We start from the raw sequence: 288,358 nt of genomic DNA on the forward strand, positions 1-288,358 counted from the left end.
GTGTACGCGGCGTAAGACTTTGTCCTGACAAGTTTTGTCCAAATGGACATTCTCAAGGGGTCATCCTTGACCATGCTGGAGTGCTGGTTCTGCATTTTATAGCAGGATGCTGAGGCCCCTTTTCCAAACTGGAATGTTGGACAGCGGAGGAGAGTACCAAAGGCCAAAAAAGCAAGGAAAAAAAGTATGTATCACCTTATTAATGATCCCCTAAGCAAAAAAAGCAATTACCCCTTGAACTGGGAGAGGGACCCATTTGAAGGGTAAAAATTGTTCGCACTTGAGCGTTTGTAGATCTTAGAGAAACTTAAAAATACTCATTGTTTAGACATATTTTTAAATCAAAAGATCAAGGGAAGCATGTGTGGATGCACATTTACACAGGAAAGCCTTTTTACCTAAAATATGGTTTAAGATTATGGAGACTGCAGAAAATGTGAGATGGGAACACCTCAAAGTGAATGGAAAGAGAGGCAGGAATTTTAGCAGGCAGCTTTCATCACTGGAGTCTTCAAGAAATATACTAAAAGTATTGGGACGCCTGCATTTACATGCATATAAACCTTAATGGCATCCCAGTCTAAATCTGTAGGGATGAATATTAAGTTGGCCCGGCCCTTGCAGCTATAACAGCTTCAAGTCATCTGGGAAGGCTGTCTGCAAGGTTTAAGAGTGTGTATATGGGAACGTATGACCATTATTCCAGAAGCGATTTTGTGAGGTCTGGCACTGATGTTGGATGAGAAGGCCCAAGGTCTCCACTGTAATCCATCCCAAAGGTCAGGGTTGAGGTCAGGACTATGTACAGGCCAGTCAAGTTCCTCCACCCCAAGCTCACTCATCCATGTCTTTATGGACCTTGCTTTGTGCACTGGTCCAAGTCATTTGGTGGAGGGGGGGGGATTATGGTGTGGGGTTGTTTTTCAGCGGTTGGGCTTAGCCCCTTAGTTCCAGTTAAGGCATCAGCATACCAAGACATTTTGGACAACTTCATACCCCTGAATTTGTGGGAACAGTTTGAGGATAGCTGTTCCAACAGGACTGCGCACCAGTGCACAACCCAAGGTCCATAAAGACATAAATGAGTGCGTGTGGGGTGGAGGAACTTGACTGGCCTTCACAAGTCCTGACCTCAACCTGATAGAACACCTTTGGGATGAATTAGAGTGGAGGCATTCTCGTCCAACATCAGTGCCTGACCTCACAAATATGCTTCTGGAAGAATGGTCAAACATTCCCATAGACACACTCCTAAACCTTGTGGACGGCCTTCCCAGAAGAGTTGAAGCTGTTATAGCTGCAAAGGGCGGGCCATCTCAATATTGAACCCTACAGACTAAGGCTGGGATGCCATTAAAGTTCATGTGTGCGTAAAGGCAGGTGTCCCAATACTTTTGGTAATATAGTGAAAGTAATCAGCAGGTGACTCAGCACACCAATGACACTTTTGTATAGATATACAAGTCTGCAAATAATTTTTTCTCATTCTGTGACTTGAACAAAACCACCAGTTTATTGCCACCCTATGTTTATTAAACAGTATCAGCAAGCGTCTTTACATTTATGTCTAATAAAATAATCTTTGCGTGTAAAACATTTTCCACACTCTAAACAAGAGGAAGGCAACTAGATTTTGTGCCTTATTTGGTGTCTAGTAAGGCTCCCTTTCAGAGCAAAACATTTCCCACACTCTGAGCACGAAAATGGATGCTCGCCAGTGTGCGCTGTTCCATGTGATAGAAGTTTGCTTTTATTAGGAAAACATTTCTCGCACTCTGAGCATTAATAAGGACGATAACCCATGTGCGATTTCCGGTGGTCTAGAAGTTTTTTTTTCTCAAAGAAACATTTCCCGCACTCTGAACATGAAAAATGAGGCTTGACCATGTACTTTCTCTGGTGTCTAACAAGGTTTTCTTTCCATGTAAAACTTTTCCCGCAAAACGAACAGAAAAAGGGACGCTCACCAGTGTGGCTTCTCTGATGAGCAAGTAGTTTGGATTTCCTGGTAAAACCCTTCCCGCACTCTGAACAAGAGAGAGGCAACTCGGTATTGTGCCCTGTTTGGTGTGCAATAAGGCTCCCTTGCTGAGTGAAACATTCCCCACACTCTGAGCACAAATAAGGACAATCAGACGTGTGCAATAGAAGTCTTTTTTCCTCAGGGAAACATTTCCCGCACTCTGAAGATGGATGAGTCTCACTTTTGTGAGTTTTCCGGTGTATAAGAAGTTCTCTTTCCTCAGAGAAAGATTTCCCGCACTCTGAACATGAAAAGGTCACGCTGGTGTGAGACCTGAGATGTACAACAAGTTTAGATCTTGTTTTGAAAGATTCCCCACACCCCAAACATGAGACTGAAAAATCATTAGCTTGAACCATTTCATGGGTCAAAGAGGACTCCCCGGGATTAGATGGATCTGTAGATGTTTCTGCACTGTGAGAACTAAGCTGGACGTCTAAAGGAATAGTTTGTGATTGATCAGAAGATCCCTCAAGATTAGAGACATCCATTGATGTAGGCGAATGGTGAGGTCTGGGGATATTTTGTGCATTGGGATTTACTTCTGGTGAAGTCAGTCTTATTCCGTCATCTCTTGAGTTCCACTCTGCAGATGATATAGGACATCCCTCCGAGGTATTCCTGACATGGCGTCCATCTGTTCAAAAGCAATTAAATAAACGTTGAAGGTGTCAGTAATTAAGAAATCATGTATGTTGTTCGAACAGCCAACAGTTTCACAGAACTCTGGTGTGGAATTGGGTACAACTGTAAGGGCCCTTTCAGATGCGGTGGATTCCGTTCCGATCAGAAGGGAATCCACCGACAGATCTCCTTCTGAGCGGAGCAGAGCGGGCAGATGACACATCGGTGTCCGTTCAGTTTTCAGTTTCAGCCCTGTCTGCTCTATGGGCGGCCGGGTGTAACCGGACTACCTTCCAATCCAAAATCCGTTTACATCCGCCTGTCCATAGACATGCATGGACCATCCAATCAGGTCCGCCTCAATAAACCGACAGGTGGACCTGATCGAATTGCTTGTCTGAAAGGGGCTTAAACACAAAAATATTAGTACAAAACAGATAAAGGGTCAATGGACATGGACCTTTCATATGGTGTACAGTATCTTCTCCTCATTTGTTGGGAACATGACATCATATTGAGGACTGGAGATGGACCTTTCATATGATGTACAGTGGAACCTTGAAATACGAGCATAATCCGTTCCTGGAGAATGCTCGTAATCCAAAGCACTCGCATATCAAAGCGAGTCTCCCCATAGAAGTCAATGGAAACGAAAAAAAGTTGTTCCGCATTGACTTCTTGGCATGCAATACCGCATGTGGCCAGAGGTGTGGGGGGGGGGCGCTGGAGTGCCTCGGAAACGGAATATTTTCGATCGGCTCTGGCAACCCCCCCCCCACCTCTGGCCAAATGCGGTACTGCACGCGGCTGTGGCTTAAATTCTGCTCGTTTTGCGAGACAACACTCGCAAACTGAATCAGAATTTAAAAAAATAAATAAAAATGCTTGTATTGTGAAACGCTACTTAACCGCGTTACTCACAATCCGAGGTTTCACTGTACAGTATCTCCTCCTCATTTGTTGGGAACATGACATTATATTGAGGAATGGAGATGGACCTTTCATATGGTGTACAGTATCTCCTCCTCATTTGTTGGGAACATGACATTATATTGAGGAAAGGAGATAGACCTTTCATATGGTGTACAGTATCTCCTTATTTGTTGGGAACATGACGTTATATTGAGGAATTGAGGTGGAACATTCATATGGTGTACAGTATCTCCTCCTCATTTGGTGGGAACATGACGTTATATTGAGGAATGGAGATGGACCTTTCATATGGTGTACAGTATCTCCTCCTCATTTGTTGGGAACATGACGTTATATTGAGGAATGGAGATGGACCTTTCATATGGTGTACAGTATCTCCACCTCATTTGTTGGGAACATGACGTTATATTGAGGAATGGAGATGGACCTTTCATATGGTGTACAGTATCTCCACCTCATTTGTTGGGAACATGATGTTATATTGAGGAATGGAGATGGACCTTTCATATGGTGTACAGTATCTCCTCCTCATTTGTTGGGTACATGACATTATATTGAGGAATGGAAATGGACCGTTCATATGATGTACAGTATCTCCTCCTCATTTGGTGGGAACATGACGTTATATTGAGGAATGGAGATGGACCTTTCATATGGTGTACAGTATCTCCTCCTCATTTGTTGGGAACATGACGTTATATTGAGGAATGGAGATGGACCTTTCATATGGTGTACAGTATCTCCACCTCATTTGTTGGGAACATGACGTTATATTGAGGAATGGAGATGGACCTTTCATATGGTGTACAGTATCTCCTCCTCATTTGTTGGGAACATGACGTTATATTGAGGAATGGAGATGGACCTTTCATATGGTGTACAGTATCTCCACCTCCACCTTTTTATAGAAACCTCAAGGAGCCATCAACAGTTGACCCATCCCTCAACCACACACCCCTCCCAGGAGTAAATGACCCCCCAGCAACAACAGATCTCCCACTAGAATAGATGCCACAGCAGTCAACATCGACAGACTCTCCAGCACACCCCTTGCCATTACATACAGTACATTCAGCGCTAGAGGTGCCGGAAATGCATCACCACGGAAACAAAAACCTGATTTTAAGTCTTGACCCTTTGGGTATTATATTGGATTTGTGTGCACTAAAATTATTTTAGTGTATTTTCCATGAAAATATTTGAGAAACATTTACGCTAATACCACGTGATATAAAATTTTTCAACTACCATTACTATATTCAAATATATGTTGGGGGGTTTTAACTAATATTTAGGCCTAAAATGTACATTTAACACATGTACAAAAAAATTCAAAAAGTAAAAATGAAAATATGAAGTTTATTACTTACTTGTGTCTATATGTAGAGAAGATTCCTCCTGTTTACTTTCCGTAATAATCTCTCCCTCCTCCATAGACTGCTGATCTCCACTCACCAACATCTCTTCTTCTTCCTCTTTAATCTCAGCTTTGACGTCTTTCAGTTCTTCACTCTAAACCCCAAAGATGATAAAATGTAACATCTGGAAACATTACTGCAAATAACAAGAGATTACATAGAAGAATGTCACCTCATAGTTTAATATAATTTGAGTTCTATTGCTCAGTCCCACCTACCTGATCATGGTGTGTATAGCTGTGATATTCTTGTATGGAATCCCGGGAATACAAGAGGGGACCGTCCTTCTCCATAGACTGCTGATCTCCACTCACCAACGTCTCTTCTTCTTCCTCTTTACCCTCAACTTTCATGTCTTTCAGTTCTTCACCCTAAACCCCAAAGGTGATAGGAAACAATTGACCACTTGAGCCCCGGAAGGTTTTACCCCCTTCATAAACAGGCCATGTTTTGCTATTCAGCATTGCGCTACTTTAACTGGCAACTGCGTGCTCGTGCAACGCTGTACCCAAATTTATATAATTTTTCTTTTCTTTTTTTCTTACACACAAATAGTGCTTTCTTTTGGGGGTATTTGATCACCACTGGGGTTTTTATTTTTTTGCAATATAAACAAGGAGGGCTGCACCCTTGATGGGCATTCTAGAAAGATGTGTGATGGAAGATTTCCCCTGGGTCTAGCGCTAAAATGTTTTTTTTTAGCTAGTGTCATACATTGGATCTTAGCCAATTAGAACACTCATTCCAGAATACTACAGTGTTCACATGCTACTCTGGCATCAACTCTAGCTCCAGGTGTCAGCCTGACCAGTGCAGACAGACACACATAACCAACATCTTCGTGTAACTTCTGTTCACTGGCAGCACAATGATCTCCTTGGGAGGGTGGAGCCCTGACCCTCAGCCAGCTTCCATATCATAAGGCCTGTGCACAACTGCACAATCAGCAAGTGTTGGTCACCATTAAAACATGGACCCAGGTTGGAGGCTTCATCTCACCCAATACTCTACAAAGCCTCCATGACCCAACAGGATTTGCCAGTCCTGGAGAAAACTGTAAGACACACATCCTGGAGCACATCAACCTGCATTGGTGACAACATATATATATATATATATATATATATATATATATATATATATACATATATACATATATACACACACACACAATCCTTCTCTCATAGCCATCAAAAGAATGATATGCTTTTTGCTGACAGTAAAAGACTATTTTCAATCAATATATTTTATAGAACCCTCCACTTCCTTTACCAGACTGCAGAACAACCCTGTTCCTGGCCTAGAGACATATTCAGGGGGCAATGGGTATAATAATGAACAAGTATCTGCTCTCTACATGGAGCACAGGGGGAAGAGGAGGAACAAAGACCAAGTATATCCTTCTAATCCTTTTCATTTACCTGATTATGGTGATAAATGGAGTGGTTATTCTCTTTGGAATCCCAGGAATACAGATGACGAGGACATCTCTCTGGTGGGTTTGTGTCACCGAATGGCTCCCTCTTGACATCCTTGGAGGGATCTCTTTGTCCTTTTGAAAGCTCCTCAATCACATCAACCTCATCATCCTCCTTTTTTATCTCTTCTTTAACGTTACATGAGATGGAGTGATCTTCCTATGTGGAATCCCGGCAACACAGAGGACTGGGACATCTCTCTGGTGGGTTCCCATTACTGGATCCATCTGTAGGAAACAACACACACTGACTGAATACATTATCTCTATGTGTTTATCAGACGATGGGGGATCTAGGTGGACCCTCCGTACTGCTCTCTCCTTTACAATAAAGTCTCCTCTTACCCGGTGATGTGAGGGGCGGCTGATTGTCCATCATGACGTCCTTGTAGAGATCCTTGTGTCCTTCTAAATACTCCCACTCCTCCATGGAGAAATAGACAGTGACATCCTGACACCTTATAGGAACCTGACACACACAATGATACAGTCACCATCCAGACACATCCCTTGTCTGTTACTGGATAATGTCCCAGAATTCCCGACACCGCTCACCTCTCCTGTCAGCAGATCAATGATCTTCTTGGCTCTGGTTACCTCTGTTGTCGGGCAGTGAGGTGGAGGCGCTGTGATGGGTGATGTCCTGTGAACATGGATGCTGGGTGTTAATGGATCATCTATTAGTTTGTCTACAATTTTGTGTAAAGAGAGAAAGTTACAGTCACAACAAGCTATCCAGAATCCTTCCAATCTATTCATTTTGTTTAGATCCAAGTGTTTTAGTTTTGGATACAGTAGAAAAGGACCATCACCCCTATCAGACCATTGTAGCCAGTACTTAGAGGTGTCCTTTTATGAAGCAGTGAAACCTATTCACTGCTTCATTCTCTGGCATTCACAGAGGAGATCTTTCTCCTCTGTGTGCCACTTTATGAAGCAGAGTAGATCGCTTCACCCTTGGAGAAGTGAAGCGATCTACAAACGCTTCTAACACTGGAGAACGGCCCCTAATACTGGAATCTCGTGAGACTTTACGAGATTACAGTACTAGAAATTCACCGATACACAGAGATGTCAATTTATTAAGCAGTGATAAATTATCACAGCTCAATACACTGACACACGGTGTGATTAATGTTAGTAAAATAAAGCGTCCCCCTACATAATATATACATGTATACACACACAGACATTATATATACATGTATATACACACACACATTATATTTATATATATATATATATATATATATATATATATATATATATATATATATACACACACATAACTATGACAGGGGGACATGGTTACAGTGTTGGGGGGTCTGAACGAGGCATAAGGAAGTTAATCATCTTCCTCTTTCCTCCTCAGATCCCCCCACATTCTCTCTTCACTCCCCGGTTCTCCACCTCTGAGCTGGTGAATCGGGGAGTGTGAATTCTGACACAGATCACCAGTGAATCGCTGAGATCACAGCTTCATAAACTGGCCGTTACTGTGTCATTCTATGAGGATTCTCAGTGTGTGGAGATAATCGGCGGGAGAACAAGTTCAAACACTTCTCCCCCGATTATCTCTGGTTTATAAACTGTTTATGGGCTGTGATCAGCGGCGATCCTCTGGATCTCCACTGATCACTGCTTCATAAACGGACACCAAAGTGAGAGAAAATAGTAAAAGTTGCATTGTTACTGGAGCAGGAATACAGGGAAGTCTTCCACTGGGGACACCGCGTTCAGCTGTGAGCACTTTTCTAAAACAAGCACCTGCAAGAGGAATGCAGGGGGAGGGGGGCTTGTCAGGCTCTGCGTTCCATTTGCCGTTGCTTGTTTCAGGAAAGTGTTCACAGAACAGACAAGACACACCTATGAATCAGCCGTCTCCTTCAAGGCTGTTGTCAGATTGGCCACAGCTGGAGGGGGAGGGGGTAAGTCAAACCTCATAACTATGGTTAGAAAGCATTTAGAAACATGGCTCCAATTGGGAACAGAACCGTAAAAAATGACAATGATAGATCTTCTATAAAGAGATTGCCTCTTACTTAAGGCTTGTACACACTATAAGAAATTTGGGGCGAATATTTTCATCCGAGGAACGATTGTACGGTTTTCTGATGGTGTGTACAGCCGATTGTGTCTTTCCGAAAGGACAAACTCCAAAATTCCCAATAGAACAAACTATTTTATTTTAATGTGTACCATTTTCATATGAGAAAAATCAGAAAAGAAAGACCGCACATTATCAGAAACAATAAACAACAAAAAAAAAAGCCTTTGCTTTATGAGAATTTTCATACACTATTTCCTTCCTTCATTCTGATTTGCTATGAAACAACAAATGATCGTTCGTCCGAATTTCTTATAGAGAATATGGAGGAAGAGGACAGACATGTGGGGGGTTACTGAATGTAAATATAAAATATCTTATTACCTCCACACCTGATGCCAGTTCCAGCAAGGTCTCCTCTGTACTTCCTCCCCACTAACCTTTAACCCGCAACTTCCTGTTTATACATCTACATCACTTCCTGTCTATGCCTTACATTACTTCCTGTCTACGCCTTACATTACTTCCTGTCTACGCCTTACATCACTTCCTGTCTGTGCAATCCACTCACAATAAGTTAGATCGCCACCTAGTTGTGATTATTTTATATGCCTTTACAATGTTTTTTTAATTGCAATGATATGTACCATTTGCAACAATCTTAATTGTTATGTTCTCTTTTGATAAAATAAAAAATGTATGGATAAAAAAAAAAAAAACTGCATCCTATGTTATACTCCATTTAATTTCTTCTCTCTTCTGCCACCTTCTCCCTTGATGTTGTGCATATTATATTAAAAACAAATATTACAAAGTAATTAAAACTGAATCAATAAGTTAATGAAAAGATATATGAAAAACAATAATTTGATCTTTTTAACCACTTACGTTGTTATGGCCGCAGGCAGGGGCGGACTGACAACTCATGGGGCCCCCGGGCAATAGGAGATTATGGGGCCACACAGTATACAAAAACACACACACACACACACACAGTATACAATCACACAGTACACACATACATGTACATATAGTATACACAGACATGTTTCTATTGGCTGAGAAGGTACTGGAGAGGATTTTTACCTACTGTCCATGGTTTTTACTGAGGCTGGCAACCCTGATGGGGCCCCCTAGTGGCCCAGGGCCCTCGGGCAGTGCCCGAGTGGCTGAATGGCCAGTCCGCCCCTGGCCGCAGGTAGCTACCATAACCCTGGTACCCTCTTCAAGAGCGGGCGGTCCTCTTTCAGATAAAAGTGGTCTCTGCGGCGGATACGACACAAGATCACTTTTATCGGCAGCAGGAGAGCCCCCCCACCGCTTACCGGAGTTGTCTGCAGCGGCGGAGGTGATCGTGTCTGTCTCCTTGCTAGGTATGGAGACAATTGAGGGGAAGATGGCCCTCACCCTTCTCCATATCACTGTGCAGGGCGGAAGCGACGTCAAAACGTCACTTCCGCCCAATGCTCTTAAAGAGACTTTTTTTTATTTTTATTTTTTTAGAATGACATCTTAGTGTAAATATGAGATGTGAGGTCTTTTTGACGACAGATCTCAAATTTAAGAGGACCTGTCATGCTTTTTTCTATTACAAGGGATGTTTACATTCCTTGTAATAGGAATAAAAGTGATCCATTTTATTTTATTTTTTTTAAAAGCGCCCCGTCCCGACAAGCTTGTGCACAGAAGCAAAGGTATAGGTGAGCAGCGCCCATATAAGAAAACGGTGTTCAAACCACACATGTGAGGTATCGCCGTGATTGGTAAAGCGAGAGAAATAATTCTAGCTCTAGACCTCCCCTGTAACTCAAAACATGCAACCTGCAGAATTTTTTAAATGTTACCTATGGAGATTTTTAAGGGTAAATGTTTTTCGCCATTCCATGAGCGGGGCGCAACCTTGAAACGGGACATGTTGGGTATCAATTTACTCGGCGTAATATTATCTTTCACAATATAAAAAAAAATTGGGCTAACTTTACTGTTGTCTTATATTTTAATTCAAAAAAGTGATTTGTTTCCAAAAAATAAAAATGCGAGCTTGTTAGACCGCTGCACAAATACGGTGTGACCGAAAGTATTGCAACGACCGGCATTTTATTCTCTAGGTTGTTAGAAAAAAAATATATATAATGTTTGGGGTTCTAAGTAATTTTCTAGAAAAAAAAATGTTTTTAACTTGTAAACACCAAATCAGTTTTTAACTTGTAAACACCAAAGAGGCTCGGTCCTTAAGTGGTTAAAGCAACAGATCCATATCCCCATAAACCTGTGTGTGACATGACACCGTCTTCCCATATATTTTTAACATTATTATACAATTATCTTCTCTATATATATTTCTTCATTCTGCTATTCATCTATTTTAGGTCATTTTGAGCCATATACTGCTCCTCTCCTCTGCCTACTGTTGCTGAGCTAAGGAAGATTTTCCCCTTATCTGTGTTTGGCCCCGGTGGATCGGCAAACAAGCACCCCCCCCCCCCCCCCAGGCCGCCTGAGGAGCAGCACTAGCACAACTGACACCTACCCCTCCTCCGCACTGTGCGGCACTAACACCCCCCCCCACCACCACCCACTGTCCTTACTCTGGATGTGAGATCAGCGGTCAGATGTGGCCCCCTTCCAGCTTGGTGGACTGGGGAAAAGCTGCTCTGGTGTCCTCTCCTGGACCAGCTTCCGCAGTGTCTCCTCTCTGCTCCTCCTGGCACTAGGAGTCCAATAAGAGCGCCTGATATTTTGGCCAATCGGTAAACAGGTTTCATACCTGCTTCCCGATTGGCCAGGAGAGGGATCAGCGTTTTTCATTCGCTGTTAAAACACACATGGATGGGCTCCGGACGCAATTCTCTGTGTCCCGAGCCCACCCTATTTTGAAGCCTATTAGAGCCTCTGGCTCTAATCAGGTTCTTAAAAAAAAAAAAAAAAACCTGGCCGCTGTAATTCATATGCGCAATGACCCAAAAGGGGCCAGACCCATGAATAGTGGGTGGCTGTGGCAGCTGTGGATAGATTCATGAAACTATTCACTCCATATAAGGGGAGGGGGGCTGGAGGGAAGGGGCGGCACCCTGGATGGGCTGCCACTGTCTGCCACCAACGATCTGTGTACTGTTCATTCTGCAATCTCCAGGAGGAAGAGATTAACCTCAGAAGATCACACAGCCTGCTCAGACCTCAGAGGAGAGATTACCTCAGAAGATCACACAGCCTGCTCAGACCTCAGAGGAGAGATTACCTCAGAAGATCACACAGCCTGCTCAGACCTCAGAGGAGAGATTACCTCAGAAGATCACACAGCCTGCTCAGACCTCAGAGGAGAGATTACCTCAGAAGATCACACAGCCTGCTCAGACCTCAGAGGAGAGATTACCTCAGAAGATCACACAGCCTTCTCAGACCTCAGAGGAGAGATTACCTCAGAAGATCACACAGCCTGCTCAGACCTCAGAGGAGAGATTACCTCAGAAGATCACACAGCCTTCTCAGACCTCAGAGGAGAGATTACCTCAGAAGATCACACAGCCTGCTCAGACCTCAGTGGAGAGATTACCTCAGAAGATCACACAGTCTGCTCAGACCTCAGGGGGAGAAATTACCTCAGAATGTCACATGGACGGCTTAGACCTCAGAGGAGAGATTACCTCAGGAGATCACACAGCCTTCTCAGACCTCAGAGGAGAGATTACCTCAGGAGATCACACAACCTGCTCAGACCTCAGAGGAGAAATTACCTCAGGAGATCACACAACCTGCTCAGACCTCAGAGGAGAGATTACCTCAGGAGATCACACAACCTGCTCAGACCTCAGAGGAGAGATTACCTCAGAATGTCACATGGACGACTTATAGCTCAGAGAAGAGATTACCTCAGGAGATCACACAACCTGCTCAGACCTCAGAGGAGAGATTACCTCAGAATGTCACATGGACGGCTTATAGCTCAGAGAAGAGATTACCTCAGGAGATCACACAACCTGCTCAGACCTCAGAGGAGAGATTACCTCAGAATGTCACATGGACGGCTTAGAGCTCAGAGAAGAGATTACCTCAGGAGATCACACAACCTGCTCAGACCTCAGAGGAGAGATTACCTCAGAATGTCACATGGACGGCTTATAGCTCAGAGAAGAGATTACCTCAGGAGATCACACAACCTGCTCAGCCCTCAGAGAACAAATTACCTCAGGAACTCACACAGCCTGCTCAGGCCTTAGGGCGAAAGATTACCTCAGGTAATCACAATGCCTGCTCAGATCTCATTGGAGAGATTACCTTAGAAAATCACACAGCCTGCTCAAACCTCACGGGGAGAGAGAATACTTCAAGAAATCCCAAAACTTGCTCAGACCCCAGGGTAGGGTTGCCACCTTTTCTTCAAGCCAAACCCGAACACTTTAGTGGCCCATGGCATGGAATCCCAACCCCGGTGCGATTTTGCAGCGATGTCACCCGACAAATCGTGGCAAAATCACGTAAACAGAAGCCTGTCACCCAAATGAAATTTTGCGATTGGGGTGCCATTATCCCCATCCCCTCCTATTACAAAGCTTCTTCCCCTACCAGCACAAATCCTCCTGCCTTAAATACCCCCAAGGCAGCAGACAGAGGGTACCATGGGGCCCCAGCACACAGGGGGGCCCAGACAGCAGGGGGATTGGAGCAGCGGGTGTGCGGGGACAATTACAGATATGGGGGCAGTTAGAGGATGGGGTCAATTACAGAGATGGGGCAATTACAGAGGAGGGGGTGCAAATACAGAGGAGGAGGTGCAAATACAGAGGAGTCAAAACATAAGGAAGAGAGAAAGAGGCGACAGGCAGCTGCTGGTGCGGAAGTTTTTAATAAAATATATGTTTAAAAACAATCCACCCATGCGCCATGTCAGAACTGTATATGTCAGTCTGTGAAGTCCGCTGTCCCATTCTCCCCTCCCATCTACGCTGCTCTTATCACTGAATTGCTGGAGGAAGCCGAGAGCCACGGGAAACCCATGTGAACTATCAGCCTCTGATTATGGAGGCGTGGTTAAGCCTCCGGAACACTCTGATTGGTCACAGCGTCCCAGGCTGACAGCTCACTGCAGTTTCCCCGCGGCTCTGTATCCTTGGCTTCCTCCAGCAATTCAGTGAAACAGCAGTGTGGAGAATGGGACGGCCGACATCACAAACTGACATATACAACTCTAACATGGTGAGTGAGTGGATTGTTTTTTTAACATTTATTTTATTAAAAACCTCCACCAGCAGCTGCCTGTCGCCTCTCTCCCTTATGTTTTGATTGCTCTGTAATTGCCCCCCCACTCCGATCCTCCTGCTGTCCGGGTCCCCCTGTGTGCTAGGGCCCCTACAGGGGGCCCCATGCTACCCCGTCAGTGGCACTGGTGCGGGTGTCAGGCAGAGGGAAAGCCGGGCACATAATCCTAAACCCATACTGTCCGGGTCAAAACCGGACAGGTGGCAACCCTACCCCAGAGGAAAAGATTACCTCAGGAAATCACACAGACTGCTCAAACCTCAGGGAAAAAAAAACTTACCTCAGGAAATCACACAGCCTGCATAGACCTCAGAGGAGAGATTACCTCAGGAAATCACACATCTTGCTCAGACCTTAGGAGGAGAGAATACCTCAGGAGATCAAACAGCCTGCTCAGACCTCAGGAGAGGGAGATTACTTTAGAAGATTACACAACCTACTCAGATCTTAGCCCTTGTACACACGGTCGGAGATTCAGACGGAATGTGTCCGATCGGACCGTTTTGTTGAATATTCCAACTGTGTGTGGTCTCCATCGGACTGTTTCCATCAGAGTATCCGACGGACCAAGCTTTCCAACTTGTTGGTAAAATTTTCAGACAAAATGCTCCGATCGGACATACTCCGATCATGTGTAGAGAATTACGATCTGACAAAAAGCCACGCATGCTCGGATCAAATTCCTACACCAAAGCTATTGGCTACTAGCGTGAACGTAGTCCCGCCGTAACAAAATAACGTCATCACGTCGGATTTTCCGACAACTTTGTCCGACCGTGTGTATGCAACAGTTTCGGACAAAATCCGACGGATTTGGTTGTCGGAATGTCCGACCGTGTGTACAAGGGCTTAGAGGAGAAATTACCTGAGGAAATGACAAAGTCTGCTCAGATCTGAGTGCTCAGATAAAAAGTCCTATCTTCAGTTACTTCACAGCACCCTATGGTGCGTCCTGTGGTACCCATGCCATTTCATCTACTGCTTGGGACGCAAACTTGGCCAGCATGCTTTGCTGAGGCAATGGAGGCATCTAGTACACAGCAGCGGACCAAGCAGGAGAACAAGTGATGAATTGAACACCTTGTGCTGTTTCTGCAGTTGCCAAGAACAAAGAAGAGAAAAACTTTCTGCAGCTGCAAAAGAAAGTCAGAGACCCTACCAAGACCTTTCACTTGGCTATCCACTAACCAGGACACTCTGAGGTGAGAAACCGTGGGAGTCCAAGTCAGAAATATAGAAAAGTGAACAGTGGTACCAGAACCAGGCTGTCAGTTTGGGAGAGCTTCTGCCCACAGACCCAGGAGGACCCACACCTCATCACTAAATAGGAGCACCGAAACCAAGGATGAGCAGCGCTGGCAATGCTTTTACCCCAGATCTACCATCTGGATCTTCCTCTCCTGCCACATTCTGGACATCAGGACCAATAACAATCAGAGAATTCTTCTCAGCCTATTCAAGCTGGTGATATTGTACTAGATTGTAATATGTACTGATTTTTGTAGTCTCTCCATAAAATGTACCCGTCTTGGCCTCTGTATCGTTATCACTGGCATTTTCTCTACAAGGTTGTTACCCACTTGTCTTTTCTAGGGAAAGGTGTATAAGGTGATACACCTGCCTTAATACTCGCTCCCTCAGGCTTCCTCCTCATTGTGCAACCGATCCACCAAAGCCTGCATATTACCACTGACTCATGGTCCAGCAGGCATGGACAGGGACATTACCTTTCTTTCAAGGCGCACTGGTCAAGTCTGCTGGCAGCTGGGAAGGATGCAGGACAGGGTGCAGTATTGTTGGAACTTGTTCCACCATCACGCCTCCAAAATGGTAGTAGTGGGGATTCTGCCACACCTCTCTCCTCCATACCCTCCTCTTCTTCCTCTATGGCCTCTTCCTCTGCAGATTTCTCCTCTGAACCAGCGGTGCTCCGTAGGTGTTCAAAGAGCTACGCAAGCACTCAGGCAAAAAGATGCCATGCGGTGCTTGAGTTGGTCTGCTTACAGGACAGGAGCCACGCTGGGGCAGAGATTCTGTCAACTCTGCAGGAGCAGACTCAGGTGGTTGATGCCACGCCAGCTTCAGGCAGGAATGGTGGTTTCCTTCACCATCCACACTACATTCTCCGACAGATCTGCTTCACCATCCACACTACATTCTCCGACAGATCTCCTCCACCATCCACACTACATTCTCCGACAGCTCTCCCCCCACCATCCACACTACATTCTCCGACAGCTCTCCCCCCACCATCCACACTACATTCTCCGACAGCTCTCCACCACCATCCACACTACATTCTCCGAAAGCTCTCCTCCACCATCCACACTACATTCTCCGACAGCTCTCCTCCACCATCCACACTACATTCTCCGACAGCTCTCCTCCACCATCCACACTACATTCTCCGACAGCCCTCCTCCACCATCCCCACTACATTCTCCGACAGATCTCCTCCCACCATCCACACTACATTCTCCGACAGATCTCCTCCCACCATCCCCACTACATTCTCCGACAGATCTCCTCCCACCATCCACACTACATTCTCCGACAGATCTCCTCCCACCATCCCCATTACATTCTCCGACAGATCTCCTCTCACCATCCACACTACATTCTCCGACAGATCTCCTCCCACCATCCACACTACATTCTCCGACAGATCTCCTCCCACCATCCACACTACATTCTCCGACAGATCTCCTCCCACCATCCACACTACATTCTCCGACAGATCTCCTCCCACCATCCCCACTACATTCTCCGACAGATCTCCCACCATCCCAATTACATTCTCCGACAGATCTCTTCCCACCATCCCCACTACATTCTCCGACAGTTCTCCTCCACCATCCACACTACATTCTCCGACAGCTCTCCTCCCACCATCCACACTACATTCTCCGACAGCTCTCCTCCCACCATCCACACTACATTCTCCGACAGCTCTCCCCCCACCATCCACACTACATTCTCCGACAGCTCTCCCCCCACCATCCACACTACATTCTCCGACAGCTCTCCCCCCACCATCCACACTACATTCTCCGACAGCTCTCCTCCACCATCCACATTACATACTCCGACAGCTCTTCTCCACCATCCACACTACATTCTCCGACAGCTCTCCTCCACCCCCCACACTACATTCTCCGACAGCTCTCCTCCACCCCCCACACTACATTCTCAGACAGCTCTCCTCCACCACCCACACTACATTCTTCGACAGCTCTCCTCCACCATCCATTTTTTTTCTGATATATCTCTCCCTCCACTGCCTACACTGTACTCTGACAGCTCTTGTTCAACCACCTACATTGTGTTTTCTGGTTGCTCTCTTTCACCATACAAACCATGTTTTCTTTTACCTTAGTTCTCCACAAAGTGTTTTTTGCAGATTCGGTTAAAGACCAAAACTACACCGATAGTTTTTTTAGCAGTCTGTAAGAGGATATATTCTCACTGAGTGCCAGAGAAGGAAGTGTTCTTCGCACTGGCACCAATATAAGGGACATTCTTCCCACTGACCCCAACGTAAGGAACATTCTCACCATGGACACCAACGTAAGGAACATTCTCACCATGGACACCAACGCAAGGAACATTCTCACCATGGACACCAACGCAAGGAACATTCTCACCATGGACACCAACGCAAGGAACATTCTCGCCATGGACACCAATGATAATATTGTAAGTGGCATTCGTAGCACCTTCATGTATCCTTAGAATATCAGCTGACACTTGGAACTGCACCTTCTGGATTTTTCATCCCATTAACACACATTGTAAAATATTAAAGATGACTTCCAATGAACTGAGCACATTATGGTCATTTTTAGAAAAAGGTTACTCAGAACAGAATATTGTAAAGTCTAGAACTTTCTGGTTTATTTTAGAAAATCAGAAGTGATTAATATACAAGACAAACCTTCACTGAAATCTTGTATAATTGAAGTACAAATGTTATAAATGTTTTTAATAATGCATTGGCTAGACCAGTGTTCCTCAACTCCGGTCCCTAAGGCGCCCCAACAGGTCATGTTTTCAGGCTTTACATTACTTTGCACAGGTGATTTGATCAGTTTCACTGCCTTGGTAATTACCACAGCTGTTTTATCTGAGGGAAATCCTCAAAACATGACCTGTTGGGGCACCTTGAGGACTGGAGTTCAGAAACACTGGGCTAGACCAAAGAAAAGTCCGCTTTCTGTCAAAGTTGCCAGTGTGTTGCTTAAATATTGTCAGATTGTCCATGTTTTTCCACAGTTTAGTGTTATGGAAATGCCTGTACGAGTGTGGGGCCAAACCGTTTCTGTTGGGTTTAGGGATCATTTTACTGTAAATTTAATCCCTTGAAGCCTATGACTATCAAACTACACCCCTAACTGCCTTTTGCAACATCTCCAATAAATTGCAGGATTAGGGCTGTTGATAAGGTAGCACAGCCAGCCCTTCAGTACCGGTCCCAGACCCCATTACTTCGAAAGGGGGTTCCAGGCACCTGCCAAGTAGGAGGGCTGCCTGTATTGCTTTATTGCTGACACCGATCTTCTTGTAGCTCCCCCTGCAGTGCTGCCGGCTTCTACTTCTTCTCCTTCCCTCCAGCTGCACTGCAGGGGGATTGGTTCTAAGTATCTGCGCCCCCACCCCCTACCACCACTCTGATCACCCCCTGCTGTTGAGGCCCCTCTGTTGGCCTCCTTTCACCTGCTGGGTACCCTTTCCCTTGCAGCACTACCCGCTTCCCTCCTTCCGGAAGCTAAGGGGACACAGGGGGATCATTTATGGATGGAAGGCGGAGGCTGGTATATAAGTCCTATTTCGAGGGAAGAGTGACCCCTGAATGGCGCACATTCCATTCATAACGTCCTACAGAAATGAGTGGAGTGGCAACCTCAGCCTGGACTCCGACCAGGCCATGCACTGACGCGTTTCACTCTGCCCCCTAAGTTTAGCCATGGAGCTCTCTATGACACCAAGATCCCCATGACTAAGCTCTGGAGGGTTGGACGAAACGCATTGGAAGTGCGGCCTGGTTGGCGTCCAGGCTGAGGTTGCCACTCCACTCATTTCTGTAGGACACTATGAATGTGCAGCATTCAAGGGGTCACCCGTCTTCCCTTGAGCTATTGCAGGAGCCAGGACAGGCTTCAACCCCTGCTGGCACTCTGAGCAGCAGTCGCAGATGCACTGGTTTGCATACCACCCCCTTCTACTGAACCTAAGCGGCACACTAACCATTTACAGGTCATACTGTATATGTCCTATTTATCAACCCCTTCCTTTCCTGAAAGAACACAGAGAGTGATTGGTACCGATTGCTTCTGTGTTCATTCATCACTGAAGCGCAGTAAATTGTGTTTACTATTCTTCAGTTTGTGAAGGAACAGGAAGTCTTTGAGCACTTTGAAATCATTCATCTGAGGCTGTAGAGAAGGGGATGGTAGAATCTAGGTCGATTGACAGTTGTCCTATGGACTAAACAGATGAAACTGCTAATTGCAGCCATATATGTGTCAACATGTCCTCAGTGTGTGTGTGTACTCTGATGTCTAATTAGATTTCCTTTATATGTGAAACTTTTCCCGCACTCAGAACATATAAAAGGGCCCTCCTGATTGTGAGTCTTCTGATGCTTAAGAAGGCTTCCTTTCTCCAGAAAAGATTTCCCGCACTCCGAACACGTAAAAGGACGTTCACCCGTGTGTCTCCGTTGGTGTACAAGAAGTGCGCCTTTCTCAGTGAAACATTTCCCGCACTCTAAACACGCGAAAGGGCGCTCCCCCGTGTGAATTCTCTTGTGTGTAAGAAGGTTGGCTTTCTGAGTGAAACCCTTCCCGCAGTCTTGACAAGAAAAAGGGCGCTCGCCCGTGTGACTTCTCTGATGTCCAACCAGCTGTGCTTTCTCAAGGAAAGATTTCCCGCACTCTGAACAAGAGAAAAGCAACTCACTTTTGTGCCTTCTTTGGTGTCTAATAAGGCTCCCTTGCTGAGTGAAACATTTCCCACACTCTGAGCACGAAAAGGGACGCTCGCCGGTGTGCTTTCTCTGATGAGAAAGTAGTTTGGCTTCCACGGTAAAACGCTTCCCGCACTCTGAACAAGAGAAAGGCAACTCGCCTTTGTGAGTCTTTTGGTGTCTAATAAGACTCCCTTGCTGAGTGAAACATTTCCCACACTCCGAGCACGAAAATGGACGCTCACCTGTGTGAGTTCTTAGGTGTGATAGAAGTGAGCTTTTCTCAGTGAAACATTTCCCACACTCTGAGCATGAATGAGGATGATCACCGGTGTGCGTTCTCTGGTGCAACAGAAGTCTTTTTTCCTCAGGGAAACATTTCCCGCACTCTGAACATGGATAAGGATTCTCACTTTTGTGAGTTTTCTGGTGTATAAGAAGTTCTCTTTTCTCAGTGAAAGATTTCCCGCACTCTGAACATGAAAAGGTCACGCTGGTGTGAGACCTGAGATGTGCAAAAAGTTCAGATCTTGTTTTTAAAGATGCCCCACACCCCAAACATGAGACTGGACTCTCGCTTGCATTAACCATTTCATGGGTCAAAGAGGACTCCCCGGGATTAGATGGATCTGTAGATGTTTCTGCACTGTGAGAACTAAGCTGGACGTCTGAAGGAATAGTTTGTGATTGATCAGAAGATCCCTCAAGATTAGAGACATCCATTGATGTAGATGAATGGTGAGGTCTGGGGATATTTTGTGCATTGAGATTTACTTCTAGTGAAGTCGGTCTTATTCCGTCATCTTTTGAGTTCCACTCTGCAGATGATATAAGATGTCCCTCCGAGGAATTCCTGACATGGTGTCCATCTGTTGGAAAGCAATTTTTAAATAAATGTTGAACAGTTTCACAGAACTCTGGTATGGAATTGGGTGCAACTGTAAGGCCCCTTTCAGATGAGGCGGATTACGTTCCGATCAGCAGGGAATCCACTGACAGACCTCCTGATCGGAGCAGAGCGGGCGGATGACACATCGGTGTCCATTCAGTTTTCATTTTCAGCCCTGTCTGCTCTATGGGCGGCCGGGTGTAACCGGACTACCTTCCAATCCAAAGTCTGTTTACCTCCGCCTGTCCATAGGTGTACATGGACCATCCAATCAGGTCCGCCTGAAAAAACTGACAAGCGGACCTGATCGATTGACTCGTCTGAAAGGGGCTTAACACAAAAATATTAGTACAAAACAGATAAAGGGTCAATGGACATGGACATGGACCTCTCTTATGGTGTACAGTATCTCCTCCTCATTTGTTGGGAACATGACGTTATATTGAGGAATAGAGATGGAGCTTTCATATGGTGTACAGTATCTCCTCCTCATTTGTTGGGAACATGACATTATATTGAGGAATGGAGATGGAGCTTTCATATTGTGTACAGTATCTCCTCCTCATTTGTTGGGAACATGACGTTATATTGAGGAATGGAGATGGACCTTTCATATGGTGTACAGTATCTCCTCCTCATTGTTGGGAACATGACGTTATATTGGAGGAATGGAGATGGACCTTTCATATGGTGTACAGTATCTCCTCCTCATTTGTTGGGAACATAACGTTATATTGAGGAATGGAGATGGACCTTTCATATGGTGTACAGTATCTCCTCATTTGTTGGGAACATGACGTTATATTGAGGAATGGAGATGGACCTTTCATATGGTGTACAGTATCTCCTCCTCATTTGTTGGGAACATGACGTTATATTGAGGAATGAAGATGGACCTCTCTTATGGTGTACAGTATCTCCTCCTCATTTGTTGGGAACATGACATTATATTGAGGAATGGAGATGGACCTTTCATATGGTGTACAGTATCTCCTCCTCATTTGTTGGGAACATGACGTTATATTGGGGAATGGAGATGAACCTTTCATATGGTGTACAGTATCTCCTCCTCATTTGTTGGGAACATGACATTATATTGAGGAATGGAGATGGACCTTTCATATGGTGTACAGTATCTCCACCTCCACCTTTTTATAGGAACCTCAAGGAGCCATAAACAGTTGACCATCCCTCAATCATACATGCCTCACGGGAGTAAATAACCCCCAGCAACAATAGATCTCGCATGACAATAGATGCCGCAGAAGCCAACATCAATAGACTCTCCAGCACACCCCTTGCCATCACATAGAGTACATTCAGCGCTGGAGGTGCCCGAAATGCTTTCCCATGGGAAAAAAACTTATTTAAAGTCTTGACCCTTTGGGCATCTATTTACTTGATGCAACCTCATCCTTTATACAGTATGTTACAAAAAATGGGTATTATATTGGATTTTTGAGCACTAAAATTATTTTAGTGTTGTACCGTGCACCAATATCACGTGATATAAAAATTTTCAACTACCATTACTATATTAAAATATATGTTGGGTGGTTTTAACTAATCTTCAGGCGTAAAATGTACATTTAACATATGTAGAAATAATTAAAAAAAAGTAAAAATGAAAATATGAAGTTTATTACTTACTTGTGTCCATATGTAGAGAAGATCCCTCCTGTTCACTTTTCATAATCATCTCCCCCTCCTCCATAGACGGCTGACCTCCACTCACCAACATCTCTTCTTCTTCCTCTTTAATTTCAACTTTGATGACTTTCAGTTCTTCAATCTAAACCCCAAAGATGATAGGATACAATTGACCACTTGAGCCCCGGAAGGTTTTACCCCATATTTTTTGCTTTTTGGCATTGTGCTACTTTAACTGGCAGTCATGCATTTTTTTTTTATCTTGCACGCAAATAGTGCTTTCTTTTGGCGGTATTTGATCACCACTGAGGTTTTTATTTTTTGTGATATAAACAAGAAGGGCTGGACCCTTGATGTGAATTCTAGAAAGAAGTATGATAGAAGATTTCCCCTGGGTCTAGCGCTAAAATGTTTTTTTTAGCTAGTGTCATACATTGGATCTTAGCCTATTAGAACATTCACTCCAGAACACTACGGTGTTCACATGCTACTCCGGCATCAACTCTAGCTCCAGGTGTCAGCCTGGCCCGTGCAGACAGACACACATATCTAATATCTTCTTGCACCTTCTGTTCACTGGCAGCACAATGGTCTCCTTGGAAACATGGAGCCCCGACCATCAGTAAGCTTCCATATCATAAGGCCTGTGCACAACTGCACAATCAGCAAGTGTTGGTCACCATCAAAACATGGACCCAGGTTGGAGACTTCATCTCACCCAATGCTCTACAAAGCCTCCATGACCCAACAGGATTTGCCAGTCCTAGAGAGAAATCTGAAAGCTTAGTTTTCTCCTAGTAAGACACACATCCTGGAGCACCACATATATATATATATATATATATATATATATATATATATATATACACACACACACACACACACACAATCCTTTTCTCATAGCCATCAAAAGAATAATATGCTTCTTGCTGAAAGTAGAAGACTATTTTCAATTAATATATTTTAAGGAACCCTGCACTTAGGTGAAAATAAATACATTAGATCAACACGCAGAATACTCCCCTAAACCTTTATCAGACTTCAGAACAGCCCTGTTCCTGGTCTAGAGACATATTCAGGGGGCAACGGGTAGAATAAAGAATACGTATCTGCTCTCTACAGGGGAGCACAGGGGGAAGAGGAGAAACAAGGAGCAAGTATATCCTTCTGATCCTTTTTCGTTTACCTGATCATGGTGACAAATGGAGTGGTTATTCTTTTTGGAATCCCGGGAAGACAGAGGATGAGAACATCTCTCTGGTGGGTTTGTGTCACCGAATGGCTCCCTCTTGACACCCTTGGAGGGATCTATTTGTCCTTTTGAAAACTCCTCCATCACATCAACCTCATCATCCTCCTTTTTTATCTCTTCTTTAACTTTACATGAGATGGTGTGATCTTCCGGTGTGGAATCCCAGGAATACAGAGGACGGGGACATCTCTCTGGTGGGTTCCCATTACTGGATCCATCTGTAGGAAACACACACACACTGACTGAATACATTGTTTCTATGTGTTTATCAGATGATGGGGGATCTAGGTGGAGCCTCCGTACTGCTCTCTCCTTTACAATAAAGTCTCCTCTTACCCGGTGATGTGAGGGGCGGCTGATTGTCCATCATGACGTCCTTGTAGAGATCCTTGTGTCCTTCTAAATATTCTTCTATGGAGAAATAGACAGTGACATCCTGACACCTTATAGGAACCTGACACACACAATGATACAGTCACCATCCAGACACATCCCTTGTCTGTTACTGGATAATGTCCCAGAATTCCCGACACCGCTCACCTCTCCTGTCAGTAGATCAATGATCTTCTTGGTGACTTCTAGAATCTTCTTGGCACTGGTTACCTCTGTTGTCAGGCAGTGAGGTGGAGGCACTGTGATGGGCGATGTCCTGTGAAGACAGATGCTGAGTGTTAATGGATCATCTATCTATAATTTTGTGTAGAGAGAGAAATTTAAAGTCACAACAAGCTACCCAGAATCCTTCAAATCTATTTATTTTGGTCTGTGTTTAGATCCAAGTGTTTTAGTTTTGAATGCAGTAGAAAAGGACCTTCACTCCTATCGTTTTTTTTTTTGCCCTGGCTGGGGAGATTCATCATCTCCATTTGTCCTGGTGACTATTGTAGCCAGGACTTAAAGTGAGAGAAAATAGTAAAGGTTGCATTGTCACTGGAGCAGGAATAGAGGGAAGTCTTCCAATGGGGAAACCGTGTTCAGCTGTGAGCACTTTCCTGAAACAAGCACCTGCAAGAGGAATGCAGGGGGAGGCAGGCGTGTCAGGCTCTGAGTTCCACTTGCCATTGCTTGTTTCAGGAAAGTGTTCACAACCCAGACAAGACACACCTATGAATCAGCCGTCTCCTTCAAGGCTGTTGTCAGATTGGCCACAGCAGGATTGAAAGGGGGCAGGTCAAACCTCATAACTATGGTTAGAAAGCATTTAGAAACATGGCTCCAATTGGGAACAGAACTGTAAAAAATTACAACGATAGATACTTCTTCAAAGAGATTGCCTCTTACTTCTAAAGGGTCGCACACACTATAAGAAAATTGGGGCGAACATTTTCGTCCGAGGAACGATTGTACGATTTTCTGATGGTGTGTACACAACTTTCGACAGCCGATTCCTGCATTCCGAACAGACAAACTCCAAAATTCCGAACAGAACAAACTATTTTATTTTAATGTGTACCGTTTTCGTACGAGAAAAATTAAAGAAAGACCGCGCATTATCAGAAGCAATAAACAAAACAAAAAAATCCTTTGTTGTATGAGGATTTTCATACACTATTTCCTTCCTTGATTCTGACTTGCTATGAAACAAAGGAAATTGGATGATCGTTCATCCGAATTTCATATAGTCTGTACCCCACTCTAGTGACTATGGAGGAAGAGGACGGACACGGCAGGGGGTTTACTGAGTGTAAATATAAAATAAGATCTTATTACCTCCTCTGCTGCCAGCTCCAGCAATGTCTCTTCTCTACTTCCTCCCAACTCACCTTTCATCCGGAACTTCCTGTTTATACTTCGACATCACTTCCTGTCTACACCTTATATCACTTCCTGTCCGTGCGATCCACTCACAATAGTTAGATCACCACATAGTTGTGATTTAAAAACTGCATCCTTTGTTATAGTCGATTTCATTTCTTCTCTCTTCTGCCACCTTCTCCCTTGATGTTGTACATATTATATTAAAAACAAATATTACAAAGCAATTAAAACTGAATCAATAAAATCATGAAAAGATATATGAAAAACAATCATTTGATCTTTTTAAAGCAACAGATCCATGTCCCCGTATACCTGTGTGTGACATGACACCGTCTTCCCATATATTTTTTAATATTATTTATTATTATAATGTCTATCTATTTTTCTTTATTCTGCTATTCATCTATTTTAGGTAATTTTTAGCCATATACTGCTCCTCACCTCTGCCTTCTGTTGCTGAGCTAAGGAAGAGTCAACCCTTACTTGTGTTTGGCCCCGGTGTGGTGGAAAACAACCCCCCCCCCCCCCCCGGGTGCCTTAGGAGCAGCACTAGCACAACTGACACTTACCTCCCCACCCCACGGAGCAGCACTAACACACACACACACCACCACCCACTGTCCTTACTCTGGATGTGAGAACAGCAGTCAGATGTCACCCCCTTCCAGCGTGGCGGACTCGGGAAAAGCTGCTCCAGTGTCCTCTCCTGGAGCAGCTTCCGATGTGTCTCCTCTCTGCTCTTTCCAGCTGGCCAATCAGGAAACAGGTTTCATACCTGCTTCCCAATTGGCTAGGAGGAGGATCAGTGTTGTAACAGCAAATTTTCATTCGCTGTTGCAACACACCTGGGTGGGCTCCAGGCGCAATGCTCTGCGTTCCGAGACCATCCTATTTTGAAGCCTATTTGAGCCGCAGTAATTCATATGCCCAGTGAACCAAAAGGGGACAGACACATGAATAGTGGGTGGCCATGGCGGTTGTGGATAGATTTATGCTATGTATGAATCTAAAATGAGCTGGGCACCGATGTCTACGGCACAGGCGCACTTTAGAAACGGCGAGCGTGCCATTTCTAAAGGAGATCGTGCTGCGACTGGCGGCTCCTGTGCGCATGAGTGACATCATCACGGCTCTGTCCGATCACAGCGCTGGATTAGCGATACCCAGAAGGAAGATGGACGCTTCATGGAAGAGGGGACAGTGGTGACATCACAGGCTTCGGTTTCAGGTAAGTGACACATAATGGGCTACTATGCGATGCATAGTAACCCATTATGCTTTACTGGGAAACAAAGAGGAAGTAACACCCATCGGGGTTTACTTCCTCTTTAACCTCAGAAGATCACACAACCTGCTCAGACCTCAGAGGAGATATTAGTATTACCTCAGAAGATCACACAACCTGCTCAGCCCTCGGAGGAGATATTACCTCAGAAGATCACACAACCTGCTCAGCCCTCAGAAGAGAGATTACTTTGGAAAATCACACAATCTACTCAGACCTCAAAGAAAAAAATTACCTCAGGAACTCACACAGCCTGCTCAGGCCTTAGGCTTCATGTACACGGGACGTTTTTACAACCTCTCCTGAACAATTTAACTTGACAGAAAGTAACCCATGTTTAAAACGTCTTGCCACATTTACATGCTGCGTTTTTGTAAATTACTTTTTATTGAGTTTTATGACAACAGTAACCCGCATAGGCGGAAACAGGCGGAAACAGACACTGGTTACAAAGTAAAAACATCCCAGTGTAAAACCATAAAATGGAGAACTCCCCCCCCCCCCCTGCAAAAAACAAAAACACAACCCCACAATCAAATACAAAAGGGGTAATAACCCAGCCCTGGTACAGTCTTGCCTAGACAGATATGCCCACCACAATACCCTCCGGCCGGAGGTGTGATTTACAGCAATTCCGTGACTCTCGCTCTATCATACAGGAACCTCTAGGTATATGAATAGGCCATCTATTGAGAAAATCCTTACATTGTCTCCAGCTAGTTTACATGCATTTAGTCGCGTGGCATTTTGCCATGTTTACATGCGTTTAGTCGAGGCTTACCACGTTTAGACCCGTTTAACGTCGGAAACGTCAGTGCTGAACACATTTTTTTGCCTTCAAAAAAGGCCTATAAATGCAACTGCCTAAAAACAATGGTAAACGAACCTGCGTACATGGACACATGAGATAACATTGAAAAAAAGTGTCCAACTATCTCTGAACATCAGTTTAGCAGCAGCAGTGTACATGGCGCCTTAGGGGGAAAAAATTACCTCAGGAAATCACATTGCCTGCTCAGATCTCAGATGAGAGATTACCTCAGAAAATTACACAACCTGCTCAAACCTCTTGGGGGGAAAGATTACTTCAGGAAATCAAAAAACCTGCTCAGACCCCAGGGGAAAAGATTACCTCAGGAAATACACAGACTGCTCAAACCCCAGGGGAAAAAAAACTTACCTCAGGAAATCCTACAGCCTGCATAGACCTCAGAGGAGAGATTACCTCAGGAAATTACACATTTTACTCAGACTTCAGAGGAGAGAGATTACCACAATTAATCTCACAGCCTGCTCAAACCTCAGGAGGAGAGAATACCTCGGAGATCAAAAAGCCTGCTCAGACCTCAGGGGAGGGAGATTACTTTAGAAGATCACATAACCTACTCAGATCTTAGAGGAGAAATTACCTCAGGAACCTACAAAGTCTGCTCAGACCTGAGTGCTCAGATAAAAAGTCCTATCTTCAGTTACTTCACAGCACCCTATGGTGCATGCTGTACCCATGACATTTCATCTACTGCCTGGGATGCCAACTTGGCCAGCATGCTTTGCTGAGGCAGTGGAGGCATCTAGTAGACAGCAGCGGACCAAGCAGGAGAACAAGTGATGAATTGAACACCTTGTGTTGTTTCTGCGGTTGCCAAGAACAAAGAAGAAGAGAAAAACGTACTGCAACTGCGAAAGAAAGAGACCATACCCAGATCTTTCACTCGGCTATACACTAACCAGGAGACTCCGAGGTAAGAAACCGTGGGAGTCCATGTCAGAAATATAGAAAAGTGAACAGTGGTACCAGAACCAGGCTGTCAGATTGTGAGAGCATCTGCCCACAGACCCAGCAGGACCCACACCTCATCACTAAATAGGAGCACTGAAACCAAGTATTGAGCAGCGCTGGCAATGCTTTTACCCCAAAGCTACCATCTGGATCTCCCTCTCGTGTCACATTCCGGACATCAGGACCAATAACAATCAGTGAATGCTTCTCAGCCTATTTGAGCTGGTGATATTGTACTAGATTGTAATAATGTATTGATTTTTGTAGTCTCTCCATAAACTGTACCCGTCTTGGCCTCTGTATCGTTATAACTGGTAATTTCTTTGCAAAGCTGTTACCCGCTTGTCTTTTCTAAGGAAAGATGTATAAGGTGATACACCTGCCTTAATACTCGCTCCCTCAGGCTTCCTCCTCATTGTGCAACCGATCCACCAAAGCCTTTTCTGTTCACTGCCTGATGGGTCACAGCTGAAGTCATCCATGACTAAGCTGGACAGTGGCTTGACATCAGCACTGATACTTTGTCCCAGCTAGTTTCGTCCAAACGGACATTCTTAAGAGGACATCCTTGACCATGCTGGAGTGCTGGTTCTGCATTATACAGCAGGACACTGAGGGCCCTTTTCCAAACTGGAGTGGAGGAGAGTGCCAAAGGCCAAAAGAGGAAGGAATAATGTATGTACTGTGTATCACCTTATTGATGATCCCCTAAGCAAAGCAAGCACTTACTTCTTGCACTAGGGAGAGGTACTCAATTCAAGGGTAAAAATTTAGCATCTTAGAGAAACTGAAAAATACTCATTGTTTAGACATCTTTTTAAATCAAAAGAAGAAGGGAAGCGTGTGCGGATGCACCTTTACGCAGGAAATCATTTTTTTTTTTACAATAATATGGTTTAAGATTATGGAGACTGCAAAAATATGAGATGGGGACACCTCAAAGTGGGTGGGAGGGGAGGCAGAAATTGTAGCAGACAGATCTCATCACTGGAGTCTTCAAGAAATAAACTATATTAACAAAATTATTGGGACGCCTGCCTTTACATGCATGTGACCTTTAATGGCATCCCACTCAGTCTGTAGGGTTCAATATTGAGTTGGCCCACCCTTTGCAGCTATAACAGCTTCAAATCTTCTGGAAGGCTGTCCATAAGGTTAAGGAGTGTGTCTACGGGAATGTTTGACCATTCTTCCAGAAGTGCATTTGTGAGGTCAGGCACTGATGTGGATGAAAAGGCCTGGATCAGTCTCACACTACATTCTCCAACAGCTCTCCTCCACCATCCACACCACATTCTCCGACAGCTCTCCTCCACCATCCACACTACATTCTCCGACAGATCTCCTCCACCATCCACACTACATTCTCCGACAGCTCTCCTCCACCATCCACACTACATTCTCCGACAGATCTCCTCCACCATCCACACTACATTCTCCGACAGCTCTCCCCACCATCCACACTACATTCTCCGACAGATCTCCTCCACCATCCACACTACATTCTCCGACAGCGCTCCTCCACCATCCACACTACATTCTCCGACAGCTCTCCTTCACCATCCACACTACATTCTCCGACAGCTCTCCTTCACCATCCACACTACATTCTCCGACAGCTCTTCTCCACCATCCACACTACATTCTCCGACAGCTCTCCTCCCACCATCCACACTACATTTTCTGATATATCTCTCCCTCCACTGTACTCTGACAGCTCTTGTTCAACCACCTACATTCTCTTGTCTGGTTGCTCTCTTTCACAATACAAACCATGTTTTCTGTTACCTGTTATCACAGAGTGTTTCTTGCAGCATTCTGTCAAAGACCAAAACTATACCAATATTCTACTTAGCGGTCTCCAAGAGGATATATGCTCACTGACTGCCAAAGTAAGAAGTGTTATTCCCACTGGCACCAATGTAAGGAACATTCTCACCATGGACACCAATGATAATATTCTATGTGGCATTTGCAGCGACTCCATGTATCCTTAGAATATCAGCTGACACATATGGAACTGCACCTTCTGGACTCTTCATCTCATTAATATATATTGTAAAATATAATTGATGACTTTCAATGAACTGAGCACATTATGGTTGCTTGGTTGTAAAAAAGTTACTCAGAACAGAATATTGTAAAGTGTAGATTTCTGGTTTATTTTAGAAAATCAGAAGTGATTAACAACCATAAAGACAAGCCTTCACTGAAATATTGTATAATTGAAGTACAAGTGTTATAAATGTTTTAATAATGCCTTGGCTGTTGCCCAAATATTGTCAGATTTCCAGTTTAGTGTTATGGAGGTGCCTGTATGAGTGTGGGGCCAAGCCATTGCTGTCGGTTTTAGGGACCATATTACTGCGATTTAATCCCTTGAGGCCAATAACAATCAAACGACACCCCTAAATACATTTTGCAACACCTTCAATAAACTGCAGGATCAGGGCTGTTGATAAGGCACAGCCAGCCCTTCTGCACTGGTCCAAGGCCCCATTACTTCAAAAGGGGGTCCAGGCACCTGCCAAGCAAGAGGGCCGGCTGTAGTGCCTTGTTTCTGACACTGATCTTCTTGTAACTCCCCCTGCAGTGCTCTTGGCTTCTCCTCCTCTCCTTCCCTCCAGCTGTGCTGCAGGGGGGTCACTTCAAAATATCTGCGCCCCACCCCTTCTCTGATCACCTCCACCCCCCTGATGTTGGGGCCCCTCGCTAGAGCCCCCCTTTCACCTGCTGTCTGGGCCCCACTGTGTACCCTTTTACTTGCAGCACTGCTGGTTTCCCTCTCCCTTCTGACGGCAGCTAGTATGGGGGGCTATGAGGGCGGGGGCTAGTATATACAGTATCTCACAAAAGTGAGTCCACCCCTCATATTTTTGTAAATATTTTCTTCTATCTTTTCATGTGACAACACTGAAGAAATGACACTTGTCTACAATGTAAAGTAGTGAGTGTACAGCTTGTATAACAGTGTAAATTTGCTGTGCCCTCAAAATAACTCAACCCAGCCATTAATGTCTAAAACGCTGGCAACAAAAGTGAGTACACCCCTAAGTGAAAATGTCCAAATTGGGCCCAATTAGCCATTTTCCCTCCCCGGTGTCATGTGACTTGTTAGTGTTACAAGGTCTCAAGTGTGAATGGGGAGAAGGCGTGTTAAATTTGGTGTTATCGCTCTCAATCTCTCATACTGGTCACTGGAAGTTCAACATGGCACCTCAAGGCTGAGGATCTGAAAAAAAATTGTTTCTCTACAAAAAGATGGCATAGGCTTTAAGAAGATTGCCAAGACCCTGAAACTGAGCTGCAGCATGGTGGCAAACACCATACAGCGGTATAACAGGACAGGTTCCACTCAGAACAGGCCTCGCCATGGTCCACCAAAGAAGTTGAATGCACGTGCTCAGCGTCATATCCAGAGGTTGTCTTTGGGGAGAAATAGACGTATGAGTGCCGCCAGCATTTCTGCAGAGGTTGAAGGGGAGGGGGGTCAGCCTGTCAGTGCTTAGACCATACGCCGCACACTGCATCAAATTGGTCTCCATGGCTGTCATCCCAGAAGGAAGCCTCTTCTAAAGATGATGCACAATAAAGCCCGCAGACAGTTTGCCGAAGACAAGTAGACTAAGGGTATGGATTACTGGAACCATGTCCTGTGGTCTGATGAAACAAAGATAAACTTATTTGGTTCAGATGGTGTGAAGCATGTGTGGCGGCAACCAGGTGTGGAGTACAAAGACAAGTGTGTCTTGCCTACAGTCAAGCATGGTGGTGGGAGTGTCATGGTCTGGGGCTGCATGAGTGCTGCCGGGACCGGGGAGCTACACATCATTGAGGGAACCATGAATGCCAACATGTACTGTGACATACTGAAGCAGAGCATGATCCCCTCCCTTCATAGACTGGGCCGCAGGGCAGTATTCAAACATGATAACGACCCCAAGCACACCTCCAAGACGACCACTGCCTTGCTAAAGAAGGTAAAGGTGATGGACTGGCCAAGCATGTCTCCAGACCTAAACCCTATTGATCATCTGTGGGGCATCCTCAAATGGAAGGCGGAAGAGTGGAAGGTCTCCAACCTCCACCAGCTCTGTGATGTCGTCATGGAGGAGTGGAAGAGGACTCCAGTGGCAACCTGTGAAGCTCTGGTGAACTCCATGCCCAAGAGGGTTAAGCCACTGCTGGAAAATAATGGTGGCCACACAAAATATTGACACTTTGAGCCCAATTTGGACATTTTCACTTAAGGGTGTACTCACTTTTGTTGCCAGTGGTTTAGACATTAATGGCTGTGTGTTGCGTTATTTTGAGGAGACAGAACATTTACACTGTTATACAAGCTGTACACTCACTACTTTACATTGTAGACAAGTGTCATTTCTTCAGTGTTGTCACAGGAAAAGATATAATGAAATATTTACAAAAATGTGAGGGGTGTACTTACTTTTTTGAGATACTGCATATGTCCTGTTTACCAGTCCCTTCCTTTCCTGAATGAACACAGAGTGATTGGTACCGATTGCTCCTGTGTTCACTCATCACTGAAGCATAGTAAACTGTGTTTCCTTTGCTTTAGTTTGTAAAGTAACAGGAAGTCTCTGAACACATTGCATTCATTCATTCATCTGAGGCTGTAGAGAAGGGGATGGAGGAGTCTATGTCTATGGGCCAAACAGAACAAACAGTTAATCGCAGGCAAATATTTGTCATCATGTCCTCAGGTGTGTGTACTCTGATGTCTAATTAGATTTCCTTTATGTGTGAAGCTTTTCCCGCACTCTGAACATAGAAAAGGGCCCTCCCGATTGTGAGTCTTCTGATGATAAAGAAGGCTTCTTTTCTCCGGAAAAGATTTCCCGCACTCGGAACATGAAAAAGGACGTTCGCCCGTGTGCCTCCGTTGGTGGGCAAGAAGTGCACTTTTCTCAGTGAAACACTTCCCGCACTCTGAGCATGCGAAAGGACGCTCCCCCGTGTGAATTCTCTGGTGTGTGAGAAGGTTGGCTTTCTGAGTGAAACCCTTCCCGCAGTCTTGACAAGCAAAAGGGCGCTCACCCGTGTGACTTCTCTGATGTCTCACCAGGTGTGCTTTCTCAGAGAAACATTTCCCGCACTCCAAACATGAAAAAGGATATTCGCCTGTGTGGATTCTCTGGTGGGCCATCAGTTTTCCTTTCTCGGTGAAACATTTCCCACAGTCTGAGCATGAGAAAGGACGCTCACCAGTGTGAATTCTCTGGTGCGTAAGAAGGTTTCCTTTTTGAGTGAAACATTTCCCGCATTCCGAACATGTATAAGGACGCTCACCCGTGTGACTTCTCTGGTGTGCAAGAAGTTTTCTTTTCTCAGGGAAACCTTTCCCGCACTCGGAACAGGAGAAGGGGCATTCGCCCGTGTGACTTCTCTGGTGGGTAACCAGTTGGCTTTTTCGTATGAAAGCTTTATCACACTCTGTACATTGAAAAGGACGCTCGCCCGTGTGAATTCTCTGGTGCGTGATCAGTTTTTTTTTCTCGGTGAAACCTTTCCCGCACTGTGAACACGAAAAAGGACGCTCACCTGTGTGGATTCTCTGGTGTATGAGCAGTACGCTTTTGTCAGTGAAAGATTTTCCACACTCTGGGCAGGAAAAAGGACGCTCACCCTTGTGACATCTCTCGTGTCTAAGGAGGTGTGCTTTCTGCGTAAAACATTTTCCGCACTCCTGGCACGAGTACGGGCGCTCACCTGTGTGAATTCTCTGGTGTGTATTAAGCGCACTCTTCTCAATGAACCTTTTCCCACACTCGGAACACGAATAAGGATTTTCAGCCTTGTGACGTTTCTGGTGTGCAATTAGTTCACTTTTTTCAGTGAAAGATTTCCCGCACTCTGAACATGTAAAGGTCACGCTGGTGTGGGATCTGAGATGTATAAGGAGTTCAGAGTTTGTTTTAAAAGATTTTCCGCACCCCAGACATGACAATGAGCATTCTCCTGTGTCAACTCCATCATGGGTTGAAGAAGATTCCTTGGGATTAGGTGGATCTGTTGCTCCTTCTGGACTGTGAGATCTTAGATGGATTTCTGGAGTAACAGGATGTGATTGTTCAGAAGATTCCTCAGGATTAGAGGGATCCATTGATCTCTCAGAACGGTGAGGTGTGTGATGAATATTTTGAATAATGGGATTTTCTCCTGGAGAATATTGTGATGTGCCGTTATCTTCTGCATTATAATCTGGAGTCACAATAAGATTTTCCTCTGAGGTATTCCTGATGTAGAGTCCATCTGTAAGAGACAATTTTTATTTAAATGTTAAAAAGTATTTAACGATCACCTCTCAGAAATCATGTGCAGGGGCATATCAGGACTTCCGACATGGAATATGGGAACACAATGTTATATTGAGGAATGGAGATGGACCTTTCATATGGTGTACAGTATCTCCTCCTCATTTGTTGGGAACATGACATTATATTGAGGAATGGAGATGGACCTTTCATATGGTGTACAGTATCTCCTCCTCATTTGTTGGGGACATGACATCATAGTGAGGAATGGAGATGGACCTTTCATATGGTGTACAGTATTTCCTCCTCATTTGTTGGGAACATGACATTATATTGAGGAATGGAGATGGACCTTTCATATGATGTACAGTATCTCCTCCTCATTTGTTGGGAACATGACGTTATATTGAGGAATGGAAATGGACTTTTCATATGGTGTACAGTATCTCCTCATTTGTTGGGAACATGACGTTATATTGAGGAATGGAGATGGACCTTTCATATGGTGTACAGTATCTCCTCCTCATTTGTTGGGAACATGACATTATATTGAGGAATGGAGATGGACCTTTCATATGGTGTACAGTATCTCCTCCTCATTTGTTGGGAACATGACGTTATATTGAGGAATGGAGATGGACCTTTCATATGGAGTACAGTATCTCCACCTCATTTGTTGGGAACATGACGTTATATCGAGGAATGGAGATGGACCTTTTATATGGTGTACAGTGAGTGGCTTCGGGCCACAAAGGACAGTTTCAACTTGCCATCTTTATCACTTACCTGTGCCAATATCAAGAGGCGAATTCTTTTCACTTTTTAAAATCATCTCATTCTCCTCTGTAAACTGCCGATTGGTACTCATATACGTCTCTTCTTCCTCTTCAACCTCAACTTTCATATAAATCAAGTTTTCTTCCTGAGCCCCAAAATGAGAGAAAAAACAAGTGTTAATAACAATGGACTATATAGAAGTATATCATCTCATAATTCTGATACATTTTTTAATCCTCGATCCTCAATCCCACCTACCTGATAATGGTGAGGGATGGTGCGGAATGTGGAACCCCAGGAATACAGAGGACGGGGACATCTCTCTGGTGGGTTCCCATTACTGGATCCATCTGTAGGAAACACACACACTGACTGAATACATTGTTTCTATGTGTTTATCAGATGATGGGGGATCTAGGTGGAGCCTCCGTACTGCTCTCTCCTTTATAATAAAGTCTCCTCTTACCCGGTGATGTGAGGGGTGGCTGATTGTCCATCATGATGTCCTTGTAGAGATCCTTGTGTCCTTCTAAATACTCCCACTCCTCCATGGAGAAATAGACAGTGACATCCTGACACCTTATAGGAACCTGACACACACAATGATACAGTCACCATCCAGACACATCCCTTGTCTGTTACTGGATAATGTCCCAGAATTCCCGGCACCGCTCACCTCTCCTGTCAGCAGAGCAATCATCTTCTGGGCGACTTCTAGAATCTTCTGATTGTCCTTTTTCTGAAGTGTCAGAATGGGAGGTAGAGGTACTGTGGTGGGGCTTTGTTTTTCTTTTGTGGACATGTGGTGACATCTCCTTTCAATACTATTCTCAGCTGAAGTCTTTAGAACTATAGCACAGTCCTGTGTTATACAACATTGAATATAATGTCAGAGTCTTCCTTACCTCTCCTATCAAGTCTGGGTTGTATTGCAAAAGATAAAAGTAATGCCATGTAATTCTCTCAGAATCCTCCTTACCTCTCCTGTCAGCAGACAGATGATCTCCAGAGTGTGATTCAGTATTAACCCTTTTGAGAGAGAATACTTTCTTCCCTTTTTCACACAACTTTGAAGCTGCCGGTCCTCCATCATGACGTCCTTGTAGAGATCCTTGTGTGCTTCTAAATACTCCCACTCCTCCATGGAGAAATAGACAGTGACATCCTGACACCTTATAGGAACCTGACACACACAATGATACAGTCACCATCCAGACACATCCCTTGTCTGTTACTGGATAATGTCCCAGAATTCCCGGCACCGCTCACCTCTCCTGTCAGGAGCTTCATAATCTTGTTGGTGACTTCTAGAATCTTCTTGGCACTGGTTACCTCTGTTGTCAGGCAGTGAGGTGGAGGCACTGTGATGGGTGATGTCCTGTGAAGACTACTGCTGGGTGTTAATGGATCACCAGATGTTTGCTTCACTATATTTATCTCCTGAGTAAAGAGAAAATGTAAAAAGTATCTTTACAAACTCTCCCAGATTCCTCCTCACCTCTGCGGTCAGGTCTGTGCTTTATTTTTTCTCTCAAAACTGATTTTATTGGTACATAAAAAACAAAGAAACAAATCAAGGTAACATACATGTTCATACAAGAACCAAAACTTGCAGCATACAAAGAAAAGTACTTCTCACTTATCAGTGTTACGTACCACTACAGTAAATATAATCTCTTCTCCTTTATATACAGCATACCAACTTAAGTGAATAATATGGCCCATCAGGCCTCAACCCCTGTGCAGCCGGGCATGCCTGTACCAACTCTGTTGTTATACATTTATATCCCCAGGTATGACTCTTCTTTCATGTCTTAGATAAGTAATCATTCTATAACCAGCTCCAGGGGGGACAACCCGGGGTTATTAAGCCAAGGAGCGCACAGCAGCTCAAATTTTCCTGCACGGCCCCTGTGTTGATAAATGTACTTTTCCAGGCGTAACGTGGCCCCCATCTGAGCTATCCATTCCCGCAACCTCTGAGGGTCACTCGCTCTCTAGTGTTGAAGGATAAGTTTACGGGCCTGGAAAAGGGCTCTACCTATGGCCTCCTTAGGGTTCGCCTCTATTGGGAGGTCATCCATAATACCTAGGATACACACTTTTGGGTCTTGTGGCACCGTTACCATGAAGACCCCATTGAGAGTTTCAATGACTCTCCTCCAATATAGATGTAATTTGGGGCAGCGTCACAGTAAATGAATGAGATTTCCATGGTCCCTGGTGCACCTGGTGCATTGATCCTCCTGCCCAATCCCCATCTTGTACAGTCTGGTCGACGTACGGTGCACCCTCATTACAATGTACAGTTGTGACAATCGCTGTGCCGTATTCAGCGAGCAACCCTATATTGCCTGTAGAGCCTCAGCCCATTGGTCCTCCTCAAATGCTCCTACATCCCTCTCCCATGAGGTAGTCACCTTTGCTGGGAAGCCCGGCGAAACTGCGTTAAGTAGCATAGCATATGATCTGGATATAAAACCCTTGTAACTGGTGATTTCTATCATATAATGAAAGATTGGGGCGGGGGATTGTATCCAAGGATTGTTTCCTGCCTGCGCCTTGACGGCACGCCACAGTTGCAAGTAATGGAAATACATAGATTGGGGGATTCCATGTCTTTCCCTCAACTCTGCAAAGGAGAGAAATTTACCCCTATTAAATAGGTCTGTGCTTTATTAATAGAGATAAGAGTGATGTCATGCGACCTCCCAGAATCCTCCTCACCTCTCCGGTCAGGTCTGTGTTTTATTAATAGAGATAAGAGTGATGTCATGTGACCTCCCAGAATCCTCCTCACCTCTCCGGTCAGCAGGTAGATGATCTCCAGTGCAAGGTTCAATATCCTCTCAGTCCCATGACTTTGGTCCTCCTCCATTCTCATTGATGTTCTAAAGTCTAACGCCGAAGAAAGGAGACCTAAAAAACTCATCATACTAAGAAGGAAAAGGAGTTAGAGGAGGTTTCATACTCTCACACACTCATTCAACATGAATGCTGACCATAGAGTGAGAGAAGCAGGGCTGGAGAAAGAAAATAAAGGTTTCATGATTGATGAACCGAAGTATCAACAATCTTTGATATGCTGGTGAGATTTCATTCATAGCTATATATTTAGAGAACCTCAAGAGCCGCACAATCAATGTTAAACAACAAAGTGAAAAGATGGGACTTCAACTAAGTATGGAGAATGAGAGCCAACAACCCCCGAGACAGCTTTATGAAAGTTTGATAAATGTTTCTATATTTAGGATGTATCTGCTCTATAAACCAGAGGCTCTGGTTGGACAGTTGGATAAATGGCTCTATATTTAGGGTGTATCCGGTCTATAAACCAGAGGCTCTTGAAGGACAGTTGGATAAATGGCTCTATATTTAGGATGTATCTGATCTATAAACCAGAGGCTCTTGAAGGACAGTTGGATAAATGGCTCTGTATTTAGGATGTATCTGGTCTATAAACCAGAGGCTCTGGATGGACAGTTGGATAAATGGTTCTATATTTAGGATGTATCCGGTCTATAAACCAAAGGCTCTGGATGGACAGTTGGATAAATAGTTCTATATTTAGGCTGTATCTGGTCTATAAACCAGAGGCTCTGGATGGACAGTTGGATAAATGGTTCTATATTTAGGATGTATCCGGTCTATAAACCAGATGCTCTGGATGGACAGTTGGATAAATGGTTCTATATTTAGGATGTACCCGGTCTATAAACCAGAGGCTCTGGATGGACAGTTGGATAAATGGTTCTATATTTAGGATGTATCTATGTAAATATTACAATACTCTATATATGTATATATCAGCATCTTATGGTGATAAAAGACATCACAGTGACTATGGAGGAAGAGGACGGACATGAAGGTTTGTTACTGGGTGTAAATATAAAATAATATCTTATTACCTCCTCTGCTGCCAGTTTCAGTAATGTCTCCTCTCTACTTCCTCATAGCTCAACCTTTCACCCAAAATTTCCCATAGGCATCTTACATCACTTCCTGTCTGCATGTGACATCACTTCCTGTCTGTGCATTCCTCTAACAATAAATTAGGTCACTACCTTGTGGTGAATATAGAAACTGCAGGTTATAATGTTTTTTTTTTTAGTACTTTGACAGCTGCCTCGTAGTTTATTACACATGAACATTATGCTTTAGTTAAAAAATAAAAAAGGGAAAAATATCATGAAAAAGAGCAATAATTTGAAAGTGTTCTAAAATATATATATATATATATATATATATATATATATATATATATATATATATATATATATATATATATATATATATAATTTTTTTTTAAACTCTATATAAAAGATATTTTGTTCAAATTTGCTATAGTCCATCTTGATACATTTACACTTTTACCTTCACAACTTATTATTGATATACAGTCACGTTGCTTAATCTAGATGTTTTCTTTCTATTTATAATAAAAAGAGATTGAAAAGATTGAAACTTCTGCGTTTTACTGCGACATCTACCACTTGTTTCCTGTCAATGTTCAGTATATAGAGCGGAGCCCAGACTGGCCCTTTCCAGCTGCTCATAGGAACTGATGTTTCCTATTTTAGGTGCTCATAGGACATGCGAGTCTCAATTCTTCCCTTAATGCGAGTACACCCGGTACAATTGCATACAGATTGGCAATAAACTTAGATCGAGCATAGACACTAAAATGCAACAATCTCCCCAGAGATACAGTATCTCACAAAGTGAGTACACCCCTAAGTGAAAATGTCCAAATTGGGCCCAAAGTGTCAATATTTTGTGTGGCCACCATTATTTTCCAGCACTACCTTAAGCCTCTTGGGCATGGAGTTCACCAGAGCTTCACAGGTTGCCACTGGAGTCCTCTTCCCCTCCTCCATGACAACATCACGGAGCTGGTGGATGTTGGAGACCTTCCACTCTTCCGCCTTCCATTTGAGTATGCTCCACAGATGCTCAATAGGGTTTAGGTCTGGAGACATGCTTGGCCAGTCCATCACCTTTACCTTCAGCTTCTTTAGCAAGGCAGTGGTCGTCTTGGAGGTGTGTTTGGGGTCGTTATGTTGGAATACTGCCCTGCGGCCCAGTCTCCAAAGGGAGGGGATCATGCTCTGCTTCAGCATGTCACAGTACATGTTGGCATTCATGGTTCCGTCAATGAACTGTAGCTCCCCAGTGCTGGCAGCACTCATGCAGCTCCAGACCATGACACTCCCACCACCATGCTTGACTGTAGGCAAGACACACTTGTCTTTGTACTCCTCACCTGGTTGCCACCCCACACGCTTGTCACCATCTGAACCAAATAAGTTTATCTTTGTTTCATCAGGCCACAGGACATGGTTCCAGTAATCCATACGACATCAAGGAGCTGGTGGATGTTAGAGACGTTGCGCTCCTCCATCTTCTGTTTGAGGATGTCCCACAGATGCTCAATAGGGTTTAGGTCTGGAGACATGCTTGGCCAGTCCATCACCTTTACCCTCAGCTTCATTAGCAAGGCAGTGGTCATCTTGGAGGTGTGTTTGGGGTCGTTATGTTGGAATACTGCCCTGTGACCCAGTGTCAGAAGGATCATGCTCTACTTTAGTATGTCACAGTAGATGTTGGCATTCATGGTTCCCTCAATGAATTGTAGCTCCCCAGTGCCCCAGACCATGACACTCCCACCACCATTCTTGACTGCATGCAAGACACACTTGTCTTTGTCCTCCTCACCTGGTTGCCACCAGTGTTGGTCATCTTACTTTAAAAAAGTAATTCGTTAAGTTACAAATTACTTCTCCCAAAAAGTAATTGTGTTAGTAACTCAGTAACTACATTGGAAAAGTAATTACTCAGCAAAGTAACTGTGACTTTTTTTTTTATATTCTAAGGGGCGGGTCTAGTATTACTGTAAGCAAGGGGCGCGTTCCCCCCTGCACGTCTATTTCCCCTGTGTACCCCCCTGCACATCTGCCCGCCCCCTACACATATATCTGTTCCCCCTCTGTACCCCACTACACGTCTGTCATCCTCCCCACAAACATATCTCTGTTTCCCCTCTGTACATCTGTCCCCCCCAAACTCACGGATCGGATCATTCCGTGGATCAGAGTTACGGATCAGATCATTTTTCAGAGCAGCACATAATAATTGAATTTGCAAAAACCTGTGAAAATTCCACCACCATGTAGTCCCCACTGTCATATCCACAATCTCCCCCACTGTAATATCCACAATTTCCCTACTGTAATATACAACTCCCCCACTGTATTATTGGCTGAGTATGGCTGGGTATTACCGAGTATGGCAAAGTATGGCTGGGTATTACCGAGTATGGCATAGTATAGCAGAGTATGGCTGGGTATGGCAGAGTATGGCTGGGTATGGCAGAGTATTGGCTGGGTATTGCAGAGTATTGGCTGGGTATTGCAGAGTATTGTCAGGGTATTGGCAGGGTACTGCAGAGTATTGCATTGTATTGCAGAGTATTGGCAGGGTATTGGCAGGGTACTGCAGAGTATTGGCAGGGAATTGCAGAGTATTGGCAGGGAATTGCAGAGCATTGGCAGGGTACTGCAGAGTATTGGCATGGAATTGCAGAGTATTGGCAGGGTATTGCAGAGTATTGGCAGGGTATGGAGGGATGGCTGTGTGACTGCAATTGTCACAGAGCAGCGCTGGGGGCACTACAGATTTAGCCCACAGCGCTGCTGCCATCCGATTTCTCCCTTCCACTGTACAGATCTGTACACAGAGTGGAGAGAGGAACTGGCGTCATCATGAGGCCGGTTTGTTTACAAGTGATCGCTCCATCATTTGATGGAGCAATCACATTGTAAACAGCCGACGGGTGCACCAAGATGGCCACCGCTTTGGAGCTAGGCCGAAGCCGCAGCCTTTCCTAAGGCAGAGGCCGCGGAGTGCTCCGGATCGCTGCGCGTGGCGATCCGTTGCGCCTAAATGGCGGTAGATGTAATTGTGGCATTACGGCAATTACATCTACCGCCCCCCCGTGGCGATAGATGTAATTGCGGTAACGCCGCTCAAGTAATGGGAACGGCGTTACCATGACAGGAAGAGTAATCAGTTAGATTACCCGTTACCCTCTAAAGTAACAGCGTTAAGTAACGCAGTTTACTTTAATTCCGTTACTTACATCACTGGTTGCCGCCACACACGCTTGACACCATCTGAACCAAATAAGTTTATCTTGGTCTCATCAGACCAGAGGACATGGTTCCAGTAATCCATGTCCTTAGTCTGCTTGTCTTCAGCAAACTGTTTGCAGGCTTTCTTGTACATCGTCTTTGGAAGAGACTTTCTTCTGGGACGACAGTTATGCAGACCAATTTTATGCAGTGTGCGGCGTATGGTCTGAGCACTGACAGGCTGACCCCCCCACCCCTTCAACCTCTGCAGCAATGCTGGCAGCACTCATTGTCTATTTCCCAAAGACAACCTCTGGATAGGACGCTGAGCACGTGCACTCAACTTCCTTGGTTGACCATGGCGAGGCCTGTTCTGAGTGGAACCTGTCCTGTTAAACCGCTCTATGGTCTTGGCCACCATACTGCAGTTCTTGGTAATTCAGGGTCTTGGCAATCTTCTTATAGCCTAGGCCATCTTTATGTAGAGCAACAATTCCTTTTTTCAGATCCTCAGAGAGTTCTTTGCCATGTTGAACTTCCAGTGACCAGTATGAGAGTGAGAGGGATAACACCAAATTTAACACACCTGAGACCTTGTAACACTAACGAGTCACATGACACCAGGGAGGGAAAATGGCTAATTGAGCCCAATTTGGACATTTTCACTTAGGGGTGTACTCACTTTTGTTGTCAGCGGTTTAGACATTAATGGCTGTGTGGTGAGTTATGTTGAGGGGACAGCAAATTGACACTGTTATACAAGCTGTACACTCACTACTTTACATTGTAGCAAAGTGTCATTTCTTCAGTGTTGTCACATGAAAAGATAGAATAAAATACATACAAAAATGTGAGGGGTATACTGACATTTTTTTTCTTACTACTAATGGTGGCGATCAGTGACTTATAATGGAAGTGCGGTGGGCAAGCTGACACTGAGTGGGAACTGACTGGCGGCCACTGACATCACCAGAGACACTGATGCAGTGATCAGTGACAATACTATACACCGGTGTGTCTCAACCTTTTTTCAGTCAAGGCGCCCCATTCTAAAATGTTAAAGCTGTTCTAATAGTTTTACATAATGCAGCAACGTCCAAGTCCAAGTAGGACACCCAAAGTTAGAGGTGATTTATTCTTCCAAAGCAAATACACCTAACTGGTACTGACTAGTATTCCTATGTTTCTCCATCACTCAGGTAATGTGCCCACACTGCTGATGGAGAGGGGCAGAGGAGGGTCAAACAAGGATGCTATGCAGGCAGCTGACACCCTCCTTATCAACCGATGACACCATTGGTTGTTAGGAGGCTGGCAGCTAGAAGGTTGTAATGGTGCACAATGAAAACCTGTGGCTTAGTGTAACTAAAAGGCAGGCTTCATCCACATGCATTTTGCCAAGGCACCCCTGAAGAAACCCCAAGGCACTCTGCTAGAAAAAGCTGCTATACACTGTCACTGTGCTAAGGAAACTGGCTGGATAAATATGTGCCTAACTGTGTGTGCTACTTTTTACTAAATATCTCTTTGTTTCTTCTCCCTGCTTTGCAGGAAGAAGAAACAGAGATTGTTCCCTCTGTACAGAGCTGTTTTGTTTTGCAGAGAAAGAAACAGAGAGATCGTTCCCTCTGTACAGAGCTGTGTTGCTTTGCAGGGAGAAGAAACAGAGAGATCGTTCCCTCTGTAGAGAGCTCTGTGTTGCTTCGCAGGGAGAAGAAACAGAGAGAGCGTTCCCTCTGTACAGAGCTCTGTGTTGCTTTGCAGGGAGAAGAAACAGAGACCGTTCCCTCTGTACAGAGCTCTGTGTTAATTCGCAGGGAGAAGAAACAGAAATCGTTCCCTCTGTACAGAGCTCTGTTTTGCTTTGTAGAGAGAACAAACAGAGAGATTGTTCCCTCTGTACAGGGCCCTGTGTTGATTTGAAGGAAAAGAAACAGAGAGATCATTCCACCTGTACAGAGCTCTGTGTTGCTTTGCAGGGAGAAGAAACAGAGATCCGTTCCCTCTGTACAGAACACCGGGGGATATTTACCAAAGGCAAATCCACTTTGCACTACAAGTGCAAACTGCACTTAAAATAGCACTTGGAAGTGCAGTCGATGTAAATCTGAGGGGTGGATCTGAAATGAGGGGAAGGTCGGCTGATTTTATTATCCAATCATGTGCAAGCTAAAATGCTGTTTTTTATTTTCCTTGCATGTCCCCCTCAGATCTACAGTGTCTACACTTCCAAGTGCACTTGTAGTGCAAAGTGGATTTGCCTTTAGTAAATAACCCCCACTGTGTTGCTTTGCAGGGAGAAGAAACAGAGAGATCATTCCCTCTGTACAGAGCTCTGTGTTGCTTTGCAGGGAGAAAAAAACAGAGAGATCATCCCATCTGTACATAGCCCTGTGTTGCTTTGCAGGGAGAAGAAACAGAGAGATCATCCCATCTGTACAGAGCCCTGTGTCGATTGTTAACACAGGGCCCTGGGCTGTGAGTGCACACAGCCGATCAGCGGGTCCTGGCCATGAATAACTGCGTGCGTGTACGCGCCCTGAACCAGAAAACAGGCAGCGACGTACCATTACTTTGCTGTGGCTGTACAGGCCACCTGTCCGCAGTACACCGAGGGCAGGCGCTCCGAAAGTGGTTAATTACATTCACTTATAAAGAAGGGAGTCACAACGAATATTGTAGAGGTTTTATATTTATTTCAACATATCAGAATAAATGAATAAGAACAAAAACCAAGACAAGGAAAAAAAAAATAAATAAAAAAATAATAAAAAAAAAAACCTGGTAGAGGCTTCAGAATACAGATGTCTTCTCCCAACAGATCTCGAAGGTGGTCTTCACACCTTTCATGGCCTTCAGGAGAAGTTCCCACTCTTCCTGCTGGATTTTACTTTTATTGGAATGGGGACAACGTAAGGTGATCAGGATCTGTAGGAGGCAAATCTCACGACTTGCATCATCTCCACAATATTTCAGAAGCCAGCAGATGACCCAACCAATCAGATTCCAACTAGAACTGAAGTCTTGTAGGGTTGTCTCCTATTAATAAACCCATTTCCATGACATAGTTCTTCTCTGGACGAAGAATCCAAGTTGCCAACCCTGCATTTGTAAACAGCATCAGGGAGGTGCGGTATGCGTTTCCTGGTGACTCATTCGATTTTCTTCATGAACAAAACATTTCCCGCACTCTGGACAGAAAAAAGGGGCCTCCCGAGTGTGAATTTTCAGGTGATGAAGACATTTGGAAAAACATTTACCTGCACTCTGAACATGTGTACAGACGCTCACTTTAGTGCAGTTTCTGGCCTCTATGGAGGTCTGCTTTCTCATTGAAACTTTTCCCACACTCGGGGCAGGAAAAAGGGGGCACCCACACTTATGAATTCTCTTAAGTAACAGAAGGTATTTATTTAATATGCCGCACTCTGAACAAGAGTATGTACGCTCACCTTCGTGGAGTTTCTGGTGTCTATTCAGGTCTGCATTCTCGTTGAAACGTTTCCCGCACTTGGAGGAGAAATAAGGGCGTTTACCCTTGTGAATTTTCTAATGTAACAAAAGGTGTTTATTAAATATGAAACATTTCCCACACTCTGAACCGGCGTACAGATGCTCATCTTTGCTGCATTTTTTTTGTTTGGTGTCTATTGAGGTTTGCTTTCTCAATTAAACTGTTCCCGCACTTGGAAGAGGAATAAGGGTGCTCACCCTCATGAATTCTCTGATGTAACAGAAGGTGTTTAATATGAAATATTTCCCACACCCTGAATAGGAAAAAAGTGCCAGGAGTGTGAATTTTCAGGGGGTAAAGGTGGTTGCCTCTTTTGGAAAAACATTTTCCACACTCTGAACATTGAGTAGGGACCCTCACTTTTGGGGTCTATTGAGGACTGCTTTCTCATTTAAAAACTTTTCCCGCACTCAGAGCAGGAAATACGGTGCTCACCCTTGTGCAGTTTCTGGTGTCTATTGAGGTCTGCTTTCTCAATGAAACTTTTCCCGCACTTGGAAGAAGAGTAAGGGTGCTCACCCTTGTGAATTCTCTGATGTAACAGAAGGTGTTTAATATGAAACATTTCCCGCACCCTAAACAGGAAAAAGGGCCCTCCTGAGTGTGACTTTTCAGGCAATAGAAAAGGTGGCCTCTTTTGGAATAACATTTCCCGCACTCTGAACGTGGAGTAAGTTTGCGCTCTCAAAAGGGGACGTTCACCAGTGTGACTTTTTTGGTGTTTTAACAAAGGTCTTTACTTCCCTCAATGAAACATTTTCTACACTCAGGATTATGGATGCCAACCATATTCCACCATAAACTGAAACGTAGGAGTGTCCCAAACTAAAAACCATGCCATGCCTAAATTTGCCAGCACGCCTTTGCCAACAGAATCAGGAGCGTTTTCTGGTGTCCAATCATATTTTCTTCATGAGCTAAACACTTCCCGCACCTTGAACAGGAGCGTGAATATTCTGGTGATAAAGAAGGTTGATCTTTTCATGAAAATATTTTCCGCACTCCGAGCACGTGTAGCGCCGCTCTCCTTTGTGACCTTTAACATGTCGGTTTAGCTCTGTTTCCTGACTGAAGCTTTTCCCACACTCTGAACAGGAAAAAGGGCGCTCACCCGTGTGAATCCTCTGATGCCCGAGGAGGGTCCATTTATTAGAAAAGCGTTTCCCGCACTCTGAACAGGAGTGGGAATGCTCGCTCGTGTGAAATTTCTGGTGCCATTCGAGTGCCGCTTTCTTGTCAAACCTTTTTCCGCATTCGGAACACGGGTAAGAACTTTCCGCCTCGTGAATTTTCCGGTGCGTAAGTAGTTCCTTTTTCTCAGTGAAAGATTTCCCGCACTCAGAACACGTAAAGGTCACCCTGGTGTGAGATCTGAGATGTATGCAAAGTTCAGAGTTTGTTTTAAAAGATTTACCGCACCCCAAACACAACAATGCATGCTCTGCTGTGTGGAATCCTTTATGACCTGAAGAAGGTTGCTTGGACTGAGGTGGAGCTGTTGACCTTTCTGGACTGCGAGACCTTCGATGGAGATCTGGAGTAATAGTATGTGATTGGTCAGAAGATTCCTCAGGATTCGAGGGATCCGTTGATCTCTCAGAATGGTGTATATTTTGAGCAGTGGGATTTACTGCTGGAGAATATTGTAGTTTGCCGTTATCTTCTGAATGGCCATCAGAGGTTAAAGACAGATCTTCCTCCGAGGTACTCCTGAGACATCCTCCATCTGGTGGAAGGCAATAAAAAAAAACAAAAAAAAAAAACACACACATTAAAATATTTTTTACAAATCTCCACTGTATACTGGTCTAGCAGGGCTTTGACATGACATCTAACCCAAGTATGAGTCTGTGCACTGATGACATTGTTTGGTGAGGAATGGAGATGGACCTTTCATATGGTGTACAGTATCTCCTCCTCATTTGTTGGGAACATGACGTTATATTGAGGAATGGAGATGGACCTTTTATATGGTGTACAGTATCTCCTCCTCATTTGTTGGGAACATGACGTTATATTGAGGAATGGAGATGGACCTTTCATATGGTGTACAGTATCTCCACCTCATTTGTTGGGAACATATTATATTGAGGAATGGAGATGGACCTTTCATATGATGTACAGTATCTCCTCCTCATTTGTTGGGAACATGACGTTATATTGAGTTCAGTTTAACCATTTAACCACTTGCCGACCGCCGCACGACGATGTACGTCGACAGCATGGCACAGGCAGGCATAAGGGCTTACATGTACGTCCTTGCCTGCCCGCCGGTCGGGGGCCTGATCGGGCCCCCGCCCGGTGCCTGCGGCGGTCGGTATTCGTTCGGGAGCGATCCCGGACGAGGGGACGGCCATTCATTCATAGCCACCCCCTCGCGATCGCTCCCGGCGAATGAAAATGTCCCGTGACATCATTTCCTCTCCTGTAATGTAAACACAGGAGAGGAAGTGATGTATTCTCTCCTCCGTGTCGGTATTTTTCGTTCCGGCACCCAGGAGAGAGGTTCGGTGAGTTGCACCAACACACCACACATACAGTAGAACATGCCAGGCACACTCACACCCCCCCTTTACCCCCCGATCACCCCCCAATTACCCCTGCCCCCCCAGTCACAGTGACACCAATTGCTTTTTTTTTTTTTTTTTTTTGCATTGGTGTCATTTGTGACTGTAATAACTGTTAGGGCAGTTGGGTTAGCCCCCTTTAGTTCTAATGTGCCCCCCTAACCCCCCCAATAAAGGTTTAACCCCGTGATCACCCCCCGTCGCCAGTGTCACTAAGGCTGGGTTCACATTGCAGCGGTTTATGAGAACGAATGTGATTCGCACCGCACTGCAGTGCAAATCACATCCGATCTCTGTGCGATTCGAGTTCAGCCATACAGATAGTATGGCTGAATTCGTGTCGCACCCGCCGCAAATTCGCACGGGACCCTTTTTTTGGCCCGCAGCAGAATCGGATCGCATGGGTGTTCACACCATGCGATCCGAGTTTGCAGATCGCACTGCGATATGCGAACTGATCTGGGGGTGTCATTAACATTTCACTGACACTCCCAGCAGTTCGCATAGGGCAGTGTGAACTGCCGCCGGGAGGCATGCGATGCGGGAACCCGCCGCGGATTCGTGGCGTTCCCGCATCGCTCCAGTGTGAACCCAGCCTAATAAGCGATCATTTTTCTGATCGCTGTATTAGTGTCACAGGTGACGCTAGTTAGGCAGGTAGGTATTTAGGTTCGCCGCAGCTTTTTATAGCGCCAGGGACCCCCATATACTACCGCATAAAGCCCCCTGATTGCCCCCTAGTTAACCCTTTCACCAGTGATCACCATATAACTGTTACAGGTGACGCTGGTTGGTTAGTTACTTTTTTTATAGTTTCAGGGCACCCGCCATTTATTACCTAGTCTCACTAGTGTACCCCTAAATTTAGGGGTGTCTACTTTCCAAAATGGGGTCATTTGGGGGGGGGGGGGGGGGGGGGTTTGTGCCATCTTGGCATTTTATGGCCTTCAAAACTGTAACGCCCTTAGAAAGCCTGAAGGCGGTGCTTGGTTTTCGGGGCCCCGTACGCGGCTAGGCTCCCAAAAAGTCCCACATATGTGGTATCCCCGTACTCAGGAGAAGCAGCAGAATTTATTTTGGGGTGTCATTTCACATATGCCCATGGCATGCGTGAGCAATATATCATTTAGTGACAACTTTGTGAAAAAAAAAAAAAAAAAGTTTGTAATTTTCCCGCAACTTGTGGCAAAATATAAAATATTCCATGGACTCAACATGCCTCTCAGCAAATAGCTTGGGGTGTCTACTTTCTAAAATGGGGTCATTTGTGGGGGTTTTGTGCCATCTTGGCATTTTATGGCCTTCAAAACTGTAATAGGTAGTGAGAAGTGAAATCAAAAATTTACGCCCTTAGAAAGCCTGAAGGCGGTGCTTGGTTTTCGGGGCCCCGTACGCGGCTAGGCTCCCAAAAAGTCCCACATATGTGGTATCCCCGTACTCAGGAGAAGCAGCAGAATTTATTTTGGGGTGTCATTTCACATACGCCCATAGCATGTGTGAGCAATATATCATTTAGTGACAACTTTGTGTAAAAAAAAAAAAAAAAAAAAAAATTTTTTGTCATTATTCAATCGCTTGAGGCAAAAAAATAAAAAATATTCAATGGGCTCAACATGCCTCTTATCAATTTCCTTAGGGTGTCTACTTTCCAAAATGGGGTCATTTGGGGGGGTTTTGTACTGCCCTGCCATTTTAGCACCTCAAGAAATGAGATAGGCAGTCGTAAACTAAAAGCTGCGTAAATTCCAGAAAACGTACCTTAGTTTGTAGATGTGACAACTTTTGCGCAAACCAATAAATATACAAATTATTGACTTTTTTTTTACCAAAGACATGTGGCTGAATACATTTTGGCCTAAATGTATGACTAAAATTGAGTTTATTGGATTTTTCTAATAACAAAAAGTAGAAAATATCATTTTTTTTCAAAATTTGCGGTCTTTTTACGTTTATATCCCAAAAAATAAAAATCGCAGAGGCAATCAAATACCATCAAAAGAAAGCTCTATTTGTGGGAAGAAAAGGACGCAAATTTTGTTTGGGTACAACATTGCATGACCGCGCAATTACCAGTTAAAGCAGCGCAGTGCCAAAGTGTAAAAAGACCTCTGGTCATTTACCAGCAAAATTGTCCGGTCTGAAGGTGGTTAAAGACTAAATCTTTTCTGTCACTTGTTGCTTACAAGTAAAAATCCTGTATTTTCTGCCAAAAAATCACTTAGACCCCCCCAAAAATTATATATATTTTTTTAGCAGAGATCCTAGGGAATAAAATAGCGGTTGTTGCAATATTTTATGTCACACGGCATTTGCACAGAGGTCTTTCAAATGCATTTTTTTGGGAAGAAAATACACTATTTAAAAAATAAAAATAAAATAAAAACAGTAAAGTTAGCCCATTTTTTTTTTCATCCAAAAGTTTTGACTACCTGTTTTTATTTAATACATAGGTTTTTTTTTTTTTTTTTATCTAAATCATACATACAAGTAAACTGATTGGAGGTTTGTTTTGTTTAATAAATGTTTAAATGTAAGAAATTTTCTGTATCACTTATGAAGGCCGCTTTCACACTGGAGCGGGCAGACGTTGATGGTAAAACGCAAGTTTTAGCGGCTCTTTACCATCATTTTAGCGGTGCTATTTGGCTGCTAGTGGGGCACATATAACCCATCTAGCGGCCAAGGAAGAGGTTAAATGCGCCCATGAGGCACTGCTGCCAAATCGCATTGCATGCGCTTCGGCAGTGGTGCCCATTCATATCAATGGGCAGGAGTGGTGGAGGAGCGGTATACACCACTCCAAACGTGCTGCTTGCAGGACTTTTTTTTTTTTTTTTTTTAAGATCCTGCCAGCGCATCGCCTCAGTGTGAAAGCACTCTGTCTTTCACGCAGACTGCAGGGGAGCCATTTTGCAGGCACTTTACAGGCGCTATTTTTAGCCCAAAAGCGCCTGAAAAATGCCCCAGTGGGAAAGGTGTGTTAGATCAAGGGGGATTAAAAAAAAAAAAAAAAAAAAATAAAATAAAATCGGCCTAACATATCGGCCCAAAAATAAAAAATAAATCGGCATCATATATCGGCTATCGGCCGCCATGATTTCTAAATATCGGCATCGGCCAGAGAAAAACCCATATCGGTCGACCTCTAGTTGGGAACATGACATTATATTGAGGAATGGAGATGGACCTTTCATATGGTGTACAGTATCTCCTCCTCATTTGTTGGGAACATGACGTTATATAGAGGAATGAAGATGGACCTTCCATATGGTGTACAGTATCTCCTCCTCATTTGTTGGGAACATGACGTTATATTGAGGAATGGAGATGGACCTTTCATATGGTGTACAGTAGGGACGTGGAATTTAATCACTTCATCGATGCATCGCAATTCGGGGGTCTCCGATGCGACATCGATGCATGCGACCCGAAAAATCGATGATGGGTGACGTCATCACCACTTGCCTCGCCCCTCCCGGAAGAGCAATCTGAGCGTTTTTGTCAAAATGCTTTTTTTATAAATACAATGATCATCCATTAAGTGGTCACCTCTGTGTGTGTTTTTTTTTTTAAATATATGCAGCTTTAAACCTCGTTTTTTAGTGTGTGTATATAACTGTATACACCGCTCATGTGACTGCTCAGTCCGGCCAGCCCCTCTCCTCTCTCCTGACGTCAGCCCCGCCCGCCTCTCTTCTAATCTGATAGCTACAGTCGATGGGCAGGGCTGAGAACACCCACTGACCTGACCAGAGACGTGAGCGGCGGGCCACGAGGAGAGTAGAGAGCAGTCACATGAGCAGCTTATACAGTTACACACACACACTAAGAAACGAGGTATGAAAAGCTGCATATACTTTAGAATGCACATACAGCGGTGGGCACTTAATAGATTATAATTGCATTTATTAGAAGTCTCACCACACAGGTATTTTTTAGCAGCAGTATGTAGAGTACAAGTATGTTTGTACTCTACATACACTGGCTCCTACACGTGCTCTGTGATGACATTTACCCGCCCCCTCGTTTGCACATTCCACTGTGTTAACTCCTAGTGGGCTGGAAGGTACAAACGAGGGGGGCCGGGTAAATGTTAAACACAGAGACAGTACAGGGAACTTCACAGGGCCGTTTCTCAGTTGTGGATTGAATTCTAATCCCTCCTGACATCCCAGCAGCCGGGTGTGTGTGAATTCCTGTACCCTGTAGTGCATCAGATTAGAGCACTTAGTAAATTGGAGTTCCACACGTTTTTTAGTTTATTAAAAGTCAGCAGCTACAAAGTGTAGCTGCTGACTTTTAATAATAGCATTCACCTGTCCCACGGTCCATCGAAGTGTCCGCACGGAGCATCGCTCCTCTCCCCCTCCTCTCCTCAGCGCCATCATCTACTGTGGGCAGTGACACCCACCTGTAACAGCTTACGGCCGGGCGCGCACTGCACTCTGCCATTGGCCAGACAATGGTCCCAGAAGATCGCTGGCAGAGAGGAGCCACCTAGTATTTTTTTTTTTTTTTTTTTTGTTTATTAAAAGTCAGCAGCTACAAAAAAACTATCTTCTGACTTTTAAAAAAAAAAAAACACTCACCTGTCCCACAATCCAGCGATGTGGCCACCCGAACCCTCCATTCTCTCCCCTGCCTGTCCACGGCGCTGGCAATACTACTGTGGGCATCCAGGTGTGACATCTTGCATCTTCACAGCCAGGTGCGCATGTCTCACTGCGCTGTCCTGCACAGCCGGGCAATCTTCTGGGACCTGTGATGCGTCCCAGAAGATTGCAGAGAGGAAGGGCCGACTAGGTGGCCCAAGTGGAAGTGGGAGCATGTCAGTAATCGTGATGCATTGCGGAATTGAATTGAATTGTTGACCAGATAATCGTAATCGATTCGCGAGACCAGTGAAGATGCGTAACCCTAGTGTACAGTATCTCCACCTCATTTGGTAGGAACAGGACGTTATATTGAGGAATGCAAAGTGATCTTTTATATGGTCCTTTTTTGGGAACATTAGGCGATGAGGTAGGTACATTGATGATGGTCTTATGTCAATAATAAGGGGCTCCCCTCTACTCTCTGTACAAAATAATAAGGACAGCACAGACTATACAGGACTTAGTGACTGATACAGATCTAGTAACCATATTTTTTATGTGATAACGCTTTAATAAGTAAATTAACAGTGTCTAGACCACGTCAGTTTTACAAATGACTTGACCCAAAACTTGCTGAAAAAAGGTCACCCTTTTGGCCTAAAGAATTCTTTCTCACTTACCTGTACCAAGATCAGGAGAAAAATTCTCCTGTTTACTTTTTAAAATCTCCCCATCCATATCTGTAGACTGCTGATTGGCATTCATATCTTTCTCTTCAACCTCAACTTTCGTACAGATCAAGTCTTCATTCTAAGCCCCAAAAATGATAAAAAGAAAAAAAAAATGTAATCTGTAAAAACAGTGCTGATAACAATGGATTGCACAGAAGAATATAATTTAATAAGAAGATAATAATTAGTGAGAAAACTCACCAATGTCTCTTCTTTTTCCTCTTCATCCTCAACTTTTAAATCTCCCAGTTTTACACCCTAAATCCCAAAGATGCCATGTTAGAATACATTTGTAGAAAGGAACAAGAGATTGTAACATATTTTAGGTCTACATGCTCAGTCCCACTTACCTGATGATGGTGAGGTATGCTCTGACCTTCCTGTGTGGAATCCCGGGAATACAGAGGACGGGGACATCTCTCTGGTGGGTTCCCATTACTGGATCCATCTGTAGGAAACACACACACTGACTGAATACATTGTTTCTATGTGTTTATCAGATGATGGGGGATCTAGGTGGAGCCTCCGTACTGCTCTCTCCTTTACAATAAAGTCTCCTCTTACCCGGTGATGTGAGGGGCGGCTGATTCTCCATCGTGACGTCTTTGTAGAGAATCTTGCGTCCTTCTAAATACTCCCACTCCTCCATGGAGAAATAGACAGTGACATCCTGACACCTTATAGGAACCTGACACACACAATGATACAGTCACCATCCAGACACATCCCTTGTCTCTTACTGGATAATGTCCCAGAATTCCCGGCACCGCTCACCTCTCCTGTCAGCAGCTCAGGTTTTTTGGTGGCTTCCAAAATCTTCTTGCTAATATTTAGCTTTGTTGTCAGACAGTGAGGTGGAGGCACTGTGACGGGCGAGGTCTGTTGGACAGAGCTGCCGGGGATCAATGGCTCGCCAGATTTTTTCTTCACTACACTGATCTCCTGAGAAAAGAGACAATTTTACTGTTATCTCTACAAACCTTCCTAGAATCCTCCTCACTTCTTCAGTCAGGTTTGTGTTTTATTAATAGAGATAAGAGTGATATCATGTGACCTCCCAGAATCCTCCTCACCTCTCCGGTCAGCAGGTAGATGATCTCCAGGGTGAGGTTCAATATCCTTTCAGTCACATGACTTTGGCTCTCATCCATCCTCATTGACATGGTCATATAATCTATACAAGATGCTCCTCACTGTAGGTAGATAATAAAATGAGAATTATCTGGACGGCACTGGGATGAAAATTGTCTGCAGATCTTTCATAGTTCTTACTCCTCAGACTGCTTCTTATATCTTGGAGTGAGCAAGTCAGGCTGCTCTAATGCTAAGCAGGAGTTTACAGTGTAAATAAAAAGGTAGCAATGGTATCATTAAGCTTGGTTGAAATCTCCACTATCAGCATGTTATGTAGATCACGTTTCTCAGATGGAGAGAAATCATTCTCAACTATCACCTCCTCCTCGGGTAAGGTATCTGGCTCAAGGGCTCAAGTCAAAAGCTGATTCAGGAGGTCAAAGGAGCACAGTTGTGACTTCTGCTGCCCATGGCCTCACTAGGACCAAAAATTGTGCCCACGAAACCTGTCTTTGTAGTAGAATATTGCCCTCTGGGCAGCAAAGAGGAAGCTTAGGTGGCAGATGGGACAACAGAATGAGCAGAGGAAGGCAGGGAATTGAACTGGGGCAACCATCAGAGTAAATGGTATTAGGGCCTGGGGTGGATACACTACTACCCCTGTTGGTGCGCCAGGGCCGTGCTGATGCAGTAATGCTGAGCATAGGCATGTCAATGAAAGAAAAATGGCACCGGTTTTAAAAATACACCGGTGCTCCAAGCTGCGACCACCAGAATGGTGGTTGTTGGGACCTACACTCCCGCAAGGTGGTTTTCAGAAATCGTATGGCACTCCGGGCATGGTGTGATCTTCCTGTGTGGAATCCCGGGAATACAGAAGACGGGGACATCTCTCTGGTGGGTTCCCAGTACTGGATCCATCTGTAGGAAAGATGATGGATCCGGTACTGGATCCATCTGTAGGAAACATGATGGATCCAGTAATCGGATCCATCATGTAGGAATGTTTAAAGGGCTTTTGCTATGTACACACAGGTGAAGCTCTGTCGGCAGGATAGGGGAATATCTGGTTGACCAGGGATGAAGGAAAGACAACCATGTGGAGGGAAAGACCTTGCCAGGGGGGATCCCCTCATCTGATGAGGACAAGGACCTCATCTCTACAACCATGGCCCGGTGGTTGTGGGGGGGTCTGCAGTCAGGGGGCTTCTCATAATCTGCCTATGTGTGCGGCGCTCAGAATGCCTCACCTACAGTAGTAGTACACAGCGGAAGCATGAACAAAGAGGAAAGTCCTATGGGACTCGTGTCAGAAAAAAGCCCAAGCAGGCAAAGTTCAATCTGAACCTGTGTTTTGACCAAATCTAAAGCTCAGAACTAATCAGTACTATAAACCAGAGGCTCTGGATGGAGTGTTGGATTAATGGCTCTATATTTAGGATGTAAAAGTTGGATAACTGTCTCACACACGAAATATGGTGAACGAAGGGTGTTACTGGGTGTAAATATAAAATAATATCTTATTACCTCCTCTGCTGCCAGTTCCAGCAATGTCTCCTCTCTACTTCCTCCCGACTCACCTCACCACAGAACTTTCTTTAGTACCTCACTGCACTTCCTGTATGCATGTGACATCACTTCCTGTCTGCTCATTCCTCTGACAACAAGTGAGATCCCCACCTTGTGGTGGACATAAAAACTGCAGGCTTTGCTTTCTTATTTTGTCCTAGCACTTTGACAACTGATTCCTACGGTGGCGGAATTATAGGGGTCGCCACGGCGACCGGGCCCCTTGCTGCAGGGGGCCCTCAAGGGGGGGAGGCTGAGAGGAGCTCCCCCATCATCAGCTGAACTGAAATCGGCACTGTTCAGGAGCTCCTCACATTAGGCTAAATGAAAGCACAGTGTGCTGCGTTCTTTGTCTCCCCCTACAGTGCAGTACCTGGCAGGAAGAGCAAAGGTAAATGTCTGCATTTTTTTTTTTTTATAAGACTATCTACTGTATTTGTCTTTATATGTGTGTGCATGCATATGTGTGTGAGCATGCTTGTATGTGGTTGTGTGTGTGAGCATGCTTGTATGTATGTGTGTGAACATGCATGTGTGTGTGTGTGCATGCTTGTATGTGTGTGTGCATGCTTGTGTGTGTGCGTGCATGTATGTGTGTGTGCATGCATGTATGTATGTGTGTGAGCATGTATGTGCGTGTGCATGTATGTGTGTGAGCATGCTTGTGTGTGTGTGTGTGAGCATGCATGTGTGTGTGTGTGTGTGTGAGCATGTATTTGTGTGTGTGAACATGCATGTGTGTGAGCATGCTTTTCATATATGTATGTGTATGTATGCATGTGTGTGTGCATGTATGCATGTGAGCGTGCATGTATGCATATGTATGTATGTGAATGTGCATGTGTTTATCAGTGGCGGTGCATCCAAATGGGCACACAGGTACCGCACCCTTTCTCCAGCCACCCCCTCTATGACCAATGGATAGATTCATGCATAGCATAGCATGAATCTATCCATGGCCACCGCTGCCACCCCCATATTTAGGTCTCTGGTCCCTTTTGGGGTGCCTGAATTACAGCAGCGGGGGGGGGGGGTGTTTTTGCAGCACCTGATTAGAGCCATAGACTCTAATAGGCTTTAAAATAGGTGAACTGCGAGCGCTATGCTTGACGCTCACAGTCCACCCAGGTGTGTTAGAAAAGTGAATAAATATTCACTTTCCTAACACTGAACCGCCTCTCCACCAATCAGGTGTGCGGGTCTGTTACCCGTCACCTGATTGGTTGAAACGATAGGTGTAGCTATTGGACGCCTATCAGGAGGAGAGGACGGGAGATGAGGATGGCAGGAGATGCATGGAGGACCCCGCTCATGGCCGTTACCCGCTGCCCTACCAAGACAGGGTAAGTGGCAGACAGCGAGCGGGCGGTGGGGATTCACAGTGGCAGCATTTGATGGGCACACCGACAGCATTTGATGTGCACAGTGGTGCCATTTGATGGGCATAGTGGCAGAGATTGATGGGCATAGTGGCAGCATTTGATGGGTACACTGGCAGCATTTGATGGGCACACTGGCAGAGTTTAATGGCACAGCGGCAGAGTTTGATGGGCACAGTGGTGACATTTGATGGTACAGTGGCTGCAATTGATGGGCACAGTGGCTGTAATTTATGTTTTTTTCAGAATTTCTCAGTTTGCTTGCGCCCCCCTAAAAATTTCGAGCACCAACTGCCACTGGTTTATATGTGTGTGCATATGTGTATTTACATATATGTGTGTGTTTTTATATATGTGCGTGTGTATAATATATATATATATATATATATATATATATATATATATATATATATATAAAATATATGTGTGTGTGTGTGTTTACATGTATGTATGCACATTTTATGTAAAATGCTGTTTCTCCGAAAAGCGAACCATGCTCAGATCACTTTTTAGAGGCATTTGACAGCCGGTAGAGAGGCAATATGTTGCCTACTGACCACCTGTTTTAACCCCTTAAATGCATCCTCACTATGCTGCAACTGCATGCAATGCACCCAGTTTCAGGGGGGTTGCAGTGCAGCCCCATTCACCTAGGGGTATACTTCAAGGGTGCCCTGACTGAAAAAAGATTGTGAAACACAGACATAGAGGAACCAATCTTTCCATTTTCCTCCTGCAGCCGCTGAATGCCTGTGGGTGGGAGAGGAGGAGAAGCGGGGGGAAATGGAGAAATCGGTTTCTTTATATATGGCCACCCACTTGGGACCGGGCCCTGGTGTTCCACCATCGGACTCTGAGAAAAGAGCCCTGTCCGGAGGTCGGGGGGGGGGGGGGGGGGCCCTACCATGGTTTCTTGCCTCGGGGCCCTGAAGGTTCTAGTTACGCCACTGGATTCCTACATATGTACATTATACTTCAGTTAAGAATTAAAACAAGGGAAAAAAATATAATGAAAATTAACAATAATTTGATAATGTTCTGAAATCTGTAAAATTATCATTTTTTTTGTTTTTTTGTTTTAGCCCATCTTCGTACATTTTTATATTATTGCTATACAATCACTTTGTTTAATCCACATATTATCCTTCTATTTGTAGTGAAAGAGACTAAAGAGGCCCCATTCACACTAGGTGTAGGGGGAACACGCATTGCCGCATGCACCTTTTTTACGCGTTGTTCACGCGTTTCAGCACAACGTGCGCTTGAATGGGTTGCGTATACATGCTAAAGAAGCTCATGTACCACATTTTCTCTTATATTCACTGACTGACACAGCTCCTCTCTGTAACTAAATGGGTTGTATAGCCTGCCATTAAGAGAAACTAGGCAAAATTGTTACACAATACGCAGAACTTTATTCCCGCCCCGGGGGGGGGGGGCAGGCCCCATGCTATCAACCCTCCTCCTGCTGCTAGCAGCTTCAGTTTTTATTTTGCCTAGCAAGGAGAATGACCTAGGAAACCCTGCGGGCCTCTCTGTCCATGTTTTTACTGCAGGTTTGCTGCTTTTTGCGCAAGATGAGAGATCCTGAGATCTTCTATCAACTGCCGGCTGGGTGACAGGCTGGTTAATGAAATCCTTGTTGTCTCCCCAGTCCGGCCATCGAGCGTGAGCAGGCCGCAGCTAAGGCTCGGCAGGCCACGACATACCTCATGCTCCAGAGGTGGTCGGTGAGCTTCAGTGCTCCGGGGTATACATATGACGGGGCTACTGATGTCTGGCTCGCAGTATACCGGGCCAGTAACCTTCCCTGTAACTGCGCAGGAGTTGGCTACCACGGAATGTCTCCCAGCTCTTCAGGACTGGTAAGTACGGCTCTCCCTGCTTCGGTGGGGGGAGCAGCTGGGCATTCCCTGGGGGGTCGATTCGGGGGCCACCTCACCTCCTTATCTTCTCTCCCAAGTCCCTATCACTCCTCTTTCCCTCCCCCCTGAGGGGTGTGTGTGTGTGTGTGTGTGTGTGTGTGTGTGTGTGTGTGTGTGTGTGTGTGTGGGTCACTGTTTCTCACCTGTGGGGCTCTGTGCGGTTGCTGTTCAGTCCTGGTCCAGGTCTGGGGGTCCAAAAAAGGCAGGTTTTTGTGGAGGATGTCTGTGTGTCAACAGGCAGTTTGTTTTTATTCTTTTGCTTCTTTTCACCTCATGGCGACGTTCCGGCGGCCATCTTGGATTTCGGAAAGCTATAGATTCCCCTGGGGAGATTCAGCAGACATTTCCCCTGGGATTCCTATGTATTGCGTTGGCAGCCATTTTGTGAAAGCCAAAATGCTCTCCTCACCACTGGCTCTTGTGACAGGTTGCAATGTGCTTTCTCTTGTCACTTTCTGTATTCCCTGAGTGTGAGGGACACTGGATGGCTCTGTGTGGAATGCTGAAGCTGTTCTGCAGACCGTTGCACCGCTGTTAGAGCTGCTGCTGCTGACACAGTTTTTTTCTCCTCTCTGCATCTGGGAACCTCCTAGGGACTACAGGCACTGTTGTTGGCATTCACAGAATGCCCCAGGGTGGTGAGTCTAGCACTAAGCACCCCCCCCCACGCGGCGGCAGCAGGAGGGTGGGACCTTCACTGTCCTAAGTCCCCTTGCAGGTGGCAGACAGGATAGGGTCAGCATGGCTTCAGAAACTGGTGTTTCTTCCCCCGAAATCCAGGCTATAGCAACCCTGGTCACCTGCAGTTAGTACGGTGCGCATGGACACCCTGACGGCGTTCCTGGACTCCTATGTTGCTAAGATAGAGGTGGCAAGTGGCAGGAAAGGTGCACGTAAGGGGCCCCTGCCCCCCCGTCCTATGGGGAAAGCTCTGATGCAGACTCGGGCCCTGCTGCGGCTGGAGACCCCTGCTCTGACCTATCAGACATGGCTGACCAGGACCATTCGGACAGTGAGGATGATTCCCCGTCCGGGTCCGGGTGCGACAAGGCACTTGTTGGAGCACTTATCACAGCTGTGCGTGATACCCTGAAGATTTAGGAGCCAGCGGATTACTCTGCTGATGTACCGGTCCCCTTTGGGTCCCACAAGCCAGCACGTTCACCTAAGGTGTTCCCATATTTGACTTATTTTGACAACTTCATCTACAGGGAATGGGGTCGCCTGCAAAGGACCTTTTCGTCACCAAAAACTTGGCAGTGCGCTACCCCTTTGAGGAAAGCCTTCTCAAAAAGTGGTCGGCTCCTCCGGTCGTGGACCCCCCGGTATCCAGGTTAAATAAAGTAATCACAATCCCGGTTGAGGGGACTCCTGCATTCAAGGATCCCATGGACAGGAAGGCCGAAGCGGTGGCTCGTTCCTTGTTTATGGTTGTGGGGTCAGCCGTGCGACCTGTACTGGCATCCGTACTGGTGTCGCAGACACTGACTGAGTGGGCAAAACTTTTGCACCGCGAATTGGGAGAGCAGAACGTCTCCCCTGTCTGCATGGAGTTAGCAGACCAACTAGTGCATGGCCTTTAGTACGTTTGTGACACGGCCCTGGATACTCTCCCTCTGTTATCCAGGGCCTTAGTGTCAGCCGTGGTGCTGAGGCGCCTTATTTGGCTGAAATACTGGTCCGCTGACCAGGCATCCAAGAAAGCCCTACCGGATCTTCCCTTCCTTGGCGACTGGCTCTTTGGAGCCTCGTTGGGTGACATTATTAAAAATGCCACGGGTGGTAAGAGTACACTACTCCCACAGGCCAGGAAGGCTAAGGAGCCACGCTGCAGGCAAGGGCTCTCCTTTTCTGCTCACAAGCGGCTTTTTCATCCACCCAGTGCTTTGGCAAAACACCACCAGCCCGACAGGATGCCCATGGACGGTCAGAAGCGTCCCTGGAACCACAAGCCTAACAAGCCTGCGAACAAAGGTGCTAACGCATGAAGGTTTGCCCCCACCCACATCTCGGGTGGGGGGGTCGCCTTCGGGAGTTTGCAGCCCGTTGGACCTCCCGGTTATCCGACCAATGGGTCTAAAACCTGATTTCCACCGGCTACAAGATAGAGTTTCTCTCTTGGCCGCCAAACAGATTCTTTCCCTCCAGCATACCCGCGTCCCCGGTTCGCCGGGAGGCCCTGTTAGGGGCGGTGAGGGACTTGCTGAATCAGGGGGTGATTGTACCAGTTCCAGGGGTTCCACTCCAATCTGTTTGTGGTTCCCAAGAAGGAAGGTACGTCCAGTCCTGGACTTGAAGGCCCTCAATCACTTTGTAAAAGTGCAGAGGTTCAGAATGGAATCAGTTTGCTCAGTAGTCGCTGCACTTCATCAAGGGGACTTCCCGGTGTCCTTGGACATTCAGGATGCCTACTTGCACATACCCATATGCCTTCAGCATCAAAAGTTTCTGCGTTTGGCAGTCGGGGAAGCCCATTACCAGTTTGTGGCTCTTCCCTTTGGCCTGGCATCAGCCTCCCGAGTCTTTACCAAAGTACTGGCTCCAGTATTGGCGTTGTTGAGACAACGCGGGATCGCAATCGTGGGTTACCTAGACGATCTCATACTGAGATCTTCTTCCGCCTCAGAATTAGAGGAGGTTCTGGCGATCACCTTGCAGACCCTGCAAGCGTTTGGGTGGCTGTTGAACCTAAAGAAGTCAGTGGTGGTACCGACTCAGCGTCTGGAGTACCTGGGGTTACTATTGGACTCCAGGGAAGCAAGGGTTTTTCTCTCCTCAGACAAATTGCTGACTCTCAGATCTGCGGTCAAACTACTGATGAACGGCAAGTGGTCATCACTCCGTTTTTGCATGCGGGTGCTGGGGCTCGTGGAAGCCTCCTTCGAGGCAGTAAATTATGCCCAGTTCCACACCAGAGTCCCACAGAAGGAGATCTTGACAAAATGAGACAAATCTCCATTGTCCCATTGGATCGGCAGATCCAAGTGAGCCAGCCAGTCAGGGACTCCCTGATCTGGTGGTTGAGGTCCCCGGTGATTCAGGCCGGAAAATCGTTCCTTCCTCTGAATTGAGCGGTGGTCACCACAGACGCAAGTCTGTCCGGCTGGGGTGGAGTGATGGGGATTCAGTCGGCTCCGGGCCACTGGTCGACTGTGGAATCCATGTTGCCGATCAATCTGCTTGAATTGAGAGCGATCAGGCTGTGCCTCCACACATGGTGGATGTGTCTTCGAGGGCGTCCGACCAGGACACAGTCAGACAACGCCACGGCTGTGGCGTACATAAATCACCAAGGGGGAAAAATAAGCTCAGCCGCTGCTCGGGAGGTCGCTCACACACCTCGGTGGGCAGAGCGACATGTCCTGGCCCTGTCTGCCATTTACTGTACATCCCGGGGGTGGAAAATTGGCAGGCGGACTATCTGAGTCGTCAGATGCTGGATCCAGGAGAATGGGCATTGCATCCGGAGATATTCAGGCGGCTGTGCCTGAAATAGGGCACACCAGATGTGGTTCTAGTGCCAAGATTCGTGTCCAGGACAAGAGATCCGTGGGCAGACTCATCAGACGTGCTGGTGGCTCCGTGGGATCAGTACCAGCTGATCTACGCCTTTCCTCCGCTGAAACTGTTGCCATGTCTGCTTCGCAGAGTAGAAGCTGAGGGGATTCCAGTAATCCTGGTTGCCCCAGATTGGCCTCAGCGGGCTTGGTACGCAGACCTGGTGCGCCTGGTGGCAGACGCTCCCTGGTGACTGCCGTTGAGAGAGGACCTCCTATCTCAAGGTCCAATCCTTCACCCTGCTTTACCATCGCTGGCTTTAACGGCCTGGCTATTGAAAGCCAGGTATTGAGGAATAGGGGTCTGTTGGACTTGGTGATTCCAACTATGCTGAGGGTGCGGAAATCTTCTTCCAGGAAGATATACCTTCGTACTTGCAAGGCATATATCTCCATATGTTAGGAGAAAGGGTGGCATCCGCGCTCCTTCTCTATATCTGGGATCCTGCTGTTTCTTCAGCAAGGTGTAGACCAGAGGTTGGCGTTAAGCACCATCAAGGGGCAGATTTCAGCTCTGGCTGTCTTTTTTCAAAGACCCCTGGTGTCTCACTCATTAGTGAGTACCTTTGTGTAGGGGATGAGACATGTAGTCCCTCCGGTGCGTCCTCCTTTACCTCCGTGGGATTTGAACCTGGTGTTGTCGGCGCTTCAGAAGCCGCCGTTTGAGAATATCAGGGAGATTCCTCTGCTGACCCTTTCACAGAAGGTGGTCTTTCTGGTGGCCATCACATGGGCCAGGAGGGTTTCGGAACTGGCGGCCTTGTCCTGCAAGTCGCCTTATCTGGTCATCCACAGGGATAAGGTGGTGTTGCGTCCGCAACCGTCTTTTCTACCTAAGGTGGTATCGGCATTTCATATCAATGAGGACATTGTATTGCCATCATTGTGTCCTAAGCCGAAGCACCCCAAGGAGGTGGCTCTTCACGTTTTGGATGTGGTTAGGGCTCTGAAGGTGTACTTGTCTGCCACAGCTTCCTTTCGGAAGTCAGACTCACTGTTTGTTTCGGTGGCTGGTCCTAAGAAGGGCATGGCGGTCTTGTCGGCCACCATTTCCAGGTGGATCAGACAGCTTGTAGTCCAAGCCTACGCCTTGAAGGGACAGGTGCCTCCCTTTTCAGTCACGGCCCACTCTACGAGAGCAATCGGAATGTCTTAGGCCTTCCGACACCAAGCGTCTGTCGCTCAGGTGTGTAAGGCGGCGACCTGGTCGTCTGTCCATAGGTTTACCAAGTTCTACAAGGTAGACGTCAGTGCATCGGCTGATGCCTGTTTTGGCCGCAAAGTTTTGCAGGCGGCCGTGTAGTTGCAATTGAATTTTTTCCCTGGTTTTTCAATAAAAAGTCACTTCCACTCATAGCTCTTAAAGGGCCATTTTAAAAAAAATAAAATTTTAAATGACATTTTTTTTATTTTATTGCATTTTAGTGTAACTATGATATCTGTGGTATTTTTGACCCCAGATCTCATATTTAACCACTACAGATCCGCGCTATTGCCAAATGACGGCATCAGCGCGGACCTACATTTCCGGGACTACGTCTATTGACGTCGTCCCGGATACGAGCGGCCTGCGCACCCCCTGAGGGGCGCGCGCGGCGCGCTCTGTGATCGGCGAGTCCGTGAGACTCGCCTGATCACCGATCCGTGCAAGGGGTCGATCCCGACCCCTTATCACGTGATCAGCTGTCAGCCAATGACAGCTGATCATGTGATAGAACGGAGCCGGTAATCGGCTATTATTCCTCCTCGCGCGAGAGAAAAAAAAAGCCGATCACCGGCGGCCGTGATCGGGACATCAGTCCCGATCACGGCCAGCAATACAGCTGACCACCTGCCCCCTGCCAGTGCCCACCTGCCCACCGCCGTGCCATCCTGAATAAAAGTAAGTGCCCCCCATCAGTGCCCCCCATCAGTGCCCATAGTGCCCACAGTGCCACCTACAGTGCCACCCACAATGCCACCCACAGTGCCATCCAGCAGTGCCACCAACAGTGCCACCCACAGTGCCCACAATCTGCCTCAAAGGTGCTGCGACCCAGTGCCGCCCATCAGTGCCCAGCAATGCCGCCCATCAGTGCCCAGCAGTGCCACCTATCAGAGCCACCTATCAGTGCCACCTATCAGTGCCCATCAGTCCCATCTATCAGTGGTACCTATCAGTGCCCATCCGTGCCACCCATCCGTGCCACTTATCCGTGCCACCCATCCATGCCATCTTATCTGTGCCCATCTTTGCCCATCGGTGCCGCCTTATCTGTGCCCATCGGTGCCGCCTTATCTGTGCCTATTAGTGCCGCCTTAACTATGCCTATCAGTGCCCACCAATGCAGCCCATCAGTGCCCACCAATGCAGCCCATCAGTGCCCACCAATGCAGCCATCAGTGCCGCCTAATCAGCGCACTTCAATGAAGGAGAAAAATGACCCGTTTGCAAAATTTTATAACAAACTATTAAAACATGATTTTTTTTTTTTTTTGCATCTTTTTTTGTTTGTTTAGCAAAAAATAAAACTCCGAGCTGTAACTAAATACCACCAAAAGAAAGCTCTATTTGTGGGAAAAAAATGATAAAAATTTCATTTGGGTACAGTGTTGTATGCCCGCGCAATTGTCATTCAAAGTGCATCAGCGCTGAAAGCTGAAAATTGGTCTGGGACTGAGGGGGGTTTAAGTGCCCAGTAAGCAAGTGGTTAAAAGGTCCCGTCATGTTTTTTTTCCATTACAATGAATGTTTACATTCCTTGTGATAGGAATAAAAGTGACACAATTTTTTTTTAAAGACCAGTGTAAAAAATAAAAATAAAAGGTAAAATAAATAAGATAAAAAATTTTTTTTTTTAAACGCAGCCCCGTCCCGCCGAGTTTGCGTGCAGAAGCAAACGCATACCCGAGTAGCGCCCGCATATAAAAACAGTGTTCAAACCACACATGTGAGGTATCACCGCGATCGGTAGAGCGAGAGCAATAATTCTAGTCCTAGACCCCCTCTGTAACTCAAAACATGCAACCTGTAGAATTTTTTAAACATCGCCTATGGAGATTTTTAAGGGCAAATGTTTGTCGCCATTCCACGAGCGGGGCGCAATTTTGAAGTGTGACATGTTGGGTATCGATTTACTCAGCGTAACATTATCTTTCACAATATAAAAAAAAAAAAAATTGGGGTAACTTTACCGTTGTCTAATTTTTTTTATTCAAAAAAACTGAAAATTCCTATCAAAATACTTACCGTAATTTTCCTTTCCTGATGGACTCCATGGCAGCAACGTGTGGGTTAAATCCCGCCTCCACTACCCTATAGGACACTACTCCCATAAATCTTTGCTCCCTGCCCATGGCCGTGTTCGATAACTAGCCTACTCCAGCCATTTTGGGAGGGAACTCCTGCTGCCATGGAGTCCATCAGGAAAGGAAAATTACGGTAAGTATTTTGATAGGAATTTTCAGTTTTCCTGACAGACTCCATGTCAGCAACGTGTGGGAAATAACTTGCCAAACACACTCGGGTGGGCAAAAATGCTGAACAAAAATGTATTTAACACTGTCCACCGACAGCACCTTTAAACCAAAATCAGCGGAAGATAAACTGGCAGGTTCGACACAATAGTGAGCCAAAAATGTATGAATGGATGACCAAGAGGCAGCCTTGCAGATAACCTCAGGAGCCACATGACGTGAAGCTGCCCAAGAAGTAGAGAGACTTCTCGTGGAATGTGCCGTAACCGCCTCAGGAGGAGCCAAGCCCTTCTCTTTATAAGCCCACTGGATCGCCTGAACCACCCACGTGGAGATGGATCTGACCGAAGCCCTAAGGCCTTTGCTTTAACATGAAAAAGAACAAAAAGATAATCTGATTGCCGGAAAGAAGCTGTCGCCTCCAGGTATCGTTTCAGAATGACTCCCATGTCGAAAGGATGAAGATCCTGACTCCCAGCAGAATTAAAGGTAGGAAGAGTAATATCCTGATTTTCGTGGAAGACTGAGGTAACCTTTGAGTTCGACCCCAGCATTGGCACTAGGACCACTCTGTCAGGGAAAAATGTGAGGAAAGGTTCCTTTGATCCTAAAGACTGAGGCCGCGTACACACGGGCGGACTATCCGTCCAACTAAGTCCGTCAGACAATCCGACAGACAGTCCGTCCTACTTTTGAATGAACGGACTTGACCACACACGACGAACAGACAGTCCGCTGAAAGCTTGCGCGATGACGTGTATGGCACGTACGACGGGACTAGAAATACAACGTCCAATACACTGCAATGCAACCTTCGGCCGTGTAAATCCTTTCTGAGCATGCACCATACTTAGTCCGTCGAACTAGCCTACTCACAAGCGGACTGTCCGCTGAAACCAAGTTTGGATGGACAATATTACGGAAATTCCGAAAGACTTAGTCCGCCAGACTGTCCGCTGAAAAAGTCTGCTGAAGCCCACACACGAGCGGATTGTCCGCTGAAACACGTTTCAGCGGACCAAGTCCGTCAGACAGTCCGCCCGTGTGTACGCGGCCTTAATCTCAGAGACTCTTTTTGCTGAGGATATGGCTACCAAAAAAGATGTCATTAGGCACAATTCTTTGACTGAAAGTGTTCTGTCCAATTGAGAGAAGTCGAGAACCAGCGGTAAATCCCACTTGGGGAATCTAGGTTTCCTCTGTGGTCTAAGTCTAATTGCTCCTTTAAAAAATTGCTGAACCAAGGGATGTTTAGCCCAGGATACTCCAGAAAAGGCCGAAATTGCCGAGACTTGTACATGAAGAGCGCTGACAGATAGGGGAATGTCTAGTCCGGACTGTAAGAAACCCAAAACATCCTGAACCGTCAAATTACCATTGGAGCAAGACCTGGAAGACAAGTGACTTGAGAATCTAGACCAAATCCTCTCATACACCTGGTTGGTACTTTTCCTCCTTGCACTCATGAGAGTAGGAATGGCCTCCTTTGGACAACCCAGAGCCTCTAACCTTCCCCTCTCAAAAACCAGACCCTCAGACATAGATGGACCGGGCAGGGATGGAGCTTCGAGCCCTGGGATAGAAGATCGGGTCTGAGAGGTAAGGGAATCGGATCTCTGACACTGAGGAGCATTAGAAGCGGAAACCATGGCCTGTTGGGCCAATAAGGTATTACAGCTATCACCTCTACTGCTTCTGATTTGAGTCTCCGCAGGAACTGTAGAATAATAGGAGTTGGAGGAAAGGCGTAAGCTTTGTTGAACCACCATCGATCCGTCAGAGCATCCACTCCGTAGGCCTGAGGATCCTGAAACCTGGAATAATACCTTGCCAGTTTCTTGTTGCAAGGGGAGGCAAATAGGTCGACCTCTGGGGAGAACCACAACGTTAGAATCCACCTGAAAACTTCTTCGTGAAGGGACCATTCGTTGTTGTCCAGACTGACTCGAGACAGAAAGTGCGCTTGGACGTTCTGCGTTCCTGGAACATAAGTTGCTGTAATGTTGACCAGGTTTTTCTGAGCCCAAGACATGATTGGCTCTACCTCCTGAAGAAGGGACAGACTCTGAGTACCTCCTTGTCTCCTTATATATGCCACTGCTGTTGTGTTGTCTAGTCTGAGTAGGACCGAGGTTCCTGAGACCAGATGACGAAAGGCTAGGAGCGCCTGGAAGGCTGCCCTCAATTCTAGAATATTCGACACCATCCTCCTGGAAGGGAAGTCCCAGGTGCCTTGTGCTACTTCCGTCAAACAGTGGGCGCCCCAGCCCCTGTTGCTGGCATCCGAAGTTATTGTTACCCATGAGATGGGGAGAATGGAATGACAATTGAATAGGTTCTCCTTCCGAAGCCACCAGGGCAGAGAGATTCTCATTGAAGATGTGATCCGGATAGGTTGAGTCTTGTCGCCTAGCCATTGGTGAAGAAACCCTTTTAAGTTGCTTAAAATACTTCCTCTGTTTGGAAGGATTAGCCACCTCATCTTCCCAGTTCAAAGCCTCTCTGATAGCCTTCACCAAGGGGGAGAGTAAGGCAAAGTCAAACCCCACACAGGGACTATCTTCCTCAGATTCACTGTCTGATGCAGCAGCTGAAGGGTGGCTTGTTAGAGAGGACTCCCAGAGCTCTTGAGCATGCGACTCCCTGACTGGTGACTGAGGTGATTCTGACTGAGGCACAGGGGTCTGACTGGCCCCGATCCCCTTGAGGGATTCTTTCACCACTTTTTCCACAAGGGATCTTAGTTGCTGGTCCGTACCCCCTCTCTCACTAGAGGCTTTGGAAAAGCAGAGGTCACACAGGGATTTCCCAATAGGAACTTGCGATCTGCATCCCCAGCAAGTATTAATAACTGAGCGGCTGGAATGAGCCCTGGAGGAGCGAGATCGATCCTCGCTACGGCGCCCGGATCTTGAGGGTGAGCCGTGATGTTTAGACTTAGAATATGAATGCCAGTGGTAAGACTTAGGCCGCGTACACACGAGAGGATTGTCCGTCCAACTTAGTCCGCTGAAACGTGTTTCAGAGGACAATCCGCTCGTTTGTGGGCTTCAGCGAACTTTTTCAGCGGACAGTCTGACGGACTAAGTCTTTCGGAATTTCCGTAATTTTGTCCGTCCAAACTTGGTTTCAGCGAACAGTCCGCTCGTGTGTAGGCAAGTTGGACGGACTAAGTATGGCGCATGCTCAGAAAGGATTTACACGCCGAAGGTTGCATTGCAGTGTATTGGACGTCGTATTTGTAGTCCCGTCGTACGTGCTGTACACGTCATCGCGCAAGCTTTCAGCGGACTGTCTGTTCATCGTGTGTGGTCAAGTCCGTTCATTCAAAAGTTGGACGGACTGTCTGTCGGATTGTCTGACGAACTTAGTTGGCCAGACAATCCGCCCGTGTGTACGCGGCCTTAGAAGAATCGCTTCCTCTATGCGTTGAGCTGTGTTGCTGTTCTGATCTAGATGGGCTAAGACAGAGATAGGAGAGACATACAGATAAGGAAAGATAACAGACTGACTAATACCGGACCCCCCCCCTACTTCCCCCCCAGACAGTACCTATTATGAGAGGGCTGGCCACATACAGGCGGAGGTGAGTCCATATCTCTAGGGGTTTCCATAAATGCTGCAAAGACATATAAGTAAGGCTGAGAGCACCATACACACACACACACGCCCACCCCCCTCTTCCCAGAAGGCCACCTACCTCCACAGAAGAAATCCTGGACAAGGGGAAGTCACGTAATAACCTGCAAGCATTCCCAAAGCTTGTAGGCTATTTTCTATGTTTAAATAGGGCGCCTTAATGACGTCATCACCGCGTCCTGTGCGCCGCTACTGAATATGCGCGAATAGCGTCATTTTGCCGCTATCGCGCATGCGCGAACCAAGCCTTGTTCCTGTGCCGTACTCGCGCATGCGCAGAACGAACGTATCTAACAAAAACCAGGAAGTGAGCGGCGGCTGGAACGCAGGCTAATCCAGCTGCCATGCCTATACCCACATACATGGACACACAAAAAACGAACGGAAATGAAGGAAAAGGCAAGGAACAAACACAAACTGCTGCCATGAAAAAGAGGAACAATCTTACCGCTCCCACACGATCGTCTCCAGGCCGAAGGTAAGAACAATACATACCGGACTTCTCAGGGCAAAATAGGTCACCTGCTATTTAGCTGGGCTATCTGACCGAATGCGCAGCCTGCCTGCCAGTGGCTAGGCTCCTGGCTTCCTCCAGCGCTTATATCCAATGCCCTACTCCATACCCCGCTAGTAGCTAGGGCTTAACGGAGTCATGCGACAATTCCATCCACAGTCGCTATTCGGCCAAACCAACAACGGAACCGTGTGGGAGCAATCTTCAGGTAGAAAGACCGTAATGGGTCCTACGGAGGAGGACAAAAAAAGAAGACGGCCATGGGCAGGGAGCAAAGATTTATGGGAGTAGTGTCCTATAGGGTAGTGGAGGCGGGACTTAACCCACACGTTGCTGCCATGGAGTCTGTCAGGAAAGTGTATTTTTTTCCCAAAAAAGTGCGATTGTAAGACCGCTGCGCAAATACGGTGTGACAGGTGCCCAATGAGAAATTATGGAACCTATCGCTGTGAGAAGGATAACTAACAATGGAAGTTGTGGGAATTTTCTATGTGGTGTTTGTATTGGTTCTATGTATCCTTAGAATATCATATGTGAAACTGAACCTTCTAGACCCCCCGTCTCACTGATAAAACACCAATGGATGACGTTCTATGAACAGAGCACATTCCAATCATCAATCATCCAATTACAGTCACTTATAAAGAAGGAATACGAAACAAATATAAAGTGTGGAGCTTTTATATTTACTTCAACATATTAGAATACATGAATAACACACAATATAAAAAAAATTCTTCTCCCAAATCAAATTGTGTATATTAAAAGAAAAGTCAAATTATTTCAAATTGAATAATAAAAATCCATTGGACCAGTTAATAGTCAGTTTCTTCAGCAAAGCAGAACATAGAGAATGATGAACAGCAGCCATAAGTGACCAACCAAAAATATAATTGTGCGCAGAAATAAAGATGCAAACAAAAAAAAAATTCAATACCAGAATGTCTGGTGTCAGATCCAAAAGTGATATTCACGGTTTGGTAGATGCTGAAGAGTTTAACCACCTGATAACATCTCAACGGTGGTGAGATGTCCTGGGTCTTCACACCTTCCCTGACCTTTACGAGGAGTTTCCACTTTTCCTGCTGGATACTTTATGTTTTGCTATGCAAATAGAGAATTGGTGACAACCTAAGGCAGGGGCGTCAAACTCTAATCGCAGGCCCCATCTACAGTATGCTTGCCTTCAAAGGGCTGGTTGTATCTGGTGTATTCAGAGCGCAGAGTTCAGGAGTGTGCTACGTATAGAGTGCAGGGTTCAGGAGTGTGTTACGTGCAGGGTTCAGGAGTGTGTTACGTGCAGGGTTCAGGAGTGTGTTACGTGCAGGGTTCAGGAGTGTGTTACGTGCAGAGTTCAGGAGTGTGTTACGTACAAAGTTCAGGAGTGTGTTACATGCAGAATTCAGGAGTGTGTTACGTGCGGAGTTCAGGAGTTTGTTACGTATAGAGTGCAGAAGTGTGCTACGTATAGCGTGTTGATTTCAGGAGTGTGCTATGTACAGAGTACAGAGTTTAGGAGTGTGTTACGTACAGAAGGCAGCATCCAGGAGTGCGCTATGTACAGAGTGCAGAACTCAGGAGTGTGCTATGTACAGAGTGGAGAGTTCATGAGTGTGTTACATACAGAGTGCAGATCTCAGGCGTGTGCTACGTACAGAGTTCAGGAGTGTATTACGTACAGAGTGCAGATCTCAGGAGTGTGCTATGTACAGGGGGCAGAGTTCAGGGGTGTGTTACGTACAGAGTGCAGAGTTCGGGGTGTGTTACGTACAGAGTGCAGATCTCAGGAGTGTGCTATGTACAGAGTGCAGAGTTCAGGGGTGTGTTATGTGCAAAGTTCAGGAGTGTGTTACGTACAGAGTGCAGAGTTCAGGAGTGCGTTACATACAGAGTGCAGAGTTCGGGGGTGTGTTACGTACAGAGTGCAGAGTTCAGGAGTGCGCTACGTACAAATCGCAAAGTTCAGGAGTGTGTTACGTACAGAGTGCAGAGTTCAGGAGTGTGGTATGTACAGAGTAGGTAGTTCAGTAGTGCGCTACGTACAAAGTGCAGAGTTCAGGACTGCGCTATGTACAGAGTGCAGAGTTCAGGACTGCGCTATGTACAGAGTGCAGAGTTCAGGACTGCGCTATGTACAGAGTGCAGAGTTCAGGACTGCGCTATGTACAGAGTGCAGAGTTCAGGACTGCGCTATGTACAGAGTGCAGAGTTCAGGACTGCGCTATGTACAGAGTGCAGAGTTCAGGACTGCACTATGTACAGAGTGCAGAGTTCAGGACTGCGCTATGTACAGTGCATAGTTCAGGAATGCTCCATGTACAGAGTGCAGAGTTCAGGATTGCGCTATGTACAGAGTGCAGAGTTCAGGATTGCACTATGTACAGAGTGCAGAGTTCAGGATTGCACTATTTACAAAGTGCAGAGTTCAGAAATGCGCTATGTACAGAGTGCAGAGTTCAGGATTACTCTATGTACAGAGTGCAGAGTTCAGGAATGCGCTATGTACAGAGTGCAGAGTTCAGGATTGCGCTATGTACAGAGTGCAGAGTTCAGGATTGCGCTATGTACAGAGTGCAAAGTTCAGGATTGCGCTATGTACAGAGTGCAGAGTTCAGGATTGCACTATGTACAGAGTGCAGAGTTCAGGATTGCGCTATGTACAGAGTGCAGAGTTAAGGAATGCACTATGTACAGAGTGCAGAGTTCAGGATTACTCTATGTACAGAGTGCAGAGTTCAGGAATGCGCTATGTACAGAGTGCAGAGTTCAGGATTACTCTATGTACAGAGTGCAGAGTTCAGGAATGCGCTATGTACAGAGTGCAGAGTTCAGGAATGCGCTATGTACAGAGTGCAGAGTTCAGAAATGTGCTATGTACAGAGTGCAGGGAGCGCAACCCCAGCTCCACCCCCAAAGCATCCTCGCATCTCTCTTCTCTGCCTGGCCCAGCTCTAATACCTCCCTGTAAAGGTGGCCCGCCTTGCAGGGAGATCATTCTCTTTTGCCCTCTCTGGAGATCTGCCCCACTGTGAGCACAGCTGTCCTTTGTAAATATAGAAGGCGTCTTTGTCTACAAGAGATTTCACCACGTTCCAGCTGCAAAAATAGGGTGCGAGGCCCGGCGGGCCGGATTCAGCCCGTAGGCCTTGTGTTTGACAAGTGGTTTGACCCAAGGTGTTCAGTAAGAGAGCCAGGAACATTGACAGACAAATCCCACCACTGGTGTCTCCAAAGCCAGCAGGTGGCTCAGCCAACCAGACTTCACCTATACCTGAAACATCCAGGGATTTACCATCCATTCCACCATCCATTGGTTAACACAATCAGGAGGTGTGTGTTTTATGGTGTCTAATTAGATTTCCTTTATGTATAAAACATTTCCCGCACTCTGAACAGGAAAAAGGTCCCTCCCGAGAGTGAATTTTCTGGTGATAAAGAAGGCTGCTTTTCTCAGAAAAACATTTCCCGCACTCGGAACACGAATACGGCCGCTCACCCCTGTGCCTTTTTTGGTGTCTGTTAAGATCTGCTTTCTGGGTGAAACATTTCCCGCACTCCGGACAGGAAAAAGGGCGCTCGCCCGTGTGAATTCTCTGATGTGTAAGAAGTTTTCCCTTCTCGGTGAAACATTTTCCACATTCGGTGCAGGAAAAAGGACGCTCGCCTGTGTGAATTCTCTGGTGTAACAAAAGGTGTCTTTTCAAAATAAAGCATTTCCCGCACTCTGTGCATGAAAAAGGACGCTCACCGGTGTGGCTTCTTTGGTGTTTAAGAAGGTTTCCTTTTTGAGTGAAACATTTTCCGCAATCTAAACATGAGTAAGGGCGCTCACCTGTATGAATTCTCTGGTGTGTAAGAAGATATGCTTTCTCTGTGAAACATTTCCCGCACTCTGAACATGAATAAGGATACTTGCCTGTGTGAACGATCTGGTGTTTAAAAAGTGCTCTTTTGTCAGTAAAACGCTTCCCACACTCTAAACATGAAAAAGGATGCTCTCCGGTGTGCCTTCTCTGGTGTGTTAGAAGGTTTCCTTTCACAGTGAAACATTTCCCACACCATGAACATGAATATGGCCGCTCACCCGTGTGACTTCTCTGATGTGTAAGAAGCTTTCCTTTACCAGAGAAAGATTTCCCACAGTCCGAACACGAAAAAGGACGCTCACCCGTGTGAACTCTCCAGTGGGTAAGAAGGTGTGCTTTCTGAGCAAAACTTTTCCCGCACTCCGTACAAGAGAAGGGGCGCTCGCCCGTGTGAATTCTCTGGTGTGTTAGAAGTACGCTTTTCTCAGTGAAACATTTCCCACACTCTGAACATGAATAAGGACGCTCGCCCTTGTGACTCCTCTGGTGTATAACAAGTTCATTTTTGTCAGTGTAAGATTCCCCGCACTCTGAACATGTGAAGGTCACACTGGTGTGAGATCTGAGATGTATAAGAAGTTCAGACTTCATTCTAAAAGATTTCCCGCACCCTAAACAAGACAATGAAGTTTCTTTGCCTGTGGTAACGGATTCATGGCTTAAAGAAGATTTCTTGGTGATTGACAAATCTGCTGGTCTACCAGCATTGTTGTGGATATCAGGAATCATAGTAAGTGTTTTTATAGATGATTTCTCAGAATTTCCCTCAATAGTAATCGGGACGCGTCCATCTGGAAAGCACATGAAAAAAAAATGTAAGAATTTTTTATGTTTTTCAGTCAGTATTCATGCTTGTAGGTCTAATGCCACATACACACGACCAGACTTTTCGAGGGACTAAGGCCGCGTACAGTTCGCCCAACTTTGTCCGCTGAACAGTGTTTCAGCGGACAGTCCGCTCGTGTGTGGGCTTCAGCGGACAGTTTCAGCGGACAGTCTGACGAACAAAGTTTTTCGGAATTCCCGTTAGACTGTCCGCTGAAACTTGGTTTGAGCGGACAGTCCGCTCGTGTGTAGGCTTGTTCGTCAAACTAAGTCTCGCGCATGCTCAGAAAGAATTTACACGCTGAAGGTTGCATTGCAGTGTATAGGACGTCGTTTTTCTAGTCCCGTCGTACGTGCCGTTCATCGTGTGTGGTCAAGTCCGCTCATGCTAATTTTGAGCGGACTGTTTGTCAAACTGTTTGACGAACAAAGTTGGGCGAACAGTCCGCCCGTGTGTACGTGGCCTAAGTCTGACAGACTTTCGACGGAATTCTGACAGAGTTCTGACGGACTTTCCAAATGAACGGACTTGGCCACACACAATCACACCAAAGTCCGAAGGATTCGAACGTGATGACGTACGGCTGGACTAGAATAAGGAAGTTCATAGCCAGTAGCCAATAGCTGCCCTCACGTCGGTTTTAGTCCGTCAGACTAGCACACACACGAGCGGATTTCTCAGTAGGAACTGGGTCCGGCAGAGTTCTGTCAGAAAAATTTGAAACATGTTCCATTTCTAAAGTCTGTCAGACTTTTGCAAATCAAAAGTCCGCTGCAGCCCACACACGTTCGAATGGTCTGACGGAATCATTCCGTCAGACTTTTGATGTTGAAAAGTCTGGTCGTGTGTACGGGGCATTACAGTCCACAATTTCACATTTCATATGGTGTACAGTATCTCCTCCTCATTTGTTGGGAACATGACGTTATATTGAGGAATGGAGATGGACCTTTCATATGGTGTACAGTATCTCCTCCTCATTTGTTGGGAACATGACGTTATATTGAGGAATGGAGATGGACCTTTCATATGGTGTACAGTATCTCCTCCTCATTTGTTGGGAACATGACGTTATATTGAGGAATGGAGATGGACCTTTCATATGGTGTACAGTATCTCCTCCTCATTTGTTGGGAACATGACGTTATATTGAGGAACGGAGATGGACCTTTCATATGGTGTACAGTATCTCCACCTCATTTGTTAGGAATCGGTACACTGATGATGTTCGTACACTCAGCAGGTAATATTTCTCACTTTTCTCCTTAACAAATTATGTGAAGTTCATTTTTATGTTGAACAATGATCACACCGGCTGACAGATGTCTAGAAATCTTAATTTTATGATGACAAGGAACAAAAAATTTAAAAAGTTTTGACTTACTTGTTCTGATATCTTCCTCCTGTTCACTTTTCACAGTCATCTCGAATTTCCCCCTGGATCCTTGATCACCACCCTCATCTGTCTCTACTTCTTTCCCTTTAACCTCAACTTTCACGTATATTGGGTCCTTGCTCTAAACCCCAAAATTATAAAAAAATAGCATGTATTAAAGGTAAACAACACAAGAGAATGCTTCCAGTAGATAACAGCCATCTCATACAGTTTGCAATTACCGTAATTTGGAGTTTCAGATGCTCCGTTCCACCTACCTGATGATGGAGAGGGATGGTGTGATCTTCCTGTGTGGAATCCCGGGAATACAGAGGACGGGGACATCTCTCTGGTGGGTTCCCATTACTGGATCCATCTGTAGGAAATACACACACTGACTGAATACATTGTTTCTATGTGTTTATCAGATGATGGGGGATCTAGGTGGACCCTCCGTACTGCTCTCTCCTTTACAACAAAGTCTCCTCTTACCCGGTGATGTGAGGGGCGGCTGATTCTCCATCATGACGTCCTTGTAGAGATCCTTGTGTCCTTCTAAATACTCCCACTCCTCCATGGAGAAATAGACAGTGACATCCTGACACCTTATAGGAACCTGACACACACAATGATACAGTCACCATCCAGACACATCCCTTGTCTGTTACTGGATAATGTCCCAGAATTCCCGGCACCGCTCACCTCTCCTGTCAGCAGATCAATGATCTTCTTGGTGACTTCTAGAATGTTTTTTCTGTCCTTTTTCTGAAGTGTCAGGAGTGGAGATGGAGGTATGGGGATGGAGCTTTGGCTTTCTTTTTGTTCTTTGGACAAGTGGTGGCTGCCCGTTTCCATGTTTTTCTTAGCTGATTCCTTCATAACTACAGCACAGTCCTGGGTTATATGGTGATAAATATAATAGTGTCAAAACCCACTTCACCTCTGCTATCAAACCTGTATTGTATACCGTTATACAAAAAAGCCTGAATTGATGTGACCTTCCAAAATTTTACTCACCTCTCCAGTCAGCAGACAGATGATCTCCAGAGTGCAATTCAGTATTCTCTCATTCGAAAGAAAATCATTTTTTCCTACATTAAAACAACTGAGAAGCCGCTGATTCTCCATCATAACGTCCTTGTAGAGATCCTTGTGTCCTTCTAAATACTCCCACTCCTCCATGGAGAAATAGACAGTGACATCCTGACACCTTATAGGAACCTGACACACACAATGATACAGTCACCATCCAGACACATCCCTTGTCTGTTACTGGATAATGTCCCAGAATTCCCAGCACCACTCACCTCTCCTGTCAGCAGATCAATGATCTTCTGGGTTACTTCTAGAATCTTCTCCTTGTCACATAAAGGAGTCATGGACACAGATGAAGGGACAGTGATGTGTCTTGGGGTTCCTCTCCATCCTTTTGACACACAGTGATGTCTACTGGAGGTCACATACTCACCAGATGTCTTCTTCACTACTGTGAAACCCTATAGAGAGACGTCATTAGAAATGTGAATGCTTACTAAATTCAGGTTGTCACATTCCCAGAATCTCCCCCATAGGTCACATCATCGTCAGAATGTTGTTCATCTGATACAGTCAGGTCTCTGCTATATATAAAGGCAATTGTGCAATACTCCCAGAATCCTCCTCGCCTCTCCGGTCAGGTCTGTGTTTTATTAATAGAGATAAGAGTGATGTCATGTGACCTCCCAGAATCCTCCTCACCTCTCCGGCCAGGTCTGTTTATTAATAGAGATAAGAGTGATGTCATGTGACCTCCCAGAATCCTCCTCACCTCTCCGGTCAGGTCTGTTTATTAATAGAGATAAAGGTGATGTCATGTGACCTCCCAGAATCCTCCTCACCTCTCCGGTCAGGTCTGTGTTTTATAAATGGAGATAAGAGTGATGTCATGCGACCTCCCAGAATCCTCCTCACCTCTCCGGTCAGGTCTGTCTTTTTGTAATGGACCCTTCCAGAATCCTCCTCACCTCTCCCTTCAGTAGGTAGATCATTTCCAAGGTGAAGTCTAATATCCCTTTGTTGCTGTGACACCGGTTTTCATCCATCGTTACTGATATGGTCCTGAGATCCATACAACACTCTCTGTAGATGGACAATAATCGGAGAATTATCTGGACTGTACCAGGATGAAGAATGTCTGCACAGAGTTCCTCCATAGTTCTAACAGCTCCGATTGCTTCTTCTAGTATCTACCAGGCTTTATCGATTCAACCGAAAGAAAACCAGAGTTAAAACCAAACTCTAGCTAAGAAGATTTATTTTAGGTTTAGATAGCGTAGGTAAGGTTTAGAACTGCTTTTGATATTATATTTATGCCCCATTGGGGAAGAAAAAACCCATTGGTTTCTTTTTAGATGATGCAGTGATTTTCTGGTGGTGGGGTGTTAATATGAAGGACTGCACCTGGCAATTTTCAAACTTACCAGCTATTACTGTGACTACTTTCCCCTGGGGGCTCCTGGCCAGAGGCCTCCAGCGCCCTAACAGCGATGGCCATATCGCTATGCCGTACATTCAGCTGTCAGCCAGGAATGTGCTTTTTTCGAAAGCTCATAGGATCGATCGTATTGTTCAATTCTGTGAAGAACTGTTGGGGGGTATGGCTATGATTAGAGTCACATATCACTAATTTCATCTGCCTGCATCAAGCGCACATTTAATTACATAAAGAGATCTGGTAGACTATTCCGTAAAGGCTCAAACCACGTTCCCTCAGAAGCTACATATTCTTTGTCTGTTCCTTTGATTATTCTTTTATGTATAAACCAGCAGCTTTGAATAAATTATTTAAGATGGATACTTAGGCTAAATTTGGGGACATAAACTAAAAATTGATATAAGTAATTGTAGAGATAAAAAGACATCACAGTGACTATGGAGGAAGAGGACGGACATGACGGGAGAGGGGGGGTTACTGGGTGTAAATATAAAATAATATCTTATTACCTCCTCTGCTGCCAGTTCCAGCAATGTCTCCTCTCTACTTCCTCCCGACTCACCTCTGACCCGGAACTTCTTGTTTCATACCCGACACTACTTCCTGTTTGTGCGTTCCACACACAACGAGCAAGCTCACCATCTGTGTTGAATTCGGAAACAGCAGCCCTACGTTGTTTTTCAGGACCACTGCCTCGTGGTACATTCTTCTGTTGCCTACATTAAGGCCTCATGCACACTCGACGTTTTTACAGCAGCTGTTTTTGGCAGTAGATGTTTTTTTTTCTACAGTCATTAAACTCTCCATCATGTTATCCTATGTGTCCATGCTGTTATCAGCAGTTTTGGGCAATAGAGTTTTTTGAGCAGTAAAAAAAAAACAAAAAAAAAAACTAGTGGGTTCTGAGGGATGTTTTTCAGCTGTAAAAACACTCTAACGCTGATAAACGTGGATGAACGCTCAAAAATGTCACTCACCAGCAGTTTTTACTTTATGTTTTTGATCCATTGTAAATAAATAAATAATTAAAAAACAACAAAAACAAACGATAATTCGGAAAAACGATAATAGATGCTAAAAACGCTATTGTAAACATGTTGAAAAACCACGGGTTTTTTTATAACGTCATTTTAATGCCCATTGTGCATGAGGCCTTACAATCAGGCATATAGAAGAGGGATTTCACCAAAAAGACCGAAACATCTAAAATGACATCTTCTATAAGAAGGTGTCATTTCCAATTTTTGGTTTATTTGGTGAATTTCGTAGTGAGGAGATCTCCCCAGTATTTATACTTTGGGTTCAGGCACCGCTGCCTCGTTATCGGCATTTCTCAGGTGCATTTTTAAATTATATCTGCATATAGAAGCGTGACTTCAGAACAAGACCAAGTGATCTTCTTCGAGACCTTTTTTTGTTTTTTAACCTTTGCGTCGGAGTATAGATCTAGGTTTGTCCTCACCTCTGCCAGAAGTCTGTTCCAAGCATCAACTACTATTTCTGTAAAATGATACTTTCCAAGGTTAGTTTTGAACTTACCTCCTTCTAGTTGGAGGTCCTCATGTTCTTGAGCTTGGCTTCTTATTGATAATACTGCCCGCCTGAACCGTATTCACCCCCTTGATGTATTTAAAGCAGGCTCTCTCAACCAGGGTTCCATGTAACCCTAGTAGGGATGGCCTCGCGGGTTCGCCCGGCGGTCGGTTCGCGGCAAATTTTGCGTGTTCGCGATTCGCCAAACCGGCGGACTATTGGCGCTTTTCGCCCGGCAGACATATGCCTTTACAGTGTGAAAGAACTTTGACCCATGATGACACGTGTCATCATGGGGTACAGGACAGCCAATTGAGACATTTCAGCACATGGACAATTGGACATTCCCCCTACCTTATAAATAGACCTGATCTGGCGGCCATTTTACATTCTGTCTTATGTCAGTGTAGGGACAGGACGCTGTGTGGAGCAGGGAGAGACTGTAGTGACACAAATCACTAGCTATTAGGTCCACAAAAGTCCTTTTAAGGACTGGTATAGGTGTAGTACAGTATATAGGGTGCAGTGCACTGCTGTGCTGGTGATTGCAGCTGTCTTTTGTCAGTGTAGGGACAGGACACTGTGTGGAGCAGGGACAGTCAGTTTAATCACTAGCTAGCTATTACTACTAGGTCCACAAAGGTCCTTTTGAGGACTGGTATAGGTGTACAGTATATAGGGTGCTGGTGCACTGCTGCCCGATTCTGCAGCGGTCTTTTATCAGTGTAGGGACTGAGGGACAGTCTGCAAATCACTAGCTACTAGGTCCTTTTAAGGAATGGTATATGTGTACAATATCTATGGTCGTGGTGCACTGCTGTGCTGCAGATTACTGATTGTTTCTGCAGCTGTCTTTTATCAGTGTAGGGACTGAAGGACAGTCTGCAAATCACTAGCTACTAGGTCCACAAAGGTCCTTTTAAGGACTGGTATAGGTGTACAATATATAGGGTTGTGGTGCACTGCTGTGCTGCAGATTACTGCTCATTTCTGCAGCTGTCTTTTATCAGTGTAGAGACTGAGGGACAGTCTGCAAATCACTAGCTACTAGGTCCACAAAGGTCCTTTTAAGGAATGGTATAGGTGTACAATATATAGGGTTGTGGTGCACTGCTGTGCTGCAGATTACTGCTTGTTTCTGCAGCTGTCTTTTATCAGTGTAGGAACTGAAGGACAGTCTGCAAATCACTAGCTACTAGGTCCACAAAGGTCCTTTTAAGGACTGGTATAGGTGTACAATATGTAGGGTTGTGGTGCACTGCTGTGCTGCAGATTACTGCTAGTTTCTGCAGCTGTCTTTTATCAGTGTAGGGACTGAGGGACAGTCTGCAAATCACTAGCTACTAGGTCCACAAAGGTACTGGTATAGGTGTACTATTTGGTGTGCAGTATATAGGTGTGTAATACACGTATAAAATACTTGCACATATAGAAAGCATAGTATAGTGCATTTCCACTGTGCAGCATTGTGACTGCTGAGCGCTTCTGCAGCGATACTACAAAGAGTGACAAACGCAATAAAAAAAAAGTTATTATAACTGGTGTGAGAGACCAGTGGCTCCCAAAAACGACAGATTGAAGCAGGGTGTTATATACCTTCTTCCACATACATACTGCACTTCTCTAGAAACTTTTGTCACAGGGTCATTTAAAAAATGACAGGCAGAGGAAGAGGCAGGCCCTTCCGCAGGGGTGGTAGCGGTAGGGCAGGAGCAACAGGCTTCAGGCAAAGTGGCAAATTGCAGAAGGTGTGTGCGATTAGGTCAAAGGATGCACCAGACTTGGTTGAGTGGCTCACTCAGCCTTACTCTTCTGCATCCTCCTCATCCTCTCGATCTGCACCCTCTTCACTCTCTGCTGTGTGCACCCCAAAGACACTACCACCAACACCACCACCATATACCTTCCGCTTGAGTCACAGGAATTATTTTCTGATCCATATCAAGACATTTCCGATGCGCAGCCACTCTTGGCATTGGATCAGGAAGAGGAGGTAGCAACAACCACCACTCAGCAGTCTGACGACAGTACCCAGATCAGCCCAAGGAGGAGGTTGGTCCCCGGTGTTGCTGCCTACTCCGTGATCTCTAATTATAGCGGTGGGGAAGGTGACATCGATGATGACGTGTCTAGTGATGTCACGTGGGTGCCCACAAGAGAGGAAGAGGAGGGGAGTTCAGAGGGAGATATGGACCAGCAGATAGGGAGGAGAAGCAGGAAGAACTTGCATTGTACAGGAGGGACAAAGCAGACTGCTAATGTATCAGGAGCGAGACATCAACCATGTACAGTCACATCTGGCGCTCCCAGGATGCCGGCACATGGCTCCGCAGTGTGGGCTTTTTTAACGTGTCCGCTGCTGACAATAGTGTTGCCATCTGCAATCTTTGCAGTCAACGCATACGTCGTGGTAAGCCCAACACTCACCTAGGTACGACCGCCTTAAGAAGGCACATGAGCTGCCATCACCGAGCCCAGTGGGAGCAACGGAACACACAAAGCCACACTCCAGGCTCTCACCGTCCAACCTTGTCTTCTCCTTCTCCTCACAATTGTCGTCCACTCCACCTTCCATCATGCCATCCTCACATTTTTCGGCAAAAAGGCAGGCTTCCGTGGGCCAAATGTTTGAGCGTAAAAAAATGATGACGCCGGATAACCCTCTTGCCCAACGGTTGACGGCTGACTTGTCAGAACTGATAGCCCGCCAACTACTGCCATATAAACTGGTGAACTCGGAGGCCTTTGAAAATTTGTGGCCATTGGAACACCACAATGGAAGGTCCCAGGAAGGAAGTATTTCTCACAGAAGGGCATGCCAGAGCTATATGACCATGTTCAGCGGCAAATGAGTGTACCTCTGGCACACAGTGTCGGTGCCAAGATACATCTGACCACAGACACGTGGTCTAGAAAACACGGGCAGAGAAGGTATATCACATTTACTGCCCACTGGGTGAACCTTCTGACGGCCGTCAAGCATGTAACCCGTGGCACCCGTGTAGATTTGGTTTTACCGCCACAGATTGCATGCAGGCCTGGCCCTTCTCCTCCTCCTCCTACTCCATCCTCCTCCCTCTCCTCCTCGGCTGACTCCTCCTTTTCTGCTGCTAGTGTCTCTTCAGCTACACCGCCCAAGCTCCCCAGAACCTATTTGACATGCCAGGTGAGACGTTGCCATGCTGTGCTGCGTCTGTTATGCCTGGAAGCCAAGAGCCACACTGGCCCGGCACTCCTTTCAGCTTTGCGTTCACAGACAGATCAGTGGCTAACACTGCTCAATTTGACAGTTGGTAAAGTGCGACAACGGTGCCAATCTGCTTAGCGCATTAAAACAGGGCAAAATTATGCACGTGCCATGCATGGCATACGTCTTAAACTTGGTCGTACAGCGATTCGTTGTCAAATACCCTGGGGTCCAGGACATCTTGCGGCAGGCAAGGAAAATCTCAACCCATTTCAGAAGATCTTACACGGCCATGGCTCGCCTTGCTGACATTCAGCGGTGACACAATCTGCCGGTCAGACGTCTTATTTGCGATTGCCCGACGTGATGGAACTCAACCATCTATATGCTTGATAGGCTGCTTCAGCAGAAACGTGCAATTAACGTCTACCTGTACGAACTTTGCGGCAGAACAGGTTCTGGGGAACTTGTTTTTTTTTCACCGCACCAGGGGCTGCTCATGCGCGACGCATGCAGACTTCTGCGGCCATTTGATGAGATCACCAAACTGGTCAGTAGCAGCCATGGTGCCATCAGTGACATGGTACCTTATGCTTTCTTTATGGAGCGTGCATTGCGTTGTGTCATCGATCAAGCCGTGGAGGAGCAGGAAGATGAGGAAGTCGCAATGCTGGATAAATTCCCAGGTGGGGCTACTCTATCTGAGACAAGTCAACAACAGGAGTCTGAAGAGGAGTCAGAGGAGGATGGTGCCGGGGCAGATGAGGAGGAGCAAGAAGAGCATGCTTTAAACCTTTCTGGGATCCCTGTTGTGTGTGGATGGGGAGAGGAGAACGAGGAGGATGACATTATCCTGGATGATGAGCATGAGCCAGGCCACCACACCGCTTCCAGTTTAGTGCAAATGGGGGCCTTCATGCTCCAGTGTTTTAACAGGGACCCCCGTATAAAAAGCATAAGGGTCAAGAACCAGTACTGGGTGGCAACGTACTTAGACCCCCGGTACAAACACAAAATGGCGGAAATGTTACCACTGTCACAGAGAGCTGTCAGAATGGAGCACTTCCAGGCCTTGCTTCGAGAAATGTTGCTTTGGGTGCGCTGGCAGAGGAGGAATTCCCACTCCCAGAGAAGGAGTTGCGGGTAACAATCCAACAGCGCCTGCAAGAAAAGGGCGGCTTGAAGATGTGTTGGTGACTTCTGATATGAGGTCATTCTTTCAGCCGACCCATCGACAGGTCTCATCTGGATCCAGCATCAGGGAACGCCTAGACCAGGGATCTGCAATTAGCAGACCTCCAGCTGTTGCAAAACTACAAGTCCCATCATGCCTCTGCCTCTGGGTGTCATGCTTGTGGCTGTCAGAGTCTTGTTATGCCTCATGGGATTTGTAGTTCTGCAACAGCTGGAGGTCCGCTAATTGCATATCCCTGCCCTAGACCGACAGGTATCCGACTACATCGGGTTAACGGCCGATGTGGATGCTCTGAGGAGTGATGAACCCCTGGACTACTGGGTGGGCAGGCTTGACCTCTGGCCAGAGCTTGCCCAATTTGCAATAGAACTGTTGGCTTGCCCCTTGTCCAGTGTCCTGTCCGAAAGGACGTTCAGAGCAGCAGGGGGAATCGTGACTGATAAGCGCACTCACCTAGCTCACGACAGTGTTGAATACCTGACATTTATAAAAATGAATGAGGCATGCATCTCAGAGGAATTCAACACATGTGACCAGTAGACCATGTATATGCATAACTCTATAAACGATTTATTTAGTAGAGCACACGGACCTTTTTTCTACCTTTTGGCTCACTTCCTTGTACAAAAAAAAGCACACCATACTAAATGCCCGTACACTCATGTTTGAAGAGGTTGAGCGGTGTCATATTTTTGGGTCCCGCATTCAAGTTGCTGGTATCAGTGCTGCTGTCAGTGCTCTCTATCTGGGTTCTGGTGTCAGTGCGCTCTATCTCGGTGCTGGTGTGGTCTCAGTGCTCTCTATCTCGGTGCTGGTGTCAGTGCTCTCTATCACGGTGCTGGTGATCATCTCCTGCACCCTCTTCATAGCCTACCGTGACCTTTCCTCTCCTCCATTGCCTTCATGCGCTCCTGAGTCCTGAATTGTCAAAATTTCACAGATAAAAAAAAAGAATGCTTGTTATTGTCGATCCCAGATTCACTTAATACTTTTGTTATGTCAGTGGCCATGTGGTGGGACTGTGTGTGCACAGCTAGTAAGTATTTTGTGGCTGAAAATATGACCTGTAGGTTTTTAAGGTTCGCCTGCCATTGAAGTCAATGGGGCCCGCCGCAAACTTTGCGGTTCAAACTTTTGGCCGCGTTTGCGGTTCGCGAAACGTCCTGTCGGAAGTTCGTCTATCTCTAAACCCTAGGTTTCCTCCAGAGGTTGCTAGGGATTACTTGATCAATGAGGAATTTCTGCCTCTCAGATAAATGCCCTCTGATCTTTTTAGCGATCTGTAAGGGGGTAATTCTTCCCAATGACCACAAGCGTAAGGAGCATTCTTCCCACTGACCATCACACTAATGTATCATGAGTTGTAGATATAATCATTTTAGCAGGGGTTCCCAGAGACTGGAAAGTTATTTAACCACTTCAGCTCCGGACCAATAAATACCTTAAGGACCAGAGGTCTTTTTGCAATTTCGCACTGCGCTGCTTTAACTGGTAATTGCGCGGTCATGCAATATTGCACCCAAACGAAATTTGCGTCCTTTTCTTCCCACAAATAGAGCTTTCTTTTGATGGTATTTGATTGCCTCTGCGATTTTTTTTTTTTGCGATATAAATGGAAAAAGAGCGAAAATTTTGAAAAAAAAAGATATTTTCTTCTTTTTGTTATAAGAAAAATCGAATAAACTAAATTTTAGTCATACATTGAGGGCAAAATTTATTCAGCCACATGTCTTTAGTAAAAAAAATGTCAATAAGCGTATATTTTTTGGTTTGCGCAAAAGTTATAGCGTCTACAAACTAGAGTACATTTTCTGGAATTTACACAGCTTTTAATTTATGACTGCCGATCTCATTTCTTGAGGTGCTAAAATGGCAGGGCAGTACAAATCCCCCCCAAATGACCCCATTTTGGAAAGTAGACACCCCAAGGAAATTGCTGATGGGTATGTTGAGCCCATTGAATATTTATTTTTTTTGTCCTAAGGGATTGAATAATGACAAAAAAAAAAAAAAAAAAATTTTTTTTTACAAAAAGTTGTCACTAAATGATATATTGCTCACACATGCCATGGTTATATGTGGAATTGCACCCCAAAATATATTCCGCTACTTCTCCCGAGTACGGGGATACCACATGTGTGGGACTTTTTGGGAGTCTAGTCGCGCACGGCACCCCGAAAACCAATCACCACCTTCAGGATTTCTAAGGGTGCAAATTTTTGATTTAACTCCTCACTACCTATCACAGTTTCGAAGTCCATAAAATGCCAAAATAGCACAAAACCCCCCCAAATGACCCCATTTTGGAAAGTAGACACCCCAAGCTATTTACTGAGAGGCATGTTGAGTCCATGGAATATTTTATATTTTGCCAAAAGTTGCGGGAATATTACAAACTTTTTTTTTTTTTGCACAAAGTTGTCACTAAATGATATATTGCTCACACATGCTATGGGCAGAAGTCAAATTACACCCCAAAATAAATTCTGCTGCTTCTCCCGAGTACGGGGATACCACATGTGGGGGACTTTTTGGGAGCCTAGCCACGTACGGGACCCCGAAAACCAAGCACTGCCTTCCAGATTTGAATATAAAATGCTACCAAAAAACCTGTTAGCGATGGCAGGGATCAGGCCTGACTCTGCGATCGCTGCAGTTATGTGTTTAGTGTTTTGTAAGTGACAGTGATCGATCGATACTGCACTTGGGTGGGCTGGGCAGAGGGGCAAAACGCAGGTGCCAGCAGGTATTTGGGCTGATCCCGCTAACAATGCGTTTTTTTGGAACCCTAAACTGCTGGGGACGCTAGTATAGATCTGATCAGATCAGATATTGATCTGTTCAGATTCTATACCACTACGGGAGGTGTATGCTTTGTGTGTGGGTGTTAGCGGTACTGGCACTAACCTAGCGCTGCCTGGGGCGACGCAGACCCTGACCCTAAAACCTAATTGATATCACCCGCCGGGTGATCAGGGGGTTAAACCTTTATTGGGTAATAAATGGTGGGTGCCCTGATGCTATAAAAAAACAAACTAACCAGAGTCACCCGTAACACTTATACGGTGATCAGTGGTGAAAGGGTTAACTAGGAGCAATCAGGGGGTTCACATTTTTATTAGGTAGTATATGGGGGTCCCTGGCGCTATATAAAAACCTGACGGGGAACCTAAATAACTAACTGGCTAACCAGCGTCACCAGTGACACTTATACTGTGATCGCTGGTGAAAGGGGGTGAAAGGGTTAACTAGCAGAAATCAGGGGGTTAAAACCATTATTGGGTAGTATATCGGGGGAACCTAGCGCTATAAAAACCTGGCGGTGAACCTAAAAAAATAACTAGCTACCTAGCGACTGTAGCGACACTGATGCAGCGATCAGAAAAACGATCGCTTAGTGACACTGGCAAAAGGGGGTGAAAGGGTTAACTAGCGGCAATCAAGGGGTTAAAACCATTATTGGGTAGTATATCGGGGTACCTAGCGATATAAAAACCTGGCGGTGAACCTAAAAAAATAACTAGCTACCTAGCGACACATGCAGCGATCAGAAAAATGATCGCTTAGTGACACTGGCAAAAGGGGGTGAAAGGGTTAACTCTAGGGGCAATCAGGGGGTTAAATCTTTATTGGGGGGTGATAGGGGGCTACCCTGGACCTAACACTAACTGTCCTGACAGTTTTTACTGTCACAACTGACACTGAATGCATTGATCAGTAAAGAAATGATCAATGCAATCAGTGACACTGTGACTGGGGGGGGAGGGGGGGCGGGGGGCGATCGGGGGGCGATCGGGGGGGGGGGGTTTGTGTGCCTGTGTGTACCTACATGTCAGTGTAGTGTTGGTGCACACTTACTTTTACTTTTCTCCTCGTAGTCCGGTCAAAAAGACCGCCCCGAGGAGAATGACATCACTTCCTCCTTCCTGTGTAAACAATACACAGGGGAGGAAGCTTCTCATTGGCCAGGAGCGATCCAGAGGGGGTGGCCGAAAACCAACGGCCATCCCCTCATCACGGAGCGCTCCTGGACCGAATCGGACCGCCGTAACCAGCGGGAGGGGGTCCGATCGGACCCCCCACCCGCTGGAAGGCAATCACGTAGATGTACGTGATTGTGCCTGCCTGTGCCATTGTGCTGACGTACATTGGCAATACGGCGGTCCTCAAGTGGTTAAAAGGTTCCTCTGTGTTGAAAAGGTGGAGAAAGGCTGATTTAAAGGTTTCAATAATATCTTGCTTTTCCCTTCTTTACTCCAGACTGTACATATTAAGTTCCTGGAGTTTTGAACTTTTCTCCTGCTAGCTTGAGGTCATGGATAGTTTGAAGGGGCATTATCCATCTCTGAATCTAATGCCGCGTACACATGACCAGACTTTTCGATGGACTTGGTCCGGCGGACAATCCGACGGACTTTGCAGCTGAGGTCTGCCAGACTTTCAAAAGAACAGACTTGGCCACACACGATCACTCCAAAAGTCCGACGGATTTGAATGTGATGACGTCGAATAGGGACGTTCATAGCTAGTAGCCAATAGCTGCACTAGCGTTGGTTTTAGTCCGTCGGACTATCACACAGACGACCGGATTTTTCGACCAAACTCAAGTCCGTTGGAAAGATTTGAATCAAGTTTTATTTCTAGGTCTGCCAGATGTTTGGGAAGAAAAAGTCTGCTGGAGCCCACACACGATCGAATTGTCCGACGGATTACAGTCCACCGGAACAAGTCAGTCGGAAAGTCCGGTCATGTGTAGGTGGCATAAGCCTTCAAGGTAGCACTGATCTCCAACTAGATATGTGCAGAACAAAAAGATTTGTTTTGTTCCCTTAATTAACTCACTATGTTTAGTTACAATTCATTTTCGGAATTTATTTTATTTTGTTTATTCGTTTTCAATTCGAAACGGCATTCAAAAAATTTTCTATTCAAATTTTTGATCTCTTTTAACAAGTGTGTCGGAACTTTTAAAATCCCGTTCCTTTCTCTATTCCTTTCTAAAATTTCTTTGAAGGGATGTGGTGGCCTTGAGTCTCAGAAACCAGGTAATTCTACATCTTGTCCATATATCCTTGGAATATCAGCTGACATGTATGGAATTGGACCTTCTGAATTCTCCATCGCACCAATAAAACACCAAATGAACGACTATGAACTGAGCACATTCCAGTAATCGATCAAAGAATTATGATAATTTCAAAAAAGAAAGTCAAAACAGATATATTGCAGAACTTTTATGTTTACTTGGGAAAACAAGAATAACGATCACACAATAAAAAAAAAGACTAAACCTAAATCAAATATTACATAAATGTAAAAATCTAATTATATAAAATATATTTTAAAAGTATTAATTGGATCATTGGCTAACTAAATCAGAACAAACAACAGTGACAGCAACAACCAACAAATTCAAAAAAATCTTTGAAAATATTTGGATTGGCTGCGATAGGTTAATGTATTTTTACAGGTTTTCTTTGTACATCTAGTAGACTAGATACATACACACATTTTGCATTAAAAAAACAAACATTAGCATGTCCTGTATTACTGAAAAACTAGATCAGAAACAGTTTATGGAACAACTTGTTCTCCATGTGTTAGATGTCATCTGGCAACTTGAATTGAAGTACAATGGTAGGATTGCTTGCTAGATCACTAGAAAATAGGTCCCAAATCACTGAGGAGTAGCAATTCTAACATCTCAATATACAGGTGTTTTTTTTTTTATTTCAGAAAAAGATTAAAACATTCTTTTAAAAGGCCAAAGTTTCCAGTGTTAAATGCTCAGTCCAACCAAAATTGATATTCAGCATTTGGTAGATGGAGTTAAACTGCAGAAAATCCTATAAATCACAAAAAGTTAGTGATGTGTTTGGCCTTGAGGTCCTGGATCTTCACACATACCATGGTCATCTATTGGAGTTTTCACGTACTTGAGGTCAAAATTGACTACATCAGATGGCCAGTCCATCTCACGGTTTAGTAGGTGGTGATGCACCTAATAATTTCTATCTTAGTGAGATCTTTGGAATTGAGGTCCCGAGTCTACACAACTGTCAAAAAACTTTACAAGGCCAATCTCCAAGGCCAACATTTACAACCTTGATTGGTCAATCAATCCAAAACATGATATTCATGGTTTGGTAGATGCTGAAGAGTTAAACTAAGCAACAATTTTTTATCTCTCAAAAAAAGTGGTGAAGGATCTGGCCTTGAAGTTCTGGTTCTTCACATATACCATGGTCATCATTGGGAGTTTCCACATACTTGAGGTCAAAAATGTATTCCTTTGGCTGGCCAGTCCATCTCACTGTTTAGTAGGTTGTGAGGCTGGTAAACCTAATAATTTTCCATATCTTGAAGATGGTGAGAGCTTTGGAAATGAGGTCCTGCATCTACACACCTGGCAAAGACTTCACAAGGAATCTCCAAGGCCAACATTTACAACCTCAGGATGGCCAATCAATCCAAACATGATATCAATGGTTTGGTAGATGCTGAAGAGTTAAACTACACAACAATCTTATCTCTCAAAAAGTGGTTCAGGATCTGGCCTTGGAAGTCTTGGGTCTTCACACCTACCATGGGCATCACAATATATTTCCAAGATCCTAAGGTCATTTATTTATTTTTTACATCAAATGGCCAGTCTTTCAAAAAAAACAAATCTCATCGTTTGGTAGGTACTGATGCACCTAATTTCCTATATTTTGAAGAGGGCGAGATCTTTGGAATGGAGGGTCTACACACCAGATATGGACATAACAAGGCATCTCCATAGCCAAGATTCACAACCTCAGCTGGTCACGTCACCCAAACAGATTTTTGTTTACTTTATTTTAAATAATACGGTATTCAACAGAGAAATGGGGACACATCAACACTTGAATTTACAAGAAATATAAACATTTTAGGAGAGAACTCCATCCAAGTCACCATCCAAACACATCCCTTGTCTGTTATTGGATAATGTCCCAGAATTCCCAGCACCGCTCTCCTCTCAGCGGCTCTATGACATTATTAATGGCTTAAATTTTAATCTCACTATGTGTGTTAAGAGTCAGGAACACAGATAAAAGGCACAGTGATGAGTCTCTGGGTCCTCCTCCACCACTCAGGCACGGTGAAGGCTACTGGATGTTCCATTTGTAGGGACTGGACAATTCAATCTGATAAAGGCCATCATCGTCAACAGCATCAGTGTGTGTGTTTTCTCTGATGTCTAAGCAGATTTCCTTTTTGCGTGAAACATTTCTCGCACTTAGAACACTTATAAGGATGCTCACGAGCGTGAATTCTCTGGTGCGTATTAAGGACCGCTTTCTGAGTGAAACCTTTCCCACACTCTGGACAGCAATAAGGACGTTCGCCTGTGTGCATTCTTTGGTGTATAATAAGTTTTCCTTTCTCTGAAAAACTCTTCCCGCACTCTTTGCAGGAAAAAGGATGTGCACCGGTGTGAGTTAACTGATGTAACAGAAGGTGCCTTTTGCATATGAATGTTTTCCCACACTCTTTACATAAAAAAGGACGTTCTCCTGTGTGAATTCTTTGGTGATTAACAAGGTTTCCTTTCTGCGTGAAACCCTTTCCGCAATCTAAACATGAATAAGGACGTTCCCCCGTGTGAGTTCTCTCGTGTGTACGAAGGTACACTTTTTTATTGAAACGTTTCCCGCACACTGGACACGGGAAAGGATAGTCACCCGTGTGAATTCTCTGGTGTGTAATAAGGGAGGTTTTTTCTGTGAATTTCTTCTCACACTCTGAACATGAAAAAATATTCTCTCCGGTGTGTTTTCTCTGATGTCTAAGAAGGCTTCCTTTCAACGTGAAACGTTTCTCACACACTGAACACGCAAAAGGATGCTCTCCAGTGTGAAGCCTCTGATGATTTAGAAGCTTTTCTTTACCAGTGAAACATTTCCCGCAATCCGAGCATGAAAAAGGACGTTCACCTGTGTGAACTCTCTGGTGGGTCCGAAGATGTGATTTTTGAGTGAAGCATTTCCCGCACTGAGAACATGGAAATGGGCGCTCACCCGTGTGACTTCTCTGGTGTATAACAAGTTCGGTTCTCCTGACAAAAGTTTTCCCGCACTGCGAACACGAAAAAGGATGCTCACCCGTATGAAGTCTCTGGTGTCTATAAAGGGCTCCTTTCTGAATGAAACATTTCCCGCACTCTAAACATGGATAAGGACGCTCACCATTGCGATTTCTCCGCTGTGGTTTTCTCTCAGATAAAGATTTTCCACTCTCTAAAAATGAAAAGGCCACACAGGTGTGAGATATCAGATTTATAGGGTGTTCAGATTTTATCTTAAAATATTTCTATGTCCCCCAATATGACAATGGACTCTTACCTTTGGGAACACCATCGTGGCTTAAGGAAGAATCCTTGGAACTGGATGCATCTGTATTTCGAGCACCGGAATTTGCTCCTGGGGAACTCTGTGCAGTGTCATTATCTTCCAGATCTGAGGAAGAATCGGGATCTCCCTCCAAAGCATCTTGGAGACAGGATCCATCTGTGATGGGAATCAATTTTTAAAGAAATCATGTTTTGCCGTCAGGAGTTACATTTACTGATTCACAGCTTGAATGAAGCTCTAAGATGCAATTGGGCAAAATGTGAATATAAGGCAGATGAAGTGTACAATACACCCACGATGACCCTAGAACACAGGGATAATAGTATTTGTGCAAATATGACCTTGTTGAGGAATAGAGATGGACCTTTCATATGGTGTACAGTATCTCCTCTTCATTTGTTGGGAACAGGACGTTATATTGAGGAATGGAAAGTGATCTTTTATATGGTCCTTTTTTGGGAACATTAGGCGATGAGGTAGGTACATTGATGATGGTCTTAAGTCAATAATAAGGAGCTCCCCTCTACTCTCTGTACAAAATAATATTGGACAAGGACAGCACAGAGTATACAGGACTTAGTGACTGATACAGATCTAGTAACCATATTTTTTATGTGATAACGCTTTAATAAGTAAAGTAACAGTGTCTAGACCACGTCAGTTTTACAAATGACTTGACCCAAAAGCTGAAAAAAGGTCACCCTTTTGGCCTAAAGAATTCTTCATCTCTTACCTGTACCAAGATCAGGAGAAAAATTCTCCTGTTTACTCTTTAAAATCTCCCCATCCATATCTGTAGACTGCTGATTGGCACTCATATCTATCTCTTCTTCCTCTTCAACCTCAACGTTCGTACAGATCAAGTCTTCATTCTAAGCCCCAAAAATTATAAAAAGAAAAAAAAAAATCTGTAAAAATAGTGCTGATAACAATGGACTGCACAGAAGAATATAAATTTAATAATAATAAGATAATAATTAGTGAGAAAAAATTCTTTCCTCTTCATCACCAACTTTCAAATCTCCCAGTTTTACACCCTAAATCCCAAAGATGTCATGTTAGAATACATTTGTAGAAAGGAACAATAGATTGTAACACATTTTAGGTCTACATGCTCAGTCCCACCTACCTGATGATGGTGAGGTATGCTCTGACCTTCCTGTGTGGAATCCCGGGAATACAGAGGACGGGGACATCTCTCTGGTGGGTTCCCATTACTGGATCCATCTGTAGGAAACACACACACTGACTGAATACATTGTTTCTATGTGTTTATCAGATGATGGGGGATCTAGGTGGAGCCTCCGTACTGCTCTCTCCTTTACAATAAAGTCTCTTCTTACCCGGTGATGTGAGGGGTGGCTGATCCTCCATCATGACGTCCTTGTAGAGATCCTTGTGTCCTTCTAAATACTCCCACTCCTCCATGGAGAAATAGACAGCGACATCCTGACACCTTATAGGAACCTGACACACACAATGATACAGTCACCATCCAAACACATCCCTTGTCTGTTACTGGATAATGTCCCAGAATTCCCGGCACCGCTCACCTCTCCTGTCAGCAGCTCAGGTTTTTTGGTGGCTTCCAAAATCTTCTTGCTAATATTTAGCTTTGTTGTCAGACAGTGACAGTGAGGTGGAGGCACTGTGACGGGCGAGGTCTGTTGGACAGAGCTGCCGGGGATCAATGGCTCGCCAGATTTTTTCTTCACTACACTGATCTCCTGAGAAAAGAGACAATTTTACTGTTATCTCTACAAACCTTCCAAGAATCCTCCTCACCTCTTCAGTCAGGTGTGTGTTTTGGCAATAGAGGTATCAGTGATGTCATGTGACCTCCCAGAGTCCTCCTCACCTCTCCGGTCAGCAGATAGATGATCTCCAGGGTGAGGTTCATTATCCTTTCAGTCACACGACTTTGGTTCTCATCCATCCTCATTGACATGGTTGTATAATCTATACAAGATGCTCCTCACTGTAGGTAGATAATAAAATGAGAATTATCTGGACGGTACTGGGATGAAAATTGTCTGCAGATCTTTCATAGTTCTTACTCCTCAGACTGCTTCTTATATCTTGGAGTGAGCAAGTCAGGCTGCTCTAAGGCCGCGTACACACGCGCGGACTGTTCGCCCAACTTTGTCCGTCCAACAGTTTCGGCAAACAGTCCGCTCAAAATTAGCATGGACGGACATGGCCACACACGACGAACGAACAGTTTGCTGAAACCGTGCGCGATGACGTGAACGGCACGTACGACGGGACGAAAAATACGACGTCCTATACACTGCATTATAACTTTCGGCGTGTAAATCCTTTCTGAGCATGCGCGGAACTTAGTTTGATGAACAAGCCTACACACGGGCGGACTGTTCGCTGAAACCTTGTTTCAGCAGACAGTTTTACGGAATTTCCGAAAAACCTTGTTCGTCAAACTGTCCGCTGAAACTGTCCGCTGAAAGCCCACACACGAGCGGACTGTCCGCCCAAACACTGTTCAGCGGACAAAGTTGGGCGAACAGTCCGCGCGTGTGTACGCGGCCTAATGCTAAGCAGGAGTTTACAGTGTAAATAAAAAAGGTATGAAAGAGAAGGGATCTCACCGCTCCAGGAGCGCACATATGCAGGCTGTAAACTGTCTATTCTGATGGGAAGCCACAGGTGCTGGCTATTACCACTAGCAACAGACAAAAAACAAGCTCTGGACTGCCGCACTCTTAGGAAAACCACTTTATTTTATCGGAAAATCGCATCACAGCGCAACAAACACAGCGAACAAGGAAAAATTGCTGACTGATTGATCAGCAATTTTTCCTTGTTCGCTGTGTTTGTTGAGCTGTGATGTGATTTTACAATAAAAGAAAATGGTCTTCTGAAGAGTGCGGCAGTCCAGAGCTTGTTTTTCGTAAATAAAAGGTAGCAATGGTATCATTAAGCTTCGTTGAACTCTCCGCTGCCAGCATGTTATGTAGATCACGTTTCTCAGATGGAGAGAAATCATTCTTAACTATCACCTCCTCCTCGGGTAAGGTATCTGGCTCAAGGGCTCAAGTCAAAAACTGATTCAGGAGGTCAAAGGAACACAGTTGTGACTCCTGCTGCCCATGGCCTCACTAGGACCAAAAATTATGTCCACGAAACCTGTCTTTGTAGTAAAATATGACCCTCTGAGCAGCAAAGAAGCTTAGGTGGCAGATGGGACAACAGAATGAGCAGAGGAAGGCAGGGAATTGGACTGGGGCAACCATCAGAGCAAAGGGTATTAGGGCCTGGAGTGGATAAACTACTACCCCTGTTGGTGCGCCAGGGCCGTGCTGGTGCAGTAATGCTGAGCATAGGCATGTCAATGAAAGAAAAATGGCACCAGTTTTAAAAATACACCGGTGCTCCAAGCTGCAACCCCCAGAATGGTGTTTTTTGGGACCTACACTCCCGCAAGGTGGTTTTCAGAAATCATATGGCACTCTGGGCATGGTGTGACCTTCCTGTGTGGAATCCCGGGAATACAGAAGACGGGGACATCTCTCTGGTGGGTTCCCATTACTGGATCCATCTGTAGGGAACATGATGGATCCAGTAATCGGATTCATCATGTAGGAATGTTTAAAGGGCTTTTGCTATGTACTCACAGATGAAGCTCTGTCGGCAGGATATGGGAATATCTGGTTGACCAGGGATGAAGGAAAGACAACTATGTGGAGGGAGAGACCTTCCTGTATGCGTGTGACATCACTTCCTGTCTGCACATGCCTCCGACAACAAGTGAGATCGCCGCCTTGTGGTGAACATAAAAAATGCAGGCTTTGCTTTCTTATTTTGCCCTAGTACTTTGACAGCTGATTCCTACATATGTACATTATACTTCAGTACAGAATTAAAACAAGGGAAAAACATTTAATGAAAAGGAACAATAATTTGATACTGTTCTAAAATTCTGTAATATGTAAAATTATATATTTTTATTTGTTTTGTTTGTTTTAGCCCATCTTCGTACATTTTTCTATTATTGCTATACAGTCATTTTGTTTAAAACATATATTATCCTTCTATTTGTAGTAAAAGAGACTAAAGAGGCCCCATTCACACTAGGTGTAGGGGGAACACGCATTCCCGCATGCACCCTTTTAGGCATTGTTCATGCGTTTCAGCACAACACGCGCTTGAATGGGTTGCGTATGCATGCTAAAGAAGCTCATGTACCACATTTTTGCGGCGGAGTCTGAAACTTGCTTCCTGCCAGTACTCAGTAGGGAGAGTAGAGTACAGATCTGAGTAATCAGCCCTGACTCACTGCTCATAGGACCTGTCGATTCCTAGACCTGGTGTTTTCAGAAATCATATGGCACTCTGGGCATGGTGTGATCTTCCTGTGTGGAATCTCCGGAATACAGAGGACGGGGACATCTCTCTGGTGGGTTCCCATTACTGGATCCATCTGTAGGAAACATGATGGATCCAGTAATCGGATCCATCATGTAGGAATGTTTAAAGGGCTTTTGCTATGTACTCACAGGTGAAGCTCTGTCAGCAGGATAGGGGGATATCTGGTTGACCAGGGATGAAGGAAAGACAACCATGTGGAGGGAGAGACCTTGCCAGGGGGATACCTTCATCTGATGAGGACAAGGACCTCATCTCTACAACCATGGCCCGGTGGTTGTGGGGGTCTGCGGTCAGGGGGCTTCTCATAATCTGCCTATGTGTGCACCGCTCAGAATGCCTCACCTACAGTAGTAGTACACAGCGGAAGCATGAACAAAGAGGAAAGTCCTACGGGACTCATTTCAGAAAAAAGCCCAAACAGGCAAAGTTCAATCTGAACCTGTGTTTGGACCAAATCTAAAGCTCATAACTAATCTGTACTATAAACCAGAGGCTCTGGATGGACAGTTGGATAAAGGTTGCAACACACTAAATATGGTGAACGCCAGAAACGAAGGGTGTTACTGGGTGTAAATATAAAATAATATCTTATTACCTTCTCTGCTGCCAGTTCCAGCAGTTCCAGCCAGTTCCAGCAATGTCTCCTCTCTACTTCCTCCCAACTCACCTCTCACTCCTTGTTTTATACCTGACATCACTTCCTGTCTATGCCTGACACCACTTCCTGTTTGTGCATTCCACACACAATGAGCAAGCTCACCATCTGTGTTGAATTTGGAAACAGCAGCCCCATGTTGTTTTTCAGTACCACTGCCTCGTGGTACATTCTTCTGTTGCCTACATTAAGGCCTCATGCACACTCTACGGTTTTACAGCAGCTGTTTTTGGCAGTAATTTTTTTTATTTCTAGTCATTAAACTCTTCATCATGTTAACCTATGTGTCCATGCTGTTATCAGCAGTTTTGGGCAGTAGAGTTTTTTGAGCAGTAAACCCCCCCCCCCCCCCCCCCCAAAACTAGTGGGTTCTGAGGGATGTTTTTCAGCTGTAAAAACGCTCTAACGCTGATAAACGTGGATAAACTCTCAAAAACATCACTCAGCAGCATTTTTTTTTTATGTTTTTGATCCATTGTAAACAAATAAATAAATAATTAAAAAACAAACAAACACTAACACGGAAAAACTATAATAAATGCTAAAAATCGCTAATGTAAAAACGTTGAAAAAAAGCTGAAAAACTACTGGCGTTTTTATAACATTATTTTAACGTCCAGTGTGCATGAGGCCTTACAATCCGGCATATAGAAGAGGGATTTCACCAAACAGACCGAAACATTTAAAAATACATCTTTTATAAGAAGGTGTAATTTCCAATTTTTGGTTTATTTGGTGAATTTGGTAGTGAGGAGATCTCCCCAATATTTATACTGTGGGTTCAGGCACCGGCATTTCTCAGGTGCATTTTTTAATTATATCTGCATATAGAAGCGTGACTTCAGAACAAGGCCAAGTGATCTTATTTGAGACTGAACCTTTTTTGTTTTTTAACCTTTGCGTCTGAGTATAGATCTAGGTTTGTCGTCACCTCTACCAGAAGTCTGTTCCAAGCATCAACTACTATTTCTGTAAAATGATCCTTTCCATGGTTAGTTTTGAACTTTCCTCCTGCTAGTTGGAGGTCCTCATGTTCTTGAGCTAGGGAATTACTTGATCAATGAGGAATTTCTGCCTCTCAGATAAGTTCCCACTGAAACCATTGATCTTTTTAGCGATCTGTAAGGGGGTAATTCTTCCCAATGACCACAAGTGTAAGGAGCATTCTTCCCACTGACCATCACACTAATGTATCATGAGTTGTAGATATAATCATTTTAGCAGGGGTTCCCCCGAGACCGGAAAGTTATAAAAAAAGGTTCCTCTGTGTTAAAAACATATTAAGTTCCTGGAGTTTTGAACTTTTCTCCTGCTAGCTTGAGGTCATGGATAGTTTGAAGCGGCATTATCCATCTCTGAATCTAATGCCGCGTACACACAACAGACTTTTCGATGGACTTGGTCCGGGCAGAAATTCCGATGGACTTTGCAGCTGAGGTCCGCCAGACTTTCAAAAGAACGAACTTGGCCACACACGATCACTCCAAAAGTCAGACAGATTCGAATGTGATGACGTAAAATAAGGACGTTCATAGCCACTAGCCAATAGCTGCCCTAGCGTCGGTTTTAGTCCGTCGGACTAGCACACAGACGACTGGATTTTTCGACCGAACTCAAGTCCGTCGGAAAGATTTGAATCAAGTTTTATTTCTAGGTCCGCTGGACTTTTGGGAAGAAAAAGTCCACTGGAGCCCACACACGATCGAATTGACCGACGGATTCCAGTCCACCAGACCAAGTCCGTCGAAAAGTCTGGTCATGTGTACACAGCATAAGCCATGGGACACACTGGCTGCAATAGAGGGGACACACACTGGCTGCAATGGGGGGACACTCTGGCTGCAATGGGGGGACACTGGCTGGCTGCAATGGGGGGACACTGGCTGGCTGCAATGGGGGGACACTGGCTGGCTGCAATGGGGGGGGACACTGGCTGGCTGCAATGGGGGGGGACACTGGCTGGCTGCAATGGGGGGGGGGACACTGGCTGGCTGCAATGGGGGGGGGGACACTGGCTGGCTGCAATGGGGGGGGGGGGGACACTGGCTGGCTGCAATGGGGGGGGGGACACTGGCTGGCTGCAATGGGGGGGGACACTGGCTGGCTGCAATGGGGGGGGGACACTGGCTGGCTGCAATGGGGGGGGGACACTGGCTGGCTGCAATGGGGGGGGACACTGGCTGGCTGCAATGGGGGGGGGACACTGGCTGGCTGCAATGGGGGGGGGACACTGGCTGGCTGCAATGGGGGGGGGACACTGGCTGGCTGCAATGGGGGGGGGACACTGGCTGGCTGCAATGGGGGGGGGACACTGGCTGGCTGCAATGGGGGGGGACACTGGCTGGCTGCAATGGGGGGGACACTGGCTGGCTGCAATGGGGGGGACACTGGCTGGCTGCAATGGGGGGGACACTGGCTGGCTGCAATGGGGGGGACACTGGCTGGCTGCAATGGGGGGGACACTGGCTGGCTGCAATGGGGGGGACACTGGCTGGCTGCAATGGGGGGGACACTGGCTGGCTGCAATGGGGGGGACACTGGCTGGCTGCAATGGGGGGGGACACTGGCTGGCTGCAATGGGGGGACACTGGCTGGCTGCATCTGACAGGCACTGGTGAGGCTGCATTGATCTCTTGTATCAAGTGTGCAGTTTCTGACCTTCTCCTGTACTACGTCCTCTGTCTCTGACCATCTCCTGTACCATGTCCCCAGTCTGACCATCTCCTGTACCATGTCCCCAGTCTCTGAACATCTCCTGTACCATGTCCCCAGTCTGACCATCGTCTTTACCATGTCCCCAATCTGACCATCGTCTTTACCATGTCCCCAATCTGACCATCGTCTTTACCATGTCCCCAATCTGACCATCGTCTGTACCATGTCCCCAGTCTCTGACCATCTCCTGTACCATGTCCCCAGTCTCTGACCATCTCCTGTACCATGTCCCCAGTCTCTGACCATCTCCTGTACCATGTCCCCAGTCTCTGACCATCTCCTGTACCATGTCCCCAGTCTCTGACCATCTCCTGTTCCATGTCCCCAGTCTCTGACCATCTCCTGTACCATGTCCCCAGTCTCTGACCATCTCCTGTTCCATGTCCCCAGTCCCCAGTCTCTGACCATCTCCTGTACCATGTCCCCAGTCTCTGACCATCTCCTGTACCATGTCCCCAGTCTCTGACCATCTCCTGTACCATGTCCCCAGTCTCTGTATAAAAATATATATTTTTTTTAAATCTGTTTCGGTATCAGTGCTGTTTCAGTATTGGTTTTCAGCCTAGTGCATTTTTCATTTTCGGTATTGGTTTCGGCACCAAAAAACCCATTCGGTGCACCCCTAGTTTTGAACTTTCTTCCTGCTAGTTGGAGGACTCCTCATGTTCTTGAGCTTGGCTTCATATTAAAAATACTGCCCTCCTGAACCGTATTCACCCCCTTGATGTATTTAAAGAAGGCTCTCTCAACCAGGGTTCCATGGAACCCTAGGTTCCCTCCAGAGGTTGCTAGGGGATTACTTGATCAATGAGGAATTCCTGCCTCTCAGATATGTTCCCACTGAAACCATTGATCTTTTTAGCGATCTGTAAGGGGGTAATTCTTTCCAATGACCACAAGCGTAAGGAGCATTCTTCCCACTGACCATCACACTAATGTATCATGAGTTGTAGATATAATCATTTTAGCAGGGGTTCCCCCCCGAGACCGGAAAGTTATTTAAAAGGTTCCTCTGTGTTGAAAAGGTGGAGAAAGGCTGATTTAAAGGTTTCAATATCTTGCTTTTCCCTTCTTTTCTCCGGACTGTACATATTAAGTTCCTGGAGTTTTGACCTTTTCTCCTGCTAGCTTGAGGTCATGGATAGTTTGAAGATTATGCATCTCTGAATCGAATGACTGGACAATACTACGGACTTTGCAGCTGAGTTCTGCCAGACTTTCAAAAGAACGACCACACACGATCACTCCAAACGTCTGACGGATTCGCTAGGCCAATAGCTGCCCTAGCATCGGTTTTAGTCTGTAGGACTAGCACACAAACTACCGTATTTTTAGACCGAACTCAAGTCAGTTGGAAAGATTTGAACCAAGTTTTATTTCTAGGTCCGCTTGGCTTTTGAGAAGAAAAAGTCAGCTGGAGCCCACACACGATCGAATTGTCTGACGGATTCCAGTCCGCCGGACTAAGTCCGTCAAACAGTCCGATCGGTTGTACGCGGCATAAGCCTTCAAGGTAGCACTGATCTCCAACTAGATATGTGCAGAACAAAAAGATTTGTTTTGTTTCCTTAATTAACTCATTTTGTTTAGTTACATTTCTTAAATAAATTTTCGGAATTTATTTTATTTTGTTTATTCGTTTTCAATTCGAAAAGGGCATTCAAATTCAAAAATGTTTCTATTCGAATGCGGCTGACAATTTTTTTATATATAAAAGTTGAGATATATTGACATTTCATATTCGTTTACAAATTCGAATAGAAATGCGTCCAAAGTAACGGAATTCAATTTTCGTTATTATTCGTAATATATGTGTAAAGGTAAAAAAAAAAAAAAAAAAAAAAAAAAATTGAAAAAGGGGAGAAATATATACACACACACACACACACACACGTCCCCCCCAGTATAGATGACACATTCCTCCCCTCTCACATGTTGTCACTCCTCCCCCTCGGTGTCTCGGGTTTTCTCACCCCTTCATGGTGATAGCGGCTCCTCCTCGGTGTGCCGGGGTAGTGTGGGGCGGAGCCTCAGTCTGGACCCGTCACACGTGACTCGGCCGACTCCTCCGAATGGAGCGAAGGGCCCCCCCGAAGCCAGGAGATGGATGCACGCATGTGCAGAGCACAACCTCCAATCACGGCAGCGCTGGAAAGCGCTTGCCGCACCTGCGCTCTGTGGCGGGTCTATCGGAAGGCTGCTGGGTAGAGGAGGGAGGAGCCGAAAGCAGCGCAGGCGCGTTGCTGGCGGGACGTCAGCTGGGTGGAGAATGCAAGCAGGCGTAGCTGCGTGCTCATGGACATGGTGTATGTGTAGGACACGGGAGGATACACAGGATTCTAACGGACCGGCAGGGGGGGAAGGTGCGGACTAGGGGTGCAACGGATCAAAAAAAACTCACGGATCGGATCGTTCCAATTTTCGGATCAGCAAAAAAAAAAAAACACTATCCCCGCCCCCACAGCCACATTGTTTATTTAAATAAAAGGTATAACACTATCCCCCCCCCCCAATAAAATGCAGCTTATTACAAGCATAAAAACATAGTCAGCATATCACTGATGATTTGCGCCAAGCTCACCACCAATCAAAGTTCCTCCAAACAGACCGCCGTGATGAGTCCCGGGATGCCTATTGGCGCAAATCGTCAGTGATATGCTATGTTTTTATGCTTGTAATAAGCTGCATTTTATTGGGGGGAGAGATAGTGTTGTACCTTTTATTTAAATCAACAATGTGGCTGTGCCGAGCAAGTGGAAAGGCTTAGATAGGATTAGATAATACCTACTACTATAGATAGTAGTTAGTTATTAGGTTAGATTAGGTAATAAATGTAGTAGTACCTGCATAAAAGAAGTTTTGAATGAGGGCAGGCAAGGCATCCAGCGTGACTCCTCCAGAATTCCTTCACTTGGGCTGACACAGGCTGAACAACGCGCTGGGGGTGACGTCAGCACGCAGCTCGCCGCCGCCGGGTGTACCAAGATGGCCGCCAGTTCCAGAGCTAGGCTGAAGCTCCACGGATCGCATGGTTGTCAACGATTTTTATTATCGATAATATCGATTAATCGTTTCCGTCCTAGTTTAAAGGGCTTTTGCTATGTACTCACAGGTGACGCTTTGTCGGCAGGATAGGGGAATATCTGGTTGACCAGGGATGAAGGAAAGACAACCATGTGGAGGGAGAGACCTTGCCAGGGGGATCCCCTAATCTGATAAGGACAAGGACCTCATCTCTACAACCATGGCCCGGTGGTTGTGGGGGGGTCTGCGGTCAGGGGGCTTCTCATAATCTGCCTATGTGTGCATCGCTCAGAATGCCTCACCTACAGTAGTAGTAGTAGTACACTGCGGAAGCATGAACAAAGAGGAAAGTCCTACAGGACTCATGTCAGAAAAAAGCCCAAGCAGGCAAAGTTCAATCTGAACCTGTGTTTGGACCAAATCTAAAGCTCAGAACTAATCGGTACTATAAACCAGAGGCTCTGGATGGACAGTTGGATAAATGGCTCTATATTTAGGATGTATCAGGTCTATAAACCAGGGGCTCTGGATGGACAGTTGGATAAAGGTCGCAACACACTAAATATGGTGAACGCCAGAAACGAAGGGTGTTACTGGGTGTAAATATAAAATAACATCTTATTACCTTCTCTGCTGCCAGTTCCAGCAATGTCTCCTCTCTACTTCCTCCCAACTCACCTCTCACCCGGAACTCCTTGTTTTATACCTGACATCACTTCCTGTCTATGCCTGACACCACTTCCTGTTTGTGCATTCCACACACAATGGGCAAGCTCACCATCTGTGTTGAATTTGGAAACAGCAGCCCTACGTTGTTTTTCAGGACATCGACCACTGCCTTGTGGTACATTCTTCTGTTGCCTACATTAAGGCCTCATGCACACTCAACGTTTTTACAGCAGCTGTTTTTGGCAGTAAATTTTTTTTTTTCTAGTCATTAAACTCTTCATCATGTTATCCTATGTGTCCATGCTGTTATCAGCAGTTTTGGGCAGTAGAGTTTTTTGAGCAGTAAACCCCCCCCCCCCCCCCAAAACTAGTGGCTTCTGAGGGATGTTTTTCAGCTGTAAAAACACTTTAACGCTGATAAACATGGATAAACGCTCAAAAACGTCACTCACCAGAGTTTTTATTTAATGTTTTTGATCCATTGTAAATAAATAAATAAATAATTTAAAAAACAAACAAACACTAACACGGAAAAACTATAATAAATGCTAAAAAACGCTATTGTAAAAACGTTGAATAAAAGCTGAAAAAAGTTGAAAAACTACTGGCGTTTTTATAACGTTATTTTAACGTCCAGTGTGCATGAGGCCTTACAATCAGGCATATAGAAGAGGGATTTCACCAAACAGACCAAAACATTTAAAATGACATCTTCTATAAGAAGGTGTCATTTCTAATTTTTGGTTTATTTGGTGAATTTGGTAGTGAGGAGATCTCCCCAATATTTATACTTTGGGTTCAGGCACCGCTGCCTCGTTATCGGCATTTCTCAGGTGCATTTTGAAATTATATCTGCATATAGAAGCTTGACTTCAGAACAAGACCAAGTGATCTTATTCGAGACTGAACCTTTTTTGTTTATTAACCTTTGCGTTTGAGTATAGATCTAGGTTTGTCGTCACCTCTACCAGAAGTCTGTTCCAAGCATCAACTACTATTTCTGTAAAATTATCCTTTCCAAGGTTAGTTTTGAACTTTCCTCCTGCTAGTTGGAGGTCCTCATGTTCTTGAGCTTGGCTTCATATTGAAAATACTGCCCTCCTGAACCGTATTCACCCCCTTGATGTATTTAAAGCGGAGGTCCACCCTAAAGTGGACCTTCCGCTCATACAGTACAGTACAGGTATCTGCACCCACTTCCGGCATAGCTATCTGTGGAAAGGGGCGTAGATTCCGAAAGTCCCCCGCTGCCTGCTGGGAAACACACGGATCCCAGAGACAGCGGGACCATCTTTATTGCGCAGCGCGACTCGCGCATGCGCAGTAGGGAACCGAGAAATGAAGCCGAAAGGCTCCACTTCCTGATTCCCATACCCAAGATGGCGGCGGCAGCACCCGAGAGACGATCGAGAGATCGGCTTCGGGTGCCGACATCGCAGGCGCGCTGGGCGGGTAAGTGTCCTTATTTTAAAAGTCAGCAGCTGCAGTATTTGTAGCTGCTGGCTTTTAAAAAAAACAAAAAATAACGTCGGAACTCCGGGCGGACTCCCGCTTTAAAGCAGGCTCCCTCAAACAGGGTTCCATGGAACCCTAGGTTTCCTCCAGAGGTTGCTAGGGGATTACTTGATCAATGAGGAATTTCTGCCTCTCAGATAAGTTCCCACTGAAACCATTGATCTTTTTTGGGATCTGTAAGGAGGTATTTCTTCCCAATGACCACAAGCGTAAGGAGCATTCTTCCCACTGACCATCACACTAATGTATCATGAGTTGTAGATATAATCATTTTAGCAGGGGTTCCCCCGAGACCGGAAAGTTATATAAAAGGTTCCTCTGTGTTAAAAACATATTAAAGAGGAGCTGCACCTAAAAAAAAAAATATTAAAAGCCAGCAGCTACTAATATTGCAGCTGCTGACTTTTAATAATATCACACTTACCTGTCCCAGGTTCCAGCGATGTCGGCGGCAGATGACGAGCGATCGCTCGTCTCGCTGCAGCCACCGCCGCCATCCTCTGTCAGGGAATCGGGAAGTGAAGCATGAGGGCTTCACTGCCCGGTTCCCTACTGCGCATGCGCAAGTTTTGCTGCGCTTCTCTTATGTTCCCCCTCTGTGTCTCTGGGAACTGTGTGTTTCCCAGAACACAACGGGGGGGGGCGGAGCGATGCGGGGGTCTGCGGCGGTCTGGCCGGAAGTGGGTGCAGTTACCTGGATTATCCAGGTAACTGCACCCCCCTCCCCCCCGAAAGGTGCAGATTGTGGCACCGGAGGGGGGGAGGGATAATACTAGCAGAACTTCCCCTTTAGGGTGAAGAACCGCTTTAAGTTCCTGGAGTTTTGAACTTTTCTCCTGCTAGCTTGAGGTCATGGATAGTTTGAAGTGGCATTATCCATCTCTGAATCTAATGCCGCGTACACACAACGGACTTTTCGATGGACTTGGTCCGGGCGGAAATTCCGACGGACTTTGCAGCTGAGGTCCGCCAGACTTTCAAAAGAACGGACTTGGCCACACACGATCACTCCGACAGTCAGACGGATTCGAATGTGATGACGTAGAATAAGGACGTTCATAGCCAGTATCCAATAGCTGCCCTAGCGTCGGTTTTAGTCCGTCGGACTAGCACACAGACGACTGGATTTTTCGACCGAACTCAAGTTCGTCGGAAAGATTTGAATCAAGTTTTATTTCTAGGTCTGCCGGACTTTTGGGAAGAAAAAGTCCGCTGGAGCCCACACACGATCGAATTGTTTGACAGATTCCAGTCCGCCGGACCAAGTCCGTTGAAAAGTCCGGTCATGTGTACATGGCATAAGCCATGGGACACACTGGCTGCAATAGAGGGGACACACTGGCTGCAATGGGGGACACTGGCTGCAATGGGGGACACTCTGGCTGCAATGGGGGACACTGGCTGGCTATATCTGATGGGCACTGGTGAGGCTGCATTGATCTCTTGTATCATGTGTGCAGTTTCTGACCATCTCCTGTACCACGTCCTCTGTCTCTGACCATCTCCTGTACCACATCCCCAGTCTGACCATCTTCTGTACCATGTCCCCAGTCTGACCATCTCCTGTACCATGTCCCCAGTCTGACCATCTCCTGTACCATGTCCCCAGTCTTTGATCATCTCCTGTACTATTGACCATCTCCTGTACCGCGTCCTCTGTCTCTGACCATCTCCTGTACCACGTCCCCAGTCTGACCATCTCCTGTACCATGTCCCCAGTCTCTGATCATCTCCTGTACCACATCCTCTGTCTCTAACCATCTCCTGTACCATGTCTCCAGTCTCTGACCATCTCCTGTATAAAAATATTTTTTTTAAAATATGTTTTGGTATCAGTGCTGTTTTGGTATTGGTTTTCAGCCTAGTGTATTTTTCATTTTCGGTATCGGTTTCGGCACCAAAAAACCCATTCGGTGCACCCCTAGATTTGAACTTTCCTCCTGCTAGTTGGAGGTCCTCATGTTCTTGAGCTTGGCTTCATATTAAAAATACTGCCCTCCTGATCCGTATTCACCCCTTGATGTATTTAAAGCAGGCTCCCTCAACCAGGGTTCCATGAAACCCTAGATTTCCTCCAGAGGTTGCTAGGGGATTACTTGATCAATGAGGAATTTCTGCCTCTCAGATAAGTTCCCACTGAAACCATTGCTCTTTTTAGTGATCAGTAAGGGGGTAATTCTTCCCAATGACCACAAGCTTAAGGAGCATTCTTCCCACTGACCATCACACTAATGTATCATGAGTTGTAGATATAATCATTTTAGCAGGGGTTCCCCGAGCCAGGAAAATTATTTAAAAGGTTCCTCTGTGTTGAAAAGGTGGAGAAAGGCTGATTTAAAGGTTTCAATAATATCTTGCTTTTCCCTTCTTTCCTCCAGACTGTACATATTAAGTTCCTGGAGTTTTGACCTTTTCTCCTGCTAGCTTGAGGTCATGGATAGTTTGAAGGGGCATTATCCATCTCTGAATCTAATGACTGGACTTTGACGGATTGGGTTCGGTAGACAATACGACGGACTTTGCAGCTGAGTTCTGCCAGACTTTCAAAAGAACGACCAACACATGATCACTCCAAAAGTCCGACGTATTTGAATAAGGGCGTTCATAGCCAGTAGCCAATAGCTGCCCTAGCATCGTTTTAGTCTGTAGGACTAGCACACAGACGACCGTATTTTTCGACCGAACTCAAGTCAGTTGGAAAAATTTGAATCAAGTTTTATTTCTAGGTCCGCTTGACTTTTGAGAAGAAAAAGTCCGCTGGAGCCCACACACGATCGAATTGTCCGACGGATTCCAATCCGCAGGACTGAGTCCGTCAAAAAGTCCGGTCGGTTGTACGCGGCATAAGCCTTCAAGGTAGCACTGATCTCCAACTAGATATGTGCAGAACAAAAAGATTTGTTTTGTTTCCTTAATTAACTCATTTTGTTTAGTTACATTTCTTACATTCATTTTCGGAATTTATTTTTCGATTCGAAACGGCATTCAAATTCAAAAATGTTTCTATTCGAATGCAGCTGACGATTTTTTTATATCTAAAAGTTGAAATATATTGACATTTCATATTCGTTTACAAATTCGAATAGAAATGCGTCCAAAGTAACGGAATTCAATTTTCGTTATCTAGTACAAATTTTGTTTCGTTATTTCAGAGGATTTGTTTACATTGGTTACTATTGTGATTCAGACACATCTGAATAATGGAAAATTTGTCAGAATTTTGATTCCTAACCAAACGAATCGTACATGTCTCTCTCCAACCCTGTGTGACTACTTGAGTGGTAACTCCAGTTGTTGGGTTCCTTTGACCTGGCATCTTCCCTCCAGCCACATTATGTTCTCTGAAGCTCCCACCCAGGGTGTGCACTGGAGGGCACATGTATCAATCTTCATTTATATGTTAAGGAAAGAGTAGAATAGGACAAAGGTTACCATTATGAATTTGTTGATGACCATTGAAGATACTCTAGACCAGGCGTCTCAAACTGGTGGCCCTCCAGCTGTTGCGAAACTACAAGTGAGGCATTGCAAGGCTGACAGTTACAAGCATGACTCCCACAGGCAGAGGCATGATAGGACTTGTAGTTTCGCAACAGCTGGAGGGCCACCAGTTTGAGACCCCTGCTCTAGACATACAACTGAATTGTAACCCCAGTGGTTCAATTACAACTCATCTTTCTTTGCCTGGAGCATTATCCATTTCTGAACCCCAACCTTAAAAGGTAACAACTATCTCTGGCCCAGTGTAACTATTCGATGCACCAACTCCAGTTGCTGGCCTCCTGTGAACTGACATCTTTCATCCAGCCATGCTATGATCTCTGAAGTCACCACTTTGTTGTGAATGCTTTAATGACCATTGAAGACCCTGGGCAATCAGAAAAACGTATCTACTGACTGAACAGAGGGTTGAAGACAAAAAGGGACAAATAGTCAAGATACAAGACTTACACAACTTGGTAATTTTGCTTTTCTTGTGCAAGAATCATAAAATAAGCTCCTTGTTTCCTGAAATGACCTCTCTGATCTTTCTACGCTTAGAACACCACTATGTATTTTCATGTTTGCTATATTTGACTGATTTGAAAGTTTTTTTTTTTTTAAAGGGTTTTCCTGCCCTGGTTGTATGCACGTGATTGCTGTATGATAGGATTGATTGGTAATATCTACTTTCTCCATTCTTTGATGCCTCATCACCTTGTCCATGCAGGGAAAAAAGGATATCTCTGCAAAGGGCCCGTCCATCTCCTAACCTAGCTATAATTTCCTCACAGCTCATTACTCGTTTACAGCCAATGCTAAAATCAGCTGTTTGGGTAACACGTGGGGGGTGGTGACATCATACCCTGGTCATGTGAAAGTGCTTGGGGCTAATGATTGGCTGCAATGCTTGAGCATCATCATAGTGGAGGAGGTCATATTGTTCCCCATTTTATTGGTGTCACTGGCAGTCAAGGTGCTATGAGGGACACCAGGTAAGTGGACTATATCGGGGGGGAAATTCTGGATTAATATTTTGGCAACAGGTTTTCTTCTAAACAACCTCATCTGGTGTTTTCATTTCATAATTTATGTGTTAATACAAAGTGGGTCTTCAACCTTTAAATGGACTTGGCTCCCATGAAGGGTTAATGCTGCGTACACACGACCGGACTTTGACGGACTAGGTCCGACGGTCTTCCCGATGGACTTTCGGCGGAGGTCGATGGACTTTCTGAACGAAGCGGACTTGGCCACACACAACCGGACTAAGTCTTTTCGTTTTGAACGTGATGACGTAAACGGGACTAAACAAGGAAGTTCAATAGCCAGTTGCCAATGGCTGCCCTTGCGTCATATTTGGTCCTTCAGACTAGCACACAGATGAACGGTTTTCCCTATTTTTAATCCGTGGGACTTGAGTCCGTCAGATTTGAAACATGTTTTATTTCTAGGTCCATCGGACTTTTGGGAAAAAAATAAGTCAGCTGGAGCCCACACACGATCGAATTGTCCGACGGATTCCGGGCCGCCGGACTAAGTCTGCTGGAAAGTCCGATCGCGCGTACATGGCTTAAGAGCTCTGTGACTACTGGCTGTCGAGAGTCATGTCCTCTAGATGATACAATTTGACGAGTTTGTTAAAGATTTTGCAGATGCCAAGTGCAGGAAAAAAGACTTTGTAAATATGGTAGTGTGATACATAACTGATGTATGACTTGCCAGGCCAAATTACCTGTGTAATGTGTATTCTTAAAATCAATATAAATTTGAGAAAAAAAAAAAAAATCTGACAAGTGTCTTCTTCAGAACCAAACTTTGTGTATATATATATATATATATATATATATATATATAATGACATAGTGAAAAAAGTTTGTTTGAAATCTCTGCAAATTTATTAAAAATTAAAAAACGAAAATAATCCCATGTACAGAAGTAGTCACGGCCTTTGCCATGACACTCAGAATTGAGCTCAGGTTCATCCTGTTTCCACTGATCATCCTTGAGATGTTTCTACAACTTGACTGGAGTCCAACTGTGGTAAATTCAGTTGATTGGACATGATTTGGTAAGGCACGCACCTGTCTATATAAAGGTCCCACTGTTGACAGTGCATGTCAGAGCACATACCAAGCCATGACGTCTGTAGAATTGTCTGTAAACCTCCAAGACAGGATTGTATTGAGGCACAGATCTGGAGAAGGGTAAACAAAAAAATTCTGCAACAGGTACCCGTAAGCACAGTGGCATCATCATGAATGGAAGAAGTCTGGAACAACCAGGACTCTTCCTAAAGCAGGCCACACAGCCAAACTGAGCACTTGGGGGAGAAGGGCCTTAGTAAGGGAGGTGACCAATAACCTGATGGTCACTCTGACAGAGCTCCGGTGTTTCTCTGTGGAGAGAGCAGAACCTTCCAGAAAAATCTCTGCAGCACTCCACCAATCAGGTTAGTATGGTAGAGTATCCAGACGGAAGCCACTCCTCAGTAAAAGGCACATGACAGCTTGCCTGGAGTTTGCCAGAAGACAACTGAAGGACTCTTAGACCATGAGAAAACAAAATTCTCTGGTCTGGTGAAGCAAAGATTGAACTCTTTGCTTTGGCCTGAATAAAAAGTTTCATGTCTGGAGGAAAGCAGGTAGTGCTCATCACCTGGCCAATACCATCACTACAGTGAATCATGGTGGCAGCAGACTCATGCTGTGGGGATGTTTTTCAGAGGCAGGAACTTGGAAACTAGTCAGGATTGAGGGAAAGATGAATGCAGCAGAGACAGAGAAATCTTTGATGAAAACCTGCTCCAGAGTCCTCTGGACCTCAGACTGGGGTGAAGGTTCATCTTCCAACAGGACATTGACTCTAAGCCAAGATAACAAGAATCGGCTACGGGACAACTCTGTGAATGTCCTTGAGTGACCCAGCCAGAGCCCAGACTTGAACCCGATTGAACATCTCTGGAGAGATCTGAAAATGCCTGTGCACTGACGCTCCCCATCCAACCTGATGAAGCTCGAGGAGGTCCTGCAAAGAAAAATGGGAGAAACTGCCCAAAAATAGGTGTGCCAAGCTTGTGGCATCATGCTCAAAAAGACTCGAGGCTGTAATTAGTGCCAAACGTGCTTCAACAAAGTATTGAGCAAAGGCTGTGAATACTTATGTACATGGGATTTTTTTCATTTTTTTATATTTATTAAATTTGCAAAGATTTTAAACAAACTTTTTTCACATTGTCATTATAGGGTATTATTTGTAGAATTTTGAGGAAAATAATAAAATGTAATTTTGAAATAAGGCTGTAACATAAAATGTGGAAAAAGAAAAGCGCTGTGAATACTGTCCGGATCCACTGTGTGTGATATTTATATATAACACACATTTTATTTTATTTTTTAAGAACAAATGCGGTTTGTCATTTATTTTAGTTCACTTTTTTACTCGTCATATAAATGTAATTTCTATGTTGAGGGGCCCCAGTGTTCCATCAATTTCTCCAACCCATAAGAAACTCCAACCATGTCACTGCCGGTTTATTTAAAACCTTAGTAATTGGAGATTTTGACGAATTGGTGGTTGGACACAACAGCGACAACTGAATAGAGTCCGGTACAGGAAGACTGAGCTGTTTTGACAGCACAGCGGCTAACGAGGACAGAGTTGTCGCCGCCTCGGAGGCAGACATTTTGTTGGCTAGTATCGGAGCGGAGCAAGAATCTCCGCTCATAATATCCTGCACCGGACTCTATTCGGTTGCCGGTGTTGTGTCCAACCACCAATTCGTCACAAAACTCCAATTACTGCTGGTTTCAAGAAACCGGAAGTTAAGTGGTTGGAGTTTCTGATGGGTTGGAGAATTTGACAGAACACCGGATCTGAAGTGCCTGGGGTCCCCCAAGGTCTAAATCGGACACTGACTGACATACTCTGTAAAACATTGATGGGGGTGACCTCTGTATCACTGATGAAAGTAAAAACTGTTAAAATTATAGATCCTATCATCGTAACCATGAGGAGTAGAACCAATATGGCGATGATGAAATATTCTATGTGGCATTTGTAGTGGCTCCTTGCATCCTTAGTATGTATAGAAAAAGGAACGAGACTTTAAAAAAAAGTGCCAACGCATTTGCTATAAAATTATCCAAAATGGGATCCTATAGTCTACCGGTAATCCCGGGGATTATCCTGCTGGTGTAAGATCTAAGCCCCCTTTGTGGCCTATTAGAATATTTAATGAGCCCTCCCAGGCAAGAGAGCCTCCCAGATGATCCATAGGCATTTCTGTACATTTGACCTGTATAATTTAATATAACAATAATGTATTAATATATGTCCAGATTTGGTGTATATACCTCTTTGACTTATGTGTTGTTTTCTATCTTTAGTGATTTAGCATGCAGTATTTCTAAAGTCTCCTGAGGAAGCCAGTGATTGGCGAAATATGTCGAGTTGAAGTTAATGCATATGTATAGCCGCATGAATACTGTGATGGTTTTACATGAAATTGTTATTTTTAAACATATATTTAGAATAACATTTTTGATCTCTTTTTAACAAGTGTGTCGGAACTTTTAAAATCCCGATCCATGCTCTATACATACTTCTCAAATTTTGTTAAAGGGATGTGGTGCCCTTGAGTCTCAGACACCAGGTAATTCTACATCTTGTCCATATATCCTTAGAATATCAGCTGACACATGTGTGGAATTGGACCTTCTGAATTCTCCATCTCAACAATAAAACACCAAATGAACGACTATGAACTGAGCACATTCCAGTAATCGATCATCGAAGAATTATGATGATTTCAAAAAAGAAAGTCAAAACAGATATATTGTAGAACTTTTATGTTTACTTGGGAAAACAAGAATAACGACCACACAATAAAATGAAGACTAAACCTAAATCAAATATTGCATAAATGTAAAAATCGAATTATATAAAATATATATTTTAAAAGTATTAATTGGATAATTGGCTAAATAAAGCAGAACATACAATAGTGACAGCAACAACCAACAAATTAAAAAAAATCTGTGAAAATATTTGGATTGGGTGCGATAGGTTAATGCATTTTTTACAGGTATTCTTTGTACATCTAGTAGACTAGATACATACACACATTTTGCAGTTAAAAAAAAAAAAACATTAGCATGTCCTGTATTACTGAAAAACTAGATCAGAAACAGTTTACGGAACAACTTGTTCTCCATGTGTTAGATGTCATCTGGCAACTTGAATTGAAGTACAATGGTAAGATTGCTTGCTAGATCACTAGAAAATAGGTCCCAAATCACTGGAGTAGCAGCAATTCTAACGTCTCAAAATACAGGTGTTTTTTTCAGAAAAAAGGAGATTCAAAAAGGCCAAAGTTTCCAGTGTTAAATGCTCAGTCCAACAAAAATTGATATTCAGCATTTGGTAGATAAGAGTTAAACCTCCCGAAAATCCTATAAATCACAAAAAGGTAGTGATGTGTCTGGCCTTGAGGTCCTGGATCTTCACACATACCATGGTCATCTATTTTCTGTTTCCACGTTCTTGAAGTCAAAATTTACTACATCAGATGGCCAGTCCATCTCACGGTTTAGTAGGTGGTGATGCACCTAATAATTTCTTCTATCTTTGTAAGATCTTTGGAATTGAGGTCCCGAGTCTACACAACTGTCAAAAACTTTACAAGGCCAACATTTACAACCTTGGTTGGTCAATCAACCCAAAAAATGATATTCATGGTTTGGTAGATGCTGAAGAGTTAAACTATGCAACAATTTCTTATCTCTCAAAAAGTGGTGAAGGATCTGGCCTTGAAGTTCGGGTTCTTCACATATACCATGGTCATCATTGGGAGTTTCCACATACTTGAGCTCAAAATGCATTCCTTTAGATGGCCAGTCCATCTCACTGTTTAGTAGGTGGTGAGCCTGATGAACCTAATAATTTTCCATATCTTGAAGATGGTGAGAACTTTGGAAATGAGGTCCTGCATCTACACACCTGTCAAAGACTTCACAAGGAATCTCCAAGGCCAACATTTACAACCTCAGGATGGCCAATCAATCCAAACTCTCAAAAAGTGGTGAAGGATCTGGCCTTGAAGTTCGGGTTCTTCACATATACCATGGTCATCATTGGGAGTTTCCACATACTTAAGGTCAAAATGCATTCCTTTAGATGGCCAGTCTATCTCACTGTTTAGTAGGTGGTGAGGCTGATGAACCTAATAATTTTCCATATCTTGAAGAGGGTGAGAACTTTGGAAATGAGGTCCTGCATCTACACACCTGTCAAAGACTTCACAAGGAATCTCCAATGCCAACATTTATAACCTCAGGATGGCCAATCAATCCAAACATGATATCAATGATTTGGTAGATGCTGAAGTGTTAAACTACTCAACAATTTCTTATCTCTCAAAAAGTGGTGAAGGATCTGGCCTTGAAGTCTTGGGTCTTCACACGTATCATGGTCATTACCATACATTTCCACAAGCCCAAGATCATAATTTAGGATATCAGATGGCCAGTCCATCGAAAACATATTCTCATTGTTTAGTTAATACTGGTACTGATGCACCTAATTTCCTATATCTTGAAGACGGTGTGATCTTTGGAATGGAGGTCCTGGGTTTACACATCTGTCAAAGACATTATGAGACATCTTCAAGGTCAAAATTTACTATCTCAGATGGCCAATCAATCCAAACACGCTAGTCATGGTTTGGTAGATGCTGAAGAGTTAGACTACACAACAATCTTTTATCTCTCAAAAAGTGGTTCAGGATCTGGCCTTGGAAGTCTTGGGTCTTCACACCTACCATGGTCATCACAATATATTTCCAAGATACTAAAGGTGATTTATTTTTTACCTCAAATGGCCAGTCTATCAAAGAAAAAAACAAATCTCGTTGTTTGGTAGGTACTGATGCACCTAATTTCCTATATTTTGAAGAGGGTGAGATCTTTGGAATGGAGGGTCTACACACCAGACACGGACATAACGAGGCATCTCCATGGCCAAGATTCACAACCTCAGATGGTCACGTCACCCAAACAGATTTTTGTTTACTTTATATAATACGTTATTCAACAGAGGAATGGGAACACATCAACACTTGAATTTACAAGAAATATAAACATTTTAGAAGAGAACTTCATCCAAGTCACCATCCAAACACATCCCTTGTCTATTACTGGATAATGTCCCAGAATTCCCAGCACTGCTCACCTCTCCAGTCAGCGGCTCTATGACATTATTAATGGCTTAAATTTTAATCTTACTATGTGTGTTTAGAGTCAGGAACACAGATGAAGGCACAGCGATGAGTCTCTGGGTCCTCCATCCCTCAGACACGGTGAGGGCTACTGAATGTTCCATTTGTAGGGACTGGACAATTCAATCTGATAAAGGCCATCATTCGTCAACAGCATCAGTGTGTGTATTTTCTCTGATGTCTAAGCAGATTTCCTTTTTGCGTGAAACATTTCTCGCACTTAGAACACTTATAAGGATGCTCACGAGTGTGAATTCTCTGGTGTGTATTAAGGACCGTTTTCTGAGTGAAACCTTTCCCACACTCTGGACAGCAATAAGGACGTTCGCCTGTGTGCATTCTTTGGTGTATAATAAGTTTTCCTTTCTCTGAAAAACTCTTCCCGCACTCTTTGCAGGAAAAAGGATGCGCACCGGTGTGAGTTATCTGATGTAACAGAAGGTGCCTTTTGAATATGAACGTTTTCCCACACTCTTTACATAAAAAAGGACGTTCTCCTGTGTGAATTCTTTGGTGATTAACAAGGTTTCCTTTCTGCGTGAAACCCTTTCCACAATCTGAACACGAATAAGGACGTTCCCCTGTGTGACTTCTCTCGTGTGTACGAAGGTACACTTTTTTATTGAAACGTTTCCCGCACACTGGACACGGGAAAGGATAGTCACCCGTGTGAATTCTCTGGTGTATAATAAGGGAGGTTTTCTCTGTGAATTTCTTCTCACACTCTGAACATGAAAAAAAATGGTCTCCGGTGTGTTTTCTCTGATGTCTAAGAAGGCTTCCTTTCATCGTGAAACGTTTCTCGCACTCTGAACATGCAAAAGGATGCTCTCCAGTGTGAAGCCTCTGATGATTTAGAAGCTTTTCTTTACCAGTGAAACATTTCCCGCAATCCGAGCATGAAAAAGGACGTTCACCTGTGTGAACTCTCTGGTGGGTCCGGAGATGTGATTTTTGAGTGAAGCATTTCCCGCACTGAGAACATGGAAATGGGCGCTCACCCGTGTGACTTCTCTGGTGTATAACAAGTCCGGTTCTCTCGACAAAAGTTTTCCCGCACTGCGAGCACGAAAAAGGACGCTCACCCGTGTGAAGTCTCTGGTGTCTATAAAGATCTCCTTTGTGAATGAAACATTTCCCGCACTCTAAACATGGATAAGGACGCTCACCGTTGTGATTTCTCCGCTGCGGTTTTTTCTCAGATAAAGATTTTCCACTCTCTAAAAATGAAAAGGCCACACAGGTGTGAGATATCAGATTTATAGGGTGTTCAGATTTTATCTTAAAATATTTCTATGTCCCCCCAATATGACAATGGACTCTTACCTTTGGGAACACCATCGTGGCTTAAGGAAGAATCCTTGGAACTGGATGCATCTGTATTTCGAGCACCGGAATTTGCTCCTGGGGAACTCTGTGCAGTGTCATTATCTTCCAGATCTGAGGAAGAATCGGGATCTCCCTCCAAAGCATCTCGGAAATAGGATCCATCTGTGATGGGAATACATTTTTAAAGAAATAATGTTTTGCCGTCAGGAGTTACATTTATTGATTCACAGCTTTATGAAGCTCTAAGATGCAATTGGGTAAAATGTGAATATAAGGCAGATGAAGTGTACAATACACCCAAGATGACCCTTGTTATATTGAGGAATGGAGATGGACCTTTCATATGGTGTACAGTATCTCCTCCTCATTTGTTGGGAACATGACGTTATATTGAGGAATAGAGATGGACCTTTCATATGGTGTACAGTATCTCCTCCTCATTTGTTGGGAACATGACGTTATATTGAGGAATGGAGATGGACCTTTCATATGGTGTACAGTATCTCCACCTCATTTGTTGGGAACATGACGTTATATTAAGGAATGGAGATGGCTCTAATCTACGGTGTACAGCATCTTTATAGAGATACATCCTAAATATAGAACCATTTTTTCAAAACTGTATACAGTTGTTTCAGGCTCTTTGGCCATCATCAGTGCATCATATATATCTTATGTGATGATATGAAGGTCTGCTCATTTTCCAGAATGTTTGGTCACAACTTTCATAAAAGGTAAAAAAACAAAAACAAATGTCAACAGTCTGAGTGAAATGTTTATTATTCACCTTTTGCAATTTCTAGGGAAGAGTCCTCCTGTTTAGTGTCATCCTCCTCCATAGATTGATCACCCACCACAAAAGTCATTGTTTCTAATTCTTCATCTTCTTCCTCCTCCTCTTTAACTTCAACTTTGATACAAATAAGGTCATCACCCTAATCCCCCCCAAAAAAACAATAGAAAATAACATATGTAAAATGTAATCACTAATGAGAACAGACTTCATGGAAAAAAAATTTAATTGCATAAAGTTTACAGTCTCTTGAGTGCTATACACCAAGTCCACCTACCTGATCTTGCTGAGGGATTACGTGATCTTCCTGTGATGAATCCCAAGAATCCAGAGGATGGGGACTTCTCTCTGGTGAGTTCCCATTACTGGATCCATCTGTAGGAAACACACACACTGACTGAATACATTGTTTCTATGTGTTTATCAGATGATGGGGGATCTAGGTAGACCCTCCGTACTGCTCTCTCCTTTACAATAAAGTCTCCTCTTACCCGGTGATGTGAGGGGCGACTGATCCTCCATGATGACGTCCTTGTAGAGATCCTTGTGTCCTTCTAAATACTCCCACTCCTCCATGGAGAAATAGACAGTGACATCCTGACACCTTATAGGAACCTGACACACACAATGATATAGTCACCATCCAGACACATCCCTTGTCTGTTACTGGACAATGTCCCAGAATTCCCGGTACCGCTCACCTCTCCTGTGAGAAGCTTATATCTCGACTTTCATGACCTTAACGGAGCTTATTCACAATATTTCAGCAATAAGAAGGCCCCTCCAATATACGAAGTTCTCCTCCTATATCCTGTTTGTATGAAAAGAGAAGATCACTGGAGGCAAATTGCACCCATTTAGATTTACAGCAACACAGCAGATGGGGTTAGATAACTGATATTGTCAACGTTAAGCCAACTCCAGTATAATAAAACACTCTTTGGCCCAAGGTCTTGCACAGCCTCAAAAGAACATTAACCACTTCCTGCCCACTGTATAGAAAAATGACGGCGAGCGGGATGCGCTCTCATCCTATGCATTAAGGGGTAAAAAACATCTGATGATTATCAGCCCCCCGGTTTACTTACCTGAGCCCTCGAAAGTCCCGCATTCAAAAGTTGCCCGGGCTTCTCTGCTTTTCATTGGATAGATTGATAGCAGCGCAGCCATTGGCTCCAATCAAATCCAATGACGCAGGCACGGGGGTCGGGGCCGAGTCCTGCATTCAGCTGCTATGGACGCCAAGTGTATGACATGGGAGCTCACCCATAAGGTAACCCCGCGGAAGAGTGCTTCTCCCAAGGGGTTTTCTGAGACAGGGAGGAGCTAGGAGAGCCGCCGGGGGGGGGGGGGGATGCACAGTGGGTGCAAAACAAGATGCACAGTGGAGGTAAGTATGAGATGTTTGTTATTTTTTTTAAATAAAAAATAAAAATAAAAAAATCGAACCTTTAGTTTTACTTTAAGCCGGCCATACATGGATCAAACTTTGGCCGTTGTACAGAAGTCGATCTTCCAACTACTGATAGCTCACCACCCATGGAGTTAAGTACAGGTAAGTAGAGGGGTGTTTATCACCCTACACAAAATCACGTACAGTTACGTGATTTTGCACTGCCGGGCCGCCCCGCCGCACTATATATGCAATAGGGATGAGCTCAGGCGCGTTCGCATGGAACACGAGCAGAGCCCGCCAGGAAGTCGGCGCTAATCACAGGCAGTCAGACATTGCCCGGTCTCTGCAGCCACACATCGGGGCAATGTCTCACTGCCTGTGATTAGCGCAGCGCTGCGCCGACTTCCTGGCGGGCTCTGCACGTGTTCCATTCGAACACGCCTGTGCTCATCCCTAATACACAATGGGTGGTCCGGAAGCGGTCAAGGTGTATTTTGTGGGTACCCAGGACTGCACCATGTGGCGTGTATACTTTATGTAAGCCACACCTCCCAACTTTTTGAGATGGGAATGAGGGACACCTATCAGCAAAATTATGCAGGGCATAGGACACACCCTTAGCCACGCCCCCTTAAAGGAGAATTGTTCAAAAACAAAAAACAAAACCTAAGGTTGGTTAAACCCACAGGGGCTTTATTTTACCGCTACTATTCCTTTATATTGGCTTTTTGGATTTACAAATGCTGCAATTTAGAAATCAGATGAAAGGCTCCAGATCTGGAAAACACTTTTTCAAGAGAAAAAATGCATTTTATATACATCTATATAGATCAGACCAAAATGAGGGATAAATGAGGAGGAATGAGGGGACAACAGGACATTTCTCCAAATCAAGGACAGTTGGGTGCTATGGTTAAGCTCAGGATTCACAAATCCATGAATAAGGATGAGCTCCGGCGCGTTCGCATGCTCCACGTGTAGCGCCCTCCAGGAAGTCGGCACGGCGCTAATCACAGGCAGTGAGACATTGCCCCGATGCGTGGTGGCAGAGATCGGGAAATGTCTCACTGCCTGTGATTAGCGCCGTGCCAACTTCCTGGCGGGCTCTGCACGTGGGCTGTGCAAACACGCTGGAGCTCATCCTTATTCATGTCCTTTTCAGCTGCGCCCCCGATTCATGGCACGTGGCGGGGGCAGTGCAGCATAGGTGTACCTATCTTTCTCTAGTAGTAAAGGTCGGAGGGTCTGCAGCGACATGCATAGGACTATGGAAGCGTTGTGTTGTAGACAGGTACAAAGAATTATGTACGCCAGGATTTGGAAAACGAGAAGAACCTCAATAAAGGAGTTGTCTTTGTTGTGCTAACATGGCCTTCCCACTGGAGCTCAGATCTCCATGTTAAATAATCATATAAGAGCATAAATGGGAGATAAAAAGACATCACAGTGACTATGGAGGAAGAGGACGGACATGACGGGGGGGTTACTGGCTCTAAATATAAAATAATATCTTATTACCTCCTCTGCTGCCAGATCCAGCAATGTCTCTTCTCTACTTCCTCCCGACTCACCTCTGACCCGGAACTTCCTGTTTTAACCACATCACTTCCTGTCTGCGACCTACAATTGCTTGCTGTTTTTGCTCTCCACTGACAATAAGAAAGATCGCCATCTTGTGGAGAATGTGTAAAGTGCAGGCTAAGTTGTGTAGTCCAAGAATCTGATGCCTTGTGGTACATTCTTCCCCTTATTAAACCTTTATTGATCATTTTAACGCCTGAACACAATTTTCGCAACTTTGACGTGTTAGTCAAACTGTACGTATCATCAGGACTACGCCTACCTCCCAAATTTTTGAGATGGGAATGAGGGACACCTATCAGCAAAAGCATGCAGGCATAGGACACACCCGTTGCCACGCTCCCTTAAAGGATAATTGCACAAAAAAAACAAGATTGGTTAAACCCACAATTGCTTTTTTTACCACTACTATTCCTTTATATTGTAGTAACGGAAAAAAGCTGCGCTAACTTATATATACATGATATATATATATATATATAACCCCTGTTTATGTGTTCAATAAAGAGACAATCCAATATTATATGCAATAGTGAAAATTAAAATCCAATAAAGTCCAATTGAGTGAGAGGTAAATGAAGATTATAAATGTACAGACACCACCAATGCGTGATCCACCACCACATAAATTTCACGCTTATCAGAGGCAAGCTTACTTAAAGCCTGTATGTATCCAAACATCAACCCGATAACGGCACTTCCACAGACCACCTTGATATTATTCATGCAGCACGGGACGTTTCGGATTCAAATCACTGGCATCACCCTTCCTTAATCAAACGTCAATGATAGACCAGGGACGGCAGCGATCATACCGAGCACACCTCCGTCATAAATTCATAAAGATGAAGAAAAGACTGACCATAGTGTGAATCCGTAGGATGATATTTAATAAAAATAAAAATTGCACTTACATGTATTTAGTAAAAACAAGCAACTTAAAAACTCTTCCACCGGCCGGCAGCATACACCCGTTCACATACAGGTCGCGGTGACGTCAGCGCGTCAACCTCCCTGCGCACGTTTCGTCTACAACTGATGTCGTCTGGGGAACGGGCGACACACTGACTCATTAAATACACACAAGGATATCCACGCCTCGTTGTCCTCAATGGCGGATTCCTTTATATTGGCTTTTGGAATTTACAAATGCAGCGATTTAGAAATCAAATAAAAGGTTTAGCTCTGGGAAACACTTTTTGATAGATAAAAAGTGCATTTTATATACAACTATATGGATCAGACCAAAATGAGGGACAAATGAGGAGGAATGAGGGACAGAGGGACATTGCTCCAAATCAGGGACAGCTGGGAGGTATGGAACTACGTAGTGTATCCGGGGAGGGGGGTTATAGCTAGGGTTGCCACCTCATCCCTTTAACCACTTAAGGACCGAGCCTCTTTTTGACACTCAGTGTTTACAAGTTAAAAATCAAAAGAATAAAATGGCAGTTGTTGCAATACTTTTTGTCACACCGTATTTGCGCAGCGGTCTTACAAGCGCAATTTTTTCGTGAAAAAAAATACACTTTTTTGAGTTAAAAAATAAGATGTCAGTAAAGTTAGCCCAATTTTTTCTTCTATATTGTGAAAAAGATCATGTTTCGCCAAGTAAATTGATACCCAACATGTCACGCTTCAAAATTGCGCCCGCTCGTGAAATAGCAACAAGCTTTGGCACTTAACCACTTACGGACCAAGCTTATTTTTTATATTTGTTGTTTACAAATTAAAAACAGTTTTTTTTTTTGCTAAAAAATGACTTAGAACCCCCAAACATTATACATATTTTTTTCATATGATACGTCATATGATGTCCTCCCAGAACTAGAGCGGTCTTGCTTGGCTGTCATTTGACTATACGGCGGGTAGGAACCTGTTAATATCTGTTGGAAGCATGTCAGAAATTCACAACTGAACTGTGGCGTCTGCACCCTATGTTATTGAAAAGAGCTGTCCTAGATCTTATCGTGGACTACAAAATGATTAGACTTTTTGTTATAAAGATCTAAGAATAAGTGTGGTTGAGTAGTTTAGAAAAAGATAATGGGCTGGGCAGACACCACTAAGTCCACAAACATGCTGTGTGTTGAGCTGAGTGCATTTCACAGTGTCTATGCCATCATCACGCCCGAAAGCAGCGGCAGACTAACTTCATTCTGCCCATGCAGGCTTTACCGCAATAGCTCAGATAGGACCATTGTGTTGGTCCCATGGATAAGCGTCAGAAGGTGAGTTTGAATCCCAGTGTGTTTATAGCATACTCTGATGCACACGCCGGAATTTCCGAAGGGGGCTTTTCATTGGATTTACCGACCGTGTGTATGCCCACTGGTCTTTTTCTGTTGGCATTTCTGACAGTCTTTAGATTGAGAGAATGTTCTTAATTTTTCAGACGGAAAACCTTTCTATCGGATTTTTCGATCGTGTGTATGCAATTCACACACAAAATTCAGAAGCATGCTCAGAAACAATTCGATGCATGCTTGGAAGCATTAAACTTCTCTTTTTATAGTGCTGTCGAAGGTGTTGTACGTCGTGGTGTTATTGACCATCGGAATTTGGTGTGACCGCGTGTAGGCAAGACAGTTTGAGCGAAATTCAGTCAGAATTCCGACAGGAAAACCATCAGAGCTTTTTCCGACGAGAATTCCGGTCGTGTGTACTTGGCATTACACGCCTTTCCTATTTTACACACCAAGATGAAGCAGTGGTGAGACTGACTGCCTGGAGCCTCGTCTGTGGATGGATGGATAGTGTGGCCCTAGCAAAGCTTTTCATGAAGTATGTTATGTGTCAATGGCTCATACTGTGAGTGTGAGAAACTATACCTACCTCCCTGCCATCTGCTGATGAGCTAGGTCATTTCGCCTGCTGCATGCACAATCTATCTGGCTTGGCTTTGCCTTCTTGGACTCTCTGAAACCGGAACTTTTGGATTCCTGTAACTGGACATTCTGGACTGTCTGAAACTGGACCTTCTAGACTCCTGGAACTGGACCTTCTGGACGGCCTGGAACTGGACCTTCTGGACCACTGCATCTGGATTTCTGTAACTGGACCTTCTGGAATGTTAGGAACTGGACCTCCTGGAACGGGGGCCTTTTGGACTGTCTGGAACTAAACCTTCTGGACTCCCGTAGCTGAACCTTCTGGGACTGGGCCTTCTGGAACTGCACCTTCTGGACTCCTGTAACTGGACCTTCTGGAATTCTGTAACTGGCCCTTTCAGACACTGTTGGTTGCTTATACTGTGTGTCAGCAACTAAACCTACCTCCCTGCCTCCTGCTGATGAGCTAGGTCCTTTTGCCTGCTGCATGCATAATAGCTTTGGCTTGCTTCTGCCAATACTATTATTTCCATCATCTGGTAGAAGTGACAGTTGGCGTGTATGGAGGTTTCTAAGACGTGAATCCTTAACCCCATATATGGGGTGTTTTATGGCAATGGATTCAATAGATTGACTAACCTCGATTTGGGACTTTGCAGCACACACTGCCTCACTTTCATTTAACCAGCATCGATCTGATCCTGCTCCGGGGCTTTTTATCCATTATTGAGTATGGTTGCTGGCATTTCGGCATATTTAGCGGAGGCTCAGTTTAAGCGTTGTCCTGTTGACCTGTGAAGGTAAAATACTCTGTTCGCAGTGAGCAATGGATAAATCATTTTAACCATTATTTGGTGGGATGGTCATGGACAGGAACAATCACTGTGACAAGGAAGGAACAGAACACATGACACCAACATTCTCAGTAAACCACTGATAGGGATGACCTCTGAGTAATGATGACAATAATGCCTGCAAAATTTATGAAGCCCATCACTGTAGGATAACCAAGAAGGCAGCCATAGGAATATCCTATGTGGCATTTTTAATGGCTTCATAAATCCTTAGAAGTGGGGTCTCATAACTTTCTAAACAAAGGGCCAGTTTACTGTCCCATCATTGTCATCAGTGGGAGAAACAGTGCCCCATCATTGGTGTCATTGGGAGGTATAGTGCTCCATCATCTGTGGCAGTGGGAAGAATAGTGCCCCGCCATTGGTGCCAGTGGGCTAAATAGTGCCCCATCATTGGTGTTAGTGGGAGGAATAATACCCCATCATTGGTGTCAGTGGGAAGAATAGTGCCCCATAATTGGTGTCATTGGGAGGAATAGTGCCCCATCATCTGTGGCAGTGGGAGGAATAGTGCCCCACCATTGGTGCCAGGGGCTAAATAGTGTCCATTATTGATGTTAGTGGGAGGAATAGTACCCCATCATTGCTGTCAGTGGGGGAAATAATGCCCCATTATTGTTGGTAGCGGGAGGAACAGTGCCCCATTGTTGTCAATGGCAGGAACTGTTGCTAACAATGGGGGGGAATAATGCCCCAAGGGCCAAAGGGCTGCATATGGCCCCTACACTGCAGTTTGGAGACCACTACTTTAGAATGTCACCTGACACACGTGTGGGACTGGACTTTTTGGACTCTTTGGAACTGGACCTTCTAGAATCTCTGAAACTAGACCTTCTGGATACCTGTAAATGGACCTTCTAGAATCTCTGGCACTGGACCATCTGGATGCCTGTAAATGGACCTTCTGGACTTTCCATCTCTCTAATAAAACACCAATGGATGAGCCTCCATGAACTGAACACATTCCAACCACCCATCCTCAAATTATGAACATTTTTAAAAGAAGAGTCCAAAACAATTATTGTAGAGTGAATTTTTTTTTGTTTTTGTTTTGCAAAACCAAAACTGATTAATACACAATAAAATTAAGCCTTGATTTAAATAAAATATTGTATAATTACATTAAAAAAAAAATATATTGAATGTAATAAATACCCATTGGACATCTGCCTAGGCCAAGGACATCTACCTATGACATCTGCCCTGGCCAGGGCAACAAAAGAGAAAACACATTGAAAGGACCATCCGCTACATTATTAGAGAAAAGAACCATTCATTGAAGAGATTTGAGTGTTACTGCTCAAAATGTGGCTCTTATGGCTAAAATATAAAGCCTCAGATGGTCATTCCATCCAAATGTGTGATTGTTACTGCTCCAAATTTGGTTCTTCTGGCTAAAATGTCAAGCCTCAAATGGTCACTCCATCTAAAAGTGTGAGTGTTACTGCTCAAAATGTGGTTCTCATGGCTAAATTGTCATTCTCGGATGCTCATTCGATCCAAAAGTGTGATTTTTACTGCTCGAAATTCGGTTCTTGTGGCTAAAATATCAAGCCTTTAGATGGTCAGTCCATCCAAAAATATGTGTATTACTGTTACAAATTTGGTTCTTCTGGCTAAAATGTCAAGCCTCAGATAGTCATTCCATCCAAAAGTGTGAGTGTTACTGCTCGAAATTTGGTTCTTATGGCTAAAATGTCAAGCTTCAGATGGTCATTCCATCCAAAAGTGTGATTGTTACTGCTCCAAATTTGGTTCTTCTGGCTAAAATGTCAAGCCTCAAATGGTCACTCCATCTAAAAGTGTGAGTGTTACTGCTCAAAATGTGGTTCTTATGGCTAAATTGTCATTCTCAGATGCTCATTCGATCCAAAAGTGTGATTTTTACTGCTCGAAATTTGGTTCTTGTGGCTAAAATATCAAGCCTCGGATGGTCAGTCTATCCAAAAGTATGAGTATTACTGTTACAAATTTGGTTCTTCTGGCTAAAACGTCAAGCCACAGATCGTCATTCCATCCAAAAGCGTGAGTATTACGGTTAAAAATTTGGTTCTTGTGGCTAAAATGTCAAGCCCCAGATGGTCAGTCCATCCAAAAGTAGGAGTATTATGCCGCGTACACATGGCCGGACTTTGCATCTGGCAAAACTCCGTCGGCATTTCCGACGGAAATATTTAGAACAGACACTATATCTAAGTCCGTCGGAAATGCCGACAGAAAAAGTCAGATGGGGCATACACACGATCGGAATATCCAATGAAAAGTTCCCGTGGGACTTTTTCCATCGGAAATTCCGGCCGTGTGTACACGGCATAACTGTTACAAATTTGGTTCTTCTGGTTAAAATGTCAAGCCTCAGATAGTCATTCCATCCAAAAGTATCACTGCTCGAAATTTGGTTCTTAGGTCAAAAATGTCAAACATCATATGGATATTACATCCAAAAGTGTGATTTTTACTGCTCGAAATTTGGTTCTTATGTCTAAAATGTCAAACCTCATATGGTCATTACATCCAAAAGTGTGATTTTTACTGCTCGAAATGTGGTTCTTACGGCTAAAATGTCAAGCCTCTGATCGTCATCCCATCCAAAAGTGTGAGTGTTACTGCTCGAACTTTGGTTCTTAAGTCTAAAATGTCAAAACCTTATATGAACATTACATCCAAACGTGTGATTGTTACTGCTCCAAATTTGATTCTTCTGGCTAAAATGTCAGGCCTCAGATGGTCATTACGTCCAAAAGTATGAGTATTACGGTTAAAAATGTGGTTCTTCTGGCTAAAACGTCAAGCTTCAGATGAACATTCCATCCAAAAGTGTGGGTGTTACTGCTCAAAATGTCAAGCCTCAGATCGTCATTCCATCCAAAAGTGTGAGTGTCACTGCTCGACATTTGGTTCTTATGTCTAAAATGTCAAACCTCATATGGACATTACATCCAAAAGTTTGATTTTTACTGCTCGAAATGTGGTTCTTATGGCTAAAATATCAAGCCTCAGATGGTCATTCCGTCCAAAATTATCAGTATTACGGTTTAAAATTTGGTTCTTCTGGCTAAAACGTCAAGCCTCAGATGAACATTCCATCCAAAAGTGTGGGTGTTACTGCTCAAAATGTGGTTCTTATGGCTTAAATACCAAGCCTCAGATGGTTATTCCATCCAAAAGTGTGAGTGTTCCTGCTCGAAATTTGGTTCTTATGTCAAACCTTAGATGGACCTTCCATCCAAAAGTGATGTTAAATGTTTGGTAGAAGTTGGAGAGTAAAACCACCTAAAAATGTCTTATATCTCAAAGGTAGTGAATTATGTGGTCTTCAGGTCCTGGATATTCTAACCTTCCGTGATCATCACAAGGGGTCTCCACGCTCAAGCTTGGATGTTTTTATCTTTTATTATGAAAAAAGGAACAAGGACAACCTAAGGTGAGCAGTAATAGAGCCAGGAGCTCTAAAAGGGAAAATCTTGCCATCGTTGCCTTCAGTAGGTGACCAAGCCAACCAAACCTCCCCCGATAAGTGAAGGCGACCAGGATGTTCTAATTCCACTAAACATTTCATCTATGGAATTTAGGCCATTCATTTCCACCATTCACTTGTCAAAAGCATCAACAGGCGTGTGTTCTTTGGTGTCCAATCAGTTTTTCTTTATGTATAAAACATTTCCCACACTCTGAGCAGGAAAAAGGCCCTTCACGAGTGTGAATTCCCCGGTGTTTAAGAAGACTGCTTTTCTGGGTAAAAGATTTCCCACACTCTGAACATGAAAAAGGACGCTCACCCGTGTGAATTCTCTGATGTCTATAAAGGTCTGTTTTCTGAGTGAAACATTTTCCGCACTCTGGACAGGAAAAAGGACTCACGCCAGTATGAACTCTCTGGTGTTTAAAAAGTTTTGCATTCTCAGTGAAGGATTTCCCGCACTCTGAGCAAGAAAAGGGACGCTCACCAGTGTGAATTCTTAAGTGTAAAACGAGGTGCCTTTTAAATAAGAAACTTTTCCCGCACTCTGAGCATAAAAAAGGACGTTCTCCTGTGTGACTTCTCTGGTGTCTAAGAAGGTTTCCTTTCTGAAAGAAACATTTCCCGCACTCTGAACATGAAAACGGACGCTCTCCGGAGTGATTTCTCTGGTGTTTAAGAAGGTTTGATTTTTGAGTGAAACATTTTTCGCACTCTGAACATGAATAAGGGCGCTCTCCCGTATGAGTTCTCTGGTGAGTAAGCATGTCCGCTTTCTGAGTGAAACATTTTCCGCACTCCGAGCATGAGAAAGGATATTCGCCCGTGTGAATTATCTGGTGTTTAAAAAGTGCTCTTTTATCAGCAAAACATTTCCCACACTCTAAACATGAAAAAGGATGTTCCCCTGTGTGGAGTCTCTGGTGTCTAAGAAGGCTTCCTTTCTGAGTGAAAGATTTCCCACACCATGAACATGAAAACGGTCGCTCATCCTTGTGACTTCTCTGATGTGTAAGAAGGCTTCCTTTCCCAGTGTAACATTTCCCGCACTCGGAACATGAATAAGGGCGCTCTCCCGTATGAGTTCTCTGGTGAGTAAGCATGTCCGCTTCCTGAGTGAAACATTTTCCGCACTCTGAGCATGAGAAAGGGTATTTGCCCGTGTGAATTATCTGGTGTTTAAAAAGTGCTCTTTTATCAGCAAAACATTTCCCACACTCTAAACATGAAAAAGGATGTTCCCCTGTGTGGAGTCTCTGGTGCCTATGAAGGCTTCCTTTCTGAGTGAAACATTTCCCGCACCATGAACATGAAAACGGTCGCTCGTCCTTGTGACTTCTTTGATGTGTAAGAAGGCTTCCTTTCCAAGTGTAACATTTCCCGCACTCGGAACATGAATAAGGACGTTCACCTGTGTGACTTCTCTGGTGTGTCAGAAGGTTTCCTTTCCCAGTGAAACATTTCCCGCATTCTGAACATACATGGCGCCCAGACTTATTACTTCTCTCGTTCAGTTTGCTTTTCTCATTGAAAGATTTCCCACAATCTAAAAATTAAAAGATCACAAAGGTGTTAGATCCAGGAAATAAAAGATTTTTTTTATTTCATTATAAACATTTTCCCACACCCCAAATAACAACATAACAAGGAACTCTTGCCTGTGTAGACTCCTTCATGGCTTAGAGAAGACTCCTCAGGTTTAGAAGGATCCATTAATTTCCCCATATGGTCAGGTCTGTGATGTATATGTCGAATAACTGGATTTGCTCTTTGAGAACATGCTGCATCACCATTATCCGCAACATCTGAGAATATAACAGGATCTCCCTCCAAGGAATTTTGGGCATAGCGTGCCTCTAAAAAAAACATTTTTAAGATAAATGGTAAATATGTTTTTCACGTTTGCAGTTTAGGAGTAATGTTTGTTGGTCTTACAGTCCTCAGTTTCATGAAAATAAGTATAATAACACCAATAAATAGATCCACCACCACCTCATTTGTTGGGAACATGACGTTATATTGGGGAATGGAGATGGACCTTTCATATGGTGTACAGTATCTCCTCCTCATTTGTTGGGAACATGACGCTATATTGAGGAATAGAGATGGACCTTTCATATGGTGTACAGTATCTCCTCCTCATTTGTTGGGAACATGACGTTATATTGAGGAATGGAGATGGACCTTTCATATGATGTACAGTATCACCTTCTCATTTGTTGGGAACATGACGTTATATTGAGGAATGGAGATGGACCTTTCATATGATGTACAGTATCTCCTCCTCATTTGTTGGGAACATGATGTTATATTGAGGAATGGAGATGGACCTTTCATATGGTGTACAGTATCTCCTCCTCATTTGTTGGGAACATGACATTATATTGAGGAATGGAGATGGACCTTTCATATGGTGTACAGTATCTCCACCTCATTTGTTGGGTACATGACGTTATATTGAGGAATGGAGATGGACCTTTCATATGGTGTACAGGATCTCCTCCCTCATTTGTTGGGAACATGACGTTATATTGAGGAATGGAGATGGACCTTTCATATGGTGTACAGTATCTCCTCCTTATTTGTTGGGAACATGACGTTATATTGAGGAATGAAGATGGACCTTTTATATGGTGTACAGTATCTCCTCCTCATTTGTTGGGAACATGACATTATATTGAGGAATGGAGATGGACCTTTCATATGGTGTACAGTATCTCCACCTCATTTGTTGGGTACATGACGTTATATTGAGGAATGGAGATGGACCTTTCATATGGTGTACAGTATTTCCTCCTCATTTGTTGGGTACATGACGTTATATTGAGGAATGGAGATGGACCTTTCATATGGTGTACAGTATCTCCACCTCATTTGTTGGGTACATGACGTTATATTGAGGAATGGAGATGGGCCTTTCATATGGTGTACAGTATCTCCTCCTTATTTGTTGGGAACATGACGTTATATTGAGGAATGGAGATGGACCTTTCATATGGTGTACAGTATCTCCCCCTCATTTGTTGGGAACATGACGTTATATTGAGGAATGGAGATGGACCTTTCATATGGTGTACAGTATCTCCTCCTCATTTGTTGGGAACATGATGTTATATTGAGGAATGGAGATGGACCTTTCATATGGTGTACAGGATCTCCTCCTCATTTGTTGGGAACATGACATTATATTGAGGAATGGAGACTAACTTCAATCTTAGATCTGTTGATCTACGATCGGTAACTCTAATATTATCCGATAATGTCAAGGTCTACTCAGACTGGTGAACTTTTGGCTAACCTGTTGATAGAGAAAAAAAAATGTAAATGGTAACAGATTTTGCATTTAATATTCAATATTTACCTGTGTTTAAATCTAAAGAAGGTTGCTCCTGTTTACTTTTGATAACCATCCCATCCTCTGTAGACTGCTCTGTGGATATATCTTCCTCCTTTACCTCAACTTTCACATATATCAGGTCTTCACTCTAAATACCAAATGAATAACTTCTGTAAAAGTAAACACTAATAACTAATACCAATGGACAACATGAAGAAGAGTGTCATTGCATACAGTTCAAAATTGCTTGTAAGTTCTAGACCAGTGATGGCAAACCTTGGCACTACATTTCCCATGATGCTCATGCACTCTGCAGTGTAGTTGAGCATGATAGGAAATGCAGTTCCAAAACAACTGGAGTGCCAAGGTTCACCATCACTGTTCTAGACCTTCCACCTACCTGATGATGGTGGGGGATGGTGTGACCCTCCTGTGTGGAATCCCGGGAACACAGAGGATGGGGACATCTCTCTGGTGGGTTCCCATTACTGGATCCATCTGTAGGAAACACACACACTGACTGAATACATTGTTTCTATGTGTTTATCAGATGATGGGGGATCTAGGTGGATCCTCCGTACTGCTCTCTCCTTTACAATAAAGTCTCCTCTTACCCGGTGATGTGAGGGGCGGCTGATTGTCCATCATGACGTCCTTGTAGAGATCCTTGTGTCCTTCTAAATACTCCCACTCCTCCATGGAGAAATAGACAGTGACATCCTGACACCTTATAGGAACCTGACACACACAATGATACAGTCACCATCCAGACACATCCCTTGTCTGTTACTGGATAATGTCCCAGAATTCCCACCACCGCTCACCTCTCCAGTCAGCAGCTCAATCATCTTCTTGGTGACTTCTAGTATCTTCTTCTTGGTGTTTCTCTCAAGAGTCAGAAGGGGAAGTAGAGTCACAGTAGTGGGACTCTGTTTTCCTTCCACTCTTGTGGACACGTGTTCTCGGTTTATTTTTGTATTATCGTTAACTGATGTCTTCATAACCATGATACAGTTCTGCATTATATAGCAATAAATATAATATCAGAATGTTTTCACCTCTCTTATCAAATTTGTGTTTCATTATATTTAGAGATAAATGTGATGTCATGTGATCCACCCAGAATCCTCCTCACCTCTCCAGTCAGCAGACACATGATCTCCATGGCATGGTTCATTATCTCATTTGTTAATAAAATATTTTTTGGCATTTTTATACAACTGAGAAGCTGTTGGTTCTCCATCATGACGTCCTTGTAGAGATCCTTGTGTCCTTCTAAATACTCCCACTCCTCCATGGAGAAATAGACAGTGACATCCTGACACCTTATAGGAACCTGACACACACAATGATACAGTCACCATCCAGACACATCCCTTGTCTGTTACTGGATAATGTCCCAGAATTCCCGGCACCGCTCACCTCTCCTGTCAGCAGCTCAGTGATCTTCTGGGTGACTTCTAGAATCTTCTTGTCATTGTTTCTTTCAGAAATCAGGCACACAGATGAAGGGACACTGCCATGTCTCGGAGTATCTTTCTGAAGGTTACTAGATATCGTATACTCACCAGAGGTCTTCTTCACTACCATGTAATCCTGTTGAAAGAGGCCAGATAAAAAAATGATTGGACAATTCATCATGATCATCTCTCCAGCCAGGTTTGTGTTTTATTAATAGAGATAAGTGTAATGTCATGTGACCACCCAGAATCCTCCTCACCTCTACAGCCAGGTTTATGTTTTATTAATAGAGACAAGAGTGATGTCATGTGACCTCCCAGAATCCTCCTCACCTCTCCAGCCAGCACGTAGATGATCTCCAGGGTGAGGTTGAATATCCTCTCAATCATGTGACTCTGGTCTTTGTCCATCCTCAACAAGGTGGTCATGGGATCCATATACGACTCTCTGTAAAGAGACAATTATCTGACAATTATCTTGCTTGTACTGTGTAGAATAATATCTGCACAGTCTAACATCTCAGGCTGCAAGTTATAATATATTACAGGCTTTGTTTATTAACATAATTAAAATGAAACCCAGGCAGTCTAGCTGTAGCTTAAGCATTTTAGGGTTTGAATAGAGTAGGAATGGGTTAGAACTCCGTTGGAGGGCTAGAACCTTTCATTTCGAGAGGGTGTTGCCTTCTTGAGCTTTGAGGTAATTGCAAATTTTGCAAACGGTTGTGAATTCTTTTTTACTTTGCGTCTTCTCTGTGTGGACCACTGAGGTGTGCAATGACCTGTCGGCCTTTCTCAACCTTTTTTTTTTTTACCCTAAAGGAACCCCTAAAATGCGCCTCAGGTCCCAGGGAAACCTTACTAAAACCAGTTCATCTGGGATCAAAAGAAAAAAAAATGACCTTAACGTTGTTGGTCAGTAGGAAGAATGCTACCCTTACATAAAACTAAAAATATGATTGGTGTCTAGCTGCTGGCTTTACCAAGTGAGGTTGGACCTATAACTACGAAGGCACCATTAAATGAGAGTTCAATCAGCCACAGCTCAAGGTACCCCTAGGAACCTTTTGAGGAACCCTGGTTGAGAATACCCGATGTAGGGTAGGCTATGGTAAAGTATTTTGGGACTAATCCGACATTCACATGCCATTATACCTATAGAAAACAGAGGTTTCCAAGCCAGATATAAGACTTGAATCCCCTTCAAATTACAAGACAAAGAACTCTGCGAAAATACGGATTCCCAAAGTCTTTGACTCGTAACATCGTAAACAAAGCTTTGGTCTACAGTGACTGCCCATCGTAAAAAAGGTTCCCTGCATTACTCTGCAAAATATGGATGAACGGGGAGCTTCAGTTGACCATGAGAGGGAAGAGAAACGCCAGGCTTTTCTCGAAACAATTGGGAGACTTGACAAGTATGGGGTCACCGGGTATGAATATAAAATAATCTTATTACCTCCTCTTCTGCCAGTTCCAGCAATGTCTCCTCTCTACTTCCTCCCAACTAACCTTTCACCCGGAACTTCATGTGTATACTTTGCATCACTTCCTCTCGACGCTTGACTTCACTTCCTGTCTGTGCGTTCCATTTGCAATACCTGAGATTGCCACCTTGTGGAAGATGTGAGAACTCCCACTGATGTTTTTGTGGTACATTGACCACTGCCTCACAATGCATTTACCGATGTGTTGTATTTATTTTTTTATGACAGGATTACAGGTACTTATGGACTGTTTACACAGCACTTTACGTTCTATGTAAAAATTGAAAGTTGGCGCTATATCAGTACCTGAAATAAATAATATATGTTTGTTTTCGACCTCTGATGAGAAAATTCGAAGGAGCAAGATGGAAAATTATTCTAAAACAAATTTATAACAGTGTATGTGGTTTTCGTTCAGTCAAGTCCATTTATTCCAAAACCAAATGTTAAATTCAAGCGAGATCTTCTCCGCGAAATTTGAGTGCGCTGAGAAATTTTGTTCAAATTTGAAATTCTATACATCTATGCAGAAGCGTAACTAGAACCTTCGGGGGCCCCCCGGAGCAAGAAACCATGAAGGGCCCCCCTGACCCACAGCTGGGTTCTTCACCCCGAGCCCTTTGGCAGAACGCCAGGGCCCGGCCGCAAGGGCGACCTTTAGGACCCTGGTAGTTTCTCCACTGGCGTCAGTAGTTTCTTTTATTTTGTTTAGTTTACTTTATTTTTTTGCCATTTCATTTTTATTTTTATTTACAATATTATTTGGGGAGCTTTGGTGAGATATCAGGGGTCTAAACAGATCTTTTAGATGTTTCACCTTTGAGACAGAGAAAGGAGATTGAGGACACAGACCTCAATCTCCATCTCTGCAGCCTCAGCTACACAGAATGAATGGACAGGAATAGCTCTGTACAGAGGCTTCCCATTCATTCAAAAACGGAAGCCTAGTAAACACAGTTTAATATGCCTCATTTTTGAATGAACATAGCCAGTGATTAGTACGGATCACTAACTCTATTCATTCAGACAAAGAAATGGCCGGTAAATTACACATTTAATGGCCTCTACCCTTCTCCCCCTCCTGACATCATCCCCCGCAGCAGCCGGCAGGAGAGGGAACCCGGCAGCACTGTGGAGGGGGGGGGGGGCAAGAACACAGGACAGGGTCGGTGAGATTATGGTGGGGGGGAGTGGGAGAGCGCACAAGAACCTGGAGGGGGCCTTGAAGCAGAAGAAGGAAACTGGATATAAGGGACAGCAGGGGAGCAGCAGCATGTAGAGAAAACAATCCCCCCCCCCTCTTCCCCCTGCAGCCCTGAATGCTGGCAGGAGGGAGAAGAGGAGAAATGGACATTCAGCGGCTGCAGGAAGAAAATGGGAGAGATTGGTTCCTCTACATGCTGCTGCACCCACTGCCCCTCCTATCTAGGCGGAGAAGGGAGGATGAACAGGCCCAGGTCACAATTGTGACCACTGCAACCCCTGTAGCTACACCCTGCATCTATGGCTAACTTTAGTCGCAACACACATACATACTGTACACTCAGTCATAGGACACAGACAGACTGCACACACTGAGTCACAACACACATACATACTGGACAACCAATCACAGCACAAACAATTTACAGGACACAGGCTGCACACTCTGTAACAACACACAGAGAGACCACACACCTAAAAAAAAGACTGTGAAATTTCTAAAACTATCAGTGTGACCATGAGAAGGTTAACCAAGATGACAACAATGGAAATAGTCTATCAGACATCTGTAATGGATTCATGTATCCGTATGCCGCGTACACACGAGCGGACTTTTCAACATCCAAAGTCCGACGGAATGATTCAGTCAGACTATTCGATCGTGTGTGGGCTGCAACGGACTTTTGATTCGCAAAAGTCTGACGGACTTTAGAAAATGGAACATGCTTCAAATTTTTCCGACGGAACTCCGCCGGACCCGGTCCCTCCGAAAAATTTGCTCGTGTGTATGCTATTCCGACGGACTAAAACCGACGCTAGGGCACCTATTGGCTACTGGCTATGAACTTCCTTATTCGAGTCCAGTCGTACGTCATCACGTTCAAATCCGTCGGAGTTTGGTGTGATTGTGTGTGGCCAAGTCCGCTCAGTCGAAAAGTCAGTCAGAACTCTGTCGGAACTCCGGCAGAACTCCGGCAGAACTCCTTCGGAAGTCTGTCGGACATAAGTTCTCTCGTGTGTACTGGGCTTTAGAATATCAGGCGTGAGAAACCAGAGGAACTGTGAGGAACCAGAACTTCAGGACTCTCCGTCTCGCTAATAAATGAACAATACATGAACTGAGTGCATTCCAAACACCAATCATCTATCGATTATGTAATTTTGTAAAAAAAAAAAAAATGAACAAAAAAAAAACCATCATCATAAGTGGTATACTTTACTTTATTAAAATCAAGATTACTGTTCAACCCAAAATGGAACCAAGCGTTAATTTAAATAAAATGGTTTATAATTATAGCACAACAGGACTTTTCACAAGATTTTGAAGTTCGTCAATAGAAATTTGCCAAAAGAGCATCTATGTCATCAGGTACTGGTTTTGTGCGGGTCACTCAAGTTCCTCCACACCAAATTCATCAAACCTTGACTTTATGGAGCTGGCTTTGTGCACAGGGGTACAGTCATACTGGAACAGAAAAGGACCTTCTCCAAAGATCATGTCCCTGCACATCAAACTCATCTGACCATATGTTTATGGAGCTGGCGTTGTGGGCAGGGGTACAGTCATGCTGGAAAAGAAATGGACCTTTTCCAAAGATCCCTTTCCTCCACATCAAACTCATCTGACCATATCTTGATGGAGCTGGTGTTTTCTACAGAGGTAAAGTCATGCTGGAACAGAAAAGGACCTTCTCCAAAGATCATGTTCCTGCACATCAAACTCATCTGACCATATGTTTATGGAGCTGGCGTTGTGGGCAGGGGTACAGTCATGCTGGAAAAGAAATGGACCTTTTCCAAAGATCCCTTTCCTCCACATCAAACTCATCTGACCATATCTTGATGGAGCTGGTGTTTTCTACAGAGGTAAAGTCATGCTGGAACAGAAAAGGACCTTCTCCAAAGATCATGTTCCTGCACATCAAACTCATCTGACCATATGTTTATGGAGCTGGCGTTGTGGGCAGGGGTACAGTCATGCTGGAAAAGAAATGGACCTTTTCCAAAGATCCCTTTCCTCCACATCAAACTCATCTGACCATATCTTGATGGAGCTGGTGTTTTCTACAGAGGTAAAGTCATGCTGGAACAGATAAGGACCTTCCCCAATGATCTTGTTCCTCTATACCAGGGGTCTCCAAACTTTCTAAACAAAGGACCAGCTTACTGTCCTTCAGACTTTGGGAAAGCCAGACTGTACTAATTGGGAGTAGAAAAGGCTCTGACGTAAGTGGGAATACCCAATGCACCATCTTTGGAATCAGTGGGAGGAATAGTGCCCCATCTTTCTTGTCAGTGGGAGGAATTGTGCCCCATCATTGGTATCAGTAGGAGGAATAGGGCCCCATCATTGGTATCAGTGGGAGGAATAGTGCCCCATCATTGGTATCACTAGGAGGAATTCTGCCCCTTCATTAGTTTCAGTGGGGAGAATTATGTCCAATTGGTGGGATAAGTGGATGAAAATAGTGCCCCAAGGGCCAGATAAAGGCAAGCAAAGGGCCACAGTTTGGAGACCACTGCCCTACACCAAACTCATCTGATCATATCTTTGTGGAACTGGCTTTGTCCACTGGGGTATGGTCATGCTGGAACAGAAAAGAACCTTTTCCAAAGATCCTGTTCCTCCGCACCATACTCATCTGACCATATCTTTATAGAGCTGGCTTTGTGTGCAGGGATACAGTCATGCTGGAAGAGAAAAGGACCTTCTCCAAAAATCCCGTTCCTCCACACCAAACTTATCTGACCATATCTTTGTGGAACTGGCTTTGTGCGCAGGGATACAGTCATGCTGGAACAGTAAAGTACCTTCCCCAAAGATCCCGTTCCTCCGGATCAACTCATCTTACCATATCTTTATGGAGCTGGCTTTGTCCACTGGGGTATGGTCATGCTGGAACAGAAAAGTACCTTCCCCAAAGATCCTGTTCCTCCACACCAAACTCATCTGATCATATCTTTATGGAGCTTACTTTGTGCGCAGGGATACAGTCATGTTTGAACAGAAAAGGACCTTCCCCCAAACGGTTATCAAAATTATGTCTTTATGGATTAAAGTATTACCAGTGCCCTTCACTGGAAACGCCTGGAATAGTCCACATACCTTTGCCCATATAGTGGTATCTGATGGCCTTGCATTTATAGGCATGCATGTCTTCTCTGATGCTTAGTTAAATATATTTTTCGTGCAAAACATTTCCCGCACTCTGAACATGAAAAAATACCTTCCTGTTTATGCATTTTCTGATGATAAAGAAGGCTTTTCTCCTCACTAAACGATTTCCCACAGACAGGGCATTGGTGAAACCGCATGTGAATTCTCTGGTGGGATAGCAGCAAATTTTTCTCAGCAAAACATTTCCCGCACTCTAGGCATAAATAAGGACACTCAGCCTTGTGAAAGCCGTGATGCTGAATGAGGTGTGCTTTCCGAGTGAATGTTTTACCGCACTCCGAACATGAAAAAGGACGCACACCTGTGTGGATTTTCTGGTGTCTAACAAGGTTATTTTTCTCGGTGAAACATTTCCCACACTCTGAACACGAATAAGGCCACTCGCCCGTGTGAATTTTTTGATGTCTAACAAGGTTATCTTTCTCGGTGAAACATGCCCCGCACTCTGAACATGAATAAGGACACTCACCCGTGTGAATATTTTGATGTCTAACAAGCTTTGCTTTCTCTGTGAAACATCTCCCGCACACGGAACATGAGACAGGAGCGAAAGGATGTAAAATAGGCTCTCCCATGTGACATCTCTGGTGCGCAAACATTTTTATTTCCTCATTGAAAGACTTCCCGCAATCCAAACAGGTAAAGGTCACCCTGGTGTGAGATCTAAGATGTTTATGAAGTTCGGGTTTCGTTTTAAAAGATTTACCGCACCCCAAACATGACCATGAGCCCTCCACTGTGTCAACTCCTTCACTCCTTAAATACTTTTTGGGATTAGATGGATTTGATGATCTGTCCCCAGTGTGAGATTGCCTGTGAATATCTGAACTCCTAGTATGCGATTTATCAGAAGATTCGATAAGATTAGAGGGATCTATTGGTTTCTGATGATTTCTGTGAGTTGCAGGATTTACTACTGAAGAATTCTTTGGGATATTATCTTTTACATTACAATCTGGAGTAAAAATATGATGTCCATTCGAGGAATTTCTAACACAACGTCCATCTGTTGGAAAAATATTTTTGCATAAATGTTAACAGTATTTTTAGCGTTTCACAGTCATATATGGTTAGTACAGCAATACATTTTTGGAGATGGACCTTTCATATGGTGTACAGTATCGCCTCCTCATTTGTTGGGAACATGACGTTATATTGAGGAATGGAGATGGACCTTTCATATGGTGTACAGTATCTCCTCCTCATTTGTTGGGAACATGATGTTATATTGAGGAATGGAGATGGACCTTTCATATGGTGTACAGTATCTCCTCCTCATTTGTTGGGAACATGACGTTATATTGAGGAATGGAGATGGACCTTTCATATTTTCTACAGTATCTCCTCATTTGTTGGGAACATGACGTTATATTGAGGAATGGAGATGGACCTTTCATATGGTGTACAGTATCTCCTCCTCAATTGTTGGGAACATGACGTTATATTGAGGAATGGAGATGGACCTTTCATATGGTGTACAGTATCTCCTCCTCATTTGTTAGGAACATGACGTTATATTGAGGAATGGAGATGGACCTTTCATATGGTGTACAGTATCTCCACCTCATTTGTTGGGAACATGACGTTATATTGAGGAATGGAGATGGACCTTTCATATGGTGTACAGTATCTCCTCCTCAATTGTTGGGAACATGACGTTATATTGAGGAATGGAGATGGACCTTTCATATGGTGTACAGTATCTCCTCCTCATTTGTTGGGAACATGACCTTATATTGAGGAATGGAGATGGACCTTTCATATGGTGTACAGTATCTCCTCCTCATTTGTTAGGAACATGACGTTATATTGAGGAATGGAGATGGACCTTTCATATGGTGTACAGTATCTCCTCCTCATTTGTTGGGAACATGACGTTATATTGAGGAATGGAGATGGACATTTATATGGAGTACAGTATCTCCACCTATGTTGTTTTGAACACTGGGTAGTGTGCTTAATACAAAGATTGCATTGACCTGGTGAGAAAGGAGATGAATTACCATATGGGGTGCAATGTTTCCACCTCACTGATTGGATAAATTGATCATATGTTCATGTCAGAGATTTCTGTCAAGGTCTTTAGGACAAATTACTTACCCTATATTAAAAATAGTTTAAAAAAAAAAAAGTATATTTTTCCTTTAAAGCCTGTTGCCCACCTGTACTTGTATCCAAAGAAGATGCCTCCTCTTTCTTTGTCACCATCATCTCAATCTTCACCGTAGACTGCTCATCACCCATCACATACATCTCTTGTTGTTCCTCTTTGACCTCCACGTTCCTATAAATCAGGCCATTACCCTAAACCGCAAAAATGATTAAAAATCGGATTTGTAAGTAATAAGAACTACAAAGAAGAATATCATCTCATACGACAAATACATTTTTTAGTCTACATGCACAGTCCCGTGTACCTGATAATGGTGAGGGATGGTGTGATCTTCCTGTGTGGAATCCCGGGAATACAGAGGACGGGGACATCTCTCTGGTGGGTTCCCATTACTGGATCCATCTGTAGGAAACACACACACTGACTGAATACATTGTTTCTATGTGTTTATCAGATGATGGGGGATCTAGGTGGAGCCTCCGTACTGCTCTCTCCTTTACAATAAAGTCTCCTCTTACCCGGTGATGTGAGGGGCGGCTGATTGTCCATCATGACGTCCTTGTAGAGATCCTTGTGTCCTTCTAAATAGTCCCACTCCTCCATGGAGAAATAGACAGTGACATCCTGACACCTTATAGGAACCTGACACACACAATGATACAGTCACCATCCAGACACATCCCTTGTCTGTTACTGGATAATGTCCCAGAATTCCCGGCACCGCTCACCTCTCCTGTCAGCAGCTCCATCATCTTGTTGGTGGCTTCTAGAATCTTCTGCTTATTATTTTTCTGTAGGGTTAGGAGGGGTGGTGGAGGCATGGCAATGGGACTCGGTCTTTCTCTTCGTCTTGTGGACAAGCGGAGACTTCTCCTTTTTGCATTATTGTCAACAGATGTCTTCATAACTGCAACACAGTCCTGTAATATACAGCAATTTACAAAATAATATCAGAATCTGTCTTACCTATCAAGGCAGGTACTGTATGTATTTTATTAATAGAGTTAAGAATGAATAAACACTTCCAGAATCCTCCTCACCTCTCCAGTCAGTAGACAGACGATCTCCAGCGTGAGTGTTAATATCCCATTATGGAGATTATTTTTTCTCATATTTACAGAATCGAGAAGCTGTTGATCCTCCATCATGACGTCCTTGTAGAGATCCTTGTGTCCTTCTAAATACTCCCACTCCTCCATGGAGAAATAGACAGTGACATCCTGACACCTTATAGGAACCTGACACACACAATGATACAGTCACCATCCAGACACATCCCTTGTCTGTTACTGGATAATGTCCCAGAATTCCCGGGACACCGCTCACCTCTCCTATCAGCAGACCAATCATCTTCTGGGTGACTTCTAGAATCTTCTTGGCACTGGTTACCTCTGTTGTCAGGCAGTGAGGTGGAGGCACTGTGATGGGTGATGTCCTGTGAAGACGGCTGCTGGGTGATAATGGTTCACCAGATATTTTCTTCACTACTTTATAATCCTGTGTATAGAGAGAAAGTAACAATTATCACTACAGACTTCCCAGAATCCTCCTCACCTCTCCGGTCAGGTCTGAGATAAGATTGATGTCATGTGACCTCCCAGAATCCTCCTCACCTCTCTGGTTAGCAGGTAGATGATCTCCAGGGTGAGGTCCAATATCTTCCTAGGCATGTGACTCAGGCCCCCATCCATCCTCATTGATGTGATCTATACAGGACTCTCCTCTCTGTAGATGGATAATAAACTGAGAATTATCTGAACTGTCTATGTAATGTCTGCACAGAGTTCAGACACCTTAGATTGCTTCTTATATTATATTACAGGATTCGTAAGGTATTTTTCTGGTGGGCCAACATGACAGTCAATGTCCAAATACTGCTCACACTTAGGCTGCTTTGACACTGGGGCGGGAGCAGCGTCGGCGGTAAAGCGCCGCTATTTTTAGCGGCGCTTTACCGTCGGTGTGCAGGCGCTAGCGGGGTGGTTTTAACCCCCGCTAGCGGCCGAAAAGGGGTTAAACCCCGCCCGCAAAGCGCCGCTGCAGCGGCGCTTTGCCGGCGGTATTGCCGCGGTGTCCCATTGATTTCAATGGGTAGGAGCGGTTTAGGAGCGGTGAATACACCGCTCCTTCACCGCTGCAAAGATGCGGCTGGCAGGACTTTTTTCACCGTCCTGCCAGCGCATCGCTCCAGTGTGAAAGCCCTCCGGCTTTCACACTGGAGTTAAAGGGGCCGGTTTTTTTCAGGCGTTACACAGGCGCTATTTTTAGCGCTGTAACGCCTGAATACCGCCCCAGTGTGAAAGCAGCCTTAATGATTTTTTTGCCATTGACTACATGCCCAGGGTCAATCAATGAAGATCATTACACTGATCAGATTTTTGGCCTCAATCAGGAGTCACAGGAATTGCCCACTGGGGGAGATGCATAGTCGTTTGAAGTGTGTGGGGAGACAACGTAGTGCAGCCCTTTTCATCAACGATGGGATATAGTCAGATAACTGCTGTGCCGGACGTCAGTATTACATGTTTGACTGAGCTTGAGGCCAAATTTCAGATCATATTGTGTCAGAATTTGGGTTAAGGACACATCCAAATTGGTGACCTGGTCTTTGATCTACATTTTGTAAGGTGGAGGAAGGCATAAACCAGAGGCTCTGGATGGACAGTTGGATAAATGGCTCTATATTTAGGATGTATCCGGTCTATAAACCAGAGGCTCTGGATGGACAGTTGGATAAATGGTTCTATATTTAGGATGTATCTGGTTTATAAACCAGAGGCTCTGGATGGACAGTTGGATAAATGGTTCTATATTTAGGACGTATCTGGTCTATAAACCAGAGGCTATAGATGGACAGTTGGATAAATGGTTCTATATTTAGGATGTATCTGGTTTATAAGCCAGAGGCTCTGGATAGACAGTTGGATAAATGGCTCTATATTTAGGATGTATCCGGTCTATAAACCAGAGGCTCTGGATGGACAGTTGGATAAATGGTTCTATATTTAGGATGTATCTGGTTTATAAACCAGAGGCTCTGGATGGACAGTTGGATAAATGGTTCTATATTTAGGATGTATCCGGTCTATAAACCAAAGGCTCTGGATAGACAGTTGGATAAATGGCTCTATATTTAGGATGTATCCGGTCTATAAACCAGAGGCTCTGGATGGACAGTTGGATAAATGGTTCTATATTTAGGATGTATCTGGTCTATAAACCAGAGGCTCTGGATGGACAGTTGGATAAATGGCTCTATATTTAGGATGTATCCGGTCTATAAACCAGAGGCTCTGGATGGACAGTTGGATAAATGGTTCTATATTTAGGATGTATCTGGTTTATAAACCAGAGGCTCTGGATGGACAGTTGGATAAATGGTTCTATATTTAGGATGTATCCGGTCTATAAACCAAAGGCTCTGGATAGACAGTTGGATAAATGGCTCTATATTTAGGATGTATCCGGTCTATAAACCAGAGGCTCTGGATGGACAGTTGGATAAATGGTTCTATATTTAGGATGTATCCGGTCTAAAAACCAGAGGCTCTGGATGGACAGTTGGATAAATGGTTCTATATTTAGGATGTATCCGGTCTATAAACCAGAGGCTCTGGATGGACAGTTGGATAAATGGCTCTATATTTAGGATGTATCTGGTCTATACACCAGAGGCTCTGGATGGACAGTTGGAGAAATGGTTTTATATTTAGGATGTATCTGGTCTATAAACCATAAAGACATCACAGTGACTATGGAGGAAGAGGATGGACTGGGTGTAAATATAAAATAATATCTTATTACCTCCTCTAATGCCAGTTTCAGAAATGTCTCCTTTACTTCCTCAGCTGACCTCTCTCCGGATACTGCCTATTTATGTGACATCACTTCCTGTCTGTGCATTCCAGCCACGGTACATGAGATCCCCACCTTGTGGAACTCATTATAACTGCAGCCTAATGCATTTAGACATCTTCCATGTGTAAAATGAATTTTACATTCTGTATGTAACCATTTGATGTTGTATGCTTTACCTGGAACACACGGCGCTGTTAATGCTTAGATTACATGATTGCAATCTTTTGAATCCTGATTAGAATCAGCCTGCCTATGTCACGCCCCTTATTACCATAAAAGTACAATTGTAATGTTAATGCAATCCCTACGTAATCATGTGTATAAAAACCTTCAATTGCTCTGAATAAACAGTGATTTGGAAAGATGCTGAGTGTATATTTTTGTGTTATTTTTCATTTGGAACCATTAACCACTTGACCACTGGGCACTTAAACACCCTTAATAACCAGACCAATTTTCAGCTTTCGGTGCTCTCGCATTTTGAATGACAATTACTCAGTCATGCAACACTGGACCTATATGAAATTTTTGTCCTTTTTTTCACACAAATAGAGCTTTCTTTTGGTGGTATTTAATCACCGCTGGGTTTTTTATTTTTTGTGCTATAAAAGAAAAAATACCGAAAATTCTGTAAAAAAATGAATTTTTCTTTGTTTCTGTTAGAAAATTTAGCAGATTAGTAATTTTTTCTTCATAAATTTTGGCCAAAATTTATACCACTACATATCTTTGGTAAAAATAAGTACAAATTGGTGGATATTATTTGGTCTTTGTGAAAGTTATAGAGTCCACAAGCTATGGCGCCAATATCTGAAAATTGATCACACCTGAAGTACTGACGGCCTATTTCAATTCTTGAGACCCTAACATGCCAGAAAAGTACAAATACCCCCCAAATGACCCCTTTTTGGAAAGAAGACATTCCAAGGTATTTAGTAAGAGGCATGATGAGTTTTTTGAAGTTGTCATTTTTTCCCACAATTCTTTGCAAAATCAAGATTCTTTTTACTTTTTTTTTTTTTTTCACAAAATTGTCATATTATCAGTTTATTTCTCACACACAGCATATGCATACCACAAATTACACCCCAAAACACATTCTGCTATTACTCCCGAGTATGGCGATACCACATGTGTGAGACTTTTACACAGTGTGGCCACATACAGAGGCCCAACATGCATGGAGCGCCATCAGGCGTTCTGGAGCACCCAGGCCAATTCTGACATTTCTCTCCTACATGTAAAAATCATCATTTATTTGCTAGAAAATTACATAGAACTCCAAAACATTATATATGTTTTTTTTTTTAGCAAACACCCTGGAGAATACAATGGTGGTCTTTGCAACTTTTTATCTCGCACGGTATTTGCGCAGTAATTTTTCGAATGCTTTTTTTTGGAAAAAAAACAGTTTTGTGCTTAAAAAAAAAAAAACACAGTAAAGTTAGCCCAATTTTTGCATAATGTGAAAGATGAAGTTACGCTGAGTAAATAGATACCTAATATGTCACTCTTCAAAATTGCACACGCTCGTGGAATGGCGCCAAACGTCGCTACTTAAAAATCCCCATAGGCGACGATTTAATTTTTTTTTGATTTTATATGTTTTGAGTTACAGAGGAGGTCTAGGGCTAGAATTATTGCTCCCGCTCTAATGTTCGCAGCGATACCTCACATGTGTGGTTTGAACACCGTTTTCATATGTGGGCGGGACTTACGTATGCGTTCGCTTCTGCATGCGAGCACATGGGGACAGGGGCGCTTTAAAAAAAAAAAAAATAATTATTGTTCATTTTACTTTATTTATTTTAGTTTGACATTTTTTTTCCCCAAAAATAATTTTTTTGATCACTTTTATTCCTATTACATGGAATGTAAACATCCCTTGTAATAGGAATATGGCATGACAGGTCCTCTTTACAGTGAGATGTGGGGTCAATAAGACCCCGCATCTCACCTCTAAGTTGGGAAGCCTGAAAAAAAAAAAGATTCTGGCTTTGATCGTATTAGCGATTCGGTAGAAGCACCGGAGGGTGGCAGGAGGGGGGATGTCTATGGCTGGGTATTGCAGGGTATCACCGACTATGGCTGGGTATCTCAGAGTATGGCTGGGTATCTCAGAGTATGGCGTTGCAGAGCATTGCAGGGTATTGGCGGGTGTTGCAGAGCATTGCAGAGTGTTGCAGGGTATTGGCAGGTGTTGCGGAGTGTTGCAGGGTGTTGCAGGGTGTTGCAGAGTGTTGCAGGGTATTGCGGAGTGTTGCAGAGTGTTGCAAGGTGTTGCAAGGTGTTGCAGAGTGTTGCAAGGTGTTGCAAGGTGTTGCAGAGTGTTGCAAGGTGTTGCAGAGTGTTGCAGAGTGTTGCAGAGCGTTGCAGAGTGTTGCAGGGCGTTGCGGAGCGTTGCAGGGCGTTGCGGAGCGTTGCAGGGCATTGCGGAGTGTTGCAGGGCATTGCGGAGTGTTGCAGGGCATTGCGGAGTGTTGCAGGGCATTGCGGAGTGTTGCAGGGCATTGCTGAGTGTTGCAGGGCATTGCAGAGTGTTGCAGGGCATTGCAGAGTGTTGCAGGGCATTGCAGAGTGTTGCAGGGCATTGCAGAGTAATGGCAGGGCATTGCAGAGTAATGGCAGGGCATTGCAGAGTAATGCAGAGTAATGGCAGGGTATTGCAGAGTAATGCAGGGAATCGAGGGGTTAATTTTCGGTGAGCAGCGATGTGGGCACTGCAGATGCAGCCCACATCGCTGCTGACACTGATCTCTTCCCCCTCAGCTGTACCGATCGGTACAGAGAGGGGGAGGGAGGAACCGGCATCATAACATGACGCCGGCTTGTCTACAAGTGATCACTCCGTCATTTGACGGAGCGATCACGTGGTAAACGGTCGCGATTACCGTGATTCGTGATGCGCCGGGTCCACTGGACCCAGCGGTCATGGATGCTCTCGTGTGCGCGCCCCAGGGGGCGCGCGAGAGCAGAATTCTGGGAGGCCGTTAATTAACGGCCTCTCAGAGTTAAACAACCGCCCTGAAGCCGTTAATCGGCAATGGGCGGTTGTTAAGTGGTTAATCAATATGAGGATAGGAGTTGCCCATCTATAAAATTTCTACAACACACGACGTTGCTTACATTAATACTTATACACATAAGAAAACCCAATAAATGCAGGCATACAATAAAAAACAAAAGCCATCAGATATTGTTCTTTAATTCAAAAACATATGAAACTAAAGATCAAAGTACATAAAATGAACACGTACTGCATACACTACATAAAAATGACAATACAAAATGTACTATATGCTGGCATTTAAATCAAAAAAGCCCCATTAGGCAAAACGCCAGGACCAGATGGGTTCACAACCTTATACTATAAAAAATGTTCTCCCCTTTTGGACCCGTCCTTAACGTTGTTCTTTAACCGCTTCAGCCCCGGAAGGATTTACCCCCCTTCCCGACCAGAGCACTTTTTGCGATTCGGCACTGCGCCGCTTTAACTGACAATTGCGCGGTCGTGCGACGTTGCACCCAAACAAAATTGACGTCCTTTTTTTCCAACAAATAGAGCTTTCTTTTGGAGGAATTTGATCACCTCCGCGGTTTTTATTTTTTGCGCTATAAACAAAAAAAGAGCGACAATTTTGAAAAAAAAAGCAATATTTTTTTGCTTTTTGCTATAATAAATATCCTCCAAAAATATATAAAAAACTAATTTTTTCCTCAGTTTAGGACGATGTGTATTCTTGATTGGTTTGCGTAAAAGTTATAGCGTCTACAAACTAGGGGACAGTTTTATTGCATTTTTATTATACATTTTTTTGTTTAATTAGTAATAAAGTGGTCAAACAAATCTGGTAAGCAGTTTGGATTTGTATTTTCATGAGTGGTGTGGTGCTGTTTCTCAGTGGAGGGAGTCGTAAGCCCTTTGGATCTGCTGCTATACCACAGTTTACAAGATTGTGTTTGCACTTGGGGTATTTGAGAATATTCATCAAGGAAGCCGCAAAGACACTTATATTGGGACTTTTTTTTTAATGTTAATTAGTCCATGGTGCAATTTATATCTTTTCCATGGTCACTGGATCACGATTAGAAGACTTGTTTATTATTGATGTCACTTTGTATTGGTGATTTTAGTATTGTTTTGTTTCAAGCAATCTACATTATTAGAGTAATTTATTCAGAGCGCCCCTAAATTATTGTCACCAATTAGTAATAGCGGCGATCTGCGATTTTTACCGTGACTGCGTTATTATGGCGGACACATCGGACACTTTTCACACTATTTTTGGACCACTGTCTTTTATACGGCGATCAGTGCTATAAAAATGCACTGATTACTGTGTAAATGACAATGACAGGGAAGGGGTTAAACACTAGGGGGCGATCGAGGGGTTAAGTGTGTCCTAGGGAGTGATTCTAACTGTGGGGGGGTGGGCTACAACTCACATGACAGTGATCACTGCTCCCGATCACAGCGAGCAGTGATCTCTGTTATGTCACAAGGCAGAACGGGGAAATGCCTTGTTTCCCCGTTCTGCGGCTCCATGACACGATCACTGGGAGACCGGCGAACATCAAGTCTGAGGGTCCCCGTGGGCACGGTCACGCTGTACGCCGTACATGCGCCCGCTAGCCCCGCCAATTACAGGTGACGTACAGTTACACCCATTTGCCCACTGCTGCCTTGTGCCAACGTATATCGGCGTGCAGCGGTCGGCAAGTGGTTAAAGCCATCCAAAAGGACGACCCAATAGACATAGACTCTAATAGAGCATTCATTACCCTCATTCCTAAGCCCCACAAAGACCACAGCGACATGGCTAACTACCACCCAATATCATTAATTAATACTGACTTGAACTATTTACAAAAATGTCGTCATTTTTAGCTAGCTATATATACTCTGACCAGCTAGGTTTTCTGCCGCACAGACAGGCTGCCGACCAGGTCCGCAGAGCAATTGACCTTATGTCCATACTCTACTCCTCTTGGTATGGTGGAGCGAATAGGTCTGGGATGCTGATGTCCCTTGACATCCATAAAGCCTTCGACTCCCTCTCGTGGCCTTTCCTTTTCCGGGTGCTGTCGAGGTGGAAGTTTGGTCCCAAGGTTCTTGGCCTCACTGCACTCATTATATAGCTCACCCACAGCTCAGATAGTTCTTAGAGGCCACAGATCAGATCATATATCCATGTCGTCGGGGCACTCGACAGGGATGCCCGCTGACTCCAATATTGTTCGTCATAGCCATTGAAACTCTCGCAATAGCGATACGGCGGAACCCAGACAAACTTACTTTTCCTTCTGGGCTGCTGTGGGAGAGTTTCTGGGCTCATAGTTAACCATGATGAATCAGAAGCAATGAACATCAATCTACCAGGGGCGGACTGACCATTCAGCCACTCGGGCACTGTCCGAGGGCCCCTGGCCACTGGGGGGCCCCATCAGGGTTGCCAACCTCAGTAAAACCAGGGACAGCATGTAAAAATCAGTGGTTTTTTTTTACATCTGTCTCTGAAATGTCCCTTACCGACATCCTTTTGGTCTAAAAATGAGATTATAGCTGCCCCACCTCTCCAGTACCTTCTCAGCCAATAGAAACATGTCTGTGTATATGTATTGTGTGTGATCGTATACTTTGTGGCCCCATAATCTCTGATTGCCTGGGGGCCCCATAATCTCCTATTGCCCGGGGGCACCATGAGTTGTCAGTCCGCCCCTGCAATCTACCAATCCCGATACAACAGAGTATTCAGACTCAATACCCATTTCAGTGGCAGCCGATGTCCCTCTCATATTTAGGAATCCGATTGACCCCCCAGTGTTTCCACCCTTCACAAGGCTAACTACCCTACTTGATTTGCTGGGCTGTTAGAAGACATGTAGGTAAGCATATCATGGATAGGTAGGATTGTCTCGGTAAAAATGACAATCCTGCCTAAGTTACTATTTGTTTTTTGTACTTTACTGATCCAGGTCCCTGTTAGAGCCACTCAAAGGTTCAATCCAAAGTACTCCGATTTATCTGGGGTACCAAAGGACCCAGAATAGCAAGGGCCACAATGTACGCTTCTTAAAGTACTGGCGAGTGCCAGACTTTCAGAAATACTACTCAACTAGGCCAACTTCATAGCAAACCAAGATTGAGTTGCCATAGAGGCCCAGGTAAGTTTCCCACTTGCAGTTGATCTTGTCCTTTGGGTCCACCCGCAACATTGCAGGGCTATACTGTGCCCAACGCTCTCCCATTCGCTACAGGTGTGGGATACAAGCTGCAAAAGCTGCTCTTCACAACCTGACCGGTACGGCTGTGTGGCTAAATAGGGGGATGTGCCGTATAGGTGACTATTTTGACCATAGTGGCAAAAGTCCCACCTCATATTTCATGGGAAGCCTGGAGATGCCCCCCGCTGAGAGCTTCCACTTGCAACAAATGCATCACTTTCTCCAATCCCTACAGAAAGACAGCTCTGATGTGGCAGTCCATACTGCGTTCGAAAACAGATGCATGCAGGATGCTGCTCTGCGGAGGAGCATCTCGCTATTATATAAACTGTTTATCACCAATAATGATAGATTATCCTACCAGGTGGCGTGGGAGAGGGATCTGTCCATAACCCCGGGGCGGAAGACTGGCATAAATGGAGCATAAGAAATCATAAAGGCATTCTGAATGTAGCCTTGATAGAAGCAGTGCAAGAGTCCACAGCTTACTACGCATGCACCAATGGTGCGTTGCCACAAGAGGAAATCTGCGCCAACTGAGCATGCACCAAAGACGCCTCAGGGCACCAACCCTCACCTACGCAGAAGATTTGATGGAAAAGGGCAGTAAAATGCCCAGGACGTGCACAGGAAGTGACATCAAGCTGATGGAAAAAGGCCTCAAACATCCCTATATAAGCCCATCCCAGACACTGTCAAATTGCTGGATTAGCTTCAGTCCCGCCTTGTTCCTGTGTTACTGGGTGATCTGTCTGAACCTGAATCGCTTCTCGGCCTTTTGGCTAAGATCAAGTGTAGTATCTGTTCTTATCAGTTACCATGAGGTGGCGCTTGCTTCCGTCCCTGTTCTACGGCGAGGTGGAGCAGGGGTGGCGGTTGCTATGCAAAACCTGCTGGTGTGAAGGTGACCCAGAGCGGTTCGTAGCCGAAAGGGAAGCCTTCTGATGAGGATGGAGAACCACTGGTCGGCGACAGGGGAGGGGACCCTGGCCTTCTGGCCTGGATTGGGGCAGCTTTAGCTCTAGTCAGTTTTTGGGAGGGAACGTTTGTTCCCCTTTCTCCCACCGGGGGAACGGCCTGTACTTCCCGAATGTAATTAGGTAGGAGTGATGGGAACGAGGGTAAGGCCTGATGGCAAAGGGCTCTCACTAAGCTCCTGGATTTCCATGCCTTTCTGGCTGGGGTGGGGGCTGCTGTGGTCTGGGGGGTCGGGGATGCTTCTGTTGAAAAACCTATGGTGATGTGCTCCTGAAGTGGCAGTTCAGGGGTGCTTTATATTCACTGTGCTTGCACTTCGATATCTGGCACCTTGGTCACATCACTATAACACATCTTTTTACACCTGCCTCTAGGGCCGGGCCTTTTGGCTAGGACCAGAGGAATTTTTGATTCTTGGCCGGAGGGCCTGGTCATTGTGTTTACACAATGGCCACCTTTGGCCACCTTTTTCCCCTCTCCCTCTCCACTATCCCTTCCCCACTTTATTTATTTATTTTATTTGTGTGTAGTGTGTCACGTTTTATGTTTGTCACCTGCACGTTTGGCTAGTAGGGTGTCGGTCCTCGGGCCAACCCTGAACGTCTTGTGGGAGGTGGGACATAGGCCTTCTGGCTTGGTTCACCCTCTCTTTGGGGGGTCTCCCTTCGAGGGAGCCCCTACCCTAGTACCTGGGTGAGTCTGGTTCGGCAGATCTTCCGGAGAAAGGCGGTCGTCCGGCTTCGGCTGGATGGGCCATGTATTTGGTACCTCAGTCCCCGTCTGGAGCCTAACGCCCCAGGGGATCTGGGTAAGGTCCTTCCTTGTGGAGGACAGCAGAAACCTGTTGCACCTTTTTGTGTGTCACTCTTGATGTGTGTCCACTTTTTTTGGCACCGGGTGGAAGTTTTTGGGTGTGTTTTGCACAAAAAATCTGTCTGAACCTGTTGTGACCTGGAAACCTGTTTGACTACTCTTGATTGCTGCTTGCTTTTGACCTCGGATTTGTACCTTAACCATTCTACTTCTTTGCCCATTTTGTACTCAGCTGCCAGATTAGAACTGACCCCAGCTTGGATCTCGACCATTCTTCTTCTGATTAACCCTTTTATGCTTCATTGTCCAATTGAACTTGTCCTCGGCTCGGATCCCAGACTAAGACTTGTGCGGTGTTCCGCCCCCTTAGCACCTGTGCCACTCAGTGTCCCCACCAAGTCTCTATCTCCATCTCCAGAGGCTTTAAGGACCCAGGTGTAAGGGAGGTCTCCCCACTACTTCGGTCTCACATCAGGCACGTGACCCTCGTGACAAGCAGGCTATAAAGTCCACGCCAGATGGTACTTGGTGCCAGAACGCTTGTCAAAAATGTATCCTTGTGGTCAAATTGGAACACCATTACATATGTGGTGGGCATGCCCTAAGGTCCACCGCTTTTGGATAAGGGTACACCCGCTTATTTTCTTGGTCACGATGGTCAATATCCCTAAAGAAGAGAGTATAGCCATAATAAATAAGCCTGTTGAAAATATCCCTCAACATACCCAGACCCTGATTTATTTCATCTTCCTGGCAGCTAAAATTAGCTATAGCCACAGCATGGAAAAGCCCTGTTATAGATATGGCCCCGATGAAACGGAAACTTGCGTGGATCATGCTGAACGAAAAGGTAGTGAGCATCTTACGAGATAAGCAACCAACCTTTGAAAAAGTTTGGTCTCCTTGGCTGAACTATTTGCAGGTCCCAGGAGACTGATGCCAATAATGACTGGATGATCCCCGGATGGACTCACTTCTTCCCTCTTTCTTTCTTTACCATTTCTATTGTTCCTCTGATCCTAACCGATCTAGGAATCATGCTCTATCTGCTGTTCCCCTCCCTCCACCACCCCCTTCTTTTATCTCCTCCTTTCCTCTTTTCCTAATAGAACAAATTTTATTGCTATAATTAAGGGTTTTGAGACTCCAGTCAGGAGAAACAGGGGGAAGATATTTGTAGAAAAATGGTAACTGGACTAGAACCCTCTATATCATTTTTGAGGGCCTACTCACAGTGACTATGTTTCAGCAAGGTCTCAATCCCAGGATCTTCTTATGCCGCGTACAAGTCCGGCAAACTCAAGTCCGCAAAACAATCCCCCCGTGTGTAGCCTCCGGCATACTTTTTTGACCCGAAAGTACGGCGGACTTAGAATGCCGTGTTGCACACCAATCTGCCCGCCGTACTCGCATTTCGGCGGACAATCCGGCCGTGTGTGTGCCAGTCCGCCGTACTTTTGAAATGAGCGGACTTTTCCCGCCTGGAGAAAAGTCCGCTCATTTCGAGCGCGTCTCCAGGTAGGCGGGGCCCGCGAAGGAGACGTCGCTGGCCCTGCCGCCTGGTATGGACTTAAAGGGGAACCCCAACGCCGAAAAAAATCGGTGTGGGGGCCCCCCCAAGTCCACAACAGACCCTTGTCCGAGCACGCTACCTGGCCCCCCCTCCTGAGCCGCACCAGGCCGCGTGCCCTCAACATGGGGGGTGCCTTGGGGAAGGGGGGGCCGCGTGGCCCCCCACCCCAAAGCACCTTGTCCCCATGTTGATGAGGACAAGGGCCTCTTCCCGACAACCCTGGCCGTTGGTTGTCGGGGTCTGCGGGCGGGGGGTCTTATCAGAATCCGGGAGCCCCCTTTAATAAGGGGGCCCCCGGATACCGGCCACCCACCCTATGTGAATGAGTATGGGGTACAATGTACCCCTACCCATTCACCTGTAAAATAAAAGTACAAAAAAAACACAACACACGAGATAAAATATTTTATTGCACAGCTCCGGGGGTCTTCCGTCTTCGGGGGTCTTCTCACCGGACTCCTCCGCTATCTTCTTGTAGCTCTTTTGCTAGCGGAGGAGTCCGGCTTTCTTCCTCGCCGCCGGTCTCTTCTCCCGACTTCGGGGGTCTTGTCCCCCTCTTCGGTTCTTCTGTCGCCGCCGCCTTCCGTTCTTCTTCTTCTTCTTCTCCTGGAGATGTTGACTCGACGCTCTCTCCGGCCACAATGCCAGGGACGCGCTGCGCGGCCACTTATATAGGGACAAGGGGCGCTGTCACATGGCTTTATGTCACATGGGTTGGTGTCACATGGTGACCCCGCCCCTTACGATGTCACAGTCCCCATGTGACATCAACCCATGTGACCAAGATGTGACAGATATCGTTGCCAAATGGTCTATTTAAACGAAGCCAGTGCTCAGATTCGGTGCTGCTTTGTCTTCAGCCTTCTTTGTACTGAGAACCTGTGATTCGGTTTCCTGACCCGGCTCGTCTTGACTACTCTCTGAATGCTGTCTGTACTGACCTCGGCTTGCCTTCTGACCACCGCTTTTGCCTTTTTCCATTTGCTACTGCTCCACTGATGGGCTCCTGACCCGGCTTGTACCTTGACCACGCTTTTGCCTGTGCCCCTGTACAAGATCTGTCTTAGCCGCATATGACTCGACTTACCTGACTCTGCTATTCCTCCTGCTGTCACCAGGATCTACCTGCCAACTGGCTGTGCCTGCTTACCTACTGTCTGCAGCTAGCTTGACTACTCTCTGAATGCTGTCTGTACTGACCTTGGCTTACCTTCTGACCACTGCATATTCCTTTTTCCATTTGCTACAGCTCCACTGATGGGCTCCTGACCTGGCTTGTACCTTGACCACGCTTTTGCCTGTGCCCCTGTACAAGATCTGTCTTAGCCGCATATGACTCGACTTGCCTGACTCTGCTATTCCTCCTGCTGTGACCAGGATCTACCTGTCAACCGTCTGTGCCTGCCTACCTACTGTCGGCTGCCAGTATATGCCTTGCCCGCTTGCTATTGCCAGTACCAACCTGCTTCGGTCTGCTGCTCATTAGCTGCCACCCAGCCTACCTGCTTCCCTGAAGACCTCTGGTACCCCTGCTTGGAGTGGACACCTGCTTTGCTAGCAAGACTTGCAGGCACTTGCGCCACTTCTGTTAACACTATCAGGGGCCTCAAGTCAGAGATGTAAGAGAAGCCTTCCTCATCATATCAGGCTCTGCTACCAGGTACATGATACCTCCGCTCCTTAAAGGCACAGGGACACATTGGACCCAGCAAGAGCAATCTATGGACTGCTATAACTGCTCCAACTTGGAGACTCTCAAAACTATAGTATGGACCGCAGCATACAGAGGAGCCTTGATGTGGCCACTGCACCTTCCACATACAGTATACACTCACCGGACACTTTACTAGGTCTGCTAGTACTGGGTTGGACCCTCTTTTGTCTTCAGAACTGCCTTCATTCTTGATGGCATAGATTCAACAAGGTTTTGGAAACATTCCTCAGAGATTTTGGTACATAGTGACATGATAGCATCACGCAGTTGCTGCAGATTTGTCGCCTGCACATCCATGATGCAAATCTCCCGTTCCACCACATCCCAAAGGTGCTCTATTGGATGAGATCTGGTGACTGTGGAGGCCTTTGGAGTACAGTGACCTCATTGTCCAGTGGCGAGATGATTTTAGCTTTGTGACATGGTGCATTATCCTGCTAGAAGGAGCCATCAGAAGATGGGGACACTGTAGTCATAAAGGGATGGACATGGTCAGCAACAATACTCAGGTAGGCCATGGTGTTTAAACAATGCTCAGTTGGTATTAAGAGGCCCAAGGTGTGCCAAGAAAATATCCCCCACACCATTACACCACCACGAGCCTGAACTGGTGATACAAGGCAGGATGGATCCATGCTTTCATGTAGTTTAGGCCAAATTCTGACCCTGCCATCTGAATGTCGCAGCTGAAATCGAGACTAATGCCTCATACACACAATCTGACTTTCCGACAACAAAACCATGGAATTTTGTTTTTTGCTCCAACTTGTCATGTATACACACGGTCACACAAATGTTGGCCAACAATTACGAACTTAGTGACGTACAAGACATACGTGATATCTCCATTACGAAGGCTAGTTTTACAAGACCAAGTGCTTCCGGCTCGTCCTTGATTCCGGGCATGCGTGTTTGTACTTTGGACTTCTGTCCGACGGACTTGTGTACACGTGATCGGAAAGTCCGACAACACCCATTTGTTGGCGTAAAATTTGAGAACATGCTAGCTAACATTTGTTGGAGGTAAGTCCGACAACAATTGTCCGATGGAGCGTACACACGGTCGGACTTACCGCCAACAAGCTCACATCCAACATTTCCCATTGGAAAATCTGATCGTGTGTATGGGCCTTCAGACCAGGCAACATTTTTCCAATGTTCTTTTCTCTTGTGTTGTGCATTCAGAGATAGTGTTCTGCATACATTGGATGTAACGAGTGGTTATTTGAGTTACTGTTGTCTACCCCCATTCTCCTCTGACCTCAACAAGGCATTTTCCTCCACACAACGGCCGCTCACTGGATATTTTCTCTTTTCCTGGACCATTCCCTGTAAACCCAAGAGATGGTTGTGTGTGAAAATCCCAGTAGAACAGCAATTTTTGAAATACTCCGACCAGCCTGTCTGGCACCAACAACCATGCCACGTTCAAGGTCACTTAAATCCCCCTTTTTTTCCCCCCATTCTGATGCTCGTTTTGAACTTCAGCAAATCTTCTTCAACACTTCTAGATGCCTAAATGCATTCAGTCGCTTCCATGTGATTGGCTGATTTCGCAATTTGTTTTACCGAGCAATTGAACAGGTGTACCTAATAAAGTGACCAGTGAGTGTATTTGCAAACGTGCGCATCTAAAACCTCTGTTTTTAACATGAATTGTTAGACAAGGGTCAATTTTTATTTTTTTGCTGGCTGGCTGGAAAGCGTGCTGGGATTTTTTTTAAGATGTGTATGCCCTGCCATGTGCACCATACTCTGCAAAGACTCGTTCCAAGTTGAGGTGGTTGCCATCTTTTTGTAGAGATTGGAATTTTCAATTTTTCCCACCAGGAGTGAATGGTGCAGGAATGCATATGCACCACCATTTCTCAGATTCCGACTCTTCAGGAGTTATCAATGGGAAAGAGAAAATCCACCGCTCCAAGCTGATCCACCGAGGAACTGACCACTCTTCCTCCAAACAGATAGGGATCCCCGGTGCAGGATAGTGGAATATAGAATATAGAGCAAAAAATGTTGACGCGTTTCACGCTAAAATTAGCGCTTACTCATAGCTGAGTAAAGCTATGAGTAAGCACTAATTTTAGCGTGAAACGCGTCAGTTTTTTTTCTCTATATTCTTTTTCCCTTTGCTGTTGTGACTTGTATGATGTGAAGATTTTTTAGTGGAAACAATAAAGGCACGATTTACTTTACTTGATCCGGAGTGCAGCTATCCAGAGTTCCTCTGTTCTTTTCCATCTTCAAGAGTTATGCCCCTCAATCCTTTCAAGTCCCCAGCAGACACAATGCTCATTCAGTTATACTCTCATCACTGTCCCCTGGCTTCCAAAGTTCAGACACACTACCATGCAGATATATAACATATCACCTGACATCTCATGTACAGTATATGCCAAAGTTCTGTATCCCACCATCTTCTCCACCTCCTCCCTAACTACGCTCAACCCCATACTCTCTCCATGGTCCATGATCAGGGCAAACTCAGCCTTCTCTATTAGGAATGTCCACTGCTCCAGACTGACACCTATCCATCAAGTCATTTTAATATTTGCATAACTCCTCCCAAGAGCCAGCCCACTGCTTGCATCATCGTTACATAGTAGGTGAGGTTGGAAAAAAAAGACACAAGTCCATTATGTCCAACCACGGCTGAGGTCTCTTGAGAGGAGCACAGAGGCAGGGTGCTATGATGTTTTCACTAAGCTATGTACACCGCCCTGCCGACCGCTCCCACCAGCTAGGATCCATTGAATTATGATTACATCACTGGGTCTCTGTGCTTCTCTATGCAATGCATCGTGCAGTATGCATGATACCAAATAAGGTATGTAATGAAAACAGGTTTTGTTTAAACATTTAATTAGCATGATGTTGTGGGGGTTGGGGGGAGGAACCAGGAAAGGTGGCAAAATAGCAGTTTAACTTTAAAGAAACGACAAAAATAATATCAGCATATCATCTATTTATAACAAACTATAGGAACATACACAGTAAACAAGAAGCGAGAGGAACATTATTCCTCGTGTTAATTTGCATCTGTTAGGGCAGCTTGAAAAACAAAATGGTCGACTTGCCCACTGTTAGTAGGAAAAAGGTCCATCCACTGAAGAGCTCTGGAAGTCGACACTCAATTTTTGGGTGCTGTGATCTTCAGAAATGCAGGTTCAAAAGCCACATTCCTCTCACCGGATGTCCTGGTCAGATGGTCCATCAATCTAGAAGTGAGCTCTAGTAGATGCACGAGTCAACCAATTAAATATTGCTTTTATCTTGAAGATGGTGAGATATCTGCTCTTGAGTTCCTGGGTCTGCATCCTCAGAGTTCGAAGATTATGAAGAGCTCAAACTCCTCCTGTTGGGATTTCATTAGTCTGCATTTTCCGATCTTGAGGATCATGAAGAGCTTGAGCTCTTCTTGTTGGGAGTCCTTGGGTCTGCATTCTGTGAGCTTGAGGATTATGAAGAGCTTGAGCTCTTCTTGTTGGGAGTCCTTGGGTCTGCATTCTGTGAGCTTGAGGATTATGAAGAGCTTGGACTCATCCTGCTGGGATTTTATTAGTCTGCATTCTCCGATATGGAGGATTAGGAAGAGTTTGAACTGTTCCCATTGGGAGTCCCTGGGTCTACATTCTCCGATCGCGAGGATTCTGAAGAGCTCGGACTTCACCTGTTTGAGTTCCTGGGTCTGCATCCTCAGAGTTCGAAGATTATGAAGAGCTCAAACTCCTCCTGTTGGGATTTCATTAGTCTGCATTTTCGGGTCTTGAGGATTATGAAGAGCTTGAGCTCTTCTTGTTGGGAGTCACTGGGTCTGCATTCTCTGAGCTTGAGGATTATGAAGAGCTTGGACTCCTCCTGCTGGGATTTTATTAGTCTGCATTCTCCGATCTTGAGGATTATGAAGAAATCAGAAATGCTCCTGTTGGTTTTTGAACGCTAATGTCTAGCCAGAGATTAAAGGGACATCGGAAGGGTTTAATAGGTGGGACAGAGGTTAGGGGTTCTGATGGGAAGAACCCTGATGGGGGACTATGATGAAAAATATTATGTAAAAGGGGGACTTTGATGGGAACCCTGATGTAAGGGGGGGACTCTGATAAAGAAACCGATGTATGGTCGACTCTGATAAGGAACTTGATGTAAGGGGGGACCTTGATGGGGATCCTGATGTAAAATGGGACTCTGATGGGGGTACTCTGATGGGTATTTTTTCAGTCTGTGAATATTTTTAAAATAAAAAAGGGCATCGGAAGGATTAACGGGTGGGACTGAGGTTTGGGGCTTAGTTGGGCGCCCTGATGTATGGGAGGACTCTGATGGAGAACTTGATGCAAGGGAGACTCTGATGGAAACCCTGATGTAAGGGGGGACCCTGATGGAAACCCTGACGGAGAACTTGACACAAGGGGGGACTTTGATAGGGATCCTGATGTAAAGGGGAACTCTAATGGGAACCCTAATGTAAGTGGGAGACCCTGATGTAAGGGGAGACTATGATGGGGACCCTGATGAAGACCCTAATGGAGACCCAGATGTAAGGGGGGGACTATCATGGGGACCCTGGTGGAGAACTTGACATAAAGGGGACTCTGATAGGAACCCTGATGTAAGAGAAGGTTCTGATGTGGACCCTCATGTATTGGGGTACTCTGATGGACATTTTTAAAAATATATGACATGCCCCTTGTACTAAGAAGTTTGGAGACTCCTGGACTAAATGACTAATCCTCGTAAATGCCACCATACCTTGGTGAAGAGCGTCAGCTGGTGTGTGTTCTCTGATGTCTAATTAGATATCCTTTCCGCGTAAAACCTTTCCCGCACTCTGGGCATGAAAAAGTACCTTCGTCTTCGTGTTTTTCCTGATGTTTAAGTAGGCTTGTTTTCCGTGTAAAACATCTCCCGCACTCCGAACATGAAAACGGACGCTCCCCAGTGTGACTCCTCTCGTGTGTAATCAGGTTTGTTTTCACGTTGAAACGTTTCCCACAATAAGAACAAGAATAAGGACTTTCACCTGTGTGAATTCTCTGGTGTGTGAGAAGGTCTGTTTTCCGAGAGAAACGTTTCCCGCACTCGTTACACGAATAAGGACGCTCCCCTGTGTGAATTCTCTGGTGTATACGAAGTTCTGCCTTCCGAAGGAAACATTTCCCGCACTCTAAGCACGAGTAAGGCCGCTCACCTGTGTGAATTTTCTCATGAATGACAAGTTTTCCTTTCTCGTAGAAACTTTTCCCGCAAAACGAACATGAATGAGGACGAGCACATATGTGGCGCGCAAAAAGTTCACATTTCTCAGGCAAAGATTTTCCACACTCTGAATGTGAAGCAGGCAAATTGGTGTGAGATTTAAGATGGACTAGCAGTTCCGATCTAATTTTAAATGTTTTCCCACACACCAGACAAGACAAGCCCTCACCACTTTTAACTCCTTTATGGCTCAAAGAAGATTGCTTGGCATTGGACGGATCTTTTGATCTATCCGAAGTCGAATTATGTGGATTATCAGAAGATTCCTCTAAAGGATTCTGAAGATAGCGTCCGTCTGTTGGGAAACAATTTTTGAATAAAAGTAAAAGTTTGTTTCAGGCAGAAAGCATATATACAGTATTTGTCAAGCGGTCAGAAGTTCTACAAAGCTCAGCAATGCAAATGTGTGCATTTATGACACTAAAATATAAAAAAGCTAATTAGATAAAGTGTACAATATACTAAAGACCATAAAAGCAATACTGTCTGTGCAACTATCATATTGATATGGTGAGGAATGGAGATGGACCTTTCATATGGTGTACAGTATCTCCTCCTCATTTGTTGGGAACATGACGTTATATTGAGGAATGGAGATGGACCTTTCATATGGTGTACAGTATCTCCTCCTCATTTGTTGGGAACATGACGTTATATTGAGGAATGGAGATGGACCTTTCATATGGTGTACAGTATCTCCACCTCATTTCTTGGGAACATGAAGTTATATTGAGGAATGGAGATGGACCTTTCATATGGTGTACAGTATCTCCTCCTCATTTGTTGGGAACATGACTTTATATTGAGGAATGGAGATGGACCTTTCATATGGTGTACAGTATCTCCTCCTCATTTGTTGGGAACATGACGTTATAGTGAGGAATGGAGATGGACCTTTCATATGGTGTACAGTATCTCCACCTCATTTCTTGGGAACATGAAGTTATATTGAGGAATGGAGATGGACCTTTCATATGGTGTACAGTATCTCCTCCTCATTTGTTGGGAACATGACTTTATATTGAGGAATGGAGATGGACCTTTCATATGGTGTACAGTATCTCCTCCTCATTTGTTGGGAACATGACGTTATAGTGAGGAATGGAGATGGACCTTTCATATGGTGTACAGTATCTCCACCTCATTTCTTGGGAACATGACGTTATATTGAGGAATGGAGATGGACCTTTCATATGGAGTACAGTATCTCCTCCTCATTTGTTGGGAACATGACTTTATATTGAGGAATGGAGATGGACCTTTCATATGGTGTACAGTATCTCCTCCTCATTTGTTGGGAGCATGACGTTATATTGAGGAATAGAGATGGACCTTTCATATGGTGTACAGTATCTCCTCCTCATTTGTTGGAGACATGACGTTATATTGAGGAATGGAGATGGACCTTTCATATGATGTACAGTATCTCCTCCTCATTTGTTGGGAACATGACGTTATATTGAGGAATGGAGATGGACCTTTCATATGGTGTACAGTATCTCCTCCTCATTTGTTGGGAACATGACGTTATATTGAGGAATGGAGATGGACCTTTCATATGGTGTACAGTATCTCCTCCTCATTTGTTGGAGACATGACGTTATATTGAGGAATGGAGATGGACCTTTCATATGGTGTACAGTTTCTCCTATTAGAACTATAAGCAGGGCCCTCCTATTCCTCTTGTATTTATAATGTAAAGCTCTGTACAAACTATTGGTGCCATAGAAATCCTGTATTATAATAATAATACAAACATAAAACCGAGAAAACCTCAGATTGGACGAAACACGTAAAGGCGGAGTCTCAGTGCCGATATCACATTGCTGCACGATCCTGGGTCGGTGGTGGCTTTCTCTGTGAGCTATTTCTCTGGGGTTTTACTCTTACATTGTGTTTATTTGAATAACCTGCTTTATCTTACAATACACCAACATCTATACGTACTGCGCTATTATGGGGTGATTTCTGCTGCTAGCAAAGAGAATTGATTCTTGGAGAAGATACATATATGCATGTAAAAAAAATGTGTCTGCGAAATATGCTGCGATTGCTGTACCTGATACAAAATGGTTGTATGTAAACGTTTCATTAGAATGTTGATGAGGGCAGAAGAGAGGAACCAGGGAAGGCTAAAATTTAGGCTGATACAATTTTCTCACATTTATCATATGGTGACTTTTTCGGATGAAATTGACAGTGTTCCACCATATATAATCTATTCTCCTCTTAACAGATTAGGAGAAGGTCTGTGAATTGCAGTCTGTACACTTTATACTCACTGGATTAAAATGAAAATGTGAAAGGTTACCCGTTACTTACCCGTACCGATGACTTCTTCATCAGATTCCTCCTCTTTAATTGTCACAGTGGTCACCTCATCATCCATGTCATCTTCCCCTTTAATCTTGACTTCTTGAACAATTACTTCATCCTAAACCAACAAAAGGACAGAAAAGAACATCTCAAAATGAGTTATAATAACCAAAAAAAACACACCGAAGGATATAATCTCTTAAAATTTGGGCGTGACTCTTGAGTTCTAGACCACATCACCACCTACCGTATCATGGTCAGGGATGGTGTTATCTTCCTGCATGGAATCCAGAGGAGGGGAACATCTCTCTGGTGGGTTTCTGTTACTGGATCCATCTGTAGGAAACACACATACTGACTGAATACATTGTGTTTATCAGATGATGGGGGATCTAGGTGGAGCCTCCGTACTGCTCTCTCCTTTACAATAAAGTCTTCTCTTACCCTGTGATGTGAGGGGCTGCTTATTCTTCGTCGTGGCATCCTTGGAGAGGTCCTTGGGTCCTTCCAAATATGCCTTCAGAGAAACCGTCACATCCTGACACACACAATGATACAGTCACCATCCAGACACATCCCTTGTCTGTTACTGGATAATGTCCCAGAATTCCCACCACCGCTCACCTCTCCTGTCAGCAGCTCAATGATCTTCTTGGTGACATCAAGAACTTTCTTAGCATTGTTTTTCTTTGTTGTCAGGCATCGAGGCAGAGATACTGTGATGGGGGGTGTCCTGTGAAGACGGCTTTTGGGTGTTAATGGCTCACCAGATGTTTTCTTCACTACCGTATGATCCTGAGAAGCAGAACAAATTACTACAAACACTTCCAGTGTTCCCCTCCTGCCTTAAAGACAAGATGGGGGCTTAACAATAGACAGGAATCCTCTACAAGTAAAAACAAAGTTCTTAAAGGAACCAAACGTCTTCAGTTCATCAGTCCTCTACATATAGAAGCATAAGCCCCTGAAAAAAAGGTCATCCAAACTAAGTAGTCTACATACAGTTGCACCAGATAAAGCTCCAAAACTTTCTAAGAGTCCAAAAAAAACATTTAATAATTCAGTGACCATGGAAAGTACAATAGATATACAACGCGTTTTAGAAGTCCAAAGACCTGAGGAAGAGGGAGATCTTTGGAGACCCGAAACAGGTTGGCGTCTTTTTTTTTTCTTTCCATGGTTACTTACTGAACCAATAAAAATTTCTTAGGCAGCATGTACAAGAGAGGAGTGTGGAGGATATGACAGTGGGCAGTATGTGTAAGAGGAAAATTCAGAGGGCCTGATAGTGCTACCTCTCCAGTCAGATCTGTATTTTATTAGTTGAGATAAAAATGATGTCATGTGACCTCCCAGAATCCTCCTTACCTCTCCAGTCAGCAGGTGGATGATCTCCAGGGTGAGGTCCAATATCTTCCCAGTCATGTGATTCCAGTCCTTCTCCATCCTCATTGATGTGGTCATGTGATCTATACAGGACATACCTCTCTGTGGACAGATAATGAATTGAGAATCATGTGGACTGTATTGGGATGAACAATGTCTACACTGCTTCTTATACAATATTACAGGACTCTACATGAAGGGATCATTCTAATAACCCAACCTGACAGGCAATGTCCAAACTATGCTGAGACATGAAGATTTTTTTTGGGATGAACTACATGCCCAATAAAGATCATTACTGTGATCAGTTTATAGCTAATACAATGTCACACATCTAATGAGTTAAAAGCCCATTTCCAGGAATATTCTGTATCTGGTCTCTGGAATAAACCAGAGGCTCTGGATGGACAGTTGAATAAATGGTTCTATATTTAGGATGTATCCGGTCTATAAACCAGAGGGTCTGGATGGACAGTTGGATAAATGGCTCTATATTTAGGATGTATCTGATCTATAAACCAGAGGCTCTGGATGGACAGTTGGATAAATGGCTCTATATTTAGGATGTATCTGGTCTATAAACCAGAGGCTCTGGATGGACAGTTGGATAAATGGTTCTATATTTAGGATGTATCCGGTTTATAAATCAGAGGCTCTGGATGGACAGTTGGATAAATGGTTCTATATTTAGGATGTATCCAGTCTATAAACCAGAGGCTCTGGATGGACAGTTGGATAAATGGCTCTATATTTAGGATGTATCCGGTCTATAAACCAGAGGCTCTGGATGGACAGTTGGATAAATGGCTCTATATTTAGGATGTATCCGGTCTATAAACCAGAGGCTCTGGATGGACAGTTGGATAAATGGTTCTATATTTAGGATGTATCCAGTCTATAAACCAGAGGCTCTGGATGAACAGTTGGATAAATGGCTCTATATTTAGGATGTATCCGGTCTAAAAACCAGAGGCTCTGGATGGACAGTTGGATAAATGGCTCTATATTTAGGATGGATCTGGTCTATAAACCAGGATAAATGGTTATGGGCACAATTTATAATACTCTATGTGTATATCAGCATCTGTTGAAGATAAAAGACATCACAGTGACTATGGAGGAAGAGGACGGACATGACGGGGGGGTTACTGGATGTAAATATAAAGGATCTCATTACCTCCTCTGCTGCCAGTTCCAACAATGTCTCCTCTCTTATTTTCGTTCAGCGCGTCTCTCAACCAGAACTTCCTGTTGGTACCTGACATCACTTCCTGTCTCGACCTAACACTTCCTGTGTGTATGCGTTCCAGCTATTGTAGATGACATCACCACCTTGTGGGGAACATTATAACTGCAGCTTATGTTGTTTTGTTCATTGTTTGACCGCTGCTCCGTTACACGTCCTCCATTATGTTGCATGCATTATTACATAAACGCATTATTCTTTAGCTAAACAATGACTAAAACATACAATTAAAAAAATATATAGTGTTCTAAATACTTTTTAATATACTGTTCTAAAATTCAGAAACATGAACGCCAAGTGCATTCATGTAAAATGTATATCTAATGCCCCGTACACACGATCAGACTTTCTGTGAGACAATTCGATAGTGTGTTGGCTCCAGCGGACTTTTCCTTCCCCAAAGTCCGGCGGATCTAGTTTTAAAACATGTTTTAAATCTTTCGGCCGAAAGTCCGCCGGACCCAGCTCCTGTCGGGAAGTCCGCTCATCTGTATGCTGGTTTGACGGACTTTCCAAATGAACAGACTTGCCCACACAGGAACTAAAGTCCATTCATTTTGAACGTGACTTCAGGTACGACGGGACTAGAGAAGGAAGTCAATGTCGCCACTTTCATCGGCGAGATTGACACCTTGGAAGCCCTACCGCCTGGTATGGGTTTTAAGGGTAACCCCCACAGTCCATACCAGACCCTTATCCTAGCACGCAGCCCGGCCGGTCAGGAAAGGGGGTGGGGATGAGCGAGCGCCCCCCCCTCCTGAACCATACCAGGCCGCATGCCCTCAACATGGGGGGGTGGGTGCTTTGGGGAAGGGGGGCTCCCCACCCCAAAGCACCTTGCCCCCATGTTGATGAGGACAAGGGCCTCTTCCCGACAACCCTTTATTCGTTTATTAGGCAGCTCCGGTGGTCTTCTTCCGACTTCTCCGCGCTTTCCGGTTCTTCTCACTGGGCCAGCGGAGGAGCCTGGCTTTCTGCTTCGTCATGGTCGCCGTCTTCTTCTTCCTTCTTTTGTTCTTTCAGTGTTGGCATGACGCTCTCTCCTGCTGTAATGCCATAGACACGGTGCGTGGCGACTTATATAGGCATAAGGGGCGGGGTCACCGGGTGATGTCACACTGTGACCCTGCACCTTATTACATCACAGTCCAGGGCATGCTGGGGCCATGATGTCATAAGGGGTGGGGTAACCATGTGACATCACCCGGTGACCCCGCCCCTTATGCCTATATAAGTCGCAGCGCCCCATGTCCACGGCCTTACAGCGGGAGAGAGCGTCATGTCATGTCAACATCAGAAGAACAGATGAAGGAAGAAGAAGACGACGACTGCGAAGGAGAAAGCCAGGCTTCTCCACTAGCAAAAGAACAGAAGATAGCGGAGGAGCCCGGTGAGAAGAACCAGAAAGCGTGGAGAAGTCGTAAGAAGACCCCCGGAGCTGCCTAATAAACTACTTTAAAAACCTGTGTAGTGTGGGTAGGGGTATGATGTACCCCATACTCATTCACATAGGGTGGGGGGCCTTTAATAAGGGGGCTCCTGGATTCAGATAAGCCCCCTGCCCGCAGACCCCGACAACCAACGGCCAGGGTTGTTGGGAAGAGGCCCTTGTACTCATCAACATGGGGACAAGGTGCTTTGGGGTTGGGGGGGGGCGTAGTCCCGTCGTACCTGAAGTCACGTTCAAAATGAACGGACTTTGGTCCGTGTGTGGGCAAGTCCATTCATTTGAAAAGTCAGTCAGACCTCCGCCAAAAGTTCGGCGGGAAGTCCATCGAACCTAGTCCGTGGCATAACACTGCAGAATAATCCATATGCTGACAGCTAAAAAAAATAAAATAAAAAATAATAGCGTGATCATCATCAGCACAAGACTAATGTATTTAGTATCTGTCATACAGAGCCTTGCAAAAGTATTCCCCCCTTGGAATTTTTCATGTTTTGTTGCCTCACAACCTGGAATTAACATGGATTGTTTGAGGATTTGCATCATTTAATTTACAGAACACGCCCACAAGATTTTTTTTTTTTATTGTAAAGCAAACAACAAATAGGACAAAATAACAGAAAAAGTCAATGTGCAGAACTATTCACTCCCCTAAAGTCAATACTTTGTAGAGCCACCTTTTGCGTCTATCACAGCTCCAAGTCACTTTGGATAAGTCTCTATGAGTCTTGCCACATCTTACCACTGGGATTTTAGCCCCATTCCTCCTTGCCAAACTGCTCCAGCTCCTTCAAGTTTATTTAGCACCATCCATCTTTTTGCACTTGTGAACAGAAATCTTTAAGTCTGACCACAGATTTTCTGTTGGATTGAGGTCTGGGCTTTGACTAGGCCATCCCAACACATTTACATGTTTCCCCTTAAACCACTCAAGTGTTGCTTTAGCAGTGTGTTTGGGGTCATTGTGCTGCTGCAAGGTGAACCTCCGTCCTAGGCCTCATATCACACACAGAGTGGTACAGGTTTTGCTCAAGAATATCCCTGTATTTAGCACCATCCATCTTTGCCTCAACTCTGACCAGTTTCCCAGTCCCGACTGCTGAAAAACATCCCCAGAGCACGATGCTGCCACCACCATGTTTCACGGTGGGGATGGTGTTCTTTGGGTGATGTGATATGTTGGGTTTGCACCAGACATAGCGTTTTCTTTGATGGCCAAAAGGTTCCATTTTAGTCTCATCAGACCAGAGCACCTTCCTCCATACATTATGGGAGTCTCCCACATGACTTTTCGCAAACTCAAAACGTGCCATTTTGTTTTTTGCTGAAAGTAATGTCTTTCTTCTGGCCACTCTGCCATAAAGCCCAACTCTATGGAGCATACGGCTTATTGTCGTCCTATGTACAGATACTCCAGTCTCTGCCGTGGAACTCTGCAGCTCCTCCAGGGTTACCTTAGGTCTCTGTACTGCCTCTCTGATTAATGCCCTCCTTGCCCGATCCGTGAGTTTTGGTGTGCAGCCATTGCTGTTGTGCCATGTTCTTTCCATTTGGTTATGATAGATTTGATGGAGCTCCTAGGGATCATCAAAGATATGGATATTTTGTTTATAACCTAACCCTGACTTGTACTTCTCAACAACATTGTCCCTTACTTGTATGGAGAGTTCCTTGGTCTTCATGGCAGTGTTTGGTTAGTGGTGCCTCTTGCTTAGGCGTTGCAGCCTCTGGGGCCTTTCAGAAAGTTGTGTATATGTAATGACAGGTCATGTGACACTTAGATTGCACACAGGTGGACATCATTTCACTAATTATATGACTTCTGAAGGTAACTGGTTGCACCAGAGCTTTTTATGGGCTTCATAACACAGGGGGTGCATACATACGCACATGCCAATTATCAATGTTTTATTTCTGAAAAATTGTTTTATATATTTTTTTTTTTCTATGTTTACTTCACCAACTTAGACTATTGTGTTCTGGTCCATCACATATAATTCAGATTAAAATAACATTGAACTAAAGGCTGTAATGTAACAAAATAGGTAAAAAGCCAAGGGGGGGGGGGGGGGGTTAATACTTTTGCAAAGCACTGTAGCTATTCTTAGTAAATTAAAAAATAGAGCTATAGGCAAAATGTTTTTGTTTTTCATTTTGGATAGAGTAAGGGAGGGTTAGAAACCCTATTCAATACTTTTTTTTACCATCTGTGTTCTATTGCGGAGCTTTCCCCTGACTTCCTGTCCCATAGCCAAACAGGAAGCGAGAGGAAATCCCTGCAAATTAACTACTTGACTACTGGGCACTTTCACCCCCCGTCCTGCACAGGCCATTTTTCAGCTTTCAGCGCTGTCACACTTTGAATGACAATTGCGCGGTCTTGCTACACTGTACCCAAACAAATTTTTTTATCATTTTCTTCACACAAATAGAGCTTGGTGGTATTTAATCACTGCTGGGTTTTTTATTTTTTACAAAAAAAAGATAAAAAGGCCAAAAATGTTGGAAAATAAATGTTTTTCACTTTTTTTTGTCAGTAAATTTTGTAACTAAGTAATTTTTTACCTTCACTGATGTGCGCTGATGAGGCGGCACTGATAGGCTGAACTGGTGGGTATTGATGAGGTGGCACTTATGGGCACTGATGAGGAGGCACTAATATGCCGCAATTATGGGCACTGATAGGTGGCACTGATGGGCACTGTTAGGCGGCACGGATAGACAGTAATGATGGATGACACTGTTGGGCATTGATTGACTGCAGTAATGGGCATTAATGGGCAGCACTGATTGCCAGCATATTTAGAATGTATGCGGTCTATAAACCAGAGGCTCTGGATGGACAGTTGGATAAATGGCTCTATATTTAGGATGTATCCGGTCTATAAACCAGAGGCTCTGGATGGACAGTTGGATAAATGGTTCTATATTTAGGATGTATCCGGTCTATAAACCAGAGGCTCTGGATGGACAGTTGGATAAATGGTTCTATATTTAGGATGTATCCGGTCTATAAACCAGAGGCTCTGGATGGACAGTTGGATAAATGGTTCTATATTAAGGATGTATCTGGTCTATAAACCAGAGGCTCTGGATGGACAGTTGGATAAATGGTTCTATATTTAGGATGTATCCGGTCTATAAACCAGAGGCTCTGGATGGACAGTTGGATAAATGGCTCTATATTTAGGATGGATCCGGTCTATAAGCCAGAGGCTCTGGATGGACAGTTGGGTAAATGGTTCTATATTTAGGATGTATCCGGTCTATAAACCAGGATAAACAGTTAGATAAATGGTTATGGGCACAATTTATAATACTCTATGTGTATATCAGCCTCTGTTGAAGATAAAAGACATCACAGTGACTATGGAGGAAGAGGACGGACATGACGGGGGGGTTACTGGATGTAAATATAAAGGATCTCATTACCTCCTCTGCTGCCAGTTCCAACAATGTCTCCTCTCTTATTTTCGTCGAGCGCCTCTCTCAACCAGAACTTCCTGTTGGTACCTGACATCACTTCCTGTCTCCACCTAACACTTCCTGTGTGTATGCGTTCCAGCTATTGTAGATAACATCACCACCTTGTGGGGAACATTATAACTGCAGCTTATGTTTTTTTTCATTGTTTGACCTCTGCTTCCTTACACGTCCTCCATTATGTTGCATGCATTATTATATAAACGCATTATTCTTTAGCTAAACAATGACTAAAACATACAATTAAAAAAATATATATACTGTATATATTTGATACAGTTCTAAAATTCAGAAACATGAACGCCAAGCGCATTCATGTAAAATGTATATCTAACACTGAAGAATAATCCATATGCTGACAGCTAAAAAAAATAAAAGTTTGATCACCGTCAGCACAAGACTAATGTATTTAGTATCTGTCATACAGAGCCTTGCAAAAGTATTCACCCCCTTGGCATTTTTCATGTTTTGTTGCCTTTCAACCTGGAATTAACATGGATTGTTTGAGGATTTGCATCATTTAATTTACAGAACACGCCCACAACTTTGAAGATGTTTTTTTTTTATTGTAAAGCAAACAACAAATAGGAAAAATAACAGAAAAAGCCAATGTGCATAACTATTCACCCCCCTAAAGTCAATACTTTGTAGAGCCGCCTTTTGCGGCTATCACAGCTCCAAGTCACTTTGGATAAGTCTCTATGAGTCTTGCCAAATCTCACCACTGGGATTTTTGCCCCATTCCTCCTCCTTGCAAAACTGCTCCAGATCCTTCAAGTTGGATGGTTTGCGTTTGTGAACAGCAATCTTTAAGTCTGACCACAGATTTTCTGTTGACTAGGCCATTCCAACACATTATACATGTTTCCCCTTAAACCACTCAAGTGTTGCTTTAGCAGTGTGTTTGGGGTCATTGTCCTGCTGCAAGGTGAACCTCCATCCTAGCCTCAAGTCACACACAGAGTGCTACAGGTTTTGCTCAAGAATATCCCTGTATTTAGCATCATCCATCTTTACCTCAACTCTAACCAGTTTCCCAGTCCCGACTGCTGAAAAACATCCCCATAGCATGATGCTGCCCCCACCATGTTTCACAGTGGGGGTGGTGTTCTTTAGGTGATGTGATATGTTGGGTTTGCACCAGACATAGCGTTTTCTTTGATGGCCAAAAAGTTAAAATTTAGTCTCATCAGACCAGAGCACCTTCCTCCATACATTTTGGGAGTCTCCCACATGTGTTTTCGCAAACTCAAAACACGGCTTATTGTCATCCTATGTACAGATACTCCAGTCTCTGCTGTGGACCTCTGTAGCTCCTCCAGGGTTACCATAGGTCTCTGTGCTGCCTCTCTGATTAATGCCCTCCTTGCCCCATCCGTGAGTTTTTGTGCACGGCCATCTCTTGGCAGGTTTACTGTTGTGCCATGTTCTTTCCATTTGGTTATGATAGATTTGATGGTGCTCCCAGAGGTCATCAAAGATTTGGAATTTTTTTTATAACCTAACCCTGACTTGTACTTCTCAACAACATTGTCCCTTACTTGTCTGGAGAGTTCCTTGGTCTTCATGGCAGTGTTTGATTAGTGGTGCCTCTTGCTTAGGTGTTGCAGCCTCTGGGGTCTTGCACAAAGGTGTGTCTATGTAATGACAGATCATGTGACACTTAGATTGCACACAGGTGGACATCATTTCACTAATTGTGTGACATCTGAAGGTAATTGGTTGCACCAGAGCCTTTTTATGGGCTTCATAACAAAGGGGGTGAATACATACACACATGCCAATTATCAGTTTTTTATTTCTGAAAAATAGTTTTATATATATATATATATTTTTTTTTTCTATGTTTACTTCACCAACTTAGACTATTGTGTTCTGATCCATCCCATATAATTCAGATTAAAAAAACATTGAACTAAAGGCTGTAATGTAACAAAATAGGTAAATCCAAGGGGGGTGAATACTTCTGCAAGGCACTGTAGCTATTCTTCGTAAATTTAAAAATAGAGCTATAGGCAAAATCTTTTTGTTTTTTATTTTGGATAGAGTAAGGGAGGGTTAGAACCCCTATTCGATACTTTTTTTTACCATCTGTGTTCTATTGCGGAGATTTCCCCTGACTTCCTGTCCCATAGCCAAACAGGAAGTGAGAGGAAATCCCTGCAAATTAAGGGAATTCCTTTGCGATCCCCCCAGGTCACCAGAACTAGTGACCCCATTGAAGTATTTCTCCTCTATTACTTTTCTAAAGGACAGCCCAAAATGTGAGATTTTCTTTTACTTTCAATTTCAATGATAATGGTAAACGGGACAAATAGAGAAGGGGAATCTCCTTAATCGGGGCAGCGACAGCAATACAAATTGTCAAGGGTTCTAATCCCTCTCCACTCCATCCAACAATTAACAACAACTTTATTAGTGCCCCTCAGCACAGCCTCACCAGTGTCCATTGCTACAGTCTCACCTGTGCCAAAGAAGAGTCGAGCTGGCCGATCATGAGAGAGTGGATTGGCCACTGTAACAGCTTTCATTTGAATTGCTGGGATCGCGTCACACAGTCCCGCCTCCTCTTGGCATTGGACTGGTGTCCTATCAAACGCACAGGGTGAGGAGGCGGAACTTTGTGACGTGAGTGTTCCCGGGGGGGGGGGGGGGGGCGAGGCAGGACTGTGACCTGAGCGGCAATGGAGCAAGGAGGCGGAACTGTGTGACGCGAGTTGCGCCGGGGCAAGGAGGTGGGACTGTGTGACGTGATCGGCGCTGGGGCAAGGAGGCGGGACTGTGTGACGTGAGCACCACTGGGGCGAGGAGGCAGGACTGTGTGACGTGAGCGGTACTGGAGCGAGGAGGCGGGACTGACATGAGTGGCGCCGGGGCAAGGAGGCAGGACGGTGTGACGTGAGCAGCACCGGGGCGAGGAGGCGGGACTGAAGTGACGTGAGCTGCACCGGGGTGAGGAGGCAGGACTGAAGTGACGTGAGCAGCATCGGGGCGAGGAGGCAGGACTGAAGTGACGTGAGCTGCACCGGGGTGAGGAGGCAGGACTGCATGATGGGAACGCTGTTACAGCGGGCAATCCCCGCTCTCTGATGATTGGACAGCTCGATTCTTCCTCTCCTGGCTAGGAGAATAGCTCCCGTTCAACCCTACCTGCCAGCGGTGCACGCCCCTCCGAGGCAGCCCACGCTCGCCAGCCATCATTTTCCACTCGTAAAATGCAAGTGGAAAAATTTTAGGGCTGTAATAAGCATGCAATACTTGGTCAGGGCTCCTTTTACATGAATTACAGCATCGATGTGGCGTGGCATGGAGGCGATCAGTCTGTGGCACTGCTGAGGTGTTATGGAAGCCCAGGTTGCTTTGATAGCAGCCTTCAGCTCATCTGCATTTTTGGGCCTGGTGTCTCTCATCTTCCTCTTGACAATACCCCACATGTTCTCAATGGGGTTTAGGTCAGGTGAGTTTGCTGGCCAATCAAGCACAGTAATACCATGATCATTAAACCAGGTATTGGTACTTTTGGCAGTGTGGGCAGGTGCCAAGTCCTGCTGGAAAATTAAATCAGCATCTCCATAAAGCTTTTCAGCAGAGGGAAGCATGAAGTGCTCTAGAATTTCCTAGTAGAGGGTCTGCGCTGACTTTGGACTTGATAAAACACAGTGGACCAACACTAGCAGATGATATGGCTCCCGAAACCATCAACGGCCTGTGGAAACTTCACACTGGACCTCGTGCAACTTGGATTCTGGGCCTCTCCACTCTTCTTCCAGACTCGGGGACCTTGATTTCCAAATAAAAAAATGCAACATTTGCCACAGTCTGTGATGATTTGGGAAGCCATCTCATCTGCTGGTGGTGCTCCACCAGATTCCCGGCCCGCTCCTTAAATACTTCCCACGCAGCCAATGTACATATACGGGCAGGTGGGAGTTCTCTACTTCTGACTGGACGTTCAGGAACGTCCTTCAGAAGGAGGGGGATCGCGCGTGTGCCCACTCATGTCACCTGGCCACGGCGCATCTCGAATCGGCAGGGGGGCTCTGTGATTGGCCCTCCTGATCACATGACGGCGTGTCTAATCACAGCCATCATGTGATCTAAACAAACAGCCGGTTGCTAGGCAATCGGCTCTCCTCTTCTCACACAGAAGTCATCGCTGAGGAGAGGAGAGCAAATGTGGAAAAAGAAAAACATACGAAGCTAAATGAATTTCAACAAAATTTGTTACCATTTCATTCGGATACATCCGAATCTCTGCATAACCAAAATTTTGGACCGAAAAATGTCTAGTAGTGGATGAATGAATGAATGAAAGACTCAGTTAGACTTACCGGTGACGGTATTTCTAAGAGCCTTTCAGGACAACCCCGGAGAGAGTGTAGCTCCACCTTGCAATCAGGAAACACATGCCCACTTTAAAAACACCTCCTCCTCCTCCATGGCTTCAGTTATTGTGGCCTTCCGACGCTGGAAAACAAAGCACAGAAAGCACAACACCATGGTAGAACTTAATACATTTACTAAGCATAACCTAGGGAGGGAAGTAACGGTTGTCCTGAAAGGCTCTTAGAAATACCGTCACCGGTAAGTCTAACTGAGTCTTTCTCAAATCGCCTTTCAGGACAACCCCGGAGAGGATAACCGAGAAACTTACCCTAGGGCGGGACTACTGCCTGCAGTACCTTCCTGCCGAAGGCCTGATCTGCTGCAGACAGTAGATCTAACCGGTAATGCCGGAGAAATGTCGAATAACTGGACCAAGTGGCAGCCTTGCAGATTTGTTCAGGCGTGGCACCGGCCCTTTCAGCCCAGGAAACTGCCGTGGATCTAGTAGAGTGGGCAGCAATACCTGAGGGAGGTATTTCTCCTTTTGCTTTATAGGCTTCTGTTATAGCCAACTTAAGCCACCTACCCAGCGTACTTTTAGAAGCTTTCTCCCCCTTGCGTGATCCAGAAAATATCACAAAGAGGGCGTTTGATTTTCTAAATTCTTTAGTAACTTTCAGAAACTGTAAAAGACATCTTCTCACATCCAATGTGTGAAAAACTTCCTCTCCTGCATTTGCTGGGCTTGCAGAGAATGTAGGTAACACTATTTCCTGTGATCGATGGAAAGTTGAGGATACTTTCGGTAGGAATGCTGGATCCGTCCTCAGTACCACCCTGTCCTGATAAATTCTAAGGAAGGGTTCTGTAATAGCTAGAGCTTGGAGCTCGCTGACTCTCCTGGCCGAGGTGATGGCCACCAAAAAGATTGTTTTTAAAACCACCTTCTGCAAAGAAGCTTCCTGTAAGGGTTCAAACGGTGCTCCCGAGAGACCCTGTAAAACTGTAGACAAATCCCAACTGGGAAAGTCTTTAAGGGCTACTGGTCTATTTCGAGCAAGAGCCCTAAAAAAATCTAGAAATTAAAGTTTCTTTAGATAAAGTCTTTTCAAAGAAAACTGATAAGGCAGCCACCTGAGTCTTCAGGGTACTGGCTGCGAGACCCTTCTCCATTCCTTCATGGAGAAACTCCAAGACTGACACCATGCTCTTGACCTTGAGTTCTCTAGAACTGCACCAGGAGTTGAACTTTTTCCAGACCTTCATGTAAATTGCCTGTGTAACTGCCTTCCTACTGGACAGCAGGGTCTTTACTACTTTATCGGAGAGACCTTTAGCCTTTAACAGGTCCTCCTCAGAAACCAGGCGGTTAGCTGCAGGAGTTCCACTTCTGGATGACTTACTGTCCCCTGGGATAACAGATCTTTTCTGAGTGGTAACCTCCATGGGGGCTTCGAGGCTAGGTTTCGAAGACCCGCGAACCAGGGTCTTTTTGGCCAAAAAGGAGTGACTAGTATTAAGTCTGTCCTTTCTTCCCTGAATTTCCTCAGTACTAGTGGAATTAGAGGAAAGGCATAGCACAGCTGGTAATGCCAGGGGTGAGCGAATGCATCCAACCCTATTGCTGCATCTCCTCGGTGAAGAGAAAAGAATCTGTCCACCTTTGAGTTCTGCTGGCTGGCAAAAAGGTCTACCTGAGGAACCCCCCAGGCCTCGGAGATCATCAGGAACACTTCCTGATTCAGACTCCATTCTGCCTCTAGCAATTTGCGCCTGCTTAGGAGGTCCGCAAACAAATTCTGAGAGCCCTTCAGATGCACTGCCGATAGTGAGGCTGTGTTCTGTTCTGCCCAGGCTAACAACAGATTGGCCAGCTCCATCAAGCTCCTGCTTCTGGTTCCCCCTTGCTTCATAATGTAGGTAACCGCTGTTGTGTTGTCTGACAACACCTGAACATGGTGGCCTCTCAAACTCTGCTGAAATGCCACTAAACCCAGAAAGATCGCCTTCAACTCCCTCCAGTTGGATGATCTTTGAGCTTCCTGTTTGGACCAGACCCCCTGAGATGTCTGACCATCCAGATGGGCTCCCCAGCCCCAGGCACTTGCGTCTGTAGTAAGGCGCTTGTCCACAGGAAAGGTCCACACCAGGCCCCTTGAGAGGTTTGCCTGGTCTCTCCACCACCAAAGAGCCCTTTTCGTCTTTGACGAAATTTTTAGCTGTTTTTCCAAAGGATCCTGATGGGACCAGCTTGACAGAACCTCCCTCTGAAGGGATCTGGAATGGAACCTGGCCCACTGAACAGCCGGGATTGCTGCCGTAAGCAGGCCCAGAACTGCCATAGCCATCCTGACTGAGACTGTCTGGTTGCTCTGTATCCGCTGTACAGCTAGCTGTAACTTTTCCTGTTTTTCCAACGGCAGGAAAACTTTCTGGAGAATCGAATTTAATGTATACCCCAGAAATTTCATTTCCTGTGAGGGGGTCAGGATTGACTTCTCTAGGTTTAGAAGCCATCCCAGGCCCTCGAGGTGAGACTGGGCCCTCTGGAGATTGACTAGGACCTGCTCCCTGGAGTCTGCAAAAAACAAAAGGTCGTCCAGATAAGGAACGACTGGAATCCCCTTCAATTTCAGGGGTTCCAAAGCCTCTGCCATAATCTTCGTAAAGACCCTGGGAGAGGACGAGAGTCCGAACGGCAGAGCCCTGAATTGGAGGTGCCATACCGAACTCCCTACCTTCAATGCCAGGCGCAGGAACTGCTGCGATGCCTGATGAATTGGTATATGAAGGTAGGCATCCCTTAGGTCCAGGGATGCCATGAAGCATTCTGGGGTCAACAGCTTTGTGATGGAGAAAATTGTATCCATCCTGAAATGTTTGTACCGAATGAACCTGTTCAGGAATTTCAGATTCAGGATTAGACGGTACTTCCCTGAGGGTTTTTTCACCAGAAAAATATGTGAATAAAAACCCCCGCCCTGCTGGCTTACTGGGACTTGAATCAGAACCTCTTGCTGTATCAGCTCCTGTAACAACAGCTTCATTGCAGAGGCCTTCTCCTGATCCCTTGGCAATGTTGTCACATAAAACCTGCTCGGGGGTAGTTCTGAAAACTCCAACCTGTACCCCTGATCGACAACGCTCTTCACGAACAGATTTGGAGACAGCCTGTCCCATTGTTCGCGAAAAGCTGACAGTCTCCCCCCCACTGGGGAGATATTGTCACTTGTTCTTAGGGGACTGCTCTGGGGGAGATCTAAAGAGGACTCCACCCCTGCCTTTGCCCTTCTGTGAACCCCATCTGCTCTTGTGCTCCTGGTCTTTTTTATTGGACTGCTGAAAAGCACGAAAATTCTTTTTAGCCATCTGCTTTTTCTTAACTGGAAAAGCCTTCTTTTTATCGGCTGTTCTATCCAGCACAGACTCTAAATCAGGACCAAAGAGCAAGTCACCCGAGAAGGGAAGACCACACAGCTTGACCTTAGAGGCAGTGTCCCCAGACCATGTTTTCAGCCAAACTGCTCTCCTGGCTGAATTTACAAGAGCCGAAGACCTAGCGGCCAGTTTAACTGATTCTGCTGATGCATCCGCCATGTATTTGACTGCATTCAGGATCAGTGGAAAGGACTCTAAGAGATCCTTGTGGGGTGTCCCCGCCTCAGTATGGCTCTTCAGCTTCTCTACCCAACATTCCAGATTCCTGGCCACCACCGTAGCTGCCATTGCTGGTTTTAGACTGACTGACGCAGCATCCCAAGCTTTTTTAAGGATGGAGTCAGCTTTTTTGTCCATTGGGTCTTTAAGGATCCCCATATCTTGAAAGGCTAGATCCGTTCGTCTGGATACCTGCGAGAAAGCTGCATCGACACTGGGTTTCTTGTTCCAAACCTCTGAGTCCTTATCTTCAAAGGGAAACCTTCTTTTGAGAGCTTTAGAGAAGAAAGGGGCTTTTTCTGGGTCCTTCCACTCCTTTCTCACTGAGTCTGAGAGGACCCTGTGGACAGGAAAAACTCGCCGTTTTGTTTCGTCCAACCCCTGGTACATTTTGTCATGAACTGACAGTTGTACTCTTTCTTCCTGAATTTCTAGAGTAGTGTAGATTGCTTTTAAAATATCATCTACTTCCTCTAGTGATAGCTTGAATTTGGAGCCCCTGCTATCTTCTTCCTCTTCCTCCTCCTCAGAATCCCTGAAGGAGATGAGAGTACTACCCCCTTCGTCTCCAGACTCTTCAGTTTCCACCTGTCTGGATGACGACGCCCTGGGGCTGGGCGGTAAGTTCTGAGGCTCGGTCTGTGCGGGAGGGTTTTGTATCAGGATGGACTTGACTGAACTCAAAGAGTTTGTCAGCTCTTTAACCGAAGAAAACAAATCCTTATATTGTTGAGATGTTTCCTCTTCCACCAATTCTCTGATACAATTTCTGCACATTGCCTTCTGCCATGAATCTCTGAGGGGGGTTTTGCAGGAAGGACATTTTCTCTGACCTGGTCTAGCTTTTCCTAGTGATTTTTCCTGAAACGACATACAGGTTTAATTCACTAAAAGCTCTCAACAACCAGTTGCTTAACACCAAGCCAGTGCAGAGACCCACCACCAAACAGACCTACTAGTGAGACCCCAGAACTAGGCTGCAAAAGGTCAGAGCGAAGTCCACCTCTGACCTGCAGCGACAGGCCCCCCAAGAGGGGGGAACAAACAAAGACATACCCACAGTAAAGCAGAGGGTGCCAGTGCACCTTACGTACCTGGGCTGGACCGGTGCTGGAGGCGCCTGTCTCCGCCATAGCTGGCTTGCACTCTTCCATCGTTTGAGTGAGGCAGCCATTTTACAAACAGCTCTCATTTTAAATTTTCCCGGCCGCCGCGTCATCAAGGCCGGCCGGAAGCGGAAGCACACGGTCACCTGACCCGCCCCATGACCCCTGCGTTCCAGGCGCTGAACCACGGCGCCACGCCCCCTCAGAGCGCCCGCGCGTCACCGTGAACGACGCCGTCGCCGCCCGGGACCCGGCGCCGAAAACGGAGCCATGCCGCTGACCTGCAGCGGCCTCCGCCAGCAACAGAGCCCTCCCTGCGCTAACAAGCGGACACCGGGCACCCGACGCCGGCACTCCGAGGGTCCTTACTCCCGTGAGATGGCGGGACCAGGAGCTCCAGGAGTCCTCTCCCCGTGGAGATGCTGCTGGGGGTCAAAGAGAAACAACCTGCAACAAAAGGTAAGCCTTACTCCCCTGCAGAGAGTGTAGCTCTCCCTGGTTCAGGCACATGCTTCCTCCAAGGAGGAAACACAATAACTGAAGCCATGGAGGAGGAGGAGGTGTTTTTAAAGTGGGCATGTGTTTCCTGATTGCAAGGTGGAGCTACACTCTCTCCGGGGTTGTCCTGAAAGGCGATTTGAGAAATACTTGTATAGCGCACAATGCGAACTGAATCGCCTCTAGGCGCTGTATGGAGGACATTTCAAGAATAAGGATATAATTCAGCGTCACTTTAAGACAAACCAGCATGGCTGGTTTCCACCATCTCATCCATAGACTCTACAAGGAGAGAGACAGCCCACTCATCTTCACTCAGCTTTATTATACAATCGTTCTGGAAATCGAACAACTCAACATTTAAATTGTTACCATACATTAGTCAATAGCATCAGCAGATGTGTGTTGTCTGATGTCTAACTAGATTACTTTTACGTTGGTAACATTTCCCACACTCCGAACATGAAAAAGGACTTCCATCGGTGTGCTTTTTCTGGTGCCTCAGAAGGTTCAACTTCCGGGTGAAACACTGTCCGCACTCTGAGCATTCAAATGGAATTTCTCCCGTATGACTTTTCTGGTGTCTAAGAAGGTTTGTTTTCCAACTGAAACTTTCTCCGCACTCCAAGCATGCAAAAGAACGCTCGCCTGTGTGAATCCTCTGGTGTTTAAGAAGGTTTCCTTTCACATTGAAACACTTTCCGCACTCTGGGCAGGAAAAAGGACTTTCACCGGTGTGAATGATCCGGTGTCTAAGAAGTTCTGTGTTCCGAGAAAAACCTTTCCCGCACTCTGAACATGAAAAAGGACGCTCACCCGTGTGAACTCTATGATGGATGAGAAGCTTTGCTTTGACAGCGAAACCTTTCCCGCACTCGGAACAAGAATAAGGACGCTCACCCGTGTGAACTCTCTGGTGCTCATGAAGTTGGGTTTTGAAATTGAAACATTTGTCGCACTCGGAACACGGAAAAGGACACTCGCCCGTGTGAATTCTATGATGGCTAAGTAGTTTTGCTTTGGCAGTGAAACCTTTCCCGCACTCGGAACAAGAATAAGGACGCTCACCTGTGTGAACTCTCTGGTGCTCAAGAAGTTGGGTTTTGAAATTGAAACATTTGCCGCACTCGGAACACGAAATAGGACGCTCACCCGTGTGAATTCTATGATGGATAAGAAGTTTTGCTTTGACAGCAAAACATTTCCCACACTCGGAACATGAATACGGCTGCTCACCTGTATGAATTCTTTGGTGCAGAACAAGGCTTGGTTTTCCAGAGAGACATTTCCCACACGCTGAAGATGAATAGGAACTCTCACATTTGTCAAGTCTCTCATGTTTAAAAAATGCTGGTTTCTGAATGGAACATTTCCCGCACTCTGAACATGAATAAGAACGCTGGCCTGTGTGAACGTCCTGGTGTTTAAGAAGATTTTTCTGTAGAACAAAACATTTTCCACACTCTGTACATGAAAACGGTTTCTCATCGGCGTGACTTTGCTGGTGTGTAAGAGGTTCACTTTTCTCGGTTAAAGTCGTCCCGCACTCTGAATATGAAGAGGCCACCTTGGTGTGACCTCTAAGATGGAATAGAAGTTCCGATTTCAATTTGAAAGATTTTCCACACCCCAAACATGGCAAAGAACTCTTAACTGTGTTTACTACTTCATTTCTGAAAGACCATCGATTGGGATTAGAGGAGTCTGTTGCTTTATTTGCACTGTGAGATTGAAGAAGATGGATGTCTGGAGGCCAATGAGGTGATCTATCTGAAGATTCCTGGGGATTCGAGGGATCCATGGATTCCTCCAAACTGTAAGGTGTGCGATGTATATATTGAGTAACAGGATTTACTCCTGGAGAATATTGTGAAAAACCATTATCTTCCACATAATTGTCTGCAGACATACAAGGATGTTCCTCGGAGGTATTCTGGAGATCGTGTCCTCCTGTTGAAAAGGGAATTGTGGAATAAAATTAATGCAACTTTTAGGCAGGAGGCAAATACAGTATGCTTATCTTTCAGTCTACAAAGCTCTGCCATGTGAGTAAGCGTGATGGTGTACGGCTTTTGTTATATTGAGGAATGGAGATGGACCTTTCATATGGTGTACAGTATCTCCTCCTCATTTGTTGGGAACATGATGTTATATTGAGGAATGGAGATGGACCTTTCATATGGTGTACAGTATCTCCTCCTCATTTGTTGGGAACATGATGTTATATTGAGGAATGGAGATGGACCTTTCATATGGTGTACAGTATCTCCTCCTCATTTGTTGGGAACATGACGTTATATTGAGGAATGGAGATGGACCTTTCATATGGTGTACAGTATCTCCTCCTCATTTGTTGGGAACATGATGTTATATTGAGGAATGGAGATGGACCTTTCATATGGTGTACAGTATCTCCTCCTCATTTGTTGGGAACATGACGTTATATTGAGGAATGGAGAGGGACCTTTCATATGGTGGATCTGGTCAGGGGTGGATCTGGGGTGGCGCTCGCAACGGGGCAATTGCTCCCCCTGAGAAAATAATGAGCAGGTGACTGAGCCGACTGGCGGGTGAGCGAGCGGACGGGCAATCATGCCGGCGAGCGGTTGGGCTGGTGTGTGACTTTGTTGTCAGGAAGGCGCTACCCATCTGAATATGTGACATTGCATCGTGGCCATCTTGGTACTCCCGCACTCGTCCACAGTAAGCCTAGTGTTATAAGTCGACAAGCGGACATCTTTATACACCCACCGAAGTCTTGCTTTTCACAGGTATTTTTAAAAGTAGACTCAACTTATATTTCACTAAATAAGCTGAGTTTACTGTTAAAAATAACAGTGAAAAGCAAGACTCCGGTGGGTGTATAAAGACGTCCGCTTGCCGACTTCTAACTCTAGGCTTACTGCAGACAAGTGGGGGTGTACCAAGATGGTTCTAACGCAACATCACTTTGTGACAATCCGCATCTTGTGGCAGGTGACATTGGCATGTAACATTCCACATGTGATGGCAGGGGGATGTGGCAAATGACAATCTGCATACAGTGGCAAGTGACACGCTGCATCTGGTAGCAGGCAACGGTAGCAAGCGACACGCATATGGCTCCCACTGATTCTGCATTATGGTGAGTTGAACCATTTAATTTTCTATAACAATGTGATAATAGAAATAATGTGCTTCAATCATCCTGACACCATATCAACCATGGCACTGTGATGATTGAAGCGCCAAACACCAGCCATTGCCCCGACAAGTTGCTTGCAAAATTTTCTGGCAGTGCCCCTCCCGAGACTAGGCTCTGGATCCGTCCCCTGTATGGTGTACAGCATCTCCACCTCATTTGTTGGGAACATGACGTTATATTGAGGAATGGAGATGGACCTTTCATATGATGTACAGTATCTCCTCCTCATTTGTTGGGAACATGACATTATATTGAGGAATGGAGATGGACCTTTCATATCGTGTACAGTGTATATTTGCTGCAAGTGACCCCTACCTCCTTAAATTTAATAATGAAAAGACAACACCTTTAGCTTCATCTTCAAATCTGAAGAGATTTTCCAAAATTACTCGCCAGCCATTAATAATTCAGTCTCAATCTTACTGCATGGTGGCAAGGTCTGCTGATTCTCTCTGGGGATTTCTCTTTGGTGAAGCGTCATGTCTTAATAATAATGGAAGTAACATTAAACTATAAATATGGTCTGCATTTCAAGATTATCTAGGTGGAGCCTCCGTACTGCTCTCTCCTTTACAATAAAGTCTCCTCTTACCCGGTGATGTGAGGGGCGGCTGATTCTCCATCATGACGTCCTTGTAGAGATCCTTGTGTCCTTCTAAATACTCCCACTCCTCCATGGAGAAATAGACAGTGACATCCTGACACCTTATAGGAACCTGACACACACAATGATACAGTCACCATCCAGACACATCCCTTGTCTGTTACTGGATAATGTCCCAGAATTCACACCACCGCTCACCTCTCCTGTCAGCAGCTCCATCATCTTGGTGGTAAATTCTAGGATGTTACATTTGTTAATTTTCCCAAGATTGAGGACGGGACGGGGAGGAACTGTGATGGGGCTCTGTCTTTCTTTTAGTCTTTTGTGCAAGCGGCGACTTCTCCTTGTTACATTATTTTCAATAGATGATGTCATAACTATGGCACAGTCCTGTAATATAAAACAATAAATATAATAATCGGAATACTTCTGACCTCACCTTGTGTTCTATTAACTTTTCCTGTGACCCTCCCAAAGTCCACCTCACCTCTCCAATCAAAAGGTTGATGATCTTCATGGTGTGCTTCAGTATCATCTCATTCAAGCACAAAGTATTTTTTCCTGGATTTCTAGAAGTGAACATCTGATTCTCCATCATGACGTCCTTGTAGAGATCCTTGTGTCCTTCTAAATACTCCCACTCCTCCATGGAGAAATAGACAGTGACATCCTGACACCTTATAGGAACCTGACACACACAATGATACAGTCACCATCCAGACACATCCCTTGTCTGTTACTGGATAATGTCCCAGAATTCCCGGCACCGCTCACCTCTCCTGTCAGCAGATCAGTGATCTTCTTGGTGACTTCTAGAATCTTCTCATCGCTGTTTCTCTCAGAAGACAGGACAGTGATGTGTCTAGGGCTCCCTATCTGATGGCCGCCAGATGTCACATTCTCACCAGATGTCTTCTTCACTACTGTGTAACCCTATCAAGAGACATCATGAGAAACGTGAGTGATCACTAAATTCAGGTTGCCCTATCCCCAGAATCTCCTCCATATCAGGCCACATCATCTTATTTGTCATCTACAGTCAGATCTTTGTTTCATAAATAGAAAAATGGCTGTGTAATGATCCCAGAATCCTCCTCACCTCTCCGGTCAGGTCTGTGTTTTATTAATAGAGATAAGAGTGATGTCATGTGACCTCCCAGAATCCTCCTCACCTCTCCGGTCAGCAGGGCCGGATTAAGAGCATCATGTGCTTGGTGCTGAGGATTTTGGTGGGCCTTTTACTGGGCACCCTTCTGCTTTCCAAGAGCCTGTGCTGGCATGCGCCCAAACTCAAAAGTAGCGCAGATGCACAGGCATAACACCAGGGAAGCCTGGCATTTGATTTGCCATGTGTCAGAAACCATGAAAAATAGTAAATAGAAAAAAGCGTAGTCAAGCATAGCCAGAGTCCAGTAGCCAGATCGGGTAGTCAGCCAGTCCAAAGTTAATTAACCAGATCGGGTAATCAGCCAGTCCAGAAATCAGGGATCCAAGGAGAGCAACTACAAGCAGGAAAAGAAGGCAGGAGGGATGTCAGCAAGCCAGTCTTGAAACAAACAGCAGGAGATGGTTCCTTGTGATGTGACCAACACGAAGGCAAAGGAAAAAGTGACCTGGAAGGTTTTAAATAGGCAGGTCAGACGAGCATCATCAGGAACAGCTGGTAACTGTGGAAAGAGAAGAGAGCTGGCAATTAGCCGACAGCTGAGCAGCCAGCCCAGAGGAGGAAGGGCTAGGCCAGCCCTGACACCAAGTTTCTGTAAGGGCTGTGCATTGGCGTGCACGCTGGGCTAAAAGAGTGCAGCTGCGCAGGCCTAACACTATGGAAGCCCCAGACATCTGTAAGAGCCCTGCATTGGCGTGCCCCAGGCTTCTGTTAGGACTGCTCATGCAGTGCCCATTATCAATCCCACCACCCTGCCCAGGCGGTGCATGTGGAATGCAGGGCCCGTCAGGGGAGATCTCTTCCCGTTGACCCATTGCTTTCCATGTCCTTTTTGGGTGGCTGGGCCTATATTAAGGTAGGGGCCTGGAGCTGCAGCTCCAATAGCCCCTACATTAATCCAGCCCTGCCGGTCAGGTCCGTGTTTTATTAATAGAGATAAGAGTGATGTCATGTGACCTCCCAGAATCCTCCTCACCTCTCCGGTTAGCAGGTAGATGATCTCCAAGGTGAGGTTCAATATCCTCTCGGTCATGTGATTTTGGTCCTTGTCCATTCCTATTGATGTGATCTATACAGGACTCTCCTCTCTGTAGATTAATAATAAACTGATAAATTATCTGATCTGTACTGGGATAAACTTAGGTTTCAGAAGAGTTCAGTTTTTTATTTTTTTATTTCTGTGTCCCCATGTCCGGAGATTTCACTTCCTGTCCAGGTGACGAGTGTGTGACAGAACAGGAAGTGAGGGGGAAGTCTCCACAGTGGGGACACAGTCAGCAATACAACTCCAACATGGATTCTGTTCTAAAAAGACATCAGAGTCCACCTACTGAATGCGGACAATGAGGTCACAGCCCAGAGGCGTGGACCGACTCCATCTCACTTCCCAGGAAGTTCAGTTCATCATCATCACCCCTCATTCCCCTTTCCTGCCCAGCCTGGCTACATGCTCAGATTAGTTGTCTGTTTTTTTGCATATAGATCCCCCATTAAAATCCATGCCAAAACGCGAGGGGTATTTCTGGGGGTACTCATACATTTTTTTTACCCCCATTTTTGCTATAGGACGTTCTACAGCTAAAAAAGGTGACATCTACAGTAAACAGATCCCTCCAAAAAGGTCCCCCATAATACATAGCAGACCTTTAGAGGGGTCTGTGTGCTGGGTTTCCCCCCCCCCCCCCCCCCACCCATGCCAATTCTGACATTTCTCTCCTACAAAATCTGTATTTTTTTTTTATCGCTAGAAAACTACTCAGAACTCCCAAACATTAAAAATGGTTTTTTTTTAAGCAGAGACCCTAGAGAATAAAATGGTCATCGCTACAGTTTCGAATATCACATGGTATTTGTACAGCGATTTTTCCAATGCAATTTTTTGGGAAAAAGTACACTTTAATGAATTGTAATGCAAAAAAAAAAAAACAAAAAAAAAAAAAAACACAGAATATTTTAGTAAATAGATACCCGATATGTCACACTTTAAAAGTGCGCACACTCGTGGAATGGAACAAAACTACGGTACTTAAAAATCTCCATAGGCGACACTTAAAAATGTTTTTAGTTACGGAGGAAGTTTAGCACTAGAATTATTGCTCTCGCTCTAACATACGCGATGATACTTCACATGTGCATTGCAAAAACTGTCTACATAGGTAGGTACGACCTACGCACGAGTTTGCTTCTTCAAGGGGAAGGGAGTAAATTCCATTTTTATTTATCTTACTTTATTTATTTTTTTACACTGCCCTGTTCATTTATTTTTTGATCACTTTTATTCCTATTACAAGAAATGTGAAACATCCCTTGTAATAGGAATATGGCATGACAGGTCCTCTTTAAGCAGACATCTGGGGTCTATAATATCTCCTCTACCCTAGAAAGCAGGAGAGAAAAAAAAAAAATTATATATATATATAATTTTTTTTATTTTTTATTAATAATAATAATAATAATAATAATAATAATAGATCTCTGTCTAGGAAAAAAAAAATGGCAGTTTTTATATCTGCCATGATGTCTCTTCCGGCCTCCCAGGGTCACAGAGATGGGTGGGGACCATCCGGCTCTGTGGTAACTCAGCGGCGGCGCTGGAGCGGATCTCCGGCCTCCTGATTAAAACGGGAGAGCTGTTGAAGGTTGGTGGGGGAGGGTGTTGGAGAACATCCCCTCCTGCTGCCTGTAAAAGCAATCCAGTGGCTAATCAGCTGCTAGGATGGCTTTTATATTGTAGGTAATGCCTGTAGCGTCAACAGCTTGACAGTTCATTTATTTAACTGGCTAGACTAATTAATTTGTTATTCTGGCAAATTCAAAGGCAAGCTCCAGCGCTAAACGCGTCTAGCGTTAACGTGCGTTTACATGCATTTTTTTTATGCCAAATACTCCTGGAAGCACGAGGCCTAAGAATGAAATTTCCAAACATAGAGCAAGTTTCGAGAAACTGTCCCCAATCCGAGCCCAGGCAGATTGGCATGAATATCGTTAGTCGGGACCAGAAGAGAGGACTACCAAATCCTCCCTTTCTGCTGTTGTCCATCACATAGATGGGAGGAGTTCTGTAGTTCATTAGAACAATATAACTGAAGAGTGCAGGCAGAGATCACAGGAAGTGATCGGCTCGCAGGAATTTCCGGCAGGACATTTATACATTACTGAACCGATATAACAAAAACGCTATAAATGGTATATCCAACGGACCAGAAGGGAGCAGATGACAGAAGTTTGTTGTGAAGGTTTACGTACCCCTTTACCAGCTGTACATTTACTGAATGTTATGGTTAAAGCGGTTCTTCACCCTAAAGGGGAAGTTCCGCTAATCTGATCCCTCGCCCCCTCCAGTGCCACAATCGGCACCTTTCAGGGGGGAGGGGGGTGCAGTTACCTGGATAATCCAGGTATCTGCACCCACTTCCGGCCAGACAGCCGCAGACCCCCGGAGATGCCCCGACCAAGCCCCCCCGTTGTGTTCTGGGAAACACACAGTTCCCAGAGACACAGCGGGGGACCATAAGAGACACGCAGCGCGACTCGCTCATGCGCAGTAGGGAACCGGGCAGTGAAGCTGTAATGCTTCACGTCCCGATTCCCTGACAGAGGATGGCGGCGGGGGCAGCAGCGAGACGAGCGATCGCTCGTCATCTGCTGCCGACATCGCTGGACCCTGGGACAGGTAAGTGTGATTTTATTAAAAGTCAGCAGCTGCAATATTAGTAGCTGCTGGCTTTTAATATTTTTATTTTAGGTGCAGAACCGCTTTAACTAGGTCACCAGATTGGACCATGTACTATGGGAGAAGGATGGGAGGATCTATACCAGTGCTCTCTGCTCTGGATGTGGCCCTTCGCTTGCCTTTATCTGGCCCTTGGGGCACCATTCCACCCACTGACACCAACAATGGCGTACCATTCCACCAACAATGACACCAACGATGGGGCACCATTCCACCAACCGACATCAACAATGGGGTCACCACTCCCCCCCCTCACACCAACGATGGGGTCACCACTCCCCCCCACTCACACCAACGATGGGGCCACCACTCCCCCCCACTCACACCAACGATGGGGCCACCACTCCCTCCCACTCACACCAACGATGGGGCCACCACTCCCCCCCCCCCCCACTCACACCAACAATGGGGCCACCACTCCCCCCCCCACTCACACCAATGATGGGGCACCAGGCGTAGGGTTGCCACCTTTTCTTGGAGCCAAACCTGAACACTTCAGCAGGGCTTGGCAATTTTTTTTTGTAGCATACACTATGAGATTGTAAAATACTTGGGACACCTCTGTGTGGCCTAGGGGAGTAATAATGACTAGAGACCCCGGCGGTCCATGATATGGAGGCTGAGGAGCAGAGAGGCGCACAGCCGCAACCGGCCACATAGTTAACACAGAGCTACGTGGCAGAGGACGGGACAAACCGGGACACAGAGAGGCGCTGGATATATGTTGTGCCTGGGTTTCCGGAGACAGAAACCTGGGCAAAAGTTGCCAAACCCATACTGTCCAGGTCAATCCCATACGGGTAGCAACCCTGGGGGGGGGAGGGACAGAGGAGGGGCTGGACATGCCGTAGATCGCTGCAGAATCTGCGGCAATCTATCACCGAAGTATGAGCAAATATATATATTAGACAGCAAGTGCATTCGCACAGCCCACGTGCAGAGCCCGACTGGAAGTTGGCGCTGCGCTAAGGATGAGCTCCGGCGTGTTCACACACCCCACGTGCAGAGCCCGCCAGGAAGTCGGCATTGCGCTAATCACAGGCAGTGAGACATTGTCCTGATGTGTGGCTGCAGAGATTGGGAAATGTCTCACTGCCTGTGATTAGCGCAGTGCTGACTTCCTGGCGGACTTTGCACGTGGGGTGTGCGAACACGCCGGAGCTCATCCTTAGCGCAGCGCCGACTTCCCGGCGGGCTCTGCATGTGGGGTGTGCAAACACGCCGGAGCTCATCCTTAGCGCAGCGCAATGACGATTTCCTGCAGGCCCTGCACGGGAGCTGAGAAAACACGCCGGAGCTCATCAATTTTAGACCGGTATCTGCTACCCTGCGAAAAGGTGCCACCAAATGTGACAGCGAAGGAGGCGGGGGGGGGGGGTTTGGGGGGTGGGAGTAACTGGAAAAACAGAACTTCCATTTTTGGGTGGAGCTCCGCTTTAAAGAAAAGGTGGCAACCCTAAATGTCACATTTTCTTGTGCTCTCAACCGAACAAATGTCTGGTGTCATAACTGATCACATGTGGAGCACCATGGCAGTAGAAGATCAAACAGAGGCCAAGTTGGCGGCTTCCTTGGCTGAAAACGATAGGAGGGTTTACAACCGGTTATCGGACACGTCTCCAGTCCAACTTCGGCTTTATATTTAGATCATATCTGTGCCAAGAGTATACCCATCCAAATATATGTGGGTATCAGCACCTACTAGAGAAAAACAACATCATAATGACTATGGAGGAAGAGGACGGACATGACAGGGGGGGTGGGGGGGGGGGTTACTGGGTGTAAATATAAAATAATATCTTATTACCTCCTCTATTGCCAGTTCCTACAATATCTCCTCTCTACTTCCTCCTAACTCAACTATCACCCGGAACTTCCCTTTTATACCCGCTCTTGCTTCCTGTCTGCTCCTGACATCACTTCCTTCCTTTATCTTCCAAGATCACCACCTTGTGGAGAACATAAAAACTGCAGCCTATGCTGTATTTTGGTACTTTGCTGCCTTGTAGTGCATTTGTTTATTTAATACGGGTGCTTCTATAGCGCCATCAGTTTACGCAGCACTTCACACACACACACACACACATATATATATATATATATATATATATATATATATATATATATATATGTATGTATGTATGTGTATGTATATATATATATATATATACATATACTGTATACATATACACAAACACACACTTAAAGACCCTCAATATCCCCGTACGCCACTGGACTTTCAGTGCTTATACCGGGGTGATGCCCGTGATCATCCCGGTACCAATCTTAGAGCCCGCAGTCGGCTCTCTTGTAATAGCACCTAACAAGCTGCTTGATTGCTATTACAAGCGGTGGGAAGAGAGGCCCCCCCCCCCCCACAGCCTTCATGCGTAGGGTTGCCACCTCATCCCTTTAAACCCGAACACCTATTAATTACACAGGTTCTGAGGATAATTTAATGCAGATAAGGCACTAAGTGAGTTTAACCACTTCAGCCCCGGAAGAATTTACCCCCTTCCTGACCAGAGCACTTTTTTGCGATTCGGCAATGCGTCGCTTTAACAATTGCGCGGACGTGCGACGTGGCACCCAAACAAAATTAACGTCCTTTTTTCCCCCACAAATAGAGCTTTATTTTGGTGGGTTTTGATCGCCTCTGTGGTTTTTATTTTTTGCGCTATAAACAAAAAAAAGAGCGACAATTTTGAAAAAAATGCAATATTTCTGACTTTTTGTTATAATAAATATCCCCCAAAATATTAAAAAAAAGCAAAAACAATTTTTTTCCTCAGTTTAGGCAGACACGTATTCTTCTACATACTTTTGGTAAAAAAAAAAAATACGCAATAAGCGTATATTGATTGGTTTGCGCAAAAGTTATAGCGTCTACAAAATAGGGGATAGATTTGTGGCATTTTCATTATGACATTTTTTTTTTTTACTAGTAATGGCGGCGATCAGCGATTTTTAACGGGAGAGCGACATTATGTCGGACACAACGGACACTTTTGACACGTTTGGGACCATTGGCATTTATACAGTGATCAGTGCTATAAAAATGCATTGATTACTGTAAAAATGACACTGGCAGAGAAGGGGTTAACACTGAGGAGGGGGGGCGATCAAGGGGTTAAGTGTTCCCTATAGAGGTGTTTCTAACTGTAAGGGGGGATGGGACTGACTGGAGGAGGAGACTGATCGCTGTTCCTGATCACTAAGGAGAGCAGATTTCTCTCTACTCCCCTGACAGGATAGGGATCTGTGCGTTTACATACACGGATCCCCGTTCAAGGAGTTAATTGTGTTACCTCTCTGTGTTCTAACTGAAGCGGGGAGGGGACTGTGTAGGGGAGAGGACAGATCGCTGTTCATACTCTGTATGAACAGACGATCAGTCTCTTCTCCCCTCAGAGAATCGCAAACTGTGTGTTTGATGTGTTTACACACACAGATCCCGGTTCTCGATGTGTAACTAGCGACCGCGGGAGCCCGGCGGTGATCGCGACCACCGGGCACTCGCATCAGCTCCACTAGTGGCCACAGGGCAAAACGCTGTAACATAAGGTCGTTTCGTCTCCAGCCGTGCCTTTCTGACACAGTACAACTGCAGTGGCTGGTTGGCAAGTGGTTAATTACCATATTATTCAGCCACAGAAACTGTGTAATTAATACATGTTCGAGGTTTAAAGGGATGAGGTGGCGACCCTACTTCCGTGCCTTACTCTGGGTCTCCCGACCAACCGGGAGACACTGAGGACAGCCAAGCAAAGCCTGATCGGCTTTGATCGGCTACTTGTGAGTGTAACCCGTAAGTGATAACATGACATCACTTCCGGTTTACCAGGATGTCAACAGCGCCATTTTTTAAAAATCAAAAGTATTCAAAAACGCAGATCTTGGTGTTTTGAATGCTTTTAACGGCAGAGGAGGGATTCGGGGGTCTCCATAAAGAGTACCTGTCACATGCCTATTGCTGTCACAAGGGATGTGCTAAAGTGTTTTTTTTAAAGCAAGTGTGAAAATAAATAAAAAAATTATTAATAATTTAAAAAAATGTGCCCCCCGTCCTGGTGCACAAAAGCAGACGCGCGTGTTGGTCCCGCACACATGCAAGCAGTGATTGCCCCACGCATGTGGAGGGGAAGTAAGCATGGTGTGTCTTTCATCTGCTGCATTATGTTTTCTTGGCTGCCCGCCCACTTACTCACCCGAATTCTGGGGGGGGGGGGGGGCAATTGCCCTGTTGCCCCCCGCCCTCGGTTCCGCCCCTGGGCCAACCACAAAGTCTATAGTCCTCAGCATTGCCCATTTCTTTATGCTTCTTCTAAAGAGCTAGAAGGGCACATCTTGAACCCCCTGGTCTGCTTTGAAATCTGTCTGGGAGAGACCTTACTAATGCAAAATAACTACCTTGTGTCTTATTCCTGTGCTTCCCATGGTGTACGACCGGTCACATCAAAGTTTCTTCCACAACCTCACCTTAGTAGCAGAGTTTGGTTGTTCCTCACCCAGTTTAACCACTTCAATACCAGGCATTTTCATCCTCTTCCTGCCCAGGCCATTTTTCAGCTTTCAGTGCTGAATCATTTTCTTCACACACATAGAGCTTTCTTTTGGTGGTATTTATTCACTGCTGGGATTTTCATTTTTTATTTAAAGAAAAAAGACAGAAAACTTTGAAAAAAAAAACGTTTTTCTTTGTTTCTGTCATTAAATTTTGCAAATAAGTAATTTTTTTCCTTCATTGATGTGCGCTGATGAGGCGGCACTGATGAGGCGGTGCTGATGAGGCGGTACTGATAAGGCGGCACTGCTGAGGCGGCACTGATGAGGCGGCACTGCTGAGGTGGCACTGATGAGGTGGCACTTATGGGCAGGGCTGCTGATTGAAATCACGGGGCCCCGTAAAGACTACCTGACAGGCACCCCCCCAAGAAAATATTAAAGTTATATTTTGCAAATACAATAAATACAACATAACTCACACAATTCCTGCTAAAACTAAAAGATAAAACTGATTTAATAAATAAAAGATGGGATGAAAAAAAATATACAGGCTGGGCATTTGGAGCTCAGAGATACAGGAAAAAAAGTTACAGAGATAACAAACTCAGGAGCACAGGGAGGGGATTAGTGAGGGACGTGTCTCTTTCTCAGCAGATAAAAGCTGGCAGCAGGGAGAGGAGGAGAGACCAGCTTTCAGCTGCTGGAGGAAGAAAGGATTGTCCTCCATCACTCCCTGTGTGGGCCCCCCCGTGTGCTTGGGCCCCCTACAAGAGGACCGGTGGTACCACCTATCAGTGGGCCTGCTTATGGGCACTGATGTGGCGAAACTAATGGGCACTGATGAGGCAGCACTTATGGGCATTGATTAGTTGGCACTGATGAGGATACACTATTATGCCATACTGATGAGCACTGATAGGGAGCACTGATAGGTGGCACTGGTGGGCAGTAGACATGTGCAATTTAGTACGAATCCGAAATATAAATTTTTATGCATATGAATTCTGTATGAAATGCGAAATTTCGTTTAAGAATTTCAGATCCAAATTCATAACGAAAATTCATAATTAACGAAAAGTTAACGAACCTTAAAGTTAAAACCCCCAGGAAGTCAGCACAGGGATGGTGGGAACCCTTCATAATGATACATTCATCATACCAACATTCGTAATTGTTATGAACAGTTAACAAACCTAAAAGTTAAAAACCCAGGAAGTCAGCACAGCACAGGGATGGTGGGAACCTCTCATAATGGGCATATCAGGTGTACAGACCTGGGAACTCCGCACAGGGATGGTGGGAACCCTATGGAAATTTCTGTGCTTACGAATTTTATACGAAATTTCGGTAACGAATTTCGGATCCAAATTCCGTTACAACCAAAACGTGACTGGTGTTTTGTTCACCAATCAGAGGAAGTCAGCAGTCAGCACAGCACAGGGATGGTGGGAACCCCTCCTATTGGGTACAGCAGGTGCACAGACCCGGGAGCTCAGCACAGGGATGGTGGGAACCCCTCCTAATGATAAATTCATCATAACGAACATTCGTTTATTTTAAGGAAAAGTTTACGAATCTAACGAAAATTCGTATTTCGTATGAATCCCGGACACGAATTACAAAATATAAATTTTTTTAATACGGAACAGAACGAAATGAAACAAATTTTTTGACAGTGCCCATGTCTAGTGGGCAGGACGGATGGGAACTGATGAGCATCACTGATAGGTACTAAAAGGCAGCAATGACTGGCATCAGTAATGGGCATTGATTTATGTTACTGATGGGCACTGATTGGTGACACTGCTGCAGCTTTCCTGTAATCAGGGCACTGATGATCAGTGCCCTGATTACCTTCCCTGTTGTCCCCTGGTAGGAGATGTTGCTGATCGGCTCTCCTCGCCACACACTCTGTCAGTGTGAGGTGAGGAGAGCCAATTTACGGACTTTCGCATTTACATGTGACAGGCTGTGATTGGACACAGCCGATCACATGGTTAAAGAGCCGCGGGGTCACGCCGCGTCCTAGCAACACTGTGCGGCCGCAATCTCCGCTCTGCATGCCCCCCCCCCGCGGGTGTGCGAGAGTGGCCATTCTGGTTGCGCCGTCCCATGACATCCACCGAGAACGAGAGCCCCACCTTCCCTCCGTCATTTAAAGTGGGCGGGCAGCAAGTGTTTAAAGCCTCCCACACAGCTCTTTCTGTTTCAGTTAATACAAAAAATGGAGCCACTGTGGGGGCCATTTGTATGGCGCCCCCCTGAGTCAATACTTTGTAGAACCTCCTTTCACTGCAATTACAGCTGCGAGTCTTTTTGGGGATGTCTCTACCAGCTTTGCACATCTAAAGAGGGACATTTCTGCCTATTCTTCTTTACAAAATATCTCAAGCTCTGTCAGATTAGATGGAGAGCGTCTGTGAACAGCAATTTTCAAGTCTTGCCACAGATTCTCAATTGGATTTAGGTCTGGCCTGTGACTGGGTCATTCATGAGGCCCGTACACACGATCGGACTTTTTGACAACAAAAATGCAAATGAGCTGTTTTAAGGCAACATGCGACCGTGTGTACGCTCCATCGGACAAACTTTTTTGGTTTTCATCGGACTTATGTTGGCTGTGCTGTGTTGACAAACTTTTTGACAACATAAGTCTGATCGTGTGTACACAAAACCATCAGACTTTTGTACAAAGTACAAACACACATGCTCAGAACCAATGCAAAAGATCAGACAACAATACAGAAGTTGACCAAAGGGTAGCCCGGAGTAATTGAACGTCCTCTTTTGAAGTGTCGGCAGTACGATGAAACGTCATTACGTTTGCGTTTGTTGCCTAAAAAGTCTAAACGTGTGTATGCAATACAAATTTACAGCCAACGCCCTTTGTACAAAAGTCCATGGGAAAGTTTGTACAAAGTCCGATCGTGTGTATGAGGCTTAAGATTAGGGATGGCCGAACAGTTCGCCCGGCGGTCATTTCGCGGCGAATTTCGGCTGTTCGCGGTCCGCCCGTTCGGCGGACTATTGGCGCCGTTCGCCCGGCGGACTTCCGTGTTTTTACTGTGTAAAAGAACTTTGACCTGATGACACATCCATCATGGGGTACAGGACAGCCAATTGAGACATTACAGCACATGGACACTTGGACATTCCCCCTAACTTATAAATAGACCCGATCCGGCGGCCATTTTACATTCTTTCTTCTGTCAATATAGGGAAAGGTTGCTGTGTGGAGTAGGGAGAGATAAATCGCTAGCTATTTGGTACACAAAAGTTCTTTTCAGGACTGGTATAGGTGTTAGGTATATATAGGTTTGCTGTGCTACTGATTGTTGCAGCAGCCTGAGTGTCTTTTGTCAGTTTAGAGAAAGGGACAGGACGCTGTGTGCTGCTGCTGTAGGGACAGCCAGATGAGTCATCATCATCATCATCATTAGCTGTTACTATCAGGTCCACAAAAGTGCTATTCCAGTAACCAGTTATTGTTCCAGCAGCCTCTGTTTTGCCAGTTTATATAGGGACAGGCAGGAAGCAGTGTGTCAGGCAGTGAGGGTCAGTTTAATCAGTAGCTGTTATGCCCCGTACACACGACCGGACTTTTCAACATCAAAATTCTGACAGAATGATTCCGGCAGACTATTCGATCGTGTGTGGGCTGCAACGGACTTTTGATTCGCAAAAGTCTGACAGACTTTAGAAATGGAACATGCTTCAAATTTTTCCGCCAGAACTCTGCCGGACCCAGAAATCCGCTCGTGTGTATGCTAGTCTGACGGACTAAAACCGACGCGAGGGCAGCTATTGGCTACTGGCTATGAACTTCCTTATTCTAGTCCAGTCATACGTCATCACGTTCGAATCCGTCGGACTTTGGTGTGATTGTGTGTGGCCAAGTCCGTTCATTCGGAAAGTCCGTCAGAACTCTGTCAGAACTCCGTTGAAAGTCTGCCGGACTTAAGTCCTGTCGTGTGTGCGCGGCATTACTATTAGTTCCACAAAGGTTCTTTTCAGGACTGGTATCAGTGGTATGGTAATAGGCTTGTACACGTATAATATTCTTTCTTCCAAATATAGAAAGAATATTATACTTGACTGCTGCCCTTCTGCTGCAGTCTGCTAATCATTCACAACTCACTTGTTCCACAAAGCTCTTTATCAGGACTGGTAACTTGGTCTGTCTAGGGTGCTACAGTACATAGGGTTGAGTGAGGTACAGTCTGTTATTCTATAAGGACTGGCATCGGTCCACAATACATAGGGTTGAGGTGCACTACTGCTGACCGCTGCCCTATACTGCAGCAGTCCTTCATCGGTACAGGGACTGAGAGTTTTGTCACAGGGTCATTTAAAAAATGACAGGCAGAGGAAGAGGCAGGCCCTTCCGCAGGGGTGGTATACAGGGGTGGGTCATATTTCTACTGGGGCTACTTATTATGAGGGGCTCACACCATCTCTGTGCTGTGCCGACTTCCTCCTGGGCCTGCTTATTATGAGAGGCTCACACCATCCCTGTGCTGTGCTGACATCCTCCTGGGGCTGCTTATTATGAGGGGCTCACACCATCCCTGTGCTGTGCCGACTTCCTCCTGGGCCTGCTTATTATGAGGGGCTCACACCATCCCTGTGCTATGCTGACATCCTCCTGGGGCTGCTTATTATGAGGGGCTCCCACCATCCCTGTGCTATGCTGACTTCCTCCTGGGGCTGCTTACGGTGCAGGTGTCAGTGATGTATATCACGGTGCTGGTGTGAGTGCTTTATGTCACGCTGCTGATGTCAGTGCTCTCTATCACGGTGCTGCTGTCAGATGACTCTATCATGGTGCAGGTGTCATTGCTGTATGTCACGCTGCTGGTGATCATCTCCTGCACCCTCTTCTTTGCCTACTCTGGTCCCTGACCTTCCCTCTCCTCCATTGCCTTCATGCGCTCCACAGTCCTGAATTGTCACAACAATTTTCCATATAAAAAAAGAATGCTTGTAGTTGTCGATCCCAAATTCACCTCATACATGTGTTATGTCATTGGCCATGTGGTGGGACTATGTTTGCACAGCTAATAATTATTTTGTGGCTGCAAATTTGACCTATAGGTTTGCGAAGTTCGCCTCCCATTGAAGTCAATGGGGCCCGCCGCGAACGCTCCGGTTCGCGAACTATGGGCCGCATTCGCGGTCCGTGAAACGTCCCGTCGGAAGTTCGTCCATCACTACTTAAGATTGCCCTGTATTTGGCTTCATTCACCTTCCCATCAACTCTGACCAGGTTCCCTGTCCCTGCTGAAGAAAAGCATCCCCACAACAAGGGCAGATTTGTGGAGAGACGACTAATAGTTGTCCTGTGGACAGATTCTCCCACCTGAGCTGTGGATCTCTGCAGCTCCTCCAGAGTTCCCATGGACCTCTTGGCTCTTCTCTGATGAATGCTCTTCTTGCCCGGCCGGTCAATTTAGGTGGACGGTCATGTCTTGGTAGGTTTGCAGTTGTGCCATATTCTTTCCATTTTCGGATGATGGATTGAATAGAGCTCCGTGAGATGTTCAAAGCTTGGGATATTTTCTTATAACCTAGCCCTGCTAAAATTTTCCACAACTTTATCCCTGACCTGTCTGGTGTGTTCCTTGGCCTTCCTGATGCTGATTATTCACTAAGGTTCTCTAACAAACCTCTGAGGGCTTCACAGAACAGCTGCATTTATACTGAGATTAAATTACACACAGATGGACTCAATTTACTAATTAAATTACTTTTGAAGGCAATTGGTTGCACTAGATTTTAGTTAGGGGTATCGGAGTAAAGGAGCTGAATACAAATGCACCCCACACTTTATATTTATTTATCTGTAAAAAAAAAAATTGAAACCATTTAGACCCCTTTCACACTGGGGCGTTTTTCAGGCGCTTTAGCGTTAAAAAAAGCACATGTAAAGCGCTTGAAAAAAGCCTCATCTGCAGTCCCAATGTGAAAGCCCAAGTGCTTTAAGAGCCCTTTCACAATGTCAGCGCCCGAAAAACGCTCGTAAAGCGCCAGCGTTTTTCGAGCGTTATTGGGGCGCTTTTAACCCCTGCTAGTGGCCAAATAAAGGGTTAAAAGCGCCCACAAAACGCTGCTGCCGATAGTGTTTTTCAGGCGTTTTACAGGCGCTTCCCATTGATTTCAATGGGTAGGGGCGCTTTAGGAGCGCTGTATTCACCGCTTCAAAAGCGCTGCAAAGAAGCTGCTTGCAAGACTTTTTTTTGACGCCCTGCCAGCGCAGCGCCTCGGTGTGAAAGCACTCGGGCTTTTACATTGGGATTGCAGTTGCAGCTTCTTTCAGGCGCTTTTTTTTAACGCTAAAGCGCATGAAAAACGCCCGAAAAACGCCCCAGTGTGAAAGGGGGTCTTATCATTTTCCTTCCACTTCACAATTATTTGCCACCTTGTGTTGGTCTATCACATAACATCCAAATAAAATAGATTTACGTTTTTTGGTTGTAACATGGCAAAACGTGGGAAATGTCAAGGGGTATGAATACTTTTTCAAGGCATTGTATGTAGATTATTTTGCATGTGGCCATATGTACAGTGAATTAAAAAAAAATGTAAACTGCCCACTAGATGGCGCTTGTCCCCTTCTATACACATACACAGGAGTGGTGGAGGGAAATCGCATGCGATGCAGACAGGAATCGCACCGCATTCCTGTTCAAATCCCAAGCAATTCTTTGCAGTGCGATATGCGCCCATTCATTTTGTATTGACGCAAATCGCACCGCAAAGTATCGGTTTCGGTATCATTTGAGCGAGTACCAATACTCGTGCAAATGCTTGGTATCGGCACAGATAGCGGTATCGGTGCATACCTAGTCCGAAATATTGTTTTATTTTATTCATTTGCTCTTTTCTATTTTCAGCGTCTTTTATGGCATTGTAATGATATTGGAATATCTACGAGGTCTATAAGGTCCTGAGGAAGCAGGGGCTTCCCTCGAAACATGTCGACCTCTTCACAGCGACCACCTTAAACACCCTATGGGGGTTTTTTTTTTCCAGGAATTGGTTGTTGATACATTTATGACCTAAAATATATGTATTTGAATAAAATACCGATGGATGGATGGATCTCTATGAAGACAACCCATTCCAGTCCCCAATCATCTAAGAATTATGGCCACTTTCAAAGAAGGGAGTCGAAACACGTTATCGTACATCGAGCATTTTCTTTCTTTTACAGAATAATTCATTGACACAAAACTTAACTTATATCAAGTCTTAAATACTAATGTCCAAAATCCATCCGACTCCATTCATAATTATTGAATTGTGGGACGTACGGAGATAATAGAATTGTGAACTGTCACGGTACGTCGGTCATCAGGTATGTGTTCTCTGGTGTCTAAGTAGGTTTCCTTTACTTGTAAAACATTTCCCGCACAATGAACACGAAAAAGGACGCTCTCCTGAGTGAATTCTCTGGTGTTTAACAAGCGCTCCTTTCTGAGAGAAAGATTTCCCGCACTCCGAGCATGAATGTGGACGTTCTTCCGTATGGATCTTCTGGTGCCTGAGAAGGTCTCCGTTCTGAGTGAAAGACTTCCCGCACTCCGAACAGGTAAAAGGACACTCGCCCGTGTGAATTCTCTGGTGTCTAATGAGTTCTTTTTTCCGCCTGAAGCATCTCCCGCACTCTGTGCACGAAAAAGGGCGCTCGCCTGTGTGACTTCTCTGGTGTATGAGAAGCTCCGCTTTCCGAGTGTAACACTTTCCGCACTCTGCGCACGAGAACGGGCGCTCGCCTGTGTGACTTTTCTGGTGTCTAAGGAGCGCAAACCTCTCCGTGAACGTTTTCCCGCACACAGGGCACGGAAAAAGGTTATCGCCCGTGTGAATCCTATGGTGTGAAAGCAGTTTTTCTTTGCGAGTGAAACATTTCCCGCACTCTGAACACGAATAAGGACGCTCGCCCTTGTGGCTTCTCTGGTGTGTAAGGAGGTTTCCTCTTTGATTGAAACTTTTCCCACACTCTGAACAGGAGAAAGGATGTTCACCTGTATGACATCTTTGGTGTCTAATGAGGCCTTCTTTGTTAGTGAAGTATTTCCCGCACTCGGGACATGAGAAAGGACGCTCCCCCGTGTGACTTCCCCGGTGTCTAAGAAGGCTTCCTCTCTGAGTGAAACATTTCCCGCACTCTGCACATGAATAAGGTCGCTCACCCGTGTGAATTCGCTGGTGTACAAGAAGGTCTGATTTCTGAGAATAACATTTCCCGCACTCTGAACATGAGAAAGGATGCTCACCCGCGTGAATTCTCTGATGTGCGAGAAGTGAACTTACATCATGGAAAGATTTCCCGCACTCTGAACATAGAAAAGGACGTTTTGTGTGAATTTGCTGGTGTCTAATAAACTCTCCATTCTGAGTGAAACATTTCCCGCACTCTAAACATGAATAAGGACGCTCACCCGTGTGAACTCTCTGGTGTATAAGAAGTTGTCCTTTCCGAATGAAACATTTCCCGCACTCTGAACATGAATAAGGACGGTCCCCTGTGTGGCTTTTCTGGTGTCTAAGAAGATTTATTTTCTGAGTGAAAGATTTCCCGCACTGTCCACATGAATAAGGACGTTCACCTGTGTGACTTCTTTGGTGTCTTTGAAGACCTCCTTTCTGAGTGAACGATTTCCCGCACTCTGAACATGAAAAAGGACGCTCACCCGTGTGAATTCTGTGATGGCTAAGGAGTTCTCCTTTCTTACTGAAGTATTTCCCACACTCTGGACATGAGTAAGGACGCTGACCCGTGTGAATTCTTAGGTGCCTAAGAAGACTTCCTTTATCACTAAAACATTTCCCGCACTCTGTGCACGAAAAAGGACGCTCACCCGTGTGAATTCTCTGGTGTATACGAAGATTTCTTTTTCGAGTAAAACCTTTGCCGCACTCCGTACAAGTATAAGGGTTCCCACCGTTGTGAGTTCTCTGGTGTGTAAAGAGTTCACTTTTCTCAGTAAAACATTTCCCGCACTCTGAACACGTGAAAGGACTTTCTTCACCTGTGTGAGTTTTCTGGTGTATAACAAGTGCTCCTTTGTCAGCGAAAGATTTCCCGCACTCAGAACATGCAAAAGACACACTGGAGTGAGATCTAAGATGTAGAAGAAGTTCTGATTTCGCCTTAAAACAAATCCCGCACACTAAACATGACAATGAACTCTGGTCTGTGTGAACTTCCTTTTGGCCGATAGAAGATTCATTGGAATTAGATGGATTGGAAGATGTATCCGCACTGCAAAAACTAAGATGAGCGTCTGATTTAACGGTAAGTGATTGGTCAGGAGGTTCTTCAGGATTGGAGGGATCAGTCGATGTCTCCAGATGACACGGTCCATGGTGGATGGTTGGAGAAATGGGTTTTAATCCCGGAAACCGTTGTGTGACGCCGTTGTCTCCTGCATTATGAGATGAAGATAGAACAAGTTCTTCTTCTGAGTTATTCCCGACGTAACGTCCATCTGTGGGAAAGCAATGTTTTTATCAATGCCAGTCGTCTTCACTTCTTCAAGTCAACAGTCGTTTATGAAAGAAAAATCAGATATAGTATACAATACGTTCAAATTAACTATGGCGGACAGAGTGACAGTGCTTGTGTATTAATAAATTGGGTATAGTGAGGAATGGAGGTGGACCTTTCATATGGTGTACAGTATCTCCTCCTCATTTGTTGGGAACATGACGTTATATTGAGGAATGGAGATGGACCTTTCATATGGAGTACAGTATCTCCTCCTCATTTGTTGGGAACATGACATTATATTGAGGAATGGAGATGGACCTTTCATATGGTGTACAGTATCTCCACCTCATTTGTTGGGAACATGACATTATATTGAGGAATGGAGATGGACCTTTCATATGGTGTACAGTATCTCCTCATTTGTTGGGAACATGACGTTATATTGAGGAATGGAGATGGACCTTTCATATGGCGTACAGTATCTCCTCCTCATTGGTTGGGAACATGACGTTATATTGAGGAATGGAGATGGACCTTTCATATGGTGTACAGTATCTCCTCCTCATTTGTTGGGAACATGACGTTATATTGAGGAATGGAGATGGACCTTCCATATGGTGTACAGTATCTCCTCCTCATTTGTTGGGAACATGACATTATATTGAGGAATGGAGATGGACCTTCCATATGGTGTACAGTATCTCCTCCTCATTTGTTGGGAACATGACGTTATATTGAGGAATGGAGATGGACCTTTTATATGGTGTACAGTATCTCCTCCTCATTTGTTGGGAACATGACCTTATATTGAGGAATGGAGATGGACCTTTCATATGGTGTACAGTATCTCCTCCTCATTTGTTGGGAACATGACGTTATATTGAGGAATGGAGATGGACCTTTTATATGGTGTACAGTATCTCCTCCTCATTTGTTGGGAACATGACCTTATATTGAGGAATGGAGATGGACCTTTCATATGGTGTACAGTATCTCCTCTTCATTTGTTGGGAACATGACGTTATATTGAGGAATGGAGATGGACCTTTCATATGGTGTACAGTATCTCCTCCTCATTTGTTGGGAACATGACGTTATATTGAGGAATGGAGATGAACCTTTCATATGATGTACAGTATCTCCTCCTCATTTGTTGGGAATATGACATCATAGTGAGGAATGGAGATGGTCCTTTCATATGGTGTACAGTATCTCCTCCTCATTTGTTGGGAACATGACGGTATATTGAGGAATGGAGATGGACCTTTCATATGGTGTACAGCATCTTCTCCTCATTTGTTGGGAACATGACGTTATATTGAGGAATGGAGATGGACCTTTCATATGGTGTACAGTATCTCCTCCTCATTTGTTGGGAACATGACGTTATATTGAGGAATGGAGATGGACCTTTTATATGGTGTACAGTATCTCCTCCTCATTTGTTGGGAACATGACCTTATATTGAGGAATGGAGATGGACCTTTCATATGGTGTACAGTATCTCCTCTTCATTTGTTGGGAACATGACGTTATATTGAGGAATGGAGATGGACCTTTCATATGGTGTACAGTATCTCCTCCTCATTTGTTGGGAACATGACGTTATATTGAGGAATGGAGATGAACCTTTCATATGATGTACAGTATCTCCTCCTCATTTGTTGGGAATATGACATCATAGTGAGGAATGGAGATGGTCCTTTCATATGGTGTACAGTATCTCCTCCTCATTTGTTGGGAACATGACGGTATATTGAGGAATGGAGATGGACCTTTCATATGGTGTACAGTATCTCCTCCTCATTTGTTGGGAACATGATGTTATATTGAGGAATGGAGATGGACCTTTTATATTGTACAGTACCTCCTTTGCTCGGACAATGCAGACACAACATGGACTCCTCCTCCTGGCTCTCCATTTACCACTCCCTCCTGCAGTGGGACAATCCGCCGGTAGCTCAGCTTTAAGGCATCCTCTTGCCAGGCAATGCCCCCAGTCTTTTCCTCCCCCCAGCCTTGATTCCTCCATCCTTCCAAAGGCACCTGAACTTTACTGACCCTGAACCCAGTACTCCTTATAGATTTTCTCATGTGCCCGACTAGCTTCCATTTGCCTGCATCTCATATCCGAAGTACCAACCCCTTTCCTGTTTTCTATCCATGTTTCTGCCTTCTGACTGGACTGATACTTTGGCTGTATTCTGACCACGGGTCGGCCTGCCACTTGGACCAACTCTTTGCCTGTTTTCTAGCCATGTTTCTGCCTGCTGCCTGAACTGAGCATTTACCTGTATACTGACCACAGATCTGCCTGCCTCCTGGACCAGCACTTGTCCTGTTTTCTAGCCACGTTTTTGTCTGTTGCCTGGACTGACAGTTTTCCTGTTTCTTGGTCAAGTATCTGCCTGCCGCCTGGACCAACCATATGCCTGTTGGCTGACTAAATCTCTGCCTGTACTCACCTATCTGCATATTCCACTGATCATGTTCCTCCCAAGGGACCAGCCCCAGCCATCCTCTGTGGATATTGGTAGCCCTGATACTAACAGGTACTCTGTTCACCTAGTCTCCTATGCTTCCTGGCCAGTGAACACAGCAATGTGTATACAGTCTGGGGCAACCAAGTAGCAATAGACCTGCTTGCCTTAAGAGACGTGGGGCTGCTACAAGTGCAGCTACACAAGACCAGTTATATTGCCTAACCCAGTGGTTCTCAACGCCTGTCCTCAGAACCCACTAACAGGACAGGTGTGCAAGATAACTGAAATACATCACAGGTGATAGCATTTGCTGCTCAGTGAGTGCAGTATTCTAGTCTGCTTCTCCCCCAAGGTAATACTTAAAATCTGGCCTGTTAGTAGGTCCTCATGGCAGGAGTTGAGAACCACTGGCCTTACACCATGAGTATTAAGCAAATGAAGAAAAGATGACTCCTTCATCTCATCACACTACAGAGTGGATTGGTGTCAGCAGGTGAGCAGGTCTTTGGGTGAAAGGTTTTGCAAGGGAAGGGAAGTGCAGCTAATCTTCCCAAACTTTTGGTCAGACAACATACTGTATATTCACAGAAGCAAACTGAAAATGTGAACAGTCTACCCAGGCGGACCTTCCGTACTGCTCTCTCCTTTACAATAAAGTTTTCTCTTACCCGGTGATATAAGGAATGGCTGATTGTCATTGTGGAGATCCTTGGGTCCTTCTAAATAGTCCACGTCCTTCAAAATTCCAACCTCTTCATTCTCCTCTTTGACCTCTTTTTTAATTATTACTTCACAATAATTTAGGTGTTTATTCTGAATATATAATGAAAAACAGAATTAATTCTAAAAAAAAAAAAAAATAAAAATAAAAAAAAAAATCAAGAAAATGTACAAATTATAATAAAGTTATATGAATTTGAAATATGGTTTCTACCTGATTATTTTTTGCATAGCTGTGATCTTTTCGTGTGAAATCTTGGGAATACAGAGGACGGGGACATCTCTCTGGTGGGTTCCCATTACTGGATCCATCTGTAGGAAACACACACACTGACTGAATACATTGTTTCTATGTGTTTATCAGATGATGGGGGATCTAGGTGGAGCCTCCGTACTGCTCTCTCCTTTACAATAAAGTCTCCTCTTACCCGGTGATGTGAGGGGCGGCTGATTGTCCATCATGACGTCCTTGTAGAGATCCTTGTGTCCTTCTAAATACTCCCACTCCTCCATGGAGAAATAGACAGTGACATCCTGACACCTTATAGGAACCTGACACACACAATGATACAGTCACCATCCAGACACATCCCTTGTCTGTTACTGGATAATGTCCCAGAATTCCCGGCACCGCTCACCTCTCCTGTCAGCAGACCAATCATCTTCTTGGTGACTTCTAGAATCTTCTTCTTGGTGTTTCGTTTAAGGGTTTGGAAGGGGAGTGAAGGATCGTTGATGGATTTTTTTCTTTCTTTCAGTTTTGCTAACAAGTGGTGATCTGTATTCTCAAAAGATGTCTTCTTGACTACAATACTCTCCTGTATTATAAAGCAATACATATATTATTATGAGCATGATGTGTTTTATTAATAGTAATAAGAGTGATGTCACCTCACCCTCCCAGAATCCTCCTCACCTCTTCGGTCAGCAGGTGGATAATATCCAGGGTGAGGTTTAATATCATCTCCTCCAAGCTAAATATTTTGTTTTCTTTTTTTACATAACTGAATGACTGCTGATTGTCCATCATGACGTCCTTGTAGAGATCCTTGTGTCCTTCTAAATACTCCCACTCCTCCATGGAGAAATAGACAGTGACATCCTGACACCTTATAGGAACCTGACACACACAATGATACAGTCACCATCCAGACACATCCCTTGTCTGTTACTGGATAATGTCCCAGAATTCCCGGCACCGCTCACCTCTCCTGTCAGCAGCTCCATCATCTTCTTCGTGGCTTCTAGTATCTTCTCATTGCAGTTTCTCTCAGAAGACAGGACAGTGCTGTGTCTAGGGCTCCCTATCTGATGGCTGCCAAATGTCACACTCTCACCAGATGTCTTCTTCACTACTGTATAACCCTATCAAGAGACGACATGAGAAATTTCAGCGATTACCAAGTTCAGGCTGTGATATCCCCAGAACCTCCTCCATATCAGGTCACATCCTGTAACTATCACCTTCCCCTAAGCCCTTGTACACACGGTCACAGATTCCGACGGAATGTTTCCTACCGGACTGTTTTGTCAGATATTCCGACTGTGTGTGGTCTGCATCAGAATATCCGATGGACCAACTTTCCGGTAACATTTTCAGACAAAATGCTCCTATCGGACATACTCCGATCATGTGTAGCCTACTCCGACGGACAAAGTGCCACGCATGCTCAGATCAAATTCCTAGACCAAAGCTATTGGCTACTAGCCTGAACGTAGTCCCGTCGTAACGAAATAACGTCATCACGTTATGTACAATCGGATTTTCCGACAACTGAGTCCAACCATGTGTATGCAACATCACTTCCGGACCTCTTTCCCGGAATTAATCCGACGGATTTGGTTGCCGGAATCTCCGACCGTGTGTACGGGGCTTAATACAGTCAGATCTATCTTTCATAAATAGAAAGTTGATTGTGTAATGAACCCCAAATCCTCCTCACAATAGAGATAAGAGTGATGTCATGTGACCTCCCTCCTCACCTCTCCGATCAGCAGGTAGATGATCTCCAGGGTGAGATCTAATATTCTCTTCTCCATACTCATTATGGTCATCATATGATCTTCAGCAGGCTCTTCTCTCTGGAGATAATCTGATAATGATCTGTACTGGGATGACTAAAGACAGTCTTCTTACATCTCAAATGGGTTAATATTCCATACTGCAGGTCGCATTCATCTACCTCATTGAAGGTGAAGCCAAACTCTTGGCAAACTTCTTATTTTAGTTTTGGATAGCGAGGAGAAGGGTTATAACTTCTATGGAGGTTGTTTTTCTGCCTGTTCCCTCTTTAGGGAGATTTCCCCGAACTGTTCATTTGACCTGTATGAGACAGAACAAGAAGTGAGTGAAATTCTATGTGGGGTCATAGACAGTTCTATAAGCCAGAGGCTCTGGATGGACAGTTGGATAAATGGTTCTATATTTAGGATGTATCCGGTCTATAAACCAGAGGCTCTGGATGGACAGTTGGATAAATGGTTCTATATTTAGGATGTATCCGGTCTATAAACCAGAGGCTCTGGATGGACAGTTGGATAAATGGTTCTATATTTAGAAATAATCTCATATTACAATATAACTATGTGAGCATCTGCTGGAGATAAAAGACTATGGAGGAAGAGGACAGACATGACGGGGGGTTACTGGGTGTAAATATAAAATAATATCTTATTACCTCCTCTGCTGCCAGTTCCAGCAATGTCTTTGTTCTACTTCCTCCCATTTGACCTCTGACCTGGGACGTGTTTTTTATACCTGACATCACTTCCTGTCTCTGCACTTACAATAAGTAAGCTCACTGCCTTGTGGCGAGTGTAAGAACTGCAGCCAACGTTGTGTTTCTTCCATTTGCCTACTGATTTATGTTTTGTTTTTTACAGTTTTTTTTACTATAAATATATATATATATATATATATATATATATATATATATATAGTGATATAAAGATAAATATAGAAGAATTGGGATCTCCATCCTCATGCTGGTGATCCCTCTAGTGATATATATAGAGGAATAAGGATCTCCTTCCTCATACAGACGAGCCTTCTAGTGATATAAATATCTATGTAGCGGTATCAGAACCCTCTTCCTCCTGCTGGTGACCCCTCTAGTGATATAAATATCTATATAGAGGAATCTGGACTTTCTTCCTCATGCTGGTGATCCCTCTAGTGATATAAAGATCTATATAGAGGAATCAGGACCTTCTTCCTCCTGCTGGTGATCCCTCTAGTGATCAGGGATGATCTTTATATTCGAGTCGAACTCATGTTTATCTCGAACATTGGCTGTTCGCCGAACAATTTGGGTGTTTGCTGCAAATTCGAAAGCCTCGGAACACCCTTTAAAAGTCTATGGGAGAAATCAAAAGTGCTAATTTTAAAGGCTTATATGCGTGGCATTGTCATAAAAAGTGTTGGGGACATGGGTCCTGCCCCAGGGGACATGTATCAATGCAAAAAAAAGTTTTAAAAACTGCTGTTTTTTTGGGAGCAGTGATTTTAATAATGCTTAAAGTGAAACAATAAAAGTGTAATATTCCTTTAAATTTCGTACCGGGGAGTGTCTATAGTATGCCTGTAAAGTGGCGCATGTTTCCCATGTTTAGAACAGTCTGACAGCAAAATGACATTTCTAAAGGAAAAAAAGTCATTTAAAACTACTCGTGGCTACAATGAATTGTCGGTCCGCAATACACATAAAAATTCATTGATAAAAACGGCATGGGGATTTCCCCACAGTGGAACCCCGAACCAAAATTTAAAAAAAAAATGCGTGGGGGTCCCCCTAAATTCCATACCAGGCCCTTCAGGTCTGGCATGGATATTAAGGGGAACCCCACGCCAAAATAAAAAAAAAATAGCATGGGGTTTTCCTCAAAATCCATAGCAGACCCTTATTCGAGCACTCAACCTGACAGGCCACAGGAAACGAGGGGGGGGGACAAGAGAGCGCCCCCCCTGAACCGTACCAGGCCACATGCCCTCAACATTGGGAGGGTGCTTTGAGGTAGCCCCTCAAAGCACCTTGACCCCATGTTGATGGGGAGAAGGGCCTCATCCCCACAACCCTTGCCCGGTGGTTGTGGGGGTCTGCGGGCAAGGGGCTTATTAGAATCTGGAAGCCCCCTTTAACAAGGGGACCTCCAGATCCCGCCCCCCCCCCCCCCCCCGTATGAATTGGTAATGGGGTACAAATGTATCCCTACCATTTCACAAAAAAAGTAACAAAAAGGTTACAAAAGACAAGAGACAGTTTTTGACAAGTCCTTTATTAAATGCTTCTTCTTTCATCTTCTTTCTTCTGGTCTTCCTTAGGTGTTGTTCTTCTTCTCCATCTTCTTCTTCCTCCACTCTTCTCATCCCGCATCTTGCTCCAGCTTTTTCTCTGCGCCATCCGATCAGCCTCTGTGGGAGTCTTCAGCAGTGTAACGCTTTGTTTCTTCTGACATTTCTTAAATAACGGAGGGCGGGCCCCCCTCTATGCTGGTGATCCCTCTAATGATATAAAGATCTATATAGAGGAATCAGAACCTCCTTCCTCCTGCTGGTGATCCCTCTAATGATATAAAGATCTATATAGAGGAATCAGGACCTTCTTCCTACTGCTGGTGATCCCGCTAGTGATATATAGGTCTATATAGAGGAATCAGGACCTCCTTCCTCCTACAGGTGATCCCTCTAGTGATATAAAGATCTATATAGAGGAATAAGGATCCCCTTCCTCCTCCTGGTGATCCCTCTAGTGATATAAAGATCTATATAGAGGAATAAGAACCTCCTTCCTCCTGCTGGTGATCCCTCTAGTGATATAAAGGAAAAAGGAGGATGCCCCAAGGGATAGTACGGGCAAGGAACCAAAAATAGAATGGTCAGAAAAGTAATACAGGAAGTATAAAAATATAAATTGTATTAAATATGTAGCAATATGGATATCTAAAAACAAAGAGTAGAACAGAGATATCAATATAGAAATACAGTTGCTCAATACTGTAGCACACAATGCATGTATAGACCTTAAGTCAAAAAAATTGATACACTGTGAATGTTGCACAGAAACCCTGGGTTCCTTGCCCGTACTATCCCTTGGGGCATCTTCCCCTTTCCACTATTTTTCTGGGATGTGGTGAGGACCCTCAGGATCAGTCTCTAGATAGTTTCTTCATTATCATTTGATATAAAGATTTATGTAGAGGAATCAGGACCTTTTTCCTCCTGCTGGTGATCCCTCTAGTGATATCAAGATCTATATAGAGGAATAAGGATCTCATTCCTCCTACAGGTGACCCCTCTAGTGATGCATCTGTAGTGGTAACCCCATAGGAGCTTCTGAATGTAGTAGTCTGTCTGTCGCTCTGCCCCAGCCAGCCACACACCTTCCACTCGCTCAGAGACATGAAAGCAGTCCTTGCACTTGTTTTTATGTTTTATTGAGGGGAATTTAACTTGGATGGGGAATGGAAACTTATGAGATGCCCAAGGAATTAACAGTCAGTGTTGGGTCTTCTATATACACCCCCGTATACCCTTCACCTTCTGCTCTTCCTTACTTGCAGAGTATCACACCTCACTCCTCCAGCACATCACTTGCTGCATTTCCTGGACTAGCTAGCATGGTAGGCCTGACACTGGTTCAGCCAGACCAGATGCCCTTTACAGGCAGGGACCGCAGGCCCCTATGGTGTAGCAAAATAGAAAGTCCCAGTGCTAGCTGTCCCTGTGGCTACTGCTCCCAGAATCACCTCTTCAGGCACTGCCAGCCCTCCTGGCCACAGCTGCCCTTTTCCACTGCCTGTGACACCACCATTCTCCAGACTGGCACCCATCCCACACTGCTCCATCTCAGTCCTCTCAGGCATGCCTCCCAGTCCTCCTGATGGTGTGAGCACTCACCAGCCCTCCTGGCTGCCTCTGTGGATCTCCTGGAGACTTGGCCGACAGTGTACTCCCACTGTCCTCTCTTCCTCCTCCTGGTCAGGACACATCTGTGGGTTGTAAGAGGGTCCTGTCTGCACCGGAGCCCAGGCCCAAGGTTACCCCCCCCCCAGACTGGCAGACTGGGGAGCTCCCTCAAAGGCCCCTACAGCCTAACACTCCATCCGAATCAACTCTTCCCCAGCTGGGGTGACCCTGGGTATTTAAGGTGGGCTGCCCCCTGCCAATCCAGATTGGGGATTGGCCAGGGCTCCTCAGAACACCCCAGGTAGCTCCACCTCCCCTCTCAACCTCTCTTTCTAGAAAGTACCAGGAGATTCTGGAAAGGAGTGGGAGGTCCTGGTGCCACCACCTGTGAGTCACCCAGCATTACTCTAGATCACTCCCAACCCAGGTCACAAAAACTCAGGGTCAGCACCAACACGAACCTCTCCAACCCTTAATGATTCAGTCCTAGATCTGTGTTATCCTCACATACTACTATTTTTATATCTTATCTCGCCTCTATAGCTCCCTATTAGGCCCCCATCCCATCCCCAGATCCCATAGCAACTATGTGCTCTCTTAGGCTGGGTTCACACTATCTTCCCGCATCCAATTCGCACAGCAGGAGATTGTGCCCGGCTCGTTATGGAACCGGTTCACACATCTCTGGAGCGGCTCTGGTGAACATTGCACAGGAGTCCTGTGTGACTTTTGGTACGTTTCAGTCCAAAATTCGAGCCGGAATCGAACCTGAACCGGTGAATGGAGACGCACCAGACCCCCTGCTGTGAGCCACTCCGTGCTCTAGTGTGAACCCAGCCCCTTTAGGTTATAGTTACACCACAGGGTCCATGTACTGTAGAATATCACCTGACACGTGTGTGGAACTGAACCTTCTGGGTTCTCCATCTTATGGATAAAACACAAATGGATGACTCTCTAAGAACAGAGATCATTCCAATCACCCATCATCTAAAACAGACATTTTCAGCCAGGGTTCCTCCAGAATTTGTTAGGGGATCCTTGAGCTGTGGATGATTGCTCTTCCGTTTGATGATTAATATTCCATTTGATGGTGCCTGCAAATTTCTAGGGCCAACACAACTCGACAGAGGCAACTGCATGACACCAATGATCTATTTATCTGTCTGTAAAGGTTGCATACTGACCACCAATGTAAGGAGGATATTGTTCTCACTGACCACCAATGGAAGGAGGATATTGTTCTCACTGACCACCAATGTAAGGAGGATATTGTTCTCACTGACCACCAATGTAAGGAGGATATTGTTCTCACTGACCCCCAATGTAAGGAGGATATTGTTCTTACTGACCACCAATGGAAGGAGGATATTGTTCTCACTGACCACCAATGTAAGGAGGATATTGTTCTCACTGACCACCAATGTAAGGAGGATTTTGTTCTCACTGACCACCAATGGAAGGGGGATATTGTTCTTACTGACCACCAATGTAAGGGGCATTCTTCCCATTGGCCACTAATATAAGAAGCATTCTTCCCACTGATCCCCAATGTAAGGGGCATTCTTCCCACTGATCACCAATGTAAGGAACATTCTTCCCACTGATCCCCAATGTAAGGAACCTTTTTCTCACTGACCACCAATGTAAGGAACATTCTTCCTACTGTCTACCAATGTAAAGAGCATTCTTCCCACTGATCACCAATGTAAGGAACATGCTTCCCACTGTCCACCAATGTAAGGGACATTCTTCCTACTGGCCACCAATGTAAGGGGCATTCTTCTCACTGACCACCAATGTAAGGGTCATTCTTCCCACTGATCACCAATGTAAGGAACATGCTTCCCACTGTCCACCAATGCAAGGGACATTCTTCCTACTGGCCACCAATGTAAGGGGCATTCTTCTCACTGGCCACCAATGTAAGGGTCATTCTTCCCACTGATCACCAATGTAACGGACATTCTTCCTACTGGCCACCAATGTAAGGGGCATTCTTCCCACTGATCACCAATTTAAGGAGCATGCTTCCCACTGTCCACCAATGTAAGTGGCATGCTTCTCACTGGCCACCAATGTAAGTGGCATTCTTCTCACTGTCCACCAATGTAAGGGACATTCTTCCCACTGATCACCAATGTAAGGGTCATTCTTCCCACTGATCACCAATTTAAGGGGCATGCTTCCCACTGTCCACCAATGTAAGTGGCATTCTTCTCACTGACCACCAATGTAAGTGGCATTCTTCTCACTGTCCACCAATGTAAGTGGCATTCTTCTCACTGACCACCAATGTAAGTGGCATTCTTCTCACTGACCACCAATGTAAGGGGCATTCTTCTCACTGACCACCAATATAGTGGGAATCCTTCCCACTGGATGCATGGAGCACTGTCACCACTGACCCACACCAATGATATGAATTGTTTTTTTCCTGAGACCTGAAAGGGTTCCTCTGGGGCAAAAAGATTGAGAAAGGCTGATTTATGGTAATTTGTAAAGTAAGGAGCTGAAACAAAATATTATACTTAGTTGAACATTGTTTTTTATTTTACTTGAAAAAAAATCATAATATCTGACCAAAAAAAGGCTTAACCGAAAAAATTCTTATATAATCAAGTTCAGATATCAAAATGCATCCAAATCTATTAATAGTTGTAAATTGAGTGGTCCAATAACTAGCCAGCTCTTTCTGTAAAGCCAAGAGAATGATGACCCAACAACAGCCAACCAAAAGGGTTCTCCGGGAAAAGTATATTTCTGATTGGGCGTTATGGGTTCTTGTAGATTTACAATGATCCTTTGAGTATTCAGTAGCCTAGTGGCCATAATGTGGTATTACCTGTAGTAAGTACCTTAATTTAAAAAAACTGCAATACAGCCACTAGATGGAGCTGACGATCATAGGAAATATTTAGGACCTGTTGAGCCACACAACAGCTTTACTCTCTGCAAAGACCATAGGTATGCGCAAGGGGGGTGCCTGGGCACTCCCTAATCACCTTGTGCACTAGAGCCATCCAGTGTACAGAAGTGTGCGGGCCACATGGGCCCCAAGGGAAGGGGGACCCACTGTGCCCTGTCACACACTACACACCGCGAGTAATCCACACTTGCAGTACTGCCTGCGCTGCATCATCTCTCTTGTCGGCCGGGAAGGTGCAGTGTGCAGTGCAGAGCCAATCGGAAGCAGTGCCCAGTACAGTGTGTACAAATAGGACAGAGGAGGCTGAATCTGCTCCGCCTCCCATCCAATCCCCTCTGAATCTGCCCCGCCCCACACGCCACCCCCTGACTTCCACACGCTGCTGTGAAGGTGGCAGATTTAAATGTAGAGAACAGCAGCTGCCTATTGGAGACCAGCCTGGAGCCATGATTGTAAAATAGGCATATTCAACCCCTCTTTCTTACCCCCTCCCTCTCTCATCCCCCTCACACCCCCCTTTCTCTCTCACCCCCTTCCTCTCTCATCCCCCTCACACCCTCCCTCTCTCTCACCCCCTCACTCTCTCCCTCACACCCCCCTCTCTTTCTCATCCTCCCCCTCTCTTCCTCCTCACACACCCCTTTCTCTCTCTCACCCCCCCTCTTTCACCTCCATCTTTGTCTCAGCCCCCTCTCTCCCTTTCACACCTCCCCCTCTCTCGCTCTCACACCTTTCTCTCTCACCACCCTCTCCCCTCCCTCACTTCCTCCTCTCTCTCACCCCCCACCTCCCTCTCTCGTACTCACACCTTTCTCTCTCCCCTCCCTCACCTCCTCCTCTCTCTCACCCCTACCTCCCTCTCTAGCACTCACACCTTTCTCTCTCACCTCCCTTCCCCCCCCCCCAACTCTCTCTCTCACCTCCTCCCTCTCTCGCTCTTAAACCTTTCTCTCTCACCTCTCTCTCTCACCCCTTTCTCCCCCCCCCCACTCTCTCACCCCCTCTTGCTCTCACACCTTTCTCTCTCATCTCCCCCCCACTCTCTCTCTCACCCCCTCCTCTCTCTCTCTCTCATCTACATCTCTCTCACCCCATCTCGCTCTCACACTTTTCTATCTCACCTCCTCCTCTCTTTCACACCCTCTCTCACCTCTCTCTCTTACCTCCCTCTATCACACCCCCTCTTCTCTTATCTCCATCTCTCTCACCCCCTCTTTTGCTCTCACCTCCTTCTCTTCCCACTCTCTCTCTCACCCCCTCCTCTCTCATCTCACCCCTCTCTTGCTATCACCTTTCTCTCTCACCCCCTCCCTCTATCTCACCCTCTCTCACCCCCCTTTTCTCACCTCCCTCTAAAACCTCTCTCACACTTTTCTCTCCCCACCTCCCTCTCTCTCACCCACCCCTCTCACCTTCCTCTCTCTCACCTCCTCCTCTCTTACATCTCTCACCCCCTTCTCTCTCGCCTCCCTCTCTCTCACCTCCTGCTCTCTCACCCCCCTCTGTCTCTATCACCCCCCTCTCTTACTCCCCTCTCTGTCTCACCCCCTCCTCTCTCATCTCTCTCTCATCTCTCTCTCACCCCCTCTCTCATCTCTCTCTCACCCCCTCTCTTTCTTTCACCTCCCTCCCTCTCACCCCCTCTCTTACTCCCTCTCTTTGTCTCACCCCCCCCCCCCAATTGTCTCTGCCGTAAGATGTTAAATGTATTAAAAGATTTTAAATTTTTTTTATACATTTCAAAATGTTTGTTTACATTTCCTTAAAAGGGTGTATGTCTCTCTATATACAGTATACATATATACACACATACCCGCACTCATGTTTGAGTTTTGGGGTGCACACCCTAATGCGATAGGCAGCGCACACCTATGGCACACACGTCTGATGCACAACAAGTGAAGAGAACCAGGAAATGTAATCATACATTTCTTATCGTATTCAGCAGGTGTGTCTTTTCTGATGCCTAACTAGATATCCTTGATGTTTAAAACATTTCCCGCACTCTGAACATGAATGCGGATGCTCACCTGTGTGAAATCTCTGATGTAAAAGGAGATCTGCTTTCCGCATGAAACATTTCCCGCACTCAGGACATGAAAAAGGGCGCTCGCCTGTGTGAATTCTCTGGTGTAAAAGAAGGTTTCCTTTTTGAGCAAAACATTTCCCGCACCCTGAACATGAATAAGGACGCTCGCCTGTGTGTGTTCTCTGGTGTGTAAGTAGGCTCCCTTTTATAATAAAACATTTCCCGCACTCTGAACATGAATATGGGCGCTCACCATTGTGACTTTTCTGGTGATAAAGGAGGCTTCCTTTGCGAGTGAAATGTTTCCCGCACTCTGAACATGAATAAAGATGCTCGCCTGTGTGACTTCCCTGCTGTCCAATCATTGCTCCTTTTACAGCAAAACATATATCCAATGCTGAACTTTCACCTGTGTGACTTTTCGAGTGCTTAAGAAGGCTCGCTTTAACAGTGAAACATTTCCCGCACTCTGAACATGAATATGGGCGCTCACCCGTGTGAGTTCTCTGGTGTGTGAGAAGGTGTGCTTTTTGAATGAAACATTTCCCGCACTCGGAACATGAGTAAGGATGTTCACCAGTGTGAATTTTCTGGTGTCTAGTAAGCTCTCCTTTCTGAGTGAAACATTTCCCGCACTCTGAACATGAATAGGGACGCTCTCCAGTGTGAGTTCTTTGGTGTATAAGAAGCGCTCTTTTCTGAAAGAAATATTTCCCGCACTCTGTACATGAATAAAGACACTCGCCTGAATAGGGACGCTCACCCGTGTGAATTATTTGGTGCGCACGAAGGTGTTCTTTTTGACTGAAACATTTCCCACACTCTGGACATGAAAATGGACGCTCACCCGTGTGAACTCTCTGATGTCTAAGAAGTGCTCCTTTCAGAATAAAACATTTCCCGCACTCTGAACATGAAAAAGAATGCTCGCCCGTGTGAATTTTCTGATGTGTAAGAGAGTATCTTTTCTGAGTGAAACATTTCCCGCACTCTAAACATGAATAAGGACGCTCCCCTGTGTGAACTCTCTGGTGTCTATGAAGGTCTCCTCTATGAATAAAACATTTCCCGCACTCTGAACATGAATAAGGGCGTTCACCTGTGTGAATTCTCTGGTGTATATGAAGGTTCCCTTTATGAACAAAAGTTTTCCCGCACTCTGAACATGAATAACGATGCTCACCCCTGTGAATTTTCTGGTGTGTAAGAAGTTTCTTTTTCAGAGAGAAACATTTCCCACACTCAGAACATGAATAAGGAGGTCGACTTGTGTGACTTCTCTGATGTTCAAAAAGTACTTGTTTCGAAGTGAAACGCTGCCCGCACACTGTGCATAAATAAGGCTGCTCGCCAATGTGACTCCTAAGGTGTTTGTGAAAGTCTTCTTTCTCTGTGAAACATTTCCCGCACTCTGAACATGAAAAGGTCGGACTGGTGTGAGATCTGAGATGTCTACAAAGTTCAGAATTAGTCTTAAAAGATTTCCCACACAGCAAACATGACATTGAATTCTCAACTGTGTGGACATCTTCATGGCTTAGAGAAGTTTCCTTAGTTGGACCATTCAATGAATTTGCATTGTGAGATCTCATAAGGATGTCTGATGTAACGGTATGTGATTGATTAGAAGATTCCTCAGCATTACGGGCTTTCTCTGGGTTCTTCAGACAATAATATGATCCGTGGTGAATATTTGGAGAGAGAAGGTTTACTCCGAGAGAATACTGAGCCGTGTCATTATTTTCTGCATCGCAATCTGGAGGTGAAATAAGATCTCCCACCGAAGTTCTATCACCGTGACGTTCTGTTAGAAAGCAAAAATAAAATACAAGAATTATTTTTCACATTCTGCTCTCACCTTGTCGGGAACATGACATCATAGTGAGGAATGGAGATGGACCTTTCATATGGTGTACAGTATCTCCTCCTCATTTGTTGGGAACATGACGTTATATTGAGGAATGGAGATGGACCTTTCATATGGTGTACAGTATCTCCTCCTCATTTGTTGGGAACATGACGTTATATCGAGGAATGGAGATGGACCTTTCATATGGTGTACAGTATATCCTCCTCATTTGTTGGGAACATGACGTTATATTGAGGAATGGAGATGGACCTTTCATATGGTGTACAGTATCTCCACCTCATTTGTTGGGAACATGACGTTATATTGAGGAATGGAGATGGACCTTTCATATGGTGTACAGTATCTCCTCCTCATTTGTAATCGGAGTCTTCAAGTGGGAAATGCAATATTACTTAAGAAACAAGGCCTGAGGTGTGCCATGGCCTGGATGGTCAGTATGCCTGAAAAGAGGGCAAAAAGACACAAGTTTAGGTGGGAGAGGGAAAGTAAAGATCCCATCCATAAATGACGTATGCCCAAACGCCAACCGTAAGTAACCGTTAAGTATCCGCTGTGAGAGTAGAACCCACCAACTCCTGACCTGGAGATGAGAAGGAACCTCCTTAGAGCCTGCAAGCTACGCAAACCCAATTGAACGTCCCGTGAAGGATAGGATGAGCCTGATGCCCAAGGTAACCCAGACATGAGAATGAACTGCTATGAATGAGAGGATACGTGGGGAAAAGAGAGCAAGGGCTGACCCGAAGAACCCCTACAACAGACACCAGAAGAAGCACCGTTAAACACCGCTTCCCATACCTGATAAGAGGAAGTGAGAGGGTGAGTGCCAAAAATACCAGTGATAGGAGAGGAAACCTGGCTGCCCGATGGATGTGATGGAGTAGGTGCCATGGCAATGAGCATCATCAACGTGGAGACACCAAGACAGACTGGTCCCACCGGATGCGAACAGGTCATGCTTCAGCCTGAGACCTAACAACCAAGACCGAATCCTTAACCGAGGAAGGAGAGTCAGACTCCAACCCAGAGAAATAAGTCCCATGGCATGTTACAGCCATGCCCAAGTGACTGAAGCCCCCCACCTGGAACAGACCGGGGGTTAAGCAAGATGACTGGACCGATGTCCCTGAGCAGTACTCCAGGCAACCTCCTAGACACCAGCTCGGAGCTGTGAGTGGAATCCAGAATCATGATGACGTCGCCCAAAAATATAAAACCCACCACCCAAGGACCGTGGCTAAGACACACCCTGACTACACATCCCTGGGCGGTAACCAGGGCCTCAACACAACAGGACAACAACTGAAGAAAATAGACGACTGCTTCTGACCCAAGGGTGAACCCAATGGCGAAACGATATCGGCACCAATCCGCTAGCCCCCCCCCAATCATGGCCGAACTGAAGGAAGTGAGTGCAAGCACGGTCGATATTGGTATGGATGCCCAACCTAAAACACAAACTAGACAAATGACAGACAATCCGACATGAGAACAACAACGCCCCTCTGTCTACCTATGAAACATGAGCAGAAATGTCCAGACCACTGCGCGAACCTGACGACAGACCCCCCCCCCCCTTGTGTGAGTGGCAAGTGAGCCCGAGTAACCTGCAGCGCAGATACAGGTAATTGACTGGAAACTCAGGGCTAGTGTACCCACAGGCCGTGGTGGGTAGTCGTAAAGATGTGGTGAATGAAACATGCATCGTATGACGTATGGTATACGGGCGAGAAGACTGTGGACAACAATCAATTAACAAACGAAACCTCAGCCCGTATGGATCTGTAGACGTGACAGATCCCGATGTGCGAGCCCTAGCTAACTGACCCCGGTACAAACATGAACACAGATACGATGAGACATGACAATCAATGCAGACAAACCTACCAGAGTATGTCATAAGTGAACAACGCCCTTCTGAGAACTCTGAGGCCAAACACCGAGGTTGAAACACCATGACAGAAACGCTGAGCAGAAACGCTATGACAGAAATACTGACAGAAAAAATGTCACGACAATGCCATAACAGAAATGCTAAAAGTTAACCTGGGTAGAACGATGACTGCAATCCCGGGGCAGAACGTTATGACAGACATGCTGGCAGAACGCTATGACAGAACTCCAGGGGCAGAACACTGACAGATAACCTGGGGCGGACACACTATGACAGATAACCTGGGGCGGAAACGCTATGACAGACATGCCGGGCAGAATGCTATGACCGGAACCCAGGGGCAAAACACTATGACCGCCATGCTGGACAGAGCGCTATGACAGAAATGCTGGACCGAACGCTATGACGGAAATGCTGGACCGAACGCTATGACGGAAAAAGCTGGACTAAATGCTATGACCGAAACCTGGACAGAACGCTATGACAGGAAAGCTAGATAGAATGCTATGACAGAATTGCTGGGCCGAACGTTATGACAGAAAATGCTGGGCCGAACGTTATGACAGAAAATGCTGGGCCGAACGTTATGACAGAAAATGCTGGGCCGAACGTTATGACAGAAAATGCTGGGCCGAACGTTATGACAGAAAATGCTGGGCAGAACGTTATGACAGAAAATGCTGGGCCGAACGTTATGACAGAAAAACTGGACTAAATGCTATGACCGAAACCTGGACAGAACGCTACGACAGGAAAGCTAGATCGAATGCTATAACAGAAATGCTGGGCCGAACGTTGTGACAGAAAATGCTGGACCGAACGCTGTGACAGAAATGCTGGACCGAACGCTGTGACAGAAATGCTGGACAGAACGCTATGACAGAAAATGCTGAACAGAATGCTGTGACAGAAAACTGGACTGAATGCTATGACCGAAACCTGGACAGAACGCTGTGATAGAAATGCTGGACAGAACGCTATGACAGGAAAGCTAGATAGAACGCTATGACAGAAATGCTGGGCCGAACGTAGTGACAGAAAATGCTGGGCAGAACGCTGTGACAGAAATGCTGGGCCCGAATGTTGTGACAGAAAATGCTGGGCAGAACGCTGTGACAAAAAATGCTGGGCAGAAAATGCTGGGCAGAACGCTGTGACAGAAATGCTGGACAGAACGTTGTGACAGAAATGCTGGGCCGAACGTTGTGACAGAAATGCTGGGCCGAACGCTGTGACAGAAAATGCTGGTCAGAACGCTGTGACAGAAAAAGCTGGGCAGAACGCTGTGACAGAAAAAGCTGGGCAGAACGCTGTGACAGAAAAAGCTGGGCAGAACGCTGTGACAGAAAAAGCTGGGCAGAACGCTGTGACAGAAAAAGCTGGGCAGAACGCTGTGACAGAAAAAGCTGGGCAGAACGCTGTGACAGGAAAAGCTGGGCAGAACGCTGTGACAGGAAAAGCTAGGCAGAACGCTGTGACAGAAAAAGCTGGGCAGAACGCTGTAACAGAAAAAGCTGGGCAGAACGCTGTGACAGAAAAAGCTGGGAAGAACGCTGTAACAGAAAAAGCTGGGCAGAACGATGTGACAGAAAAAGCTGGGCAGAACGCTGTAACAGAAAAAGCTGGGCAGAACGCTGTGACAAAAAAAGCTGGGAAGAACGCTGTAACAGAAAAAGCTGGGCAGAACGCTGTGACAGAAATGCTGGGCAGAACGCTATGACAGAAAATGCTGAACAGAATGCTGGACTGAATGCTATGACCGAAACCTGGACAGAACGCTGTGATAGAAATGCTGGACAGAACGCTATCACAGGAAAGCTAGATAGAACGCTATGACAGAAATGCTGGGCCGAACGTAGTGACAGAAAATGCTGGGCAGAACGCTGTGACAGAAATGCTGGGCCCGAATGTTGTGACAGAAAATGCTGGGCAGAAGGCTGTGACAAAAAATGCTGGGCAGAAAATGCTGGGCAGAACGCTGTGACAGAAATGCTGGGCCGAACGTTGTGACAGAAATGCTGGGCCGAACGCTGTGACAGAAAATGCTGGTCAGAACGCTGTGACAGAAAAAGCTGGGCAGAAGGCTGTGACAGAAAAAGCTGGGCAGAACGCTGTGACAGAAAAAGCTGGGCAGAACGCTGTGACAGAAAAAGCTGGGCAGAACGCTGTGACAGAAATGCTGGGCAGAACGCTGAGACAGAAATGCTGGGCAGAACGCTGAGACAGAAATGCTGGGCAGAACGCTGAGACAGAAATGCTGGACAGAACGCTATGACAGAAAATGCTGAACAGAATGCTGTGACAGAAAACTGGACTGAATGCTATGACCGAAACCTGGACAGAACGCTGTGATAGAAATGCTGGACAGAACGCTATCACAGGAAAGCTAGATAGAACGCTATGACAGAAATGCTGGGCCGAACGTAGTGACAGAAAATGCTGGGCAGAACGCTGTGACAGAAATGCTGGGCCCGAATGTTGTGACAGAAAACGCTGGGCAGAAGGCTGTGACAAAAAATGCTGGGCAGAAAATGCTGGGCAGAACGCTGTGACAGAAATGCTGGACAGAACGTTGTGACAGAAATGCTGGGCCGAACGTTGTGACAGAAATGCTGGGCCGAACGCTGTGACAGAAAATGCTGGTCAGAACGCTGTGACAGAAAATGCTGGTCAGAACGCTGTGACAGAAAAAGCTGGGCAGAACGCTGTGACAGAAAAAGCTGGGCAGAACGCTGTGACAGGAAAAGCTGGGCAGAACGCTGTGACAGGAAAAGCTGGGCAGAACGCTGTGACAGAAAAAGCTGGGCAGAACGCTGTAACAGAAAAAGCTGGGCAGAACGCTGTGACAGAAAAAGCTGGGAAGAACGCTGTAACAGAAAAAGCTGGGCAGAACGCTGTGACAGAAAAAGCTGGGCAGAACGCTGTGACAGGAATGCTGGGCAGAACGCTGTGACAGGAATGCTGGGCAGAACGCTGTGACAGGAATGCTGGGCAGAACACTGTGACAGAAATGCTGGGCAGAACGCTGAGACAGAAATGCTGGGCAGAACGCTGTGACAGAAATGCTGAGCCGAACGTTGTGACAGAAATGCTGGGCCGAACGTTGTGACAGAAATGCTGGGCCGAACGTTGTGACAGAAATGCTGGGCCGAACGTTGTGACAGAAATGCTGGGCCGAACGTTGTGACAGAAATGCTGGGCCGAACGTTGTGACAGAAATGCTGGGCCGAACGTTGTGACAGAAATGCTGGGCCGAACGTTGTGACAGAAATTGCTGGGCCCAACGCTTGTGACAGAAAATCGCAGGTAGAATGCTGTGACAGAAAATCGCAGGCAGAACGCTGTGACAGAAAATCGCAGGCAGAACGCTGTGACAGAAACGCTGGCAGAACGCTATGACAGAAAACGCTGGCAGTACGCTACGACAGAAAACACTGGCAGAACGCTACGACAGAAAACGCCGGCAGAACGCAGCGACGGAAAACGCCGGCAGAACGCCATGACAGAAACCGCTGGCAGGACGCTATGACAGAAAAGCAATGACCAAAGCAGCATCAATGAAAACACAATGCAGTTGTGATGGAGTGAGGGGCAGAACCAAGCCAAGCTGTCTGTCTATGTGCACGCAGGCAGAGTAGCCTGGAATGGGGTCTGCATGAGTGACCCCATAGGAATTAGCTTCCTATTGAACCAATCGCTGACGAGAAAATGACCAGCGGGGAACCCAGAAGGGGAGAATCGGACTGGTATCTACCACACGCTTGTTACTAAAAATAATAGAAGGTTTAAAATCACTTCAGTCAGAGCCTGCACACAGTGCTAAAACTCCACTATAGGAAAACGCCTATGTGGGGGGGGGCGGATTGAGCCAGCGCAGCCGAATACCTCCCCCTCCCCCCGCCAGGAGCACCGGTGGGTACCCTGCATATGTGAGGGGGGGAGGGGGAGCCGGCGCGGCCGATTACCTCCCCCTCCCCCCCACGGGAAAAACCGGTGGGAAGGGCGGACTGCACGCAGGAGAGCTGAGGGAGGGGAGAATGTGGGCGAAGGACGGCAGATCACCCCCCCCCCCCCGCAGGAACACCGAGCCGACTGCCTGCCGGAGAGCTGAGGGAGGGGAGAGTAAAGGACGGCCGAATCGGCGGGTGTACAGCATATGTGTGTATGGGGGGGCGGCCGACCACCTCCCCCTTCCCCCCCGCCAGGAGAATCATCGGAACAGAGCATATGTGAGGGAGGGGGGAGGCGGTGCGGTCGACCATCTCCCCCCCCCACGAGGAGAAACGGCGGGTGCTCCGTACCTGCGAGGGGAGAGGGGGAGGCCGACTATCTCCACCTCCCCTCACCAGGCGTGCGGCTCCCCCGTGAAAAGATGCCTAGAGAGTTGAGCTGGCGGGTGGCTCCCTCGTGGAGTAGGTAAACATCCCCCCAACGAGAGGCGGAACACAACAGAAGGACACCCCCCCCCTCACCCCCCGGCATGAGCACCAGGAGAAGGAGGCGGGCGCAACGTCAGCCAGAGCTGTGGGTGGCAAAGGGAGGAAGTAGGACAGACGGATGGATGAACTGTCCCATCCTCCCCCATACCCGAATGCCGGGAGAAGCAACACCCCTCCCTGCTGGAACACGGCCGAACCAAAAGGGGGGGGGGGCGATGGCAGGGCGGCCACCACAAGCCAGTGGACCCAGGGACGAGGGAGAGAGGCGGCCGACCTCCCACCTAGAAAACCCCAACCCTGGCCCTGACAGAGGAGGAGGGTTATATAGTCTCTGACTCCTCCCACAAATACAGGCTGGCCTATGGCCAGCCTTCCCACTTGTTGGGAACATGACTTTATATTGAGGAATGGAGATGAACCTTTCATATGATGTACAGTATCTCCTCCTCATTTGTTGGGAACATGACGTTATATTGAGGAATGGAGATGGACCTTTCATATGGTGTACAGTATCTCCTCCTCATTTGTTGGCAACATGACGTTATATTGAGGAATGGAGATGGACCTTTCATATGGTGTACAGTATCTCCTCCTCATTTGTTGGCAACATGATGTTATATTGAGGAATGGAGATGGACCTTTCATATGGTGTACAGTATCTCCTCCTCATTTGTTGGGAACATGACGTCATAGTGAGGAATGGAGATGGACCTTTCATATGGTGTACAGTATCTCCTCCTCATTTGTTGGGAACATGACGTTATATTGAGGAATGGAGATGGACCTTTCATATGGTGTACAGTATCTCCTCCTCATTTGTTGGGAACATGATGTTATATTGAGGAATGGAGATGAACCTTTCATATTGTGTACAGTATCTCCTCCTCATTTGTTGGGAACATGACGTTATATTGAGGAATGGAGCAGGGCTGGACTGGGACAAAAATTTGGCCCTGGACTTCATCATGGCCGGCCCACTTTAATTTTCAGTGTCTCCATCAGCACTTCCCCTTACATCAGAGTGTCCTCCCTCTCCTCCCCCTCCCACCTGTACTCACAGTTTTGAAGACAGCTTCTCCTTCCTCTCTCCAGTCATGTGATAAGTGACAATTGATAAGGGGAGAGAGGATGGAATGTCTGCCAGCTGTCTATCTCCCCCTGCAGGCTGGAGGGAGCAGAAAGCCTAATGCTCTCTCCAGCAAGTGACGTTAGCTGCTCCTCCTAACAGGAGTGAAATCGCAATCACTCACTGTCAGAGAGGATTGGCTCCAGGACTGCACCTGACCGGCCCACTGAGCCATCGGCCCACCGGGAAACTCCCTGTAGTCCCAATGGCCAGTACATGCCTGGAATGGAGATGGACCTTTCATATGGTGTACAGTATCTCCTCCTCATTTGTTGGGAACATGACATCATAGTGAGGAATGGAGATGGACCTTTCATATGGTGTACAGTATCTCCTCCTCGTTTGTTGGGTACTGTGGTTAATACAAATTGGTTGAACTTGATGATAATTTTATGTTAGCACTTCTCAAGCATATATTACTACAGGATATGTACTTTTCTATGTTGGACAAGGTCAGCATAGACAATGCAGACTTATATAATTGACACAGATCTGAAAACCATTGTTTTTTGATGGTAAGGAACCAAACATTTAATAACCAAATCACTGTATGTAGTTTGCATTACTGGAGTTTAATTGCTGCAAGTCACCCAAAATGCCCAAAGAAAAGTCCCTCTGTACCTTTATAATAAAGTCTCCTCTTACCCGGTGATGTGAGGGGCGGCTGGCTCGCCATTATGACGTCCTTGTAGAGATCCTTGTGTCCTTCTAAATACTCCCACTCCTCCATGGAGAAATAGACAGTGACATCCTGACACCTTATAGGAACCTGACACACACAATGATACAGTCACCATCCAGACACATCCCTTGTCTGTTACTGGATAATGTCCCAGAATTCCCGGCACCGCTCACCTCTCCTGTCAGCAGATCAATCATCTTGTTGGTGACTTCTAGAATCTTCTTCTTGCTTTTTCTCTCAAGAGTCAGGAAGGTTGGTGGAGACGTAGTGATAGGGTGAAGTATTTTTCTCCTTGTATACAAATGGTGATTTTTCCTTTTTGTAGTATTCTCAAGAGATGTCTTCTTGACTACGGCACAGCCCTGTGATATAAAGCAATAAATATAATATTAGAATCCACCTATCTGCTCTGGTCAGGTCTGTGTTTTATTATTAGAGATAAGTGTGATGTCATGTGACCTCTCAGAAATCTCACCTCTTCAGTTAGCAGGTGGATGATCTCCAGGGTGAGATTTAATATCCTCTCATTCAAGAAAAACATATTTTTTCCTAATTTTTCATCATTCAAGGTCCTCTGGTTCTCCATCATGACGTCCTTGTAGAGATCCTTGTGTCCTTCTAAATACTCCCACTCCTCCATGGAGAAATAGACAGTGACATCCTGACACCTTATAGGAACCTGACACACACAATGATACAGTCACCATCCAGACACATCCCTTGTCTGTTACTGGATAATGTACCAGAATTCCCAGAATCCTCCTCACCTCTCCTGTCAGCAGATCAATGATCTTCTTGGTGACTTCTAGAATCTTCTTCTTCTTGTCACGTAAAGGAGTCAGGGGCACAGATGAAGGGATATTGATGTGTCTCGGGGATCCTCTCCATCCTTCTGACACACTGTGATGTCTACTGGAGGAAACATACTCACCAGATGTCTTCTTCACTACTGTGTAACCCTACAGAGAGACATCAAGAGAAATGTGAATGCTTACTGAACTGAGGCTGTGACATTCCAAGACTATCCCCCATATCAGGTCACATCATCTTCTCCTGATAAATGTAAACTCTATTTTAATGACTATTAAGATGATTGTGTAATATTCTCAGAATTCACCTCAGCTCGTTGGTCATATACATTTTTTAATTATAGAGATAATGTCATGTGACCTCCCAGAATCCTTCTCACCTCTCCGGTCAGGTCTGTGTTTTATTAATAGAGATAAGAGTGATGTCATGTGACCTCCCAAAATCCTCCTCCCCTCTCCGGTCAGGTCTGTGTTTTATTAATAGAGATAAAAGTGATGTCATGTGACCTCCCAAAATCCTCCTCCCCTCTCCGGTCAGGTCTGTGTTTTATTAATAGAGATAAGAGCGATGTCATGTGACCTCCCAGAATCCTCCTCCCCTCTCCAGTCAGGTCTGCATTTTACTAATAGGGATAAGAGTGATGTCATGTGACCTCCCAGAATCCTCCTCCCCTCTCCGGTCAGGTCTGTGTTTTATTAATAGAGATAAGAGTGATGTCATGTGACCTCCCAGAATCCTCCTCACCTCTCCAGTCAGGTCTGCATTTTACTAATAGGGATAAGAGTGATGTCATGTGACCTCCCAGAATCCTCCTCCCCTCTCCGGTCAGGTCTGTGTTTTATTAATAGAGATAAGAGTGATGTCATGTGACCCCCCAGAATCCTCCTCACCTCTCCAATCAGCAGGTAGATGATCTCCAGGGTGAAGTCTAATATCTTCTCGGTCATGTGATTTTGGTCTTTGTCTATCGTCATCATTGATGTGGTCATGTGATCTGTGCAGGAAACAGCTCTCTGTAGACAGATAATAAACTGAAAATTATCTGCACTCTACTGGGATGAATAATGTCTGCACAGAGTTCCTCCAGAGTTCATATTGCTTGTTATACCAGATTAGAGGTCTTGTTCATCAATGTAACTCAAGATAAAAACAGAGATTTTATTTAAAGCCTAAATTCAGCAAGTACATATTATGTTAGGTTTGGATGGGGATGAAGGAGGGGGGAGGGGGGAATAGAACCATTGTTGAAGTGACAGATGTCAAGCAGAACAGGAATGGAGAGGAAATCACCCTGAGAGCCACGTTCAACAAAATAACTCTGAACATATCACAAAACAGAGCTGAAGGAATGCAAGCAAGATAAATAATCTCTAAAGCTTACCATGGATGGATTGAAATTCAGGTTGGTTCAGCAGGCACTGGTTGAAATTCGATCATTGTGTGCCCATCCCTGCTCTAAAGAAGTCAATAGTTTGACCGACTTCTGTTCAAGGGAGAAACTGGGAAACAAATGTTGATCAGGAGCTGAGGTCACCGATCAATGTATTCCCAATAGCGGTGAGTTCTGCTGTTAGAATACAATGTACCAGCTTTATTTAAAACCCATCTGGGCTCTACACTTGTGTCTCTGGATGGACAGTTGGATAAATGGTTCTATATTTAGGATGTATCCGGTCTATAAACCAGAGGCTCTGGATGGACAGTTGGATAAACGGTTCTATATTTAGGATGTATCCGGTCTATAAACCAGAGGCTCTGGATGGACAGTTGGATAAATGGCTCTATATTTAGAAATAATCTCATATTACAATATAACTATGTGAGCATCTGCTGGAGATAAAAGACTATGGAGGAAGAGGACAGACATGACGGGGTGTTACTGGGTGTAAATATAAAATAATATCTTATTACCTCCTCTGCTGCCAGTTCCAGCAATGTCTTTGTTCTACTTCCTCCCATTTGACCTCTGACCTGGGACGTGTTTTTTATACCTGACATCACTTCCTGTCTCTGCACTTACAATAAGTAAGCTCACTGCCTTGTGGCGAGTGTAAGAACTGCAGCCAACGTTGTGTTTCTTCCATTTGTCTGCTGATTTATGGGTTTTTTTTTACAGTTTTTTTACTATATATATATATATATATATATATATATATATATATATATAGTGATATAAAGATAAATATAGAAGAATTGGGATCTCCATCCTCATGCTGGTGATCCCTCTAGTGATATATATAGAGGAATAAGGATCTCCTTCCTCATACAGACGAGCCTTCTAGTGATATAAATATCTATGTAGCGGTATCAGAACCCTCTTCCTCCTGCTGGTGACCCCTCTAGTGATATAAATATCTATATAGAGGAATCTGGACTTTCTTCCTCATGCTGGTGATCCCTCTAGTGATATAAAGGTCTATATAGAGGAATCAGGACCTTCTTCCCTCTACAGGTGACCACTCTAGTGATATAAAGATCTATATAAAGGAATAAGGATCTCCTTCCTTCTACAGATGATCCCTCTAGTGATATAAAGATCTATATAGAGGAATCAGGACCTTCTTCCTCCTGCTGGTGATCCCTCTAGTGATCAGGGTTGAGCTTTATATTCGTGTCGAATCCATGTTTATCTCGAACATTGGCTGTTCGCCGAACAATTTGGGTGTTCGCTGCAAATTCGAAAGCCTCGGAACACCCTTTAAAAGTCTATGGGAGAAATCAAAAGTGCTAATTTTAAAGGCTTATATTGTCATAAAAAGTGTTGGGGACCTGGGTCCTGCCCCAGGGGACATGTATCAATGCAAAAAAAAGTTTTAAAAACTGCCGTTTTTTTGGGAGCAGTGATTTTAATAATGCTTAAAGTGAAACAATAAAAGTGTAATATTCCTTTAAATTTCGTACCAGGGGGTGTCTATAGTATGCCTGTAAAGGGGTGCATGTTTCCCATGTTTAGAACAGTCTGACAGCAAAATGACATTTCTAAAGGAAAAAAAGTCATTTAAAACTACTCATGGCTACAATGAATTGTCGGTCCGCAATACACATAAAAGTTCATTGATAAAAACGGCATGGGGATTTCCCCACAGTGGAACCCCGAACCAAAATTTAAAAAAAAACATGTGTGGGGGTCCCCCTAAATTCCATACCAGGCCCTTCAGGTCTGGCATGGATATTAAGGGGAACCCCACACCAAAATTAAAAAAAAAAATGGCATGGGGGTCCCCCTCAAAATCCATAGCAGACCCTTATTCGAGCACTCAACCTGACAGGCCACAGAAAACGCCCCCCCCCCTCCTGAACCGTACCAGGCCACATGCCCTCGACATTGGGAGGGTGCTTTGAGGTAGCCCCTCAAAGCACCTTGTCCCCATGTTGATGGGGAGAAGGGACTCATCCCCACAACCCTTGCCCGGTGGTTGTGGGGGTCTGCGGGGGGGGGGCTTATTAGAATCTGGAAGCCCCCTTTAACAAGGGGACCTCCAGATCCTGCCCCCCCTGTGTGAATTGGTAATGGGGTACAAATGTATCCCTACCATTTCACAAAAAAAAGTAACAAAAAGGTTAAAAAAGACAAGAGACAGTTTTTGACAAGTCCTTTATTAAATGCTTCTTCTCTCATCTTCTTTCTTCTGGTCTTCCTTAGGTGTTGTTCTTCTCCATCTTCTTCTTCATCTTCTTCTTCCTCCACTCTTCTCGTCCCACATCTTGCTCCAGCCTCTTCTCTGCACCACCCGCACGATCAGCCTCTGTGGGAGTCCTCAGCAGTGGGATGCTTCGTTTCTTCTGACACTTCTTAAATAACGGAGGGCGGGCCCCCCTCTATGCTGGTGATCTCTCTAGTGATATAAAGATCTATATAGAGGAATCAGAACCTCCTTCCTCCTACAGGTGACCACTCTAGTGATATAAAGATCTATATAGAGGAATAAGGATCTCCTTCCTCCTGCTGGTGATCCCTCTAGTGATATAAAGATCTATATAGAGGAATCAGAACCTCCTTCCTCCTACAGGTGACCACTCTAGTGATATAAAGATCTATATAGAGGAATAAGGATCTCCTTCCTCCTGCTGGTGATCCCTCTAGTGATATAAAGGAAAAAGGAGGATGCCCCAAGGGATAGTACGGGCAAGGAACCAAAAACAGAATGGTCAGAAAAGTAATACAGGAAGTATAAAAATATAAATTGTATTAAATATGTAGCAATATGGATATCTAAAAACATAGAGTAGAACAGAGATATCAATATAGAAATACAGTTGCTCAATACTGTAGCACACAATGCATGTATAGACCTTAAGTCAAAAAAATGGATACACTGTGAATGTTGCAGAGAAACCCTGGGTTCCTTGCCCGTACTATCCCTTGGGGCATCTTCCCTTTTCCACAATTTTTCTGGGATGTGGTGAGGACCCTCAGGATCAGTCTCTAGTTTCTTCATTATCATTTGTTCATCCTCTAGTGATATAAAGATATATGTAGAGGAATCAGGACCTTCTTTTTCCTGCTGGTGATCCCTCTAGTGATATCAAGATCTATATAGAGGAATAGGGATGAGCCGAACACCCCCCGGTTCGGTTCGCACCAGAACTTGCGAACGACCCCCGCGTTCGGTACGAACGTTAGAACCCCATTGAAGTCTATGGGACTCGAACGTTCGAATTGGAAAGTGCTAATTTTAACGGCTAATATGCAAGATAGTGTCCTAAAAAGGGTTTGGCGACCTGCCTCCTGCCTCAGGGGACATGGGTCACTGCAAAAAAAAGTTTTAAAAACTACCGTTTTGGTGGGAGCACTGATTTTAATGACGATTAAAGTGAAAAAAAAAAGTGAAATATTCCTTTAAATATGGTGCCTGGTGGGTGTCTGTAGTATGCCTGTGAAGTGCCACGTGTTTCCCGTGTTTAGAACAGTCCCTGCACAAAATGACATTAAGCGGAAATAACACCATTTAAAACTGCTTGCGGTTTTAATGTTATATCTGGTTCCTGCAATATGGTTGAAAATCATTCAGAAAAATGGCATGGGTAGCCCTCCCTGCCCATTACCAGCCTATTTGGGTCTTGTACGCATATTAAGGGGAACCCTGTACCCATATTAAAAAAAGGAAATGCGTGTGGCCCCCAGGCCCTATATACTCAGAACAGCAGTATACAGGCGGTGCAAACAAGACTGGGACTGTGTAGGTTTGTTGTGTTAAGTTGAATCTGTTTGTAATTTTCAACTGGTACATTTTTAAAGTGTAGCTCCAGTCAAAAAAAATATTTTTAAGCTTTTTGGAAAACATAGGTAAGGGTTATCACCCCTGTATAATTTGTTTTGTCGTCCATCTTTTTTCATCTCACTTGCTGTTGTCTCCTTCCGTTTGCAAGTAGGAGATGTTTGTAAGTTGGATGTTTGAAAGTAGGGGCCTGCCCTATATGCTCTGCAGAAATGGCGGAACAAGGTGTTGGTTTTGCAACAACATTGTAAGCCCTCAAAGTGACTCTTGGTGGGCGCTGGAGCGCCCTGCTGTGAACGATTATATCAAGAATTGTAATTACATGCCATTGTTGAACAGTGGTAGAAAAATTGACCTTTGGTGGTTGTGGTGCTGGTGCCACAACACTATAAGTCCTCACAGTTACTCTGGGTGGGCACAGGAAGGGGCCCTCCTGTGAAATATTATATCAAGAATTGTAATTACATGTCCCTGTTAAACAGGGGCAGAAAAATTGGGCCTTAGGCACTGGTGCCATCACACTGCAACCTCTGCCATACACTCTAGTTTTATTGCAGGAATTAGCCCTGCTGCAAAGCATTGCATCAAAAATTGTACTTAAACGCCCCTGTTAAACAGGGGCAGAAAAATTGGGCCTTAGGCACTGGTGCCATCACACTGCAACCTCTGCCATACACTCTAGTTTTATTGCAGGAATTAGCCCTGCTGCAAAGCATTGCATCAAAAATTGTACTTAAACGCCCCTGTTAAACAGGGGCAGAAAAATTGGGCCTTAGGCACTGGTGCCATCACACTGCAACCTCTGCCATACACTCTAGTTTTATTGCAGGAATTAGCCCTGCTGCAAAGCATTGCATCAAAAATTGTACTTAAACGCCCCTGTTAAACAGGGGCAGAAAAATTGGGCCTTAGGCACTGGTGCCATCACACTGCAACCTCTGCCATACACTCTAGTTTTATTGCAGGAATTAGCCCTGCTGCAAAGCATTGCATCAAAAATTGTACTTAAACGCCCCTGTTAAACAGGGGCAGAAAAATTGGGCCTTAGGCACTGGTGCCATCACACTGCAACCTCTGCCATACACTCTAGTTTTATTGCAGGAATTAGCCCTGCTGCAAAGCATTGCATCAAAAATTGTACTTAAACGCCCCTGTTAAACAGGGGCAGAAAAATTGGGCCTTAGGCACTGGTGCCATCACACTGCAACCTCTGCCATACACTCTAGTTTTATTGCAGGAATTAGCCCTGCTGCAAAGCATTGCATCAAAAATTGTACTTAAACGCCCCTGTTAAACAGGGGCAGAAAAATTGGGCCTTAGGCACTGGTGCCATCACACTGCAACCTCTGCCATACACTCTAGTTTTTTGCAGGAATTAGCCCTGCTGCAAAGCATTGCATCAAAAATTGTACTTAAACGCCCCTGTTAAACAGGGGCAGAAAAATTGGGCCTTAGGCACTGGTGCCATCACACTGCAACCTCTGCCATACACTCTAGTTTTTTTGCAGGAATTAGCCCTGCTGCAAAGCATTGCATCAAAAATTGTACTTAAACGCCCCTGTTAAACAGGGGCAGAAAAATTGGGCCTTAGGCACTGGTGCCATCACACTGCAACCTCTGCCATACACTCTAGTTTTATTGCAGGAATTAGCCCTGCTGCAAAGCATTGCATCAAAAATTGTACTTAAACGCCCCTGTTAAACAGGGGCAGAAAAATTGGGCCTTAGGCACTGGTGCCATCACACTGCAACCTCTGCCATACACTCTAGTTTTTTTGCAGGAATTAGCCCTGCTGCAAAGCATTGCATCAAAAATTGTACTTAAACGCCCCTGTTAAACAGGGGCAGAAAAATTGGGCTGCTGGCATCACCCAGAACCAAAAATGTTCTTCCAACATATCAGCGGAGGAGGAAGAGGATAGACAATCAACATAACAGGACAGTCACTCAGCATCAGCATAGGCAGTCTTGAAGGGATGTGGTATTTCAAAAAAAATTATTCGGTTACATCAGCTTCAGGTGCTTGGTAGCTGTGGGTGATCCAAGACTGATTCATCTTGATGAAGGTCAGTCGATCAACTGATTCGGTGGACAGGCGCACCCTGTGATCGGTAACGAAGCCACCAGCAGCACTGAAGGTGCGTTCCGAAAGAACGCTGGATGCAGGACAGGCCAGTAGCTCAATTGCATACTGTGCAAGCTCTGGCCAGTGATCCATCCTCAAGACCCAGTAAGCCAGAGGATTTTCAGTGGGAAAGGTGTCCAAGTCTGACCTTGCCCCTAGGTATTCCTGCACCATGTAAATTAGACGCTGGCGATGGGTGCTGGAACCAATCATACCTTGGGGCTGCGGACTAAAAAATTGTCTGAAAGCATCAGTCAGACGGCCACCTTCTCCACCGCTCCTTCTGACTGATGCCTCAGCAACACGTTGTCCAGGACCAGGAGTTTGTGACCTCCCAGTCTCTGGGAACGCGTTGCACAGAGCTTTCTGCAAGGCCTCCCGGAGATGTCTCATCCTCTGCTCCCTCTGCGATGGCAAGATAAGGTCGGCAACCTTACCCTTGTACCGTGGATCAAGGAGAGTGGCCAGCCAGTAATGGTCCCTCTCCTTGATCCGAAGAATACGAGGATCCTTCCGCAGGCTTTGCAGGATCAGGGAGGCCATGCAGCGTAGGTTAGCTGAGGCATTCGGTCCGGAGTCCTCTGGGTCACTAAGGACAACATGATCCGCAGCTACCTCCTCCCAGCCACGTACAAGTCCACGTGTTTCTTGGGACTGTAAATCATCCCTATAAGACTGCTGCTGCTGATGCTGAGTGCCAGCCTCCACCTCCATGCTGACACAATCATCCTCCTCCTCCTCTTCCTCCTCCTCACCCTCTTCCTGTGTGATGGGTGGCACAGCAGGAACACTGTCTGGATAAAGGGGGCCTTGAGAGGCAAGGAAGTCCTCCTCTTCCTGCCTCTGTTCTGCCTCAAGTGCCCTGTCCATTATTCCACGCAGCGTATGCTCCAAGAGGTGGACAAGAGGTATAGTGTCACTGATGCATGCACTGTCACTGCTCACCATCCTTGTGGCCTCCTCAAACGGTGACAGGACAGTGCATGCATCCCTGATCATGCCCCACTGGCGTGGTGAGAAAAAACCAAGCTCTCCTGACCCTGTCCTGGTGCCGTAGTCGCACAGGTACTCATTGATGGCCCTCTGCTGCGTGTGCAGCCGCTGCAGCATGGCCAATGTTGAGTTCCATCTGGTGGGCATGTCACATATAAGGCGGTTCTTGGGCAGGTTCAACTCCTTTTGGAGCTCAGCCAGCCGAGCACAGGCATTAAATGATTGGCGGAAATGCACACAGACTCTCCTGGCCTGTTTCAGGACATCCTGTAAGCCGGGGTACCTGCCCAAGAACCGCTGCACCACCAGGTTAAGGACGTGAGCTACACAGGGCACATGGGTCAGTTGTCCCTGTCGGAGGGCGGAGAGGAGGTTGGTGCCATTGTCGCAAACCACCATTCCTGGCTTAAGCTGGCATGGCGTCAACCACCTCTCGGCCTGCCCCTGCAGAGCTGGCAAAACATCCGCCCCAGTGTGGCTCCTGTCCCCCAAACAAACCAGCGCAAGCACGGCATGGCATCGTTTTGCCTGCATACTTGCGTAGCCCCTGCAACGCCTACGGAGCACCGCTGGTTCTGAGGACAGAGCACTGGAAGAGGCCATGGAGGAAGAAGAAGAGGAGGGGGTGGAGGAGAGAGGTGTGTCACAACCAATAGTAGCATTTTGGAGGCGTGGTGGCGGAACAACCTCCAATACTACTGCACCTTGTCCTGCATCCTTCCCAGCAGCCAGAAGAGTGACCCAATGGGTCGTGAAAGACAGGTAACGTCCCTGTCCATGCCTGCTGGACCATGAGTCAGCGGTAATATGCACCTTACCACTGACCGCCCTGTCCAGCGAGGCAAGGACATTGCCTTCCACATGCCGGTAGAGAGCCGGAATTGCCTTCCGTGAGAAAAAGTGGCGTTTGGGGACCTGCCACTGAGGAACCGCACATTGTACAAACTCACGGAAGGGGGCCGAGTCTACCAACTGAAAAGGCAGCAGTTGAAGTGCTAGCAATTTAGCCAAGCTAGCATTCAACCGCTGGGCATGTGGATGGCTGGGAGTAAATTTCTTCCGCCGGTCCAGCAGCTGGGGCAGGGACATTTGTCTGCTATAATCGGACGTGGATGTACCACTAGCAGAGTTCCCGGAAGCACTTGGCTGTGACACACCTAATTCTACACCTTCATTCCTCTCAGAGCAGGTTTCAGAGAGGACTGAAGGTCTAGTGGGGTTGGAGATGCCAGCTGATGAGGAGCAAGGAGAGGTCCGCTTTGTTCTTTGGTGTGGGTCTTTGAGGTATGCTTGCCAACGAGCTGCATGGCAGGTCAACATATGTCTGGTCAAGCATGTGGTGCCCAAGCGGCTGATGTTTTGGCCACGTGAGATACGCTTGAGACATATGTTGCAAATAGCAGCGGTGCGATCTGATGCACTCGTCTCAAAAAAGGCCCACACCAAAGAACTTTTAGAATAACGCGCAGAGGAAGCGCTCTGCGCAGAGGAAGCGCTCTGCGCAGGCGGAGCTCTGCGGTGTGATTCAGTCGGTGTGCTGCCCCTAAGCTGGCCCCCGGAGGGCATCCTGCCTCGTTGGACATGTGCCTCCTCCTCCTCCTCCTCCCTCCTTCCAGGCACCCACGTGGAGTCAGTGCCCTCATCATCCCCTCCCTCTTCATCGCTGTAGCAAACCTGGCAGTATGCTGCAGCTTGTGGAACATGACTGCCAGATTGCTGTCCTTCTTGAGCATCCCCTCTCTCTGTGCTCACGCTACTGCCTTCCTCTAGCTGAGTGTCATCATCAGAGCCCACCAAACACTGGGCATCCTCCTGGAGCATGTACCCAACACTGTGCTCAAAGAGTTCAGGAGACTCCTCAGGAGGACGTGGTGGGTCTAGGGAAGGAGTCACTGATGATGACATTGAGAGGAGGGACGACGATGTGTTGGCAGCTGCTTTTCTACTACCCTGAGAATGGGTGAGAGAGGATGAGGAGGATGAAGAGGGCTTGGTCATCCACTCTACCAAGTCGTTGGCATGTTGCGGTTCAACATGTCCAGCTGCAGAAAAGAAGGACAAGCATGTCCCATGGCCACGTGCTGATGACAATGCACCGCGTCCACGACCAGCACTGTTGTCTCTAGACACAGAGCCTGCTTGCCCTCTTTTATCGGCTCGCGCCTGTCTGCCTCTCCTTGCTGGCCTTCCAGACATGGTAATGGCCTGAAGGGAGTTGGGTAAAACAGTAGTTGGGTAGTTTATATTGTGCTGGAGGCACACAACACCCACTAACTCCTGCAGATGCCTTTTTTATAGAACAGCAGAGTTAAAGGGGTATATACAGATGTATACTGTGCTGTGCTGGAAGCACACACAACTTCCAATAACTCCAGCAGATGTCAATCGGGCCCAAATAGAGAACAGCTATGTAGGTGGATAATAGTGGTATGTACTGGGTACAGAGCAGGCACACAGCACGCACTATCTCCTGAGTGACACTACTGACTGCAAGCTCTATTGTTAAAGATGGACCACTAGCTATATAGGTGAGGTGAATATCACGGTGTATACTGCGGTCAGGGCACGCAGACAATAACAAGAAAACAGCAGAGTTAAAGGGGTATATACAGATGTATACTGTGCTGTGCTGGAAGCACACACAACTTCCAATAACTCCAGCAGATGCCAATCGGGCCCAAATAGAGAACAGCTATGTAGGTGGATTATAGCGGTATGTACTGGGTACAGAGCAGGCACACAGCACGCACTATCTCCTGAGTGACACTACTGACTGCAAGCTCTATTGTTAAAGATGGACCACTAGCTATATAGGTGAGGTGAATATCACGATGTATACTGCGGTCAGGGCACGCAGACAATAACAAGAAAACAGCAGAGTTAAAGGGGTATATACAGATGTATACTGTGCTGTGCTGGAAGCACACACAACTTCCAATAACTCCAGCAGATGCCAATCGGGCCCAAATAGAGAACAGCTATGTAGGTGGATAATAGCGGTATGTACTGGGTACAGAGCAGGCACACAGCACGCACTATCTCCTGAGTGACACTACTGACTGCAAGCTCTATTGTTAAAGATGGACCACTAGCTATATAGGTGAGGTGAATATCACGGTGTATACTGCGGTCAGGGCACGCAGATAATAACCAGAAAACAGCAGAGTTAAAGGGGTATATACAGATGTATACTGTGCTGTGCTGGAGGCACACACAACTTCCAATAACTCCAGCAAATGACAATCGGGCTCAAATAGAGAACAGCTATGTAGGTGTATATAGTGGTATGTACTGGGTACAGAGCACGCAGACAGCACGCACTAACACTACTGACTGCAAGCTCTATTATTAAAGCTAGATCACTAGCTATATAGGTGAGGTGAATATAGTGGTGTATACTGCGGTCAGGGCACAGACAGTAACCACTACACAAGAGCAAAATAGTAAATCAGCCAAAAACGATTGGTGTGTAACTGTGTTGAAGGTACACAGAACACCCACTGCTTCAGATGCTAACAAACACTACACGAGGCCGCCTGAAAGGCGGCTTTATATAGTGTGGGGCGTGCACTACACAGTCTGAGCAACCATTGCTCTCCTCGCTACTGGCGCTGCGATTGGCCAAGCATGCGGGGTCACAGTGCATGCTTGGCCAATCGTGAGACAGCAATGCATTGCACCATCGCAGTGCATTGTGGGCCACACGAATTTTGCCGCGAACGGCCCAAACGTTCGGAATTCGGCGAACGCACGAACGACCGATGTTCGAGTCGAACACGCGTTCGACTCGAACACGAAGCTCATCCCTATAGAGGAATAAGGATCTCATTCCTCCTACAGGTGACCCCTCTAGTGATGCATCTGTAGTGGTAACCCCATAGGAGCTTCTGAATGTAGTAGTCTGTCTGTCGCTCTGCCCCAGCCAGCCACACACCTTCCACTCGCTCAGAGACATGAAAGCAGTCCTTGCACTTGTTTTTATGTTTTATTGAGGGGAATTTAAGTTGGATGGGCAATGGGAATTTATGAGATGCCCAAGGAATTAACAGTCAGTGTTGGGTCTTCTATATACACCCCGGTTCTGCTCTTCCTTACTTGCAGAGTATCACACCTCACTCCTCCAGCACATCACTTGCTGCATTTCCTGGACTAGCTACCATGGTAGGCCTGACACTGGCTCAGCCAGACCAGATGCCCTTTACAGGCAGGGACCGCAGGCCCCTATGGTGTAGCAAAATAGAAAGTAACAGTGATAGCTGTCCATGTGGCTACTGCTCCCAGAATCACCTCTTCAGGCACTGTCAGCCCTCCTGGCCGCAGCTGCCCCTTTCCACTGCCTGTGACACCACCATTCTCCAGACTGGCACCCATCCCACACTGCTCCATCTCAGTCCTCTCAGGCATGCCTCCCAGTCCTCCTGATGGAGTGATCACTCACCAGCCCTCCTGGCTGCCTCTGTGGATCTCCTGGAGACTTGGCCGACAGTGTACTCCCGCTGTCCTCTGTTCCTCCTCCTGGTCAGGACACATTTGTGGGTTGTAAGAGGGTGCTGTCCGCACCGGAGCCCAGGCCCAAGGTTACCCCCCAGACTGGCAGACTGGGGAGCTCCCTCAAAGGCTCCTACAGCCTAACACTCCATCTCCATCCGAATCAACTCCTCCCCAGCTGGGGTGACGCTGGGTATTTAAGGCGGGCTGCCCCCTGCTGTCATGGTTATGCAGTGATCTTCCTGTGTTTTGCATGTCTTCAGACTAAGAAGCCAGCCACTTCCACCTGGTGGTTTTTATAACCTCTCCTCTAAGCATGGCTCCACCCCAGGTCCTATGAGGGAGCCCTATATTAACCTGTGCACTGCAGGCCTCAGTGCTGATCAACCATTGTGTATCAGCTTCCTGTTTCCTGCCATGTGCTCTGCTACTGACTTTGGCGTGTCTTGACTATCCTTGTTTGCCTGTGATCCTGACCTTTTGGCGTGTACCTGACTATTCTCTTGTTTGCTTGCGGCCCCGACCTTGGCTTTGTCCCTCATCCCTATCCTCCTGTTGCCTACTGTGGGTGTGAGCTGGGGGACCCTGGGGGTCGCGACCTGGAGCCAGTTGCAGCCAAGTCCATCCTCACCACTGGAGGCTCTGGTGAACACCTGCTGGCTCTTAGACTCCGCGCCCCGGGGAATCTTACGCTCTAACCCCAGTGGGATCTGTCCCCCGTCTGCAGCAGTCAGCCGTAGGGTCCACAACCTTGCGGTGCACTCCTGATCCTTCGGTGTGCACCTGTCACCTCGCCTCAAGGTGACCTGACACCTGCCAATCCAGATTGGGGATTGGACATGGCTCCTCAGAACATCCCATGTAGCTCCACTTCCCCTCTCAACCTCTCTTTCCAGAAAGTACCAGGAGAATCTGGAAAGGAGTGGGAGGTCCTGGTGCCACCACCTGTGAGTCACCCAGCATTACTCTAGATCACTCCCAACCCAGATCACAAAAACTCAGGGTCAGCACCAACAAGAACCTCTCCAACCCTTAATGATTCAGTCCTAGATCTGTGTTATCCTCACATACTACTATTTTTATATCTTGTCTCGCCTCTATAGCTCCCTATTAGGCCCCCATCCCACCCTCAGATCCCATAGCAACTATGTGCTCTCTTAGGCTGGGTTCACACTATTTTCCCGCATCCAATTCGCACAGCAGGAGATTGTGACCGTCTCTCTATGGAACCGGTTCACACATCTCTGGAGCGGCTCTGGTGCAAATTGCACAGGAGTCCTGTGTGACTTTTGGTCCGTTTCAGTCCAAAATTCGAGCCGAAATCTAACCTGAACCGGTGAATGGAGACGCACCAGACCCCCTGCTGTGAGCCGCTCTGTGCTCTAGTGTGAACCCAGCCCCTTTAGGTTATAGTTACACCACAGGGTCCATGTACTGTAGAATATCACCTGACACGTGTGTGGAACTGAACCTTCTGGGTTCTCCATCTTATGGATAAAACACAAATGGATGACTCTCTAAGAACAGAGATCATTCCAATCACCCATCATCTAAAACAGACATTTTCAGCCAGGGTTCCTCCAGAATTTGTTAGGGGATCCTTGAGCTGTGGATGATTGCTCTTCCATTTGATGATTAATATTCCATTCGATGGTGCCTGCAAATTTCTAGGGCCAACACAACTCGACAGAGGCAACTGCATGACACCAATGATCTATTTATCTGTTTGTAAAGGTTGCATACTGACCACCAATGTAAGGAGGATATTGTTCTCACTGACCACCAATGTAAGGAGGATATTGTTCTCATTGACCACCAATGTAAGGAGGATATTGTTCTCATTGACCACCAATGTAAGGAGGATATTGTTCTCATTGACCACCAATGTAAGGAGGATATTGTTCTCATTGACCACCAATGTAAGGAGGATATTGTTCTTAGTGACCACCAATGTAAGGGGCATTCTTCCCATTGGCCACTAATATAAGGAGCATTCTTCCCACTGAACCCCAATGTAAGGAAAAATCTTCCTACTGACAACCAATGTAAGAGGCATTCTTCCCACTGATCCCCAATGTAAGGAACATGCTTCCCACTGTCCACCAATGTAAGGGGCATTCTTCCCACTGATCACCAATCTAAGGAACATTCTTCCCACTGTTCCCCAATGTAAGGAACATGCTTCCCACTGTCCACCAATGTAAGGGGCATTCTTCTCACTGATCACTAATCTAAGGAACATTCTTCCCACTGATCACCAATCTAAGGAACATTCTTCCCACTGATCACCAATCTAAGGAACATTCTTCCCACTGATCACCAATGTAAACAACATTCTTCCTACTGGCCACCAATGTAAGGAACATTCTTCCTACTGTCTACCAATGTAAGGGACATTCTTCCTACTGGCCACCAATGTAAGAGGCATTCTTCCAACTAATCGCCAATGTAAGGTAAACTCGTCCCAATGACACCAATGTAAGGAACATTCTTCCTACTGGCCACCAATGTAAGGAACATTCTTCCCACTGATCACCAATGTAAGGAACATGCTTCCCACTGTCCACCAATGTAAGGGACATTCTTCCTACTGGCCACCAATGTAAGGAACATTCTTCCCACTAATCACTAATGTAAGGTAAACTTGTCCCAATGACACCAATGTAAGGGACATTCTTCCCACTGACCACCAATGTAAGGAGCATTCTTCTCACTGATCACCAATGTAAGGAACATTCTTCCCACTGACCACCAATGTAAGGAACATTCTTCCCACTAATCGCCAATGTAAGGTAAACTTGTCCCAATGACACCAATGTAAGGGACATTCTTCCCACTGACCACCAATGTAAGGAGCATTCTTCTCACTGGCCACCAATGTAAGGAGCATTCTTCCCACTGATCACCAATGTAAGGAACATTCTTCCTACCGGCCACCAATGTAAGGAACATTCTTCCCACTAATCACTAATGTAAGGTAAACTTGTCCCAATGACACCAATGTAAGGGACATTCTTCCCACTGACCACCAATGTAAGGAGCATTCTTCTCACTGATCACCAATGTAAGGAACATTCTTCCCACTGACCACCAATGTAGGGAACATTCTTCCCACTAATCGCCAATGTAAGGTAAACTTGTCCCAATGACACCAATGTAAGGGACATTCTTCCCACTGACCACCAATGTAAGGAGCATTCTTCTCACTGGCCACCAACGTAAGGAGCATTCTTCCCACTGATCACCAATGTAAGGAACATTCTTCCCACTGATCACCAATGTAAGGAACATTCTTCCCACTGACCACCAATGTAAGGAGCATTCTTCCCACTGGCCACCAATGTAAGGGACATTCTTCTCACTGATCACCGATGTAAGGAACATTCTTCCTACTGGCCACCAATGTAAGGGGCATTCTTCCCACTGATCACCGATAGGGATGAGCTTCGAGTTCGAGTCGAACTCATGTTCGACTCGAACATTGCCTGTTCAGCGAACAGTGAACAATTTGGGCTGTTCGCAGCAAATTCGAAAAGCCGGAACACCCTATACAAGTCTATGGGAGAAATCTAAAGTGCTCATTTTAAAGCATAATCTGCAGGTTACTGTCCTAAAAAGTGTTTGGGGACCCGGGTCCTGCCCCAGGGCACATGGATCAATGCAAAAAAAAGTTTTAAAAACTGACGTTTTTTCAGGAGCAGTGATTTTAATAATGATTAAAGTGAAACAATCAAAGTGTAATATTCCTTTAAATTTCGTAGCTGGGGGGTATCTATAGTATGCCTGTGAAGGGGCGCATGTTTCTGGTGCTTAAAACTGTCCCTGCACAAAGTGTCATTTGTGCAGGAAAAAAAGTCTTTTAAAATCACTTGCGGCTAAATTGTCGGCTCCCCGTAATACAGAGAACACTCAATGAGTGTTCTCTGTATTAGCCGACAATTCATTCATTCATTGATTGATAAAAAAAAAAAAAGCGTGGGGGTTCCCCTAAATTCTATTACCAGGCCCTTCAGGTCTGACATGGATATTAAGGGGAACCCCGTGTCAAATTTAAAAAAAAAAAATTGACGTGGGGGTCCCCCTAAAAATCCATATCAGACCCTTTATCCGAGCACGCAACCTGGCAGGCCGCAGGAAAAGAGGGGGGGACGAGAGAGTGGCCCCCCCTCCCTCCTGAACCGTACCAGGCCACATATCCTCAACATTGGGAGGATGCTTTGGGGGTCTGTGACCCCTCAAAGCACCTTGTCCCCATGTTGATGAGGACAAGGGCCTCATCCTCACAACCCTGGCCGGTGGTTGTGAGGGTCTGCGGGCGGGGGGGCTTATCAGAATCTGAAAGCCCCCTTTAACAAGGGGACCCCCAGATCCCGGCCCCCCCCTGTTTGAAATGGTAAGGGGGTACAAAAGTACCCCTACCATTTCACAAAGAAAGTGTAAAAATGGTTAAATAAGACAAACACACTTTTGAAAAATTCCTTTATTAAAAATAAAAAAAATTTAAAAAAAGATTCCAGCGGTGCTAATCCACTCTTGCTATCCAGCGACGAATCTCCGGGGTCCAGCGATGGATGATCATATCCAGCGACGGGGGATCTCTCAGTCCAGCGCTGTCCATACATCCGTCTTCTGTCTCCACTCCGCAGGCACTGCGGAGATCCCAGCACTGACGTTTCTTATATTAGGAGGGCGGGGCCACCCGTCACCTGACCCGCCCCCTCTGACGCTGGTGAAGGGAGCCAGGGGTTCCCCAGTGACGTATGGGTGACCCCGCCCCCTCTGATGTAACGGAAATCTGCGTTACATCAGAGGGGGCGGGTTCACCCACACGTCACTGGGGAACCCCTGGCTTCCCTCTCCAGCGTCAGAGGGGCGGGTCAGGTGACGGGTGGCCCCGCCCTCCTAATATAAGAAATGTCAGCGCTGGGATCTCTGCAGTGTCTCCGCAGTGGAGACAGAAGACGGATGTATGGACAGAGCTGGACTGAGAGATCCCCCGTCGCTGGATATGATCATCCATCGCTGGACCCCGGAGATTCGTCGCTGCATAGCAAGAGTGGATTAGCACCGCTGGAATTTTTTTTTTTTTTTTTTAATAAAGGAATTTTTCAAAAGTGTGTTTGTCTTATTTAACCATTTTTACACTTTCTTTGTGAAATGGTAGGGGTACTTTTGTACCCCCTTACCATTTCAAACAGGGGGGGGGCGGGATCTGGGGGTTCCCTTGTTAAAGGGGGCTTCCAGATTCTGATAAGCCCCCCACCCGCAGACCCTCACAACCACTGGCCAGGGTGGTGAGGATGAGGCCCATGTCCTCATCAACATGGGGACAAGGTGCTTTGATGGGTCACAGACCCCCAAAGCATCCTCCCAATGTTGAGGGTATGTGGCCTGGTACGGTTCAGGAGGGAGGGGGGCCGCTCTCTCGTCCCCCCCTCTTTTCCTGTGGCCTGCCAGGTTGCGTGCTCGTATAAAGGGTCTGATATGGATTTTTAGGGGGACCCCCACGTCAATTTTTTTTTATTTGATGCGGGGTTCCCCTTAATATCCATATCAGACCTGAAGGGTCTGGTATGGATATTTAGGGGGACCCCCATGTCAATTTTTTTTTTTAATTTGACACGGGGGTTCCCCTTAATATCCATGTCAGACCTGAAGGGCCTGGTAATTGAATTTAGGGGAACCCCCACGCTTTTTTTTTTTTATCAATGATTGAATGAATTGTCGGCTAATACAGAGAACACTCATTGAGTGTTCTCTGTATTACGGGGAGCGGACAATTTAGCCGCAAGTGATTTTAAAAGACTTTTTTTCCTGCACAAATGACACTTTGTGCAGGGACAGTTCTAAGCACCAGAAACATGCGCCCCTTCACAGGCATACTATAGATACCCCCAGCTACGAAATTTAAAGGAATATTACACTTTTATTGTTTCACTTTAATAATTATTAAAATCACTGCTCCTGAAAAAACGGCAGTTTTTAAAACTTTTTTTTGCATTGATCCATGTCCCCTGGGGCAGGACCCAGGTCCCCAAACACTTTTTAGGACAGTAACCTGCATATTACCCTTTAAAATTAGCACTTTAGATTGTGAACGTTCGAGTCCCATAGACTTTAATAGGGTTCTAAAGTTCACACGAAGTTTAGGTCTGTTTGCAGGTTCTGGTGCGAACCGAACAGGGGGGTGTTCGGCTCATCCCTAATCACCGATGTAAGTGGCATTCTTCCCACTGACCTCCAATATAGTGGGAATCCTTCCCACTGGATGCATGGAGCACCGTCACCACTGACCCAAACCAATGATATGAATTGGTAATTTGTAAAGTAAGGAGCTGAAACAAAATATTATACTTAGTTGAACATTGTTTTTTATTTTACTTTAAAAAAAATCATAATATCTGACCAAAAAAAGGCTTAAACGAAAAAATTCTTATATAATCAAGTTCAGATATCAAAATGCATCCAAATCTATTAATAGTTGTAAATTGAGTGGTCCAATAACTAGCCAGCTCTTTCTGTAAAGCCAAGAGAATGATGACCCAACAACAGCCAACCAAAAGGGTTCTCTGGGAAAAGTATATTTCTGATTGGGCGTTATGGGTTCTTGTAGATGTACAATGATCCTTTGAGTATTCAGTAGCCTAGTGGCCATAATGTAGTATTACCTGTAGTAAGTAAGTAAAAAAAAAACTGCAATACAGCCACTAGATGGAGCTGACGACCATAGGAAATATTTAGGACCTGTTGAGCCACACAACAGCTTTACTCTCTGCACAGACCATAGGTATGCGCAAGGGGGGTGCCTGGGCACTAGAGACATCCATTGTACAGAAGTGTGCGGGGCACATGGGCCCAGAGTTAAGGGGGACCCACTGTGCCCTGTCACACACTACACACCGCAAGTAATCCACACTTGCAGCACTGCCTGCGCTGCATCATCTCTCTTGTCGGCCGGGAAGGTGCAGTGTGCAGTGCAGAGCCTATCAGAGACAGTGCCCAGTACAGTGTGTACAAATAGGACAGAGGAGGCTGAATCTGCTCCGCCTCCCATCCAATCCCCTCTGAGTCTGCCCCGCCCCACACACCACCCCCTGACTTCCACACGCTGCTGTGAAGGTGGCAGATTTAAATGTAGAGAACAGCAGCTGCCTATTGGAGACCAGCCTGGAGCCATGATTGTAAAATAGGCATATTGAACACCCCTCTCTTTCTTACCCCCTCCCTCTCTCACCCCCTCACACCCCCCTTTCTCTCTCATCCCCCTCACACCCCCCTTTCTCTCTCACCCCCTCTTCTCTCTCATCCCCCTCACACCCCCCTTTCTCTCTCATCCCCCTCACACCCTCCCTCTCTCTTTCATCCTCCCCCTCTCCTCCCCCTCACACACCCCTTTCTCTCTCTCTCACCCCCCTCTTTCACCTCCATCTCAGCCCCCTCTCTCGCTTTCACACCTCCCCCTCTCTTTCACCCCCCCTCCTCTCTCACCCCCTCCTCTCTCTTACCCTCCACCTCCCTCTCTCGTACTCCCACCTTTCTCTCTCACCCCCCACCTCCCTCTCTCGTACTCACACCTTTCTCTCTCACCCCCCATCCCTCACCTCCTCCTCTCTCTCACCCCCACCTCCCTCTCTAGCACTCACACCTTTCTCTCTCACCTCCCTTTCCCCCCCCCCCCCAACTCTCTCTCTCACCTCCTCCCTCTCTCGCTCTTAAACCTTTCTCTCTCACCCCTTTCTCCCCCCCCACTCTCTCACCCCCCTCTTGCTTTCACACCTTTCTCTCTCACCTCCCCCCACTCTCTCTCTCACCCCGTCCTCTCTCTCTCTCTCATCTCCATCTCGCTCTCACACTTTTCTATCTCACCTCCTCCTCTCTTTCACACCCTCTCTCTTACCTCCCTCTATCACACCCCCTCTTCTCTTATCTCCATCTCTCTCACCCCCTTCTCTCCCCACTCTCTCTCTCACCCCCTCCTCTCTCATCTCACGCCCTCTCTTGCTATCACCTTTCTCTCTCACCCCTCCCTCTATCTCACCCTCTCTCACCCCCCTTCTCTCACCTCCCTCTAAAACCTCTCTCACCCCCTCCTCCTCTCTCTCACCCCCTCTCTCGCTCTCACACATTTCTCTCCCCACCTCCCTCTCTCCCACCCCTCTCACCTTCCTCTCTCTCACCTCCTCCTCTCTTACATCTCTCACCCCCTTCTCTCTCGCCTCCCTCTCTCTCACCTCCTGCTCTCTCACCCCCCTCTGTCTCTCTCATCTCCCTCTCTCTATCACCCCCCTCTCTTACTCCCCTCTCTGTCTCACCTCCTCCTCTCTCATCTCCATCTCTCTCTCACCCCCTCTCTTTCTTTCACCTCCCTCCCTCTCACCCCCTCTCTTACTCCCTCTCTCTGTCTCACCCCCCCCTCTAATTGTCTCTCCCGTAAGATGTTAAATGTATTAAAAAGATGACATTTTTTTTTTTATACATTTCAAAATGTTTGTTTACATTTCCTTAAAAGGGTGTATGTCTCTCTATATACAGTATACATATATACACACATACCCGCACTCATGTTTGAGTTTTGGGGTGCACACCCTAATGCGATAGGCAGCGCACACCTATGGCACACACGTCTGATGCACAAGTGAAGAGAACCAGGAAATGTAATCATACATTTCTTATCGGATTCAGCAGGTGTGTCTTTTCTGATGCCTAACTAGATATCCTTGATGTTTAAAACATTTCCCGCACTCTGAACATGAATGCGGATACTCACCTGTGTGAAATCTCTGATGTAAAAGGAGATCTGTTTTCCGCATGAAACATTTCCCGCACTCAGGACATGAAAAAGGGCGCTCGCCTGTGTGAATTCTCTGGTGTAAAAGAAGGTTTCCTTTTTGAGCGAAACATTTCCCGCACTCTAAACATGAATAAGGACGCTCGCCTGTGTGAGTTCTCTGGTGTGTAAGTAGGCTCCCTTTTATAATAAAACATTTCCCGCACTCTGAACATGAATATGGGCGCTCACCATTGTGACTTTTCTGGTGATAAAGGAAGCTTCCTTTGAGAGTGAAATTTTTCCCGCACTCTGAACATGAATAAAGATGCTCGCCTGTGTGACTTCCCTGCTGTCCAATCATTGCTCCTTTTACAGCAAAACATACATCCAATGCTGAACTTTCACCTGTGTGACTTTTCGAGTGTGTAAGAAGGCTCGATTTAACAGTGAAACATTTCCCGCACTCTGAACATAAATATGGGCGCTCACCCGTGTGAGTTCTCTGGTGTGAGAGAAGGTGTGCTTTTTGAATGAAACATTTCCCGCACTCGGAACATGAATAAGGATGTTCACCAGTGTGAATTTTCTGGTGTCTAGTAAGCTCTCCTTTCTGAGTGAAACATTTCCCGCACTCTGAACATGAATAGGGACGCTCTCCAGTGTGAATTCTTTGGTGTATAAGAAGCGCTCTTTTCTGAAAGAAATATTTCCCGCACTCTGTACATGAATAAAGACACTCGCCTGAATAGGGACGCTCACCCGTGTGAATTATTTGGTGCGCACGAAGGTGTTCTTTTTGACTGAAACATTTCCCACACTCTGGACATGAAAATGGACGCTCACCCGTGTGAACTCTCTGATGTCTAAGAAGTGCTCCTTTCAGATTAAAACATTTCCCGCACTCTGAACATGAAAAAGAATGCTCGCCCGTGTGAATTTTCTGATGTGTAAGAAAGTATCTTTTCTGAGTGAAACATTTCCCGCACTCTAAACATGAATAAGGACGCTCCCCTGTGTGAACTCTCTGGTGTATATGAAGGTTCCCTTTATGAACAAAAGTTTTCCCGCACTCTGAACATGAATAACGATGCTCACCCCTGTGACTTTTCTGGTGTGTAAGAAGTTTCTTTTTCAGAGAGAAACATTTCCCACACTCAGAACATGAATAAGGAGGTTGACTTGTGTGACTTCTCTGATGCCTAAAAAGTACTTGTTTCGAAGTGAAACGCTGCCCGCACACTGTGCATAAATGAGACTGCTCGCCCATGTGACTCCTAAGGTGTTTGTGAAAGTCTTCTTTCTCTGTGAAACATTTCCCGCACTCTGAACATGAAAAGGTCGGACTGGTGTGAGATCTGAGATGTCTAGAAAGTTCAGAATTAGTCTTAAAAGATTTCCCACACAGCAAACATGACATTGAATTCTCAACTGTGTGGACATCTTCATGGCTTAGAGAAGTTTCCTTAGTTGGACCATTCAATGAATTTGCATTGTGAGATCTCATAAGGATGTCTGATGTAACGGTATGTGATTGATTAGAAGATTCCTCAGCATTACGGGCTTTCTCTGGGTTCTTCAGACAATAATATGATCCGTGGTGAATATTTGGAGAGAGAAGGTTTACTCCGAGAGAATACTGAGCCGTGTCATTATTTTCTGCATCGCAATCTGGAGGTGAAATAAGATCTCCCACCGAAGTTCTATCACCGTGACGTTCTCCTGTTAGAAAGCAAAAATAAAATACAAGAATTATTTTTCACATTCTGCTCTCACCTTGTTGGGAACATGACATCATAGTGAGGAATGGAGATGGACCTTTCATATGGTGTACAGTATCTCCGCCTCATTTGTTGGGAATATGACGTTATATTGAGGAATGGAGATGGACCTTTCATATGGTGTACAGTATCTCCACCTCATTTGTTGGGAACATGACGTTATATTGAGGAATGGAGATGGACCTTTCATATGGTGTACAGTATCTTCTCCTCATTTGTTGGGAACATGACATCATAGTGAGGAATGGAGACGGACCTTTCATATGGTGTACAGCATCTTCTCCTCATTTGTTGGGAACATGACATTATATTGAGGAATGGAGATGGACCTTTCATATGGTGTACAGTATCTCCTCCTCATTTGTTGGGAACATGACATCATAGTGAGGAATGGAGACGGACCTTTCATATGGTGTACAGCATCTTCTCCTCATTTGTTAGGAACATGACGTTATGAAAGGTCCATCTCCATTCCTCAATATATGGTGTACAGTATCTCCTCCTCATTTGTTGGGAACATGACGTTATATTGAGGAATGGAGATGGACCTTTCATATGGTGTACAGTATCTCCTCCTCATTTGTTGGGAACATGACTTTATATTGAGGAATGGAGATGAACCTTTCATATGGTGTACAGTATCTCCTCCTCATTTGTTGGGAACATGACTTTATATTGAGGAATGGAGATGGGCCTTTCATATGGTGTACAGTATCTCCACCTCATTTGTTGGGAACATGACGTTATATTGAGGAATGGAGGTGGACCTTTCATATGGTGTACTGTATCTCCACCTCATTTGTTGGGAACATGACATCATATTGAGGAATGGAGATGGACCTTTCATATGGTGTACAGTATCTCCTCCTCATTTGTTGGGAACATGACGTTATATTGAGGAATGGAGATGGACCTTTCATATGGTGTACAGTATCTCCTCCTCATTTGTTGGGAACATGACGTTATATTGAGGAATGGAGCAGGGCTGGACTGGGACAAAAATTTGGCCCTGGACTTCATCATGGCCCGGCCCACTTTAATTTTCAGTGTCTCCATCAGCACTTCCCCTTACATCAGAGTGTCCTCCCTCTCCTCCCCCTCCCACCTGTACTCACAGTTTTGAAGACAGCTTCTCCTTCCTCTCTCCAGTCATGTGATAAGTGACAATTGATAAGGGGAGAGAGGATGGAATGTCTGCCAGCTGTCTATCTGCCCCTGCAGGCTGGAGGGAGCAGAAAGCCTAATGCTCTCTCCAGCAAGTGACGGCAGCTGCTCCTCCTAACAGGAGTGAAATCGCAATCACTCACTGTCAGAGAGGATTGGCTCCAGGACTGCACCTGACCGGCCCACTGAGCCATCGGCCCACCGGGAAACTCCCTGTAGTCCTAATGGCCAGTACATGCCTGGAATGGAGATGGACCTTTCATATGGTGTACAGTATCTCCTCCTCGTTTGTTGGGTACTGTGGTTAATACAAATTGGTTGAACTTGATGATAATTTTATGTTAGCACTTCTCAAGCATATATTACTACAGGATATGTACTTTTCTATGTTGGACAAGGTCAGCATAGACAATGCAGATTTATATAATTGACACAGATCTGAAAACCATTGTTTTTTGATGGTAAGGAACCAAACATTTAATAACCAAATCACTGTATGTAGTTTGCATTACTGGAGTTTAATTGCTGCAAGTCACCCAAAATGCCCAAAGAAAAGTCCCTCTGTACCTTTACAATAAAGTCTCCTCTTACCCGGTGATGTGAGGGGCGGCTGATTCTCCATCATGACGTCCTTGTAGAGATCCTTGTGTCCTTCTAAATACTCCCACTCCTCCATGGAGAAATAGACAGTGACATCCTGACACCTTATAGGAACCTGACACACACAATGATACAGTCACCATCCAGACACATCCCTTGTCTGTTACTGGATAATGTCCCAGAATTCCCACCACCGCTCACCTCTCCTGTCAGCAGCTCAATGATCTTCTTGGTGACTTCTAGAATCTTCTTCTTGCCTTTTCTCTCAAGAGTCAGGAAGGTTGGTGGAGACGTAGTGATAGGGTGAAGTATTTTTCTCCTTGTATACAAATGGTGATTTTTCCTTTTTGTAGTATTCTCAAGAGATGTCTTCTTGACTACGGCACAGCCCTGTGATATAAAGCAATAAATATAATATTAGAATCCACCTATCTGCTCTGGTCAGGTCTGTGTTTTATTATTAGAGATAAGTGTGATGTCATGTGACCTCTCAGAAATCTCACCTCTTCAGTTAGCAGGTGGATGATCTCCAGGGTGAGATTTAATATCCTCTCATTCAAGAAAAAAATATTTTTTCCTAATTTTTCATCATTCAAGGTCCTCTGGTTCTCCATCATGACGTCCTTGTAGAGATCCTTGTGTCCTTCTAAATACTCCCACTCCTCCATGGAGAAATAGACAGTGACATCCTGACACCTTATAGGAACCTGACACACACAATGATACAGTCACCATCCAGACACATCCCTTGTCTGTTACTGGATAATGTCCCAGAATTCCCGGCACCGCTCACCTCTCCTGTCAGAAGACCAATGATCTTCTTGGTGACTTCTAGAATATTCTTCTTCTTGTCACATAAAGTAGTCAGGGGCACAGATGAAGGGATATTGATGTGTCTCGGGGTTCCTCTCCATCCTTCTGACACACGGTGATGTCTACTGGAGGAAACATACTCACCAGATGTCTTCTTCACTACTGTGTAACCCTACAGAGAGACATCAAGAGAAATGTGAATGCTTACTGAACTGAGGCTGTAACATTCCAAGACTATCCCCCATATCAGGTCACATCATCTTCTCCTGATAAATGTAAACTCTATTTTAATGAATATTAAGATGATTGTGTAATATTCCCAGAATTCACCTCAGCTCCAGTGGTGGAATTATTAGGGTCGCAACAGTCGCAGTTGCGACTGGGCCCTGGAATTCCATCACTGTGGGGGGGCCCGGCGTGGTTGCTTTTCACAGGGCTGTGAGTGGAGAGCGTGTCTCATGTAAACAGCAGCACAGAGACACCGGCACTCGGGAGTGAAGTTTCATTTTCCCTTGTCCTCTCGCAAAACACACAGCTGATCTGCTCCCCCTTCGGCCCCCCCTCCCCTCCTCTCCTCTCCCCTCCTCTCCTGTGTTCTCCGCGGGAAATGTGAGCTTGTTAGCTTCACACCTGAATGCCCGCGGAGAACACAGGAGAGGAGGGGAGAGGAGAGGAGGGGAGGGGGGGCCAAAGGGGGAGCAGATCAGCTGTGTGTTTTGCTAGAGGACGAGGGAAAATGAAACTTCACTCCCGAGTGCCGGTGTCTCTGTGCTGCTGTTTACATGAGACACGCTCTTCACTCACAGCCGTGCTGACCCCTCTCCAGTGTGTGTGTGTAGACTCGGGAAGATCCCGCCGCCCATCAACATCCATAGAGCTGCTGATCGCTGCCTCCCCCCAGGTGCGTGGGGGGGGGGTGTACAGAGATCTGCTGGGGGCCAAGGTGCACAGCGGAGTCCAGCAAGGTACAGCGAAACCTCTTTAAGGGGGGTGACTGTCTAGGGACCCTAAAGTAAGGGGGGCTCTCTGGGGACCCTAAAATAAGGTGGGGTATCTGGAGATCCTGATGTCCAGTACCACCGCCACCCCTCCTCCAGTACCACCACCACCACCGTGCTACCCACCTTCAGTACCACCGCCACCCCTCCTCCAGTACCACCACCACCCACCTTCAGTACCACCGCCACCCACCTCCAGGACCACCGCCACCCACCTCTCCAGTACCACCACCATGACACCCCCTCTCCAGTACCACCACCATGCCACCCACCTCCAGTACCACCGCCACCCCTCTCCAGGACCACCATGCCTCTCCAGTACCACCACCCACCCTCTAGTACCACCACCCACCTCCAGTACCACCGCCACCCACCTCCAGTACCACTATGCCTCTCCAGTACCACCACCCACCCTCTAGTACCACCACCGCCACCCCTCTCCAGGACCACCATGCTGCTCCAGTACCATCGCCACCCTCCTCCAGTACCACCACCACCCACCTCCAGTACCACCGCCACCCACCTCCAGTACCACCACCACCCCTCTCCAGGACCGCCATCCCTCTCCAGTACCACCACCCCCCCTTCAGTACCACCACTGCCACCCACCTCCAGTACCACCACCACCCACCTTCAGTACCACCGCCACCCACCTCTAGTACCACCACCACCGCTCTCCAGGACCACCATCCCCCTCCAGGACCACTATCCCCCTCCAGGACCACCACCGCCACCCCTCTCCAGGACCACCATCCCCCTCCAGTACCACCACCACCCCTCTCCGGGACCACTATCCCCCTCCAGTACCACCAATGCCACCCCTCTCCAGGACCACCATCCCCCTCCAGGACCATCACTGCCACTCCCCTCCAGGACCACCACCACCGCCACCCACCTCCAGTACCACCATCCCCCTCCAGTACCACCACCCCTCTCCAGGACCACCACTGCACTGGTGACACAGGTTCCACTGGGGACACAGGCTGCACAGAAATGTTTTACTTTGTTGTACAGTGGAAAAAAATATAGTATCAAAATCATGCTTTTCTTGCACCGGGGCCCTGAGGTTTCTAGTTACGCCTCTGCTCAGCTCGTTGGTCATATACATTTTTTAATTATAGAGATAATGTCATGTGACCTCCCAGAATCCTTCTCACCTCTCCGGTCAGGTCTGTGTTTTATTAATAGAGATAAGAGTGATGTCATGTGACCTCCCAGAATCCTCCTCACCTCTCCAGTCAGGTCTGTGTTTTATTAATAGAGATAAGAGTGATGTCATGTGACCCCCCAGAATCCTCCTCACCTCTCCAATCAGCAGGTAGATGATCTCCAGGGTGAAGTCTAATATCTTCTCGGTCATGTGATTTTGGTCTTTGTCTATCGTCATCATTGATGTGGTCATGTGATCTGTGCAGGAAACAGCTCTCTGTAGACAGATAATAAACTGAAAATTATCTGCACTCTACTGGGATGAATAATGTCTGCACAGAGTTCCTCCAGAGTTCATATTGCTTGTTATACCAGATTAGAGGTCTTGTTCATCAATGTAACTCAAGATAAAAACAGAGATTTTATTTAAAGCCTAAATTCAGCAAGTACATATTATGTTAGGTTTGGATGGGGATGAAGGAGGGGGGAGGGGGGAATAGAACCATTGTTGAAGTGACAGATGTCAAGCAGAACAGGAATGGAGAGGAAATCACCCTGCGAGCCACGTTCAACAAAATAACTCTGAACATATCACAAAACAGAGCTGAAGGAATGCAAGCAAGATAAATAATCTCTAAAGCTTACCATGGATGGATTGAAATTCAGGTTGGTTCAGCAGGCACTGGTTGAAATTCGATCATTGTGTGCCCATCCCTGCTCTAAAGAAGTCAATAGTTTGACCGACTTCTGTTAAAGGGAGAAACTGGGAAACAAATGTTGATCAGGAGCTGAGGTCACCGATCAATGTATTCCCAATAGCGGTGAGTTCTGCTGTTAGAATACAATGTACCAGCTTTATTTAAAACCCATCTGGGCTCTACACTTGTGTATCTGGATGCACAGTTGGATAAATGGTTCTATATTTAGGATGTATCCAGTCTATAAACCAGAGGCTCTGGATGGACAGTTGGATAAATGGCTCTATATTTAGAATGTATCCGGTCTATAAACCAGAGGCTCTGGATGGACAGTTGTATAAATGGCTCTATATTTAGGATGTATCCGGTCTATAAACCAGAGGCTCTGGATGGACAGTTGGATAAACGGTTCCATATTTAGGATGTATCCGGTCTATAAACCAGAGGCTCTGGATGGACAGTTGGATAAATGGCTCTATATTTAGAATGTATCCGGTCTATAAACCAGAGGCTCTGGATGGACAGTTGGATAAATGGCTCTATATTTAGAATGTATCCGGTCTATAAACCAGAGGCTCTGGATGGACAGTTGGATAAATGGCTCTATATTTAGGATGTATCCGGTCTATAAACCAGAGGCATTGGATGGACAGTTGGATAAAAGGTTCTATATTTAGGATGTATCTGGTCTATAAACCAGAGGCTCTGGATGGACAGTTGGATAAATGGTTCTATATTTAGGATATAGCCGGTCTATAAACCAGAGGCTCTGGATGGACAGTTGGATAAATGGCTCTATATTTAGGATGTATCTGGTCTATAAACCAGAGGCATTGGATGGACAGTTGGATAAAAGGTTCTATATTTAGGATGTATCTGGTCTATAAACCAGAGGCTCTGGATGGACAGTTGGATAAATGGTTCTATATTTAGGATATAGCCGGTCTATAAACCAGAGGCTCTGGATGGACAGTTGGATAAATGGCTCTATATTTAGGATGTATCTGGTCTATAAACCAGAGGCATTGGATGGACAGTTGGATAAAAGGTTCTATATTTAGGATGTATCTGGTCTATAAACCAGAGGCTCTGGATGGACAGTTGGATAAATGGTTCTATATTTAGGATATAGCCGGTCTATAAACCAGAGGCTCTGGATGGACAGTTGGATAAATGGCTCTATATTTAGGATGTATCTGGTCTATAAACCAGAGGCATTGGATGGACAGTTGGATAAATGGTTCTATATTTAGGATATAGCCGGTCTATAAACCAGAGGCTCTGGATGGACAGTTGGATAAATGGCTCTATATTTAGGATGTATCTGGTCTATAAACCAGAGGCATTGGATGGACAGTTGGATAAAAGGTTCAATATTTAGGATGTATCTGGTCTATAAACCAGAGGCTCTGGATGGACAGTTGGATAAATGGTTCTATATTTAGGATATAGCCGGTATATAAACCAGAGGCATTGGATGGACAGTTGGATAAAAGGTTCAATATTTAGGATGTATCTGGTCTATAAACCAGAGGCTCTGGATGGACAGTTGGATAAATGGTTCTATATTTAGGATATAGCCAGTCTATAAACCAGAGGCTCTGGATGGACAGTTGGATAAATGGCTCTATATTTAGGGTGTATATGTACAGATATGTTAATTCTATGTAGTTACATTTGCAGAGGTAAAAGAAATCACAGTGACTATAGAGGAAGAGGACGGACATGACGGGGGGTTACTGGGTGTAAATATAAAATATCTTATTACCTCCTCTGCTGCGAGTTTCAACAATGTCTTCTCTCCAAATCACGTGATCTATAAAACTTCCTGTCAGTACCTACATCACTTCCTGTTTGTACCTTACATCACTTCCTGTTTGTACTTTACATCACTTCCTGTCTGTTCCTACACACCAAGAGAGATGACCACCTTGTGGAGAATATGAATTCTGCAGCCTACGTTCTCCTTTAGTGTTGTCAGATTTCCAGAATTCAAATGAATTGAATGTCATTTGAATCCTGGCTGCTGACCCATGATGCCCTGCACAAATTAGAACCAAGTCAGAAGCCTCACAGCAATCAATGTGTAAGAGCTGGATAGCCCCACTTTTCGCAAGTAGTGTAAGGTTGCAACTTTTGTTATGGTTAAATACAGCGGGTGGGATAACAATATGAGGCCTTCCCTGCAGGACCTTCACCACTGTGGCTGGGACGTTAGGCAGGACCTGGAGGACACCAAGAAGAGCCTGAAAGGGCACTTTGAGGAAGAATCCAGGCACATTGTCTTCCGTGCCAAGGTGGAGAACCTTGAGAAAGGTGAGAAGTGTAATTCTTTCTTTTTCAGGAAACTCCACTCAGGACACACACCCTTGTCTGAGCTGCGTGACGAGACCGGAACACTCCAGAAGGGAAAGGAGGCTGTGATGCAAGTGGTCAGCGACTACTACACCAACCTCTACTCCCCGAAAACAACAGATTCACAGGCAGCCGACAGGTTCCTGTCAGGTATCTCTAACCAAATTGATCCTGCAGGTTCGTCGGACGTCAACGCCCCCTTGGTGTTGGAGGAGCTGCACTCTGCCGCTAAATCCTTTAGGCAAGGCAGGACCCCGGGCTGCGATGGTCTCCCAGTTGAACTTTATGTAACGCTGTGGGATCTCGTAGGCCCGGACCTGCTCGAGCTGTACGAGGAGATGGTGGTGGAGGGCAGAATGCCTCCGACCCTAAGGGAGGGGATGATCACGATTTTGTATAAGCGCAAGGGGGAGAGATCGGACCTGAAAAACTGGCGTCCGATCTCTCTTCTGAACGTGGACTACAAAATCCTCGCCAAGGTTTTGGCCAACAGGCTGAAATCTGTCATCGGACAGATCATCCACCCGGATCAGACTTGTGGCATTCCTGGTCGCAGGATTGCGGACAGCCTCGCGCTTGTCCGGGACACGGTCCAGTACATTCATGGCCGCCGTGTGCACGCGGCCCTGGTCAGCCTTGACCAGGAGAAGGCCTTTGACCGTGTCTCCCATGAGTTTATGTGCAGCGCTCTGCGCAGGTTTGGTCTTGGGGAAATGTTCTGTTCATATGTAAATGTAATGTACAATGAAATTTGTAGTGTGGTGTTGGTGAACGGTTGGAAAACTGACCCCTTTCCAGTGTTGTCTGGGGTCAGACAAGGCTGCCCTCTCTCACCTCTGCTTTTTGTCTGTTGTATAGAGCTCTTCGCCCGAAGCATCAGACGGAACCCAGAGATCAGAGGGATCACCGCACCAGGACCGGACAGACGGGAGGTCAAGTGCTCGCTCTACATGGATGATGTGACGGTGTTCTGTGCCGACCGGCACTCCATCGACACACTCGCCCAGACGTGTGAGGACTTCGGCCAAGCTTCAGGGGCAAAAGTCAACTGCGGGAAGTCGGAAGTCATGCTCTTCGGAAAGTGGTTCCTGCCTTCTTCTGCACCTATGCCCTTCAGCGTCAAAGCAGACTTCATCAAAATCCTTGGGGTCTGGTTCGGAGCAGAGGGCGCAGCCCTGAAGTCCTGGGAAGAACGACTGGCAAAGATGCGACAGAAGTTTGGACTTTGGAGCCTCCGAGAACTCACCATCGAAGGTAAAACACTGGTACTCCGCAGCGAGATTCTCCCTGTGTTGCAGTACCTCGCCCAGGCCTGGCCCCCCCGGGTTAACACCTGCAAGGCCATCACCAGGGCAGTGTTTCACTTCATCTGGAGCTCCAAAATGGACAGAGTAAAGCGGGCGGTTATGTTCAAGGAACCCCTCAAGGGCGGTAAGGGCGTGCCCGACATCGCCACTCTACTGAGGGTCTTCTTTGCCTGTAACTGCATCCGCAGAACTTTGGTGGACAGAACTGTAGACTCTGGCGGTAACTCCATGTCCCGTTTTTTCCTCCTGCCTCTCTGGAGGTCCCTTGGATGGGACAAATGGGACAGCTCCATCCCCTACAACTGGGACACTCCTTGGTATTACTTGGATACTTTCAAGTTTATTAAGGAGCAGGGGCTACATGGAGTGAAGCCCGACTTGTGGAAGCCAAAAACTATCCACAAGTTGATCAGAGCATCAGACATTGTTGAGACTGTTCCAGGCCTCCCTTCAGCCACTTGCAAAGCGGTCTGGAGGAATGTTTCTTCAAAGAGACTTACCAACAGGCACAAAGATCTGGCATGGATGGCAATCCAAGGGGGGTTGCCACTCAGGACATTCATGCATGCCAGAAACCTGTGCAGATACAGACACTGCCCCTTTTGCATCATCCAGGAGGAAACTGCCCTGCATGTTTTCTGGGAGTGTCCCTTTGCACAGGGCCTGTTGAGGGCTCTGGAACCTGATCTCAAAGACTTTGTTCCACAGACTGCTATAACACACTTTGGTGTGTTAAACGGACTCTTTTGTGGGACTCACTCACAAGAGGACATTGATAGTGCCTGGCGGGTGCTGTGTTGTTTTAAGGACGCTGTTTGGTGCGCCAGAAAGCGCCTCATCCACCAGAGGGAGAGGATGTCCATCCAGGACTGCCGCAGACTGATTCACAGTCTGCTCAGAGACTATCACCTGATGGACAACAAGGAGGAAGAGGAGGTCTGAAGATTTCCCCTTCCCCCCCCACCCTCCCACCACTATGTACCCTTTTTGGCAGTTCAATAAAGCTTCGGGCCTGTGAACTCTTTTTCCCCTCCCCTCCCCACCTTCTCCAACCCCCCCCCATCACACCTGTTGCTCATTGAAATGTCATTTTGATTTTGACTTTGACTAAAGACTGTATGACTTGACATGTATTTAGTAATGGTTTTTGGTAATGCTTTCAGGGTAATGCGGCGTCATGCATGATGTGATGTTTCGGGGTATTATTACTCTGCACAACACATCAGGCATCATACCGCAGGATGAATGTAATTTATTTGTATGTTTGGAACTGTATTGTCATGTAGTGTATTTTATGCGCTGCGTCGCAGTACAGTGTGGAATGTACCCTGTTAAAAGTATTTTGTTTTTTGTATATTTTCTTGAAAAATAAAGTATACATTTTCAATCAAAAAAACAATATGAGGCCTTTTGGCTAAGATCAAGTGTAGTATCTGTTCTTATCAGTTGCCAAAGGAGGCGCTGGTCCATCCCTATAGAGGGTTTGGGCGGCGCTCTCCGATGGTGTAATTTGCATCCCGAAGGATGGTTTCGGTAGGGGCCACGTCGTGCCGCCCGACAGTAAACTGGGGGCCGATGCATGGTCGAGTCTGAGCCATCTGGAAGGATGCACCTGGTGAGGGCGGAGAAACACTGGGTCGAAGCCAGGGGAGGGGACCCTGGCAGACCGGCTTGGATTGTGGCAGCTTTAGCCCCAGTCAGTTTTTCGGGATTGGAACGCTTGTTCCCCTTTAGCCTGGAGGGGGGAACGGTCAGTACGTCCTGGATGTAATTAGGTGGGAGTGACGGGAGTGAGGGTGGGACCTGATGGTAAAGGGTCTCACTAAGCTCCTTGATCTCCATGCCTTCCTGATAGGGGTGGGGGCTGTTGTGGTCTGGGCTGGGCTGTCGGGGATGCTTTTGTTGGAAAGCCCATGGTGATGTGCCCCTGGAGTGGCAGTCCAGGGGTGCCTTCTTTCACTGTGCGTCAGCACTTTGATTTAGGCACCTAGGTCACGTCACCATTACACGCTTTTTTTACACCTGCCTCTAGGGCCCGGCCTTTTGGCTAGGACCAGAGGAATTTTTGATTCCTGGCCGGAGGGCCGGCCATTGTATCTCACAATGGTCACTTTTCACTCTCCTCTTCACTATCCCTTCCCCACTTTTTATTTATTTTATCTTTGTGTGTTTGTCACTGTGTGTCACTTCACGTTTGATTAGTAGGGTGTCGGTCCTCGGACCAATCCTGAACGTCTTGTGGGAGAGCGGACATAGGCCTTCTGGCTTGGTCCAATCTCCATGAGGGGGGGCCTACCTTCGGGGAAGCCCCCTACAGTACCAAGTACCTAGGAGGTTCTGTTTCGGCAGTCCTCCCGGGGAAAGGAGGGATTCCGGTTTCGTCCGGGTCCCACTTTGTTGAGTCTGGTACCTCAGTCCCTGTCTGGAGCCTAACGCCCCGGGGGATCAGGGTATGGTCCTTCTTTTGGAGGACATCAGGCACCCGTCTGCACTTTTTAGTGTGTCACTCTTTATGTGTGTGCACTTTTTTTATGCACCGGGTGGAAGTTTTTTGGGTGTGTTTGCACGCCATGGGCTTTTTCAAAAAAAAAAAAAAAAAAAAAAAAAAAAAACAATATGAGGCAGGTGGGTGCTTGGGTTTGGAGTTTGGGGTTTAGTGTTTAGTATTAAGGGTTTGAGTTTGGCGTTTAGTATTTAGGGTTGGAGTTTGGGGTTTAGTTTTTACGGTTGGAGTTTAGTATTTGGGGTTGGGGTTTTTTTTTTAGGGTTGGAGTTTGGGATTTAGTATTTAGGGTTGAAGCTTGGGGTTTAGTGTTTTAAGGTTGGAGTTTGGGGTTTAGTATATAGGGTTGGGGTTTAGTATTTTAGGGTTGGCGTTTGGGGTTTAGTATTTAGGGTTGGAGTTTGGCATTTAGTATTTAGGGTTGAAGCTTGGGGTTTAGTATTTAGGGTTGGAATTTGGGGTTTAGCATTTTAGGGTTAGAGTTTGGGGTTTAGTATTTAGGGTTGGAGTTTGGGGTTTAGTATTTTAGGGTTGGAGTTTGGGGTTTAGTGTTGGAGATTGGGGTTTAGGGTTGAAGCTTGGGGTTTAGCATTTAGCATTGAAGCTTGGGGTTCAGGGTTGGAAATATGGGTTTATTTTTTATGTTTGGAGTTTAGTATTTAGGGTTGAAGTTTGGGGTTTAGTATTTAGGGTTGGAGTTTGGGGTTTGGTTTTTTAGGGTTGAAGTTTTGGGTTTAGTAGTGTTTTAGGGTTTGGGGTTTAGGGTTGGCGTTTAGTATTAAGGGATGGAGTTCTGGTTTTAGTAGTGTTTTAGGATTGCGGTTTAGTGTTTGGGGTTGGAGTTTGGGGATTAGTATTTAGGGTTGAAGCTTGGGGTTTAGTGTTTTAGGGTTGGAGTTTTGGGTTTATTATTTAGAATTGGAGTTTAGCATTTTAGGATTGGAGTTTGGGGTTTAGTATTTTATGGTTGGAGTTTGGGGTTTAGTATTTAGGGTTGAAGCTTGGGATTTAGTGTTTTTTAGGGTTGGAGTTTGGGGTTTAGTATTTAGGGTTGGTGTTTGGGGTTTAACATTTTAGGGTTGGCATTTGGGGTTTAGCATTTTAGGGTTGGAGTTTGGGGTTTAGATTTTTTTAAGGTTGAAGTTTGGGGTTTAGTATTTAGGTTTGAAGCTTGGGGCTTAGCGCTTTAGGGTTGGAATTGGGGTTTAGCATTTAGGGTTGGCGTTTAAGGTCGGTGTTTAGTATTAAGGGTTGGAGTTTGAAATTTAGCGTTGAAGATTGGGGTTTGGCTTTTTTTTAGGGTTGGAGTTTGGGGTTTGGTTTTTTTTTAGGGTTGGAGTTTAGTAGTGGTTTAAGGTTGGGGTTTAGTGTTTGGGGTTGGAGTTTGGGCATTAGTATTTAGGATTGGAGTTTGGGGTTTAGTGTTAGGGCTGGAGTTTAGATTTCATTGTTTGAGGGAGATTTATTGTATTTTAGTTTCGTTTTGTTAGGGTCATTTTTTTTTTATTCTATCATCAGCAGTATAAACCTGTTCCTGACACAGGTAAACCAGCCTTTGTTTGCAGCACATCACCAGATACTTGTGTAGTACAGTTTGGTGTACCAAATCACCACATTCTTCGGTGCACGAAAGCACCACATCCGCAACCAGCTGTGACATGTAGGGGTTTTGTAGCTTGATGGTAGTGCCAAAACAGTAAGTTTACTGCACGCCAGAAGAATTTTCAGTGCTTTGCTGCCCACTTTTATTTAAAGAAACATCAAAAAGTTCATACAGGTATGTGTTCCTACGCAGGTTGATCTCAACATTAATGATACAAACATAACATTCAGCTTCCTGGCTCTCTTGTGGCAGCTTTACTGCTCTGAGTGGTACAGCATGGTCCTCCTGGTCATCCAACACGTCCCAGTGTTCATGCACAGACGATGTACCTCAGCTCTGTGTCTTTCCTTCCACAGCTCCCTAGCTGCTCTATCCCTCCTGGATGCTCTCTCCCACTCGGGCCTTAGTCTGTCCTGACCTGGACAGCATGGTGCATACCGCTACCTCTCATGGCTCCCTTCACACACTGACTTTCTCAGGTTGGCGGTGCACTGACCCCTAACTCTGTCTCTAACATTATTCAAGCACACACCTGCACCATTAATGTGCCTGTTTCCTGGAAAACCTGGCCCAGACTGGTATTTTACACAGTGGCACAGGCTCGACCTGCCACACCCCCTATTGCCATAGCTGGTGAGAAAGTTAGGAAGACCTCTGTATTCATTGTGTCTGGGAGGCTTAAAAGGAGAGGTTCTTCACGTGCAGTAGCAGGGGGTGAGAAAGTATTGCATCTGCAGGATAAAGGCTTGGCCGGGCTGAACCTTTGAAAGGTAGGACACATGTGCCTTTTCTTTCTGGAAGTGGGCATGTTATACAAACTGAGCAGCAAATTTTCCTCAGCAGATTCAAATGTGCCATTTGCATTCTCCTTCTCTACAGCTAATTCCACTGTCACACTGTAGACTGGCATAGTGGGGTTAGCTGAGTTACTTCAGTATTGCATTAGCAACTTGCTGCAGAAGTATGTGCAAAAGATAATTTTATCAGATGTTGATGAAGAGGGTGCTAAGAGCACATGGAACAACCAACAGGCAGGGAACTATTTTCATTGCTGTTCCACACATGATTTTCCACCACAAAGCTCACCAGAAGCAGCACCACAATGATACTTGCTGGCAGCAAAATGCCCACACTCTTCCTTGTTCCTCGCTTTCCATCTCCCCCACTCCAAAAGGATCAGCATCTGCATCCAATGAAACATGTGTTCTCAAGAGATAGGAAGGAAAGTCTGACAAGGGATTTGAGAGACTTACCTTACGGCCTATTAAGACCGAAGACAAGCCAACTCCTTGAGTAAAGCAATGAGTATGACGAACCAAGAGCAACCAACCAAAAGGGGCTTCTGGGTAAGGTAAGTTCTGGATGGGGGTTTTGTATTATTGTCGATGGCAGTGATGCATACATTCAGTGGGATGGACACATATACACATTGTGAAATATATAAAAGGATTAGCTGGTGGAACATCATCCTATTCCACCATGTATTAGATGACTTCTTCTAATGCCTCATACACACGATCAAACAATCCGGTGGAAAAGTTTAAACTTTTTTTACCCAAAGTCCGGCGGACTAAGAAAGTATTTTTGCACTCCAATCTGTCCGCCGGACTCGCATTTCGGCGGACAATCCGGCCGTGTGTGTGCCAGTCCGCCGTACTTTTGAAATGAACAGACTTTTCCCGCCTGGAGAAAAGTCCGCTCATTTTGAGCGTGTCTCCAGGTAGCCGGGGCCAGCGAAGGAGGTGTCGCTGGCCCTGTCACCTGGTATGGACTTAAAGGGGAAAAATCAGCGTGGGGGTCCCCCCCTAGGTCCATATCAGACCCTTATCCGAGCACGCTACCTGGCCGGCCAGGAAAGGGGGTGGGGACGAGCGAGCGCCCCCCCCCCCCCCCCTCCTGAGCCGTACCAGGCCGGGTGCCTTGGGGAAGGGGGGCCGCGCAGCCCCCCCACCCCAAAGCACCTTGTCCCCATGTTGATGAGGACAAGGGCCTCTTCCCGACAACCCTGGCCGTTTGGTTGTCGGGGTCTGCGGTGGGGGGGGCTTATCGCAATCCGTGAGCCCTCTACAATGTACCCCTACCCATTTACCTGTAAAAAAAGTTTAAAAAAAACAACACACAAGGGTTAAAATAGTTTATTGCACAGCTCCGGGGGTCTTCTTCCGTCTTCGGGGGTCTTCTTGCCGGTCTCCTCCGCTATCTTCTGCTAGCTCTTTTACTAGCAGAGGAGCCCGGCTTTCTTCTTCGCCCTCTTCTTCCGACTTCGGGGGTCTTGTCCCCCTCTTCGGTTCTTCTTGCCAGGCCACCGCGCCTTCTTCTAGCTCTTTTACAAGCGGTGGCCCGGTCTTCTGTCGCCATCTTCTGTTCTTCTCTTCAGATGTTGCCTCGTCGCTGTCTCTGCTCACAATGACAGGGACGCGGTGCGCGGCGACTTATATAAGGACATCACCGGATGATGTCCCCACCCATTATGATGTCACAGTCCCAGAGGATGCTGGGACTGTGATATAGTGGGCAGTATATCCAATGACTGTAGAGTTGTGGGTGTTACGGATAAAAATTTTGGTTTCATAGTCTCCAGGAATGGAGAAATCGAGAATGGTATCAGGTTGACCGACAGCGAGATGGACAATGCAGACCAATGGTGAGATCCATAAGGCTCCATTCACACATGAGCGTACTGGAATCAAGGGCAGAATCTCGCGATTCCAGAATCACAGCAAAACATGGGACGCCATTATTTGGGATGACATTATTTCTTAATGGCACCCCAAACGCGGTGCGATATTTCTGCGATTGTCGTGCGACAAGATGCGCTAAAATCATGACAAAAATCGCCCCACCAAATGTGCCTGGCTCTGTGCCAAAATTTGGTTCATGAGCTTCTTAGGAATGTTTTTGGAGCGGAGGGAAGCACATTCAAATGAATGTTGCCACTCCAAAAATGTGCCACAAAAATACACAAAAAAGGTAAAAAAAAAAAAACACGGTGTAGCAGGTGTCGCTGCAGTACGCTTAGGTGTGAATGGAGCCTTATGCAGGCCATACATTGGTCGAATTCCGAACAAACTTTCTTTAAAAAATCAGACATTTTGTGTGTTTTGTAAGCCTATGGTGCCACCATTTGGTTTTGAAATTTGACAAACCAAGCCTTCAATTCCACCTCATGTTTCTACAGAAAATAATTTTTGTGGTGGGAATCTTCCTTTCTTTCTAGGTCATTTCTTTTTCAATTATATTTCTTCCACGATTCTCCCATCGTTGATTTGAAATGTGTTTGTTTTTCAAAAAATTTCCAACATGTCCAATCACCCAAACACTAATGGTGCGAAATTCAAACAAAAATTCTTAGTTTCGATTTTCGAAGGAAAATTCATTTGGAATTCGGCCCATGTATGGCCGGCTTAAGGGTTTAGTAGGTGCTCGAGAGTTCAACCAGGCGGTGAGATGTCTGTCCTCTCGTTCCTGGGTCTGAATTCCTACTATGGCGATTACAAAGGAGCTTAAAGGTTCCTTGCTGGATTTTCAATGTATTTTACAGTGCTTTAAAAAAGTATTCATACCCCTTGAAAGTTTCAAAATTTTTGTCACGTTACAACCAAAAATGTAAATGTATTTTTTGGGGATTTTATGTGATAGACCAACACAAAGTGGCACATAATTGTGAAGTGGAAGGAAAATGATAAATGGTTTTCAACATTTTTTACAAATAAATATGTGAAAAGTGTGGGGGGGGGCATTTATATGGCGCCCCCCCCCCCGAGTCAATACTTTGTAGAACCGCCTTTTGCTGCAATTACAGTTACAAGTCTTTTTGGGGATGTCTCTACTAGATTTGCACATCTAGAGAGGGACATTTCTGCCCGTTCTTCTTTGCAAAATATCTCAAGCTCTATCAGATTGGATGGAGAGCGTCTGCAAACAGCCATTTTCAAGTCTTGCCACAGATTCTCAATTGGATTTAGGTTTGGACTGTGACTGGGCCATTCTAAGCCCTTGTACACACGGTTGGAGAATCCGTCGGAATGTGTCCTATCGGACCGTGTTGTTGGATAATCCGACTGTGTGTGGTATGCATCGGACTGTTTCCGTCGGAATATCCGTCGGACCAAATTTTCCAACTTGCTGGAAATATTTTCGGACAAACTGGTCCGATAGGACATACTCCGATCATGTGTAGAGAATTCCGATCGGACAAAGTGCCACTCATGCTCAGATCAAATTCCTACATCAAAGCTATTGGCTACTAGCCTGAATGTAGTCCAATCGTAACGAAATTACGTCATCACGTTCTGAAAGATCGGATTTTTCAACAACTCCCAACGGATTTGGTTGTCGGAATCTCCGACCGTGTGTACAAGGGCTAACACATGAATATGCTTTGATCTAAACTATTCCATTGTAGCTCTGGCTGTATGTTTTCGGGTCGTTGTCCTGCTGGAAGGTGAACCTCCCCCCAGTCTCAAGTCTTTTGCAGACTCTAATGCCCCGTACACACGACTGGACTTTCTGTCGGACCGGAATCCGTCGGACAATTCAATCGTGTGTGGGCTCCAGCGGACTTTTTTTTTCCCCCAAAAGTCTGAGGGACCTAGAAATAAAACATATTTCAAATCAATCCGACGGACTAAAAATCGAGAAAAAACGTTCGTCTGTGTGCTAGTCTGATGGACCAAATACGATGCAAGGGAAGCTGTTGGCTACTGGCTGTTGAACTTCCTTGTTTAGTCCCGTTTACGTCATCACGTTCAAAACGAACAGACTTTCGAATGGACTTAGTCCAGTCGTGTGTTGCCAAGTCCGTTTCGTTCAGAGACCTAGTCCGTCAAAGTGCGGTCGTGTGTACGAGGCATAACAGGTTTTCTTCTAAGGCCGCGTACACACGAGAGGATTGTCTGGCCAACTAAGTCCGTCAGACAATCCGACAGACAGTCCGTTCTACTTTTGAATGAACGGACTTGACCACACACGATGAGCAGACAGTCCGCTGAAAGCTTGCACGATGATGTGTACAGCACGTACGACGGGACTAGAAATACGACGTCCAATACACTGCAATGCAACCTTCGGCGTGTAAATCCTTTCTGAGCATGCGCCATACTTAGTCCGTCCAACTTGCCTACTCACAAGCTGACTGTCCGCTGAAACCAAGTTTGGACGGACAATATTACGGAAATTCCGAAAGACTTAGTCCGCCAGACTGTCCGCTGAAGCCCACACACGAGCGGACTGTCCGCTGAAACACGTTTCAGCGGACTAAGTTGGATGGACAATCCTCTCGTGTGTACGCGGCCTAAGATTGCCCTGTATTTGGCTCCATCCATCTTCCCATCAACTCTGACCAGCTTCCCTGTATCTGCTGAAGAAAAGCATCCCCACAACATGATGCGGCCACCACCATGTTTCACATTGGGTATGATGTGTTCAGGGTGATGTGGAGTGTTAGTTTTCTGCCACACATAGTGTTTGCCTTTAGGCCAAAAAGTTAAATTTTGGTCTCATCTGACCAGAGCACCTTCTTCCACATGTTTGCTGTGTCCCCCACATGGCTTCTTGTAAACTTCAAACGGAACTTCTTATGCCTTTTTTTTTCAGCAATGGCTTTCTTATTGTCACTCTTCCATAAAGGGCAGATTTGTGGAGAGCACGACTAATAGTTGTCCAGATTCCCCCCCCCCCTGAGCTGTGGATCTCTGCAGCTCCTCCAGAGTTACCATGGGCCTCTTGGCTGCTTCTCTGATGAATGGTCTCCTTGCCTGGCCTGTCAGTTTAGGTGGACGGTCATGTCTTGGTAGGTTTTCAGTTGTGCCATACTCTTTCCATTTTCAGATGATGGAGTGAACAGAGCTCCGTGAGATGTTCAAAGCTTGGGATATTTTTTTATAACCTAAACCTGCTTTAAACTTCTCCACAACTTTATCCCTGACCTGTCCGGTGTGTTCCTTGGCCGTCATGATGCTGTTTGTTCACCAAGGTTCTCTAACAAACCTCTGAGGGCTTCACAGAACAGATATACTGATATGTAATTACACACAGGTGGACTCAATTTACTAATTAGGTGCCTTATGAAGGTAATTGGTTCCACTAGATTTTAGTTAGGTGTATCAGAGTAAAGGGGGCTGAATACAAATGCACGCCACACGTTTCACACATTTATTTGTAAAAAAAATTGAAAACCATTTATCATTTTCCTTCCACTTCACAATTATGTGCCACTTTGTGTTGGTCTATCACATAAAATTCCAATAAAATACATTTACATTCTTGGTTGTAACATGAAAAAATGTGGAACGTTTCAAGGGGTATGAATACTTTTTCAAGGCACTGTATATTATGGAAGATGCTACAGAGAGGTGAGGACACCTTAATGGGTTGGGAAGAAGAAGGAGACAGAGAAGGAGACGGAGGAGAAGAAGAAGAAGGAGGAGGAGAAGAAGAAGGAGACCAAGAAGGAAAAGGAAAAGAAGGAGATGGAGAAGAAGGAGAAGACAGAGAAGAAGAAGGAGGAGGAGGAGAAGAATAAGAAGAAGGAGATGGAGGAGGAGAAGGAGGAGGAGGAGATTAAGAAGGAGACGAAGAAGGAGAAGGAGGAGGAGGAGAAGAAGACGAAGGAGAAGAAGGAGGAGGAGGAGGAGAAGAAGGAGATGGAGGAGGAGGAGAAGAAGACGAAGGAGGAGGAGGAGGAGGAGGAGAAGAAGAAGGAGAAGGAGGAGGAGGAGGAGGAGGAGGAGGAGAAGAAGAAGGAGACGAAGCAGGAGAAGAAGGAGATGGAGAAGAAGAAGGAGAAGGAGGAGGAGGAGAAGAAGACGAAGGAGAAGAAGGAGGAGGAGGAGGAGAAGAAGAAGGAGACGAAGAAGGAGAAGAAGGAGATGGAGAAGAAGAAGGAGGAGGAGGAGAAGAAGACGAAGGAGAAGAAGGAGGAGGAGGAGGAGGAGGAGGAGGAGAAGAAGAAGAAGGAGGAGAAGGAGAAGGAGGAGGAGGAGAAGAAGGAGGAGGAGGAGGAGGAGGAGGAGAAGAAGAAGGAGACAAAGAAGGAGAAGAAGGAGATGGAGAAGAAGAAGGAGGAGAAGAAGACGAAGGAGAAGGAGGAGGAGGAGGAGGAGAAGAAGAAGGAGACGAAGAAGGAGAAGGAGGAGAATAATAAGAAGGAGATGGAGGAGAAGAAGACGAAGGAGAAGGAGGAGCCAACTGGGATGTACCCCTTTAAATACATTTATTATTATTATACATTTGTTCTACAGAATGAACAATATAACCTAATAAAGCCAGGTCACATTTGTCACCAGCATCGGCAGGTGTGTTTCCTCCAATGTCAAATTCGATTTCCTTGATTTAAGAAACATTTCCCGCACTCTGATCATGAACAGGGTTGCCTGTCTGTGTGAATTCTCTTATGTTCAAAATAATCCTCTTTCTGAATAAAAAATTTGCCGCATTCGAAACACGACAAGGGAGGCTCGCCTGTGTGAATCATCTGATGCATAAGTAGTTTTCCTTTTTGAGTGAAACGCTTCCCGCACTCTGAACACGAAAAAAGACGTTCGCCGGCGTGGGTTTTCTGGTGTATATTAAGTTTTTCTTTTTGAGTGTAACATTTCCCGCACTTAGAACATGAATAAGGACGCTCGCCAGTGTGAGTTCTCTGATGTCTAAGAACATCTCCTTTCTGAATGAAGCGCTTCCCGCACACTGAACACGAAAAAGGGCGCTCACCAGTGTGGGTTCTCTGGTGTATGCAAAGTTTTTCTTTTTGAATGAAACATTTCCCACACTCTGAACATGAAAAAGGACGCTCACCGGTGTGAGTTTTCTGGTGTCTACGAAGGTTTCCTTTTTTAGTAAAAGATTTCCCGCACTCTGGACATGCATAAGGACGAACGCCTCTGTAACTTTCCTGGGGTGCAAGAAACATTTCTTTCTCAGTGAAACATATCCCCGACTCTGAACTTGAACAATGAGGCTCACCTGTGTGACTTTTCTGGTGTCTAAGAAGGCTTCCTTTCACAGTGAAACATTTCCCGCAATCTGAACATGAATAGGGGCGCTCGCCGGTGTGAATTCTCTGATGTGAAAGAAGGTGCCCTTTCTGAGTAAAACATTTCCCACACTCTGAACATAGATAGGGACGTTCACCTGTGTGAATTCTCTGGTGCCTAAAAAGCTCTCCCTTCTGAGTGAAACATTTTCCGCACTCCGGGCATGAATAAGGTCGCTCACCTGTGTGAATTCTCTGATGTCTAAGAAGCTCTCCTTTCTGAGTGAAATATTTCTCACACTCTGTACATGAAAACAGGCACTCGCCGGTGTGAATTCTCTGATGTGTAAGAAGTTTTTTTTTCATAGTGAAACATTTCCCGCACTCTAAACATGAAAAAGGACGCTCAATTGTGTGAACTTTTTCATGTATAAAAAGCTCTCCTTTCTCTTTAAAACATTTCCCACAGTCTGAACATGAGAAAAGACGCTCACTTGTGTGACTTTTCTGGTGCAGGAGAAGCTTGCTTTCCTCTGTGAAAGGTTTCCCACACCCGGAATATGAAAAGGTCGGACTGGTGTGAGAGCTGAGATGTATATGAAGTTCAGACTCGATGGCAAAAGATTTCCCGCACACCAAACATGACAAAGAACGGTCAACCGCGTGAACTCCTTCATGACTTAGAGAAGATTCCTCAGGATTAGATGGATTGGTTGATGAATCCACACCGTGAGATCCTTTAAAGACATCTAAAGTAACAGGATGTGATTGGTCAGAAGATTCCTCAGGGATAGATGGATCCATTGATGTCTCCACATAATATGATCTGGGGTGTATATTGTGAGAGATGAGGTGTACTGCTGGAGAATATTGTGCAATGTCATTTTCTGCATCACAAGCTGGAGATGAAAGAAGATCTCCTTCCGAAGTGCGACCACCACGATGTTCTTCTGTTAGAAAATAAAAGTTAAATATTTTTCACATTCTGCCCTCGCAAGTCATACAAATATTAACAACTCAGGACAAGTATACAATACATCCAAACCAACTATAACACCGCGAGTAACAGTGTACATTGATGACATTATTATACCGAGGAATGGAGATGGACCTTTCATATGGTGTACAGTATCTCCTCCTCATTTGTTGGGAACATGACGTTATATTGAGTAATGGAGATGAACCTTTCATATGATGTACAGTATCTCCTCCTCATTTGTTGGGAACATGACGTTATATTGAGGAATGGAGATGAACCTTTCATATGGTGTACAGTATCTCCACCTCATTTGTTGGGAACATGACGTTATATTGAGGAATGGAGGTGGACCTTTCATATGGTGTACAGTATCTCCTCATTTGTTGGGAACATGATGTTATATTGAGGAATGGAGATGGACCTTTCATATGGTGTACAGTATCTCCTCCTCATTTGTTGGGAACATGACGTTATATTGAGGAATGGAGATGGACCTTTCATATGGTGTACAGTATCTCCACCTCATTTGTTGGGAATATGACGTTATATTGAGGAATGGAGATGGACCTTTCATATGGTGTACAGTATCTCCACCTCATTTGTTGGGAACATGACGTTATATTGAGGAATGGAGGTGGACCTTTCATATGGTGTACAGTATCTCCTCCTCATTTGTTGGGAACATGACGTTATATTGAGGAATGGAGATGGACCTTTCATATGGTGTACAGTATCTCCTCCTCATTTGTTGGGAACATGACGTTATATTGAGGAATGGAGATGGACCTTTCATATGGTGTACAGTATCTCCTCCTCATTTGTTGGGAACACGGCATTATATTGAGGAATAGAGATGGACCTTTCATATGGTGTACAGTATCTCCTCCTCATTTGTTGGGAACATGACATTATATTGAGGAATGGAGATGGACCTTTCATATGGTGTACAGTATCTCCTCCTCATTTGTTGGGAACATGACGTTATATTGAGGAATGGAGATGGACCTTTCATATGGTGTACAGTATCTCCATCTCATTTGGTGGGAACACGTCATTATACTGAAGAATGGAGATGTTCCTCCTCATTTTGGGAGAGCATGGAGTTAAATTGAGGAATGCAAATTAAATTTTAGTTTCTGCATGTGAAGTCTATCTAAGTGGAGCCTCCGTACTGCTTTCTCCTTTACAATAAAGTCTACTCCAGCCTTTCTCAACCTTTTCAACACTGAGGAACCCTTGAAATAATTATTCAGTCTTGGGGAACCCCTGCTAAAAATTAAAAATCTATAACTCATGACACATTAGTGTGATACTCGGTGGGAAGAAAGTTCCTTACACCTGTGGTCATTGGGAAGAATTGCCCCCTTACAGATAGCTAAAAAGATCAATGTGTCAGTGGGAACTTATCTGAGTGGCAGAAATTGGCCATTGCTCAAGGAACCTCTAGCAACTTCTGAAGGAACCCTACGATTCTATGGAACCCTGGTTGAGAAACCCTGGTCTACTCTATTATTATAATGTTAGAGGCTGCTGATTCTACATCATGATGTTTTGCAGAAATCTATTTATCTGACAATGTGAAAATCTACATTTCCTCAATCATCAATCCATGCACTGGAGGAGTTTCTGTATTTTAATGTTCATTACTAGGGATGAGCTTCGCGTTCGACTCGAACATCGGCTGTTCGCCCGTTCGGCAAATTCCGAACGTTGTGGGCCGTTAGCGCCAAATTCGTGTGAGCCATCACAGTGCATTGCTGGCTCATGATTGGCCAAGCATGCACTGTGACCCCGCATGCTTGGCCAATCACAGCGCCGGCAGCGAGGAGAGCCATGATTGGCCACAGGCAGGATGCCTGTGGCCAGTCATAGCTCAGGCTGTGTAGTAAACTCCCCACACTATATAAGGCCGCCAGCGCGGTTGCCTTGTGTAGTGTGTTGGCATCTGTAGGAGTTAGTGGGTGTTCTGTGTACCTTCAACACAGTATACACCGATTGTTATCGACCGATTTTTTTAGTTCTTGCTCTTCTGTAGTGGTTGTTGTCTGCGTGCCCTGACCGCAGTATACACCGCTATATTCACCTATATAGCTAGCTATATTTCTCTTTTTTTAATAGAGCTTGCAGTCAGTGGTAGGAGATTGTGCGTGCTGTCTGCGTGCTCTGAACCCAGTATACACCGCTATATCCACCTATATAGCTAGCTATCTTGCTCGTTTTAAATAGAGCTTGCAGTCAGTGGTAGGAGATTGTGCGTGCTGTTTAACAGGGACATGTAATTACAATTCTTGATATAATATTTCACAGGAGGGACCCTTCCTGTGCCCACCCAGAGTAACTGTGAGGACTTATAGTGTTGTGGCACCAGCACCACAACCACCAAAGGCCCAATTTTTCTACCACTGCTCAACAATGGCATGTAATTACAATTCTTGATATAATCGTTCACAGCAGGGCGCTCCAGCGCCCACCAAGAGTCACTTTGAGGGCTTACAATGTTCTGGCAAAACCAACACCTTGTTCCGCCATTTCTGCAGAGCATATAGGGCAGGCCCCTACTTTCAAACATCCAACTTACAAACATCTCCTACTTGCAAACGGAAGGAGACAACAGCAAGTGAGATGAAAAAAGATGGACGACAAAACAAATTATACAGGGGTGATAACCCTTCCCTATGTTTTCCAAAAAGCTTACAAATATTTTTTTTGACTGGAGCTACACTTAAAATGTACCAGTTGAAAATTACAAACAGATTCTACTTAACACAACAAATCTACACAGTCCCTGTCTTGTTTACACCGCCTGTATACTGCTGTTCTGAGTATATAGGGCCTGGGGGCCACACGTATTTCCTTTTTAATATGGGTACGGGGTTCCCCTTAATATCCGTACAAGACCCAAAGGGGCTGGTAATGGGCAGGGAGGGCTACCCATGCCATTTTTCTCAATGATTTTCAACCATATTGCAGGAACCAGATATAACATTAAAACCGCAAGCAGTTTTAAATGACGTTATTTCCGTTAAATGTCATTTTGTGCAGGGACTGTTCTAAACACGGGAAACACGTGGCACTTCACAGGCATACTATAGACACCCCCCAAGCATGATATTTAAAGGAATATTTCACTTTTTTTTCACTTTAATCGTCATTAAAATCAGTGCTCCCGCCAAAACTGACATTTTAAAAAACATTTTAGGCATTGACCCATGTCCCCTGGGGCAGGAGCCAGGTCTCCAAACCCTTTTTAGGACAGTATCTTGCATATTAGCCGTTAAAATTAGCACTTTTAATTTCGAACGTTCGAGTCCCATAGACTTCTATAGGGTTCTAACGTTCATACGAATTTGGGGTCCGTTCGAAAGTTCTGGTGCGAACCGAACCGGGGGGTGTTCGGCTCATTCCTATTCATTACTTACCTTTGCTGATATATAAAGAAGGATCTTCTTCTTTAATTTTTGCCATCAGCCCAACTTCCTCTGTATACTGCTGATAAATCATCAAAGACATCTCCTCTTCTTCCTCTTTAACCTCAACTTTCATATATATCTGTTCTTGGTACTAAACCAACAGAATGATAAAAAATCTAAATGTGAGGAGCACCAGGCTACATAGATGAGTATTAAATCATACAGTCTGCAGTCATTCTTGAGTTATAGTCATCTACCTGATCATGGTGAGGGATGGTGTGATCTTCCTGTGTGGAATCCCGGGAATAATCCCGGGAATAAAGAGGACGGGGACATCTCTCTGGTGGGTTCCCATTACTGGATCCATCTGTAGGAAACACACACACTGACTGAATACATTGTTTCTATGTGTTTATCAGATGATGGGGGATCTAGGTGGAGCCTCCGTACTGCTCTCTCCTTTACAATAAAGTCTCCTCTTACCCGGTGATGTGAGGGGCGGCTGATCCTCCATCATGACGTCCTTGTAGAGATCCTTGTGTCCTTCTAAATACTCCCACTCCTCCATGGAGAAATAGACAGTGACATCCTGACACCTTATAGGAACCTGACACACACAATGATACAGTCACCATCCAGACACATCCCTTGTCTGTTACTGGATAATGTCCCAGAATTCCCGGCACCGCTCACCTCTCCTGTCAGCAGATCAATCATCTTCTGAGTGATTTCCAGAATTTTCTGCTTATTGTTTTTCCCATGTGTCAAGGATGGAGGTGGAGATGATACATGGAGACTGCTTCCAAGTATCAATGGTTCACTGTGTGTCTTCTTCACTACTTCATAACCCTGTAAAAAGAGATGCTAACTATAAAATAATTCCGCGTACACACAAGCAAAATTTACGTTGGAAAAATTTTGGATGGTTTTTCCAATGGAATTCTGCTCAAGCTTGGCTGGCAAACACACGGTCTCTGAACTTTTGACCGTCAAGAGCACGTTGACGTACAACACTACAATGAGCCAAGAAAATTAACTTCAATGCTTCCGAGCATACGTCAAATTGTTTCCGAGCATGCATAGGAATTTTGAGTGTCGGAATTGGTACAGACAATCGGAATTTCCGATTGGAACTTTTACCGACCGAAAAATTGAGAACATGCTCTTAATCTTTTGCTGGCGGGAATTCAGCCAGCAAAAGTCCGATGGAGCATACACACGGTCGCATTTTCCGACTAAAAGCTCTCGTCGGTCTTTTGCTGGCCAAATTTCCGATCGTGTGTATGGGGCTTAAAAGTACGTTTTTCCAAAACCCTTCTCATCTCTCTGGTCATGTTTGATTAATTTTTTTTTTTTTTAAATAGAGCGATGTCTTGTGATCTCCCAGAATATGCCTCACCTCTCCGTTCAACAGGTAGACGATCTCCAGGGTGAGGTTTAATATCCGCTCAGCTATTTGGCTTTGGTCTTCCTCCATCCTCTCTGAGGGGATCATATCATCTATACGGAACTCTCGTCTCTGTAGACAGATAATGAACTAAGAATTATCTGCACTGTACTGGAATAACATCTGCAGAGTCTTCTTCCATTGTTAGTAGATCATTTTCTGATTTTTACAGATTTAAGATAGTAACTGCTAAAAACCAGAGGCTCTGAGGTAAAACTTGTATAAATCACTCTGTATTCAGTATATATCTGGTCTATAAACCAGAGGCTCTTGATGGACAGTTGGATAAATGGTTCTATATTTAGGATGTGTCCGGTCTATAAACCAGAGGCTCTGGATGGACAGTTGGATAAATGGTTCTATATTTAGGATGTGTCCGGTCTATAATCCAGAGGCTCTGGATGGACAGTTGGATAAATGGCTCTATATTTAAGATATATCTGGTCAATAAACCAGAGGCTCCGGATGGACAGTTGGATAAATGTCTCTATATTTAAGATATATCGGGTCTATAAACCAGAGTCTCTGGATGGACAGTTGGATAAACAGTCCTATATTTAAGATGTACCTATAAACCAGGAGCTCTGGATATATTGTTGTATAAATATCTCTAAATTTAAGATGTATCTGGATACATACCATCACAGTGAATATGGAGGAAGAGGACGGACATGACGGGGGGTTACTGGGTGTAAATATAAAATTATATCTGTAAATTATTACTGTAAAATTACCTCCTCTACTGCCAGTTGCAGCAATGTCTCTTCCCTACTTCCTCTGCGTTAACCTCTTACCTTTTAGCTTCCCTTTTTTATACCAGACATCATTTCCTGTTTGGACCTGACATCACTTCCTGCTTCTGTGGTCCCCTTACAATAAGGAGGATCACCATCTTGTGGAGAATATGAAAACTACCATTTTTCCTCACATTGAAGGTTTTGTTGAGGCACATTCCTATGTTAGGCTGTATAGAATACTAGCCATTGTCCGTCCGCAGTACATTGTGGAGGGGCGGTCCACAAATGGGTAACATGTAATGTGTTGGTTATAAATTAAATCATTCTAATATTAATGAGTAAATAAAATTGAATTAATTTATTTTAATTTAGTAGAGTTCATAGATGTTGTTGCAATTTCTGAGAAAAGGAGATTAGTAGGTCGGGACAAAGAGTCCTTCGGGAGTGGATTGTCTTAATGGATCATCAGGCTTCGTTCATCGTGATTGGCCATGGATTTACCTCAGGGGTCATTTGTTTTTTTAAATAAAGTTCTTTGGCATTGGTGTTTGTGTATTCTGTACCCTTTACTTATTCACAAAGGGGGCTTCCAGATTCCACTCCCCCGCCCCAAGTCCCCAACACCCACTGTGCTAGAGATGGAGGCAAAAGTCTCTTGTCCTCATCAATATGGGGACAAGGTGCTTTGACCGGGGGTTCCACGCTGGAAAAGCACCATTTACACATTGAGGATATGTCGCCTGGTATGGTTCAATAGGGGGGATGCATGCTCGGATAAAGGTCGGGCGTGTATTTTGGCTCCATGATTTGTTTTTTTCTTGTGTAGGATTCCCATATGTAATGGGGGGGGGGGCTCGTGAACCCTTTCTTTATTTCTTTGTGTGGGGTTGATATGTTGGAGGGATTCCCATGCAAAAAAAAACCAGCATGGGTTCCAATCCCAAATTAGGCCAGGTTCACATGTATGTGAATTGTATGCAGGTTTCCCTGCTTCTATTTCGCATGACAGGAGAGTGTAACCGGCTTTCAAAGGAGTCACTTCACACATGTCCAGGACGGATGCGGCACCGCATTTGGAAAGGGTCCTGTGCGTCTTCGGTTCCAAATGCAAATTCAGGCAGAAGTTTGGACCTGATCGCCACCTGAACTGGTGAACAGGGATGCACCAGACCCCTCCCCTGCTGTGAGTTGTGGCCGCAGCACGGGTGAACCCATCCTAAAAAAGCAAACATTTTTACTAGCATGGCGCCTGGCTGTCCAGGAAAGGGCGGCAGGCTTAATCAACTCCTTGAGCCTACCTCAAACAACTACTTTAATAGTACTAACTGTTAACCATTCCAAGCCTGAGACCACACCTATTCCCACCAGTACTCTGATGAAGGGGGCCCCTTTGGAATGTTGGCTTGTCTTTTCAGTTTCTCATTTTTGAATAAATTTGCATAGTCTCTCAACAATTGGTGTGGAGCTTCATCTTTTAGTCGTCCCACTTTAATAATTCTCCTTTGGTGGCCTTTTCACTGTAAGAACTGCTTTTTGCTGGAGACATAGAATAAATCTGCACAGGACGTGTCACTATAATTGGTTATCAATTTAACCTTAGTATGGTTATACATAGCATACCCTATGATGACTGTTGAAATTCAGGGCACAAAATATCTCGACAGACATTTTATGATGATTCAAATTATCCCTGTAATACGTGTATTATGCATTGTACCAGGGTGACCCCATGCCACTGTGTAAAATGGTGGTTTACGCCAGAATCTTTAAGAAGCGAGCACACTAATGGCACAGGTGTGTGCTGGCTTCATATGAGAGCCAGAGATAGCGCTCAAAGCCTCACCCATCCGAGCAAGTCAGTGTGTGAAGGAAGACGTGAGAGGTGCTGGTCTGCACCATACTGTCCAGGTCAGGACAGACCTAGGCCCGAGCCTGAAAGAGAGTCAAGGAGGGATAGAGAAGCTAGGGAACTGCGAGGAAACGCGCAGAGCTGAGATACAGTATCTGTGCACGAGTGTTGGGACATGTTTGATGGTTAGGAGGACCAAAGCAGTATATTCGGAGCAGTAAAGCTGCAACAAGAGAGCCAGGAGGCTGAATGTTATGTTTATTGCATTGATGGTGAGAACCCCCTGCATGGGAAGACATATACTATATCACCTTTACACGCACATGAACTTTAATGACATCCCAGTCTTAGTCTGTAGGGTTCAACATTGAGTTGGCCCACCCTTTGCATCTATAACAGCTTCAACTCTTCTGGGAAGGCCGTCCACAAGGTTTAGGAGTGTGTCTATGGGAATGTTTGACCATTCTTCCAGAAGTGCATTTGTGAGGTCAGGCACTGATGTGGCCGAGAAAGCCCAGCTCGCGGTCTCCGCTCTAATACATCCCAGTTTTGGCACTAACAAAACCCAATCCGTCACATTGTGAACTGTCATCCTCTATTTCCTATGACTGTCAGCTCCTTATTGCAGGATTTTCCTGAAAAATCGCAATCAGGAAAATACTGCATTGTGGCCAGTAGATGGAGCTGATGATCATAAAAGATGAATAGAATTTTTTTTTTTGCGACATCTGTGTAAATGCCGGGCAATTTTTTTTTAGAAAGACAAATCAAAGTCAGAATTTTGCATGTTTTTCCTGTTCATATTAATATTTTTGCTATCAAGATTATATAAAATTTAAAAGGCCTTATTCACACTGGGAGTCAAAAATGCCACGACTGGAATCTTGGTGAATGGCTGCTGGAACCAGGATAGCTGTGAGGATGCCCCCCCCCCCCCTTAGATGGGTGGATTCCCTCCAACAGGAAGAAGGACCCTGCTGCTCTAAATCTCAATTTATATGCCTCTCATGCCACCTTCTGGGCACACCTCCACAGGGATTGGTTGGAGCATAATAAATTCAGCGCTGAGATTTGCCTTGCCCAATCCTCTACAGTACATTCCAGAAGCCCCTGGAAGACAGGGTAGAGCAATCAAACCAGCAATCTGTGAGAAGCAGAGCAGCAAAAACAAATTGACAGCTGCTTTGCTGACTACAGAGGAGCCAAAAAGAACTAAATTTGCCTAACGTCCTAGCAACCTAACCAGGAGTGTGCGGCATCTGTATTTCAGTAGTAGTAGTCCAGGTATGGCTGTGCTCTAAATCTATGGTTCGCTTGGTATCTGTTTCCCATGCAATAATATGGGGGCAATGCCAGTACAAGGTCATCTAGAGCCCAGGGGGGAACATGCCAAACTGCGCCCCCCCTTTCCCAAAGATGTATGAACATTATCTGTCAGCAAAAATTTCCCCACAAAAACACTGAGCACTAATCTGCATGCTTTCCCCCTAAGCATAAATACCCCCTCCCCAAGTACAGATCCACCCCCTGCTGAAATACCCCCTCTCAACACACATATTTGCCCTCTCATCCCCCAAATTCTCCCAGCTCAAATGCCCCCCCCCCCCCAAAAATAATGTACTCCTCCAAGCACAGATCCTCTACCCCAAAAATGTACCTTTTCTAGTACACATTCTCTCCCCCCCCCAGCACAAATCCCCCAGCCTATCACAAATCTTTTTCCCCCATCCAACACAAATCCCCACTCTTAACATGCCCCCTCAAATCCACCCCTCCTAGCACAAATCGTCTTCCCCTCATCCCCCCTACCAACACAAGTCCCCCTAAATCACCACTCTTAACAGCCCCCCCCAAATTTCCCCTCCTAGAGCAATACTTACCCCGTCGCCCCACAAATTCCCCCCTTCCAACACAAATCCCCCACCCCACGTCACATGATACCCCAGTGCCCAGAGCAGCAGCCCCTCCTGCCCACCTCTTGTTCCGGCCCTGTAAGGGGGGAGTCTGTTTGCTGTCATGGTGAATTGAGATTAAATTTATAATCTACCACCTCATTGGTCTGGAAAGGAAAAGCAGCGGCGTTTATAGGTTGTCTACAATGCATTTGTGAAGTATTCAAAAGAGGAATTTCTACAACCCCCAAGGTGTGCGGGAAGATTGCCAAGAACTGTAGACATCAAATATCACAAGTACATGAGAAATAAAAGTAAACAAGACACATTTTATATATATTTTTTTGAAATGTTCTGTTTAAAAAAATTTTTTTTATATCATACAGTTGTGCCATGGACTGAATGAAGCATCCTGTAGACTATCCCCGTAGATTGGTCCGCAGTATCAGCAGGTGTGTGTTTTCTGATGTCTAATGAGATATCCTATTCTCGTAAAAGATATTGCGCACCTTGAACACGAAAAAGGGTACTCCCCCGTATGAACTCTCTTATGTATAGTAAGGTCTCCTTTCTCGAAGAAACCTTTCCCACAGTTTGAGCAAGAAAATGGATGCTTGCCCGAGTGAGTTCTCTTGTGTTTAAGAAGGTTTTTTTTCTCCATAAAACCTCTCTCGCACTCTGAACATGAATAAGGATACACACCCGTGTGAATCCTCTGGTGCAAAACGAGGTCCGCTTTCCTAGTGAAGTATTTCCCGCACTCAGAGCATGAATAAGGATTCCGACCTGTATGAAGCCTCTGGTGGATTAGATGTTCGCTTTCGTCAGTGAAAGATATCCCGCACTGTAAACACGAGAAGGTCACACTGGTGTGGGATCGAAGATGTGTATGAAGTTCAGATTTCGTCTTAAAAGATTTCCCACATCCCAAACAGGAGTATATACTCTCCCCGATGCAAATTCCTTCATGGCTTAGAGAAGATTCCATGGGATTAGATGTGGCTGTTGATCCCTCTGCAATGTGAGAACCAGAATGGATGTCCGACATAATAGTATGTGGTTGGCCAGAAGGTTTTTCAGGATTTGAGGGATCTATTAATGTATCTGAACTTTGAAATCTCAACTGAATATCTGATATAACAGTATGTGATGGATCAGAAGATGCTTCAGGATTTGAGGGATCGGATGCTCCAAGTGAACTTTGAGATCTCAGATGAATACCTGATATAATAGTAAGTGATGGGTCAGAAGATACTTCAGGATTTGAGAGATCGGATGCTCCAAGTGAACTTTTAGATCTCAGATTTTTATCTGCTATAACAGTATGTGATGGGTCAGAAGATACTTCAGGATTTGAGGGATCGGATGCTCTACCTGAACTTTGAGATGTCAGATGAATACCTGATATAACAGTATGTGATAGGTCAGAGGAAACGTCAGGATTTGAGGGATCAGATGCTCCACCAGAACTTTGAGATCTCAGATGAATACCTGATATAACAGTATGTGATAGGTCAGAAGATGCTTCAGGTTTTGAGGGATCGGATGCTCCACCAGAACTTTGAGATCTCAGATGAATACCTGATATAACAGTATGTGATGGGTCATAAGATGCTTCAGGTTTTGAGGGATCGGATGCTCCACCAGAACTTTGAGATCTCAGATGAATACCTGATATAACAGTAAGTGATGGGTCAGAAGATGCTTCAGGATTCAAGGGCTTAGTTGATCTACCTGAACGTTGAGGTCTCAGATGAATACCTGATGTAGCAGTATGTGATTGACCAGAAAATTCCTTGGGAATAGGGGGAACGGTTGATGTATCTGAATTGCGAAAACTGAAATGGATGTCTGAAGGAACAGTATATGACTGATCAGAAGATTCTTCAGGTTTAGAGGGATCCATAGATGTCCCCAAATGGTAAGGTCTGTGTATAGTTGGTGTAATGGGATTTACTGCTGGAGAACATTGTGCAATGTCATCATTTTCTGCATTACAATCTGGAGATAAAAGAAGATCTTCCCCTGAAGTGTTCTGGACATGGTGGCCATCTGTTAGAAAGCAATGTTATAATCAAAGTTATTGTGCAGACACAATCGTATATGTAGTCATAAAATAATAATATACTGTACAACGTACAATGCTATGTTTAAAACATAAATCAACGTAAGTACAATTGACCTAAACCAACTATAGCACTTTGGATAACTAGCAACCAATGATGCTGTGCACACACTTGCATCTTAGCAACCAATGACACTTGTAGCCTGCACAGAAAGAAGTCTTTATTCAGTGGTGGTAGCCTCTACGATTAAGCCCCGGAAAGGGCGAAACGCATCAGTAGAGTTCTCTACGGGTGAAGAACAGGAGCTGAAACCACCTTTTACCCATCTCGTTCACATTTATGCAACAGGGAGTCCGGTGTCTGTGTGCAGTTAGCCACCATTTTGTTGAAGTCTACTGGAGCCTGGCAAGCTGATCCTGTCTGTCTTGCACCCATCTATTCACATGCTGATCTAACTGACTCAGGTTTTGGGGGGCATTCAATTGTTACTATTTTCATTGTTTTGGGCTACACTAAATGAATGTGTTCTGTTTTTAAATGTTGCTTTATGCATTGACATACCTCCTTAGACCCTGTCAGTCCGGACACTATCGTCACCTGCTGACTTGGCACCATCCACAGGCAGCTTAATTCTTCAATAAGAAACACAATATGAATCCAACGCAATTTTACTTCAGCTAATTGCAGCCCAGAGGATGTTTTTCCAGTCTTTTGAAGTGTAAGAAGTCAATGACTTTCCTAAGGTTTGTCTCTGTGAAGTACTAACACTGACTGAGGGAGCATGGAAGAAATGGGCTTGTCTAGCTAGGTCTGAACCAGGGGCTTATGTACAGGGGTCGCCATTGTGACCCGGCCCCCCTGTACTACTGGATAGGAGGGCGACGTGACATATAGAGGAACAGATCCCTCCATGTAGCTGCTGAATGCCCCCTTCTCTTTCTCTCCCTACTGCTGACATTCAGCAGCTGCAGGAGGGAAATGGAGGGCATCGGTTCCTCCACATGCCGTGGCTTCCACCTCCCTATACCTGTCCTGCTTCCTCGGGCCTCTGTGTGCTACCCTGGTATCCCCCTCCCACTGGCTGCCATGGGGGGATACTGTCAGGATGCAGAACAGGGAAGGAGCCAGTAAATGTGTCATTTGCCAGTCAGTGATCCGTACCAATCACTGACTCCGGTTTTTTTTCACTCAAAGCTGGGGCATAATAAACTGTGTTTACTATGCCTCAGTTTATGAATGAATGGGAAGGCTGGGTGGTGCACTCAGTGGTACTTCCACTTTAGGCAACATATGCCCAGGGACCAATTGCCTGGAACGCAGACTGCTTGCCTTCTGGGCACATACTGCTCT

At 45.4% G+C, this 288,358-nt stretch overlaps 14 protein-coding genes, 1 long non-coding RNA gene and 1 pseudogene across 18 annotated transcripts in view; 2 read left to right on the forward strand and 14 right to left on the reverse strand.

Moving 5' to 3' along the window:
- Positions 1-1,485: 1,485 nt before the first annotated feature.
- On the reverse strand, positions 1,486-6,916 carry LOC143956343 (uncharacterized). The gene is made up of 5 exons (XM_077466559.1): positions 6,821-6,916; positions 6,420-6,703; positions 5,217-5,369; positions 4,951-5,092; positions 1,486-2,660 (listed from the first exon to the last, which is right to left on the reverse strand). Exons 3-5 carry the CDS (start codon positions 5,349-5,351, stop codon positions 1,783-1,785), a joined length of 1,155 nt encoding a protein of 384 aa, XP_077322685.1. The 5' UTR covers positions 5,352-5,369; positions 6,420-6,703; positions 6,821-6,916; the 3' UTR covers positions 1,486-1,782.
- Positions 6,917-17,647: 10,731 nt separating this feature from the next.
- LOC143955216 (uncharacterized) lies at positions 17,648-173,364 on the reverse strand. Its single transcript, XM_077465300.1, has 25 exons — positions 172,879-173,364; positions 167,931-168,085; positions 166,736-166,855; positions 165,992-166,162; positions 165,812-165,905; positions 165,615-165,703; positions 165,374-165,485; positions 162,562-163,346; positions 143,153-143,273; positions 142,939-143,036; positions 136,113-136,165; positions 134,987-135,101; positions 134,523-134,789; positions 133,808-133,946; positions 133,594-133,691; positions 133,218-133,341; positions 131,515-131,712; positions 130,008-131,402; positions 78,434-78,612; positions 77,619-77,751; positions 77,405-77,502; positions 77,136-77,268; positions 74,564-75,716; positions 33,416-33,675; positions 17,648-19,988 (listed from the first exon to the last, which is right to left on the reverse strand). The coding sequence occupies exons 3-25, from the start codon at positions 166,847-166,849 to the stop codon at positions 19,312-19,314; spliced, it is 6,606 nt and encodes a 2,201-aa protein (XP_077321426.1). The 5' UTR covers positions 166,850-166,855; positions 167,931-168,085; positions 172,879-173,364; the 3' UTR covers positions 17,648-19,311.
- LOC143956414 (uncharacterized) lies at positions 23,777-25,785 on the reverse strand. The gene is made up of 3 exons (XR_013269913.1): positions 25,245-25,785; positions 24,075-24,183; positions 23,777-23,945 (listed from the first exon to the last, which is right to left on the reverse strand). It is a non-coding gene; the product is annotated as an uncharacterized LOC143956414 (long non-coding RNA).
- On the reverse strand, positions 45,216-56,649 carry LOC143956300 (uncharacterized). The gene is made up of 8 exons (XM_077466515.1): positions 56,548-56,649; positions 55,020-55,139; positions 54,721-54,888; positions 54,511-54,634; positions 54,297-54,394; positions 54,148-54,204; positions 53,896-54,025; positions 45,216-47,779 (listed from the first exon to the last, which is right to left on the reverse strand). Exons 2-8 carry the CDS (start codon positions 55,113-55,115, stop codon positions 46,971-46,973), a joined length of 1,482 nt encoding a protein of 493 aa, XP_077322641.1. The 5' UTR covers positions 55,116-55,139; positions 56,548-56,649; the 3' UTR covers positions 45,216-46,970.
- LOC143956247 (uncharacterized) lies at positions 90,736-105,357 on the reverse strand. 3 transcript variants are annotated; one of them, XM_077466435.1, is made up of 8 exons: positions 105,298-105,357; positions 95,751-95,870; positions 95,446-95,619; positions 95,236-95,359; positions 95,022-95,119; positions 94,626-94,764; positions 93,884-94,048; positions 90,736-93,778 (listed from the first exon to the last, which is right to left on the reverse strand). In XM_077466435.1, exons 2-8 carry the CDS (start codon positions 95,838-95,840, stop codon positions 92,715-92,717), a joined length of 1,854 nt encoding a protein of 617 aa, XP_077322561.1. In that variant the 5' UTR covers positions 95,841-95,870; positions 105,298-105,357; the 3' UTR covers positions 90,736-92,714. The 3 variants fall into 3 exon arrangements, with proteins under 3 accessions (XP_077322561.1, XP_077322562.1, XP_077322563.1); XM_077466436.1 differs by lacking the exon at positions 105,298-105,357 and adding an exon at positions 98,874-98,958; XM_077466437.1 differs by lacking the exon at positions 105,298-105,357 and adding an exon at positions 97,525-97,635.
- Positions 115,172-122,713, reverse strand: LOC143956288 (uncharacterized). The gene is made up of 7 exons (XM_077466496.1): positions 122,649-122,713; positions 120,436-120,545; positions 120,226-120,349; positions 120,012-120,109; positions 119,729-119,876; positions 118,939-119,103; positions 115,172-118,832 (listed from the first exon to the last, which is right to left on the reverse strand). The coding sequence occupies exons 3-7, from the start codon at positions 120,308-120,310 to the stop codon at positions 117,769-117,771; spliced, it is 1,560 nt and encodes a 519-aa protein (XP_077322622.1). The 5' UTR covers positions 120,311-120,349; positions 120,436-120,545; positions 122,649-122,713; the 3' UTR covers positions 115,172-117,768.
- Positions 138,547-142,845, reverse strand: LOC143956347 (uncharacterized). Its single transcript, XM_077466563.1, has 2 exons — positions 142,684-142,845; positions 138,547-141,527 (listed from the first exon to the last, which is right to left on the reverse strand). Exons 1-2 carry the CDS (start codon positions 142,772-142,774, stop codon positions 140,485-140,487), a joined length of 1,134 nt encoding a protein of 377 aa, XP_077322689.1. The 5' UTR covers positions 142,775-142,845; the 3' UTR covers positions 138,547-140,484.
- LOC143956415 (U2 spliceosomal RNA) lies at positions 153,480-153,564 on the forward strand (annotated as a pseudogene).
- A 9,457-nt stretch (positions 173,365-182,821) lies between the features above and the next one.
- On the reverse strand, positions 182,822-232,061 carry LOC143956387 (uncharacterized). The gene is given in 11 exon segments (XM_077466605.1): positions 182,822-183,797; positions 183,882-184,012; positions 203,054-205,202; positions 208,356-208,500; positions 208,622-208,719; positions 208,836-208,959; positions 229,455-229,643; positions 229,757-229,960; positions 230,049-230,240; positions 230,982-231,104; positions 232,003-232,061. Coding segments are annotated over 11 exon segments (4,293 nt in total). The 5' UTR covers positions 232,051-232,061; the 3' UTR covers positions 182,822-182,907.
- LOC143956379 (oocyte zinc finger protein XlCOF29-like) lies at positions 186,961-193,077 on the reverse strand. The gene is made up of 3 exons (XM_077466599.1): positions 193,010-193,077; positions 188,446-188,557; positions 186,961-187,237 (listed from the first exon to the last, which is right to left on the reverse strand). The coding sequence occupies exons 2-3, from the start codon at positions 188,521-188,523 to the stop codon at positions 186,983-186,985; spliced, it is 333 nt and encodes a 110-aa protein (XP_077322725.1). The 5' UTR covers positions 188,524-188,557; positions 193,010-193,077; the 3' UTR covers positions 186,961-186,982.
- On the reverse strand, positions 209,375-211,160 carry LOC143956380 (gastrula zinc finger protein XlCGF48.2-like). The gene is made up of 3 exons (XM_077466600.1): positions 211,086-211,160; positions 210,391-210,730; positions 209,375-209,772 (listed from the first exon to the last, which is right to left on the reverse strand). Exons 2-3 carry the CDS (start codon positions 210,463-210,465, stop codon positions 209,518-209,520), a joined length of 330 nt encoding a protein of 109 aa, XP_077322726.1. The 5' UTR covers positions 210,466-210,730; positions 211,086-211,160; the 3' UTR covers positions 209,375-209,517.
- On the reverse strand, positions 218,920-229,275 carry LOC143955410 (uncharacterized). The gene is made up of 2 exons (XM_077465462.1): positions 229,245-229,275; positions 218,920-221,074 (listed from the first exon to the last, which is right to left on the reverse strand). The coding sequence occupies exons 1-2, from the start codon at positions 229,273-229,275 to the stop codon at positions 219,183-219,185; spliced, it is 1,923 nt and encodes a 640-aa protein (XP_077321588.1). The 3' UTR covers positions 218,920-219,182.
- Positions 232,062-251,294: 19,233 nt separating the features above from the next.
- Positions 251,295-281,292, reverse strand: LOC143956394 (uncharacterized). Its single transcript, XM_077466610.1, has 8 exons — positions 281,199-281,292; positions 280,417-280,536; positions 279,711-279,866; positions 279,501-279,624; positions 279,275-279,384; positions 279,027-279,168; positions 274,221-275,578; positions 251,295-252,724 (listed from the first exon to the last, which is right to left on the reverse strand). Exons 2-8 carry the CDS (start codon positions 280,510-280,512, stop codon positions 251,594-251,596), a joined length of 3,117 nt encoding a protein of 1,038 aa, XP_077322736.1. The 5' UTR covers positions 280,513-280,536; positions 281,199-281,292; the 3' UTR covers positions 251,295-251,593.
- On the reverse strand, positions 253,386-260,753 carry LOC143956359 (uncharacterized). The gene is made up of 6 exons (XM_077466578.1): positions 260,654-260,753; positions 258,342-258,464; positions 256,021-256,212; positions 255,731-255,934; positions 255,219-255,617; positions 253,386-253,404 (listed from the first exon to the last, which is right to left on the reverse strand). Exons 2-5 carry the CDS (start codon positions 258,438-258,440, stop codon positions 255,333-255,335), a joined length of 780 nt encoding a protein of 259 aa, XP_077322704.1. The 5' UTR covers positions 258,441-258,464; positions 260,654-260,753; the 3' UTR covers positions 253,386-253,404; positions 255,219-255,332.
- LOC143955412 (uncharacterized) lies at positions 261,057-263,903 on the forward strand. Its single transcript, XM_077465463.1, has 2 exons — positions 261,057-261,390; positions 262,099-263,903. The coding sequence occupies exons 1-2, from the start codon at positions 261,057-261,059 to the stop codon at positions 263,487-263,489; spliced, it is 1,725 nt and encodes a 574-aa protein (XP_077321589.1). The 3' UTR covers positions 263,490-263,903.
- Positions 281,293-285,037: 3,745 nt separating the features above from the next.
- LOC143956272 (uncharacterized) overlaps positions 285,038-288,358 on the reverse strand; it is an 8,260-nt gene continuing 4,939 nt past the window's right edge. The window contains exons 4-5 of one of the 2 annotated variants that reach the window (XM_077466481.1): positions 286,704-286,994; positions 285,038-286,613 (exon numbers count right to left, since the gene is read on the reverse strand). In XM_077466481.1, coding sequence (XP_077322607.1) covers positions 285,388-286,613; positions 286,704-286,994 — 1,517 coding nt within the window. In that variant the 3' untranslated portion in view covers positions 285,038-285,387. Of the gene's footprint in view, positions 286,995-288,358 lie in introns of both variants that reach the window. The other variant, XM_077466480.1, reaches the window with a different exon arrangement.

Source organism: Lithobates pipiens, unplaced genomic scaffold, assembly GCF_037356315.1.
Source record: "Lithobates pipiens isolate NorthernLeopardFrog02 unplaced genomic scaffold, aLitPip1_a1.2 Scaffold_35, whole genome shotgun sequence".
NCBI classification, from domain to species: Eukaryota; Metazoa; Chordata; class Amphibia; order Anura; family Ranidae; genus Lithobates; species Lithobates pipiens.

Coding starts and splice junctions, on each gene's coding strand:
- LOC143956359 (XM_077466578.1), bottom strand. CDS start 258,440: ATGACCACATCAATGATGACGATAGACAAAGACCAAAATCACATGACC. Junction 255,935..256,020: donor TTGGTCTTCTGACAGGAGAG/GTGAGCGGTGCC, acceptor TGTGTGTGTCAG/GTTCCTATAAGGTGTCAGGA. Junction 255,618..255,730: donor TCCACCTGCTAACTGAAGAG/GTGAGATTTCTG, acceptor TTTATATCACAG/GGCTGTGCCGTAGTCAAGAA.
- LOC143955216 (XM_077465300.1), bottom strand. CDS start 166,849: ATGTCCTGTATAGATCACATGACCACATCAATGAGGATGGAGAAGGAC. Junction 131,713..133,217: donor TTCTTTAGATTTAAACACAG/GTAAATATTGAA, acceptor TGTTTTTTTTAG/AGGCACGCTATGCCCAAAAT. Junction 131,403..131,514: donor CCATGAAGGAGTCTACACAG/GCAAGAGTTCCT, acceptor TTTAATTTTTAG/ATTGTGGGAAATCTTTCAAT.
- LOC143956300 (XM_077466515.1), bottom strand. CDS start 55,115: ATGACCATGTCAATGAGGATGGATGAGAGCCAAAGTCATGTGACTGAA. Junction 54,205..54,296: donor GCATACCTCACCATCATCAG/GTAAGTGGGACT, acceptor TTTGGGATTTAG/GGTGTAAAACTGGGAGATTT. Junction 47,780..53,895: donor TTCTCCTGATCTTGGTACAG/GTAAGTGAGAAA, acceptor GCCTTCCACCAG/ATGGAGGATGTCTCAGGAGT.
- LOC143956347 (XM_077466563.1), bottom strand. CDS start 142,774: ATGTATGTGATGGGTGATGAGCAGTCTACGGTGAAGATTGAGATGATG. Junction 141,528..142,683: donor TTCTTTGGATACAAGTACAG/GTGGGCAACAGG, acceptor TTTTTCCAACAG/ATGGACGTTGTGTTAGAAAT.
- LOC143956343 (XM_077466559.1), bottom strand. CDS start 5,351: ATGAAAGTTGAGGGTAAAGAGGAAGAAGAAGAGACGTTGGTGAGTGGA. Junction 5,093..5,216: donor GCTATACACACCATGATCAG/GTAGGTGGGACT, acceptor TTTGGGGTTTAG/AGTGAAGAACTGAAAGACGT. Junction 2,661..4,950: donor TTCTCTACATATAGACACAA/GTAAGTAATAAA, acceptor GCTTTTGAACAG/ATGGACGCCATGTCAGGAAT.
- LOC143956380 (XM_077466600.1), bottom strand. CDS start 210,465: ATGATGACCATAATGAGTATGGAGAAGAGAATATTAGATCTCACCCTG. Junction 209,773..210,390: donor TCTACCTGCTGATCGGAGAG/GTGAGGAGGGAG, acceptor GTCTCTTGATAG/GGTTATACAGTAGTGAAGAA.
- LOC143955412 (XM_077465463.1), top strand. CDS start 261,057: ATGAGGCCTTCCCTGCAGGACCTTCACCACTGTGGCTGGGACGTTAGG. Junction 261,391..262,098: donor AGCCGACAGGTTCCTGTCAG/GTATCTCTAACC, acceptor TCTGTTGTATAG/AGCTCTTCGCCCGAAGCATC.
- LOC143956247 (XM_077466435.1), bottom strand. CDS start 95,840: ATGTCAATGAGGATGGATGAGAACCAAAGTCGTGTGACTGAAAGGATA. Junction 95,620..95,750: donor TCTATCTGCTGACCGGAGAG/GTGAGGAGGACT, acceptor CTCTTTTCTCAG/GAGATCAGTGTAGTGAAGAA. Junction 93,779..93,883: donor CCACGATGGTGTTCCCAAAG/GTAAGAGTCCAT, acceptor TTTCATTTTTAG/AGAGTGGAAAATCTTTATCT.
- LOC143956288 (XM_077466496.1), bottom strand. CDS start 120,310: ATGGAGGAGTGGGAGTATTTAGAAGGACACAAGGATCTCTACAAGGAC. Junction 119,104..119,728: donor TTCCCTAGAAATTGCAAAAG/GTGAATAATAAA, acceptor TTCCCATCACAG/ATGGATCCTATTTCCGAGAT. Junction 118,833..118,938: donor CCACGATGGTGTTCCCAAAG/GTAAGAGTCCAT, acceptor TTTCATTTTTAG/AGAGTGGAAAATCTTTATCT.
- LOC143955410 (XM_077465462.1), bottom strand. CDS start 229,275: ATGGCGAGCCAGCCGCCCCTCACATCACCGG. Junction 221,075..229,244: donor GCCGCCCCTCACATCACCGG/GTAAGAGGAGAC, acceptor GCTTTCTAACAG/AACGTCACGGTGATAGAACT.
- LOC143956394 (XM_077466610.1), bottom strand. CDS start 280,512: ATGATCCCCTCAGAGAGGATGGAGGAAGACCAAAGCCAAATAGCTGAG. Junction 279,385..279,500: donor GCCGCCCCTCACATCACCGG/GTAAGAGGAGAC, acceptor TGTTTCCTACAG/ATGGATCCAGTAATGGGAAC. Junction 275,579..279,026: donor TTCTTTATATATCAGCAAAG/GTAAGTAATGAA, acceptor ATTTTCTAACAG/AAGAACATCGTGGTGGTCGC.
- LOC143956379 (XM_077466599.1), bottom strand. CDS start 188,523: ATGGACAAGGACCAAAATCACATGACCGAGAGGATATTGAACCTCACC. Junction 187,238..188,445: donor TCTACCTGCTAACCGGAGAG/GTGAGGAGGATT, acceptor GTCTCTTGATAG/GGTTACACAGTAGTGAAGAA.